Source organism: Engystomops pustulosus, chromosome 10 (assembly GCF_040894005.1).
Source record: "Engystomops pustulosus chromosome 10, aEngPut4.maternal, whole genome shotgun sequence".
NCBI classification, from domain to species: domain Eukaryota; kingdom Metazoa; phylum Chordata; class Amphibia; order Anura; family Leptodactylidae; genus Engystomops; species Engystomops pustulosus.
In genome coordinates, this window is record NC_092420.1 from 97,345,221 (window position 1) to 97,557,947 (window position 212,727).

At 48.7% G+C, this 212,727-nt stretch overlaps 3 protein-coding genes across 8 annotated transcripts; 2 read left to right on the forward strand and 1 right to left on the reverse strand.

Moving 5' to 3' along the window:
• The first annotated feature begins 25,829 nt into the window (after nucleotides 1-25,829).
• CACHD1 (cache domain containing 1) lies at nucleotides 25,830-99,451 on the forward strand. 2 transcript variants are annotated; one of them, XM_072128746.1, is made up of 27 exons: nucleotides 25,830-26,193; nucleotides 58,143-58,205; nucleotides 65,634-65,782; nucleotides 69,033-69,139; nucleotides 74,463-74,589; nucleotides 75,839-75,983; nucleotides 76,738-76,954; nucleotides 81,249-81,398; nucleotides 81,806-82,039; nucleotides 83,149-83,298; nucleotides 84,045-84,168; nucleotides 87,406-87,523; nucleotides 88,305-88,473; nucleotides 88,557-88,699; nucleotides 89,285-89,466; nucleotides 90,380-90,490; nucleotides 90,634-90,756; nucleotides 91,331-91,430; nucleotides 91,514-91,630; nucleotides 92,383-92,543; nucleotides 93,008-93,094; nucleotides 93,568-93,684; nucleotides 93,770-93,921; nucleotides 94,002-94,163; nucleotides 94,410-94,487; nucleotides 94,565-94,666; nucleotides 96,101-99,451. In XM_072128746.1, the coding sequence occupies exons 1-27, from the start codon at nucleotides 26,020-26,022 to the stop codon at nucleotides 96,340-96,342; spliced, it is 3,804 nt and encodes a 1,267-aa protein (XP_071984847.1). In that variant the 5' UTR covers nucleotides 25,830-26,019; the 3' UTR covers nucleotides 96,343-99,451. The 2 variants fall into 2 exon arrangements, with proteins under 2 accessions (XP_071984847.1, XP_071984848.1); XM_072128747.1 differs by lacking the exon at nucleotides 25,830-26,193 and adding an exon at nucleotides 28,399-28,411.
• Nucleotides 99,452-103,076: 3,625 nt separating this feature from the next.
• RAVER2 (ribonucleoprotein, PTB binding 2) lies at nucleotides 103,077-127,763 on the forward strand. Of its 4 annotated transcripts, none has more exons than XM_072127924.1 (14): nucleotides 103,077-103,347; nucleotides 113,952-114,018; nucleotides 114,751-115,220; nucleotides 120,222-120,416; nucleotides 120,715-120,841; nucleotides 120,917-120,990; nucleotides 122,509-122,607; nucleotides 122,703-122,781; nucleotides 123,435-123,583; nucleotides 124,153-124,249; nucleotides 124,379-124,503; nucleotides 124,577-124,654; nucleotides 125,143-125,256; nucleotides 127,389-127,763. In XM_072127924.1, the coding sequence occupies exons 1-14, from the start codon at nucleotides 103,171-103,173 to the stop codon at nucleotides 127,509-127,511; spliced, it is 1,974 nt and encodes a 657-aa protein (XP_071984025.1). In that variant the 5' UTR covers nucleotides 103,077-103,170; the 3' UTR covers nucleotides 127,512-127,763. The 4 variants fall into 4 exon arrangements, with proteins under 4 accessions (XP_071984025.1, XP_071984023.1, XP_071984024.1 ...); XM_072127922.1 differs by having other exon boundaries at nucleotides 103,079-103,347; nucleotides 122,506-122,607; XM_072127923.1 differs by having other exon boundaries at nucleotides 103,079-103,347; nucleotides 122,700-122,781.
• A 119-nt stretch (nucleotides 127,764-127,882) lies between these two features.
• On the reverse strand, nucleotides 127,883-172,501 carry JAK1 (Janus kinase 1). Of its 2 annotated transcripts, XM_072127919.1 has the most exons (25): nucleotides 172,318-172,501; nucleotides 167,824-167,920; nucleotides 154,476-154,671; nucleotides 154,266-154,389; nucleotides 147,580-147,736; nucleotides 147,339-147,502; nucleotides 145,303-145,621; nucleotides 144,041-144,220; nucleotides 143,776-143,933; nucleotides 143,293-143,416; nucleotides 142,554-142,743; nucleotides 142,180-142,286; nucleotides 140,452-140,601; nucleotides 139,904-139,991; nucleotides 139,468-139,595; nucleotides 137,778-137,913; nucleotides 137,501-137,652; nucleotides 137,223-137,373; nucleotides 136,735-136,829; nucleotides 136,453-136,645; nucleotides 136,037-136,161; nucleotides 134,884-135,056; nucleotides 134,685-134,802; nucleotides 134,491-134,601; nucleotides 127,883-128,545 (listed from the first exon to the last, which is right to left on the reverse strand). In XM_072127919.1, exons 3-25 carry the CDS (start codon nucleotides 154,639-154,641, stop codon nucleotides 128,444-128,446), a joined length of 3,411 nt encoding a protein of 1,136 aa, XP_071984020.1. In that variant the 5' UTR covers nucleotides 154,642-154,671; nucleotides 167,824-167,920; nucleotides 172,318-172,501; the 3' UTR covers nucleotides 127,883-128,443. The 2 variants fall into 2 exon arrangements, with proteins under 2 accessions (XP_071984020.1, XP_071984021.1); XM_072127920.1 differs by lacking the exons at nucleotides 154,266-154,389; nucleotides 154,476-154,671; nucleotides 167,824-167,920; nucleotides 172,318-172,501 and adding an exon at nucleotides 148,944-149,060.
• Nucleotides 172,502-212,727: the final 40,226 nt, after the last annotated feature.

The following is a 212,727-nucleotide window of genomic DNA, read 5'->3' on the forward strand; positions in this document are numbered from 1 at the left end:
CGGTGCCAGGGTGCGGGGAGAGTGCAAAGCCACGTTCCATCATGGCGCAGAGCACCAGCCTTGTTTGTAGTAGCAAGGATGGTGCAGGGAAGGCATCGGCCGAAAGGCCGGACAGTGAGGGCGATCCAGCAAGTCCTGGTACTGTGCGCTGCCCCCCAGTGGGAGGGGGGGGTGGCCCAGTGCCAGGGGCAGTGGCGGTGGCTCCTGTGGCCCCTAGCACTGTGGCTGCTGCTAGGTCCGGTGAGCAGCGGCAGTGTGATGGGGCTGCTGGGGCTTGTGGTGCGGCGCCTCCCAAGCGTCCTGTGCAGCCTGCGGGAAAGGGCGCAGGAAAGGTTTTATTTTGTATTGGCTCATCTGACCCTGGAGATGGCACAAAGAGACTGTCCGGAGTAAATAAAGACAGGAGGCCTCTTTCATCCAGCGAGCAGCGATGCTCCAACCTTAGAAAAACTGCGGGACAACAAGGGGTTAATGCCAATGAGGCAGAGGGCACAAGTAAGATCGGGGTTGGAGCTGCCTCTTCTCAGGCTGAATCAGCTATGGAGGTGGCTCTACCCCCAGTGCCCAGTGACGCTGAGGCAACCCCAGGTCCTCCTGGCCCAGCTGGTGTGAGTGATGCAAGGAAGCGAGGGAAGCGAGGCAGTAATGTACATAGTGTGGTGAGTGTGGGAGTGGTGGATGGTGGTGAGGGGGTTAATCATGTGGTTTGTGCTGATCCATCTGCACCCCCAGTGGTGGCCGCTCCCATAAGGAGCTATGCGAGTGTCACCGCTGGGGCAAGTGGGGTTAACTCCTTGTCTCCTGGCTCTGGGAACAGCGTTTTGCAAAGGCGTCTTCTGGAGGCTCTCAGGAGAGGGGAAAAGTCAATCAATGTAGAGGGGAGAGAGGTTGATCTGTCCTTCTGGACAGACAGGCATGGCCTGGCAGCCTTCCAAGAGAAAAGGGGGGGAGAGACTGTATGGTCTTTACCCACAACCGGGCCCGGAGCTTCCCGTAGGAATGTGGTTCGTCTTCGCTGGAGGGGCAGTGACGCATGGCCACCCAGGTCAAGGGTGGTGGAGCTCCTCCTGAAGATGAACTTCAGGGCTAGTGACATCTTTGCCCTGATACATCCTTATGGTACTCCGGAGTTTGATGTCAGCTTTGTTCGGCCGGAGGGCTTAGAGCTCTTCTGGTCGAATTATGAGCTGGCAAAGAACGAGCCTGGCTGGCGAGACTTTGCTGTGCAAGCAGTGTCTCGCCAAAACACAGTCAAGAAGGTGACCGTTTTGACCCGTAACGAGTCACTTTCTTGCATGGACATCATGACGTGGCTCAGTCGTTATGGTGAGGTTGTACAGGTACCTCAGAAAAACCGTGATGAATTTGGCATTTGGTCTGGGGCCTGGACCTTCATGATGAAGTTGAAGTGTTCAGGTGGCACAGTCGCCCACATTCCCTCTTCAGCCTTTCTTGGGCGGGACAGAATCCTGATTTTCTACCAGGGGCAGCCGAAGGTCTGTCACAGGTGCGGTGACCCCACACACTTTAGCGCCAGCTGCCAAGTGCAGAAGTGCGCTTTGTGTGGTGGGCTAGGTCATCTCGCTGCATCCTGTAAGGACATTAGGTGTAACCTGTGTGGTGAGCTCGGTCACCCTTTCAGCCGTTGTCCTCGCTCCTTTGCCAATGCGGTTGTGACCCCAGTGGAGGAGAGCCATGAGGTTGCTTCTGCTGGGGAAGGTACCAGCAGAGGTGGAGGAGCTGAGGGGCCTGTGAAGAAAAGCAAGAATAAGTCACCTTCTCAGTTGAGGCGGCTTGAAGCCAGACAAAAAGGGAGAGAACTGGGGAAGCCTCAGGTTGCTGGGGTGACCCTTGGTCCTTCCTCAGAGGCTGGTCATGCTACTGAGGCCCTGAGGGATGATGAGTTGGATGAGGAGGTCAGGAGGATGGAGCGCGAGAAAGGTGCCATGTCCTCCACGTCCTCCCATTATGAGAGTATGGATGAGGATAACAGGATTTGGCTAGAAAATAAGCGCAAGCAGAAAAAGAAAAAACGCGGCGTATCTAAGGTACCTAAGGAAGGGAAAACTTCCTCCCCTCTGGTTGAGCTTTCCAACCGGTTCCTCACCCTCGATGAGATCGCCTCCTCGGGAAGAGAGGCTGAGGGTGGGGTTCTGGAGGTGGCGGCGGAGCAGCCTGCAGGGGGCGCCGAGTCTCTATCCTCTGGGGAAGCCGGGTCCTCAGAGTGGGAGACTGACTCAGAGTCAGGAGACAAGGACGAAGGAGAGGGTGGTCCGGGTGGGTCCTTGGGGGCCAGTAATAACATGGACACCTCAATTTCGTTAAAAAGAAGTTGCCCCAATTCTGAAGGGAAAAGGGAAAAGGCATCATCTTCAGAGGAGAGTCGGGGGAAGGGAAATAGTAAGAAAAAAGCCGTCTAACTTAATCACTCATGATGGCGGCACCCACTCCGTTGACGCTGGCGTCCATTAATGTCGCCAGCATTAAGTCTGATGCGGCTAGATTTGCGGCCTTTGATTTTCTCGGCCGTGTTGAAGCCGGCATTTTATTTTTGCAGGAGACCAGGCTGCCAGATTTGGCGCCGTGTTTAAAGCTAAGAGGGAATGGAGACACGGGCCTTCCTATTGGTCTCTTGCGGCCGAGCCGTATAGCGGAGTGGCGGTCCTTTTTACCGCGCCGGTAGAATGCCGACGAGTTATTGAGTTAGAAATGGGGAGGTGCCTGATCCTGGATGTCCTCATGAAGGGACAAGAACTGCGCCTAATTAACATCTATGGTCCCCAGTCCAAGTGGGACAGGAAGTGTCTCTTTATGAGGATCAAGCCCTACCTTTTTACAAGTCGGCAGGTGGTCTTTGGAGGGGACTTCAATGCTGTCACGAGGTCCCAGGATAGGGGAGGTTCCAGAGACAAGCTGACTTCTGATAGCGTCGCTCTTAATAGCATAGCTAGTGAGGCTCGCCTGGTGGATGTCCACATCCAGCACACCCCAGGCCACGCGGGGTTCACCTATTATAGGGGTAGCTGTAGGTCTAGAATAGACAGGTTTTATTTAAAGGAGGAAGCCATTTCTTCAGCAGTGTCCGTTGTTGAGGTGGAGTTCTCCGACCACTGTCTAATTTTGTTTTCTCTGAATGTTACAGAGACCCCCCGGATGGGAAGAGGCTACTGGAAGCTCAATTCGTCTCTCCTGGAAGAAGCGGAGATAAGACAATCCTTTGAGGACTTTCTTCAGAGCCAGGTACCATTGCTGGACCTTTGTAGCAGTAAGTCAGAGTGGTGGGAGATGCTCAAGAAAAGGGTGGCGAGATTCTTCCGCCAGCTCTCGATCCTCAGGAGCCTGGACAGGTACCGCCTGTATCAGGGCCTGAGGAGGAAACTCGAGCATCTCGTCTCGACTGGAGGTAGTCGTGAGGACATCTCCAGAGTTAAATCCTTGCTGAAGAGGTGTCAGTACGATAGACACGCATCTTTGGTTTTTGAGAGGGATTACGGGAAATACCGCTCGCCCGACCCTTACAGAAACTGCAAGATGTCAGTGAATGGTAAAGTTGTCACAGGACTGGTTGACAGTACGGGATCCCTGAAAAGGTCCAGATCAGGGATTCTGGAGGTCGTCAGATCCTTCTACTCGCACCTCTTGGGCAGGAAGGATCTAGATCGGGATGTGATATCGGCTTTTCTGGCTGAAACTGTCCCTGAGCCAGGAGTAGACCCCTCTCTTGATGTTTTGACAGAGATGATTAGGGAAGAGGAAGTCAGCCTGGCGATTGAAGGGCTCGCCCTCAAGAAATCGCCGGGTCCGGATGGCTTAACATCTGAGTTTTATAAAACCTTTAAGGACGCCTTGGTTCCCCTCTTGACTGAGGTATTCAATGAGTGTCTTTCCTCGGGCGCTCTGCCGAAGTCAATGAGGAGGTCTGCCCTGATCATTCTGTCAAAAGGTAAGGACCGATCTCGTATTGAGAACTGGCGTCCCATAGCGCTTCTCAATACAGACAGAAAGGTTTTGGCAAAGGTGCTGTTTAATCGGCTGGTGCAGTTTGCGCCCCGGCTCCTTTCGGCGACCCAGCACTGCTCTGTTCCAGGCCGCAGTACATTTAGTGCTGTGCTTTGTGTTCGGGAGGCAGTGGAGCAGGGCAGGGCTGGTAACTGGAAGGGGTACTTGCTGTCCTTGGATCAGGCAAAAGCGTTTGATCGGGTTGACCACGAGTACCTCTGGTCTGTCCTTCTGAGGTATGGCCTGCCGGGGGAGTTTGTCAATTGGCTGAAAGTTTTGTATGCAGGGGCAGAGAGTTTCCCGCTTGTGAACGGTTGGATTGGCCGCTCTTTTGAGGTTGGGTCTGGTGTCCGCCAGGGTTGTCCTCTGAGCCCACTTTTATACGTGTTCGCGATTGACCCATTCCTTAGGAGGGTTGATCGTGGGCCGTTGGTGGGAGTCGGGATGGACCAGGCGGCACCGGAAGCCACTCTAAGGGTGGTAGCTTATGCCGATGATGTCACCGTTTTTGTGTCCTCGAGAGGGGAGGCGCAATGGGTGATGTCAGAGGTTGACCGCTACTCAGAGGCTTCTGGGTCCAAGATCAACCGGGATAAGTGTGAGAGTCTCTGGCTGGGAGAGGGGGATCCAGGCTTTGATCTCCCGGACACTCTTCCAGGGCCCCAAGACTCTGCCAAAGTTCTCGGCATCGAATTTGGCCAGGGGGATTACCCCATGCAAAACTGGGATGGCAGGCTTAAGATCGCCGCCCAGAAGGTGGACCAGTGGAAGGGTTGGTCTTTGACCCTCAGGGAAAGGGTGAACTTGATTAAAACTTACCTGCTCCCATTGCTGATATATCTGGGCAGTGTGTGCATGTTGCCAGAACCCCTCTGGACTCGGGTGTACAGTCTGTTCTTTCAGCTGTTATGGGGGAATAGGCTGAACCTAATCAAGAGGGAGGTTACTTACCGCACGAGGAGACAAGGAGGGTTGTGTATGGTCAACCCTGTGGTGTTCCTAGTGAATACCTTTCTTAAGATCAATGTAGCAAACCTCTGGAAAGAGAGGGCTCCTCCGTGGGTATACTCCTGCAGGGGATGGGCTGCTCTGTGGGTATACTCCTGTAGGGGATGGGCTCCTCCGTGGGTATACTCCTGTAGGGGATGGGCTGCTCCGTGGGTATACTCCTGCAGGGGATGGTTTCGGCCTTTCTTCCAGGAATGGGAGACAGGAGGGCGAGTGAAGGATCTCCGTACACCACATGGGCATCTTCCGGCTTACGCTACCCCGGTTCTGAAGGTGATTCGCCGGTGGGGTCTGGGAATGTGGGAGATCAGGACCATGTCGAGGAAACTCCTTGACAAAAGGGTTCTGTTGACCCATTTCCAGAAGCCTCTGGCCCTCAGGGATTGCCCAAGTCGGGATCGGGGGGTGGGTTTGAGTTTATTGAATTCTATCCGGATCCCCTTGAAGTTTTGGGACGTGACTTGGCGCTGCTTCCATGGAAAGCTGTGTGTGAGGGACAATCTGAAGTGTAGGAGCTCTGAGGAAAGGGGTTGTCCCCGGGAGGAGTGCGGTGGCCTGCTGGAGAGCATGGACCACTTCCTGCTTCAGTGCCCCTATAACACAGAGGTGTACAACCGGGTGGGCGCTTCCATCCATTGGCCCGGGTTGGCCGGTCTCTCCTATGCGGAGTGGGCCTATGGAGCATTCAGAGGCCTGGGTGGCCGGGACCGCTGCACGTTATTCCTAGTTAGTCTAGTGGTCAGGTACCACACGTGGAACGCACGGTGCTTAGTATCGACGCAGCGTAAAATCCTCCCGGTGGATGAGGTGGTTAGGAACATTCTGGGTGACCTGGTGAAGGTGCGCTCTCTGGAGTATGAGAGGCTGGGCACGGGGAGGGCCTCTCTCCTTTGGAGGGGGTTCTCCTTTAGTGTCCCTTAGTCTGTCATCTCCTCTCCTGGTGTTGGGCTGAAGCTGACACTGTAGATTTTTGTTTTGTATCTGAGGTTATAGTGATGTAGCGGCTTGCAGGCGCCGAACCTGGGCTTTATGTGGTTTGGTTTTGTTATGTTGATTTGTTTAATGTGTTTGTATTTTGTGTACATTGTGTATTTATGTAGTTATAGTTCTTGTGTGTATATAGCTTGGTTGGTTTTGGGGTGTTGGTGTTAGGGTGTTAGGTTGGGAGGGGGGTGGACGGGATTTGGACAGTATGATCCTGGGCACTGGTCTGGACTATATAGCGCGAACTTTGGACGTTAGACCAGTGTCTGGGGGGAGGGTGATGGGCGTGGGATTTAGTTAGTTATATTTAATGTTTTTATTTCCTGTTTTATGTCTTTTTTTTGCTGTGTATTCTTTAGTTATTTATGGGGGAAAAAAAAAAAAAATGTGTATGTGTGTATATATATATATATATATATATGTGTGTGTGTATATATGTGTGTGTGTATGTATGTGTATATATATATGTGTGTATATGTGTAAAAAAAAAAAAAAAAATTATTAAAAAAAAAAAAAAAAAAAAAATTAGGTGGTGGGACTGTGTGAGGGTTTTGGTTGTTCGCATGCTGAGTGTGTGGTGAGAGTGTGTGGCTGGGCCAGGAGGTTTTGTAAGTTTATTTTTGATTATATTTGTTGTAATTATTTTGCCAGAAGTTATGGCTTCATTTATGTTTATTGTTGTTATGTTTTTCATTTTTATATAAAATAAAAGATTTACAGGATGTAACTCAGGATCAGTACAGGATAAGTAATGTCATGTATGTACACAGTGACTGCACCAGCAGCAGAATAGTGAGTGCAGCTCTGGGGTATAATACAGGATGTAACTCCGGATCAGTACAGGATAAGTAATGTCATGTATGTACACAGTGACTGCACCAGCAGCAGAATAGTGAGTGCAGCTCTGGAGTATAATACAGGATGTAACTCAGGATCAGTACAGGATAAGTAATGTCATGTAAGTACACAGTGACTGCACCAGCAACAGAATAGTGAGTGCAGCTCTGGAGTATAATACAGGATGTAACTCCGGATCAGTACAGGATAAGTAATATCATGTATGTACACAGTGACTGCACCAGCAGCAGAATAGTGAGTGCAGCTCTGGAGTATAATACAGGATGTAACTCAGGATCAGTACAGGATAAGTAATGTCATGTAAGTACACAGTGACTGCACCAGCAACAGAATAGTGAGTGCAGCTCTGGAGTATAATACAGGATGTAACTCGGGATCAGTACAGGACAAGTAATGTCATGTATGTACACAGTGACTGCACCAGCAGCAGAATAGTTCGTGCTGACTCATTTTGCTGTGAACTGCTGTGGGTGTGGTTGTGTGCTGCTGAGCTCCTGCACCACCTGGAGCAATCTCCATCCACCCAGGCCTGCTCTCTCCTCCCCAGGGAGGGAGTGGGTTACTGGGATGAGTGAGCCAGGAAAATCCCAGGCTTCTGCCTCCCGGACCAGGCCGGCGGGGGGCAGGAGAAGCCAGTTACCGGCCAAAGCGCAGGTAAGAAGATCTGCCCGGAGCCAAGGACGCAGCGATGTGACCTCGGCTGCCACCCCCAAGACCCAGGGAAGCCGCAAGGTCTCCGGTTCACAGAAGATCAAGGCAAGTAACATCAGCCTGAGTGCTCCTCCTGGAAAGCTGAGTGACTGTGCGGGAAAGCTGGGTGGTTCAGCTGAAAAGCTGGGTGCTCACGGAGGTGTGCAAAAAGCATGGGGTGAACTTAAGGCCCGGGAGTCTACTGCCATCTATGGCTCCCGGATTGCTGAGCACCTCCGTGAGTACGAGGAAGCTGGAAAAGCGCTGAGGAGGCTCCAGGAGGAGATAAGGGAGACCGTGGCCCTAGCGGGGGTGGCCAATAAGAAGAAGAAGCCTGATCTTCTTATCACCATCAACAGGCTTAAAGCCGAGGTCACCGCTCTGGAGGAGAAGCGTCGGCTTATCCGTGAAAACAGCGGTCCGTTTCGTGAGAAATTAGAAAACGACGCCCGGTTTGATGAAATGCGCCAGGAGAAGCTGAGAAAGCTGAAGGGGCTTCAGATCAAGGCGGATGATGGCGATGATGAGGAGGATGAGGAAGACCTGCCGTGTCCGTCTGGTGGCCTGCACCAACACCAGCAGGCCTCGCACGACAGGCTGCCTGCAGAGCAAGCGCCATTACCATCAGGCTGCGGCTCTGCCAACCTGGAGGAGGAAAGTGATGACAGCGGCCAGGGGGGGGCGCTAATGGCTCAGATCCGTCAGCTTGAGTCCCCAGTTCACCTCCAGAACTTCTCCTTCGGCGATGATATGCCAGATGACGACCTAAAGAGAAAGAAGAGAGCCAGGAAGATCAAGGCGTTTCAGGAGGTGAATCTGGTGTTTCGTCCCCTCCCTGTTTCCTCCGGGCGGGCAGCAGTGTCAGCCTGTCGTGTAGGCCCCGTTACCCAGCCCAGCACGAATCCTGCAGTGGACTCGGTGCCAGGGTGCGGGGAGATTGCAAAGCCACGTTCCATCATGGCGCAGAGCACCAGCCTTGTTTGTAGTAGCAAGGATGGTGCAGGGAAGGCATCGGCCGAAAGGCCGGACAGTGAGGGCGATCCAGCAGGTCCTGGTATTGTGCGCTGTCCCCCAGTGGGAGGGGGGGGTGGCCCTGTGCCAGGGGCAGTGGCGGTGGCTCCTGTAGTCCCTAGCACTGTGGCTGCTGCTAGGTCCGGTGAGCAGCGGCAGTGTGATGGGGCTGCTGGGGCTTGTGGTGCGGCGCCTCCCAAGCGTCCTGTGCAGCCTGCAGGAAAGGGCGCAGGAGAGGTGTTATTTTGTATTGGTGCATCTGACCCTGGAGATGGCACAAAGAGACTGTCCGGAGTAAATAAAGACAGGAGGCCTCTTTCATCCAGCGAGCAGCGATGCTCCAACCTTAGAAAAACTGCGGGACAACAAGGGGTTAATGCCAATGAGGCAGAGGGCACAAGTAAGATCGGGGTTGGAGCTGCCTCTTCTCAGGCTGAATCAGCTATGGAGGTGGCTCTACCCCCAGTGTCCAGTGACGCTGAGGCAACCCCAGGTCCTCCTGGCCCAGCTTGTGTGAGTGATGCAAGGAAGCGAGGGAAGCGAGACAGTAATGTACATAGTGTGGTGAGTGTGGGAGTGGTGGATGGTGGTGAGGGGGTTAATCATGTGGTTTGTGCTGATCCATCTGCACCCCCAGTGGTGGCCGCTCCCATAAGGAGCTATGCGAGTGTCACCGCTGGGGCAAGTGGGGTTAACTCCTTGTCTCCTGGCTCTGGGAATAGCGTTTTGCAAAGGCGTCTTCTGGAGGCTCTCAGGAGAGGGGAAAAGTCAATCACTGTAGAGGGGAGAGAGGTTGATCGGTCCTTCTTCCTTCCAAGAGAAAAGGGGGGGAGAGACTGTATGGTCTTTACCCACAACCGGGCCCGGAGCTGCCCGTAGGAATGTGGTTCGTCTTCGCTGGAGGGGCAGTGACGCATGCCCACCCAGGTCAAGGGTGGTGGAGCTTCTCCTGAAGATGAACTTCAGGGCTAGTGACATCTTTGCCCTGATACATCCTTATGGTACTCCGGAGTTCGATGTCAGCTTTGTCCGGCCGGAGGGCTTAGAGCTCTTCTGGTCGAATTATGAGCTGGCAAAGAACGAGCCCGCATGGCGAGACTTTGCTGTGCAAGCAGTGTCTCGCCAAAACGCAGTCAAGAAAGTGACCGTTTTGACCCGTAACGAGTCACTTTCTTGCATGGACATCATGACTTGGCTAAGTCGTTATGGTGAGGTTGTACAGGTACCTCAGAAAAACCGCGATGAATTTGGCATTTGGTCTGGGGCCTGGACCTTCATGATGAAGTTGAAGTGTTCAGGCGGCACAGTCGCCCACATTCCTTCTTCAGCCTTTCTTGGGCGGGACAGAATCCTGATTTTCTACCAGGGGCAGCCGAAGGTCTGTCACAGGTGCGGTGACCCCACACACTTTAGCGCCAGCTGCCAAGTGCAGAAGTGCGCTTTGTGTGGTGGGCTAGGTCATCTCGCTGCATCCTGTAAGGACATTAGGTGTAACCTGTGTGGTGAGCTCGGTCACCCTTTCAGCCGTTGTCCTCGCTCCTTTGCCAATGCGGTTGTGACCCCAGTGGAGGAGAGCCATGAGGTTGCTTCTGCTGGGGAAGGTACCAGCAGAGGTGGAGGAGCTGAGGGGCCTGTGAAGAAAAGCAAGAATAAGTCACCTTCTCAGTTGAGGCGGCTTGAAGCCAGACAAAAAGGGAGAGAACTGGGGAAGCCTCAGGTTGCTGGGGTGACCCTTGGTCCTTCCTCAGAGGCTGGTCATGCTACTGAGGCCCTGAGGGATGATGAGTTGGATGAGGAGGTCAGGAGGATGGAGCGCGAGAAAGGTGCCATGTCCTCCACGTCCTCCCATTATGAGAGTATGGATGAGGATAACAGGATTTGGCTAGAAAATAAGCGCAAGCAGAAAAAGAAAAAACGCGGCCTATCTAAGGTACCTAAGGAAGGGAAAACTTCCTCCCCTCTGGTTGAGCTTTCCAACCGGTTCCTCACCCTCGATGAGATCGCCTCCTCGGGAAGAGAGGCTGAGGGTGGGGTTCTGGAGGTGGCGGTGGAGCAGCCTGCAGGGGGCGCCGAGTCTCTATCCTCTGGGGATGCTGGGTCCTCAGAGTGGGAGACTGACTCAGAGTCAGGAGACAAGGACGAAGGAGAGGGTGGTCCGGGTGGGTCCTTGGGGGCCAGTAATAACATGGACACCTCAATTTCGTTAAAAAGAAGTTGCCCCAATTCTGAAGGGAAAAGGGAAAAGGGATCATCCTCAGAGGACAGTAGAGGGAAGGGGAATAGTAAGAAAAAAGCCGTCTAACTCAATCACTCATGATGGCGGCACCCACTCCGTTGACACTGGCGTCCATTAATGTCGCCAGCATTAAGTCTGATGCGGCTAGATTTGCGGCCTTTGATTTTCTCGGCCGTGTTGAAGCCGACATTTTATTTTTGCAGGAGACCAGGCTGCCAGATTTGGCGGCCGTGTTTAAAGCTAAGAGGGAATGGAGACACGGGCCTTCCTATTGGTCTCTTGCGGCCGAGCCGTATAGCGGAGTGGCGGTCCTTTTTACCGCACCGGTAGAATGCCGACGAGTTATTGAGTTAGAAATGGGGAGGTGCCTGATCCTGGATGTCCTCATGAAGGGACAAGAACTTCGTCTTATTAACATCTATGGTCCCCAGTCCAAGTGGGACAGGAAGTGTCTCTTTATGAGGATCAAGCCCTACCTTTTTACAAGTCGGCAGGTGGTCTTTGGAGGGGACTTCAATGCTGTCACGAGGTCCCAGGATAGGGGAGGTTCCAGAGACAAGCTGACTTATGATAGCGTCGCTCTTAATAGCATAGCCAGTGAGGCTCGCCTGGTGGATGTCCACATCCGGCACACCCCAGACCACGCGGGGTTCACCTATTATAGGGGTAGCTGCAGGTCTAGAATAGACAGGTTTTATTTAAAGGAGGAAGCCATTTCTTCAGCAGTGTCCGTTGTTGAGGTGGAGTTCTCCGACCACTGTTTAATTTTGTTTTCTCTGAATGTTACAGAGACCCCCCGGATGGGAAGAGGCTACTGGAAGCTCAATTCGTCTCTCCTGGAAGAAGCAGAGATAAGACAATCCTTTGAGGACTTTCTTCAGAGCCAGGTACCATTGCTGGGCCTTTGTAGCAGTAAGTCAGAGTGGTGGGAGATGCTCAAGAAAAGGGTGGCGAGATTCTTCCGCCAGCTCTCGAGCCTCAGGAGCCTGGACAGGTACCGCCTGTATCAGGGCCTGAGGAGGAAACTCGAGCACCTCGTCTCGACTGGAGGTAGTCGTGAGGACATCTCCAGAGTGAAATCCTTGCTGAAGAGGTGTCAGTACGATAGACACGCATCTTTGGTTTTTGAGAGGGATTACGGGAAGTACCGCTCGCCCGACCCTTACAGAAACTGCAAGATGTCAGTGAATGGTAAAGTTGTCACAGGACTGGTTGACAGTACGGGATCCCTGAAAAGGTCCAGATCAGGGATTCTGGAGGTCGTCAGATCCTTCTACTCACACCTCTTGGGCAGGAGGGATCTAGATCGGGATGTGATGTCGGCTTTCCTGGCTGAAACTGTCCCTGAGCCAGGAGTAGACCCCTCCCTTGATGTTTTGACAGAGATGATTAGGGAAGAGGAAGTCAGACGGGCGATTGAAGGGCTCGCCCTCAAGAAATCGCCGGGTCCGGATGGCTTAACATCTGAGTTTTATAAGACCTTTAAGGACGCCTTGGTTCCCCTCTTGACTGAGGTATATAATGAGTGTCTTTCCTCGGGCACTCTGCCGAAGTCAATGAGGAGGTCTGCCCTGATCATCCTGTCAAAGGGTAAGGACCGATCTCGTATTGAGAACTGGCGTCCCATAGCGCTTCTCAATACGGACAGAAAGGTTTTGGCAAAGGTGCTGTTTAATCGGCTGGTGCAGTTTGCACCCCGGCTCCTTTCGGGGACCCAGCACTGCTCTGTTCCAGGCCGCAGTACATTTAGTGCTGTGCTTTGTGTCCGGGAGGCAGTGGAGCAGGGCAGGGCTGGTAACTGGAAGGGGTACTTGCTGTCCTTGGATCAGGCAAAAGCGTTTGATCGGGTTAACCACGAGTACCTCTGGTCTGTCCTTCTGAGGTATGGCCTGCCGGGTGGGTTTGTCAATTGGCTGAAAGTTTTGTACGCAGGGGCAGAGAGTTTCCCGCTTGTGAACGGTTGGATTGGCCGCTCTTTTGAGGTCGGGTCTGGTGTTCGCCAGGGTTGTCTTCTGAGCCCACTTTTATACGTGTTCACGATTGACCCATTCCTTAGGAGGGTTGATCGTGGGCCGTTAGTGGGAGTCGGGATGGACCGGGCAGCACCGGAAGCCACTCTAAGGGTGGTAGCGTACGCCGATGACGTCACTGTTTTTGTGTCCTCAAGAGGGGAGGCGCAATGGGTGATGTCAGAAGTTGACCGCTACTCAGAGGCTTCTGGGTCCAAGATCAACCGGGATAAGTGTGAGAGTCTCTGGCTGGGAGAGGGAGGTCCAGGCTTTGATCTCCCGAACACTCTTCTAGGGCCCCAAGACTCTGCCAAAGTTCTCGGCATCGAATTTGGCCAGGGGGATTACCCCATGCAAAACTGGGACGGCAGGCTTAAGATCGCCGCTCAGAGGGTGGACCAGTGGAAGGGTTGGTCTTTGACCCTCAGAGAAAGGGTTAATCTGATCAAAACTTACCTGCTCCCGTTGCTTATATATCTGGGCAGTGTGTGCATGTTGCCAGAACCCCTCTGGACTCGGGTCTACAGTCTGTTCTTCCAGCTGTTATGGGGGAATAGGCTGAACCTTATCAAGAGGGAGGTTACTTACCGCACGAGGAGACAAGGAGGGTTGTGTATGGTCAACCCTGTGGTGTTCCTAGTGAATACCTTTCTTAAGATCAATGTAGCAAACCTCTGGAAAGAGAGGGCTCCTCCGTGGGTATACTCCTGTAGGGGATGGGCTCCTCCGTGGGTATACTCCTGTAGGGGATGGGCTCCTCCGTGGGTATACTCCTGTAGGGGATGGGCTCCTCTGTGGGTATACTCCTGCAGGGGATGGGCTGCTCCGTGGGTATACTCCTGTAGGGGATGGGCTCCTCCGTGGGTATACTCCTGTAGGGGATGGGCTGCTCCGTGGGTATACTCCTGCAGGGGATGGGCTCCTCTGTGGGTATACTCCTGCAGGGGATGGGCTGCTCCGTGGGTATACTCCTGTAGGGGATGGGCTCCTCCGTGGGTATACTCCTGTAGGGGATGGGCTCCTCTGTGGGTATACTCCTGCAGGGGATGGGCTGCTCTGTGGGTATACTCCTGTAGGGGATGGGCTCCTCCGTGGGTATACTCCTGTAGGGGATGGGCTGCTCCGTGGGTATACTCCTGCAGGGGATGGTTTCGGCCTTTCTTCCAGGAATGGGAGACAGGAGGACAAGTGAAGGATCTTCGCACACTGCATGGGCATCTTCCGGCTTACGCTACCCCGGTTCTGAAGGTGATTCGCCGGTGGGGTCTGGGAATGTGGGAGATCAGGACCATGTCGAGGAAACTCCTTGACAAAAGGGTTCTGTTGACCCATTTCCAGAAGCCTCTGGCCCTCAGGGATTGCCCAAGTCGGGATCTGGGGGTGGGTTTAGGTCTTTTGAATTCCATCAGGATCCCCTTGAAGTTTTGGGACTTGACTTGGCGCTGCTTCCATGGAAAGCTGTGTGTGAGGGACAATCTGAAGTGTAGGAGCTCTGAGGAAAGGGGTTGTCCCCGGAAGGAGTGCGGTGGCCTGCTGGAGAGCATGGACCACTTCCTACTTCAGTGCCCCTTTAACACAGAGGTGTACAACCGGGTGGGCGCTTCCATCCATTGGCCCGGGTTGGCCGGTCTCTCCTATGCGGAGTGGGCCTATGGAGCATTCAGAGGCCTGGGTGGCCGGGACCGCTGCACTTTATTCCTAGTCAGTTTAGTGGTCAGGTACCACACGTGGACGCACGGTGTTTAGTATCGACGCAGCGTAAAATCCTCCCGGTGGATGAGGTGGTTAGGAACATTCTGGGTGACCTGGTGAAGGTGCGCTCTCTGGAGTATGAGAGGCTGGGCACGGGGAGGGCCTCTCTCCTTAGTGTCCCTTAGTCTGTCCTCTCCCCTCCTGGTGAAGGTGCGCTCTCTGGAGTATGAGAGGCTGGGCACGGGGAGGGCCTCTCTCCTTAGTGTCCCTTAGTCTGTCCTCTCCCCCCTGGTGAAGGTGCGCTCTCTGGAGTATGAGAGGCTGGGCACAGGGAGGGCCTCTCTCCTTAGTGTCCCTTAGTCTGTCCTCTCCCCTCCTGGTGAAGGTGCGCTCTCTGGAGTATGAGAGGCTGGGCACGGGGAGGGCCTCTCTCCTTAGTGTCCCTTAGTCTGTCCTCTCCCCTCCTGGTGAAGGTGCGCTCTCTGGAGTATGAGAGGCTGGGCACGGGGAGGGCCTCTCTCCTTAGTGTCCCTTAGTCTGTCCTCTCCCCTCCTGGTGAAGGTGCGCTCTCTGGAGTATGAGAGGCTGGACACGGGGAAGGCCTCTCTCCTTAGTGTCCCTTAGTCTGTCCTCTCCCCCCTGGTGAAGGTGCGCTCTCTGGAGTATGAGAGGCTGGGCACGTGGAGGGCCTCTGTCCTTAGTGTCCCTTAGTCTGTCCTCTCCCCTCCTGGTGAAGGTGCGCTCTCTGGAGTATGAGAGGCTGGGCACGGGGAGGGCCACTCTCCTTTGGAGGGGGTTCTCCTTTAGTGTCCCTTAGTCTGTCATCTCCTCTCCTGGTGTTGGGCTGATGCTGCACTGTAGATTTTTGTTTTGTATCTGAGGTTATAGTGATGTTGGGCTTGCAGGCGCCGAACCTGGGCTTTATGTGGTTTTGATATATGTTTAATGTGTTTGTATCTTGTGTTATATGTAGTTATAGTTCTTGTGCGTATATAGGTTGGTTGGTTTTGGGGTGTTGGTGTTAGGGTGTTAGGTTGGGAGGGGGGTGGACGGGACTTGGACTGTACGATCCTGGGCACTGGTCTGGACTATATAGCGCGGACTTTGGACGTTAGACCAGTGTCTGGGGGGGAGGGTGATGGGCGTGGGATTTAGTTAGTTATATTTAATGTTATTAGTGTTATTAATGCTATTTCAGTTATATTCATTGTTATTTCTGTGTTTATTTATTGTTTATTTATTTGTGTGTATTTCGATTTAAAAAAAAAAAAAAAAAAAAAATTAGGTGGTGGGACTGGTTGAAGGTTTTGTTTGTTTTCATGCTGAGTGTGTGCTGTGTGTGTGGCTGGGCCAGGAGGTTTTGTAAGTTTATTTTCGTTTATATTTGTTCTTTTATAATTCTTTTGCCAGAAGTTATGGCTTCATTTATGTTTATTATTGTTATGTTTTTCACTTTCATATAAAATAAAAGATTTACAGGATGTAACTCAGGATCAGTACAGGATAAGTAATGTCATGTATGTACACAGTGACTGCACCAGCAGCAGAATAGTGAGTGCAGCTCTGGGGTATAATACAGGATGTAACTCAGGATCAGTACAGGATAAGTAATGTCATGTATGTACACAGTGACTGCACCAGCAGCAGAATAGTGAGTGCAGCTCTGGAGTATAATACAGGATGTAACTCAGGATCAGTACAGGATAAGTAATGTCATGTATGTACACAGTGACTGCACCAGCAGCAGAATAGTGAGTGCAGCTCTGGAGTATAATACAGGATGTAACTCAGGATCAGTACAGGATAAGTAATGTCATGTATGTACACAGTGACTGCACCAGCAGAATAGTGAGTGCAGCTCTGGGGTATAATACAGGATGTAACTCAGGATCAGTACAGGATAAGTAATGTCATGTATGTACACAGTGACTGCACCAGCAGCAGAATAGTGAGTGCAGCTCTGGGGTATAATACAGGATGTAACTCAGGATCAGTACAGGATCAGTAATGTCATGTATGTACACAGTGACTGCACCAGCAGCAGAATAGTGAGTGCAGCTCTGGAGTATAATACAGGATGTAACTCAGGATCAGTACAGGATAAGTAATGTCATGTATGTACACAGTGACTGCACCAGCAGCAGAATAGTGAGTGCAGCTCTGGGGTATAATACAGGATGTAACTCAGGATCAGTACAGGATAAGTAATGTCATGTATGTACACAGTGACTGCACCAGCAGCAGAATAGAGAGTGCAGCTCTGGGGTATAATACAGGATGTAACTCAGGATCAGTACAGGATAAGTAATGTCATATATATACACAGTGACTGCACCAGCAGCAGAATAGTGAGTGCAGCTCTGGAGTATAATACAGGATGTAACTCAGGATCAGTACAGGATAAGTAATGTCATGTATGTACACAGTGACTGCACCAGCAGCAGAATAGTGAGTGCAGCTCTGGGGTATAATACAGAATGTAACTCAGGATCAGTACAGGATAAGTAATGTCATGTATGTACACAGTGACTGCACCAGCAGCAGAATAGTGAGTGCAGCTCTGGGGTATAATACAGGATATAACTCAGGATCAGTACAGGATAAGTAATGTCATGTATATACACAGTGACTGCACCAGCAGCAGAATAGTGAGTGCAGCTCTGGGGTATAATACAGGATGTAACTCAGGATCAGTACAGGATCAGTAATGTCATGTATGTACACAGTGACTGCACCAGCAGCAGAATAGTGAGTGCAGCTCTGGAGTATAATACAGGATGTAACTCAGGATCAGTACAGGATAAGTAATGTCATGTATGTACACAGTGACTGCACCAGCAGCAGAATAGTGAGTGCAGCTCTGGGGTATAATACAGGATGTAACTCAGGATCAGTACAGGATAAGTAATGTCATGTATGTACACAGTGACTGCACCAGCAGCAGAATAGAGAGTGCAGCTCTGGGGTATAATACAGGATGTAACTCAGGATCAGTACAGGATAAGTAATGTCATATATATACACAGTGACTGCACCAGCAGCAGAATAGTGAGTGCAGCTCTGGAGTATAATACAGGATGTAACTCAGGATCAGTACAGGATAAGTAATGTCATGTATGTACACAGTGACTGCACCAGCAGCAGAATAGTGAGTGCAGCTCTGGGGTATAATACAGAATGTAACTCAGGATCAGTACAGGATAAGTAATGTCATGTATGTACACAGTGACTGCACCAGCAGCAGAATAGAGAGTGCAGCTCTGGGGTATAATACAGGATGTAACTCAGGATCAGTACAGGATAAGTAATGTCATATATATACACAGTGACTGCACCAGCAGCAGAATAGTGAGTGCAGCTCTGGAGTATAATACAGAATGTAACTCAGGATCAGTACAGGATAAGTAATGTCATGTATGTACACAGTGACTGCACCAGCAGCAGAATAGTGGGTGCAGCTCTGGGGTATAATACAGGATGTAACTCAGGATCAGTACAGGATAAGTAATGTGATGTATGTACACAGTGACTGCACCAGCAGCAGAATAGTGAGTGCAGCTCTGGGGTATAATACAGGATGTAACTCGGGATCAGTACAGGACAAGTAATGTCATGTATGTACACAGTGACTGCACCAGCAGCAGAATAGTGAGTGCAGCTCTGGGGTATAATACAGGATATAACTCAGGATCAGTACAGGATAAGTAATGTCATGTATGATCTAGGGGGAGCTCAGGAGATTCCTATATATTATATATACACCACCACTAGGGGGAGCTCTGGTGATTACTACATACTGGGGCAAATTTACTTACCCGGTCCATTCGCGTTCCAGCGGCGGCTTCTCCGCTCTGGATTCGGGTCCGGCCGGGATTTAATAAGGTAGTTCTTCCGCCGTCCACCAGGTGGCGCTGCTGCGCTGAAAGTAAACTCATCGCGCCGGAATGCACCGAGCTGGACCAGGTGAAGGTAAGCGGTCCTTATGCGACACATTTTCGGTTTTTAAATGCGGCGGTTTTTCCGAATACGTCGGGTTTTCGTTCGGCCACGCCCCCCGATTTCCGTCGCGCGCATGCCAGCGCCGATGCGCCACAATCCGATCGCGTGCGCCAAAATCCCGGGGCAATTTAAGTACAAGCGGCGCAAATCGGAAATATTCGGGTAACACGTCGGGAAAACGCGAATCGGGCCCTTAATAAATGACCCCCACTGTATATACAGAGTGAGAAGTAATTATTCTTTAGAGATTTTCCAAAATGCAAATCTTTCTATTCCCTGGCAGTAAGCAGAGACAGTGAAATCACACACATGTCCATGAAATCCTTGGCACATGGCCGGGCATGCAGCGGCTGGGACAGATTCCCTCAATCCTCCGGTGTTCTCTTCGCCAGCAGCGAGTTCTGTGAGATTCTCGGCAGAGTTGGAGCGGAGGATGAGATCTCACTGCAAATATCCAAGAAGAAAGAAGAAACGGTTTAAAAATAAATGAGCTGAAAAAATCTGCATAATGCGAAGGACGGAGCGGAGGAGGTGGGCAGCGCCTGGCGCACCCCCTGCCATGTACAGGCTGGGGGATTACCCTGCGGACCCCGGGGGTATCACTGGGCGCCTCTCACCCTCCACTTGTGCCCAGCAGATTTACTGCACCATTTGGCACTGGCACTGCCCCCCCCTTTATAGCAGGATCTCTGCACCCCAGAATCTCGATGCCCCCTGCCCCCTGCAGAGCTCTGTCATGTGTCATCCAGGGCAGAGGGTCCGACCACATGGCACAGACATAGAGAGGTTGGCATTTACCTAGTGAACCCCTTCCCTCTGTGCACCCCGGTGCCATCCCTGTTCTGCCATTGTGCACCTTAATATTGCCTATGACCCGTGTACCCCATTTTATCATTGTCCCCTGATCCCCATACTATGTGCCCCACCCTGCTACTGCCCCCTAATGTCCTAATTATGGGACCACCCATTATTGTTACCACCACAGTGCCAGGCGTCCCCCTCTTTATCATTGCCTTTAGTGCCCCTTTTTCTATGTTGTTCCATCTGCTTTGTATGATGCACCCCTAATTATTTTGCCCCTCCTAGTGTTGCCCATCTGCCTTCTACATCCTTCCTTCTCCCCTCCTGCCCCCTGTGTGACCCCTTCTTTACTTCTCCCTTCTGTCCTGTCTGCCCTTTTCTCTCTCTTTCTCTATGGTAACAGAACCAAGATTACGGTATAGATACATATGGTACCAGAACCAAGCTAGTTATATACATATGGTACCAGAACCAAGCTATTTGTATACATATGGTACCAGAACCAAGCTAATTATATACATATGGTACAAGAACCAAGCTAATTATATACATATGGTACCAGAACCAAGCTAATTGTATACATATGATACTAGAACCAAGCTAAATGTATACATATGGTACCAGAACCAAGCTAATTGTATACATATGGCACCAAAACTAAGCTAATTGTATACATATGGTACCAGAACCAAGCTAATTGTATACATATGGTACCAGAACCAAGCTTATTGTATACATATAGTACCAGAACCAAGCTTATTGTATACATATGGTACCAGAAACAAGGTAATTGTATACATATGGTACCAGAACCAAGATAATTGTATACATATGGTACCAGAGCCCAGATAATTGTATACATATGGTACCAGAACCAAGCTAATTGCATACATATGGTACCAGAACCAAACTAATTGTTTATATATGGTACCAGAACTAAGCTAATTGTATACATATGGTACCAGAACCAAGCTAATTGTATACATATTGTACCAGAACCAAGCTAATTGTATATATATGGTACCAGAACCAAGCTAATTGTATACATATGGTACCAGAACCAAGCTAATTGTATACATATGATACCAGAACCAAGCTAATTGTATACATGTGGTACCAGAACCAAGCTAATTGTATACATATGGTATTGTCAGAGATTTTTATCCAGGGCTCCAATAACTCTTCCTCGGTTGTAAGGTGATCTCTAAATTAATTGTTACAGAAAGAGGATAATATGGCTGCCGTTACTGGGATGAGTATAACAGAAAGACCCAGACCCCTGGTCATGAGCTGCACTCAAATCCCACTTTATTCCAGATGCACTGTCGTGTATATAGAAAATGGAAATGCTTTGCAAAGGGGCGTGAAAAGTTGATAAAACACTGAAATACCATAGGTTAGCTTGAATATACTTTGAGCATCTCCCCTTTGGCTACTTTACCCAACATAATTTTAATGAACTTGTATCATCGTTTCTTCTAGAAACCTTAGACACAACGGAACAGGAAGCAGGAAAACAGGACCAAGGACCAAGGACGGTGAACAAGATGGCGCCTGGAGAGAAATATATCTCCCAGTATATAGAAACAAGCTTAGATATTAAAACACAACTTTTTTATGTTTTAGATTTAAGAGACACTAAGATTTGTGCCTCACTGTCCAGTTCTCTTCTCTAGTTTTTATAGCTGCAGTAATGATGGTTTATAACCCTCCTGTTACCCCGTTACCCACCATCACCCGGGAAATCCTGGGTACAGTCCAGTACATGACCTTCTATAGGCAAATCCATCACTGGGGGGGGGGGGGGCGGCTATCTGCTATAACTAGACTGGGAAACCCCCCAAAATGCCTGCATCGTACATCGTACACTTCTTGGATGTTTTTCACCACCATTTTTTTGCTCTCCAGCACTCGTCCCCCTCCGATAATTAATAATAATTCCTTTATTTATATAGCGCTGCACAAAGCAGCCAAATCAGTCCCCATGGGGCTCACAATGTAATCATCCTATCAGTATGTTTTGGAGTGTGGGAGGAAACCAGAGGACCCAGAGGAAACCCACGAAAGCAAAAAAGAGAACGTACTAACTCTTTGCAGATGTTGACCTGGATGGGACTTGAACACAGGACTCAAGTGCTACAAGACTGTAGTGCTAACCACTGAGCCACCGTTCTGCAGTGTAGGGTGCAGTTCCTGCACCATCTTGCAGGTGTCGCCCTCCTCGTCCTCAGTATTAGGTGCAGTCCCTGCGCTGTCCTGCAGGTGTCGCCCTCCTCCTCCTCAGTATTAGGTGCAGTCCCCGCGCCGTCCTGCAGGTGTCGCCCTCCTCCTCCTCAGTATTAGGAGCAGTCCCTGTGCCGTCCTGCAGGTGTCGCCCTCCTCCTCCTCAGTGTTAGGTGCAGTCCCCGCGCTGTCCTGCAGGTGTCGCCTCCTCCTCCTCAGTATTAGGAGCAGTCCCTGTGCCGTCCTGCAGGTGTCGCCCTCCTCCTCCTCAGTGTTAGGTGCAGTCCCCGCGCTGTCCTGCAGGTGTCGCCTCCTCCTCCTCAGTATTAGGTGCAGTCCCCGCGCTGTCCTGCAGGTGTCGCCCTCCTCGTCCTCAGTATTAGGTGCAGTCCCCGCGCTGTCCTGCAGGTGTCGCCCTCCTCCTCCTCAGTATTAGGTGCAGTCCCCGCTCTGTCCTGCTGGTGTCGCCTTCCTCCTCCTCAGTATTAGGTGCAGTCCCCGCGCTGTCCTGCAGGTGTCGCCCTCCTCCTCCTCAGTATTAGGTGCAGTCCCCGCGCCATCCTGCAGGTGTCGCCCTCCTCCACCTCAGTATTAGGTGCAGTCCCCGTGCTGTCCTGCAGGTGTCGCCCTCCTCAGTATTAGGTGCAGTCCCCGCGCTGTCCTGCAGGTGTCGCCTCCTCCTCCTCAGTGTTAGGTGCAGTCCCCGCTCTGTCCTGCAGGTGTCGCCCTCCTCAGTATTAGGTGCAGTCCCCGCTCCGTCCTGCAGGTTTCGCCCTCCTCCTCCTCAGTGTTAGGTGCAGTCCCCGCTCTGTCCTGCAGGTGTCGCCTCATCCTCCTCCTCAGTATTAGGTGCAGTCCCCGCTCTGTCCTGCAGGTGTCGCCTCCTCCTCCTCAGTGTTATGTGCAGTCCCCGCGCTGTCATGCAGGTGTCGCCCTCCTCCTCCTCAGTATTAGGTGCAGTCCCCGCGCTGTCATGCAGGTGTCGCCCTCCTCCTCCTCAGTATTAAGTGCAGTCCCCGCTCTGTCCTGCAGGTGTCGCCTCCTCCTCCTCCTCAGTATTAGGTGCAGTCCCGGCGCTGTCCTGCAGGTGTCGCCTCCTCCTCCTCAGTGTTAGGTGCAGTCCCCGCGCTGTCCTGCAGGTGTCGCCTCCTCCTCCTCAGTATTAGGTGCAGTCCCCGCGCTGTCCTGCAGGTGTCGCCCTCCTCGTCCTCAGTATTAGGTGCAGTCCCCGCGCTGTCCTGCAGGTGTCGCCCTCCTCCTCCTCAGTATTAGGTGCAGTCCCCGCTCTGTCCTGCTGGTGTCGCCTTCCTCCTCCTCAGTATTAGGTGCAGTCCCCGCGCTGTCCTGCAGGTGTCGCCCTCCTCCTCCTCAGTATTAGGTGCAGTCCCCGCGCCATCCTGCAGGTGTCGCCCTCCTCCACCTCAGTATTAGGTGCAGTCCCCGTGCTGTCCTGCAGGTGTCGCCTCCTCCTCAGTATTAGGTGTAGTCCCCGCTCTGTCCGGCAGGTGTCGCCTCCTCCTCCTCAGTATTAGGTGCAGTCCCGGCGCTGTCCTGCAGGTGTCGCCTCCTCCTCCTCAGTGTTAGGTGCAGTCCCCGCGCTGTCCTGCAGGTGTCGCCTCCTCCTCCTCAGTATCAGGTGCAGTCCCCGCGCTGTCCTGCAGGTGTCGCCTCCTCCTCCTCAGTATCAGGTGCAGTCCCCGTTCTGTCCTGCAGGTGTCGCCTCCTCCTCCTCAGTATTAGGTGCAGTCCCAGCTCTGTCCTGCAGGTGTCGCCCTCCTCCTCCTCAGTATTAGGTGCAGTCCCCGTTCTGTCCTGCAGGTGTCGCCTCCTCCTCCTCAGTATTAGGTGCAGTCCCAGTTCTGTCCTGCAGGTGTCGCCTCCTCCTCCTCAGTGTTAGGTGCAGTCCCCGCGCCGCCCTGCAGGTGTCGCCTCCTCCTCCTCAGTATTAGGTGCAGTCCCCGCGCTGTCCTGCAGGTGTCGTCTCTTCCTCAGTGTTAGGTGCAGTCCCCGCGCTGTCCTGCAGGTGTCGCCCTCCTCCTCAGTGTTAGGTGCAGTCCCCGCTCTGTCCTGCAGGTGTCGCCTCCTCCTCCTCAGTGTTAGGTGCAGTCCCCGCTCTGTCCTGCAGGTGTCGCCTCCTCCTCCTCAGTATTAGGTGCAGTCCCCGCTCTGTCCTGCAGGTGTCGCCTCCTCCTCCTCAGTGTTAGGTGCAGTCCCGCTTTGTCCTGCAGGTGTCGCCTCCTCCTCAGTATTAGGTGCAGTCCCCGCGCTGTCCTGCAGTTGTCGCCCTCCTCCTCCTCAGTATTAGGTGCAGTCCCTGCGCTGTCCTGCAGGTGTCGCCTCCTCAGTATTAGGTGCAGTCCCCGCTCTGTCCTGCAGGTGTCGCCCTCCTCCTCCTCAGTATTAGGTGCAGTCCCCGCTCTGTCCTGCAGGTGTCGCCTCCTCCTCCTCAGTGTTAGGTGCAGTCCCCGCGCTGTCCGGCAGGTGTCGCCTCCTCCTCCTCAGTATTAGGTGCAGTCCCCGCGCTGTCCTGCAGGTGTCGCCTCCTCCTCCTCAGTATTAGGTGCAGTCCCCGCGCTGTCCGGCAGGTGTCGCCTCCTCCTCCTCAGTATTAGGTGCAGTCCCCGCGCTGTCCTGCAGGTGTCGCCTCCTCCTCCTCAGTGTTAGGTGCAGTCCCGCTCTGTCCTGCAGTTGTCGCCCTCCTCCTCCTCAGTGTTAGGTGCAGTCCCCGCTCTGTCCTGCAGGTGTCGCCCTCCTCAGTATTAGGTGCAGTCCCGCTCTGTCCTGCAGGTGTCGCCCTCCTCCTCAGTATTAGGTGCAGTCCCCGCGCTGTCCTGCAGGTGTCTCCATCCTCCTCCTCAGTATTAGGTGCAGTCCCTGTGCTGTCCTGCAGGTGTCGCCCTCCTCGTCCTCAGTATTAGGTGCAGTCCCCGCGCTGTCCTGCAGGTGTCGCCTCCTCCTCAGTATTAGGTGCAGTCCCCGCGCTGTCCTGCAGTTGTCGCCCTCCTCCTCCTCAGTATTAGGTGCAGTCCCTGCGCTGTCCTGCAGGTGTCGCCTCCTCCTCCTCAGTATTAGGTGCAGTCCCCGCTCTGTCCTGCAGGTGTCGCCCTCCTCCACCTCAGTATTAGGTGCAGTCCCCGCGCTGTCCTGCAGGTGTCGCCATCCTCCTCCTCAGTGTTAGGTGCAGTCCCTGTGCTGTCCTGCAGGTGTCGCCCTCCTCCTCCTCAGTATTAGGTGCAGTCCCCGCGCTGTCCTGCAGGTGTCGCCTCCTCCTCCTCAGTGTTAGGTGCAGTCCCCGCTCTGTCCTGCAGGTGTCGCCCTCCTCAGTATTAGGTGCAGTCCCCGCGCTGTCCTGCAGGTGTCGCCCTCCTCAGTATTAGGTGCAGTCCCCGCGCTGTCCTGCAGGTGTCGCCCTCCTCGTCCTCAGTATTAGGTGCAGTCCCCGCGCTGTCCTGCAGTTGTCGCCCTCCTCCTCCTCAGTGTTAGGTGCAGTCCCCGCTCTGTCCGGCAGGTGTCGCCTCCTCCTCCTCAGTGTTAGGTGCAGTCCCCGCTCTGTCCGGCAGGTGTCGCCTCCTCCTCCTCAGTGTTAGGTGCAGTCCCCGCGCTGTCCTGCAGGTGTCGCCTCCTCCTCAGTATTAGGTGCAGTCCCCGCGCTGTCCTGCAGTTGTCGCCCTCCTCCTCCTCAGTGTTAGGTGCAGTCCCCGCGCTGTCCGGCAGGTGTCGCCTCCTCCTCCTCAGTGTTAGGTGCAGTCCCCGCGCTGTCCTGCAGGTGTCGCCTCCTCCTCAGTATTAGGTGCAGTCCCCGCGCTGTCCTGCAGTTGTCGCCCTCCTCCTCCTCAGTGTTAGGTGCAGTCCCCGCTCTGTCCTGCAGGTGTCGCCTCCTCCTCCTCAGTGTTAGGTGCAGTCCCCGCGCTGTCATGCAGGTGTCGCCCTCCTCCTCCTCAGTATCAGGTGCAGTCCCCGCTCTGTCCGGCAGGTGTCGCCCTCCTCCTCCTCAGTATTAGGTGCAGTCCCCGCGCCGTCCTGCAGGTGTCGCCTCCTCCTCAGTATTAGGTGTAGTCCCCGCTCTGTCCGGCAGGTGTCGCCTCCTCCTCAGTGTTAGGTGCAGTCCCCGCGCTGTCCGGCAGGTGTCGCCTCCTCCTCAGTGTTAGGTGCAGTCCCCGCGCTGTCCGGCAGGTGTCGCCTCCTCCTCCTCAGTGTTAGGTGCAGTCCCCGCGCTGTCCGGCAGGTGTCGCCTCCTCCTCCTCAGTGTTAGGTGCAGTCCCCGCTCCGTCCTGCAGGTGTCGCCTCCTCCTCCTCAGTGCGGGGCCGTGATTTCCCCGCCTCCTCCTCCGCCTCCGCTCGCACTTTCCCCGGGGTCTCGGGTTGCGGCGGTCGGTTCTCGGTTCCCGGTGTGTCGCGGTGACTCTGTGTTGTGTTGTGCGGCCCCGGAGCCTCTGATGTTCGGTTTCCGGTCTCGGGCGCCGCCGCTCGGAACTTTGGGCTGAGAGAAGTTTGTGTGAAGCCGCGGGGATGGGGCCGGGGGGGAGCGCTGCCCTCCGCCCGATCGTCCTCTGCCTCCTGGCCGCCGCGATGTGGAGACCTGCCCGACCCGACACCGACGGCTCCATCCTGGAGGAGGCGCAGCTGCTGGCGACTCATATGAAGAGACTGGCGGCAGAGGAGCTCGGGGTGCACACTGTGCAGGTGAGGGGTACAGTACAAGGGGTGCACACCGTGCAGGTGAGGGGTACAGTACAGGGGGTGCACACTGTGCAGGTGAGGGGTACAGTACAGGGGGTGCACACTGTGCAGGTGAGGGGTACAGTACAGGGGGTGCACACTGTGCAGGTGAGGGGTACAGTACAGGGGGTGCACACTGTGCAGGTGAGGGGTACAGTACAAGGGGTGCACACCGTGCAGGTGAGGGGTACAGTACAGGGGGTGCACACTGTGCAGGTGAGGGGTACAGTACAGGGGGTGCACACTGTGCAGGTGAGGGGTACAGTACAGGGGGTGCACACTGTGCAGGTGAGGGGTACAGTACAGGGGGTGCACACTGTGCAGGTGAGGGGTACAGTACAAGGGGTGCACACCGTGCAGGTGAGGGGTACAGTACAGGGGGTGCACACCGTGCAGGTGAGGGGTACAGTACAGGGGGTGCACACCGTGCAGGTGAGGGGTACAGTACAGGGGGTGCACACCGTGCAGGTGAGGGGTACAGGGGGTGCACACCGTGCAGGTGAGGGGTACAGGGGGAGCACACCGTGCAGGTGAGGGGTACAGTACAGGGGGTGCACACCGTGCAGGTGAGGGGTACAGTACAGGGGGTGCACACCGTGCAGGTGAGGGGTACAGGGGGAGCACACCGTGCAGGTGAGGGGTACAGTACGGGGGGTGCACACCGTGCAGGTGAGGGGTACAGGGGGAGCACACTGTGCAGGTGAGGGGTACAGTACAGGGGGTGCACACCGTGCAGGTGAGGGGTACAGTACAGGGGGTGCACACCGTGCAGGTGAGGGGTACAGGGGGAGCACACCGTGCAGGTGAGGGGTACAGTACAGGGGGTGCACACCGTGCAGGTGAGGGGTACAGTACAGGGGGTGCACACCGTGCAGGTGAGGGGTACAGTACAGGGGGTGCACACCGTGCAGGTGAGGGGTACAGTACAGGGGGTGCACACCGTGCAGGTGAGGGGTACAGTACAGGGGGTGCACACCGTGCAGGTGAGGGGTACAGTACAGGGGGTGCACACCGTGCAGGTGAGGGGTACAGTACAGGGGGTGCACACCGTGCAGGTGAGGGGTACAGTACAGGGGGTGCACACTGTGCAGGTGAGGGGTACGGGGGGGTGCACACCGTGCAGGTGAGGGGTACAGTACAGGGGGTGCACACTGTGCAGGTGAGGGGTACGGGGGGTGCACACCGTGCAGGTGAGGGGTACAGGGGGTGCACACCGTGCAGGTGAGGGGTACAGGGGGTGCACACCGTGCAGGTGAGGGGTACAGGGGGTGCACACCGTGCAGGTGAGGGGTACAGGGGGTGCACACCGTGCAGGTGAGGGGTACAGGGGGTGCACACCGTGCAGGTGAGGGGTACAGGGGGTGCACACCGTGCAGGTGAGGGGTACAGGGGGTGCACACCGTGCAGGTGAGGGGTACAGGGGGTGCACACCGTGCAGGTGAGGGGTACAGGGGGTGCACACCGTGCAGGTGAGGGGTACAGGGGGTGCACACCGTGCAGGTGAGGGGTACAGGGGGTGCACACTGTGCAGGTGAGGGGTACAGGGGGTGCACACTGTGCAGGTGAGGGGTACAGGGGGTGCACACCGTGCAGGTGAGGGGTACAGGGGGTGCACACCGTGCAGGTGAGGGGTACAGGGGGTGCACACCGTGCAGGTGAGGGGTACAGGGGGTGCACACCGTGCAGGTGAGGGGTACAGGGGGTGCACACCGTGCAGGTGAGGGGTACAGGGGGTGCACACCGTGCAGGTGAGGGGTACAGGGGGTGCACACCGTGCAGGTGAGGGGTACGGGGGGTGCACACCGTGCAGGTGAGGGGTACGGGGGGTGCACACCGTGCAGGTGAGGGGTACGGGGGGTGCACACCGTGCAGGTGAGGGGTACGGGGGGTGCACACCGTGCAGGTGAGGGGTACGGGGGGTGCACACCGTGCAGGTGAGGGGTACGGGGGGTGCACACTGTGCAGGTGAGGGGTACGGGGGGTGCACACTGTGCAGGTGAGGGGTACGGGGGGTGCACACTGTGCAGGTGAGGGGTACGGGGGGTGCACACTGTGCAGGTGAGGGGTACGGGGGGTGCACACTGTGCAGGTGAGGGGTACGGGGGGTGCACACTGTGCAGGTGAGGGGTACGGGGGGTGCACACTGTGCAGGTGAGGGGTACGGGGGGTGCACACTGTGCAGGTGAGGGGTACGGGGGGTGCACACCGTGCAGGTGAGGGGTACGGGGGGTGCACACACCGTGCAGGTGAGGGGTACAGTACAGGGGGCGCACACCGTGCAGGTGAGGGGTACGGGGGGCGCACACCGTGCAGGTGAGGGGTACAGTACAGGGGGCACACACCGTGCAGGTGAGGGGTACAGGGGGCGCACACCGTGCAGGTGAGGGGTACAGTACAGGGGGCACACACCGTGCAGGTGAGGGGTACAGTACAGGGGGCGCACACCGTGCAGGTGAGGGGTACAGTACAGGGGGTGCACACCGTGCAGGTGAGGGGTACAGTACAGGGGGTGCACACCGTGCAGTTGAGGGGAACGGGGGGCACACACCGTGCAGGTGAGGGGTACAGTACAGGGGGCGCACACCGTGCAGGTGAGGGGTACAGTACAGGGGGTGCACACCGTGCAGGTGAGGGGTACAGTACAGGGGGTGCACACCGTGCAGGTGAGGGGAACGGGGGGCGCACACCGTGCAGGTGAGGGGAACGGGGGGCGCACACCGTGCAGGTGAGGGGTACAGGGGGTGCACACCGTGCAGGTGAGGGGTACAGTACAGGGGGCGCACACCGTGCAGGTGAGGGGTACAGTACAGGGGGCGCACACCGTGCAGGTGAGGGGTACGGGGGGCGCACACCGTGCAGGTGAGGGGTACAGTACAGGGGGCACACACCGTGCAGGTGAGGGGTACAGGGGGCGCACACCGTGCAGGTGAGGGGTACAGTACAGGGGGCACACACCGTGCAGGTGAGGGGTACAGTACAGGGGGCGCACACCGTGCAGGTGAGGGGTACAGTACAGGGGGTGCACACCGTGCAGGTGAGGGGTACAGTACAGGGGGTGCACACCGTGCAGTTGAGGGGAACGGGGGGCACACACCGTGCAGGTGAGGGGTACAGTACAGGGGGCGCACACCGTGCAGGTGAGGGGTACAGTACAGGGGGTGCACACCGTGCAGGTGAGGGGTACAGTACAGGGGGTGCACACCGTGCAGGTGAGGGGAACGGGGGGCGCACACCGTGCAGGTGAGGGGAACGGGGGGCGCACACCGTGCAGGTGAGGGGTACGGGGGGGTTGCACACCGTGCAGGCGAGGGGTACGGGGGGGGTGCACACCGTGCAGGCGAGGGGTACGGGGGGGGCACACCGTGCAGGCGAGGGGTACGGGGGGGGGGGAACACCGTGCAGAGAGGTGCACTGTGGGTATGTAGGGGGGCGCTGCATGCATGATGGGGGGGCACTTGCTGGGATCATGTGTTTCAGTCCGTTGTTTGGGCGTTAATGTTACGTAAAATGCGCACATCTGATGATGCAAGAAACAGTAGTGATGGGGTTAAATTGCCCGCTTTGCGCAACTTTGAGTGAAAGTTGTCAGATGGCGCTGGTCGTGTCCGCTCTGTGTGTGATGTGTGTCAGTGTTACTGCTTTATTGTCATTTGGTTGTGGAATCTTATTGGTTGGCGTTATTAACCCAAGTGATGCTTGTCATTTCTCATGTTTCTGACAGCGGCTGCTGCAGAACCTCTTACCCATCACAATCAATGCTTCGTGTAGATCTGAAGCTTCTGTTGTTTTTTCCTTTTGTGGACATTGGATTGTTTGCACTTCCAGACATTTTGGTTGTTTTTATGTTGTAAATATTTCTGATTCAAAATATAAATTTTTCTGGGGGCAAATTAGGCAGAATGACTGTCCCCACGCTGCGACCTGTGACTCCTCATCTAAGGGTCAGGAATGTTGTACTGTGCGGTTTGCAGGGCATGCTGGGAGTTGTAGTGATTGTTGTGTGTGCGGATTTCTCACTTTCAGTTGGAGAAGCAAATTCTTTCCACTTCAGGAGCAAAAATCATGAGAAAATCTAGTGAGAGCGTTTGTTACTCTCTGCTGGGAGTAGTAGTGCTGCACATTACAGCAGAGCTTGGTGTGAGCTGCTGGGAGTAGTAGTGCTGCACATTACAGCAGTGCTTGGTGTGAGCTGCTGGGAGTAGTAGTGATGCACATTACAGCAGAGCTTGGTGAGACATGCTGGGAGTAGTAGTGCTGCACATTACAGCAGAGCTTGGTGTGAGCTGCTGGGAGTAGTAGTGCTGCACATTACAGCAGAGCTTGGTGTGAGCTGCTGGGAGTAGTAGTGCTGCACATTACAGCAGAGCTTGGTGAGACATGCTGGGAGTAGTAGTGCTGCACATTACAGCAGAGCTTGGTGTGAGCTGCTGGGAGTAGTAGTGACACACATTACAGCAGAGCTTGGTGTGAGCTGCTGGGAGTAGTAGTGCTACACATTACAGCAGAGCTTGGTGTGAGCTGCTGGGAGTTGTAGTGACGCACAATACAGCAGAGCTTGGTGTGAGCTGCTGGGAGTAGTAGTGATGCACATTACAGCAGTGCTTGGTGAGACATGCTGGGAGTAGTAGTGATGCACATTATAGCAGAGCTTGGTGAGACATGCTGGGAGTAGTAGTGATGCACATTACAGCAGAGCTTGGTGTGAGCTGCTGGGAGTAGTAGTGCTGCACATTACAGCAGAGCTTGGTGTGAGCTGCTGGGAGTAGTAGTGACGCACATTACAGCAGAGCTTGGTGTGAGCTGCTGGGAGTAGTAGTGATGCACATTATAGCAGAGCTTGGTGTGAGCTGCTGGGAGTAGTAGTGATGCACATTACAGCAGAGCTTGGTGTGCGCTGCTGGGAGTAGTAGTGATGCACATTACAGCAGAGCTTGGTGTGAACTGCTGGGAGTAGTAGTGATGCACATTACAGCAGAGCTTGGTGTGAGCTGCTGGGAGTTGTAGTTATGCAGCAGCTGGTTGGCAGAGCATGATGAGGCTTGTAGTTGTGGTGCTGATATGATGGGATTTGGTGCGTATTTCCAGCACTTTTGGTTTTTAGCTGGTCATGGTTGGCAGGGCATGCTGAGGGTTGTAGTGGTTGTTCGCAGGGCTTGTTAGGAGTTGTAGTACTGCAGGTGCTTGTGTATCGTCGGCCATGCTGGAAGATGTGACATTTTGTAGTGGTTGGAATATGATGGAGGTTGTGCTTCAGGCCGTGTGAATGCTGGGACTTGTGGTGCTTGTGCTCGGTCAGTGGTAGCTTTACATTTTTTTATTTATTTTTTTTTTTTTGAGATTCGAATTTTTTAATTCTTTTATTCAAAATTCTAATCCTTTGTCCTCCCCCACATCCCAGGGTTTAGTATTCCGCGCCGGATCCCGGTTATGTGAGGCTTTTCTGAGCTGATGAAATATTCTCTTTCTTCCCGCATCTTCTCCGTGTTACTTTATCTGTAAGACATTGCACGAGGCAGAAGGGAAAGATCCAAGGATCAATGGCACGCGAGGAGTTAACACTGGATATTCACACGCTGTATTCCAGCCACCGGGTATATACATAGGTGTATATAGTATAGATCTGTATAGTATATGGATCTATACATCTGCTACTATATCCATACTATATATATATGTCACACTCGCTACTTGCAGGGATTTTGCCTTCTTCTGGATCAACACAATATAATGTATAGGTTGGACTTGATGGACTATGATCCTATATCCTTCCTATGATGGGAGTATATAGATCTACACATGCACCGCTATATCCTTCCTATGGTGGGAGTATATAGATCTACACATGCACCACTATATCCTTCCTATGGTGGGAGTATATAGATCTACACATGCACCGCTATATCCTTCCTATGGTGGGAGTATATAGATCTACACATGCACCGCTATATCCTTCCTATGGTGGGAGTATATAGATCTATACATGCACCACTATATCCTTCCTATGGTGTATACCTGGAGGCGTGCACGTGACATTGGCGTCATTGCTATGTATCTGGACTATAAATGGGCGGCTCCTCGTGTGATTGGCTGATGGATGGACACGTAGTTCTATGGATATTGTATATCTTCATGTGATTCTGATACATTTTGCATCTTTGGTCCTGGATGGTCTGGAATTTCTTGCAGTTTGATGTGGGAAAAATCGCATGGCGAAGGTCACCTGATGGTCGTCTGTGATCAGGAATCCGCTTTTCGGTTGTGCTCTAGATGGTTTTCCGCGGCTTCTGTGCGCCCCCAGTCCTTATATTTGTCTATAGTTTCTACGAGCCGCCAGCCCGACCGTACCCACCGAGGACGCGGGCAGCGCCCACAGGGGATGATGGGAGTTTTGTGGCCGGCGTGACGCACCTGATCACCTGCCGGAAGACTCAGGAAGGGGCAAACCATGAGGTCTCCTAGAACAGTAATCCCCAACCTTTTTCTGCCCAGGGACCAGCTGTAAACATACATTTTCTTTAGGGACCAGTTCGGTGGGGGGTTGCTGTCTGGTGTCATAGTTTCATAGCTAAAAATGTATATTTGAATGCTCCACCATAATTCCCTGTGTGCTTAGCTTACATCGTTCCATTTGCTGAAGAAGCACCCCAACTCCCATGTCCCCTTTACTGCATTATGTCTTCCCTCCATGTCTCCTTTCCTTTGCTTCCCTCACCATATGCTTCCAATGTCCCCTTTCCCAGCCGAACTCTGTCAAAAACAAAAATACTTACCTTCCTCATTCCCCTGCAACAGTCTTCTCTTCCTTCCCTTCACTAATAGCATGATGTTATGACATCATGACGCTTGTCGTCAATAGAGCAGTGCATTATTTGGTGGGGGGGGGTTGTTTTACACAAGTCAGGCGCGGCCCAGTACCAGGTGTTCCAAGGCCCGGTCTTGGGCCGCGGACCAGTGGGGAACACTGTCCTAGAAAATACATGTCATTGTTACATTGTATCTGAGGATCCCGGACTATGGATCAGCCAATCACTTCTCTCATCTGTTTAGATGTTTAATAATAATCTTTATATAGTGACATCATATTCCGCAGCTTTACAGAATCTGGGGAAAATATAAAAATATAATATTATATTACAGAGTAATAACAGTCATATGGAACAATAGGAGGGAGGGCCCTGATCACAAGAGCTTACAGTCTATGAGGATGAGGAGGTGACACAAGAGCTTACAGTCTATGAGGATGAGGGGGTGACACAAGAGCTTACAGTCTATGAGGATGATGGGGGACACAAGAGCTTACAGTCTATGAGGATGAGGGGGTGACACAAGAGCTTACAGTCTATGAGGATGAGGGGGTGACACAAGAGCTTACAGTCTATGAGGATGAGGGGGTGACACAAGAGCTTACAGTCTATGAGGATGAGGGGGTGACACAAGAGCTTACGGTCTATGAGGATGAGGGGGTGACACAAGAGATTACAGTCTATGAGGATGAGGGGGGGGACACAAGAGCTTACAGTCTATGAGGATGAGGGGGGTGACACAAGAGCTTACAGTCTATGAGGATGAGGGGGTGATACAAGAGCTTACAGTCTATGAGGATGAGGGGGTGACACAAGAGCTTACAGTCTATGAGGATGAGGGGGTGACACAAGAGGTTGTATAATGGTGCAGCCATAACGGAATAAAATAATATAATAAATAAATATTCTGCTGCTTGAACCAGTCATCAGCTGCATCTTATATACAAGTTCCAAGACTTTAATTTAAAAACAGCTGTAGGGGTCCTCTGCAAACACCCAGAATTCCCAGTTTGAGTTCTCAAACATAAGAAGAATATCTTACAACCTCATAACTCCATCCCTCTAATGCAGCAATTATTATATATGCAGCGTTGTAATTGGCATCTAGTGTTGTATGACGTGATTCCCTGGCATCTAGAGGCAGTCCCCCCATCCTCCTTGGATACAACCCCCAGTATCAATTCCATATATTCTGTATCAAATGACATAATAGTGACAGTATCCCCCCCCCCTTGTTCTCTGCTTTCTATATTGTATCTTGTGTTATATGACATGATACCTGCATCTAGAGGCCGTCCCCCCACCCCTCTGCTTCTTGCATCCCCCCTCCCCCCAGTATCTCTCTTTTTCTGCCAGAGTGAAAGGATCTGTATAAAAACTGAAGTCAATTAAGTTTTAAAGGCTTTGGAGATTAGTGGTTCTGCATTTCTAAGGAGCTGGAAGGGGGTCGCCCCCAAATGGCCTTTTATCTTTGAAAGTGGTGTCTCTCCTGCCTCTTCACACCCTCCTTGTGCTGACCACCCCCCTGTGATCTGCCTTTGTCCACCAAACAAAAATTCACCCCTCCTCCTCCTCCTGCACATCTTGTCCTGCCGTCTGCAGTTTAGGAGGATTGGAAGTAACCGGGGAGATTCCTGAGAATCGGAGATGGATACATTGGATGGATACATTCTATGCAAATATTTACAAAACACATAATATGTAAATATGTTTCATTGTATCCGCAATATGAAAAGACTGAATCATTAGGATAATCAGACACATGGGTAGACATGGTATATCGCCTGCTGGTGGCGCTCTACAGAGAGGATGGACATAGATGAGGGTCACAATGAGTGACATAACATCCCTAGCATTTTGACCCAGAATTGTATTTGTTACCCCTTAGCCAAATATAAAGGATCTCATCAGACACCGCGGTGGGGTCAGCTTGTAGCAGCGTCCTGATCGCGTCTGTGGTAAGAGAGTGGAACTGAACATACGGGTTGATCCGGTGATTACAGCGTCTCCTAGTGTTTATCTTACCTGCAGGTATTTGTACAGCGCGGGAGGAAGCGTTCATGTTATATCAGGGTATCCCCAGGGACGTCCCAAAATAGACGTGTCCTAGACTGGGCGGCCTCTAATGTGCATATGTATTACACATAGAAAGGGATAGGAAGGAGACAGTGCCGTTCTCTAGGTAGTGGCTGAACTAAGTCACTGCAGCTTAGTATTTATTCAAATGAGTGGGAACCTGTTCTGCAGTCGCCTGGTCTGACCACTACACGGAGGATGGCGCAGTCTGCAGCTTGTTCTGTGTATTAGCGGTTCAGAACCCCTGGGTGCCGGACCCCCACCAGTCTGATAGTTAGGACCTTGACCATGGTATTGTACTAATAATCGGCTGCTCGTGAGTCCTGCTGTGTCTGCTGGGCTCGCTCCAAACTCAACAATCTCCGCAGGGACTGTGTGAAAGCGCAAGAACGTTTCTGTTTTTTTTTAAATTCTGTTTCAACATTTTTAGTTTCGTGGAAAAAAATGAAAAAGAAAACCCCCAAAAATGTAAAAAAGAGAAATATTTTTTTGAAAAGGCTCCAAGTGGGAAGAGAAGTTCAAACGCGCGTTTGCTGAGGAGACGGAATTAGAATTTTTAATTAGGCTTTGAGCCGATTCTTCAAAGTGCGACTCGTCATTAGTGATGTAAGTCTGACTGCATTAGCGCAGAGTGACATTTTCACTTCAAACGCCGGCGCGCAGCTGTCCTGTGCAGATAAAAGTTGCGCCCGTGCGCCGCGGCAAGGTGGATTGGCGGGTAATTAGCTGTTCTCCTTCACTCAGGGCTGCATTGTGCCGGCTCCTCGCAGAAATCAGAGCGAGTCGGGGTGAATTATTCACAGCCCAAAATCCAAATATGTCAGAGTCGTTTTGTCTCTTATGCTGCGCAGGGACTGATGAGATGACGGCACGGAATAAACAATTAAAGGGGTGATCCAGGAATTGCAGGTTTTGTGTATTAAAAAATCTACTTTGATCGGGAGATATGTTTACTGTGAACACGACCACTGAGGGGTTAGTGGTGAGTGGAGCCGCCCTGGGGGGGGGGGGGGGTTAGTGATGAGTGGAGCCCCCTGGGGGAGGGGGGGTTTAGTGGCGAGTGGAGCTGCCTTGGGGGTGGTGTTTCGTGGCGAGGGGAGCTGCCCTGGGGGGGGGTTAGTTGGTTAATTTAGTGACGCCCTGGGTTGGGGAGTGACGAGAGGAGAAATCCGGGGGGGGATGACGAGTGGGGCTGCCCTGGGGGGTGGGGGGTTTAAGCAGCAAGTGGGGGCGCTCTGAAGGGGGGGGGTTAGCAGCGAGTGGAGCCGCCACTGGGGGGGTCGAGGGGTTAGCTGTAATTGGTTTTGCCGTGGGGGGGGGGGGCAGTGGTAAGTGGAGCCTTGTGCTTCCATATTGTACTTTTATTCTCCTCTTGCTTGAGACTTACATCTCATTTCAAAATCGATTTGAAATCGACAGAGTCCTGAACGACACAATCTGGAAGGTGTTCGGCTGATTGACAACATAATGGAAGTTTTCTTATTAGGTTAATTTCTGCTGACAGGTTTCCTTTTAAAGGTATATTCTATATATATGTATGTGTGTGTATGTGTATGTTGTAAGCATAGAACTTTAAGCTGCTGTTTGCTAAACTTCTGTAGAGATGAGTAGAGCAGAGCCTGCTGGGAGTTGTAGTTCTCTGCACTGCCGCAGGCTGCTGACCCATGCACTAGTGTAATCTTCTGGGTATAAAGGACCCCAGAGCCCTGCAGGGTGTTGTTACCGCACCCACTCTGTGGGGGTCTCATTAGACAGGGGTCTGACTTCCCCCTGTGTGTTTTTCGGCAGTTACTCTGCACCTTGTCTGCTCTTTTATTTAAAACCAGATTTGTGAACAAAACCAGGGTGTAGCCCCTCTACACTAACAGAGCCCCTCTCTAATCAGCAGGGGTCCGGGGTATCTTAATGCAACCCATGAGCCGTAGAAAACGCTAAACATCGACCGCACGATCTGCAGAGCGCCAGACAAATGTCCTCCAGATGTTTTACCATCAGCAGGACTTGGGTTTCCATCGCTCCTAATTATTCCTGATCCCCGGCCTCTGGATGTTCTGGTTCTGGTTCTTCTCACCACTTTTGTGCAATATATATAGAGTCTGACTCTCACCAAGGCCGTGCCCACTGCTATCACACGGGGGTGGCCACAACTGAGCCCCAGGCCGGCTCTAGAGTGGAGGGGCTCTGGTAACACCCCTAGAGCTCTTCTGCCTTATTATCATAATTGTAAAAGTTGATTTTAGAAGGATGGCCACGGATAACAAATATAAGAAGATTCACAGTCCCGGTGCCTGGATCCATGAGTAATGTCCCTGGTTTATCAGGATGGATTTTGAAGGGAGATTTCTTTTTAATTTAAAATTACAATTTGGGCCGGGTTCTTCCTGGTTCTGCTTGTGGACATCCTGCCAGTGCCTCGTTTTTTCTTTCATTTTGGCAGTAACATCCACATTGCAAAAATGTTGTAATTAACTTGCTTTTGCAATCGATAAAATTAAGCAAATTTGACCCCTTATTTTTGTCTTATCCTTTTGCCCCCTCTTGTGGCTCTCGTGGCGCCTCACTGTGTCCAGACCTGATCATCTATCGCAAAATTCGAAATTTGCACAAGTTGCCTCATTGTAGTAACTTCAATTGCATAGTTTTCCTCCTAAGAAATTCCTCAATTTTTTGCAGAATTTTTTTGGATCCCCTCAGTCCCCTCTGCTCTCCTGCATTGGCCCCCATAGTTCTCATCTGCTGGAGATGTCAGACATTTGCAGGATTTGGTAAAGCTTCAAACTTTGCAAATTACCTGCTTTTAATTGCCAGATTGCTAAATTATAAAATTTTGCAATTACCAGCCCAGATTAAGAAATTTGAGACTCTAGTAACCCCCTGTGGTGCCCCCATATGCCCTGTTGTCAGTGCATCAAGTGTTGTTATATTGCAAATTTTGCTACATTTTTGGACTATGCATTGCACCGCGCATTAGGAATTGCAAAGTTGCATAATTTCAGTTTTTGCAACTTCCCCCCCCCCCCCCCAACTTTTTAAATCCCATTTGACCCTTTTCAAAGATTCTTGAATGGCAAACTTGATAATTTAAAGGGGTTTTCCTACAAAGAAAAGTTCGCTGGTCGGGGGGGGGGGGGGTTGGGGGGTGCCCATGGGCTCTCTATGGAGCCGAGCGCAGCACCATAGAGATTTATGGAGCAGAAAGGTCATGCGCTGCCGTCTGCTCCATTAGTCTGACAGAGTGATGAGGGGTCCGGAGGTATGTGGGACCCAATCGAACCCCTTGTTTTCGTGATCTGTGGGGGTCTCGGCACTGAGACCCCCCTGCCGATCAGCAGGTTTGTTAGTTATCCTGTGGATAGGGCCTAACTTTTCTTTGCGGGAAAACCCCTTTAATGATTTTTACAATATCCAAGGGTAGTAACCCAGCTTTGCCAGGAACTGAACACTGCATTGTAGGCCTCCAAATCTCCTGGCCTGGCGGTGGGTGAGTGGATACTGGAGCGCCCCCTGCAGGTGTGTGCACTTTATTAGGTTGTGTTTAATAGGCGCGCTGTCCTAATGAAAGAAAGCTTTGTTGCAGTGAAAGGGCCGAGGAGCCATTGTGCGGCTCTGCAGCTCTCACTTGTGTGTGAAGAGGGGGACGGATACGTTTCGGGGCTGAATGTGGGATAATGGTGGGAGCTGGGCCGCTCGTGGGGGCAGAAGAGGCGGCTCGGGAACGCACACAACATTGTTATTGGCCGCTATACAAGAGCCGCACATTTGTTAACAGTTTTTATTCTCTCCACCACCAGCTGAGGCTTTGCATAAGCAAACAGATCGCAGCCGCCCTCACGGGCTCATCACCCAGTGGGCGACCAGAGACCAGACCGGCCAAACTTTACTTTCCCTGTGGCAAATAGAAAAGCTGAAACCCCCCGCTCCCCAAAAGAAGGGAAAAATGGAAAAGAGCTCCAAATCCTCAGCCATTAAGTAGAAAAGCTGGGTGAGGATTACAGGGGTCGTCCCTGCTTCTCACATCCAGCCCTGGGCTGTAGGACGTATTATTGAATATCGATAACCAGACGTCTGTTCACATTAATAATCTGCCCTCCTGTGCGGCTCCCTGATTATATCAGCCATTGCTTCGAGGGACAGTCCATCTCACACGTCTCCCACAATGATTGTCTCCGGGGCTCAGCTTTGTGTTTGCTGCCAGGTAATGGACTGTGTAATTACCTGGCTGGCACCTCGTGAGGAGGAACCGATCTGATGTCTACAAAGGTTTCCAGTCATGGAGCCGACTACTGGTGAGGTGTGGTCATGACTCTGCCCGGGGCACCGAAAGGAGTGGGGCTAAGATTAGCTCAGATTGTAAATCCTGACTTCAAAGAGATAAAAACAAACCAATTTTATTTACCCTGCATTATCCAGAAGTGATTATATTACAGAACCTGAGCTACACTCACTATTCTGCTGCTGGTGCAGTCACTGTGTACATACATGACATTACTTATCCTGTACTGATCCTGAGTTACATCCTGTATTATCCCCAGAGCTGCACTCACTATTCTGCTGCTGGTGCAGTCACTGTGTACATACATGACATTACTTATCCTGTACTGATCCTGAGTTACATCCTGTATTATCCCCAGAGCTGAACTCACTATTCTGCTGCTGGTGCAGTCACTGTGTACATACATGACATTACTTATCCTGTACTGATCCTGAGTTACATCCTGTATTATACTCCAGAGCTGCACTCACTATTCTGCTGCTGGTGCAGTCACTGTGTACATACATGTCATTACTTATCCTGTACTGATCCTGAGTTACATCCTGTATTATACCCCAGAGCTGCACTCACTATTCTGCTGCTGGTGCAGTCACTACTTTCCTGTACATCTGGGGTTGATGTTGAGGTGAAGGTTTTTGGCTGTGGTGTGATATAATAAGGGGGCTGCTGGTGAGGACTTGATATATTTCCTATATTTTGGCGTCTCTCTTCCTATGTGACACACAGCACATTCCTCCTATAATCCCCTCTCTCTTCCCTCTTACATCAGGAATGTGGAATGACTGCATTTCTTTCTGGGGTTTCAGTAGCTTTGGACACATGGGATGTATACGGTCACCTATAGGCCTGTGCACTGTTACAACCCATCGGCACAAAATGAGAGAGGGTTTTGCACATGTCTCCTAGAGAATACATCTATTAATCTCCATGGTTACAGACTACAAACAAGCACCAATTGTAGTCTGATCCTGCAGATGTTATCAAGATGTGGGGGATCTCCTTAATATATCCCACTGATCATAAAGACGGAGATTAAGGGAAGGAGATGGCGGAGTGACCGCAGCTTTATTCAGACGAATCATTGAGACCCCAATTATCATGGCTTTATTGTCCCAAAATTTGGAGATGTATCCCCCCAGTATTGTGGAGAGGCGATAAGCAAACTTGCCAACACTTGACAATGTTGGAGCAGGAGACCCTTGCTCATGTGGATGACCACACCCACTTATGTAGAGCACCTCCCCCCCCCCCCCCCCCCCCCCAAAAAAAAAAAAAAATTTTTTTAAAATTATTGCCAGGTGTTTGCAATTAATAAGATGAAACAGACTCATTTAGTGCCGTTCCCCTTTGTTGTATGCGCAGAGCACAATCCCCGCTTCTGTGTTCTCCGTGGATAAAAAACTGCATTTTTTTATATAAATATTTCCACTTTCAGCAAATGCGGCAGGAACTTGTCCCCAGGTTACGTTTCCATGACACTTGGCCACTTATAGGCATCTCAGCTGAAGATGAAAGCCGCGCTCCGTCTTTTGATAGCTCGCAGCTAATTGGCCGCCGTCTTATGCCACACGAGGGTTTTTTCTTTTCTTTTTATGTTGAAAAATGGGGAAAAACCATCTGTGATGCGTCTATTGTGCGACCGCAGATAAAGCGCAACAGGGACCCTGCCATCCAATACGTCTAATCACGGCGTATTTACTGTGTAACCGGATAGCGGGTGATGGGGGGGGGGATCCGCCGCCGCTACAAGGGATTTCTACCCAGGCGTTTACTCGGAAAAAAACCCCTTGGACGCGGCGGCGGCGGCGGTATGGATCTAATCAGCCGCATTCTTCTCATCACTTTGAAGGAGGTTTTTCAGTGTTTTCTTGCCAGAGATCTCCTCAGAGAGTCAGATAAAGATCTCCAACGCTTGTGGTCACTTCTAATTGTCCGTGTCGGGCGCTGGTCACCTGCAGGTTGGGGACGAATATTCTGGGGGAAGGGGCTTTAGTGTAGTGGGACGCTGTGCCTTAGGCCCCAATGTCAGTGGCTGCCGTGCCATGGGGTCTGCCCAGCGCTGTGATGTTTAGGGGCCACCAAGCTGCGGGGCGCTGTGATGTTTAGGGGCCACCAAGCTGCCCGGCGCTGTGATGTTTAGGGGCCACCAAGCTGCGGGGTGCTGTGATGTTTAGGGGCCACCAAGCTACGGGGTGCTGTGATGTTTAGGGGCCACCAAGCTGCGGGCCGCTGTGATGTTTAGGGGCCACCAAGCTGCGGGGCGCTGTGATGTTTAGGGGCCACCAAGCTGCGGGGCGCTGTGATGTTTAGGGGCCACCAAGCTGCAGGGAGCTGTGATGTTTAGGGGCCACCAAGCTGCGGGGCGCTGTGATGTTTAGGGGCCACCAAGCTGCAGGGAGCTGTGATGTTTAGGGGCCACCAAGCTGCGGGGCGCTGTGATGTTTAGGGGCCACCAAGCTGCAGGGCGCTGTGATGTTTAGGGGCCACCAAGCTGCGGGGCGCTGTGATGTTTAGGGGCCACCAAGCTGCGGGGCGCTGTGATGTTTAGGGTCCACCAAGCTGCGGGGTGCTGTGATGTTTAGGGTCCACCAAGCTGCGGGGCGCTGTGATGTTTAGGGGCCACCAAGCTGCGGGGCGCTGTGATGTTTAGGGTCCACCAAGTTGCGGGGCGCTGTGATGTTTAGGGTCCACCAAGCGGCAGGGAGCTGTGATGTTTAGGGGCCACCAAGCTGTGGGGCGCTGTGATGTTGGAGGACCGTAGCGCCGCAGGGGGCTGTGATTCCTAGTGGGCGCTGCAGGACGCTATGATGTTGGGGGACCGTAGCGCCGCAGGGGGCTGTGATTCCTAGTGGGTGCTGCAGGACGTTGTGATGTCGCAGACTAAGACCCTGGAGGGCAGATTTATCAAGCAACTCAAAATATTCTTTGTTGCCCTCTAGTATTCGAGTGTAGATATTTTTTGGTTTTCGGCTTTTCTTGTGTCGGCACCGTGTAAAATCTCTCACATCTGCAATCTGACACTGTGGGAATGCAGGTGGTCCGGGCCCCTGCACAGGGATTAGCCCCACATGCCAATCCTGGGCCCGCGGCATCGGGTCCTCGCTCCCTGGACCTTGAAATGCCTTCTGGCGCTGATGTGAAAACTGAATCGCAGCTGATGTGAGCAGCCAGGAACCATATGGACTTGTTGTTGTAGCTGATAGAAGGCGACATGTTGTTTTTATTCAGCAGAGGAGAAGGATAATAATCATCCAAACCGTGACCTGGGAATTCACGACGTGGAGAGGCACAGCCGCCTCATACCTCCACTAACCCCCAGATCCCCGCAGAGTAAATATGTGAAATAATTGACTTATGGATTATTTACACTTATTCCATTCCTCTATTATTCCTCCTGGAAATGTATCGACAACTGGGCGTCACCGTTCCACAAGTCAGCTAGGTGTGTCCCAATAAGTAACACTCTATTGTCAACTTATTCCTAAATTTACAGGAGGAATTACAGAGGAACTGCAAATTGCCTTTTAAAGACCTCTCCATGACCCCTGTAGTCACTTGGGGTCAAACTCCTATATGGCAGTCTGTAAATCGCTACCTTGAACCATATATTACACTTTTGTCATTAAATTCCTTTATCATGAAAAAAAAAAAAAAGTTTTTTGGATGTAAAGGCACAAAATCACTCAAACACTGAATGTGCTGAATTACTTTTTCCTTTTTATTTTTTTCTTGTAATCATTTTTTTAGCTTTTTTTTTTTTTTTGTATTATTCAGATTCAAGAAACGTCACATTTCTATTTGGATTTTATTTATTTATTTATTTTGTTTTTTTAACTTCAATTTTAGAATCCAAATTGTTTAAAGCAAAAATCTAAGTAAAGATCTAAAGTTTAGTGTCCGTATTGAGTCATTTTCAGGGGGAGGAATAACTTTTTGCATCAATATTTTTTAAATTCTAAACTTTCAAAAACTAAGTTTGTTTCTTGTCCCTGGAGGTTGAGCCTATATTTCGGGGGGGCGCGCGTCCTCTTGAAGCGGCCTGTAGTGAGGTTGGTGTTTGAGTTGCTGCTGGAGGGGTCTCACAATGGCTGCGGCGCTCTTGTTGTTGCTGCGGTGGGGGATGGGCCGCTAATCGGTCACAGACTTGTCTCCCTGTCTTCGGCCGCCTAGAAGACTTTAATTGAAACCGCTTGCAGTGAGAGGCTTTGTTGAGACTAAACCTGTAAGGCGGCCCCCTCCCCAGTGTCTCCCCGAGCCCTGATACAACATTGTTACACAGAGTTTGTAGAAAGTTTTTGTTACAATGTAATATTTTTGTACCGTGCAGTTACATATTGTAGAATATAGAAGTTGTCTGGAAATGATCTATTGTTTCTATCACCAACCTGCAGGATTTCTTGGTCCACAAGAGTTTCTTGCGCAGGTTGTGAATTCCTCCACAATCCAGTTTTTGGAACTGGCTGATGCTTAAGGCGGCTGGTCCAGTCCAACTAAAAACGGCCTAAAAACGCCATGTGTGTCACCACCCTTACTCTTGGTCCTGCTGTAGCTGGTTGCCTGGCTGTCCTGGCTTGGAGTTGGGTGCCTGGTGGGTGCTGTCCTGGCTTGGAGTTGGGTGCCTGGTGGGTGCTGTCCTGGCTTGGAGTTGGGTGCCTGGTGGGTGCTGTCCTGGCTTGGAGTTGGGTGCCTGGTGGGTGCTGTCCTGGCTTGGAGTTGGGTGCCTGGTGGGTGCTGTCCTGGCTTGGAGTTGGGTGCCTGGTGGGTGCTGTCCTGGCTTGGAGTTGGGTGCCTGGTGGGTGCTGTCCTGGCTTGGAGTTGGGTGCCTGGTGGGTGCTGTCCTGGCTTGGAGTTGGGTGCCTGGTGGGTGCTGTCCTGGCTTGGAGTTGGGTGCCTGGTGGGTGCTGTCCTGGCTTGGAGTTGGGTGCCTGGTGGGTGCTGTCCTGGCTTGGAGTTGGGTGCCTGGTGGGTGCTGTCCTGGCTTGGAGTTGGGTGCCTGGTGGGTGCTGTCCTGGCTTGGAGTTGGGTGCCTGGTGGGTGCTGTCCTGGCTTGGAGTTGGGTGCCTGGTGGGTGCTGTCCTGGCTTGGAGTTGGGTGCCTGGTGGGTGCTGTCCTGGCTTGGAGTTGGGTGCCTGGTGGGTGCTGTCCTGGCTTGGAGTTGGGTGCCTGGGGGACACGGTCATAGGGTGAAGGGGTTCACCCGATGAGCACTGTTCGGGCATGGAGGGGGTTGCCTGGTTGGCAATATTCTGGGCTTGGAGGGGGGGGGCATTTGGTGGGCGCTGTCCCATGGCTGGGGTGGTCCGACTAGTGGCCACCTCCTAGGACAGGGACCTCCTTTGCGAGTAAATTTGGTAAAGTATTTGTAACTTTATGAGCCAAGACTTTGGACTTTGATCTTGAGAAGCTTCGGCCGTGGTCACACACTATAACAGAGCAGTCGCATGAAGAGACCAAGATAATCGCAGTCTGCACAAGGTTGTAATGAGAGGACACATGACATGCACTCATATTACTGGTGTATCCGGGTGTGGACCCATGCAGTACCTCATGTGCCTCTCTAGCGCCCCCGGTGTGCTCTGTTGCATTAGCCATTGAATAAATCAATGAAACATAAGTGAGTGATGAAACTTTATCTCTTTCTGCATTGACTTTCCTCCATGGATTATAGTCGCGCTCAATGTTAATGATTTGCTTCTAATTGGTGCCTGACATTGTCCTGAGTGTTCAGCTATAGAAGTGGATGGATGTGATGTTATTATCGCCGCTCTTAAAGGAGCGCTCCACGCTTAGCATAGGCAGACTGTAGCCCTGTATCCCTATGATTTTAAGGGAGGACTTTGCATTGCTTTTAGTGTTGAATATTTGGGGTGCATGGGGTCCCTGTATTCCTGGCAGCTATTATGTAGAGCGGCAGGGAGAGCCATGTTTGGGGTGCATGGGGGTCCCTGTATTCCTGGGAGCTATTATGTAGAGCGGCAGGGAGAGCCATGTATGGGGTGCATGGGGTCCCTGTATTCCTGGGAGCTATTATGTAGAGCGGCAGGGAGAGCCATGTATGGGGTGCATGGGGTCCCTGTATTCCTCGGAGCTATTATGTAGAGCGGCAGGGAGAGCCATATATGGGGTGCATGGGGTCCCTGTATTCCTGGGAGCTATTATGTAGAGCGGCAGGGAGAGCCATATATGGGGTGCATGGGGTCCCTGTATTCCTGGGAGCTATTATGTAGAGCGGCAGGGAGAGCCATGTATGGGGTGCATGGGGGTCCCTGTATTCCTGGGAGCTATTATGTAGAGCGGCAGGGAGAGCCATGTATGGGGTGCATGGGGGTCCCTGTATTCCTGGGAGCTATTATGTAGAGCGGCAGGGAGAGCCATGTATGGGGTGCATGGGGGTCCCTGTATTCCTGGGAGCTATTATGTAGAGCGGCAGGGAGAGCCATGTATGGGGTGCATGGGGGTCCCTGTATTCCTGGGAGCTATTATGTAGAGCGGCAGGGAGAGCCATGTATGGGGTGCATGGGGGTCCCTGTATTCCTGGGAGCTATTATGTAGAGCGGCAGGGAGAGCCATGTATGGGGTGCATGGGGGTCCCTGTATTCCTGGGAGCTATTATGTAGAGCGGCAGGGAGAGCCATGTATGGGGTGCATGGGGGTCCCTGTATTCCTGGGAGCTATTATGTAGAGCGGCAGGGAGAGCCATGTATGGGGTGCATGGGGTCCCTGTATTCCTGGGAGCTATTATGTAGAGCGGCAGGGAGAGCCATATATGGGGTGCATGGGGTCCCTGTATTCCTGGGAGCTATTATGTAGAGCGGCAGGGAGAGCCATGTATGGGGTGCATGGGGGTCCCTGTATTCCTGGGAGCTATTATGTAGGGAGCGGCAGGGAGAGCCATATATGGGGTGCATGGGGGTCCCTGTATTCCTGGGAGCTATTATGTAGAGCGGCAGGGAGAGCCATATATGGGGTGCATGGGGGTCCCTGTATTCCTGGGAGCTATTATGTAGAGCGGCAGGGAGAGCCATGTATGGGGTGCATGGGGGTCCCTGTATTCCTGGGAGCTATTATGTAGAGCGGCAGGGAGAGCCATATATGGGGTGCATGGGGGTCCCTGTATTCCTGGGAGCTATTATGTAGAGCGGCAGGGAGAGCCATGTATGGGGTGCATGGGGGTCCCTGTATTCCTGGGAGCTATTATGTAGAGCGGCAGGGAGAGCCATGTATGGGGTGCATGGGGGTCCCTGTATTCCTGGGAGCTATTATGTAGAGCGGCAGGGAGAGCCATGTATGGGGTGCATGGGGGTCCCTGTATTCCTGGGAGCTATTATGTAGAGCGGCAGGGAGAGCCATGTATGGGGTGCATGGGGGTCCCTGTATTCCTGGGAGCTATTATGTAGAGCGGCAGGGAGAGCCATGTATGGGGTGCATGGGGGTCCCTGTATTCCTGGGAGCTATTATGTAGAGCGGCAGGGAGAGCCATGTATGGGGTGCATGGGGGTCCCTGTATTCCTGGGAGCTATTATGTAGAGCGGCAGGGAGAGCCATATATGGGGTGCATGGGGGTCCCTGTATTCCTGGGAGCTATTATGTAGAGCGGCAGGGAGAGCCATATATGGGGTGCATGGGGGTCCCTGTATTCCTGGGAGCTATTATGTAGAGCGGCAGGGAGAGCCATGTATGGGGTGCATGGGGGTCCCTGTATTCCTGGGAGCTATTATGTAGAGCGGCAGGGAGAGCCATGTATGGGGTGCATGGGGGTCCCTGTATTCCTGGGAGCTATTATGTAGAGCGGCAGGGAGAGCCATGTATGGGGTGCATGGGGGTCCCTGTATTCCTGGGAGCTATTATGTAGAGCGGCAGGGAGAGCCATGTATGGGGTGCATGGGGGTCCCTGTATTCCTGGGAGCTATTATGTAGAGCGGCAGGGAGAGCCATGTATGGGGTGCATGGGGGTCCCTGTATTCCTGGGAGCTATTATGTAGGGAGCGGCAGGGAGAGCCATATATGGGGTGCATGGGGGTCCCTGTATTCCTGGGAGCTATTATGTAGAGCGGCAGGGAGAGCCATATATGGGGTGCATGGGGGTCCCTGTATTCCTGGGAGCTATTATGTAGAGCGGCAGGGAGAGCCATGTATGGGGTGCATGGGGGTCCCTGTATTCCTGGGAGCTATTATGTAAAGATTCCTCACTAGTTGTGCTTGTATCATGACGATGTCATCTGGGTGTGACCCGTTGTGTGAGGGTCAGATCTTATGTAGTCTTGTTTCCCCGATTTTGGCAGGGAATGGGTTAACGGGTCCAGTAATTGGCCGCCCCAGTGTTTATAGTCCTTGGTAAAATCTCTGGTAATTGGGTGTCCTGTTTCCTGTGAACCTCCCACTCACTAACGGGAAGGTAATGGCCTCTGGAGAATGTGCCAGGGGCCACCAAATGTTTTCCATCCTTCCCCGGCTGCATCCAGCTGGATTAATGGAACGTTCCCTGATGTTCTGTAACGTGGGCACATCTGCCTTTTTAAAGGGGTTTTCCCACAAACTAAGTTAGGCCCTATCCAGTTGATTGGTGCCCCCACCAATCAGTTATCAGTGATGAGACCCCCACAGATCCCGAGAACAATGGGGTCCCAGGTACCTCAGTCGGACCCCTTGTCGCTCCCGGAGATTAATGGAGCAGACGGCCGTGCATGACCGGTCTACTCCATACATCTCAATGGAGCCGACGGAAATTGCTGAGCGCAGCGCTCCATAATCTCCGTCAGCTCCATAGAAATGAATGGAGCAGAACGGTCATGTGCAGCCGTCTGCTCCATTACTCTCTGGGAGCAACAAGGTGTCGTCCTCGTGATTTGTGGGGGTCTCATCACTGAGACCCCCACCAATCAGCAAGTTAGGCCCAATCCTGTGGATAGAATACAGCATGTGACATCCTGTGCGTGGTTTTCCAGTTATACCGGGTGCGCCAGAGTATTTGCCTTTCTCTGTTTCCCTGGTCCCATGGCACAGTCCTTGAGTCCAGTATTTACACCTATGGGATACAGGAGGGACCAAGATACCAACCTCTGACTACAGTGCGTTTGTTTGTAGTCTGTAACCATGGAGATACCCTTTAAATGTATATAGTTATTGGTAATAAATGTGAAATATTTCTGATGACAAAGTTGCTTAAATTACCATAGTTATCTGTGACACATTTGGTGCCTTAACAATGTGCAAAAGTCCTCAATCCCTTTAAATGCTGAACCCGCTACAATAAAGTTGCAGAGTAAATTAGTATTTATTTATTTATTATAACCGGACTTTCCATTTGTATCTGTTTTCCCAGTTTTTCGCATGCATTTGGTATCATAGATACATCTTCAAAGAGACCTTGAGACTGATGCGCTCCGGGGAGATAACGAACAATCCTCTCATTAATATTACATGCCGCAGATCGCAGGGCATTTTATTAGCTGGGAATATATTGCAGCCGCACATTTTACAATCACTTACAGATGGAAACCTCAGAATAACAAAATAATTGCCCATTGTGGTCTGGATTCTGTATAGCTGTCCGGTATCTGGTGGTGTTCATCCAGATCTTCCTGGTTTATGAATACAATCCTAGAACTACAGTGACCACTGACACCCAGGGAAAGCACAATAGATGTCCCTGATGCATTTATTATAAGTTATTAGTACAGGTGGTCCCCTACTTAAGAACACCCGACTTACATACGACCCCTAGTTACAAACGGACCTCTGGATATTGGTCATTTCTTGTACTTTAGTCCTAGGCTACAATAATCAGCTGTAACAGTTATCACAGGCGTCTGTAATGAAGCTTTATTGTTACTCCTGGTTCTTATGATAATCCAACATTTTTAAAATCCAATTGTCACAGAGACCGAAAAAATTTTGGCTGGGATTACAATGATAAAATATACAGTTCCGACTTACATATAAATTCAGCTTAAGAACAAACCTACAGACCCTATCTTGTATGTAACCCGGGGGCTGCCTGTAGTTATTTTTTGTGTTACAGTTCTATTTTGCAACTTGTTTTCAGTCTCTAGTATCAGGTGTGTATTTCGGCTGAACTAGGACCATGCAGGGTGCAGCCATTATTAGGTATTGTTTTGGGAGAGATGTGTAATTAGACCTTTGTATATGATGTTAGTAGCAGCAGGACTGTGATAAATGGTTTTATATTCCAGGATTGTAGCTTCTCCAAGTGCACTGGAGTTTTTTTCCTTTACACTGCTGTACTCTGTGCTCTCTGCAGCCAGTGTTGGGTATTGTCCATAGTGAGATGTGCAAGCATATCTCTGTGTATGAAGTTAGTAGCAGCAGGACTGTGAAATATAAATGTGTTTTCTACGATTGTCTTGGGGTTGTGTCCTCACACTGATGTGCTTTCTGCAGCCTGTGTTGGTTATTGTCCCTGCAGTGATGTGTGCCCATACCTTTTTGTATGCTGTTAGTAGCAGCAGGACTATGAAAATATACATTTCTATTTCAGGCTTGTAGCTTCTCCATGTGCACTAGGGGCGTGTCCTCACACTGCTGTGCTCTTAGATCTGCTGTACTGCCCCTCCCCTCTGTACGGAGGACATACTGTATCAGTCTTTTTGTTTGGCTGCTTCATCTGGTGCTCAGCTCTCTACATTGAATTGCTTCACAGCACTTCCCCTCTCTTAGAGCACAGCAGTGTGAGGACAATACAATTCGGCAACATAGTTGTAGGAAATCCTTAGTTAATCTGGGGTCTGTGTAGGTTTTTAGCCTCTGGATGTGAGGGGGAAGGTATTTTAAATCACTGACAGCAAGCAGAGCTATTAAAAATGCATCACAATCTGGATGACCAAAGACATATCTGAAGTTGATTTTCTATATTTTGTATGTAAATAAGAAGCCTCTGCTGTTATTTTGCACCCAATTCAGAGACGACTCTTCCGACGCGCGTTACTCTTACGGATTCTCGTAATTGCATTCGCCGTTCTGTATATATAATAATAGCCATATCAATTGTTCTGTAATCTCCTCTCATCTCCAGCTCATGTCCACTTTAATTAAAAATCTAAGATGCGCACAGTGTGACACCAGGAAGTCGGAGCGACACGTAGGAAGCGCAAAATCCTGAATAGTCAGATTGTAGGAATTCTGCTCCATACAGTGTGGAAGACATTGGACTATTCGGTTAAGTGGAAAAAATGTATAAAACTTTTAATATGAAATATGGAGACTTGTAAATATTCTGGAATGTATAACCAGGGGCCATAATATCCCTAATTATATTTTCATGTTAACAATCAAGGTTTTACAAAGGTCCTGGAAATAAGAGCGGACTAATTGGTCTGGTGTGAATTGGCCCTTTGTAGGAACGGAAACCAGGTCTACTATAAAAGAGGGAAATGGAGCATTACCATGTGCCGAATAATACCGTATATGTGATTAAAAAATCTACCTATAGGCCAGATGTGAGGCAGCTGCATTGGGGAGTGCGGTGATAATACTGCCCCCCTATGTACAAGAATATAACTACTATAATACTGCCCCCTATGTACAAGAATATAACTACTATAATACTGCCCCCTATGTACAGGAATATAACTACTATAATACTGCCCCTATGTACAGGAATATAACTACTATAATACTGCCCCCTATGTACAAGAATATAACTACTATAATACTGCCCCCTATGTACAGGAATATAACTACTATAATACTGCCCCCTATGTACAAGAATATAACTACTATAATACTGCCCCCTATGTACAAGAATATAACTACTATAATACTGCCCCCTATGTACAAGAATATAACTACTATAATACTGCCCCCTATGTACAAGAATATAACTACTATAATACTGCCCCCTATGTACAGGAATATAACTACTATAATACTGCCCCTATGTACAGGAATATAACTACTATAATACTGCCCCCTATGTACAAGAATATAACTACTATAATACTGCCCCCTATGTACAGGAATATAACTACTATAATACTGCCCCCTATGTACAGGAATATAACTACTATAATACTGCCCCCTATGTACAAGAATATAACTACTATAATACTGCCCCCTATGTACAGGAATATAACTACTATAATACTGCCTCCTATGTATAAGAATATAACTACTATAATACTGCCCCCTATGTACAAGAATATAACTACTATAATACTGCCCCCTATGTACAGGAATATAACTACTATAATACTGCCCCCTATGTACAAGAATATAACTACTATAATACTGCCTCCTATGTACAAGAATATAACTGCTATAATACTGCTCCCTATGTACAGGAATATAACTACTATAATACTGCCCCCTATGTACAAGAATATAACTACTATAATACTGCCCCCTATGTACAAGAATATAACTACTATAATACTGCCCCCTATGTACAAGAATATAACTACTATAATACTGCCCGCTATGTACAAGAATATAACTACTATAATACTGCCCCTATGTACAGGAATATAACTACTATAATACTGCCCCCTATGTACAAGAATATAACTACTATAATACTGCCCCTATGTACAAGAATATAACTACTATAATACTGCCCTCTATGTACAAGGATATAACTACTATAATACTGCCCTCTATGTACAAGAATATAACTACTATAATACTGCCCTCTATGTACAAGAATATAACTACTATAATACTGCCCCCTATGTACAAGAATATAACTACTATTATACTGCCCCCTATGTACAAGAATATTACTACTATAATACTGCCCCCTATGTACAAGAATATAACTACTATAATACTGCCCCCTATGTACAGGAATATAACTACTATAATACTGCCCCCTATGTACAGGAATATAACTACTATAATACTGCCCCCTATGTACAGGAATATATCTACTATAATACTGCCCCCTATGTACAGAAATATATCTACTATAATACTGCCTCCTATGTACAAGAATATAACTACTATAATACTGCCTCCTATGTACAAGAATATAACTACTATAATACTGACCCCTATGTACAGGAATATAACTACTATAATACTGCCTCCTATGTACAGGAATATAACTACTATAATACTGCCCCCTATGTACAGGAATATAACTACTATAATACTGCCCCTTATGTACAGGAATATAACTACTATAATACTGCCCCTATGTACAGGAATATAACTATTATAATACTGCCCCCTATGTACAGGGATATAACTACTATAATACTGCCCCCTATGTACAGGGATATAACTACTATAATACTGCTCCCTATGTATAAGAATATAACTACCATAATACTGCCCCCTATGTACAAGAATATAACTACTATAATACTACCCCTATGTACAAGAATATAACTACTATAATACTGCCCCCTATGTACAGGGATATAACTACTATAATACTGCCTCCTATGTACAAGAATATAACTACTATAATACTACCCCTATGTACAAGAATATAACTACTATAATACTGCCCCCTATGTACAGGAATATAACTACTATAATACTGCCCCTATGTACAGGAATATAACTACTATAATACTGCCCCTATGTACAGGAATATAACTACTATAATACTGCCCCCTATGTACAGGAATATAACTACTATAATACTGCCCCTATGTACAGGAATATAACTATTATAATACTGCCCCCTATGTACAGGAATATAACTACTATAATACTGCCCCTATGTACAGGGATATAACTACTATAATACTGCCCCCTATGTACAGGGATATAACTACTATAATACTGCCCCCTATGTACAGGGATATAACTACTATAATACTGCCTCCTATGTACAAGAATATAACTACTATAATACTACCCCCTATGTACAGGAATATAAATACTATAATACTGCCCCCTATGTACAGGAATATAACTACTATAATACTGCCCCCTATGTACAAGAATATAACTACTATAATACTGCCCCCTATGTACAGGAATATAACTACTATAATACTACCCCCTATGTACAGGAATATAACTACTATAATACTACCCCCTATGTACAGGAATATAACTACTATAATACTTCCCCCTATGTACAGGAATATAACCACTATAATACTGCCCCCTATGTACAGGAATATAACTACTATAATACTGATCCCTATGTACAAGAATATAACTACTATAATACTGCCCCCTATGTACAGGAATATAACTACTATAATACTGCCCCCTATGTACAGGAATATAACTACTATAATACTGCCCCCTATGTACAAGAATATAACTACTATAATACTGCCCCCTATGTACAGGAATATAACTACTATAATACTGCCCCCTATGTACAAGAATATAACTACTATAATACTGCCCCCTATGTACAGGAATATAACTACTATTATACTGCCCCCTATGTACAAGAATATAACTACTATAATACTTCCCCTATGTACAAGAATATAACTACTATAATACTGCCCCCTATGTACAGGAATATAACTACTATAATACTGCCCCCTATGTACAGGAATATAACCACTATAATACTACCCCCTATGTACAAGAATATAACTACTATAATACTACCCCCTATGTACAGGGATATAACTACTATAATACTGCCCCCTATGTACAAGAATATAACTGCAAAGTTAGTCTGTGGTTGCATTGCCCCATAAATTCATAAATCATACTAACTTTTTAATACATTGGGGCACATTTACTTACAGGGTCACCGCAGTGAAATTGCTATTTCCGTGTATAATGCTGCATGCGGAGATTCGCTAAGATTGTGCGCCTGAAATCATGAATGTGTCGCCTCCCCGCTCAGGGCCCGAGTTCACCATCTTTTTATTGGTGCATGTAAGTGCATTGTCTTGCGACACAATTTAAAAGTTAAATACCACGCTCAGTCCAATCAGTCCGCCCCATAAATTGTGTCGCATATAAGCAGCTGTGCCGCAATCCCAGTGCAGACACTTCTTTAATACCTGTGCAGGCCGTTTTGGCGCAACCCTTAGTAAATGAGCCCCATTGTGTTTCACTTTTTTGCTGTCAGTGAGACCCTTCTTGTTTAGGGTAGTTACTGATGCTTCTTGCAGCGGAGGGTTTGTCCCATTTCTCTCCAGACTACAGTCCACAGCTGATACATTGTAACAGACCGGTGCTGTGTACAGATCCTGTGTCCCAGGACTTTCCATGGAACCAGTAAGATGAATATTCAGTTTTCCTTCCCGTTTAGTGCAGATTGTGCCGGTGGCCATTGGCAGGGCCGGTACCTCGGCAGCCGTCACATACGGGCAGTGTCCCTGGTAGTGAAGGCGGCAGTGTTGTGGGAGGGCCCCGGGCTCTGCCGCCATCTGTTTCCTCTTACGGCTCTGGATTGGAGTCATATAGGAGGTGTCCACTCGCTCCCGGTCACATTACACGCCAGAGCCGCAGCCTCCAACATATGGTACCTATTTCTCTGGCCGTTCGTCTTCGTCCTAACCTTCAGCTCCACTGATTGCATTCTGGCAAATTGTCAGACGCCTGATTGCGGAGAACCTTGGTCGGGGTCCCCCCATGGCTTTAACTATTTCCTGACCTAAAAGTGAACACTGGTCCTGTCTTAAAGGGGATGACTCCATATCTTGGTCACGGATGCAGTGGTTCATCTACCAAGATTTCCCAGACCTGGTTCTGTACATTCCCTGCTTAAAGGGAATATCTTAAGGTGTTGCCTTACAGACTGCAGGCACATATGAGATCAGGCCAAGGCCCACACTGCTGTGAACGCTACGCTAGCGCCACGTGTGACCGCACCCTCACCAGACCTTTCTGCATGTTCGTAGACGCATGACTGCCGGATTGTACTGGCCACGTACAATGTTGTAAACTGTGAATTATTACATGCGGTCAGGATTTTATTAGATATAAATACATATTCACATTCACTGACAGCAAGTGGAGATCTTATAATGCTGAAGATTTCCAGCTTTAAAGTGAGTGAGGTTCTAGTAACAGGCTATTTTAAAGAGCGCCCCCTCTCTCTTGGGAGGACCTACCCTGTCCTGTGCCCCATTAGTTTGAATGAAATACTTAATTTCTCCTCCGGGGGCGCTGCAGGAGAGAAGGTTCAGTTGAGGGGCTCGAGGTCTGGGCAGGAGATCATTTTGCAGTCGTTATCTATAGACCCTTTGAACTGTGTTTGGTAGCGCACCCCTTTATCGGGCTAGGTGAGGAGGGCCATGCTGCTGCGGAACCTCATTGTGGTCGGGCCTGAACGGAGATGTTGTTCTTGGCCACAAAGCTTGCTCTTGTTTGCCTGCGGTGTATGATGAGTGTCCCTGTGTGACCATGATTGGAGTAGTAATCCCCGGCGTCTCATGACCTTCATGTGAGAAGAATTGCTCCTTTCACTGACATTCTCCTCTCATGATTACAAGGTTAAACCCAAGACATTACCGCCTTCCCCTCCCCCGCATTTCTCTAGTCCCTTGTATATATTTGTTATATGTATTTTTTTCAATATAAAATGTGGTAAAAAATAGTTCACCTTTAAATACAGGTGTATGTTGTTGTTCTCTGTTATCAGCCAGTGTAGGTGGAGTGGAGACTTCATGCACATTGTCATCTTCTCATCGTCCTCACCACAGAATGTTGTTTTATTGCTGAATTTTTCAATTTCCAAATTTTTCCTACCAAATTTTGCACCGTCCGGTGGTTAAAGGGATTGTCGCAAAGTAGAATAGCGCTAGAGCTGTGTCCAGGTTGTATACGGTAATGCAGCTTAGTTCCCTTAGAGTAAAGAGGGCAAGATGAGATGCAGTACCTACTATAACCTCTAAACGGACGTGGTGCTGTTTCTGGAAAAATACATGTTGCTTTTTCTAAAATTGAACATCCCCTTTAAGATAAATTGAAATCCTAATTGTGACTAAATTATGGTTTGGATCACAACATCATCTGAAAATCGATTGGTATCAGTGCTTAAAGGGAAAACATTGCTTCTGTCTTCTAAAAATAGCGCCACGTCTGTATTCAGGTTATGTGTGGTATTGCAGCTCAGTCCCATTCACTTTTAATAGAGTTAAACTGCGATACCAGACACAGCCGGTCATCATGAAACAAAGCGGCCGGGGGTCTAATGTGGAGTAAGATTGTTCGATTGATCCTTTAACACTTCTATTGATTGCTTTTCCTTGGATGTAATTCCGATCACCCACGGACCCCTTTAATTTTCTGACCACACCCACAAGGAGTGTTTACAAGTTGCAGTAATCCAAAGGGACGGCTGTCAGTGAATAAGGTCAGATACAGAGCTGGATACACTGATGGGGGGGCTCCAGGACTTGTGGCAGATCTCGGCATATTGTTACATTGTTGCATTGTTACATTGTTGCATTGTTTACATAATATCCCCCCCCAGGATTCTATATCATAGCTGTATATGGCTGTATACAGATGCCTGTGTATTTCGGGGTGCACTTCTGTGTTTTCTGCTCTTGTTTGTCTGGCTGCAGGATTTTCGCGGCGGCTCAGCCTCCGTTCTTCAGTAAATAAGGAAAGGGGGGGGGGGCGGTTATATTTCTGGCATTTTGCTAGCAATTATTTCGTAGCCTCGGGGAAGAATGGGAAGACGTTATCTGCGATCCGCGGGGTGACTAGACCTCCTCACAGAATGGCACAGTCCTAATTTAATGTGGATTTACGAGTTTTTTTGGTAGTCTGTGAGAATGGCAGATCCGCTAATAGGGTTCTTTTTTTTAACTGCACAATTTTTAATGAAAACCAGAACAGCGCTTCGCCCGAAAGTTCAAAGTGTACCGCTGGCGAGCGAGGTGCGGGCACATGGTGGTTAAATAAGGCTCCCAGGTTTAGCTCGGGGAAGTTAATTGTTAATATTGAAGATTTATATTTTGTCCAAATTGGGATTTTTGATATATTCCATAGACAATTTATATTGGAATTTTAGGAATAATTGGGGTTAGGGTGTGAAGAATTTGAAGGGAACCCCATTAGCTATGTTGAGATTATTGTGGGTAGGTGTTAAGTTTCCCTACAGCTCCCCCACAGGGGAAATAACGTATTGCACAATGTCCCTTAAAGTCCATAGATAAGGTATAATTTAGGGAACCCCTGAGGTCTGAGCCTCCACACTGTCCGGAGGAGGTGCTCAACCTGTCGCTTATAGATGAGTAACGGGATCTTTTGTGGGATCAGTGAGGGATTCCAGTACTTTGTACTCCCCATAAGCACATTACTCTGTAAATAGAAGACGGTATTAAATATTAGGCCAACCCCTTTAACATAGAACTCCTTAAAGGGAATGTATCAGCAGATATGACCATACCGACTGCAGTCAGTGTTCGGTATTGTCCCTGGAGAGATGTTTAATGTGATTGAAGTATCTGAGCAGTGCACCTCCTGTAGTATAAGGTGAATGCCGCGTGCTGCTGTTGGTAGCCATCCACCCTTAGCCCTTTAAAGCCCAGAATCTTTTTTTGGCTCTATGAATCTCACAGGGAATTTACAATGGAAGAGATTTATTGCCGCCTTATAGAGCTGCAGGTGCATATTGCTAAAATTCTCCAATTCTCAGGGGCCACAGTATAAGGGCCTGTGATGGGAAGAGGGAAATCAAATCCATCATTGTATCAAAGTTGGAGTGGGGGGGGGGGGGGTGACTTGTCATACAGGCATGTGGTGTCATCACATTTTCAGCAGAATGTAATATATCCTTTCTATATAGTGATATGTTTTATCCCCAATTATTAGTCTCTCAACCTTTTTTCTGTTTTTTTTATTTTTTATTTCTACAGAGAATATTCAATTCATTTGTGTATACAGAGAAGATATCAAATGGTGAAAGTGAAGTCCAACAAGTAAGTTCTAAGTATTATAATGTTCCTCGTGTAATATCTACTATGTACAGGAATATAACTACTATAATACTGCCTCCTATGTACAGGAATATAACTACTATAATACTGCCCCCTATGTACAAGGATATAACTACTATAATACTGCCCCCTATGTACAGGAATATAACTACTATAATACTGCCCCCTATGTACAAGAATATTACTATAATACTGCCCCCTATGTACAGGAATATAACTACTATAATACTGCCCCCTATGTACAAGAATATAACTACTATAATACTGGCCCCTATGTACAAGAATATAACTACTATAATACTGGCCCCTATGTACAAGAATATAACTACTATAATACTGCCTCCTATGTACAGGAATATAACTACTATAATACTGCCCCCTATGTACAAGAATATAACTACTATAATACTGCCCCTATGTACAAGAATATAACTACTATAATACTGCCCCCTATGTACAAGAATATAACTACTATAATACTGCCCCCTATGTACAAGAATATAACTACTATAATACTGCCCCCTATGTACAAGAATATAACTACTATAATACCGCCCCCTATGTACAGGAATATAACTACTATAATACTGGCCCCTATGTACAAGAATATAACTACTATAATACTGGCCCCTATGTACAAGAATATAACTACTATAATACTGCCCCCTATGTACAAGAATGTAACTACTATAATACTGCCCCCTATGTACAAGAATGTAACTACTATAATACTGGCCCCTATGTACAAGAATATAACTACTATAATACTGGCCCCTATGTACAAGAATATAACTACTATAATACTGCCCCCTATGTACAGGAATATAACTACTATAATACTGGCCCCTATGTACAAGAATATAACTACTATAATACTGGCCCCTATGTACAAGAATATAACTACTATAATACTGCCCCCTATGTACAAGAATGTAACTACTATAATACTGCCCCCTATGTACAAGAATATAACTACTATAGTACTGCCCCCTATGTACAAGACTATAACTACTATAATACTGCCCCTATGTACAAGAATATAACTACTATAATACTGCCCCCTATGTACAAGAATATAACTACTATAATACTGCCCCCTATGTACAGGAATATAACTACTATAATACTGCCCCCTATGTACTGGAATATAACTACTATAATACTGCCCCCTATGTACAGGAATATAACTACTATAATACTGCCCCCTATGTACAGGAATATAACTACTATAATACTGCCCCCTATGTACAAGAATATAACTACTATAATACTGCCCCCTATGTACAAGAATATAACTACTATAATACTGCCCCCTATGTACAAGAATATCACTACTATAATACTGCCCCCCTATGTACAGGAATATAACTACTATAATACTGCCCCCTATGTACTGGAATATAACTACTATAATACTGCCCCCTATGTACAGGAATATAACTACTATAATACTGCCCCCTATGTACAAGAATATAACTACAATAATACTGCCACTATGTACAAGAATATAACTACAATAATACTGCCACTATGTACAAGAATATAACTACTATAATACTGCCCCCCTATGTACAAGAATATAACTACTATAATACTGCCTCCTATATACAGGAATATAACTACTATAATACTGTCCCCTATGTACAGGAATATAACTACTATAATACTGCCCCCTATGTACAAGAATATAACTACTATAATACTGCCCCCTATGTACAGGAATATAACTACTATAACACTGCCCCCTATGTACAGGAATATAACTACTATAATACTGCTCCCTATGTACAGGAATATAACTACTATAATACTGCCCCCTATGTACAGGAATATAACTACTATAATACTGCCCCCTATGTACAAGAATATAACTACTATAATACTACCCCCTATGTACAGGAATATAACTACTATAATACTGCCCCCTGTGTACAAGAATATAACTACTATAATACTGCCCCCTATGTACAGGAATATAACTACTATAATACTGTCCCCTATGTACAGGAATATAACTACTATAATACTGCCCCCTGTGTACAAGAATATAACTACTATAATACTGCCCCCTATGTACAGGAATATAACTACTATAATACTGTCCCCTATGTACAGGAATATAACTACTATAATACTGCCCCCTATGTACAGGAATATAACTACTATAATACTGTCCCCTATGTACAGGAATATCACTACTATAATACTGCCCCCTATGTACGGCTCTGCACCAGTTGGCGGGTGTATAAATAAACCCTCATATATAATCCGGTGCTGGCATTCCTTCAGACTGTGAAAGATCATGTTACTGAAAGGTTTGATGACCCTTGACCTTAAGAATTTGAGGCCAATGAGCTGCAGCGGGTTAGGAAGAGTTAATGCACTTGTCCTGAATACACAGTTCCCCTCTGTCAGGCCCCTTGTAAACTGATCCGGTGACATCATCAGAATGGCAGGACCATCTCCCAGCCGGAGCGGGGCTGGAGGATAAACAGGGCGGGTGAGGTTTGTCTTTCAGCACGGGCGGCCGCCGCTGCAGATTGTATAATGAGCTCCGGCCCCAGGAAGTTTTACTAAGTTGTTGCATTAAGTGCCCATGACTCAACAGCAGCGCTCTCTTACAGACACATCACAATCTACATACTTCAGATTCAGCAAGCCTCATAGGTAACCACTGAGGCCGGTGCTGCCCTTCATCTAAATGGCTAATTAAAGGGGTTTTCTCCCATCATGTAATAAAGGATAGAAATAAATGTATCACAATACACCCCCCCCCCCTCCTCATTCCCCCCCTGCATAATTTCATCCATGTTTTTAAAAATCTTCTCTTAAAGGCATTTACACAACAAGGAAGTTTTGATCGGATACATTTAACCCTTTAACTACTGGGGGGCAGTGTCTGCTGATGTTCCGATTTTCTCTTTCTGTGCTGTCCAACACTACACAGCAAGACTGTACAAAGGAAAGTGGCGTAGAAAGAAGAAAGGGAAGTGCTCCGGCTGCCATGGCCCCGCCCACAGGGCACCAAGCTCCCAATTTACATAAATGCAACAATGTTATTTTCTCTGAAACAACGTTTCCCCTGGAAATGAGAGAGGTGTATGAGGAGGGGGGTATAAAGTGCCCCACACAATGCTGCATTTACCCGGTGTCTGGAGATCCCCTTTAAATAATCACCAATTATTTACCTGTATTATCGGTCATCCCTCATCTCTATAAACATGGATTTATTCTTTGGCTTGGCCAAGCTTATTCCTAAAGTAGGGAATGGAGACGATGCCGCTTATCTCTGGACCTAGCCCCGGGGTGCGGAGGCCCCCAATATACTCTGTCGTCACATCCCCCTTACAAGTTGTGAGTTACGGGTTGTGTGCGTCCTGTTCCATAGGACATAAGCAGATACATTGTTTCAGTATGTGCCGGTAGCAGCCATTGCTCTGCTCCTCCCCCCCCAACGTGTTGTGTAAATGCTCTGATTTATCGAGTGCCAAAATCTTACAATTTAATTGAAATGAGTTTCCGTTTGGCTATAGGATTAAGGTCGGAGTGTTGATATCTTTAGGGCTTTACACCCAGCAGCCGGAGGTTATTTATGGGGGTCTCTTAACCTGTTTGTTCCTCCTCAACGGTTGCCATTAAGTCTCTTCACCACAGAGAGACCGGTGACCGGACTGATCGGTGTGGAATGTGTAAATCTATCCCTTAAAGGGGTGTCCTACTACTGTATGTTATATTTATTGTATGGATTGTGTAAAACTAAAGTGATTCCCCATTTATGTGTATTTAAAACAATCCTGAAAAACTATGACGTTTCCTTTAGGTGCAGGGACACAGTATGGCGCCACCTAGTGTTCACAATGTATACGTCCACCTAATGAGCTGACTGCTGGTGGACGCACATGCTCAGTTACTTTCCTCAGAGTCGGGTCGCTTTATAATGATACTTTCTACGCTGCAGGACAGTCAATAGAAATAGGCTCTTGCCCTGCTTGTCAGGAGAGGAGCAGAGTCTCTGCAGTACGTACAAACCCAATCCTCTGCCCAGATTGGGTTCCTGAGGCATGCTGGGAGTTGTAGTATGACATAGACCATTGAGTCCATTATGGAGACGGCCTGTGCCCCGTCCTCCCTCCCTGTCGCTCGCCGGCTCTGGATTCATATTCGCGAGCCGCTCTTGATGATGATTTTTTTTTTCTTTGCCTTTGAGATGTCATTTTTCATCCGAAAAGGGGGTTTCTTTTGAGATGCAAAGTTTTTAAGGGCGCGACGTTACGGAGCGGCTCGGGGGATCCTGTGCGGAGAAACAAAAAGGACGCCTGGGGAAAATTAAGGCAGATAAAAGGAACGGATAGGCCGGATAAAACGCAACGCCTCCCATTGAAATCACAAAAGGGATTGATATTCAAAGGGACGTTTGAGGTTTTCTTGTAAGAGGAAAATAAAATCCACTTACAAAACATATTTACATATTTAACGCGGCCGCATCTCCCATCGGCCACCGCGAGAACTGATATAAGTTACTTGCCGTCTGCTGGCACTTTGCTGGTTGGGGCCACACAGACGACACCCGGGACCTCCTAACCTTGTAGGGTGCAGGCCTCTCCATAAATACTGGGTCTATTACATCCCGGGACAATGAGGTCTTGTCCCGTCTCCATAGCAAAATAGCGCGCTGCCATTGATGCTGCATTAACACCGCCGCCCGATCCGCATCCGACAATCTGTCTCCTTGTCCTAAACATGCAACTCAGGGCGGCCATATTACAGCCCACACATATAGAGGCGGCCGATCAGTAACTGAGCTGATTCTTAATCAACCAAATTCAATAATTTATAAATAATGGACCCCACCCCTATTTTGGAGAGTTTTGTCCTTCTGGAGGACCTAAAGTTGTAATACCTTATATCCCCTGCGGGGGCTTTGCAGGTATGTGGAGCACTTGCTAGCAGCTGTCCTACAGATCTGAGCTGATTTTGTTGGGAGCCCTTTTGATACAAGCTACTTAATCTGTAAAGTGGTATGGAAATTGATGGCTCTATATAAAGATTATCATTAATTATAACAAAAATAAAAGATTACACAAAATTATTTACAAAAATATACAATATTCACATCTGGACGCTTCTTGTAGAAACTGGGCGGCTCCTTTATTACCGGAATATTTTATGTCCCCCCCCCATATTCATAACTGTCACTTCCTTTGGAGGACTCAGTCGTGCAATACTTTATATCCCCTGTGGAGGCGCTGCACAGAATTGGAGGTTTCAGTAAGATCCAAGCCTGATAGACTGGATAAGCGTTTTAGTTTTATTCCAATAATATACTTTATTCACCCAAAAATCCTAACTATTTAGAAAGTCAATTATATGTTCATTATTTTAAATTTTCAGTAGGGGCGGAGCATCTGGCTATCATGTAGCTCCTCCTAGTGATGGGGATGGGCTTTACGTCCAATAACCTTATGTACCCCCTGGTGGGGGGGCGTTATCTCCCCCTTTCGTTTTCCAGGGTGACACTTCCCGGATGCAATTAATCACTTCTTACAGATTCCGGGCCTCTCCAATATTGGGATAAGATTTCACGTCAGATTTTCCCTCCTCGGAGACGTCTGCTCAGATTTTTCATTCTGATGACTGTGGGATTCGTCAAGTGATCGCTCATTATTCATTCACACAACATAAAAAACGCAATGAAGAAAAATCCTGGCCCGACGCGTTGTGTTACTAAGAATTACAGAATTCATTTGTCAATATAAATTCTCAGCAATCCATCCGGGAATTATTAATTGGAGGGATTGGATTACAAGATGAGGGTGGGAAATGTAACAACGGTTTACATCAGGGGCCCCAAAACTATAGGAATGGGAGAGGAGAGTGCGGAAAACGTATATCCAGATATTCCTGTACATAGGGGGCAGTATTATAGTAGTTATATTCTTGTACATAGGGGGCAGTATTATAGTAGTTATATTCTTGTACATAGGGGGCAGTATTATAGTAGTTATATTCTTGTACATAGGGGGCAGTATTATAGTAGTTATATCCCTGTACATAGGGGGCAGTATTATAGTAGTTATATTCCTGTACATAGGAGGCAGTATTATAGTAGTTATATTCCTGTACATAGGTGGCAGTATTATAGTAGTTATATTCCTGTACATAGGTGGCAGTATTATAGTAGTTATATTCCTGTACATAGGAGGCAGTATTATAGTAGTTATATTCCTGTACATCGGGGGCAGTATTATAGTAGTTATATTCTTGTACATAGGGGGCAGTATTATAGTAGTTATATTCTTGTACATAGGGGGCAGTATTATAGTAGTTATATTCTTGTACATAGGGGGCAGTATTATAGTAGTTATATTCTTGTACATAGGGGGCAGTATTATAGTAGTTATATTCTTGTACATAGGGAGCAGTATTATAGTAGTTATATTCTTGTACATAGGGGCAGTATTATAGTAGTTATATTCCTGTACATAGGGGGCAGTATTATAGTAGTTATATTATTGTACATAGGGGGCGGTATTATAGTAGTTATATTCCTGTACATAGGGGGCAGTATTACAGTAGTTATATTCCTGTACATAGGGGGCAGTATTACAGTAGTTATATTCCTGTACGTAGGGGGCAGTATTATAGTAGTTATATTCCTGTACGTAGGGGGCAGTATTATAGTAGTTATATTCCTGTACATGGGGGCAGTATTATAGTAGTTATATTCCTGTAGATAGGGGGCAGTATTATAGTAGTTATATTCCTGTACATAGGGGGCAGTATTATAGTAGTTACATTCCTGTACATAGGGGTCAGTATTATAGTAGTTATATTCTTGTACATAGGGGGCAGTATTATAGTAGTTATATTCTTGTACATGGGGTGCAGTATTATAGTAGTTATATGCTTGTACATAGGGGACAGTATTATAGTAGTTACATTCCTGTACATAGGGGTCAGTATTATAGTAGTTATATTCTTGTACATAGGGGGCAGTATTATAGTAGTTATATTCCTGTACATAGGGGGCAGTATTATAGCAGTTATATTCCTGTACATAGGGGGCAGTATTATAGTAGTTATATTCCTGTACATAGGGGGCAGTATTATAGTAGTTATATTCTTGTACATAGGGGGCAGTATTATAGTAGTTATATTCCTGTACATAGGTGCCAGTATTATAGTAGTTATATTCCTGTACATAGGAGGCAGTATTATAGTAGTTATATTCCTGTACATAGGGGCAGTATTATTGTAGTTATATTCTTATACATAGGGGCTGTATTATAGTAGTTATATTCCTGTACACAGGGGGCAGTATTATAGTAGTTATATAGTATTATGGCGCAGACTCTCTCCCCCCCTCTGTAGTAAATGTTCCTATAACAGGTTTTCCTTTTCTCTCCCCAGTTGGCTAAGAAGATCCGGGAGAAGTTTAATCGTTACTTGGATGTGGTGACGAGGAATAAGCAGGTGGTGGAGGCCTCGTACACGGCTCATCTCACCTCCCCGCTCACGGCCATCCAGGACTGCTGCACCATCCCGCCCTCCATGATGGAGTAAGTAACTTCCCCTCATAGTGTTCTGGACCTGTGGCCTCGCTTTACCCTTCCTCACTGCACACGTTGAGGTCTATTTCTTCCATTTCCTGGAGAATCTTCTACAGTTTCTCTTGTTTTTATACAGTTTATCAAAGTCAGAGATCAGGTTTCTAAATAAATCCCTAAATTCTTGAGAGCCAAGTGATCTGTATTACCCCGGCCTGAACCTCCGCAGTAATCCAAACAATATGTCCGCCCTCTGTGCCGCTGATTAGAAGAGACGTCTCCCCGCAGAAAGAGCCGAGCTGATGGCAGATGAGAAACACTCGGACCACCTTGTCTGTGCCGCTGATTTCCTGCCGTCCCCTCGTTCTGCACAGTGGGGTGTCAGGAAATTAAGAAGAAGTTGACCCCTAGTTTTTGATGATCTCTGGAGGTCATACGGTGCAGGGGTCATGAAACTTCAGAGCCTCTTGGATGAGGGATTAGTTACCTGCACAATTCCAAGATGGAGCAAAAACAACTGACTCTCTAGATGTCTTCCTGCATGTGGTCGGCATCATATAGAGCAGGAGCGGCTGAGCAGGTTCATACATAACAGAGGTTTCTACTTTAGTGAAAATCCTTCTTTTTTTGTGATAGTCTGGTGGGTGTTTCTTCTTTATTGATGACAGTATTTCACACTGTGACTGTAAGGTAACTGGCTGGAGCAGGAACCTCACCCGTTACCCCTGTGTCATCATGTCTGACCCTGTCCCCTCCCTACTAAGAACACGTGCATGCTCGGCTCATCTAAGCCTTGGGAGAATATAATTGATGGTTAAAGTAACAAATCTCACAGACAGGTGAGCATCCGGCCTCCTAGAAGGGGCTGCAAGAAGTTGAGGGCATCTGGTTGTGGTCCCATCCCCCCATTTTGGATATAACATGGGATGTACCCGGAAGCCACAGGACTGAAGTTGCCTGATTCGATATGATTTGCAACTTTGTATCCGTGTAGCCAGTGAACCATAGCATTTCCTGTAGGATTGGTCATATGTCCACTATACATGTCCAGCCCGCCGATCAGCTCCCAATTACTTGCAGTAACTCGTCCACTACACTGGATATCATAGTCCCCTGGTCAGAAAAGCTTTAAAAGAATTGTATACTGACTATAAAACATGGCTTCTTTCTTCTAACCGCGCCACACCTGACCCTGGTGTTTACCGGTATTACAGCTAAGCTCCACTCGTCTCTATGACCAATACTAACCGTGGTGTCAGGGGTGGTGGTGGGTTTTAGCAGAAAGCAGCCATGTTTTTTAAACCTCATATCATCCCTTTAAGCCATGATTAGACTGTGTCAGGGGGCAGAATATTACCTGTGTATTGTACAACAGGATTTGTGTTACTCCCAATAACCAGCCTGGTGCTATAAATCCCGGCCGATTATCCACAGATAAAAACCTGCATCCTTTACACCCCATGTGTCCCCAGAATTAAAGGGGTTGTCTGGAGGTTATAAAAGAGTGACTGCTTTCTTCCAAAAACAGCGCCACACCTGGCCATGGTCAGAAATGCATGGAGCTTACTTGCAGTACCTTTTCCTGCCCGTGGTCAGGTGTGGTGCTGTTTTGGGGAGAAGGCAGACCTGTTTTTCATCCTAGGACCAATTTGACAAGCTTTGTGCAGCGCTGCGTAATCTGTGCCGCTATATAAATAAAGAATTATTATTATTAGGGACAACCCCTTTAATGTTGCCAAACACCTCATCCGATGGTTATTCCACCCCCTGCCCTCGTTTTTTGGCTTGTTTGTTGCTCTCACTCCTCTCTATTTCCGCACATTTTTAACTCTTGCACAATGTGAAGTATTTTAGCGTGGTGTGAATGGAGTCCACATGACTGGCGGCCGGCGTAGAAGTGATCCGGGGCTTCAAAGCTGCTGCAAACCTCATTTCATCCTCGGCGCTGCTGATCTCCAGCTTGTAAATCCTGTAGAGGAAGAATAAACCCAACTGCAGTCTGATGGGAATTAAGTGTCTGAAGTTCAAAGCGCGGCAGCACATCAGAGCAGCTGTCAATCACGCCGCCATCTCGCCGGCCGCGGAGGGGAGCGGACGTCTCCGTAGGGAGCAGATCAAAGTGGGAGTCACCGCGCTGTTTTCTCCCTTGGGAGGCAGAGGGTTTTTTTTCGATCAGTTTTTTTCATTAAAGTGAATCCAGAAGGCACTTTCTTTCCTCCTTCCATTACTTTTTTCTAAATGCAACTTCCCTTGAAAATGAATTTCAGGCGGCTTTTTGATCTCCCGAAAGTCGGCGAAAAAACCAATTACAGTCAAATCAATGTGTTTTTTTTTCTCCCTCCTCCTCCTCTTCTTGCGGATTTCTGCGCAGTCGTCGTTCGATGTCATTTTGTTTGTAGATTTCCTGCAGCAGATAAAATTCGCCCACCTATTTTTTTATTTTTTTTTTTAACTCTTTGGCAAGCGTCCTGCTGATTTCTGGATTTCCGGCTTTGATGCCGGGTTTTGCAGTCGGTGTGGGGTTCACGTTGAGTGAACGCTGCGCCTGTCGAAAAAAAAAATCATCCTCCTTCCTGCAGCCATATAATTGATGGCGGAGCTCGGCTGCGATTTGTACAACAAGCCGCTCAGGTTTCGTCCTGCTGCGATCGTCCTGGGATAGGAACTACCCAAGTATCGGCTCATATCTAGGTCTCCTATGGTTTGGGGGTTAATAGATTAGATCTGGCCGTGCAATGGTTATCCCGGCATACAATGCACTTTACAGGGTGGGATGTTGTATATGTGATGTAGAAGGGGTCCTGCTCCAGCAACCTGCAGCAGGTTCACACTATATGCTGCTACAGAACATCTTCCATACAGGAACAACCTCTAATAGACAGCGGATCCTCTGCATTACAGGGTTAATGGATTAAGTTTGGTCTGCCTGCGTCTACCACTAGAGGGAGCTCACTGCCTACAGTGCTGCTATTGATCCAACTGTGTAACCAGTATGCAGAGAGCTCCCCCTAGTGGCAGGAGACTCACTAATCAGCTGGTTATACCCAAGTTGGATCTCCTTGCCCATAAATACACGGCTACAAAGTTTCCACCGTCCTCTCGCAGCCGAGGTGCCGGCTATTGCTTTCAGCCTCCGTGTTTTCCCTATTGAATTTTATATGGGATGTTAAATATTTTACATTTTCAGTTTATATTCTTGTAACCACAAGCCAATTGTGATTGATTTTGGACTGATTCACGAACCCCGTTTACTCTCTTGCAGCTTTGATGGGAACTTCAATACCAATGTCTCGAAGACGATCAGCTGCGACAGATTGTCCACGACGGTCAACAGTAGAGCGTTCAACCCCGGCCGAGACCTGAACTCAGGTAAGTGGCTGCAGCAGTTATGTGTCTGTACAATGTGGACACCTGGATGCAGCTTTGGATGTGACTAGAGCAAAGTATCATATCTTATGTTATTGCTTGGCTCTCCTTTCTGGAGAAGATACTTAATTTTCGTTGAACTAGAAGAATCTAAAAGTTGTTTTTTTTCCCCTCTTTTTATAAGTTTTTGGCTGTGTCCCCGTGCACTGCTGATGTACATGAGCTCGGATTACCTTCATTTACTATAAGCCATTACAGGCCGCGCTATTCACATGGCGGAGGAGGCCGCTCCAGGCACTTACTGACTGTTTATAATAGAAGTGCAAGATCCAAAGTTCACGACTTCAATCTGTCTTACATTGTGATAGAAAGTGGCCGTAAACACTTCACCGCCATAAATAATGTGATGGATGATGTTTACACAGCGACTTTAATAAAGAGGGGGCAGATTACCAATATGTATCCCTGCAGGTCAAATACAGGCGACATACAGCCCATAATATATACATCACTGTAACATTCATATGTACAATAATAAGATGTTATAAACATGACATCACTTATCCTGTATTATACCCCAGAGCTGCACTCACTATTCTGCTGCTGGTGCAGTCACTGTGTACATACATGACATTACTTATCCTGTACTGATCCTGGGTTACATCCTGTATTATACCCCAGAGCTGCACTCACTATTCTGCTGCCGGTGCAGTCACTGTGTACATACATGACATTACTTATCCTGTACTGATCCTGAGTTACATCCTGTATTATACCCCAGAGCTGCACTCACTATTCTGCTGCTGGTGCAGTCACTGTGTACATACATGACATTACTTATCCTGTACTGATCCTGAGTTACATCCTGTATTATACCCCAGAGCTGCACTCACTATTCTGCTGCTGGTGCAGTCACTGTGTACATACATGACATTACTTATCCTGTACTGATCTGAGTTACATCCTGTATTATACTCCAGAGCTGCACTCACTATTCTGCTGCTGGTGCAGTCACTGTTTACATACATGACATTACTTATCCTGTACTGATCTGAGTTACATCCTGTATTATACTCCAGAGCTGCACTCACTATTCTGCTGCTGGTGCAGTCACTGTTTACATACATGACATTACTTATCCTGTACTGATCCTGAGTTACATCCTGTATTACACACCAGAGCTGCACTCACTATTCTGCTGCTGGTGCAGTCACTGTGTACATACATGACATTACTTATCCTGTACTGATCATGAGTTACATCCTGTATTATACCCCAGAGCTGCACTCACTATTCTGCTGCTGGTGCAGTCACTGTGTACATACATGACATTACTTATCCTGTACTGATCCTGAGTTACATCCTGTATTATACTCCAGAGCTGCACTCACTATTCTGCTGCTGGTGCAGTCACTGTGTACATACATGACATTACTTATCCTGTACTGATCCTGAGTTACATCCTGTATTATACTACAGAGCTGCACTCACTATTCTGCTGCTGGTGCAGTCACTGTGTACATACATGACATTACTTATCCTGTACTGATCCTGAGTTACATCCTGTATTATACTCCAGAGCTGCACTCACTATTCTGCTGCTGGTGCAGTCACTGTGTACATACATGACATTACTTATCCTGTACTGATCCTGAGTTACATCCTGTATTATACCCAGGAGCTGCACTCACTATTCTGCTGCTGGTGCAGTCACTGTGTACATACATGACATTACTTATCCTGTACTGATCCTGAGCTACATCCAGTATTATACTCCAGAGCTGCACTCACTATTCTGCTGCTAGTGCAGTCACTGTGTACATACATGACATTACTTATCCTGTACTGATCCTGAGTTACATCCTGTATTATACTCCAGAGCTGCACTCACTATTCTGCTGCTGGTGCAGTCACTGTGTACATACATGACATTACTTATCCTGTACTGATCCTAAGTTACATCCTGTATTATACCCCAGAGCTGCACTCACTATTTTGCTGGTGGAAAATATTCCCTCATCTCTAAGATCGGACTCTTTTTATAATGTGATTGGATTAGTTAGTGGGATTCAGTTTATTACAGTAAATTCCTCTGGTCCTTGGTTAGGTTCATGTACAGGAGTCTCTGGTTACTCGCGGCTCTTTCCTCTGTCTCTTCCTTGAAGTTTTGCCATAAATGTTGTGTTTGGGGATCTTGTGGTTTTCCCTTTCATCCTCTGTAGCTGGAGATGGAGGAGCTTAGTGCTGATTCCTGCACATAGGTGTTGCCTTCTGCTTGGGAATGCGTCCTTTGTCTGGTAAATCTGTAAATTGCAGCCTGGGATAAGGCGTTTATAGAGCGTCCTCCCAAACGGAGGAGAAGGAAAAGGAACAAAGAAAGATAAAATAGTAGTGATACAATGTAATATCTGACTGGTGTAGAGATCCCATCAGAGAACAATGGAAATGTTACATTGTGTAATGTATAGGGGCTTATTCCTACAGTATTTTAGTGTAACATGATGATTGGCGGGATCCAAAATTATGGGAGCGTGTCTGGTGGAGACCCCCACAAGCTAGAATGGCAGCTGTGGTCCATGGTTACTCCCTGTATAGTAGAGGGCAGTCCTCACACTGCTGTGCTTATAGCTCTGCAATGCTCAAGAGTTCTGTGGTTTATGGATTTGTATTGTAGGACGGCATCTTTCGGCTCTGAGGCTCTGCAGTGAGCTGCTCCACATCAAAATCTGGTGTAGGGTTGTGCAGAGCACTACGTTCACAGTCCTGCTGCTGCACAACAGTCTGATTACACCTCTCTCTCCAGGGATAGTAGGCAACACTGGCTGCAGACTGCACAGAGCACAGCAGTGTGAGGATAACCCCTGCATCCCTCACCCCTGCTTTCTTGTAATATAAATACATATTTCACAGTCCTGCGGCTACTAACCTCATGCATAAAGGTCTGATTACACATCTCTCCAGGGACCGTACCCAACACTGGCTGCAGACTGCACAGAGCACAGCAGTGTGAGGATAACCCCTGCATCCCCATCCCTGCTTTCTTGTAATATAAATCCATATATCACAGTCCTGCGGCTACTAACCTCATGCATAAAGGTCTGATTACACATCTCTCCAGGGACCGTACACAACACTGGCTGCAGACTGCACAGAGCACAGCAGTGTGAGGATAACCCCTGCATCCCTCACCCCTGCTTTCTTGTAATATAAATCCATATATCACAGTCCTGCTGCTACTAACCTCATGCATAAAGGTCTGATTACACATCTCTCCAGGGACCGTACACAACACTGGCTGTGGTTTGACATGGTCAAGGAGCAGCTTCTACTGCGACCAGTTACTACAATCAGAACGATCTAAGGTTAATGAGACTGAAAGTGACTGATCTCCCGTGACTTATTAGTTGTTCTGTGGTTCTCACAATTATTTATTGCAATTTGAGAACTAAACGGGTGAATTGGAGGATAATCTGAGATTTTCTTTCAATTTTCAGTCATATTATTTTGTGTTTTATGTGTGTTTTTGTGTACTTTCTTTCTGGGTTGTTTCCTTTCATAGTTTTGTCGTCTCAGGAGATAAAGTTTTATTGACGCTTGTCCTATTAAAGGTCTTTATGAGCTGTTCCCAGGCAGGGGGTGATATGGCGGTATGTGCCTGCTCCCCTAGTGGTGGGAGAGGATATTGCGCAATGTGCCTACTCCCCTAGTTGCTCCCCTAGTGGCGGGAGATGATATTGCGGTATGTGCCTGCTCCCCTAGTGGTGGGAGAGGATATTGCGCAATGTGCCTACTCCCCTAGTTGCTCCCCTAGTGGCGGGAGATGATATTGCGGTATGTGCCTGCTCCCCTAGTGGCGGGAGAGGATATTGCGGTATGTGCCTGCTCCCCTAGTGGCTCCCCTAGTGGCGGGAGATGATATTGCGGTATGTGTCTGCTCCCCTAGTGGCGGGAGATGATATGGCGGTACGAGTCTCGATGTCTTCAAGAAATCTGTAAAGTGCCTTATCCAATCATGTGCTGCTTCCCATGACCACTAACTTAAATTGAACCTGATGCCAGGTGAGACCATACAGACTGCAGCCCTTGTCAGGTATTTTCCCTGGAGAGATGTGTAATCAGACCTTTGTGTATGTTGTTAGTAGCAGCAGGACTGTGTAATAAGCATCTATATTCAGGAATGTAACTGGGAAATTGTTGCTCCTCTCACCTGTAGATGGTGCCTGCTTGAATATTACATTTAATTTAAGAGAAGGAACTGTCAAGCAGCTCAATGCAGAGAAGTAAGAGCACAGCAGTGTGAGGACATGCCCCAGGACACTTGGAGAAGCTTCAATCCTGAAATATAAATCCATATTTCACAGTCCTGCTGCTACTTATAGCATACACAAAGGTCTGACTACACATCTAACCAGGGACGCTACCTAACACTGGCTGCACAGAGCACAGCGGTGTGAGGTCTCATCTATTGTGCTCTTGGAGAAGTTACAGTCCTGGAATATAAATCCATATTTCACAGTTCTGCTGCTACTAACATCATACACAAAGGTCTGATAACACATCTCTGTTCACTCCAAAATCCACTCGTCTCTTCTTGTGCCTGGACATAGGAAGCGGACAACATTAGGTTGATGTGCAGGGGATGATGCGGGGGCAGATTTGTGGTGCGTTCCCCTAAATGAAGGACGAGATGATCTGCGCCGTTAATGGACAATCCCCTTCCTGGTGTTTATTTTCACTGTCGGCGCTCCGGTCTTATTCCTGGAAGGGGAGATATTAGATGTTTGCTCTACCATTAACATTCCTGAGGGAAGTGATACTGGAAACGAGGGAATGATATATTGTAACGAGGGAATGATACATTGTAACGAGGGAATGAAACATTGTAACGAGGGGGCTGAGGTGTCATCAATCTCCATTGTGGGAGAATGGATCCTATAGAAACTGTAGTGTGGAAGAAGTGAATGCATACCAGCAGTTATAGGGGGGATAACCCTCTGCTGAAGTGCTCTGTGCTGCTGTGAGGACCCCGCTCCTTCCATCATGTTATATTATCAGACCCTCCTCCTCACCCACTTTCCCAGGTTACCCCTCTGCTCTGTTGCTCTGTGCTGCTGTGAGGACCCCGATCCTTCCTCTATATAACCCATGCAGCCCTGTCCAAGCCAACACCATCAGATCCCAATACCAGCCACGCTTATAGCTGAAACACTCTGTGCTGCTGTGAGCTGTGTTTTGGCTTTATAATATATGTTCTGTATTGGTTTTGTTCTTTTTTTTTCTCTCTGTTTATCCATAAATCTTTTTCTTTTCTCTGCTTCTATTCCAGTCCTTGCAGACAACCTGAAATCCAACCCTGGGATTAAGTGGCAATATTTCAGCTCCGAAGAAGGGATTTTTACAGTGTTTCCGGCGCACAAGTTCAGGTGTAAAGGGAATTACGAGCACCGCAGCAGGTGTGTAACTATCATTCCGCTAATGTGAACCGCTTCTATGGATGTTACACTGTGGCCAATGCCGTTTCTTATAAATGTAACTTTTTTGGTGCTTCTGGGGTTTAAAGGGTTACTTACTAGAAATAAAAGTTTTGTGACCAAGCCGGTCGTGGGATTTCAGCCTTAAAGTTTTACTTTTATTAGGAGTCCATTGCAAGTATCAGGCGACTGTGAAGTTGCACCTTCTGGCGACTTTTAACAAGTTGTTGCAAAGTTGAAGGCAACAGACGTGATATTGCAGTTACCTCTCTGTGGCGCTGAGCTCAGCAATCTCCAGCCGTCCCATAGATAGAAAGTGGAAGGGGACTCCCTGCTTTTGGGATTAATGGGGACCCTGTGGTCGGCCCCCCACCATCCCCTGTGTTGTTTCCATTGGTCGCCCCCCACCATTCAGCATATCATTCCCTACATATTGGTCCATTAGTCGGACCCCAAATCCAGCATGTGATCTCCTATCCTATGGTCTCTGAGCTGGGATCTCCACCAATCACAATGTGTTAGTGTTTCAGGGGCTTCTCATACATCTGTTAAGTCAATCATTGTATTCTGACATTAAGCAAGCAGAGGTCTTGAAACTATCAAGGTTCCCATGACGGATAGTAATGTATGAAGGGGGAAGGGCTCCTTGCATGACACGGGGACCTCTAGTTTTGCACATTGTTGTTGCTGACCCCTTCCTGGGAGTACGATACCCTCCACATGGCCCCCATATACCGCACTTCATCTGACTATCTGTTTATGTTACCAAGCATCTGAGATTAGTCTTGAGAACATTCCTCTTCGGCCCCTTCTCTAGTCCCTGTCAAAGCTTCCTCATCACCACCGCAGCAGACTGAGAGCTTCCAATCGAAAAACCCAAAGCAGCGGATAATTCTGAACTCTCCAAAACTAAAGTGTCCTGTGACTTATAACAGAACCTGCTGTGGATGTCCTCAAATTTCTGACATCCTAAATAATTGAGAATTGGGACCAGGCTCACACTGCTGTGCTCTGAACTCTCTGCACTGAGGTGCCCCGAGGCCCCTCCCCTCTGCTATGACCAAAGCTGTAGCAGGCTTCTGGTTGAATACTACAGCAGTCACTCAGAATATATGGGCTGTGGAGCTTCAAAGTGCAGAAAACTATGGGCACAGCAGTGTGAGGGTACATGATCCTCCTCTGCACCATGTGATGCCATGATGTAACTTTTAGTCGCTACTTGTGTCTTTAGACCCATCTACGTGTCCACGGTTCGGCCGCAGTCTAAGCACATAGTCGTCATCATGGACCACGGGGCATCGATCACAGAGACGCAGCTGCAGATCGCCAAAGACGCCGCACACGTCATCCTTAACTCTATAGACGAACACGATAAGGTAATACGGACACATTGTACATCTATGTATACTGTGTGTTTCACCTCTGCAGGACCTTCAGTCGCTCTGCTTGCTGCCAGTGAATGGAAACCAAGGCTCATAATGTTCAATGTTATCCTTTTATGCACAGGGATTGATCGCTGGGACTAGGGGAATAGGGATCTTGTACCCCATAATGAATGAAATGACCCGTTAAGAATGTCCCCTGCTCCCCTTTCATGTATACATAGTGGGTCCCATCTTTCATCCCCCCCCCCCCATAACAATTGGTGAATTATCTCTTATGCTGTAGATGTTGCCCTTAAATCTTGAATCGCCCCCTTTAAATAAAAAGGCTGCCTTCTGCAGAAACGGCGCCCTCTTGTCCATAGGCTGCGCCTGGTACTGCAGGTCCGCTACACCACCTAGTGGTATCTGTGTGTAATAACACTCATGTGCGGGGGCCCTTGGCAGAAGCTTCTATGTGTTCTGACAAGTTTCAGGATCGCTGTCAAGTAAAATACTCGCTAAATACAAAGCAAGCAAAACGTGAAGAGATAATTCAGACCTTGGCAGCGGAGCAGAGCGAGCGCCGCACATCTGCGATCTCCATCCAGCCTAGAAATAATACGGAGAGTCTCCGGGAATATTCCTCTGGACATTGGGTGTGAAGAGGAATAACAATGTAGACAAATGTTTTGACAAGGTCGGCTGCGCGGCCACAGGAGCTCTCCGTCCTCCGATGCTGGAAATCCCCGAATCTTGTCTCTTCCAGATCTCCGTCCTGACCATGGCTGACGTGGTGAGAACGTGCTCCCTGGATCAGTGCTACAAGACCTTCCTGTCCCCGGCCACCAGCGAGACCAAGAGGGAGATGGCCAGCTTTGTGGGGGGCGTCAAGTCCTCGGACAGCCCCACGCAGCACGCCCTCGGCTTCCAGAAGGCGTTCCAGCTCATCCGGAATACTAACAACGGCACCAGGATCCAACCCAGTAAGAATTCTACCGAATATCTCATTACATTACTAAATGCTGATTCATTACTTTACTCATTTTTGCTTAAAAAATCCAGTGATTACTAACCTCTGACTTTCCAGCTGTTCCCAGAATACTGCATCACTCCCTTTTAATGTTAAAGGGAACCTATCAGCAGGTGTGACCATGCAGAATGCAGCCAGTGTGATGTGTCGTCACTGCAGAGATGTGTGACCTTTGTCTATGCTGCTAGTAGCTGCAGGACTGTGATACATGGATTTATACTCTAAGATTGTAGCTTCTCCAAGTGCACTGGGGGTGTGTCCTCACACTGCTGTGCTCTGTGCTCTCTGTAACCCTGGAGAGTTGTGTAATCCTACCGCTGTGTATGTGAAATATGGATTTATATTCCAGGATTGTAATCTCTCCATGCTCAGTAAGGGCACATCCTCACACTGCTGTGCTTGTGGCTTCACAGCTTCTTCCCCCTGAGTGACTTTTAAAAAGAATGTTGGTACAATTTTTTGTGTGGGTTTCCAGTATTCCGGATGTCACCAGGTCCAGGGTGTTGGTTGTTTTTGGTCAGTCGTTTGCTTTACTCCTTGAGGCTGTGCTCACACTGCTGTGGCGTCCATGTGGCCACAATGTATCTGATGGTGTTACATTGTATATCTGGTCGGTCAGAGTACAACTACTATACTGAGCGAGTATTATTACTACTGCTATTTCCTCTTACTGTTACGGTATTATTACACTGATGAGGATATTCTCTTCCCACATAACAATGTGTCTCTGTGGGGGGAGGCCACATCCAAACGCTTCACAAATGTTTGCAGAAGGAAACGTCTTCACACAATGCAGTACGAGACTCTTTCATCAGGTGCCAGAGGCTCCCGGCCATGTTTACCCTCATCATACAGGACGCTATTAATTGCCAGGTTTAGAAAACTCTGGATCTACAAACTTAGATTAATAGCACAGAGGTCCAGATTCTAAGAAATGTCCACCTGTATGTATATAAGACTTGTATAGCATTTGTTTTCTGCAGTATTTTAGCAGTATTATTATATATCATGTATATATCAGTATTATAGTAGTTATATTCTTGTACATAGGGGGCAGTATTATAGTAGTTATATTCATGTACATGGGGGGCAGTATTATAGTAGTTATATTCCTGTACATAGGGGGCAGTATTATAGTAGTTATATTCCTCTACATAGGAGGCAGTATTATAGTAGTTATATTCCTGTACATTGGGGGCAGTATTATAGTAGTTATATTCTTGTACATAGGGGGCAGTATTATAGTAGTTATATTCTTGTACATAGGGGGCAGTATTATAGTAGTTATATTCCTGTACATAGGGGGCAGTATTATAGTAATTATATTCCTGTACATAGGGGGCAGTATTATAGTAATATTCTTGTACATAGGGGGCAGTATTATAGTAGTTATATTCTTGTACATAGGGGGCAGTATTATAGTAGTTATATTCTTGTACATAGGGGGCAGTATTATAGTAGTTATATTCCTGTACATAGGGGGCAGTATTATAGTAGTTATATTCTTGTACATAGGGGGCAGTATTATAGTAGTTATATTCTTGTACATAGGGGGCAGTATTATAGTAGTTATATTCTTGTACATAGGGGACAGTATTATAGTAGTTATATTCCTGTACATAGGGGGCAGTATTATAGTAGTTATATTCTTGTACATAGGGGGCAGTATTATAGTAGTTATATTCCTGTACATAGGGGGCAGTATTATAGTAGTTATATTCCTGTACATAGGGGGCAGTATTATAGTAGTTATATTCTTGTACATAGGGGGCAGTATTATAGTAGTTATATTCTTGTACATAGGGGGCAGTATTATAGTAGTGATATTCTTGGACATAGGGGGCAGTATTATAGTAGTTATATTGTTGTACATAGGAGGCAGTATTATAGTAGCTATATTGTTGTACATAGGAGGCAGTATTATAGTAGTTATATTCCTGTACATAGGGGGCAGTATTATAGTAGTTATATTGTTGTACATAGGGGGCAGTATTATAGTAGTTATATTGTTGTACATAGGGGGCAGTATTATAGTAGTTATATTCTTGTACATAGGGGGCAGTATTATAGTAGTTATATTCTTGTACATAGGGGGCAGTATTATAGTAGTTATATTCTTGTACATAGGGGGCAGTATTATAGTAGTTATATTCTTGTACATAGGGGGCAGTATTATAGTAGTTATATTCTTGTACATAGGGGACAGTATTATAGTAGTTATATTCTTGTACATAGGGGGCAGTATTATAGTAGTTATATTCTTGTACATAGGGGGCAGTATTATTGTAGTTATATTCTTGTACATAGGGGGCAGTATTATAGTAGTTATATTCTTGTACATAGGGGGCAGTATTATAGTAGTTATATTCTTGTACATAGGGGGCAGTATTATAGTAGTTACATTCCTGTACATAGGGGGCAGTATTATAGTAGTTATATTCTTGTACATAGGGGGCAGTATTATAGTAGTTATATTCCTGTACATAGGTGGCAGTATTATAGTAGATATATTCCTGTACATAGGGGACAGTATTATAGTAGTTATATTCTTGTACATAGGGGGCAGTATTATAGTAGTTATATTCCTGTACATAAGGGGCAGTATTATAGTAGTTATATTCCTGTACATAGGGGGCAGTATTATAGTAGTTATATTCTTGTACATAGGGGGCAGTATTATAGTAGTTATATCCCTGTACATAGGGGGCAGTATTATAGTAGTTATATCCCTGTACATAGGGGGCAGTATTATAGTAGTTATATTCTTATACACAGGTGCAGTATTATAGTAGTTATATTCTTGTACATAGGTAGCAGTATTATAGTAGTTATATTCTTGTACATAGGGGGCAGGATTATAGTAGTTATATTCCTGTACATAGGGGGCAGGATTATAGTAGTTATATTCCTGTACACAGGGGGCAGTATTATAGTAGTTATATTCCTGTACATAGGGGGCAGTATTATAGTAGTTATATTCCTGTACATAGGGGGCAGTATTATAGTAGTTATATTCTTGTACATAGGTAGCAGTATTATAATAGTTATATTCCTGTACATAGGGGGCAGTATTATAGTAGTTATATTCCTGTACATAGGGGGCAGTATTATAGTAGTTATATTCCTGTACATAGGGGGCAGTATTATAGTAGTTATATTCCTGTACACAGGGGGCAGTATTATAGTAGTTATATTTTTTATGTAGGCAAATGCCCTTAAAACTCATTTGAGATACAGTTGAGAAACTCTCTGCAATTGTTAATAAAACTTGAGCCGTGTTCTGGTTTATGGAAATCACAACTACAGAATTCCACACTGTGACCTTACCCCAAAACCAGTCCCCAGTGCCTGAACCTGACACCCTCCATGCTGGTTATAATGGAGCAGATGTATATTCCTGTGGCTCCAGATCCTCCCCTAGAGGATAACAATAAAATATCACAATGTGGCCGTGTACATGTTATAGTATAGGATACAGACAATGGCTATAAAATAGATACAGTGTGAGCTCAGGCTGTGATAGAGATCAGCAGTGTCCCCTATATCTGCGTGGGGGAGGGGTTATTGTCTGGATTTTTCACATATGGATGAATTATATGTATGTTTTATATTTGTTGCTCCCTCTCATGTTACTGGGGAGACCGGATGGGAATGACTCCACTCCCGTTCTTCCTCTCGGCTCCACACATTTTGGCGAATCCTACATAGAGCAGGATCCCGCCAACATTTTCATCCTCTGTTACTAAAAGGAAGGAATTTGGCAAAAGTTTTTGCTGCTCTGTATAAACTTTGGTGTCATTTGGGAGTTTTTGGATAAATGCAGGACAGTGTTTTATTTTGTATGTAAGATTTGACTTTGGAGGGAATTGTCAGAGGCCGGTGTTATGTATTATCCCTAGAGAGAGATATAATCAGACCTCTGTGTATGTTAGTAGCAGCAGGACTGTGACATATGGATTAATATTCCAGGATTGTAGCTTTTCCAAGTGCAATGGGGGAGGTTCTGTTGTCATTGTCACGTGTGCAGATGAGGACCCCTGTAGTGTAACCTCGAGCACTAATAAAGAGTATCCTGTAGGGGGCGCTCTAATATTTCTCCACTAGAAAGTGGGAAATTCAACTTTCAGTCACTTTGTATAAAATGTATCAAATATTGCAATAGTCTTCGGATTTGTTTCTCTGCATTTTGGGCCGACTTGAATGTATGAAATTCCTCCTGATACCCTTGTGTGTCTTCTCCTCCACAGATACAGACCTGGTGATCATCTATCTGTCCGCGGGGATCACTTCCAGGGATTCCTCGGAGGAGGATAAGAAATCCACGCTGAGAGTCATCAATGAGGAGAACAGTCAGCTGAACAACAGCGTCATGATCCTGACATACGCCGTCATGAACGGTGAGAATGTGCTGGGGGAGGGGGGGGGGTATATATATTTCTATACATATGCTGTAAATGGTCTTATTGGTGGGGGTCTGGCATCTGAGTCTCTACTGATCCCCTTTACATGGGAACTGGTTCTGGCCAAACCATTGGTCCTCTGCTTCTTCTATTCTACATCTATCATGTGGTCCCAAATTATTGAGATAACCATTACATTTAGTATTAGCCATACAGACTGCAGCCTATGTTAGGTATTGTCCCTGGAGAGATGTGTAATCAGACCTTTGTGTATGTTAGTAGCAGCAGGACTGTGATATTTGGGTTTATATTCCAGGACCTGCACTTGTGGTCACGCTGGTAACAGATCCCTTGAAAGTGCTGATTATTTTCTGTGTTCTGATTGTCTGCCTTCCTTTTCTTAGAGGGGGTGACCGGTCTGAAGGAGCTGGCCTTCCTCCGTGACCTGGCAGAGCAGAATTCGGCTAAGTACGGCTTTTCTGATAAGAGCGGCCTCCCCGTCACCAAGGGCAGCATGATGGTGCTCAATCAGCTCAGCAACCTGGAGACCACGGTGGGGAGATTTTACACCAACCTTCCCAACCGTATGATCGACGAGGCCGTGTTCAGCCTCCCCTACTCTGATGAGATGGGAGACGGTAAGTCCTGGACATTGCAATGATGTAGATATGGACCCCCAGACCTCCCTATACATACACCATTACCGTATAGAGACCCAACACAACCCCCATATGCAAACACTCCAAGATAACAATCTGTATATGGTCTAATGCTCGAGACCACTCTAGACCAGTTCTCTATACATATCCCTGACCAGAACCCCCCACATACAGACCCCAGACCAGTTCTCTATACATATCCCTGAACAGAACCCCCCCCCCCCCCACATACAGACCCCAGACCAGTTCTCTATACATATCGCTGACCAGAACCCCCCACATACAGACCCCAGACCAGTTCTCTATACATATCGCTGACCAGAACCCCCCACATACAGACCCCAGACCAGTTCTCTATACATATCGCTGACCAGAACCCCCCACATACAGACCCCAGACCAGTTCTCTATACATATCGCTGACCAGAACCCCCCATATACAGACCCCAGACCTCCTCTCCCTTAGATGCCAGGCCAGTGCATTACACAGACTACACACTAGACCTCCCTACTAGCCCGTTATACAGACCCCAGACTATTACTATTTAGTCTTAACTAAAACCTTTTGTACCGGACCCCAGACCCAACATGAAGCGAAATCTTCTCACCCCAATATATAGAACGCAGAAGACGCTCCTTGTGCGTTACAGACGCCCTCACTCTGCTCCGAGCTCCCGGAGTGATTGTTCTTCCCTACACTGATACATTGTAACAGACAGAGACAATTTCCAGCCTCCAGAAGGAGATTGTTTCCTTTTGCCGCAGCAAGCGGAGATCTTGAAACGTGGTGTCAAAATATAAAGTACATCAAAAAGTTACAAAACTTTGAAGAAAGTTTGAGCTTGAATAAAACCAGCATTTCCCTTAAAAACTTCCACCTTTACCTGCTGTGATTAACAACTTTTTAACTGCAGCAACTTAAACTTACGCTATTGGAGCTGGAATTACTGCGGCTGCTGGCACCAGACTTGCCCTCCATTGGATCCTGGCTAAAGGATTTAAATTGTACTCATTCCAATTACAAGGCCTCGAAAGAGTCTTGTATTGTTATTTTTGCTGTGATTAACCCCTCCTCTCCCTGTGTTGCAGGTCTGATTATGACGGTCAGCAAGCCTTGTTATTTCGGGAACCTTCTCCTGGGGATTGTGGGTGTGGACGTTAACCTGGCGTACATCCTCGAGGACGTCACCTACTACCAGGACTCCTTGGCCTCGTACACGTTTCTCATAGATAACAAAGGTATCCTTGTGATGCGCCTGGTGGGCGCGATGTGCTGCAGCGCATACCATCGCAGTGTTGTAACCCTTGCATGGCAGCGCCTTGTGCTGTTTCCAGGGCTTACGTCTGCTGTAACAATAAACAGGGATCTGCGGAGAATGGCGGCCGTCCTGGAGTAGTCCCAAAACTGCAAAGTTTGGCCCCAAAACAGATAAATATTAAGTGTCTCTGAGAAATAAAATATGAATCGAGATCAAATAACATTTGGACCAACCTGCAAGATAAACAGCCCGGGGGCCGGTGGTGCCAGGGAGCTTGGCACGTGAAGTCGGGTTTTACAACCTTGGCTGAGAGTACAGTCAGCGAGCGCTGGGAGCGGCACGGGAACATGTGGTTATTTTACGCACTCAAATCTGAGACCACTTTTACAGCTGTCAGGTCCGGGTGTTTTTGTTAAAAGATCATTTACAGCAACAGGTCAAGGGGAAAAAAAAAGATAATTGGCTCTCACAAAGAGATTTGGTGGTCCTGCAGCGCCTCCTCTGGAGGAGTGAAGTATTACACTGTCAATGGTGAAATCGTAGGGCGGTTGTGTGGTGCTGGTAGAATGTGGAAGCCTCCATTGACTTGATTCTGTTCTTTATTGGGTCTACCTCATGGCAGAACTTCTCTGCAGACTTCATGGAGGACCCCGGAACACTTTATGGTCATGTGATCTCTCATCTATAGATTCTGTATCACATGACTTACCTTTTTCTCCATACAAGGTTACACGCTGATGCACCCCTCGCTGACCCGGCCGTACCTGCTGGTGGAGCCCCCGCTGCACACAGACATCATACATTATGAAAACATCCCCAAGTTCTCATTGGTCCGGCAGAATATTCTCAGGTAAGTCACATGTCCAGAGCCGGCAGGTAACGTGGAGCGGTCCAGATGGCGTTTTATTACCCTCCAGTTAGTATAAGATTGAGCTGGAAATGGAATTTTTTATGGCAGCAAATAGACAGAGGCAAATATGACAAGTATATTCCATAACTACTCTGCAAACACAAATCCGGAACAATTTACCAAATCCCTGAAGCCGCTTTGATGGCCAAGGGTGAGAAATTCTCCATATGTCCAAGTCATGTGGAGACTGATCAAGAGTCAATAAACGCTCCGCTCTGCAGACTTTGAAGCATTGACTGAATGTTTAACCAAAGCCTCAAATCTTATCTGCTCTGAATCATAAAAGATCTCACTACAGACTGTTTGTTATTGGAATATATAATGATTAAAGGTTAATTCCAGCCAAAAGTGAAGCCAACCCCCATAGAACTGGAAATGTCCCTGTGTTCGAATAGATACATTGTTAAAGTTTGCACATTTTATTTTGTTATACTATTTTTATATTTTTTATGAATATAACTACTCTAATACTGCCCCCTATGTACAAGAATATAACTCCTATAATACTGCTCCCTATGTACAAGAATATAACTACTATAATACTGCCCCTATGTACAGGAATATAACTACTATAATACTGCCTCCTATGTACAGGAATATAACTACTATAATACTGCCCCCTATGTACAAGAATATAACTACTATAATACTGCCCCCTATGTACAAGAATATAACTACTATAATACTGCCCCCTATGTACAAGAATATAACTCCTATAATACTGCCCCCTATGTACAGGAATATAACTACTATAATACTGCCCCCTATGTACAAGAATATAACTACTATAATACTGCCCCCTATGTACAGGAATATAACTACTATCATACTGCTCCAATGTACAGGGATATACTACTATAATACTGCCCCTATGTACAGGAATATAACTACTATAATACTGCCCTCTATGTACAAGAATATAACTACTATAATACTGCCCCCTATGTACAGGGATATAACTACTATAATACTGCTCCCTATGTACAGGAATATAACTACTATAATACTGCCCCCTATGTACAAGAATATAACTACTAGAATACTGCCTCCTATGTACAGGAATATAACTACTATAATACTGCCCCCTATGTACAGGAATATAACTACTAGAATACTGCCCTCTATGTACAGGAATATAACTACTATAATACTGCCCCCTATGTACAAGAATATAACTACTATAATACTGCCCCCTATATACAGGAATATAACTACTATAATATTACCCCTATGTACAAGAATATAACTACTATAATACTGCCCTCTATGTACAGGAATATAACTACTATAATACTGCCCCCTATGTACAAGAATATAACTACTTTAATACTGCCCCCTATATACAGGAATATAACTACTATAATATTACCCCTATGTACAAGAATATAACTACTTTAATACTGCCCCCTATGTACAAGAATATAACTACTATAATACTGCCCCCTATGTACAAGAATATAACTACTATAATACTGCCCCCTATGTACAAGAATATAACTACTATAATACTGCCCCCTATGTACAGGAATATAACTACTATAATACTGCCCCCTTTGTACAGGAATATAACTACTATAATACTGCCCCCTATGTACAGGAATATAACTACTATAATACTGCCCCCTATGTACAGGAATATAACCACTATAATACTGCCCCCTATGTACAGCAATATAACCACTATAATACTGCCCCCTATGTACAGCAATATAACCACTATAATACTGCCCCCTATGTACAGGAATATAACCACTATAATACTGCCCCCTATGTACAGGAATATAACCACTATAATACTGCCCCCTATGTACAGGAATATAACCACTATAATACTGCCCCCTATGTACAGGAATATAACCACTATAATACTGCCCCCTATGTACAGGAATATAACCACTATAATACTGCCCCCTATGTACAGGAATATAACTACTATAATACTGCCCCCTATGTACAGGAATATAACTACTATAATACTGCCCCCTATGTACAGGAATATAACTACTATAATACTGCCCCCTATGTAAAGGAATATAACTACTATAATACTGCCCCCTATGTACAGGAATATAACTACTATAATACTGCCCCCTATGTACAGGAATATAACTACTATAATACTGCCCCCTATGTACAGGAATATAACTACTATAATACTGCCCCCTATGTACAGGAATATAACTACTATAATACTGCCCCCTATGTACAGGAATATAACTATTATAATACTGCCCCCTATGTACAGGAATATAACTACTATAATACTGCCCCCTATGTACAGGAATATAACTACTATAATACTGCCCCCTATGTACAGGAATATAACTACTATAATACTGCCCCCTATGTACAGGAATATAACTACTATAATACTGCCCCCTATGTACAGGAATATAACTACTATAATACTGCCCCCTATGTACAGGAATATAACTACTATAATACTGCCCCCTATGTACAGGAATATAACTACTATAATACTGCCCCCTATGTACAGGAATATAACTACTATAATACTGCCCCCTATGTACAGGAATATAACTACTATAATACTGCCCCCTATGTACAGGAATATAACTACTATAATACTGCCCCCTATGTACAGGAATATAACTACTATAATACTGCCCCCTATGTACAGGAATATAACTACTATAATACTGCCCCCTATGTACAGGAATATAACTACTATAATACTGCCCCCTATGTACAGGAATATAACTACTATAATACTGCCCCCTATGTACAGGAATATAACTACTATAATACTGCCCCCTATGTACAGGAATATAACTACTATAATACTGCCCCCTATGTACAGGAATATAACTACTATAATACTGCCCCCTATGTACAGGAATATAACTACTATAATACTGCCCCCTATGTACAAGAATATAACTACTATAATACTGCCTCCTATGTACAGGAATATAACTACTATAATACTGCCCCCTATGTACAAGAATATAACTACTATAATACTGCCCCCTATGTACAGGAATATAACTACTATAATACTGCCCCCTACGTACAGGAATATAACTACTATCATATTGCCCGCTGTTAACATCCTGATTTCTGGCGGATATCTTAGTGAGTGCAGAGCTGAGGGTCGATGCTGTTTAGTCAGAGTTGACTTTGCATGAGACATATCAGTGTCTGCTTCCTCCGCAGTCTCCCCCTGGGCAGTCAGATTATTACGGTGCCTGTGAATTCCTCCCTGTCTTGGCACGTCAACAAGCTGCGAGATCCTGGGAAGGAGGCGTATAATGTCAGCTATGCCTGGAAAATGGTAAGACCCTGCTAAGTGCTGGAACTGTAATCCTTTTTATTGTAATAAATGCATGTGGAGGGAATGACTGTGAACTGCAAGCCCGAATATTCCCACATGAAAATATATATTCTAATAATGTAACCCTGATATTAAGTTATCTTACATCAGAGCTGCACTCACTTTTCTGCTGCTGGTGCAGTCACTGTTTACATACATGACATTACTTATCCTGTACTGATCCTGAGTTACATCCTGTATTATACTCCAGAGCTGCACTCACTATTCTGCTGCTGGTGCAGTCACTGTTTACATACATGACATTACTTATCCTGTACTGATCCTGAGTTACATCCTGTATTATACTCCAGAGCTGCACTCACTATTCTGCTGCTGGTGCAGTCACTGTGTACATACATGACATTACTTATCCTGTACGTATCCTGAGTTGCATCCTGTATTATACCCCAGAGCTGCACTCACTATTCTGCTGCTGGTGCAGTCACTGTGTACATACATGACGCTACTTATCCTGTACTGATCCTGAGTTACATCCTGTATTATACTCCAGAGCTGCACTCACTATTCTGCTGCTGGTGCAGTCACTGTGTACATACATGACGCTACTTATCCTGTACTGATCCTGAGTTACATCCTGTATTATACCCCAGAGCTGCACTCACTATTCTGCTGCTGGTGCAGTCACTGTGTACATACATGACATTACTTATCCTGTACTGATCCTGAGTTACATCCTGTATTATACTCCAGAGCTGCACTCACTATTCTGCTCTCCCTGCAGGTCCAGGACACCTCCTTCATCCTGTGTATTGTGGTGATACAGCCAGAAATTCCTGTCAAACAGTTGAAGAACCTGAACACGGTGCCGAGCAGTAAGCTCTTGTACCATCGCCTGGATCTCCTGGGTCAGCCGTCCGCCTGCCTCCACTTCAAGCAGTTGGCTACACTAGGTGAGGGGCGGTGACTGTGGTAGCTCCTCCCTCCTGCCGTTTCTGGTGCCTTTTTCCCTTTTTATAACTGCTGTATCTTACAGAGAGCCCCACGGTCATGTTGGCGGCAGGAAGTTTTTCTTCTCCCTATGAACATCTGAGCCAACCGGAGACCAAGCGCATGGTGGAGCACTACACGGCGTACCTCAGCGATAACACCCGCCTCATTGCTAATCCTGGCCTCAAGGTGTGTGCAGGGAGTATCCGGAGGTGCATGTGCGGTCACAGACACCGTGTCACCTAATAGCTGCTTGTCATCATTAATGGCTTAGTCTACAGGCAACCAATCAGATTGGACGCTTCATTTGGCCTTGCGATAAGTTTTCATATGTTAATTTAGATTGATCAGTGCCGGCTCTTTCGGCTCCTGAACGGCTCCCTATTAAATACATAATAGGGAGCCGCAGGCCAGTCGGGCGCACTCCACTTTTAACCCGATATTATTGGGTTAAAGGGGGTGTGGTGAGCCGTTTAGGGGCGTGGTTTAGTGAGTCGGCTCACGTCGTGCACGTGAATGAGTTGGCTCTCTGTGCCGGCTCATTTGTGCACGACCCATCACTTGGAGCCTCAGGCCTTTTCCTGATTATATTGATTATATTTTAGGTGATTTATATTTTAGCCTAGATGTCAGATATTGAAGCCTCGTTTTCCGTTTTCTAGTAAAGTTTGTTTGTCTCCGTCTTATCTGTGATCTCGGGCGGCTCTCGGCAGATTAATCTCCTTTCATCCCTCCGCTAATGCCCCCCGCTATGCCGCTCTCTTTATCTTCCAGTTCTCGGTCAGGAATGAAGTCATGGCTACCAGTCACATCTCGGATGTCTGGATGGGACAGATGGAAATGAGCAGCCTGAACAGTTACATTGTCCGCCGTTACATAGCAACGCCCAATGGGGTGCTGCGGATATACCCGGGGTCCCTGATGGACAAAGCGTTTGATCCCACCAGGAGACAATGGTGAGCCCCCGTATCATTACCGCTGCAGCTGATACAACGTTACAGCCGATTATCCGCAATGTAGACGTTTAGCAATTTTGTTAATAATAAAATGACTAAAGTGAATCGGAATTGTCCTGTATTGGACCCACATGATACAATGTTTCCCCTGCATGATTGTGGTTTAGCAACAGGTGGACAGCCCCAGAGTATACATGTATATAGTGCCTGGGCTTTCTTGTAACCATAGTTTTGGTAATGGGCACTTAAAGGGATGGTCATATATCTCTGAAATGAAGATGACACTGCTGTCTACTTCCTACATTATATGGCAGCTGTTCCCTGGATGGCGACCGTTCTTCTTTCCTAATTGAAGGGAATTCATTTTTAAAATGGACAATATTTTAATTCCTCTTTAAGGCACTTAAGCCCCTTCTCCTGAATCCTCGGAGATCCACTGGTTGAACCCCAACCAGTTAATTGTCCCATATCCAGTGTGTATTATGGCATAACCCCCTAAAGACTACACAGGCACCTAAAATGGGCCTGACATCCTATTAATATACTGTCATGTAATATCCCCCTATTCTTAACACTTGAGGCTTTATAAAAGTAATTTACTCACACACACCTCTGCTGCATCCATTGATTTACTTGCGCACAGCTCTGCAACATCCACCCATCCACGCGCACACAGCTCTGCTACATCCACCCATCCACTCGCACACAGCTCTGCTACATCCACCCATCCACTCGCACACAGCTCTGCTACATCAAAAAGTATCAAATTTCATTAAATTTGCAATCCTCTGTTAACAGTGGAGTCCATAGAGTGATGAATGGTGTCATATCCTTGTATATAAGGATCTTTGTCTAGAAGATTGAGCCATTATTATATGTTGTCTCTTTATGATGTAACATTTTGCATTTTTAGGTATCTGCATGCGCTGGCCAATCCAGGTCTCATCACCTTCACGGGTCCGTACCTGGATGTGGGAGGAGCCGGTTACGTGGTCACCATAAGTCACACCGTCCAGTCCTCCAAGTGAGTTGTGATTTGCTGGAGATGTAGGACACTGTATGACCTGCCCCCTGCTGACCGATCCAGCACATTGCAGACATCAGATCATGTATACTGCTGTATATAGATGTTCTCTGTATTCACATGTTTTTCTGTTGATTCCTCAGCTCCCCGGTCTCCTCTGGTCACACCGTCGCTGTGATGGGCATAGACTTTACCCTGCGATATTTCTACAAAGTATTAATGGAGCTGCTTCCAGTATGTAATCAAGATGGTGGGAACAAAATAAGGTATGACCCCCAGACAACGTTATTAAGATCTCTGCTTGCTGTCCTTTCAGATTGTCCTGTGCTAGACCAGACTTGTCTTTAGCTTTATTGGTACTGTACTGAATTGTAGTTTTCAGTATACTGTATTTTTGGACTGTAGGACGCTCCTTACTATAAAACACGTCCTACACCAAAAATAACCTGATGGCCACAGCTCTGCCTCATCCGTGCAATAACACACACGCAGCTCTGCCTCATTTGCCCTGACTAGATAGTATGGGGTTAACTTACATTGTGTAGCTCCGGCTGCTGATGGCTGCACTGGTGCATGTGAATGATCCGGACAGGTGTACAGCCCCGGGGATTTATGCAAAACTGGCAGCAATCAGAGATTTCGGTAACAGAGATTAGAACAGAAAGTAAACTAGAAAGTTGTAGAACTTTAAGTTCTGTTCTATAATTGTACAATATAATCCTGTTATTCAGCGGCTGAGTATTTTGCTCCCTCGGCATTCCCGGGGCTCAGTCACCCGTGTGCAGAACCTAATAGAGACGAAACCTCCCATGTACTGAATGGGTGCTGTTCCTTTGATAGGTGCTTCATCATGGAGGACAGGGGTTACCTGGTGGCGCATCCAACGCTCATTGATCCGAAAGGCCACGCACCGGTGGAGCAGCAGCACATCACACACAAGGTATCGCCTCTACCCCACCCCTCTACCTATTGGGGTGCAGTAATCAGATGTACTAATTACCCCCCATTATTCCTTCTTCCCAGGAACCTCTAGTGGCCAATGACATCCTCAACCACCCCAATTTTGTGAAGAAGAACCTCTGCAACAGCTTCAGCGACAGAACCGTCCAGAGGTTCTACAAGTTTAACACGAGCCTGGTGGTGAGTGCTCGGGGCGCAGGCGGGAAGCGTTTGATGGAGATTTTGATATTTTTCGGGGATAATGAGCGTCTCTGCCTCATTATCGAGAGAGAAGCAACAAAGGCCTTCTGTCTCCTGACCTACTTTCTCCCCATCAGACAATGCGCATGTCTCCCCTGATTCAAAAATGTATCAGAAGTGATGGAGACAATGGACGTGACTGTAATCTAAATGATCAGCATCGGACTGTCTGTCACACTGATGTGGGCCCTTAATGCTGAGAGCTGCAGTTTAGACTCCGGTCTTTTTACGCCTCCACTAGGAGGCGCTCTGTGCATACAGATATCTATGTCTTGCATTGAGCTCCCCCTAGTGGTGGCTACAGGCACCAGTTCTATTGCACATTCACCCTGGGGTTTACAGATTTATTGATGCATTCGGACCCCTGTTTTGTGTAAATACATTATAAACTTATTGGACAATTTGTTTTACTTTGTTGGTTGAGAATGTCGGCAAACACTGGCAACAGAGGAGAGCTGCTGCAGTACTGCTTATATGTGGCTTCTGTGCATGCTGGGAGTTGTAGTCTCTAACAGTCACAAATTGGGACAGTTGCCTTTTATCCTTAATGTTAAATTGTTAGAGAATTGTTAGAATATCAATTTACTAATATTTACCAACGATGGGGACATAGTCTGCAGGAGAGGGGAGGGGGTGGCCTTCTGACCTGGGAAGTGGTAAATTCATTGAATATGTTGTTCGTTGTTTCTTAGGGGGATCTGACCAATCTGGTCCACGGCAGCCATTGCTCAAAGTACCGGCTGACGAGAATCCCGGGTACCAACGCTTTTGTGGGGATTGTGAACGAGACGTGTGACTCGCTGGCTTTCTGTGCCTGCAGCATGGTGGACCGGCTGTGCCTGAACTGTCACAGGTAAAAGATACAAAACCGTTACTATGTATAATACCCTCCTGTAGGTGTTGTGGTGTTTCAGTTCCAGCACCACACCTGGATTGTGTCTGGCATTGCAGCTCCGCTCTATTGAATATAATGGGTGAGCTGCAGTACCTCTCGTGTCCTGTCTCCAGGTGTGGCGCTGTTTTTGGAAGCAGACAGACAGGTTTTCTAGTCCTGTTTTAGAAGGAAGAGATAAATTTTAATTGACTTTTTTCAAGCTGAAGAGATTCATCCAATAAGCCGGGCTGTATGTCAATGTGTGCAGCAGCTAATAAGTTAATGTCTTTAGATTGAAAACCTGTAGGGGTGCTCAGAAGCGGACCCCATCATTATGAGGATCTGCCCCCACAATGTTTTATATATACACATACATACACACACGTATATTACACACCTGTAGATGTTATAATGATGACTGGTTATTGTCTTCTTATTACTAGGATGGAGCAGAATGAATGTGAATGTCCCTGTGAGTGCCCCCTGGAGGTCAATGAATGTACCGGCAATCTAACCAATGCTGAAAGCAGGTACGAGCCCCTGTAATGGGTCACCCTCTAATACACAGGTTGTATCCTCACATTGTCCAGTGGCTACTGTATGTACTGAAGACTAAACCCGATTCTAAAGAAATTGTAACATTTTAAGAATTCTTCATTTGGGCCATTAAATTGGGTTGTCTTGTTATAGCTGATCATCACCAGCAGGTGGCGATACGTTATTAGTCAGGTTTCCATTAATGGATCTAGACCAGGGGGGTCCGGTGACACCTGAATAGGACATTCCCACAATGCCGCCCATCAGTTCTTCCTTGTGATGCTTAGCCCTGGGTATAAATGATGCCTTTAATGAATCCACGTTCTGGAGGGAAGGGTGGGGGGCACCCTAATCCATCACTAGTAAAGCTTTAGGTAGGGCGCATGTAATGAGACCTTAGGGAGGTGGATTCTATATTATTTTTTTTAGTGTTCATCATGATATGTAATTGTTGTTTCACCCTCAGGAACCCGAGCTGCGAGGTCCATCAGGAGCCCATGACCTTCACAGTACTGGATCCGAACCTCCAGGACGCTCTGTCCCAATGTGTCAACACCGGATGTCCTCAGAGGATGGAGAGCGGGTATACACATTATATACAGTCCAGAATCCGGGCCTCGGTCTCTTGACCATCAGAACTTACACCCGTCTCTTCCTCTCTCCTCCAGTTATTGCTTTGGGGTTCTAGATTGTGAGTGGTGCATGGTGGACAGCGATGGAAAGACCCACCTGGATCGCCCGTATTGTGCCCTCCAGAAGGAATGTTTTGGTGGCATTGTCGGAGCCAAGAGCCCTTATGCGGATGATTTGGGGTCGATCGGTAAGGTGCATGTCTGTAATGTCTACTATGTTATACCTGCTGTGTCCTGGGGGTGTATAATGAGAGAACTGTCCTCCCAGGTGACGAGGTGATCACCCTAAACATGATCAAGAGCGCCCCCGTGGGTCCAGTGGCTGGAGGTATAATGGGATGTATCATGGTGCTGGTCCTTGCCGTCTACGCTTACCGACATCAGATCCACCGCAGAAGCCACCAGCACATGTCACCGCTGGCAGCGCAGGGTAAGTGACCTCCATATTACAAGCGAAGAAAATACTGGATACAACTGACATGGAAGAGCCCTAGTGTCCAGCAGCTCCTGCAAAAGCCGGGGATGTGGATGCACAATGATGGTATTACAGCTCAGTATTCATGTAATCATTGCAGTACCAGACATGGCCTATAGAAAGAGGTGGCGCTGTTTCTAGAGAAAGTATCAAAACTTTTAAAAACCAAGCGTGTGTTTTACTTCTGCGCTTTCTCCACAGAGATGTCCGTACGTATGTCTAACCTGGAAAATGACCGCGACGAACGAGACGACGACAGCCATGAAGACCGCGGGATCAGTGAGTAACTTATTGTCTGGGTATAAGGGCTCGCAGATGGTGTGTACAGGCTCCTAATGTCGTGTTATCTCCTCCAGTCAGTAACACCAGGTTCATAGCGGCCGTGATTGAGAGGCACGCACACAGCCCGGAGCGCCGGCGGCGGTACTGGGGGCGATCGGGGACAGAAAGCGATCACGGTAAGAGAGACTAAAAATTGTGCTATGGATTTTCACAGCCAAACCTGCAGAAGACACAAATATGACGTAGCTTATGAAGATTGTGACACAGACTTGTGTTATAAGTAGCAGCAGGGCTATAAAAGCTATTTTTGATCCAGGTTTGCAGCTCCTGTAAGTGCTCTGGGAGGGGCTTACAGCCTGAAGAGCTTTCGTTCTTTGCAGTGAATTGTCAGACAGTCCCTCCTATCTGCTCTGAGTCACTGCTGTAATGAGCTGAGGGGAGGGGCTGTGGAGCAGCACATTGCGGAGAGCAGAAAGCTCTTCAGTGTGATGGAGCTGCCCAGAGTCTTTGTAAGAGCCGTACAGCTGGATTATAACTTCACATACACAGAGGTCTGACTACACGGATCTCCAGGACTATGAACACTGCTTGCTACCTTTTGTGGTCAAGTACCTAAGAGGTTAACTAACCTTGGATAGAATACGCTAATGCAGAGCATTTATGTAAATTATGTAAATTCTGTGGTTACTTGGCGACCTCCTCTTCCCCTTTTTGTGCCCAAGAAGTTGCACTGACGATCATTGCGGCTCCATATGTGGAAGTCACACAGCACATGGTCCTGGAGGTGAAGTGTCCTGCATCACAGTTAGGGGTTAGGGGCACCCTCGGCGTGGCCACGGGGTTAGGGGCACCCTCTCTTGCCTGTTTAAAGCACCCAGCACCTTATACCCAGACCTAATTGACCTGGCTCCCCAGGTAAAACTAGATGGTGGTCACCCACCCAGGTGCACTCAAAAGCTCATGTGCACAAAAGTAAATTTAGCATTTTCTGCCTTAATGCTACAGGTTTTCACAATAATTACTTAAAATGAAGGATTCTTCACCTACAAGGCCACCAGCTTTCACCTGCTCTGTATAAAAGCTGCACCGGGTAGACTACAGCAGTGATTTGGAGTGAAGGGGAATGACCTTGTAGATGAGGTGAATGCACAGCAGAGGACACATCCCCAATGCACTTGGAAAAGCTACAACCCTGGAATATAAACCCAGGTCTGATTACACATTTATCCAGGGACAATACCTAACACTGGCTGCAGAGGGCACAGCAGTGTGAGGACACAGCCCCAGTGCACTTGGAGAAGCTACAATCCTGGAATATAAAACTATATATCAAAGTCCTGCTGCTACTAACAGCATACATAAAGATATAATTACACATCTCTCCAGGGACAATGCCTAACCCTGACTGCAGAGAGCACAGAGCACAGCCGTGTGAGGAATTTCCATAGAGAGAGAAGTGTGATCAGACCTCTGTGTATGTTAGTAGAAGCGGCTATATACACAACACATAACACAGGCTGCGGTCTGCAGGGTCACCGCCGCTGACCAATCCCTTTAAGCTTTATTCACATTGTATTTCTTATTCCTAATTATGTTTCTGCTTCCTTTAGGCTACAGTACGATGAGTCCACAGGAAGACAGCGAGAACCCTCCATGTAATAACGACCCGTTATCGGCAGGGGTAGACGTGGGGAACCATGATGAGGACCTAGAACCCGACACCCCACCCCAGACTGCAGCTCTACTGAGCCACAAGTTCCACCACCACTATAGACTCCACCACCCGACGTTACACCACAGCCACCACCTCCAGGCGGCGGTCACCGTGCACTCTGTGGACGCCGAGTGCTGATGGACCCCCGGTGCTGCCCACCATATCTGCTGCATACGTCTAGACCGGACCGAACACGGCGCCAAACAACGCAAACCTTATGGACCTCTCTGGATTTACTTCTCGACTGCAACACAAAACGTGGGTCTGTTACTTGGAGAAAATGTTTCTTTTTATAAAAAAAAAATTTAAGTAATGGAAAACAAAAAAAACTAAACTCGTGACGAGGAGAATTGTGAATAGTTTCATAAAGAAAAAAAATGCATCTCGATTTTTAAGGAAAGGATTATTTTTCTACTATTTATTTAAGTGTCAATGACTTGAGGACGGTGGATTCTTAACGCTCTCCCACGCGTTTTGGGCCTTATGAGAGGAGGACGCTGCAGATACTCACCCCCTTCCTAGTATTGATGGAAGACTACTCCTATCCTGTGAACACTACACCCCCCGGACCCCTGGGGGAAGATTTTTTTTATTTTTAGCCTTCCCGATCCTCAGGGGGATTTAATAATCAAGAAACGCGTTGCTGTACAATCTTCGGTTTTCACGTATTGAGAGACATCGTCCGTGTTGTGTGCTGGTCGACGTGGAGGGATGAATGGCGTTACTCTGAAGCTGGAGCGTTTTTTGTCTCGCCTCGTGGAGTTTCCAGTCCAAGTTATCGGAAGTTTTTATTGTTTGTTTTTATTTTTTTTTGAAGATTTTAACCACTGTTTTACTAGACTGTAATTTTCACCTACAACCACTGTGTCTTTACCGTACGTGTGACAATCCGGATGTTATAGGGGGCGCTACTCCACAAACCTGCCCGAAAAGTGCATGAAAGTTCTTATTGACTTCTTATAAATCTACATTCATTGTCAGTAAATTTTCGAAACAATTTGCTTAAAATATACCTTACACCACCTCCAGCTCTCTGATCCGTATAAAAGTTTGTGTATTTGGCTGATTCCAGAACAGTTGGAATTTTTACTTGGCATCCGTGCCACTAGATAGCACTCGGTATGCTAATTAGGCTCTCTACTGTCAGGTGGGCAGTCCCAGAAGGCTCTCTCCAGCCTAGGGCCGCCCACATGACAGTAGAGAGCCCACCTTGTGGCTATAGAAAAATCCATCTGCACTGGAATGTGTGAAGCGGATCCTATCAAAGTTTATGAAGGGTTTTTGATATGAATATCTGAAGCTTTGTTCTGTGTTACCTCTGAGGTTGAGGCCCCAGTAGATTTGTCACCATAGATGTACAGTACCTGCATTTTGGATGGGATTTGACCAGATCTCATTCACGTGCAGGGGCCATTTCCATAGCGTAGAAATTCCAGCAGGAATAACGCCACATAAAACGCCTAATTTTAGGTGTTTTTTGAGGCGGTTCCTGTAGGACAACCCTGCTGCTAAATTATAGTAGCGAAGTCGTTTCACGAGCACAGGCTCAGATGCATGGCAGCTTTGGATGTGATTGGAGATGAAACTCAATATAACTGCAAAACAGAATAGAAGATCTGCTGATCTGATTGTCCACCGAGAGAGGGAGACGGTCAATTACAAGGTATCAAATATTGAGAATAATTACCTAATTTCAGTAAGTTTGTTATAGGTTCTTAGTGAATTGGTGTAATAATGCACAATATACCTTTTATATGTAGTTACACTTATCTGCTGCTTCAGTTTGTATAAACCTTCCTGTAATGTCTGCTGCTTCCATGCCCCTTCCCAACCCTGCCAGAACCTTCCCCATTCAGATACCTGGACACGACCTGCCTGTGTGACAATACATTTACATTATCTAAACACAAAAAAGCTCAAATCTGCTTTGTGTGAAGGCTCCAAATCCTCCTCCGTGTCCTGTAAGACAACTGGCTGCAGCTGGAGCTCCCTCATGTCACCAATAAAACGTAGATTTACAAAGAATTACTCTGCCATCTCTCTACTTCTCCTCCGGCATCTACAGAAATATAGTTGCGCCCCTCTTGTCAGCCTCTAAAGATGGGAACCTATTAGCCGGGGATTATTCACTACAGTATCATGAAAAAATGACAAGTGACAACTTTGACTGATTTGTAGGTTTACAATTCCTTTAAGATGTAGGAAGTATGTCAGAAAGATTACTAAGCCCCCCTCCCCCCGCCATTACCCAGCCAAAAAGCAACCGGAGTCAAACCCCTTTAGCGTAACCCCAAACCCCCCTCCCCCCCAGGGTCAGCTGTTAATAACAAATAAACACACTTGGAAAAATAGTCTTCCACGGTTCAGTGGAGACTTCGCCAGGTAGAGGGGTGCAGCCCCCGCCCCCTCCCCTCTTCCCAAACAAATCCTAACAGAAGACTGCAGGGACATGTAATACAGACCATGTGATGGCGGATACAGGCTTCAGAAATACGGAGGATCCTGCAGAGTTAAACTACAAAAGTCAAAATAGTCGCCAATATGGTAATAAGTGCTGGGCCCCTGATTGTTCTTGGCTGGGGGCCCAGGTCAGCAGGGTCAAGTGGCCTCCCCTCTATATGATACTGGTCTGGGACCTCTGATTGTACGTGGCCTGGGTCAGCAGGGTCCAGTGGCGCCCCCTCTATATGATACTGGTCCGGGACCCTTGATTGTACGTGTCTGGGGGCCCGGGTCAGCAGGGTCCAGTGGCCCCCTCCCCCCCCCTGTATGATACAGGTCTGGGACCCCTAATTGTACGTGCCTGGGGGCCCGGGTCAGCAGGGTCCAGTGGCGCCCCCTCTATATGATACAGGTCTGGGACCCCTAATTGTACGTGCCTGGGGGCCCAGGTCATTAGGGTCCAGCGGCCTCCCCTCTATATGATACAGGTCCGGGACCCCTGATTGTACGTGGCTGGAGGCCCGGGTCAGCATGGTCCAGTGGCGCCCCCTCTATAGGATACAAGTTACGGTGGACACTGCCTTTATATAAGAGCGCGGCACCGAGGTTGTTAACAAATAACGAGACGTCAATCTTTATACTGTGTATAAAACCGTAAGCAAATGAGATGTCTGTATATAACGATGGATTTGTGAATAATTTTTGGGGTCGTTCTTATTACTTTCATGTTTCTGCAAATTATTTCTATGTACGGATCCATAACGTTTCTACAGCCGAAAATGAAATAAAAAATTATTTGCCAAAATCTGGCCGTAGTGTATGTAATTATCAGATAATGGTAAGAATTAGCGCTTCGTTAGTGATCACTGCGTCATGGCCGCTTATTATGGCAATGAGTCCTGGGCCCTCATTATGAAATCTGTGTGTTCAGCCTAGCAACCAATCGGAGAGCAGCTTTCATTTCTCAAACCGCTCTAATAACGTAATAGCTGCGCTGTGATTGGATGCTATGGGTGATACAGATTAGTCTTCTCTGTTACTCTCTGGCAGCCATATTTGTGGAGATTAATTGGAGGAGAATGAGATGGAAATCTGCTGAACACCAACATATTCTGCAGCGCTGTGGAAGAAGTATCACCAGTGCCTGGAAAAGCTGAGGGGCATCCAATATGGCCGACCTTACCACTCTCACAATGGTTGTCACCCACCTGTCCAGGCAGCGTCTCCTCCTGGGTGTCAGCACCCGCTCCCTTTTCCCTGGACGTCTTACAGATTTATGACCAGTATTTTCTGCTGCCGGTGATGCGTGTGTGAACGCGGCCGCACTTCCTGGAACGTTCCAGGCTGTGTACATACGCCGTGTGTGTTCAGTTGTGTACATACAGCGTCTCGCACTATGGTCTTATGACTAAACCTTACACGAGGGTCCGCACCATGAGACCACACAAAGCTGCGCCCCCCTCCCCTCCATATGTTACAATGAAATTCCATAAATCTGATAGGAGCCACATTATCCTGATTACGGATTTTACAGCAGATCTGCCACATACAGTGAGGAAAGTATCTGGTACGTTACGACAGAACAGAGAGGTGTGTAAGTCTGAATCTAAAGTAAAATCCATAAAATAACATTTATTTGCAGTTTATTGCATGGAAAAAACGTATTTGATCATCCAGCAGCCAGGCCGCCGCCGCACAGGGAGGGGCATGACCAGGTCGCATCATTTCCACTGAAACCCCTACAATCGGTAACGAGCACCAGGTGTTCTGCATTGGTTCTCATTCCCCATCTCGTGCGTTTTGGTGGCAAAGCAAATGGCGCTCAGGCCAAGCCCCTCCCCGTTGTGTTTGAATTGTTTTTTGAAACGCAACATGTGAACACGGCCTTAGACCCCTTACACACTAGTGAGTGAGATCTGTCCTACTCGCATCACAATCACAGCGTGTCCTGGCTGGAGCATCCAGTCAATATAGTTTCCATGGTCAGATTTCGGCTAAGGCCGGCGGCACACGTGGCGTTTTGAATCCACGTGTTTTTTTTGGAAAAGCATCTGTTTTTGACCGGTTTTACCAATTATCTTAATTAAAACGGGTCCAAAACGGATGCGTTTTTCAACGAACTGCTTAAAAACGGCCCAAAAACGGGTTCAAAGCGCCCCATGTGTCGCCGCCCTAAGATGTTCCAAACCGCACACTTACATAGTCTATAGGTTGCATTCACACATGGCAATAATGCAAGTGTTTTCCCAACAGCTGAGAAGAGGAGATTTACCTTATAACATTGCTGTCAACATAACATTTAGAAAACTTGTGAATTCAAGCAATGTTAACGCTATGTTAACAGACCTTAACATTGCATAAATGCAATTTTGACAATGTAACCAGCACAAGTCCAGGCTCAATGACCATCTGGGTGATCCGGAGGAGACTTGGGTCATGTGGTCGGATGAGACCAAAGTAGAACTTTTTTGATATTAAGGGGACAGCATATTGAAGGGAGGATGAATGGGGTCATGTATTGCCAAATTTTTGCCCACAACCTCCTTCCCTCAGTAAGAGCATTGAAGATGGGTCGTGGCTGGCCCTTCCAGCAGGACAATGACCCAAACACCCGGATAGGATAACTAAGGATCGGCTCCCTAAGAAGCGACCCAATCCAAAATCTTTTGAGGCGCTAAAACTCAATGTTACCAAGCGACATCCCCAAAACCTGAATGACAATGAGAATAAAAAGAGAAGATCTGAGGAGAGGAACATAAACACTGCTGCAAACTACCAGGTACTACAGACCTACCTCTGCAAACCAAGGGAAATGGACCATCAGAACCCATCCTGATAAACCAGGGACATTACTCATAGATCCAGGCTCCGGGACTGTGGTATCTTCTTATGTTTGTTATCCATGGCCTCCTCCCTTCTAAAATCAACATTTTAATTATGTTAATGAGGCTGAAGTGCTCCTGCGGGTGTTACCAGAGCCCCTCCATGCTGTAGCATCACAGGCTGTTACACTCCCCCTCCCCTCTGCTCCTTCAACTCTTTCTCCTCCCTATGTTTGCTGCAATCCCACGCAGTGGGAAGGAGAAGAGCACAATGTAACAACCTGTGAAGCTGCAGCATGGAGGGGCTCTGGTGTAATACTATTCTGGCTCATTAGCATTATTATAAAAAATTATTTTAGAGGGAAGCAGGCCATGGATAACAAATATAAGAAGATACCACAGTTCCGGTGCCTGGATCTAGGAGTAATGTCCCTGATTTACTTTAAAGGGAACCTGTCACCAGGAACTTCATTTTTTACTAAAACACGGTTGCAACAGCCCATTGCAGCTGCAGTGCACAGATGCCTTTCTGCCTTCTCTAAGCAGTTGCATTATAATATAATTGTGTGTTAACACTTACTTTGTACCCTGACAGAATCCTCTGTGTAGTCCCAGGGGTTGGGCTTTGGTTTCAATGCATTTAGAAAAAGAACATGTGACTTGTCTGTGCCGCTCACTCCTCAGCTCTCAGCCCCCACCTTTGTGCTCCTGTACAGCTCCTCCCTCCCCCACTGATGTCAGCTCACCAGGCTGTGACTTCTGTGCAGGAGCAGGAGCACAAAGGTGGGGGCTGAGAGCTGAGGAGTGAGCGGCACAGACAAGTCACATGTTCTTTTTCTAAATGCATCCAAATCAAAGCCCAACCCCTAGGACTACACACAGAATTCTGTCTGGGTGCAAGGTAAGTTATAACACACAATCATAGTGTCATGCAAATGCTTAGATAAGGCAGAAAGACATCTGTGCACTGCACCTGTAATGGGCTTCTGTAACCGGTCTGTAGTAACAATGAGGTCCCTGGTGACAGGTTCCTTTTAAAGCTGTAGGAGGGTCCCGAGAATACACTGCCCGGGGTGAAATGTCACCATTTGTCTCTGTGCCCCCCCGCCCTCTATATGGCTCGTACCCCCCTCCTCCTGCCCCCGTGTCTCCTCCTCCTCCTGCCCCCGGTGGTGCTGGTCTCCGCCTCCTCCTGCCCCCGGTGGTGCTGGTCTCCGCCTCCTCCACCTCCTCCGCCTGCCGCCTCCTCCTCCTGCCCCCGGTGGTGGTGGTCTCCGCCTCCTCCTCCTGTCTCCACCTCCTCCCGTCTCCTCCTCCTGCCCCCGGTGGTGCTGGTCTCCGCCTCCTCCACCTCCTCCTCCTGCCGTCTCCTCCTCCTGCCCCCGGTGGTGCTGGTCTCCGCCTCCTCCTCCTCCTGTCTCCACCTCCTCCCGTCTCCTCCTCCTGCCCCCGGTGGTGCTGGTCTACGCCTCCTCCTCCTCCTGCCCCCGGTGGTGCTGGTCTACGCCTCCTCCTCCTCCTGCCCCCGGTGGTGCTGGTCTCCGCCTCCTTCTCCTGCTGTCTCCTCCTCCTGCCCCCGGTGGTGGTGGTCTCCGCCTCCTCTATGGTGACCCCTGACAGCGGGGAGGAGCCGGTGTATGGGCGGAGTCTCGGTGGCTCCTCCCCATCCTCATAGCCCGGCGCACGGAGCGGCCGCAGGAAGATGGCGGCGCAGGTCTCGGGGCTTCCCCTGGTGTCTCCGGGGCCGGGGGAGAGCTGCGGGGCGCGGCCGGTGCTGGAGCCCGCGGAGATCCAGAGGAGGCTGGAAACCACCGCCCGGGAGCTGGGGAACCGCAGGAAGATACTGGTCCGCAACCTGCCGGGAGACTGCAGCAGCCAGGTACGGGGAGACACCGGGGGGAGACCGGAGAGACTGCAGCAGCCAGGTACGGGGAGAGACCGGGGGGAGACCGGAGAGACTGCAGCAGCCAGGTACGGGGAGAGACCGGGGGGAGACCGGAGAGACTGCAGCAGCCAGGTACGGGGAGAGACCGGAGAGAGGAGAATGCAGCAGCCAGGTACAGGGAGAGACCGGGGGGAGACCGGAGAGACTGCAGCAGCCAGGTACGGGGAGACACCGGGGGGAGACCGGAGAGACTGCAGCAGCCAGGTACGGGGAGAGACCGGGGGGAGACCGGAGAGACTGCAGCAGCCAGGTACGGGGAGAGACCGGGGAGACTGCAGCAGCCAGGTACGGGGAGAGACCGGGGGGACACCGGGGAGAGACCGGGGGGAGACCGGGAGACTGCAGCAGCCAGGTACATGGAGAGACCGGGGGGAGACCGGGAGACTGCAGCAGCCAGGTACAGGGAGACACCGGAGAGACTGCAGCAGCCAGGTACAGGGAGACACCGGAGAGACTGCAGCAGCCAGGTACAGGGAGACACCGGAGAGACTGCAGCAGCCAGGTACAGGGAGACACCGGAGAGACTGCAGCAGCCAGGTACGGGGAGAGACCGGGGAGACTGCAGCAGCCAGGTACGGGGAGAGACCGGGGAGACTGCAGCAGCCAGGTACGGGGAGACACCGGAGAGACTGCAGCAGCCAGGTACGGGGAGAGACCGGGGAGACTGCAGCAGCCAGGTACGGGGAGAGACCGGGAGACTGCAGCAGCCAGGTACGGGGAGAGACCGGGGAGAGGAGACTGCTGCAGCCAGGTACGGGGAGACACCGGGGAGACTGCAGCAGCCAGGTACGGGGAGACACCGGAGAGACTGCAGCAGCCAGGTACGGGGAGACACCGGGGAGACTGCAGCAGCCAGGTACAGGGAGACACCGGAGAGACTGCAGCAGCCAGGTACAGGGAGACACCGGAGAGACTGCAGCAGCCAGGTACAGGGAGACACCGGAGAGACTGCAGCAGCCAGGTACGGGGAGAGACCGGGGAGACTGCAGCAGCCAGGTACGGGGAGACACCGGAGAGACTGCAGCAGCCAGGTACGGGGAGAGACCGGGGAGACTGCAGCAGCCAGGTACGGGGAGAGACCGGGAGACTGCAGCAGCCAGGTACGGGGAGAGACCGGGGAGAGGAGACTGCTGCAGCCAGGTACGGGGAGACACCGGGGAGACTGCAGCAGCCAGGTACGGGGAGACACCGGAGAGACTGCAGCAGCCAGGTACGGGCAGACACCGGAGAGACTGCAGCAGCCAGGTACGGGGAGAGACCGGGGGGAGACCGGGAGACTGCAGCAGCCAGGTACGGGGAGACACCGGGGAGAGGAGACTGCTGCAGCCAGGTACGGGGAGACACCGGGGAGACTGCAGCAGCCAGGTACGGGGAGACACCGGAGAGACTGCTGCAGCCAGGTACGGGGAGACACCGGAGAGACTGCAGCAGCCAGGTACGGGGAGAGACCGGGGAGAGACCGGGGGGAGACCGGGAGACTGCAGCAGCCAGGTACATGGAGAGACCGGGGAGACTGCAGCAGCCAGGTACGGGGAGACACCGGAGAGACCGGGGGGAGACCGGGAGACTGCAGCAGCCAGGTACATGGAGAGACCGGGGAGACTGCAGCAGCCAGGTACGGGGAGACACCGGAGAGACCGGGGGGAGACCGGAGAGACTGCAGCAGCCAGGTACGGGGAGACACTGGAGAGACCGGGGGAGAGACCGGGGGGAGACCGGAGAGACTGCAGCAGCCAGGTACGGGGAGAGACCGGGGAGACTGCAGCAGCCAGGTACGGGGAGAGACCGGGGGGAGACCGGAGAGACTGCAGCAGCCAGGTACGGGGAGAGACCGGGGGGAGACCGGAGAGACTGCAGCAGCCAGGTACGGGGAGAGACCGGGGGGAGACCGGGGAGACTGCAGCAGCCAGGTACGGGGAGAGACCGGGGAGACTGCAGCAGCCAGGTACGGGGAGAGACCGGGGGGAGACCGGAGAGACTGCAGCAGCCAGGTACAGGGAGAGACCGGGGAGACTGCAGCAGCCAGGTACGGGGAGACTGCAGCAGCCAGGTACGGGGGGACACCGGGGAGAGACCGGGGGGAGACCGGGGAGACTGCAGCAGCCAGGTACAGGGAGAGACCGGGGAGACTGCAGCAGCCAGGTACGGGGAGACACCGGGGAGACTGCAGCAGCCAGGTACGGGGAGAGACCGGGGGGAGACCGGAGAGACTGCAGCAGCCAGGTACAGGGAGAGACCGGGGAGACTGCAGCAGCCAGGTACGGGGAGACTGCAGCAGCCAGGTACGGGGGGACACCGGGGGGACACCGGGGAGAGACCGGGGGGAGACCGGGAGACTGCAGCAGCCAGGTACAGGGAGAGACCGGGGAGACTGCAGCAGCCAGGTACGGGGAGACACCGGGGAGACACCGGGGAGACTGCAGCAGCCAGGTACAGGGAGAGACCGGAGAGAGGGGAGGAGAGACCGGGGGGAGACCGGAGAGACTGCAGCAGCCAGGTACGGGGAGAGACCGGAGAGACTGCAGCAGCCAGGTGAGAGCGGAGACTGGGGGAGATACCGGGGAGAGGAGGGGAGGGGAGACTGCTGCAGCCAGGTGAGGGGAGAGGAGGGGAGACTGCTGCAGCCAAGGCTAGGGGAGAGGAGGGGAGACTGCTGCAGCCAAGGCTAGGGGAGAGGAGGGGAGACTGCTGCAGCCAAGGCTAGGGGAGAGGAGGGGAGACTGCTGCAGCCAAGGCTAGGGGAGAGGAGGGGAGACTGCTGCAGCCAAGGCTAGGGGAGAGGAGGGGAGACTGCTGCAGCCAAGGCTAGGGGAGAGGAGGGGAGACTGCTGCAGCCAAGGCTAGGGGAGAGGAGGGGAGACTGCTGCAGCCAAGGCTAGGGGAGAGGAGGGGAGACTGCTGCAGCCAAGGCTAGGGGAGAGGAGGGGAGACTGCTGCAGCCAAGGCTAGGGGAGAGGAGGGGAGACTGCTGCAGCCAAGGCTAGGGGAGAGGAGGGGAGACTGCTGCAGCCAAGGCTAGGGGAGAGGAGGGGAGACTGCTGCAGCCAAGGCTAGGGGAGAGGAGGGGAGACTGCTGCAGCCAAGGCTAGGGGAGAGGAGGGGAGACTGCTGCAGCCAAGGCTAGGGGAGAGGAGGGGAGACTGCTGCAGCCAAGGCTAGGGGAGAGGAGGGGAGACTGCTGCAGCCAAGGCTAGGGGAGAGGAGGGGAGACTGCTGCAGCCAAGGCTAGGGGAGAGGAGGGGAGACTGCTGCAGCCAAGGCTAGGGGAGAGGAGGGGAGACTGCTGCAGCCAAGGCTAGGGGAGAGGAGGGGAGACTGCTGCAGCCAAGGCTAGGGGAGAGGAGGGGAGACTGCTGCAGCCAAGGCTAGGGGAGAGGAGGGGAGACTGCTGCAGCCAAGGCTAGGGGAGAGGAGGGGAGACTGCTGCAGCCAAGGCTAGGGGAGAGGAGGGGAGACTGCTGCAGCCAAGGCTAGGGGAGAGGAGGGGAGACTGCTGCAGCCAAGGCTAGGGGAGAGGAGGGGAGACTGCTGCAGCCAAGGCTAGGGGAGAGGAGGGGAGACTGCTGCAGCCAAGGCTAGGGGAGAGGAGGGGAGACTGCTGCAGCCAAGGCTAGGGGAGAGGAGGGGAGACTGCTGCAGCCAAGGCTAGGGGAGAGGAGGGGAGACTGCTGCAGCCAAGGCTAGGGGAGAGGAGGGGAGACTGCTGCAGCCAAGGCTAGGGGAGAGGAGGGGAGACTGCTGCAGCCAAGGCTAGGGGAGAGGAGGGGAGACTGCTGCAGCCAAGGCTAGGGGAGAGGAGGGGAGACTGCTGCAGCCAAGGCTAGGGGAGAGGAGGGGAGACTGCTGCAGCCAAGGCTAGGGGAGAGGAGGGGAGACTGCTGCAGCCAAGGCTAGGGGAGAGGAGGGGAGACTGCTGCAGCCAAGGCTAGGGGAGAGGAGGGGAGACTGCTGCAGCCAAGGCTAGGGGAGAGGAGGGGAGACTGCTGCAGCCAAGGCTAGGGGAGAGGAGGGGAGACTGCTGCAGCCAAGGCTAGGGGAGAGGAGGGGAGACTGCTGCAGCCAAGGCTAGGGGAGAGGAGGGGAGACTGCTGCAGCCAAGGCTAGGGGAGAGGAGGGGAGACTGCTGCAGCCAAGGCTAGGGGAGAGGAGGGGAGACTGCTGCAGCCAAGGCTAGGGGAGAGGAGGGGAGACTGCTGCAGCCAAGGCTAGGGGAGAGGAGGGGAGACTGCTGCAGCCAAGGCTAGGGGAGAGGAGGGGAGACTGCTGCAGCCAAGGCTAGGGGAGAGGAGGGGAGACTGCTGCAGCCAAGGCTAGGGGAGAGGAGGGGAGACTGCTGCAGCCAAGGCTAGGGGAGAGGAGGGGAGACTGCTGCAGCCAAGGCTAGGGGAGAGGAGGGGAGACTGCTGCAGCCAAGGCTAGGGGAGAGGAGGGGAGACTGCTGCAGCCAAGGCTAGGGGAGAGGAGGGGAGACTGCTGCAGCCAAGGCTAGGGGAGAGGAGGGGAGACTGCTGCAGCCAAGGCTAGGGGAGAGGAGGGGAGACTGCTGCAGCCAAGGCTAGGGGAGAGGAGGGGAGACTGCTGCAGCCAAGGCTAGGGGAGAGGAGGGGAGACTGCTGCAGCCAAGGCTAGGGGAGAGGAGGGGAGACTGCTGCAGCCAAGGCTAGGGGAGAGGAGGGGAGACTGCTGCAGCCAAGGCTAGGGGAGAGGAGGGGAGACTGCTGCAGCCAAGGCTAGGGGAGAGGAGGGGAGACTGCTGCAGCCAAGGCTAGGGGAGAGGAGGGGAGACTGCTGCAGCCAAGGCTAGGGGAGAGGAGGGGAGACTGCTGCAGCCAAGGCTAGGGGAGAGGAGGGGAGACTGCTGCAGCCAAGGCTAGGGGAGAGGAGGGGAGACTGCTGCAGCCAAGGCTAGGGGAGAGGAGGGGAGACTGCTGCAGCCAAGGCTAGGGGAGAGGAGGGGAGACTGCTGCAGCCAAGGCTAGGGGAGAGGAGGGGAGACTGCTGCAGCCAAGGCTAGGGGAGAGGAGGGGAGACTGCTGCAGCCAAGGCTAGGGGAGAGGAGGGGAGACTGCTGCAGCCAAGGCTAGGGGAGAGGAGGGGAGACTGCTGCAGCCAAGGCTAGGGGAGAGGAGGGGAGACTGCTGCAGCCAAGGCTAGGGGAGAGGAGGGGAGACTGCTGCAGCCAAGGCTAGGGGAGAGGAGGGGAGACTGCTGCAGCCAAGGCTAGGGGAGAGGAGGGGAGACTGCTGCAGCCAAGGCTAGGGGAGAGGAGGGGAGACTGCTGCAGCCAAGGCTAGGGGAGAGGAGGGGAGACTGCTGCAGCCAAGGCTAGGGGAGAGGAGGGGAGACTGCTGCAGCCAAGGCTAGGGGAGAGGAGGGGAGACTGCTGCAGCCAAGGCGAGGGGAGAGGAGGGGAGACTGCTGCAGCCAAGGCTAGGGGAGAGGAGGGGAGACTGCTGCAGCCAAGGCGAGGGGAGAGGAGGGGAGACTGCTGCAGCCAAGGCGAGGGGAGAGGAGGGGAGACTGCTGCAGCCAAGGCGAGGGGAGACTGCTGCAGCCAAGGCGAGGGGAGACTGCTGCAGCCAAGGCGAGGGGAGACTGCTGCAGCCAAGGCGAGGGGAGACTGCTGCAGCCAAGGCGAGGGGAGACTGCTGCAGCCAAGGCGAGGGGAGACTGCTGCAGCCAAGGCGAGGGGAGACTGCTGCAGCCAAGGCGAGGGGAGACTGCTGCAGCCAAGGCGAGGGGAGACTGCTGCAGCCAAGGCGAGGGGAGACTGCTGCAGCCGAGGGGAGAGGAGGGGAGACTGCTGCAGCCAAGGCGAGGGGAGAGGAGGGGAGACTGCTGCAGCCAAGGCGAGGGGAGAGGAGGGGAGACTGCTGCAGCCAAGGCGAGGGGAGACTGCTGCAGCCAAGGCGAGGGGAGACTGCTGCAGCCGAGGGGAGAGGAGGGGAGACTGCTGCAGCCAAGGCGAGGGGAGAGGAGGGGAGACTGCTGCAGCCAAGGCGAGGGGAGAGGAGGGGAGACTGCTGCAGCCAAGGCGAGGGGAGAGGAGGGGAGACTGCTGCAGCCAAGGCGAGGGGAGAGGAGGGGAGACTGCTGCAGCCAAGGCGAGGGGAGAGGAGGGGAGACTGCTGCAGCCAAGGCGAGGGGAGAGGAGGGGAGACTGCTGCAGCCAAGGCGAGGGGAGACTGCTGCAGCCAAGCCGAGGGGAGACTGCTGCAGCCAAGGCGAGGGGAGAGGAGGGGAGACTGCTGCAGCCAAGGCGAGGGGAGAGGAGGGGAGACTGCTGCAGCCAAGGCGAGGGGAGAGGAGGGGAGACTGCTGCAGCCAAGGCTAGGGGAGAGGAGGGGAGACTGCTGCAGCCAAGGCTAGGGGAGAGGAGGGGAGACTGCTGCAGCCAAGGCTAGGGGAGAGGAGGGGAGACTGCTGCAGCCAAGGCTAGGGGAGAGGAGGGGAGACTGCTGCAGCCAAGGCGAGGGGAGAGGAGGGGAGACTGCTGCAGCCAAGGCGAGGGTAGAGGAGGGGAGACTGCTGCAGCCAAGGCGAGGGGAGAGGAGGGGAGACTGCTGCAGCCAAGGCGAGGGGAGAGGAGGGGAGACTGCTGCAGCCAAGGCGAGGGGAGACTGCTGCAGCCAAGGCGAGGGGAGACTGCTGCAGCCAAGGCGAGGGGAGACTGCTGCAGCCAAGGCGAGGGGAGACTGCTGCAGCCAAGGCGAGGGGAGACTGCTGCAGCCAAGGCGAGGGGAGACTGCTGCAGCCAAGGCGAGGGGAGACTGCTGCAGCCAAGGCGAGGGGGAGACACCGGGGACAGAGCGGGGGAGAGACGGGGAAGACTGCTGCAGCCAGGTGAGGGGAGACTGCTGCAGCCAGGTGAGGGGAGACTGCTGCAGCCAGGTGAGGGGAGACTGCTGCAGCCAGGTGGGGGGAGAGGAGGGGACACTGCTGCAGCCAGGCGGGGGGAGAGGAGGGGACACTGCTGCAGCCAGGCGAGGGGAGAGGAGGGGACACTGCTGGGGAGACTGCTGCAGCCAGGCGAGGGGAGAGGAGGGGAGACTGCTGCAGCCAGGCGAGGGGAGAGTGGCAGGATAACCTACACCCCCCCCCCCCCCCCCCTTATTAATATTGGTCACAGTCCAGAGGTCACAGGGGAGTGTCAGATGCTGACAGCAAGCAGAGGTTTTATAAATGAGGAATTGGAAAGTGCAGGAGGGTGTTATTATTCACCCATAGGCCCCGTGTGTGTCTGGTGTCCTCCTCCCCCTTCCCCCCCTTCTTCTCCCCCCTCCTCCTCCCCCCTTCCCCCCCTCCTCCTCCTCTGTTTGCTTAGGTTTATTTGCTCAGACTTTGTGTATATCCTGCGCCTCCAGTGATGTTTGCTCTGCCGGTGGTGGGATCACAGCCAGGAGCCTCTCTGACCTCTGCACCTTCCGGGTATAACCCCAATACCGTGACCCCGTACCCCGGTCTCATCCATAGAACTTTCCCTCTTCTGACCGCAGCGCATCCGTGTTGTACCGTAACGCAGCAGACCTGCCACCCTGTTATAGCGCAGCGCATGCACCGCCGTGTTGTACCGTAACGCAGCAGACCTGCCACCCTGTTATAGCGCAGCGCATGCACCGCCGTGTTGTGGTGTAACGCAGCAGACCTGCCACCCTGTTATAGCGCAGCGCATGCACCGCCGTGTTGTGGTGTAACGCAGCAGACCTGCCACCCTGTTATAGCGCAGCGCATGCACCGCCGTGTTGTACCGTAACGCAGCAGACCTGCCACCCTGTTATAGCGCAGCGCATGCACCGCCGTGTTGTGGTGTAACGCAGCAGACCTGCCACCCTGTTATAGCGCAGCGCATGCACCGCCGTGTTGTGGTGTAACGCAGCAGACCTGCCACCCTGTTATAGCGCAGCGCATGCACCGCCATGTTATACCGTAACGCAGCAGTTTGTGTGGCGCTTGTGATGGAGCAGAGAGGAGAAGGGGGTGAATAATCCTAATCCTGTGTGACTGAGCGGCAGGACGCGTGGGGTCTCGCTGGTGGGGTCTCCTCTGATGTGTCTCTCCCCCCCCCCCCCCCGCAGGTGTTTATGGGCTATGATTAACCCTTCCCCTGCTGGCTGTAGTTGGTGTAGTATTTCCAGAGGCTGCGGATCCTGTGTCGCATTATTTGCATAGTTGTCACAGCCGGCGGCCGGGGATCTGCATGAGGCAGAGGTCACGAGGTGAATGTGGAGGATGATCCCCGATCCTGCGGCGCTGCTTTATGTCACTGCTGCGATGTCTCCTTCCTCCTGCTCGGCTCATCCCGGGGGAATAACATCGGAAACACTCATCTAACGGACCTCGCGTAACTCTCCGAGATTTACCAGGACTGGACCGCACGGCAGAACAAGGTCCGGTCTAGTAACCCAAACATCCCCCCCCCCCGGCCGCCTCGTCTCGTAGAGAGAAACCGAACCTCATCCGGCCCAAATATGGAGAAAGAACCCGATAACAATCTCCAGGACTGACGTGTAATGAGGCCCAGTAATCCGAGCGAACCTCATGTTATGTGCCCCTGTGTGTGTGGAGAGCCCCCGTCCTCCCCCAGTGTACCCCCCTCCCTGTGCCCCTGTGTGTGTGTGGAGAGCCCCCGTCCTCCCCCAGTGTACCCCCCTCCCTGTGCCCCTGTGTGTGTGGAGAGCCCCCGTCCTCCCCCAGTGTACCCCCTCCCTGTGCCCCTGTGTGTGTGGAGAGCCCCCGTCCTCCCCCAGTGTACCCCCTCCCTGTGCCCCTGTGTGTGTGGAGAGCCCCCGTCCTCCCCCAGTGTACCCCCTCCCTGTGCCCCTGTGTGTGTGGAGAGCCCCCGTCCTCCCCCAGTGTACCCCCCTCTCTGTGCCCCTTCATGTGCCCCTGTGTGTGTGGAGAGCCCCCAGTGTACCCCCTTCCCTGTGCCCCTGTGTGTGTGGAGAGCCCCCGTCCTCCCCCAGTGTACCCCCCTCCCTGTGCCCCTGTGTGTGTGGAGAGCCCCCGTCCTCCCCCAGTGTACCCCCCTCCCTGTGCCCCTGTGTGTGTGGAGAGCCCCCGTCCTCCCCCAGTGTACCCCCTCCCTGTGCCCCTGTGTGTGTGGAGAGCCCCCGTCCTCCCCCAGTGTACCCCCCTCCCTGTGCCCCTGTGTGTGTGGAGAGCCCCTGTCCTCCCCCAGTGTACCCCCCTCTCTGTGCCCCTTCATGTGCCCCTGTGTGTGTGGAGAGCCCCCAGTGTACCCCCCTCCCTGTGCCCCTGTGTGTGTGGAGAGCCCCCGTCCTCCCCCAGTGTACCCCCCTCCCTGTGCCCCTGTGTGTGTGGAGAGCCCCCGTCCTCCCCCAGTGTACCCCCCTCCCTGTGCCCCTGTGTGTGTGGAGAGCCCCCGTCCTCCCCCAGTGTACCCCCCTCCCTGTGCCCCTGTGTGTGTGGAGAGCCCCTGTCCTCCCCCAGTGTACCCCCCTCCCTGTGCCCCTGTGTGTGTGGAGAGCCCCCGTCCTCCCCCAGTGTACCCCCTCCCTGTGCCCCTGTGTGTGTGTGGAGAGCCCCCGTCCTCCCCCAGTGTACCCCCCTCCCTGTGCCCCTGTGTGTGTGGAGAGCCCCTGTCCTCCCCCAGTGTACCCCCTCCCTGTGCCCCTGTGTGTGTGTGGAGAGCCCCCGTCCTCCCCCAGTGTACCCCCCTCCCTGTGCCCCTGTGTGTGTGGAGAGCCCCTGTCCTCCCCCAGTGTACCCCCCTTCTCTGTGCCCCTGTGTGTGTGTGGAGAGCCCCCGTCCTCCCCCAGTGTACCCCCCTCCCTGTGCCCCTGTGTGTGTGGAGAGCCCCCGTCCTCCCCCAGTGTACCCCCTCCCTGTGCCCCTGTGTGTGTGGAGAGCCCCCGTCCTCCCCCAGTGTACCCCCCTCTCTGTGCCCCTGTGTGTGTGTGGAGAGCCCCCGTCCTCCCCCAGTGTACCCCCCTCCCTGTGCCCCTGTGTGTGTGGAGAGCCCCCGTCCTCCCCCAGTGTACCCCCTCCCTGTGCCCCTGTGTGTGTGGAGAGCCCCCGTCCTCCCCCAGTGTACCCCCCTCCCTGTGCCCCTGTGTGTGTGGAGAGCCCCCGTCCTCCCCCAGTGTACCCCCTCCCTGTGCCCCTGTGTGTGTGGAGAGCCCCCGTCCTCCCCCAGTGTACCCCCCTCTCTGTGCCCCTTCATGTGCCCCTGTGTGTGTGGAGAGCCCCCGTCCTCCCCCAGTGTACCCCCCTCTCTGTGCCCCTTCATGTGCCCCTGTGTGTGTGGAGAGCCCCCGTCCTCCCCCAGTGTACCCCCCTCTCTGTGCCCCTTCATGTGCCCCTGTGTGTGTGGAGAGCCCCCGTCCTCCCCCAGTGTACCCCCCTCTCTGTGCCACTGTGTGTCGGGGGTCGTATCCTCCGCAGCAGGAGATATTCTGGCTGGCTGTGTATATAACTCGCTGCAGTATAAGGTAAACTCTGCTGCGTCCCTCGTGTCGCGGCCTCGGCTCCTCCTTCCGATGGCGACTTGTTTTCATCTTTGTTCTTTTTATTCCTAGGATTTCCACGATCTCCTGAGAGACTACGAGATCAAGTATTGCTACGTGGATAAGAACAAGAAGACGGGTGCGTCCCCCCCACTAATTATCATATTCCTCTTCCCATAATTCCAAGGTCTTCTACATGGGGGGGAATGGTGTTCATCCTGCGCCTCCTGGTTCTCACAACTATGGACTGCAGGGCGCTGATCTTTATGTCCGGGTGCCGGGACCCCCTAGACCCCTCCTGGGCTGACAGCGCATCATACAATAGTGGGGAGACCCCCCCCACCCCCGGGGGGAATCTGAGGCGCGGGGCTTACAATATCCTTATGGGCCGCTGCTCATCGCTCCAGATTGTCACGCCAGGCACCAGGCTGCCCTGGATGAGCACTTCAGGGTGGGGGAGGGGCCGCAGTACATGGAATTTTTCAACTTCACAAAATTGCTGAGTAGATTGCTCCGGCTCTGCGGGTCTGTGGTCAGCGCTACGTGTAAGGCGATGGCGTTAATTACTCGCTATGATCCCCCCCCCCCCTGGGCCTCGGGGCTCATCCTCTGTGAGATGTTATTAGTCTCTTCCTCGGTAATTGCCCTGGAGAAGCCGCGTCAGCGCATTACTAAGCGATTCCCGGGCAGGGATGGATCTGATCGCTGCACATTGCTGGGTCAGGTCTCCGGTTACTGACCCCCCCCCCCCCCCCCCCCTCGCCTCGGCAGGTCTGAGTGTGCATGTGTGTGGGAGGGGGATGAGGGAGTAGCTGAGGACCTGGGGGGACGTCTCTTCCGGCACTGAGCCCCCTCTCGTCTCTCGTTGCAGCCTTCATCACTCTGACCAATGGAGAACAAGCACAAGACGCCATTTCCCGCTTCCATAAACACGTCTTCCGGGACAAGGAGATTTGGGTGCAGCTGCAGCCGACCGATGCCCTCCTGTGCGTCACCCACCTGCCGCCCTCACTCACACTCCAGGAGTTTGAGGATTTGGTGCGGACGTACGGGAACATCGAGCGCTGCCTCCTGGTGTACAGCCGCAGCAGCGGACACTCCAAGGGCTACGGCTTTGTGGAGTATATGAAGAAGGACTCGGCCTCCAGGGCTCGGCTCGAGCTGATGGGGAAGCCCCTCGGGGACAGGACCCTCTTCGCCCAGTGGGTGGACGTCAATCAACTGACGCCGGATTTCATCCATTCAAAGTGCCTGAGTATAGAGAAACTTCCGAAAGACTTCAGCAATACGGAGGAGCTGACGGCCATGTGCTCCACGCTGCACCCACCCCTCTTCTGCCAGGTAGGGGGCAGCACCTCACATCCACTCATTCACAACCTGCAAATGCATCAGGGGCGGAGCCAAGTTATCTGCCACAAGTGCTCTGGATCTTCCTCCCTTTAGCCACGATTAAAGTTTTTAACTTCCTGTGTCCTATTGGTCCCACCCCCAGTGCACTTGCAGACTGTTTGCATATTCATATAAAGTTGATTATTTCTCTGCTGCTCTATGCTTGCTGTCAGTGAATAGGAAACAGAGGAGGAAAACATCATTAGATTAGAAAGTCTAACGCGGGATACTGTCCGAGATCACCACAAGATGTTTCCATCCGGCACAATAATAATCCTCATTATACAGAGAAATTACATCCACAGTCACATGGACACAATTACAGGGGAGTCACCGAGATCCTCATTTATATCAGGAACATGGAGAGGACAAGGATAGTGAGTGCAGCTCTGGGGTATAATACAGGATGTAACTCAGGATCAGTACAGGATAAGTAATGTCATGTATGTACACAGTGACTGCACCAGCAGCAGAATAGTGAGTGCAGCTCTGGGGTATAATACAGGATGTAACTCAGGACCAGTACAGGATAAGTAATGTCATGTATGTGCACAGTGACTGCACCAGCAGCAGAATAGTGAGTGCAGCTCTGTGGTGTAGTACAGGATGTAACTCAGGATCAGTACAGGATAAGTAATGTCCTGTATGTACACAGTGACTGCACCAGCAGCAGAATAGTGAGTGCAGCTCTGGAGTATAATACAGGATGTAACTCAGGATCAGTACAGGATAAGTAATGTCATGTATGTACACAGTGACTGCACCAGCAGCAGAATAGTGAGTGCAGCTCTGGAGTATAATACAGGATGTAACTCAGGATCAGTACAGGATAAGTAATGTCATGTATGTACACAGTGACTGCACCAGCAGCAGAATAGTGAGTGCAGCTCTGGGGTATAATACAGGATGTAACTCAGGATCAGTACAGGATAAGTAATGTCATGTATGTACACAGTGACTGCACCAGCAGCAGAATAGTGAGTGCAGCTCTGGGGTATAATACAGGATGTAACTCAGGATCAGTACAGGATAAGTAATGTCATGTATGTACACAGTGACTGCACCAGCAGCAGAATAGTGAGTGCAGGTCTGGGGTATAATACAGGATGTAACTCAGGATCAGTACAGGATAAGTAATGTCATGTATGTACACAGTGACTGCACCAGCAGCAGAATAGTGAGTGCAGCTCTGGAGTATAATACAGGATGTAACTCAGGATCAGTACAGGATAAGTAATGTCATGTATGTACAGTGACTGCACCAGCAGCAGAATAGTGAGTGCAGCTCTGGGGTATAATACAGGATGTAACTCAGGATCAGTACAGGATAAGTAATGTCATGTATGTACACAGTGACTGCACCAGCAGCAGAATAGTGAGTGCAGCTCTGGAGTATAATACAGGATGTAACTCAGGATCAGTACAGGATAAGTAATGTCATGTATGTACAGTGACTGCACCAGCAGCAGAATAGTGAGTGCAGCTCTGGGGTATAATACAGGATGTAACTCAGGATCAGTACAGGATAAGTAATGTCATGTATGTACACAGTGACTGCACCAGCAGCAGAATAGTGAGTGCAGCTCTGGGGTATAATACAGGATGTAACTCAGGATCAGTACAGGATAAGTAATGTCATGTATGTACACAGTGACTGCACCAGCAGCAGAATAGTGAGTGCAGCTCTGGAGTATAATACAGGATGTAACTCAGGATCAGTACAGGATAAGTAATGTCATGTATGTACAGTGACTGCACCAGCAGCAGAATAGTGAGTGCAGCTCTGGGGTATAATACAGGATGTAACTCAGGATCAGTACAGGATAAGTAATGTCATGTATGTACACAGTGACTGCACCAGCAGCAGAATAGTGAGTGCAGCTCTGGGGTATAATAGTGGATGTAACTCAGGATCAGTACAGGATAAGTAATGTCATGTATGTACACAGTGACTGCACCAGCAGCAGAATAGTGAGTGCAGCCCTGGGGTATAATACAGGATGTAACTCAGGATCAGTACAGGATAAGTAATGCCATGTATGTACACAGTGACAGCACCAGCAGCAGAATAGTGAGTGCAGCTCTGGGGTATAATAGTGGATGTAACTCAGGATCAGTACAGGATAAGTAATGTCATGTATGTACACAGTGACTGCACCAGCAGCAGAATAGTGAGTGCAGCCCTGGGGTATAATACAGGATGTAACTCAGGATCAGTACAGGATAAGTAATGTCATGTATGTACACAGTGACAGCACCAGCAGCAGAATAGTGAGTGCAGCTCTGGTGTATAATACTGGATGTAACTCAGGATCAGTACAGGATAAGTAATGTCATGTATGTACACAGTGACTGCACCAGCAGCAGAATAGTGAGTGCAGCTCTGGGGTATAATACAGGATGTAACTCAGGATCAGTACAGGATAAGTAATGTCATGTATGTACACAGTGACTGCACCAGCAGCAGAATAGTGAGTGCAGCTCTGGGATATAATACCGGATTTAACTCAGGATCAGTACAGGATAAGTAATGTCATGTATGTACACAGTGACTGCACCAGCAGCAGAATAGTGAGTGCAGCTCTGGGGTATAATACAGGATGTAACTCAGGATCAGTACAGGATAAGTAATGTCATGTATGTACACAGTGACTGCACTAGCAGCAGAGTAGTGAGTGCAGCTCTGGGGTTTAATACAGGATGTAACTCAGGATCAGTACAGGATAAGTAATGTCATGTATGTACACAGTGACAGCACCAGCAGCAGAATAGTGAGTGCAGCTCTGGTGTATAATACTGGATGTAACTCAGGATCAGTACAGGATGAGTAATGTCATGTATGTACACAGTGACTGCACCAGCAGCAGAATAGTGAGTGCAGCTCTGGGGTATAACACAGGATGTAACTCAGGATCAGTACAGGATAAGTAATGTCATGTATGTACACAGTGACTGCACCAGCAGAATAGTGAGTGCAGCTCTGGGGTATAATACAGGATGTAACTCAGGATCAGTACAGGATAAGTAATGTCATGTATGTACACAGTGACTGCACCAGCAGAATAGTGAGTGCAGCTCTGGGGTATAATACAGGATGTAACTCTGGATCAGTACAGGATAAGTAATGTCATGTATGTACACAGTGACTGCACCAGCAGCAGAATAGTGAGTGCAGCTCTGGAGTATAATACAGGATGTAACTCAGGATTAGTACAGGATAAGTAATGTCATGTATGTACACAGTGACTGCACCAGCAGCAGAATAGTGAGTGCAGCTCTGGAGTATAATACAGGATGTAACTCTGGATCAGTACAGGATAAGTAATGTCATGTATGTACACAGTGACTGCACCAGCAGCAGAATAGTGAGTGCAGCTCTGGGGTATAATACAGGATGTAACTCAGGATCAGTACAGGATAAGTAATGTCATGTATGTACACAGAGACTGCACCAGCAGCAGAATAGTGAGTGCAGCTCTGGAGTATAATACAGGATGTAACTCAGGATCAGTACAGGATAAGTAATGTCATGTATGTACAGTGACTGCACCAGCAGCAGAATAGTGAGTGCAGCTCTGGGGTATAATACTGGATGTAACTCAGGATCAGTACAGGATAAGTAATGTCATGTATGTACACAGTGACTGCACCAGCAGCAGAATAGTGAGTGCAGCTCTGGGGTATAATACAGGATGTAACTCAGGATCAGTACAGGATAAGTATTGTCATGTATGTACACAGTGACTGCACCAGCAGCAGAATAGTGAGTGCAGCTCTGGGGTATAACACAGGATGTAACTCAGGATCAGTACAGGATAAGTAATGTCATGTATGTACACAGTGACTGCACCAGCAGAATAGTGAGTGCAGCTCTGGGGTATAATACAGGATGTAACTCAGGATCAGTACAGGATAAGTAATGTCATGTATGTACACAGTGACTGCACCAGCAGGAGAATAGTGAGTGCAGCTCTGGGGTATAATACAGGATGTAACTCAGGATCAGTACAGGATAAGTAATGTCATGTATGTACACAGTGACTGCACCAGCAGCAGAATAGTGAGTGCAGCTCTGGGGTATAATACAGGATGTAACTCAGGATCAGTACAGGATAAGTAATGTCATGTATGTACACAGTGACTGCACCAGCAGCAGAATAGTGAGTGCAGCTCTGGGGTATAATACAGGATATAACTCCGGATCAGTACAGGATAAGTAATGTCATGTATGTACACAGTGACTGCACCAGCAGCAGAATAGTGAGTGCAGCTCTGGAGTATAATACAGGATGTAACTCAGGATCAGTACAGGATAAGTAATGTCATGTATGTACAGTGAGTGTACCAGCAGCAGAATAGTGAGTGCAGCTCTGGGGTATAATACAGGATGTAACTCAGTGTGGTATTCTTGGTGTCGGCTCTCGCGCCTCCTGTGATGATGATATATAAATCCATATCTGTCGCCTCGTGTTGCTATGAGCTTCTGGTGCCTTCAGCTGTTCTGGTCTCGGGGAGGTGTCGTCACATTGTGTTCTCCGCTATAATGAGGCGGCTGTAGGATTCTCTGTATTTGTTAATGTGAAATTTGCTGTTTATTGTGCAAACTTCAACCTCATTGTCACAGCTGAGGGGTTGTTACTGTGTACACATCTGTATCTCTCTCCTGATCGGAGCATCTGAACCTTTTGGTAACTTGCACACAGGAACAGAAGTGCAGCTGTGTGATGGGCAGCGCTGGGCTCCTGTGGTCTATGACCTTTGCCCCCTGAGATCTCTGTACATTTGAGGCTGAGCTGTGTATGTGATGAGGCACAGACGTGATGGGTATACGGGTATATAGCGTCGGAGCGGTGCAGGGCGCCCCCTAGGGCTCCCATAGTTTTACCAATTGCTGTGAAAAATATTAAGACATTTTTATTAATTTTTTGCTGTTTGTGTTTCGTTTCGTTGCAGTTGGCGGAAGAAGAAGGCGTCGGATGTTCTGCGGGATTTGCGGTGGTGGAATATGAAACGTCCAGACAAGCGGAGGAGTCGCAGGAGGCGCTGGACGGGAGGACGGTGGACGGGAGCCGGATCCACGTCTCCTTCTGTGCCCCGGGGTCTCCAGGCAGAAGCGTGCTCGCCGCCCTGGTGGCCGCACAGGGAATGGTAAGAGAACGTGACTTTTAGTGTAACCACATGAAACCTGCACAGGGTCAGGGGGCTCCTCATCTACCCCCGAGATCCGCGATTCCCTGCTCACATACACTGTGCACATACCCACTGAGCCACTCCCCGCCATTCATCCAGCGCTGAGGCTCGGTGGTCACGTGCACAGACTGCAGGGTCCTAGTGATATCCGGATTCTTTCTATTGTCATACAAAGGTTCTTTACGACAACTACATACAGTGATGCAGGGACCCGAGTCCTTTTCTCAGCCTCTGAAAACTTTGTGCTTGTGTCCAGCGTCAGAATAACCGGAAGGGACTACTACCAGAACCAAACCCGGCCCAGATCATGCAGAGCCTGAATAACCCGGCCATGCTCCAGATGCTGCTGCAGCCCCCGCTCCGAGGAAGGTCAGGGAAGCACGGTGAGCCCCACAGCCCGGTCCTGACAGCGCCCCCTACTGGTGCCGCTCCAGTGCTGACCTCTCCATGTCTCTCAGGTCCCCCTGGACAGACGCATTTCGTGAATCCCACAGTCAGCCAAGCGCTTCTACAGCTCAACAAGATCCATCAGGTGAGGCCGGCGCCGAACTCTACACAAGTGTCTTAATCTTCCTCCTAGTAATTGTATTCAGTCGTAGTTCTACCTGGTTCTGGGAAAGATGGGGCAGCATCAACCGAGCAGATTGCAACCAGTCATGTCCCTGGGGAGATGTGTGGTCAGGCCTCACACTGCTGTGCTCTGTGCTCTCTGCAGCCAGTGTTATGTATTGTACCTGGAGAGATGTGTAATCAGACCTCACACTGCTGTGCTCTGTGCTCTCTGCAGCCAGTGTTATGTATTGTACCTGGAGAGATGTGTAATCAGACCTCACACTGCTGTGCTCTGTGCTCTCTGCAGCCAGTGTTATGTATTGTACCTGGAGAGATGTGTAATCAGACCTCACACTGCTGTGCTCTGTGCTCTCTGCAGCCAGTGTTATGTATTGTCCCTGGAGAGATGTGTAATCAGACCTCACACTGCTGTGCTCTGTGCTCTCTGCAGCCAGTGTTATGTATTGTCCCTGGAGAGATGTGTAATCAGACCTCACACTGCTGTGCTCTGTGCTCTATGCAGCCAGTGTTATGCATTGTCCCTAGAGAGATGTGTAATCAGACCTCACACTGCTGTGCTCTGTGCTCTCTGCAGCCAGTGTTATGTATTGTCCCTGGAGAGATGTGTAATCAGACCTCACACTGCTGTGCTCTGTGCTCTCTGCAGCCAGTGTTATGTATTGTCCCTGGAGAGATGTGTAATCAGACCTCACACTGCTGTGCTCTGTGCTCTCTGCAGCCAGTGTTATGTATTGTCCCTGGAGAGATGTGTAATCAGACCTCACACTGCTGTGCTCTGTGCTCTCTGCAGCCAGTGTTATGTATTGTCCCTGGAGAGATGTGTAATCAGACCTCTCACTGCTGTGCTCTGTGCTCTCTGCAGCCAGTGTTATGCATTGTCCCCAGAGAGATGTGTAATCAGACCTCACACTGCTGTGCTCTGTGCTCTCTGCAGCCAGTGTTATGTATTGTCCCTGGAGAGATGTGTAATCAGACCTCACACTGCTGTGCTCTGTGCTCTCTGCAGACAGTGTTATGTATTGTTCCTGGAGAGATGTGTAATCAGACCTCACACTGCTGTGCTCTGTGCTCTCTGCAGCCAGTGTTATGTATTGTCCCTGGAGAGATGTGTAATCAGACCTCACACTGCTGTGCTCTGTGCTCTCTGCAGCCAGTGTTATGTATTTTCCCTGGAGAGATGTGTAATCAGACCTCACACTGCTGTGCTCTGTGCTCTCTGCAGCCAGTGTTATGTATTGTCCCTGGGTTGTGTATTGGTTTAGTGTAGAGGCTCCTGGAATATAAATCCATATATCACAGTCCTGCTGCTACTAACAAAATACACAAAGGTCTCCAGGGACAGTACATAACACTGCCTGCAGTCTGTAGGGTCTCGCCTGCTGACAGGTTCCCTATAAATACTTCACTGCTGGGGGATTGTTTCTATGTAGTAATTTGTAGCTGCTGATCTGTGATATTTTCTCTTTCTCTCCAGAAGCCGGGGGTCCCGGGGAACCTCCTGCTACAGAATTACCCCCATCTGCACATGGCCCAGCAACAACTCGTGCAGCTCAAGAGCTTACAGTCTAATAACAGTGTAAGTAGACAGCAGGGGGCGCTCTGCAGTTGCGGCATGTGATGGCGCTATGTATAGACTTCTCACTATTGTCCTGTGTTCCTTGGTGGCAGAAGCCCGGCCTGCTGGGAGAAGCCCCGGGCTCCATCTTACAGACGGCATCAGCGGAGGCTGCGCAGCGAGACCTGCCGAAAAGTAATGCCTGTTCTGTGCTGTGATTGGGGGGGAGGATAAGGGGGGGGGGGGCACTGGTAATGATTGTGCACTCTGCGATCCCAAAGTACAAGGACAGGACCCGGCTCTGGCCGCAGATCTGTCACCTCTGCAGAGCATCGCACATATCCATAATCTCCAGGTGCAGCTCATATACCAGTGGGGGGGGCGGGCAGTCGGAGGGGTCTGTAGCTGCAGGGGGAGGGGTCTGTAGCTGCAGGGGGAGGGGTCTGTAGCTGCAGGGGGAGGGGTCTGTAGCTGCAGGGGGAGGGGTCTGTAGCTGCAGGGGGAGGGGTCTGTAGCTGCAGGGGGAGGGGTCTGTAGCTGCAGGGGGAGGGGTCTGTAGCTGCAGGGGGAGGGGTCTGTAGCTGCAGGGGGAGGGGTCTGTAGCTGCAGGGGGAGGGGTCTGTAGCTGCAGGGGGAGGGGTCTGTAGCTGCAGGGGGAGGGGTCTGTAGCTGCAGGGGGTGGGTGAGAAGACGTCGGGGGTGTATAGGACTGTAGCGCTGCAGGAGAGTCTCAGCAGGTGAAAAGTATGAACACACAATGTGATTGTAGTCGGGGGGGCGGGTGCGTTGTACGGGGAGGGGCGGATACTCGTTAGTCTTTGCACTGATGACCTGTTTCCCTCCTGCAGACCTGTTGCCCTATTACCACACTCAGCCCTCGGCTCTGCCCAGACTGGCACCGGACAAGCCGCCCGCTCCTGTGGCATCTGAGGGGTTGCTGCTGACAGCACAGAATTTAGCGCAGGTCCAGGCCGGCGCCGCTGACTCCATGCACCTGGTGAGGATCGTCTGTTGTCGCTCGTATTATTAGAAACTTGTTATGGGGGGGTGTCGATCTTTCCAATGTTATTGGGGTCTTGTTGTTGCTCCTTCCCTAAATGTTTAACCCTTCAGTGAGGGCTTCTTACTGCTCCTAGAAGGCAGATCACATGATCCAGCACAACGCTGCCCCCAGTGGTCACATTACAGCTAAGCACATGAGCAGCTGATGCACAAGTCTCTCTGCGACTGTAACGCAGGTCCAGCTGTGAGCAGGATCACTGCCCCCAGTTCTCCTTCACTGACAGCAAGCGGAGGAAGAATTGATCTTATATCGAAATTTAGGCTTTAACTTTCAAATAAAGGAAAAGTTTTCCAGGGAATCTCCAGATCTCCCCACGAGTGAAAGGAGCCACAGCCGCTCCTGGTTTCCTCCTCCCACACTCCCGACGCTGCTGATTCGCTGCAGTAAGATTGCATAGGCGGATGCATGGAGGCATAGCCCCGCCCCTACTGCCCCGAGCGGCTGCGCTGTATAGGAAATGCTGAGCTGTCGCAGTTTTATGACGTCAGAATCTTGTGTTGTAGAACAAGACGACTAACCAGACGTCACTTCTGGGGGAGCCGCCCCGGGACATCCGGCTCAGCACTAACCCTTACCTGAACCTGGCCAGCGTGCTTCCTGGTAACTGCTGCTGTCTTGTGGGGTCCCCCTGCCGCGTGCAGGGGTCCTCTGTACCAGTAGGAGATCTATGGCAGTGATCAGTGGCTGTGCCGGAGGTTAACACTTTCATGTCTGGTTGTGTGACCCTAGGAATGTCCCTGCGGGCGCTGCAGTCCCACGCGATGGACGGGCTGATCTCTCCGGACTCTGCCGCAGCACAGCCGGGACTGGACGGATGTTTCGCCTACGGCCATCAGTACGGAGACTACTCTCAGGTAGGTCATGTGGTCCCCTCTCATGGTAGGTGGGGATACAGCAGGTAGGTGACTCTCCGGTGTTGTGTTCCAGGAGACGCTGCAGCAGTGGTATGAGCAGTACTCCACGTACAGCGGAGCCCAGGCGGATGCTGCAGGTGACAGCGGCCAGGTGAGACGCACAGGATACGATGACCTTTATTCTCTGCCCCTCCCCCGCCCGGCGTCCTGTGCGTTACAAGAGCTGGTAGTGGCGCGAGGCCAGGAGCCGAGAGAACAGATGCAGTGCTGACGCCTCGCACGCCGCGTTATTAAATATGTACATAGTAATTACTATCGCTCCCGAGACGCACGGATAATATTTGTTTTTATTAACCCTAGAAGATCCGAGTGTAAATTATTAAACCTCTCTCGTGGGTGCAGATCGGACCCCCTCCCCCATCCAGACAGCGTTAGATTTACATGTCGTAGGTGGACGGCGGCGGAATCTGCATCCAGTGACTTCACATTCGGAGGCGGCAGAATTGTAGTGAGAATACGATTTAGGTTCCTGTTTAAAGGGATTGTCCAGAATTGGGGGAAACGATAAGTGCCGCCCCTGTCCGCAGGATAGAGCAGAGATACTATGTAACCTCTTCAATCCTTTGTCTTTTTCCATAGTCGTCTTCCAATCTGGGTTACGGGGACTACAACACGTATGTCCAGGCTCCGCCCACTTACTATGCGAGCGCACAAGCCGTGTACCAGCCGGGAGTCACAGCGTCTGCAGAAAAGGTACAGAACTGGAAATATTCCCAAAAATTATAAGTTATAGTTAAACACTATGGGCAGCTCTTGTACAGAGCACAGCAGTGTGAGGACACGCCCCCAGTGCACTTGGGGAAGCTACAATCCTGGAATTTAAATGCTTAGTCCTGCTGCTGCCAACACACACAAAGGTCTGATCACACGTCTCACCAGGGACAATACCGAACACTGGCTGCAGTCTGTAGGGTCTCGCCTTCTGACACCTGGCATCCAGCGTCTGTCCTGATTATCTTCACTTGGGTGGTAATAAAGGGAACACTTTCGGGCCGATCCACATCTGTTAGGTTATTATAATCCAAAACCGGGAGCGGTCACACACGACACATTGGGGCATTTACTCACCAGGTCACCAGAGGTCACTGAAAGTGCATTGTCTATTCACCTGAAATCCTGAATGTGTCGCTTCCCCGCGCTGGTCCGACAGAGTTCACCATCTTTTTTTTGTGTTGCATCTTTAAAGGGAACCTACCACCCCGATTCTACCTATAAAAGGGCTCTCCTCACGTCCCATCCATCCACCTACCACCCCTTCTACCTTTTACAAGTAGAATCGGGGTGGTAGGTGCCCTTTAACCCCTTCCCCGCCTAGGCCCTTTCTCGTTTTTATCTTTCCCTGTACGGAGCTGTGCAAGGTTTTCTGCAGAACACATTGCACTTCATAGTGATGGAATTGAATATTCCTGCCGTATCCTGGGAAGCGGGACAAAAATTCCAAATGCAGTGAAATTGGTGAAAAAACGTTTGCGCCATTTTCTTGTGGAATTGGATTTTACGGCTTTCTCTGAGCGCCACAAATGCCAGGTCTGCTTTATTCTTTGTGTCGGTGCGATTTCTATAGATTTTATACATTTACAAGAATTAAAACCTCCTGTATATTTTTCAAAATGTCAAAAAAAGGGCCGTCTTTCAATGCAGTGAAAAAACTAAATATTTTGATAAATTGGACATTTTCGGACGTGGCAATACCTAATGGGGGTCATTTATTAAGGGCCCGATTCGCGTTTTCCCGACGTGTTACCCGAATATTTCCGATTTGTGCCGGTTTCCCCTGATTTGCACCGGTATTTTGGCGCATCAGCGCTGGCATGCACGTGACGTTAATCAGGGGGCGTGGCCGAACGAAAACCCGACTGATTCAGAAAAAAAGCCGCATTTAAAAAACAAAAAGTGTCGCGGAGCTTGCACTTACCTTCACTAGGAATAGGCCGGTGAACTGGAGTGCATTTCAGCGGACTTCAGCGCAGCAGCGCCACCTGGTGGACGTCAGAGGAACTACCCTAGTGAATCCCGGCCGCACCCGAATCCACCACTGGATCGTGAATGGACCGGGTAAGTAAATCTGCCCCAATGTGTTTTACTGATTTTTACTGTTTCTATTTATGACTTCCCGTGAAGCTAGGATTGTAATCGATGCGTTAAAAGGAGACGGTCTTGGGCCTTCGGAAGACCTGAGGCTGTCATAGCGTCCGATCGCCCGTGCAATGGACAGGTTAATACCGCGGGTGTTACCGGTAAGTGTTTGCTGCAATATGCAGCTAAGACTTACCAGCTATGGAGAGGGCTCAGCCCGTGAGCCTTCTCCATGCACCCGACGTGTGATGTACTATTATGTCACATGTCGGGAAGGGGTTAACATGGGGCACGCGACACAATTTGAAAGTTGAATACAGCGCTCGGTCTGCCGGCCGGACCCATAATATGTGCTGCATGGAAGCCACAAGCGCAGCACAGACACTTCTATAATACTGTGCAGCAGTTAAGCCTAGAAGAACGTGCAAAGGCCAACAGAAGTGCAGCGCAAAGCCCTTGGTACATGTGCCGTATCCCACGGGCTGCACCCGGAGCTGAGGACGGGAGGCCTCGTCTGATATAGAAATATAATACAAGGACGTCCTCTGCTCTGTGTGCAGCCCGTGGGATCGCGCCACCATACGGCACATTAGGGACAGTCCTGCACCCGGTCTGTGTGTGACCGCACCTGGTTTTAGCTTGAATTAACCAAAAACCTAAACATGAAGTGGCCCTTAGAAATGTTTAAATGAGCTCTGATCTTCCTCGCCCCCTGTTCACACTCCGTGTCACTGTTCTTGTGTCGGCAGGTGCTGAGCAGCGAGAAGCGCTCCTACCTTCTGGACGCGGCCCCCGGATACTCTGAGCACCTTGGTCCGGCCTCCGCTGATGGCTGCGCCGATTCCTACTTCAAGAGGAGGAAGGTTTATTAGTGTTTGCACACGTTCACACCCAAAGATGCACAATGTGGGGGAATAGCGGCTCTGACAGCCACGTAGTCTGGCACTGAAAGGGTTAGATTTGCCTAAATGATTTATAATTTCTCAGGCTGAATTGTTCTATAAAAGCAGGTAAAATCTCGGTGAAGATTTGTAGATATTTTCTACACTTAGCTGTGACTTGATTTATTTTTGTGTTTATTTTTCCCCTTTTGTAAATATTCAGCAATAAAAGAGTGAACTTTTCTGGGAGGTTCCCATGATGTGGGCGGAGCCCTGTGATGGCGTGTTACATGCTATGCTCTGGGGGTCCTGACATGACCTGGGGGAGGGGGTCTCCTTACAGCAACACGGGACCAGACTGGTGTCTGACAGAATATTTATTCTTAGAAATGGTTACAAAGTGCGTAGGTTCACATTATAGGAACGCCAAAAAAGTAAGAAAAAAAAAACATTAATATTTCACTTGTGGTTGAAGTCCTTAAAAATTTACATGCAGCAAAGTGTCCCCATGTGACCTCCGGCTGTGCTGCCACCTGCTGGACACAGACATCAGGGGAGGAAAGCTCGTGGCTCTGGACAGGCATCTGCCGTGGCCGCCTTATGCTTGTCCATTATTGGGGCTGAGATAACACGTAGTCACCTCTAGGGGGAGCCACCTGCTTGTTAAAGTTCATAAGTGATCGGCTCCCCCTAGTGGTGACTGCAGAAGGTTCACAGAGATGATGTATGGAGACCTGATCCGGATAGAAGTCCTGTACATATGGGCAGAGGAAGGACTCGGGTGATGCCGGGTGCACGGCCGGGGCAGGGACCCCCTGTGTCCTGAGCTCTGGGTGTAGTCACTGGGAGACTCCAGCGGACGTCCTGGATTAGGTTTTGCATCCATGGGAGCAGCAGTTCTAGTCCTTGTGTCCTCCTGCTGATTACATCTTACTCGTCAGGTCTGTGAGGCCTTGGATCAGGGTCTGGAAGGAATCCCGGCTACTTGGGTTCTGCTCCCAGCACCGGCGCATCAGCTGATAGACCTGGAGAGAGAAACCCAAGAGTGAATATTGTGGTCATATTCCAGCACAAGGAGGAGAAGACCAGAGTCTCGTACATCACTAGGGACATAAAGTTGTCACATGTCTTTCTCTACGTTACAATCCTGTGTAGCGCTGCACTAGAACTTACACCGATATATCATGTAGAATTCTTACAAAGACCTGTCGCCAGTAACAGACGCAGCACTATTACACTGCTAGGGTTATCGGAAACAAAACACTGCTGCGCTGTACGCTATCAAAGTGGTCTGGCATATTCATGGAGTGGCGGTCCGAGGTCCTGCCTCGTCCATGGCCCACCCCGCTCGCTCCATAGGTGACTGTCATGCGTCATTCGGCAGTCACCGCCCCCTCATACACCTCCTGCAACGCATCCTCCGTGTACCAGCGTCTATACACCTCCTGCACCGCACACTCCGTGTACCAGCGTCTATGCACCTCCTGCACCGAACACTCCGTGTACCAGCGTCTATGCACCTCCTGCACCGAACACTCCGTGTACCAGCGTCTATGCACCTCCTGCACCGCACACTCCGTGTACCAGCGTCTCTACACCTCCTGCACCGAACACTCCGTGTACCAGCGTCTATGCACCTCCTGCACCGCACACTCCGTGTACCAGCGTCTCTACACCTCCTGCACCGCACACTCCGTGTACCGGCATCTCTACACCTCCTGCAGCGCACACTCCGTGTACCAGCGTCTATGCACCTCCTGCACCGAACACTCCGTGTACCAGCGTCTATGCACCTCCTGCACCGCACACTCCGTGTACCAGCGTCTCTACACCTCCTGCACCGCACACTCCGTGTACCAGCGTCTCTACACCTCCTGCACCGCACACTCCGTGTACCAGCGTCTCTACACCTCCTGCAGCGCACACTCCGTGTACCAGCGTCTATACACCTCCCGCAGCGCACACTGCATCCTCCGTGTACCAGTGTCTATACACCTCCTGCAGCGCACACTCCTTTCCCCAGGTCTCTACACCTCCTGCAGCGCACACTCCGTGTACCAGCGTCTATACACCTCCTGCAGCGCACACTCCTTTCCCCAGGTCTATACACCTCCTGCACCGCACACTGCATCCTCCGTGTACCAGTGTCTATACACCTCCCGCAGCGAACACTGCATCCTCCGTGTACCAGTGTCTATACACCTCCTGCAGCGCACACTGCATCCTCCGTGTACCAGCGTCTATACACCTCCTGCAGCGCACACTGCATCCTCCGTGTACCAGCGTCTATACACCTCCTGCAGCGCACACTGCATCCTCCGTGTACCAGTGTCTATACACCTCCTGCACCGCACACTCCGTGTACCAGCGTCTATGCACCTCCTGCACCGCACACTCCATGCACCAGCGTCTATACACCTCCTGCACCGCACACTGCATCCTCCGTGTACCAGCGTCTATACACCTCCTGCACCGCACACTCTGTGTACCAGCGTCTATGCACCTCCTGCACCGCACACTCTGTGTACCAGCGTCTCTACACCTCCTGCAGCGCACACTCCGTGTACCAGCGTCTATACACCTCCTGCACCGCACACTGCATCCTCCGTGTACCAGCGTCTATACACCTCCTGCACCGCACACTCTGTGTACCAGCGTCTATGCACCTCCTGCACCGCACACTCTGTGTACCAGCGTCTCTACACCTCCTGCAGCGCACACTCCGTGTACCAGCGTCTATACACCTCCTGCAGCGCACACTGCATCCTCCGTGTACCAGCGTCTATACACCTCCTGCACCGCACACTCCATGCACCAGCGTCTATACACCTCCTGCAGCGCACACTGCATCCTCCGTGTACCAGCGTCTATACACCTCCTGCACCGCACACTGCATCCTCCGTGTACCAGCGTCTATACACCTCCTGCAGCGCACACTGCATCCTCCGTGTACCAGCGTCTATACACCTCCTGCACCGCACACTGCATCCTCCGTGTACCAGTGTCTATACACCTCCCGCAGCGAACACTGCATCCTCCGTGTACCAGTGTCTATACACCTCCTGCACCGCACACTGCATCCTCCGTGTACCAGTGTCTATACACCTCCCGCAGCGAACACTGCATCCTCCGTGTACCAGTGTCTATACACCTCCTGCAGCGCACACTGCATCCTCCGTGTACCAGCGTCTATACACCTCCTGCACCGCACACTGCATCCTCCGTGTACCAGTGTCTATACACCTCCCGCAGCGAACACTGCATCCTCCGTGTACCAGCGTCTATACACCTCCTGCACCGCACACTGCATCCTCCGTGTACCAGTGTCTATACACCTCCCGCAGCGAACACTGCATCCTCCGTGTACCAGTGTCTATACACCTCCTGCAGCGCACACTGCATCCTCCGTGTACCAGCGTCTATACACCTCCCGCAGCGAACACTGCATCCTCCGTGTACCAGCGTCTATACACCTCCTGCAGCGCACACTGCATCCTCCGTGTACCAGCGTCTATACACCTCCTGCACCGCACACTCCGTGTACCAGCGTCTCTACACCTCCTGCACCGCACACTCCGTGTACCAGCGTCTCTACACCTCCTGCACCGCACACTCCGTGTACCAGCGTCTCTACACCTCCTGCAGCGCACACTCCGTGTACCAGCGTCTATACACCTCCCGCAGCGCACACTGCATCCTCCGTGTACCAGTGTCTATACACCTCCTGCAGCGCACACTCCTTTCCCCAGGTCTCTACACCTCCTGCAGCGCACACTCCGTGTACCAGCGTCTATACACCTCCTGCAGCGCACACTCCTTTCCCCAGGTCTATACACCTCCTGCACCGCACACTGCATCCTCCGTGTACCAGTGTCTATACACCTCCCGCAGCGAACACTGCATCCTCCGTGTACCAGTGTCTATACACCTCCTGCAGCGCACACTGCATCCTCCGTGTACCAGCGTCTATACACCTCCTGCAGCGCACACTGCATCCTCCGTGTACCAGCGTCTATACACCTCCTGCAGCGCACACTGCATCCTCCGTGTACCAGTGTCTATACACCTCCTGCACCGCACACTCCGTGTACCAGCGTCTATGCACCTCCTGCACCGCACACTCCATGCACCAGCGTCTATACACCTCCTGCACCGCACACTGCATCCTCCGTGTACCAGCGTCTATACACCTCCTGCACCGCACACTCTGTGTACCAGCGTCTATGCACCTCCTGCACCGCACACTCTGTGTACCAGCGTCTCTACACCTCCTGCAGCGCACACTCCGTGTACCAGCGTCTATACACCTCCTGCACCGCACACTGCATCCTCCGTGTACCAGCGTCTATACACCTCCTGCACCGCACACTCTGTGTACCAGCGTCTATGCACCTCCTGCACCGCACACTCTGTGTACCAGCGTCTCTACACCTCCTGCAGCGCACACTCCGTGTACCAGCGTCTATACACCTCCTGCAGCGCACACTGCATCCTCCGTGTACCAGCGTCTATACACCTCCTGCACCGCACACTCCATGCACCAGCGTCTATACACCTCCTGCAGCGCACACTGCATCCTCCGTGTACCAGCGTCTATACACCTCCTGCACCGCACACTGCATCCTCCGTGTACCAGCGTCTATACACCTCCTGCAGCGCACACTGCATCCTCCGTGTACCAGCGTCTATACACCTCCTGCACCGCACACTGCATCCTCCGTGTACCAGTGTCTATACACCTCCCGCAGCGAACACTGCATCCTCCGTGTACCAGTGTCTATACACCTCCTGCACCGCACACTGCATCCTCCGTGTACCAGTGTCTATACACCTCCCGCAGCGAACACTGCATCCTCCGTGTACCAGTGTCTATACACCTCCTGCAGCGCACACTGCATCCTCCGTGTACCAGCGTCTATACACCTCCTGCACCGCACACTGCATCCTCCGTGTACCAGTGTCTATACACCTCCCGCAGCGAACACTGCATCCTCCGTGTACCAGCGTCTATACACCTCCTGCACCGCACACTGCATCCTCCGTGTACCAGTGTCTATACACCTCCCGCAGCGAACACTGCATCCTCCGTGTACCAGTGTCTATACACCTCCTGCAGCGCACACTGCATCCTCCGTGTACCAGCGTCTATACACCTCCCGCAGCGAACACTGCATCCTCCGTGTACCAGCGTCTATACACCTCCTGCAGCGCACACTGCATCCTCCGTGTACCAGCGTCTATACACCTCCTGCACCGCACACTCCATGCACCAGCGTCTATACACCTCCTGCAGCGCACACTGCATCCTCCGTGTACCAGCGTCTATACACCTCCTGCACCGCACACTGCATCCTCCGTGTACCAGCGTCTATACACCTCCTGCAGCGCACACTGCATCCTCCGTGTACCAGTGTCTATACACCTCCTGCACCGCACACTCCGTGTACCAGCGTCTATGCACCTCCTGCACCGCACACTCCATGCACCAGCGTCTATACACCTCCTGCACCGCACACTGCATCCTCCGTGTACCAGCGTCTATACACCTCCTGCACCGCACACTCCGTGTACCAGCGTCTATGCACCTCCTGCACCGCACACTCTGTGTACCAGCGTCTATGCACCTCCTGCACCGCACACTCCGTGTACCAGCGTCTCTACACCTCCTGCAGCGCACACTCCGTGTACCAGCGTCTATACACCTCCCGCAGCGCACACTGCATCCTCCGTGTACCAGTGTCTATACACCTCCTGCAGCGCACACTCCTTTCCCCAGGTCTCTACACCTCCTGCAGCGCACACTCCGTGTACCAGCGTCTATACACCTCCCGCAGCGCACACTGCACCCTGTGTGTACCAGCGTCTATACACCTCCTGCAGCGCACACTCCTTTCCCCAGGTCTCTACACCTCCTGCAGCGCACACTCAGTGTACCAGCGTCTATACACCTCCTGCACCGCACACTGCATCCTCCGTGTACCAGTGTCTATACACCTCCCGCAGCGAACACTGCATCCTCCGTGTACCAGTGTCTATACACCTCCTGCAGCGCACACTGCATCCTCCGTGTACCAGCGTCTATACACCTCCTGCACCGCACACTCCATGCACCAGCGTCTATACACCTCCTGCAGCGCACACTGCATCCTCCGTGTACCAGCGTCTATACACCTCCTGCACCGCACACTGCATCCTCCGTGTACCAGCGTCTATACACCTCCTGCAGCGCACACTGCATCCTCCGTGTACCAGCGTCTATGCACCTCCTGCACCGCACACTCCATGCACCAGCGTCTATACACCTCCTGCACCGCACACTGCATCCTCCGTGTACCAGTGTCTATACACCTCCTGCACCGCACACTGCATCCTCCGTGTACCAGTGTCTATACACCTCCTGCACCGCACACTGCATCCTCCGTGTACCAGCGTCTATGCACCTCCTGCACCGCACACTCCGTGTACCAGCGTCTATGCACCTCCTGCACCGCACACTCCGTGTACCAGCGTCTATACACCTCCTGCACCGCACACTCCATGCACCAGCGTCTATACACCTCCTGCAGCGCACACTGCATCCTCCGTGTACCAGCGTCTATACACCTCCTGCACCGCACACTGCATCCTCCGTGTACCAGCGTCTATACACCTCCTGCAGCGCACACTGCATCCTCCGTGTACCAGCGTCTATGCACCTCCTGCACCGCACACTCCATGCACCAGCGTCTATACACCTCCTGCACCGCACACTGCATCCTCCGTGTACCAGTGTCTATACACCTCCTGCACCGCACACTGCATCCTCCGTGTACCAGTGTCTATACACCTCCTGCACCGCACACTGCATCCTCCGTGTACCAGCGTCTATGCACCTCCTGCACCGCACACTCCGTGTACCAGCGTCTATGCACCTCCTGCACCGCACACTCCGTGTACCAGCGTCTATGCACCTCCTGCACCGCACACTTACCTCATCCGGGCAGTTTTCAGGAGGAGGCAAGCGCTTTCCTTCTTCCAATGTCCTGACGAGACGCGTGACTGTCATCTGGCCTTGGGTTGGTCCAATCATATTGAGAAACATCTACAGAGAAATGACACGAGGATTCTGTGATGTGAATGTCTAAGTGATTAGTGAGTGAATCTGCGGGGACAGTGTGTACTTACCGTCATTGGACTGTACTTGGAATTGCAGTAGGTGAGTATTTCGTACAGAGTCACTCCGAAGGACCAGACGTCAGACGCGATGTAGAACTTGCAGTGCAGCAAACACTCGGGGGCGTACCTGCAACACAAGGGGCTCGGATCAGGATCAGGAGATGAGGGGCCTGACTGGTACTGACCCATAAACTACCCCATGGATTACCAGAACACGGGGCTGTCCAGGTCGTCCTTCACGGTGTAATACTCCTTATCCGTCTCTATTGCTTTGGTTAATCCGAAATCTCCGATCTTTACCCGGTGCTCATTCTCCACCAGAACGTTCCTCGCAGCCAAGTCCCGATGGACGTACTGACAGGAGCCCAAATACGCCATCCCCTGCGCGGGAGTGACAGCGCCACGTCAGACGGGCAGGAGATATAATACATACATCGCTATGGGACAGCTGCCACATATTTAATTTTTACTATTGTAACCCAAAAAGTATTTTAAAGAGGATCGAGAGGATGATGCCATTTCCAGGACTTCCAAATTCCCAAGAAATTTAAAGGGGTTGTCCCTGTTTACACAGCACCCAGGGGTGTAACTAGGAGATGCAGGGCCACATAGTATACAAATATGTATATTTTCTGCTAACGCATTTATCCACTGATAAATACATCTAAACACTAACACAGATCTGTGCTGCGGCCCCCTAACACTGCGGGCCCCACAGCAGCTGCAATCGTTAGTAAAACCCCCTGACCTCACCTCTATCCCATGAATAGGGTATAACATGCTGGGCCGTACAGCTCTAATCACTGGGACCCCACCAACTTTGTATGGGACAGCAGAAACTCAGGGGAGCAGTTTTCAAAGTGAATTGTCTATGGAGATAACGGGAGCACCTGACAGCAGGTACGTTGTAAAGCAGCTAACCTTTCTTTTATAGCCCAATGCGGCGGCATCATCCATGAAAAAAAAAAAAAATCAGCTTTGAAGTGAGGTGTAAATTAGTTGTATAAAGTCACAGAGGCGGAGAGTTAAGCACTGAAGTCAAGCTCTCCTCACCTCAGAGTGCCCCCTCTGCTGTGATCAATGGCTCTGTGAACAGTTACCGGTCCCTGGTGCACAATGTCAATCACAGCTGATGAGGCACAGGGAGAGCTTGACTTCAGTGGCTCCATTGCTTTATAAAACCAATTTACATCTTACTTCAAGGTTGCTTTCTGGATGATGTATAAGGTGTTAAGTTACTTTACAACAAGCTGGTAATCATTTACTGGATACATTTGTGCTGATAGGTTCCCTTTAAGAGAGTAAGGACACAAATAAACTTTGCACTAATCAGTCCCGGGGCTGTGGGACAATGCAGATACCTTGGCGATCTGGATGGCGTACTGCAGCTGCTGCTTGAGGTTGATCTTGTTGACGTTCCTCGGCAGATATTCCTTCAGACTTCCAGAGGGAAGATATTCCATGATTAGCTTAATGCCGCTGCCGCCTGCAAATACAAGAGCAGAATTATAGAACTGAATGATGGATGGAAGAACCTGCAAATACAGGAACAGCAAAGCAGAGTCGGGAAAACTGCTGCACAACTGGATCCTTCTCATGACCGGACTGTACAGGAGCAGGTGAGTGAAGCTCAGAGACACCGACTATGCCCTGTGTTACCCGCCAGAAGGGCACGGATCTCCTACATGCAATGGATGTGCGCTACCACCTGCATGTGCACACACTCGTGGTCTCATAGACTGCGCAGGCGACGCTGATAGATAACCATCGCATTTACCGTCCTCGGCGCAGATCCCCTTGTACTTCACGATGTTGTCGTGGTAGAGGTTGCGCAGGATCTGGATCTCCTTGTTGAGGTCGGAGATGTGGGTTCCTCCAGTTCCAGGCTTCAGGGACTTCACAGCCACCAGCTCCCCGGTGTTATCACCTTCTGGGTCATATCTACACAACTCCACCTTCCCAAAGTGACCCTGCAAGGGAAGAGGGCAAAGGTCATCAACCCATGAATAACGGGACAGGTAAACATGGTGGATGGAGAGATGGCGGCCGCCGCACTCACCTCCCCCAAGTCCCGGACTCGCTTCAGGAATCTCTTCTCAAACAAACTGGGATCAACTTGTGTAGAATAAGAGGTTTCTGAAACAATGTCGGGATCTAAGAGCAAAGAAAGAAAAATATAAAAAGCACAAATTACAATCTACAGACTCAGATCATCTTCCAGAGCTGCATTTACAACACGGCTGACTATAGAGCTGACCTCCCAGCATTCCTCCCAGCCTGTTTTGTGATGCATTAATCCTAAACAAGAAGCCCCTGCCAGCTGCACCCGGGACAGCGTGCAAGTCGCCAGCTGCCAGCTGCACCCGGGACAGCGTGCAAGTCGCCAGCTGCCAGCTGCACCCGGGACAGCGTGCAAGTCGCCAGCTGCCAGCTGCACCCGGGACAGCGTGCAAGTCGCCAGCTGCCAGCTGCACCCGGGACAGCGTGCAAGTCACAGGAGAATGGGCGAGCCAAAATCCTGGGTGTACAGGACCCTCAGGCACTCACTCTGCTCCTCCAGCTTATTGATCTCCCTCATGATGGCTCGGAAGAAGGGTCTTCTGTTGGCGTCATAGTTCATGCAGTTGATGATGAGGTTCGCCAGCTCCACACACAAGGGTTTTGTCAGCATGAAGCCGCCTTCATAGAATCTCTCTTTCTGAAATAATAGAGACAAAATGTTTAACCCAAAACTACATAAATGGCTGCGAGAAAGCCACATTCAGGACAGAGAGTGATTATATCTGCCGGAGCAGCTGTCACTCCTCTGCTGCACGGCCACCTACCTCTGCCAGGGTCTTATCTTTCAGCGGAACTTCTCCATTGAAACAGATTTCCCACAGGGTGGTCCCAAAACTCCACTTGTCAGCCGCAACACTCAATATTCTGGAATCATCAACGCATTCTGGAGCAATCCAGGGGATCCGCTCCACGCGCTCTGAAACATAATGAGAGGAGCCGCCATGACACTCCTCTGCGTCTCACAGCTCTGAGAACCCCTGACAACACATGCTGGGAGTCGTAGTCGCCAGCAGTGAAATGCTCTGCACTGGAGGGACTTACCTTGTCGCGTGAGCACGGTGATGGGTATCCCGGGGTCGCTCAGCTTTATGAATGGACCGCACTCACTATCGATCCCTTCTCGGGCCAGAAGGATGTTCTTCGTGCAGACGTTTCCGTGCACCAAATCTTTATCTTCCTGCAAGAAATGGAAACATTTTCTGATTCAGATGAATAATCCTATTTCACGAGTATATTCAGCATTATATATATGGTGTGAGGATTGAGGAGGAGATTGTATGAAGAGGTAAGTCCACCATAGAGGTCAGTGACACTAGGGACACTTGTGTTGGCCGCACACAGGCGCAGGCATATAGGGCAATGATCTATAGATTTTGTTTAGCAACGTCATATATAATGTCTTATTACAGATTAGAACAGAGAGATGATTGGATGTGGCAGCCGTATCACAGGACGAGAGGAGACCCCACCTGTCTGTCACATAGCAGGGGGGCTGCACAGCAGCTTATGGTGGGATCCCCTACACATATAACCTGTTCAGTACGATCCTAGATTTGTGGCTTCTTCTATAATCAGATTTTCCATCCTGGTAGTAACCCATCTGCACAGACTGAAAAGCACAAGACGTAATGTGCTGCATGTGCATCTGTCAGGAGGGGAGGCGAGTAATGATGATTAATGGGATCGGAGCCTCGGTAATGAAGAGCCGCTAATTGAGGTTACTGCATTTGTCCTGTAATTTAATGGAGCCGTTTAGCGTGGAAGCGCCGGGTATAAGATGTCGGCTCCGCACGGTGGAAATTAATAGAGGTATCGATCTCTCTCATATTACAGAACGTCTCGCTGACTATTAAGCATCTCAATGCAGCAATGCATGAAGCCGCGACCTTCCATTATCTAACACAGCTACAACTTCCAACTTTTTAGCAGGGTCTTCTGCTCCCCTGCTGTGTTATCATATGATGGGCCATCGGTATGTGATCAGCGGGGTCTGACGCCTCGCGCTATACACTGCACGCTATACACTGCACGCTATACGCTGCACGCTACACGCTGCACGCTACACACTGCACGCTACACACTGCACGCTACACACTGCACGCTACACACTGCACGCTACACACTGCACGCTACACACTGCACGCTACACACTGCACGCTACACACTGCACGCTACACACTGCACGCTACACACTGCACGCTACACACTGCACGCTACACACTGCCTTCTGCTTCTAGTTGCATCCACTGTGTAGGTTTCAATGTTCGCTTGTAGTCCAGGTGTCGGACTGATCCTATCCTATGAATACTATGGGGCACATTTACTAAGGGTCGCGCGCTGCACTTTTGTCAGACCGTGCGCCTTCTTCATGGCTAAAGATTTGCACAGGTATTTAATAAGTGTCTGAGCTGATATCGTGGTGCATGTGACCCTTTTGTGGCACAAATTAGGGGGCCGACTGATTCGGACCGAGCGCCGTATTTAAGTTGCAAATTGTGATGCACGCCTTATGTTACAGGTGCACCACAAAAGACCTGAGCGGGGAAGCGACACATGCAGGATATCAGGCGCACGATCTTAATGAATTGCCACAAGCAGCATTATACACGGACAATGCAGTTTCAGTGAACTCGAGTGACCCTATAAAGTAAATAGCCCCTAAGAGCGAGGGGAGCAGAAGTCTCCATCTTATAGGGTGTTTGCAGCACATCCTCAGCAGCACGTCACTCACCAGGTAGCTGAGGGCACTCGCCAGCTGTTTGGCCACCTGGAATTTCCATGGAGTTGTGAGATGTTCGCTCTTTCGATGCATGAACAGGTCCAGAGGCCCGAAATCTACAAATTCTTCCACCATGATATCTAGGAATGGAAACAGAAATATGCACATAACAGTCTGAATAATTCCTGCGCTCACACGTATTCCTGTCCTCCTACATGAGCGTGCACTCCCCTAAACACTCCGCTTATCCCTCTACTCTGCGTTACCAGAGTCTCTGCCCCACAAATAACCTCAAACTCACTTCCAGCAAATGGAAAGGCCAGCGAGGCTGCGGTCACAGAACAGCTCATATCCACAACCGGTGAAACTACAACCCCCAGCATCCCCTGATGGTAGTAATCACATAGTGAACAAGTTATATAAACCCCTCATTGAGCTGCTGACTTACTTTCCACGTCTCGCACACATACGCCGTGGAGCAGGACAATGTGCTTGTGGGACACTTGCCTCATCAGACTCGCCGTCTCAAAAAATGCCTGAGGCAGGAGGAAGAAATAAGAAGAAGAGAAGTCACACGGATCCAGACGGTAGCACATGTATATATATATATTACACCCGATACACAGCAATGGCGTCTGAAACACAAGAGCCGAGGTCATAGTCACCCTGTGAGGCTCAGCATTAATCCTACGGACTGAACCAGTGACCAGACTGGGGCGAGGTGCTGGTACCAGTAACCGGATGTGTAATTACAGTGAAAATGTCAGCGATCTATAAGCTGCATCTGTTCAGCAGTTGTCGGACCACAACTCCCAGCAAAGACGCTGGTTACACTGGGAGACTGTTGCCGAGATGGATATGTCCACCTTTGGATAAGTTGGACTTATCTGGGTGCGATTATTTTGTTCCGGGCTCGGACTCGCTTATGCTGACTCAGCAGCCAGTAAGTGTTTGCTTCTGCTGTGGGTGTACAGATAAAGTAAAATGTCCACACACCAGAGAGATGTCCCTGTGGCTGGGGTCCAGCACTTTCAGGATGACCTTGGTGTCTTTTTCGGGTCCGCTCGTTTCCCTGTCGTTATCCTCGTTGTAGCTGAGTTTTCCTGCATAGATCTGTGTCCTGGTTCCTCGGCCCAGATGCTCCAGCTGCAATATCAACCCACGTGTGACTAACGCTCTACACATTCACAGCAAAGTTACACAACTATTGTATGACAAAGGGAACCCGGCAGGAGAAATTTACATAATAAACCCTAACCCTGCTGTCAAGCAGCTTCCAGACCACATTTCTGTCATGGCCCAGTGTGATGCATCATCCAGAAAATCATCTGTGAAGCTACAAGTAAATTAGCAGTATAAAGTCACAATGGAGGAGAGTTTAGCGCTGAAGTCAAGCTCTCCCCATCTCAGAACGTCCCCTCTGATGTGACATCATGCACCGGATGTCCAGAGCGCTAGTTACTGCCTGTCCCAGGATGCAGGCAGGTCAATTACAGCCTATGGGGTTCTCGGAGTCAGGGAGAGCTTGACTTCAGTGCTAAACTCTCCATCTCCCTGATTATATACAACCATCTCACTGGATGATGCCCAACGCTGGGCTATAAAATATAAATGTTATAGAAGGGATCAAGCTGCTATACAACATGCCGGTTGTGGTTTATTGGATCCATTTCTGCTGACAGGTTCCCTTTAAAAAGAGTAAAGACAATAATAAAATTAAAAGATGTCTCCCGTGTCAGGTAACATTTTCCATTATAAGGAATTTGGCTCTTGCTGTAGACGGATATTCCCGCTAATACATGTATTATACTACATTGCCCCTAAGAAAGCTGCAACTGAATGTTTTCATCACTATCTATTGCAAAGTTGGTAATTTTCTTATATTACACACAACAAAGTTAATATATGATGGTGGATATCGCTGTCCTGACACTTTCAGTATAAAGCTACTGTCACATGAACGTGCGCTACACCCGGGCCGGGACCCAGGCATAGCGCAGGTTCAGCGGAGGGATGAGCGCTGCAAGGTGCCCGGCCGTACATACAGGGCAAGATAGCGCATGCTCTATCACACGTGCGGCCGTACATACAGGGTAAGATAGCGCATGCTCTATCACATGTGTGGCCGTACATACAGGGTAAGGTAGCGCATGCTCTATCACACGTGTGGCCGTACATACAGGGCAAGATAGCGCATGCTCTATCACACGTGCGGCCGTACATACAGGGTAAGATAGCGCATGCTCTATCACACGTGCGGCCGTACATACAGGGTAAGGTAGCGCATGCTCTATCACACGTGTGGCCGTACATACAGGGTAAGGTAGCGCATGCTCTATCACACGTGTGGCCGTACATACAGGGTAAGATAGCGCATGCTCTATCACACGTGTGGCCGTACATACAGGGTAAGATAGCGCATGCTCTATCACACGTGTGGCCGTACATACAGGGTAAGATAGCGCATGCTCTATCACACGTGTGGCCGTACATACAGGGTAAGATAGCGCATGCTCTATCACATGTGTGGCCGTACATACAGGGTAAGATAGCGCATGCTCTATCACACTTGTGCTCACTGTACCCCAGCCGGACACCATAGGCATCTATGGGGACATGTATATCTGGCCACAAATTCGCTGCCAGTTATGTCGCCAGAATGTCTGTGTGAAAGGGGCCTAAATGTCTAAGAGAACCGATCCTTTATCCTAGATGAGGACTCACCTGTACTATCTGATCCTTCAGGATCCTGTGGAAGCTCAGCTGGCTGATGTGATACACCGGCTGCCAGTCCATCGCCTTCTTAGTCGCTATCAGCAGGTTAGAAATTTCTGTAGAAGAAAAACAAAGAAGACATTAGAGAAACCAAACTCCTAATGTTCCAGAACACAGAGAGAACACAGGAGGAAACCCAGCAGCAGCCTCAGAAGGAGAAAGCATCCGGTGCGGATCACAGCCATCATTATTATTAACTAGGAAGGAACTGATAAGGTGTATGATAATGTCTAACGAGCTTTGTAATTGCTTAAATGAATTCTCTACACAAAATGTATCTGGAAACTGATCTGATAATCTGTGGGCCAATTCCTTCATCTTACCCCGAGGTTTGGGGGGGCAGCATCTTTTCAGAGTGAAGCTGACGTCGTCCGTCCTGAGGACCTGTCCCTTTAAGTGCTCCATCAGCTGCTTCAAGTTGTCGAAGACGCGGTCGGAGCCCAGCAGGCAATACGCTTTGTCTCGGACTTCAATTTGAAAGTTTTTGTATTGTTTTAGGCTTTTAGATTCATACTATTAAAAAAAAAAAGTAAAAATTCAATCAAGTTTAAATATTTTTCTATACTACAAAGATATAAAAGATACAGATCGCATATATACACACACATACACACATATACACACACATATACACACACACATACACACACATATACACACACACATACACACACATATACACACACATATACACATACACACACACATACACACACACATATACACACACACATACACACACATACACACACACATACACACACACATACACACACACATACACACACACATACACACACACATACACACACACATACACACACACATACACATACACACACATATACACACACACATACACACACACATACACACACACACACACACACACACATACACACACACATACACACACACATACATACACACACACATACACACACACATACACACACACATACACACACACATACACACACACATACACACACATATACACACACATAGCCCCATAGTATACAGCAATGTAAATGGCCCGAGTAATCCTAATGTGCAGCGTACCAGAGACATTTTGGAGCAAGCCACAGTCATGAGGATGTGATTGAACTCCGTGCAGCTCCATCGCAGGACGTACATTCCCTCTTCGTTCCCTTCTTGTCGCAGTTTATTTATGGCATACTCCGTGCTGCAACAGAAACCTCATAAGTCATTGGTGTTCTGCATACAAAGGCTCATGTAACACACCGGCCTCGTTGGGCCTCATGCACATGAGCGTTATAGGTGCCGTGATCTGGCCACAAAATTTGAGGCTATGTCACAACCCTATAGAAGTCTATGGCACGTGATCATACTCACCTTTCTATGGAGAGGGGAGGGGTGAGGAGCGTTCCTCTTCCTCCCTCCGGCTGTGCACAAGGGGCTTTATAGTGTATTTGGCTGTTTTTTAGGACACTAAGACAACATGCAGTCGCTTCCCCTTCCCGTGCATTACAAGGTTCTCCCCAATGCTCCTTAGTTATGGGACTCTTACAACCAGTCTCTTACCATATCGGCCCGTGACAACCGTTCATTATGTTGTGCACGATCAGAGGAGGCGCAACGTCCGTGCAGAGATAGTGGTGAGCGTCTGCCGTGAGCCTGAAGTAGCCGTCAATCAGCGCGGTTAAGGAGAGCGCCGCCTCCGGAGAAGAGACTTTCAGCTCCTGTAGGTAACATGGAATGTAGAGAGCGATACAAGCGATACATAAGATTACATAGAAACATAGGGATCATCTGGGGTGAGGAGGCGCAGGGGACGTCGGACGCTCACCATGCACTTGTTGTCCTGGTTATTTATGATGACCGTGTCCTCCTTCACCACGATGTGTGTGATTTCGGGGAAGTAAGAGAAGCTGGTCCACTGGTTCTTGCTGTTTGCCCTGGAATCGCTCTTATTTTTATTGTCGCTTTTCTTCTTCTTGGTTTTCTTCTCTTTTTCATAGGGATCAGGCTGAAGGAGGAATGAGTGATATGAGACAGAGGAGATCACGTTGTGCATCTGCCATTGTATGGTGGACATACATGTAGACTCCTATATACACATACTTGGGCTCGGCGTGGTCAGATATACTGTTACACGTGATCTGGTGCCTCCACCATTACCCCGTCCCCCGGTTTATAATGATTATTTTCCCCTCTCCATAGAAAATAATGCTGCACGGCCATTCCTACGTCCACAGACGTATGCTATACGTATAGTATGCTATATCACTGTACCGAGCCCGGATGCCACAGCGTCTATGGGGGACGTACCATATTTTTTGGAATATAAGATGCACTTTTTAGCAAGAAAAAATCTTGCTAAAAAGTGCGTCTTATAGACCGAAGGTCAGGAAGATCATGCACTGACAGACCCTCCTGACCGCTGTAATGGAGATGCCCTGATATAGAGCTGCACCCAATCTCCCAGAGAGGAGACCCTCTGCACTGCTCTCCCCTCTCCCGGGTGTCCTACAGGACCTGCAGTGATGTCAGAATCATGTGACTGATCACATGCTTCTTACATGAGCACATACTGCCGAGAATGGGGACATGCTGCACTGGGACAGGGGAAGAAGAAGGGGAAGAGGGGAATGGAGAAAGGAGGGAAGTGGGGAGGGGGTTGTGTGTATAGCTGAGCTGTGTGTGCAACTGTATGGATGAAGCAGAGCAGTGCGTGTGCAACTGTATGGATGAAGCAGGGCAGTGCGTGTGCAACTGTATGGATGAAGCAGGGCAGTGCGTGTGCAACTGTATGGATGAAGCAGGGCAGTGCGTGTGCAACTGTATGGATGAAGCAGAGCAGTGCGTGTGTAACTGTATGGATGAAGCAGAGCAGTGCGTGTGAATGCATCCCAAGTGTCCCTGGTTTATCATGATGGATTTTCATCGTAGATTTTCTTCAACTGAATAAAATACATGTGGTTGGGGGTTAAGCAGACAACACCGGTGATCGGGGCTACTTATTTGAAGTTACAAATGCTATACTGTGCCCATGTGCTTGGCTGGAGCAATAACAACCTGAGATACCAAACCGCTCGCCCCGTTATTTACCGCTGGTTTCAGCCTCCATTGAATCCCATCGTTCCCGGTGACCATGACCTCGTGCAGCTCGTGGCTCTTGTAGGGTTTCTCGGAGGTGATATTCAATGACGTGGTCTCAAAGATCTCTGCGCCGTAGTTTTTGGTCAGCGTCTCCAGGGTGGACATGTACTTCACCTTCAGATCGTGTGGCGAGACGCTGCTGTCACAGATCGTCTTGTTGTTAAATTCCTTGAGAAAGTTCCTGAAGACGTTGTTGATCCGGAGGCGAGTGAGGATGTTCCGCTGTTTGATGGTGCGGTTTAAGGTTTCTGGAATATATCGCTTGTAACTGCAGAGGAATTGGGAAAGACAACAGGATTACCCTTCTGCAGATACAATGACTGATGCATCCGCAACTTATTGTACAGATTCCTCATGATACATTGTTACATGTCATTTCTATTACACTAGACCCTTCTCAGTACTCGGCAGCTCAACTACAACCCTACACATCTCCTGTACTAGCGGCTGGGGTCCCTTCTGGAGAATCCTGTGATTACTTGTAGACACCAAGACTTATAGTGGTCACCTGGACAGGAAGGTAAGTGGCTTCCATGTAACCTGCAATACCACTGGCTGCCTAATAATACTGTAACAGCTGTCACCAATGATCAGCTATTCCGCTTAACCCTTCATGCACACATGCATGCTCAGTTTGGCCAAGCATACGTGTCAAAATCTCAGAACAAATAGGCACAGGCATTGTGACAGTGGTAATCTACTTATATGTGTTTAAAATGGCCTCCTTCCTTCTAAAATCAACTTTTATAATTATGCTAATGAGCCACATAGACTCTGCTGGTGTTACAGGATGTTAAATTGTGCAAGGAGCACATCTCCCATCTCACTGTATGAGATCACAGCAGGCAGAGAAGGGGGGGGGGGGGTGCAGAGGAAGTAGAGACAGTGTAACAGCCTATGACGCTGCAAAATGAAGAGGCTCTGTTAAAGGACATATGGCACTAGGATAAAGGATTGTAAACCAAGGACACAGGGTACATACAAGATAGGATCCATAGGTTTGTTCTTAGTCGAAACTGTATATTTTATAATTGTAGATCCAGACAAAATAAAAACAAAATGTTTGCCCCAGTGACAATTGGAGTTTTACATTTTTTTTTGCTGTAATGGGACCAAGGATTATCAATAAAGCTTCATTACAGACACCTTACAGCTGATCATTGCAGTCTGGGACTATAGTAACATCCAGAGAGGTCACCAGAGGTCACAGGGGGCAGAGGGGTCTGTCTTTAACTAGGGGTCGTCTGTCCTTAAGTACGGGTGTCCTTAAGTAGGCGACCGCCTGTACACTTACATACTGGTGTGTGCTCCGTCTAGCAAGATCTGCTCTTGTTTTAAGGAAAAGGGGTTTTACAAATTATGCAAATGAGCCCAAGGGCTCCAGGCTGAATAGATGTCAATGGAGCCTGGAGCCCCTTAGTCTCATTTGCATATTTTTTAAAAAATATTAGAAGCTAAAATGAACAGTGAATCCGGCCAGAGGGGGCACACCCCAGTATGTCAGTGTGCTTGGTTTACAATCCTCCATCCTGGTGGTAGATTTCCTTTAACATAAGCATAACATACTTTTTAAAGTTGATGTTAGAAGGAAGGAGACCATGGATAACAAATACTAGAAGATTCCCACAGTCCCGGTGCCTGGATCTAAGAGTCGTGTCCCTGGTTTTTAATTCTTGGTTTTGATGGTAGATTTCCTTTAGATTTGCTTGTGGATTGTGCAAAAACATCACAGCAGAGAACTGAGCTGCTGCAGTTTGTACAATCCACATCGCCTGGCAATTTCCATGTGGATAAAGTCTGTCCTGTGCACAACTCCAGGAGTACAATGGGTTTGTATTGTGCAGCATGTATATACACACACCACAGTATATGTCATATGCACATGATAGATTTGGGGGCCACTCCTGAGACCTGAGGCCTCCCCTGGGAGCAGGGATGTGCAGACCCCGTCTCTTGGACTATGCTGTAGTTTGATGGGTACTTACCTTATGTCTTTGGGAAGTTCTGGCAGCTGCATGTTCTTCTTGATGGCGTAGTGAGAGATGGCGAGCACGGCCATCCCCAGACACTCATTCTCTATTTCATGCATCTCGTGGTCACTTTTCGGGTCTCGGACAGGCGCCAGACATTTCACCAGCTCATACTGACCCTAGAGGCAGAACCAGAAGGATGACACCCGGCAAACACCATGAAGACGTTACTAAGGACTCAATGAACTGGACCGACCTGTGCAAAGATGTAATCCAAGGAGCTGGCGTCCAGGATCGGGGTCCCATCCGCCGCCTGCTTGTTGCCGTCATAGTGGTCCCGCTGCTTTTTGGGGTAATATCTCCAGACTGACGGCTCGCTTTCGTTTGTACCGTGCCAATTCGTAAAAATGAATCTAAAAAGGAAAAGGAAAAAAAAATAATAATTTTACATGAAATGTCAAGAGTAATGGGAAAAGCCGTCTTAAAGGGAGTGTCCACACAGGCTGCAGTGTAAGGAAACAGCCCTTATCCGTGTAACAAGGAATAATACAGGCACCGACACTTAACCTTTTAAGTGATTACTCTGCAATACAGTTGGAGGCGTGATTGGCATTGTGTCCTCACACTGCTGTGTTCTGTGCCCTCTGCACTGAACTGGTCCAAAGCTTTTCCCCTCTACTATGAAAAAGCTGGAGCCAGGCCATTGCTTGGATGCTACAGCAGTCACTCAGAGCAGGAGGTGAGTCGGAGGTGCTATAGGGCAGGCCAATGGAAACATCATAGAGCACAGCAGTGTGAGGACACCCCCCCCCCCTCCCTCCCCAAAGTACAAACCTAGAACATAAATCCATAGATCACAGTCCTGCTGCTAGTAAGAAAACACACAAAGATCTGATTACACATCTGTCCAGGGGCAATGCACAACACTGGCTGCACAGAGCACAGCAGTGTGAGAACGTACCCTCAGTGTATTTGGAAAAGCTGCAATCCTGGAATATGACTTATAGATCACAGTCCTGCTGCTACTAACAACATACACAGCAACTCTCTCGAGGGACAGTGCCCAACACTGGCTGTGGTCTACATGGTTACACCTGCTGACAGGTTCCCTTTAAAGGCAATAAAATATTCTCTGGAAAGAAAGTATGGAAATTATTCATACTGCAGTAAGCTTTCTAGCGCATGCAAATCGTTCCATTTTGCATTAGAGATATTGCGTCCAGACTTCGCTCCATACATCTCCGCTGAGAAGTGCAGCACGGCGGCTCAGTGGGTAGCACTTCTGCCTTGTAGCACTGGAGTCCTGGGTTCAAGTCCCACCCAGGTCAACATCTGCAAAGATCTTGTATGTTCTCTCCGTGTTTGTGTGGGTTTACTACGGGTCCTCCGGTTTCCTCCCACACTCCAAAACATACTGGTAGGTTGGTTAGATTGTGAGCCCAATGGGGACAGGGACCAATTTGTGAGGCTTTGTGCAGCTCTGCGGAGTCTGTGTGTGCTACATAAAGAATTATTAATATTAAAGTGCACATCCATAGACGGAACCGAGGTCCACAGTTAAAATTCAGTGGGAATTGATATAGACCTTTACACTTCCAAATAATGCAAACCTTTAGATACCTGAAGCGACTTCCTCCATGCCGGGGGTGTGCACCCTGCGGCTCTATAGTGGGTGTCAGGACTATGGATGGAGTCAGCGCTGTGGTAGGTGCAGCTGTAGCTTTCCTCATCTGTGCGGCTTGGATTAGTTACATCCATGATTTTCCTACACTACAACCCCCATCATAAAGGCGTCTATCCCTCGCCTCTCTGGGTTCATTTATGTTGCTGAAGGTGTACAGCACGCAGCGCAGGGTGTGCGTGCTACAAGAAACCGCTGAGGTCAGATGTAATCCTACACAAGCAGAGGAAGGAAGACGCACAGCGGCACGAGGGGCCATCGACGACTCAAGAAAACAAGACCAAATAGGGAGGAGACTCTACAAAACACTAGAACTGGGCTGTGCATTACCCCGCGAGGGTGAAGGCAGGGACACAAGGCAACATATGGGGCAACTGAGGTGGGACCTGCCAGATACATCTGCCCAAAGTCTTCCCAAAATCCTCTGGGATGCGTCATATACAGTGTATAACATGTAGGCAGAGAACCTCCATTGCTGTAATTATAGGGGTTCCATGGCCTCTATGTCCAGGTATAAGATTCCCCTTAACCCTTTAGGACAAGGCTGAACATCTCAGGTTCATGGTATATCCTTCTCAGCTGAGGGTTTGTTACAATTTTATCCAGTCTGAGCAAAGCTAAACTCATTGGTAGCAAAATTTCTGCTAATTTGTTGCTATGTATCAATTTAATGAATGAATTCAGGCTGATACAATTGTATCCACTTCTCAGCGGATGATAGGGTGGTGCTGGGTACTACCTTTGAATTGATCACCTCCAGAAAGCTGTAGCAGGTTTCTGGATGGATACAGCATCAGATACTCAGGGGGGGTCTGTGGAACCGCCACCTCATTGGCTGGAACTGGTCTACAGGAAGCTTTAATGCAGAGAGCACAGAGCACAGCAGTGTGAGGACACACCCCTAGTGCACTTGGAGAACTACAATCCTGGAATACAAATCCATATTTCACATTCCACACATCTCTCCAGAAAGATTACTTAACACTGGCCACAGAGAGCACAGGGCACAGCAGTGACAGGGCACAGCAGTGACAGGGCACAGGGCACAGGGCACAGCAGTGACAGGGCACAGGGCACAGCAGTGACAGGGCACAGGGCACAGCAGTGACAGGGCACACTGCACAATCCCGGGAATATAAATCCATATCTCACAGTCCTGCTGCTACTAACAACATACATAACACGTCTCCATGGCCCTGATGTTTTTATAAAGCGTAGGGACATGTAGGGAGAGGTTGGTGGTTCACCACTTGGCAGCCGTGCACATTTTTGTGACCATGGTGACATATTGTGCAAGTTTATGTACTGCAAAGCTCAGGGGTTTGTTCTCCAGCAACAGGACTATGAGAATAATTATTATCATGTGCACAGCGTCTCCCCGCATGATGCATAAGAGCAACTCCAGGGATTTCATCTGCGATCATTCAGTCCTGCGCTCAGCTACAAGGGAGCAAGGGCTGAGCTCAGGCCACGAGACACACAGCACGGATGAGGCTATGGACGACCAGTATTAAAGTCACCTACAGTCCTGTTCTAGAAAACCTGATCGGTCTATGGGTCAGCAGTGCCTCAGAGATGACTGATGCAGTCCAGAAACTATACACGTCACAGACACGGCCACCTTAAATAAGCCCCTATCAGCACGGATACAAAACTTGCAGCCACTTCATACCAACTTCTTAGTATCCTCTTAGTAAGCATGCATGTAACATACACTGGGGTCCAGCAGTCGAGGTGTTAAAATACTAGAGTCTATATAGAAAATACAAGAAGTAAAAGTTTGAAGCCTTATTGTATAATGCCCAATGTTCACAAAAGCAGCAAAAAGCTAACCCTAAAGTGACTAAAGAGGGAAGAATAACCAAAAAGTCCTAAATACTCGGTGCCGTCTGCTCATCTCTGGTCGCCATCGCCCGGTTCTCCCAATCCTGCAGTAATTACCAGTTCAGAGGGTTTATTCTCCCTATAAATTAGCCACGCTGATGCCAGCGACAACCAGAGACGTCTTATTAGACTTGTTCTATGTAATATTGCTGAATGTGCAGTAATATACACGTCTGCAGATCTCTGATGAAGTGAACAATATGTTCCCCCAACCTAAACAACCCCAAAAACATAACAAGATAGATCCTGTGTACGGCAGCAATACAATTATTCTGATGGCGTCCCAACGTCGGGGGCTCCTGGAGCAGGTTGGCGAAGGCCGCTAGAGGCGACATGCAGGCCCCGCATTGTTCGGCTGCATTTCTCATGTCTCCTATTGCAGATGTCGCTGGTGATGACTGCATTGTACGGGCAGAAGACGAGGAATTCGGGGAATACAAAGAAAACAAAGAACGATACAATCATACAGGTAACGTGATGTGTGGGGTGTAAAGACTCGGGTGTAAAATAAGTCGAATTATGAAGATCCATCAACATGAGCAAAAAAATACTGGAACAGTTCATAGAGGATGTTACATTAGAGGTCTGTACTTGGACCATCCCGGCAGCACCCGCCCCGCACAGGGAGGCGTCCGGCAGCACCCGCCCCGCACAGGGAGCCGCCCGGCAGCACCCGCCCCGCACAGGGAGCCGCCCGGCAGCACCCGCCCCGCACAGGGAGCCGCCCGGCAGCACCCGCCCCGCACAGGGAGCCGCCCGGCAGCACCCGCCCCGCACAGGGAGCCGCCCGGCAGCACCCGCCCCGCACAGGGAGCCGCCCGGCAGCACCCGCCCCGCACAGGGAGCCGTCCGGCAGCACCCGCCCCGCACAGGGAGGCGTCCGGCAGCACCCGCCCCGCACAGGGAGGCGTCCGGCAGCACCCGCCCCGCACAGGGAGGCGTCCGGCAGCACCCGCCCCGCACAGGGAGGCGTCCGGCAGCACCCGCCCCGCACAGGGAGCCGCCCGGCAGCACCCGCCCCGCACAGGGAGCCGCCCGGCAGCACCCGTCCCGCACAGGGAGCCGCCCGGCAGCACCCGTCCCGCACAGGGAGCCGCCCGGCAGCACCCGTCCCGCACAGGGAGCCGCCCGGCAGCACCCGTCCCGCACAGGGAGCCGCCCGGCAGCACCCGCCCCGCACAGGGAGCTGCCCGGCAGGACCCGTCCCGCACAGGGAGCCGCCCGGCAGGACCTTAGAAGACAGAGCCCCATGGCAGGAGCATACTACACAAAGACTCATCCCCCAGCAGGACCTTACTACATAGAAACCCCCTGATGGGACCTTCCTACATAGAGAAGACCTTACTACAAAGCCCCCAATAGCTGGACATTATCTTGTAAATATTTTGCATGTAGTTTTTGCCCACATGCCCTCTGGTCTGTAGGTGGTCTATTACAGGTACAGAGGGTCTTGAATAGGAGGAGGTCGCTTCTGGGGTCTCCGGTGATCTGTTCTTCAGTAGTTTTTGGATGGTCGTCACAATTCAGATTTGTCGCACCCGGTCTCCAAGGCGTCCGCACCTCCCTGCATCTGAGGTATGTGGGGCGGGTATTGACTTCTGTCCAAGTCACGTCTCTATTGTTCTGTACATTGGTGATATCGTCCAAAAAGTTTATATCAAGGAAGCAGAAGACGAGGTGAAAGTGACTGAAATGCTCTTGAGATGTTTTTAGATGTCACTTGGACTCAATCCAGAGGATTAAGAAGATATTGTGAAAGTAACAAGGGTAGCCAAGTCCTGAGGGGGGGGCGGAAAGTCGCTCTGAAGCGTTACTAGGACAAGATTTGCATATTTTGGCACAATTTTACTTCCCATTGCTGCTGTATACATGGGCGGTCACCAAAGCATCAACTATTCAGCCAGCAGTGAATTGTGCGAGACCCTCCACAGAATTTGGAGTCAAATCCATTATTTCCAATGACGATCTTGAAGACTATTACCCCAGGACAATCAAGATCATAAGATCCCACGAATGTGGCCCAAGTCATTGGCTGCACCAAATGTGTTCCTGGTGGTCTTTATGCAGTAATTTCTAACTAGTAACAAACGTTCGGGGGGTCTCTGTGTAGCAATGTCCTGACAGCACCTACTGCACCATCAGTCCAGCTCCCGGGGAGCAGATAACACACAATGGGGTAATGAGAATGCTCCACCATTTATTCAGGATACAGAATCATTTATAGAAAATCTCCTCCGTGTACACGTCATGTAATCCCGCACGATTAAGTCCCGCAGACTTATTATACAAAGGGTCGTAGAAGGGAACATAAACATAATAACTTGCCAGTACATCCAGCCATGTCTCTCCTCTGATAGAAGATGTGAAACCCTCCATCAGCTGCTGCCCAAGGACACGGAGGATACAGACAACGTGGGGCCTATTAGGAAGGGATGGACGGGAGGACTCCGGCTCCTTATCTCTAGTTTCTAGTTACCATTTAGGGAGCGCTGACAGTACATGGGGCCTGTACGATGCGGAAGATGAGAATAAAGATGAACACTCAGCACCGCACACAAGAGAGGAGGACACATCTCTGATGTTAGGTCCTATGGCGGCTTCTTCCCTCCATACTCGGGTATAAACATTCATGTTTGGGATCATGGAAAGGGAATCATCTGTTCTTGAAACTTGTGGTTCAATAAAAGGTTACTGATGGGATAATCGGCCAAGACTCACAGGGAATATCTGTAGATCCAAGGCCCCCAGCGCCGCTGTGGTGTGGAGCTACTTACTATTACATAGTGTCCATGTCGTATGGTTTCCCGATCACACACACATGACCTTACTGCCCAGCCAAAATGGATTTCCTCTACAGAGCTTATTCTGTCCCTCCTATGAATAGTCGGGTTCACAGAAGAGTCACTGTTCCAGTAAGATGAGGGACGTCACAGCCCAGAAATATCATGATGACATCAGCCGACTGGAGGGAATGAGGCAGGGGCCATCCCGCTGCTGCCCGGGTGGGGGTGGGGGGGTGTCCTGCTGCTGCTAAGGGGGAGGGGGTGTGCGAGGGGGCGATGGGCGGATGGGTTGTTTGGACATCCTGCTACCGCCGGGGGGCATCCTGCTGCCGCAATGGTGGGGGTTGTCCAGGTGATTCCAGTTGCGGCTTGAAGGGATTTTTCAGGTGAAACACTCACTAATTTTGAGAATAATGTTGTGTTGTTTCCCATTTTTTTTGCCTCTTATTATTAGTTATCCCACCCATCAGTAGAGAAGTGAATATTTTATTTTTGACTTTTGACAGTGACTGATCCGCAGGAGCACATATGCGGACAACGCCAGCATTCTCTATTCCCATTTGGTAAAACGACTATAAAATGATTGGCACTGACCTGACCCGGTAATACAGTTTCAGCGATGTACTGGAGTCGATCTTGAAGAGGTGATTTGGGGGCAGCCAGAGGTGGTCTTTCTCATTGTAAAGTGCAAACAGATTGTGGCACAATGGAGAGATGTCTTCAGAAAGAAACAAAAGCCATCGAAACAATGAAAAAGCGACACAACGCAACGCACTGGAGACATAAGGGTTATGAGAGACTTACGGCATTTTTGGGCGGCCTCGGTGAGCAGCTCCTCCGCTGTATACGCTCCTTCTGTAAACAAGAGGGGCGACCTGTCTGCCAGGTAAAAGTGGATTTCAACCCCTTTGGGAGGAGCGGCGTCTACTTCATACTTCCGAGCGTTTCGGATTTTTGCACAGAAAGCCATCGCTGTCCGATATCGTGGCTCGGTCAAACTCTGAAATTAAATGAGAAGTCGGATTAAATGGGTTGAATGCAAATAACATGAGCTGTACCCAGAATTAGAAATAATAAAAGCCTAATAAATAATAATAATAAAAGCACAATTGTGAATGTGTAACTTATATTTTGTACACCCCTGCGCTCTATGTTGCAGCTCCAGTGAATCCAACAGTCTTACAGAGAATGGATTTCATTACAAGGATTGGGAATGCTGTTCTGGTGACTTGTGGGGGTCCTAGTCAATGACCCCCCCCCCCCCTTATCAGCACAATTCAGAAGTATCACCCCTTTAATATGTGCACAAGGGGCTGAGCCGACAGTACAACCTGGTCAGTATCTGACGCTATAATCAGTTCTTAGAAAGTTTCTGCAATGAGGACACAATGACATCACGTCTCAGCTTTCTTAAAATGGAAATACTGTCGAAGTTATTTTTTTCTATTTTTAGAGGGGTGAAGGGGGTGGGTGGTACGGGAAGGGCAACACCATAAAGAAAATTACCACCAATATGGTAAAAAGGAAAAGCAGCCGCCGTCAAAAGCCAATGGCACACACCACCATATTGGCTTTGATGGTCACTCCCTGTAATGTCATGAGGGAGCGAGGAACAGTTGCCATGACAGCCTGGAGCGGTCATTGCTGAAGATCTGTAACAGCGGGCCAGTGGCACACCTTTACAGATCTATAGCACATTCTCCATATACTGCTATACACTAGTACTGCAATATATGGTAGGCGGAATCAGACTCCCTAGGGTTAAAATAACCTAGGAGGGTCTAAAAAATAGTTTTATGTAAAAAAACAAAAAAACCTAAAAGTTCAAATTGCCCCCATTTATTTTTAATGGATATAAAAAGAAATAAAATCATAAACACATTAGATATTGCCGCGTCCTTAAAGTCCCCCCCCCCCATTTGTCAAAATATAAAAGGGGTTATTTATTTGCAGCACATGGGGGTGGGTGGTACAGGATTGGCAATGTCAAAGAAAATCTAACATCAGAATCCATCATGATAAACCAGGGGCCATTTATGGCCCCCTTCCTTCTAAAAAGCAATGTTCAAAATTATGCTAATGAGCCTAGCCACTACTTAAAGCTACACGGGTTGTTTCCCCTCCCACTGTTTGTTCACTACTGCTGAGATTACTAGATGTGCAGGGGGAGGGGGAGAAGGAGAGGAGCTGCTGCACAGTGTATTATTACTGGCTAATTAGCATAATTATAAAAGCTGATTGTAGAAGGATGGAGACGATGGATAACAAATATCAGAAGATCCCACAGTCCCGGTGCCTGGATCTATGAGTTATGTCCCTGGTTTATCAGGATGGATTTTCATGGTAGATTTTCTTTAACCCGAATGTTACACAGCGGGTTGATGGTTTTGATGGGGTAAAAATGAGTGTGATACTGTATTTCTACATCTCACATCAATGGTTTTGCTGCAGAAAGCGGATGAGTAATACTACAGAGGAATGAACCGCGATGACTCTTCACCTCTTCTTCCCTCGTGGGCAGAACTTGATAGAGATCTCAGTTTTATAAGAAGGTTGTAAAAATTATTCAGTAAGAGCATCAAATGCAAACCCTGATGTCCCGGATAGTTTATTATTATGCGCCTGATCCGTATGGTAGACGGAACGAGAAACATCTCCTCAATGGGACAAAATGTCTCAAGTTTTATTACAGGAAAAAGATGTAAAATTTATACAGAGACGAAGAAGTAAATGTCACCCCATGATCCCCGCTCCGGCAGGCGGCACAGGGTGCTGGGACCTTGTAGTGCAGGTCCTTCTGTGCAGCCTCATACATCACTTCTAAGGTCTAATCACTCTGATCAGTAACCAGGCAGCGGGTGCCTTCATGTAACGGGCAAAGCGGCTGAGCTCGTCTTCTTCAGGTCTAGTTTCCATATTCGGGTTAAGCTGGTCGGTCAGTATGGATCATACATAAATGATGAGAGGTACTACAACCCCCAATCTCCCAGGCTTCTCAGTACTACTCATAGTTTCTGGGGACCCCGAGAGGTCAGGGAGACGGGGGCTTTGGATAATAATGATGTCCAGCAGACAGGACAGGTCTGTCGTAATCTTATTCCTTAGAATAAGCCGTCAACTGTAAAGTTCTGGAAAACCCATCTATAAAAAGCGCAAGTTTCCGGTCTTCACAGACTACACAGGACGTTACTGGTTGGATCACTGATTGCAGCGACTTCTTGTTAATGAATGACCAGAGACAGATTTCTCTTTCAACCCAGAGAAGAGCTTTCCATCAGTCAGTGACGTGGTAGTCAGCGAGAGTGGCAGAGGCGGGCGCCGTGAGGAAGTATATGGGAGAGATGGATTTCTAGCAGCGGCGGACGGACATTGGGGGGATGAAACAGAGACCCCAAAACTATTACTGCCATAGTAACACATAACACGTGCCCCAAGCAGCTGCAGGAACAGCACTTCCAGTTCAGCAGGATCCTAACGTGTTATAGATAATTATACAAACATAACAAGACAAAAGAAACCTCACATCACCAGCCGCATCCATCACCCGGAGACCTGCAGACTCTGGCAGAGCAATGAAAGAGACCCCGAAAGAAAGAATAGGCATGGATATCGGGGGGTGTCACTGGGAGGACCCCCCCCCCTGCCACCACGACATCAGAGGTTGCCGATTGGTTGGATGGAAGTTGGGAGTCTCCAATAGCGGCCAATCAACACTCAATCACAGCCAGCTGGAGGCAGATCTGTATATTCACTATATATTTTGATACAGTAGTATTGCAGAATATCATATAAGTGGAAGCAGTGAAAAAGTTAACTGGTCCGACAAAAAAAACTATGAAAAAGTTACTAGCGTCAGAATAGGGCACAATGAAGAACTTTTATTTTGTTTTTTTTAGAAAAAAGGTTTTAATTTTTTAAATGTATTAAAACATAAGAAAACCTATACAAATGTGTGTGTAAACAATTACTTGTAAACTTTCTGCAGTCTTTGGGCCACATTTATCACTACTAGTGCAGTGTCCTGTTGAGTCGGGTCTTCATGAATATGGCGCCCCCCTGCGCTGCTCGGGACCTTTACCATAGAGCGTGAAACACAGTTCTAGTCGCAGTAATAAACGTACCGCACAGCGCAACTATGCACCGGGCGCCCCGTTATGTGGTGCATAGGCCAAAGTGCGTATATGACACAATTATGGCACAAACACTTCATAAATACGTGTGCAGAAGTTTGCACTTTCTTTTCACTGCAGAGTCAGACAGAAAACTGGTGCAAACGCTATAATAAATGTGGATTTAATAAATTGTGAATTTTGCACCATATTTATGTCAGTAGAAGACCTAGCTGCTGTGACTCACTTCTGCTCCCCCTCCTCTCCATAGACCCTATGTAATCTGCAGACCTCGCTGCTGTGACTCACTGCTGCTCCTCCTCCTCTCTCCATAGACCCTATGTAATCTGCAGACCTCGCTGCTGTGACTCCCTGCTGCTCCCTCTCCTCTCTCCATAGACCTCTATGTAATCTGCAGACCTCGCTGCTGTGACTCCCTGCTGCTCCCTCTCCTCTCTCCATAGACCTCTATGTAATCTGCAGACCTCGCTGCTGTGACTCACTGCTGCTCCCTCTCCTCTCTCCATAGACCCTATGTAATCTTCAGACCTTGCTGCTGTGACTCACTGCTACTCCCCCTCCTCTCTCCATAGACCCTATGTAATCTGCAGACCTCGCTGCTGTGACTCCCTGCCGCTCCCCTCCTCTCTCCATAGACTTCTATGTAATCTGCAGACCTCGTGGTTGTGACTCCCTGCCTCTCCCCTCCTCTCTCCATAGACTTCTATGTAATCTGCAGACCTCGCTGCTGTGACTCCCTGCTGCTCCTCCTCCTCTCTCCATAGACCCTATGTAATCTGCAGACCTCACTGCTGTGACTCCCTGCTGCTCCCTCTCCTCTCTCCATAGACCTCTATGTAATCTGCAGACCTAGCTGCTGTGACTCACTGCCGCTCCCCCTCCTCTCTCCATAGACTTCTATGTAATCTGCAGACCTAGCTGCTGTGACTCACTGCCGCTCCCCCTCCTCTCTCCATAGACTTCTATGTAATCTGCAGACCTCGTGGTTGTGACTCACTGCCGCTCCCCCTCCTCTCTCCATAGACTTCTATGTAATCTGCAGACCTCGTGGTTGTGACTCACTGCCGCTCCCCCTCCTCTCTCCATAGACCCTATGTAATCTTCAGACCTCGCTGCTGTGACTCACTGCCGCTCCCCCTCCTCTCTCCATAGACTTCTATGTAATCTGCACATCTTGATAGTGGGTCATAATTTAGCAGAAATTAAAAAAAAAAAAAAAAAAGATAAAGGAGGGAGGGATCGAGGACCCCAAAGTAAGTAGAGGAGGCACTCGGTTTTGAGAAGATAGATGTCACAGTTTATTCACTTGTTCTTGTGATTGTTAATTCTAAACACTCTCATAGCGGCAGGAAGCAAGCGTGACCTGCTGCTCCATCAGTGATTTCTGGGGGTTCATTCTTGTAATTTCGGGGGTCCCACCTATCACATTGTTATCCTCTATCCTGTGCATAAGGGGTAACATGAAAACCTAGGTATAGCCGAGCTTTAAATGCATCATCTCCGAGGCCTAACAAATAGCTACAAGCCCCTTCTCCAGAGTCTGGACGCATTCACACTCTGCTTCTAGAGTCTATGGCAGTGATGGCGAACCTTTTAGAGCCTGAGTGCCCAAACTTCAACCAAAAGCCACTTATTTACTGCAAAGTGCCAACACAGCAATTAAAGCAGTAACTTATTTCCCCTTTTTCTTTGACAACTTTAAATCGTTCAGCCTTCTAAAGACAAAAACGCAGTTGAAAGGAGGAGGGCAAATTTGCCTATTATTGTAGGAAGATTCTTTGAGTCCTGTCTGGTGAACTTCATTCTGGGGTGATGGCCTGGGTGCCCACAGAGAGGGCTCCGAGTGCCGCCTCTGGCACCAGTGCCATAGGTTCGCCACCACTGGTCTATGGGATCAGCAATCACTGGGAAAGGACGGTGTGACCTCTACCCTAACCCTAGGGACTCAGGACCCACTCATCAGTATCCTGTGAGGGGTGATACATATTCATTGTGGGACAACCCCTTTATGTTACATTTTGCTATTGTTAACAAATTACAAAAAAAATAAATAAAAAAGTTTCCACTTCTTGGAATGTGCATGTATCAGACGCTGCGGACCCCCTCTGTGACAGGAGGCGGAGGTCCCCTTTATACTTCTGACGCATTGGCTTCTCTAGTTCAGTCTAATTTCGTGATGAGAAGGACAGAGGCTTCTTGTAGAATTTCCTCTCTGTGTTTTGCAATCGCTTCGTGCCCTTCTCAGGCAGATACATCACGGCTGACGTGTAAAACCACCGCGGGTATTTTCTGGTGACTCATTTTAATTCTGCTTAAATGTGGTTTTAGTAAATAGGGAATTGTAAAAGGGCACTGGGCACCGATAGGATTGAGTCAAGTCTTTATAAAGCCAAGTTTTTGATAACAGGCCGACCACTGGGACCCCTCAGATCACCAGAACATGGGGTCCCAATACCATAATGAAAGAAAATCTACCACCAGGATGAAGGATTGTAAAACAAGCACACTGACATACTGGTGTGTGCCCCATCAGGCAGATTTGCTCTTCTTTAAGTTTCCAATGCCCTTGTTTTTAAGAAAAAAAAAAATGTTTTAAAATTATGGAAATGAGCCTGTGGGGCTTCAGGATCCATTAACACCAATGGAGTCTGGAGCTCTTTAGGCTCATTTGCATAATTTTAAGGACTTTTTTTGTAGAAACCAGGGAATAAAAAGCTAAAAGAAGAACAGATCCTGCCAGAGGGGGCACACACCAGTATGTCAGTGCTTGGTTTACAGTCCTACATCCTGGTGGTAGATTGGAGAGCTAGGTTGAGCATGCATGCAGCCACTCCATGGCAGGTCCATAAACAATGAATGGAGCGGCATGACACATGTCAGACCTGCCACTCCATTTATTCAAGAGAATTGGACCCCAATTGTAGTGTAACGTGTTGAATTATAATCGAAAAGTTTTGGAAACTTTGAAAACTTGAAAACCCCTTCAATTGTATGAAGTGGCTGAAAGGGGCAGGAATTTATATTGATTGTCTATTATATTCAATAAGCGCTGCAGTAAGGATAGTCCCATCCCCTGTAAATTATGTGGCATTGTATAACGTAGAACTTGTTATGTGGTCCTGGGCACAAAGCCTGAGAAATGCGGTAAACTACTAAGGGCATCGGAATAGAAACCACAGCACACAAAGCTCTTCCCCCTCCCTGTCCATGAATTATATCTTGGAACCAGGAAGCTCAGGATGAACAGTACTATATATAACTCAGAGAGCTGCAATGCATAAATGATCAATATACACCCTTCACTTGTGCAGAACGGGGGTGGAGTGTATAGAAATGTGCACGACCATCTACTGACCACCATGATGGTGGACGCTCATGCTCAGTGCTCTCTCCACAGCCAGGTTTCTGCATAGCGATCGTCTGTACACTGCAGGGCAGCCAATAAGAATAAGTCTTTGCTTGTCAGGAGAGGAGCAGAGTCTCTGAGGTATATGGTAGTACAGCCAATAAGAGGCTTTCTCTATGGAAAGTAGGAGTTGTATTGTAAACTGCCATAGGGGGTAGGTGACCGATTGTGTACAGACTCTGCACCAAGGAGCCTCAGAGGAAGAAAAATATGGAATATAAGGTAAGGTTTATGCTAGGAATAACTTAATAATAGGCATTAATGTGGCTTTTAGTGTAAAAATGATGCATGGCTCCCCAGATCTTTGTGAAACCAACAATGGTTGGGGGTCCGTCCACAGTGTTTGGTCAATGAGCGACTCAGATTCTGAAAACATTTTCATTCTCATCAAGGATCCAGTGACCGTTTCATATCTTCTCCAAAGTGGACCTACACCCCGAAGCTCAACAAGACCCGGTCCACCTGAGGATCCATGATGCTTCATTACCGGCAGCGGCTCATGGAGTGTCCGTGCCAAAACTTAGTACAACTTTCTCACGGGCAGCAGATTAGGACGGAGAGCGCCAGCGGGAAATCATTACCAGATGAAACCGCGGAGGATCCAGCTACAAGTCATCCAGGACAAGTATGGGAAATATTCCCGATGTTTACAATCCTCTACGAGAAAACATCCGAGGGCTGCTCCAGTCACATATCCCCTGCAATTCCAAGCACAGCCATTATATAATCCACGGCGCTGTGTGTGGTAAGGAGACTGCATCGTCCGCCTGAATACGGTGTCTCTGATCCTTCCCGTGTCAGACTCCACCACCCAATATCAGAAAGACCAATGTAATTAGTTATGCCCAGTACAGGGCTGCACCGGGGATACAAGCTACAGGATGATGTATACTATAATTATTAATAACCTCTTGTACTAATCCTGTACATAGACCACAGTGAGAACCGCAGCTGATACCACGTTACATACAGAGTAACACTAGAAATAATCTCATTTCATGACTCAGTGATGTGGGGTGAGCAGATCTCCATACAGTACAGTAATAACTCCCCATAGACAGCAGATCAGACCAGACATTTCTATGGAAATACACTCACTTCCTTGTACAACATCTGGGAGGGACCTAGATGTGGCAAAGGCTATTTTTCACTTTTGAGAAATTAGTTCTGTGGGTCAGTCGCATTAAAGCCTGATCGAGTATAAATTGAACTTACTGCATCATGTCAGTTCTATACAGTAAAGCCAGGGTGCCTCTAGAGCTCACAGCATCATGTCAGTTCTATACAGTAAAGCCAGGGTGCCTCCAGAGCTCACAGCATCATGTCAGTTCTATACAGTAAAGCCAGGCTGCCTCCAGAGCTCACAGCATCATGTCAGTTCTATACAGTAAAGCCAGGGTGCCTCCAGAGCTCACAGCATCATGCCAGTTCTAGACAGTAAAGCCAGGGTGCCTCCGGAGCTCACAGCATCATGTCAGTTCTATACAGTAAAGCCAGGGTGCCTCCGGAGCTGACAGCATCATGTCAGTTCTATACAGTAAAGCCAGGGTGCCTCTAGAGCTCACAGCATCATGCCAGTTCTATACAGTAAAGCCAGGGTGCCTCCGGAGCTCATAGCATCATGCCAGTTCTATACAGTAAAGCCAGGGTGCCTACGGAGCTCACAGCATCATGTCAGTTCTATAGAGTAAAGCCAGGGTGCCTCCGGAGCTCACAGCATCATGTCAGTTCTATAGAGTAAAGCTAGGGTGCCTCCAGAGCTCACAGCATCATGTCAGTTCTATACAGTAAAGCCAGGGTGCCTCCGGAGCTGACAGCATCATGTCAGTTCTATACAGTAAAGCCAGGGTGCCTCCGGAGCTGACAGCATCATGTCAGTTCTATACAGTAAAGCCAGGGTGCCTCTAGAGCTCACAGCATCATGCCAGTTCTATACAGTAAAGCCAGGGTGCCTCTAGAGCTCACAGCATCATGCCAGTTCTATACAGTAAAGCCAGGGTGCCCCCGGAGCTCATAGCATCATGCCAGTTCTATACAGTAAAGCCAGGGTGCCTCTAGAGCTCACAGCATCATGCCAGTTCTATACAGTAAAGCCAGGGTGCCTCTAGAGCTCACAGCATCATGCCAGTTCTATACAGTAAAGCCAGGGTGCCTCTAGAGCTCACAGCATCATGCCAGTTCTATACAGTAAAGCCAGGGTGCCTCCGGAGCTCATAGCATCATGCCAGTTCTATACAGTAAAGCCAGGGTGCCTCCAGAGCTCACAGCATCATGTCAGTTCTATACAGTAAAGCCAGGGTGCCTCCGGAGCTCACAGCATCATGCCAGTTCTATACAGTAAAGCCAGGGTGCCTCCAGAGCTCACAGCATCATGTCAGTTCTATACAGTAAAGCCAGGGTGCCTCCGGAGCTCATAGCATCATGCCAGTTCTATACAGTAAAGCCAGGGTGACTCCGGAGCTCACAGCATCATGTCAGTTCTATACAGTAAAGCCAGGGTGCCTCCGGAGCTCACAGCATCATGCCAGTTCTATACAGCAAAACTGGGGTAACTCTTGAGAGTACAGAATTATGTCAGTACTGTACATTCAAGCCACGGTGACTCTAGTTTGCAGGGTTGTACAGTGAAGGCTGCATAACTATCAATGCAGGAAGGGAAGGGATTGGTTGAGGAAACAATTCTATATTATAACATAACCCGAAATGTTATTTAGATGTTAAAAGGCATATAGACCCTTCTTGAAGCTCTCAGCACCGGGGCTCTCGGCTGCCCCTGCCACGCTCGGCTCCGGGGCTCTCGGCTGCCCCTGCCACGCTCGGCTCCGGGGCTCTCGGCTGCCCCTGCCACGCTCGGCTCCGGGGCTCTCGGCTGCCCCTGCCACGCTCGGCTCCGGGGCTCTCGGCTGCCCCTGCCACGCTCGGCTCCGGGGCTCTCGGCTGCCCCTGCCACGCTCGGCTCCGGGGCTCTCGGCTGCCCCTGCCACGCTCGGCTCCGGGGCTCTCGGCTGCCCCTGCCACGCTCGGCTCCGGGGCTCTCGGCTGCCCCTGCCACGCTCGGCTCCGGGGCTCTCGGCTGCCCCTGCCACGCTCGGCTCCGGGGCTCTCGGCTGCCCCTGCCACGCTCGGCTCCGGGGCTCTCGGCTGCCCCTGCCACGCTCGGCTCCGGGGCTCTCGGCTGCCCCTGCCACGCTCGGCTCCGGGGCTCTCGGCTGCCCCTGCCACGCTCGGCTCCGGGGCTCTCGGCTGCCCCTGCAGGATTTTCATTGGTAAAACTGTGCCCAAAACCACCACCATCTCTTCACACATGGATCACGAGAAGGGTTCAGGATCGAAACATGAAGCCTCTTAGAGAGAAGCACAAGTGTTTCATTACATGCTTTATGTGCTAGTCACTTCTGTGTACCATCTGCTCCATGTGACTACTGCAAGAACCAGTCATAACAAGGATCCTGTGCGGCCATAGCCCCTTCCCATACAATGTGTTACAATACAGGAGAAGTGGTCAGAGAGTACGACGTTTGCCTCTTGAGTCAACACACCGACAAAAGAGGGTTTGGTGCGACGTCTTCCTTCAGTAAATATTAATTGTGAATATCATACTCCCCATTATGATGGTCATACCCCCAGTAGAACTCGCTGCCGACACAACATCGGTGGCTCCGTGCTGCTCCAGAGTCACAATAGTCTGACCACCGTCAGTCAAACAACGATGACCTCTCCTAAGGATACTCACCATGGATGTAAACAATAGGAGACCTTTATAGGGCCTCTATGAGACACAACAACGATCTCTGTATAATAAGCTGCACAAGGACCAGATTTCCTGCCTCTACATTTCACAACCTGCTGCCTCACAGATACAGAAATGTTTGCGGCAAAAGCAGAAAGACCGGACAGACAGCACGACAAACAGCAACAACGTTGACATAGATACATTACAGCTTTCCTATACCAAGCAAATATACAGCCAAGATAGATGACTGCCATACTAATAGCCAGCCCGGCGGGGTGGGAGGGGGGGGGGTGATGTGGATACCCCAAATAAGGTTTCCACCAGAGGCATGTCAGCTACATCACCGCAGGCAGACAACGTAAAGAACAATGGTCCACATCATTTATAGAAGTGTTTGCGCCAGTTTTATGTCTGAAAAGAACATGGCAAATGCTTACACACCCATTTATAAAGTGTCTGCGCCATAAAGGGGCGTCCAGTGCAGCGTCGCACCGTGCCCCACATTCACTACTGTGACTCGACAGAAGTGTGTCACATGCTCTATGTTACAGGTGAACCAAAAAAAAGTTGCTTCCCAATTCCCGAGCAGCACAGGGGGCACCAGATTCATGGAGACCGTGCACCAGTTTGGATGAATCTGGCGCCCCCTGCACACTACACAGGACACTGCACCGAGTACAGACTGCACTGGTTACGATGAACGTGGCCCAGTAATTGTGCAGCCATAGGTAGCGATGTCACCTGCAGCTAGGACTATATCTGTTATAGAACGAGGAATAAAGCCTCTCCGAGAGACATAAACAGGGGAAGTCACGTGGTCCATCTGAAGGGATACAACACATAGAGAAGGAGAAAATTAAGTTACAAGTCATAGCAAACAAACACTTTGTATTGTGTGTGTGTGTATCCAGCTCCGCTGCGGACGCTCCTGCAGCTGTAACATCTCATCGTGTAGCACTAGTCCCATCACATGTAACATATGTAACACTCTGCTCATTCTGAAAGCGTGTACTAATAATAGTTTATTATAATCGCAAAGGTGTAATTCCGCACAGTAATAATCATCTATTCCTGATCTACATTGTCAGAGGTAAGTGTCAACAACCGCTATGGGTAGGTACTGGTGACTCCTCCACTTACTCCAGGACCCTCCCATCATGGTCACATTGTTAGGCTCGCTTCCATGATAATTGGGCTCTGATTGGATGAATACATGATGTATTATTGTGTCTGATAGTAAGATGGGGCAGGGTAAGGGCTCGGCAGCTGTGGCTTCCAGCTCAAAGCGAAAGAAATATCTAGAAAACTTCACAGGTTACTATTCTGGTGGTGACTCACGACTGAGGTGATGACGATGAGTGCACCCTGCCCTCCCGCAGGAGCTACGGCACAGAACACACAGAGATAGGGGCCGGGGACACACCGGACAGAACCGCAGCGGGTTTACAGCTGCAAAGTGACCGACGACCTCCATCAGGAATAAAACTATAAACGCACTTTGCCCTCTTCATCTTCAGGGTCCCAGATCCCAAAATTACCCCAACGACACAACCACAAATTAAAAGAGAAGAATAACCCTTTATTGTTCTCACAGATACATCTCTTATCATGCGTTCACACTTGGCGTTTATGTTACGTTTTGAAACAGCTGAGGGGACATTTGACTAATTACACTGTGTTAACCTTCACATTTACAAAGCACAAAAGTTTACACAGTGTTAACAAAAGGGCCACATTTATCAGGGCCTGAAATCCAGCGATCAAACCCATCACAACAGCTGAGAAGAGGAGATTTTCCCCTTTACATTGCTGTCAACACTGCGTTTACAAACACAGACATTGACATAATGTTAACACAGTAAATCTCTTTTACTGTGATGCGTGTAAACACACCCTAAAATAGGAGCACAGCCAGGAATTGCACCCATTTCCCCCATTATGCCACCTCCACAGTAAAGGCGGAGTGGAGCTGCTTACAGTAAAGGCTGCTTACAACCCGTTTATCTATTAATGGACCAAAGACGCCATGTGTGGCATCAGCCTTAAGTCTGCAAAAACAGTCCTTGGGGCACATGTATCATAGTTTTTCGGCTGCTACTTAATCATTGTAATGTATCTTAGGTTTTCCCCTTTGTGACACATGTGAGGAGTCGCCGTTTTGTCACTTTTGAGACTTTTTGTTGTGTGCAACTTTTTAGTCCCAAATAGTTGCTCCCAAAAATAAGTCTGGGTCTAGCGCGCTCTGTTTCGGGACTTATTAGGTGCAAGAATGGGACAATTCCAAGACCAGAAGTCGCACAAGTTAAACATCGGGGCTACAAAGATAAATCCGGCCACTGCATTACATCCTGGAGGCAGCCAAGGCTGGTGCGCTGCTCGATTCTGCACCCAAAAAGTCTCAAATTGCAAAAAGTGGCACAAAAAGGTTGCACAAAAAAAAAAGAGAAAGCAATAGGAGGGATACATGCCCCCCCCCCCCCCCATGTGTCTACTGTGTGTCATCCGTTTCTGTGGTTCCGCAAAAATAAAAGGCTTACACATGATGTCACTATCTTTTCCCAACCGCTTGAAGGGACAAGCAATTGTGTCAAACAGCAACTGATCCCCAAACGTGGACCACAAGCAGATAACACCAGTGTTACCAGGATTTTACATAGACATCAAAGGTAAGACCCGAGCACCAAACACTGGCAGGACTAGGACCTGCTCTCTACAGACCCAACACGGATCTATAAAAAACACGTTCATGTGAAAGGTTCAATTAAAATTAATGTGTTGGAGAAAACAGATAACACAAGGATGATAACAACGTGCTCGTGCTCGTAGCCTTATATCCAAATTTACAGTTTCAGTAAAATTCAAGAAAATATAAATTTTACTTACTTTACAGAAACATTTTTCCCCTTCTGGGATCTCGAACAGATGCTGCAAAAATAGACTAGAAGCCAATCATATCCAGAGGTGCGTCCATCCAATCCGCCTGCAAAATATCAACAACATAAAATTAACCGCAGTCTGTAAAATCATCATAAACATATAACACAATGGTGAATAATCTGCAGCAGGTTCAGTACTTTATCCTGCTGTTTGGGTTACAGTAACCTCTTAGGACACATATAATAAGCTAAAACTCAGAGTGGACTGAAAATAAGAGGAGTCGTCCCAAATCCTCTATAGTTATTTTTCTTTTTATGATTCACAACTAATTTTGGCTCTAAAAGCATCGGAATATATAAAGCCTCAGGGGGCCGTTACAAAGTGGCTTTTTACTCCTATTTTGTATATTCAATCTGCACCAATAACTGATCACAAAAATGCTAAAAACATGTTATTTAATACACTGCCTGTACGTGAGCTGCTTTTTATAGCAACCTACCAACCACTGGCCACAAACTGGATGGGATCACCTAACACTGGCTGCACAGAGCACAACAGGGTAAGCAGACACCCCCGGTGCACTTATAGAAGCTACAATCCTGGAATATAAATCTATATATCACAGTCCTGCTGCTACTAACAACATACACAAGGGTTTGATTATACATCTCTCCAAAACAATACCTAAAATTGGATACAAAGAGAACAGAAGTGTGAGGACACGCCCCCAGAGCAAGTGAAGAAGTTCCATTCAGGGAATATAAATCCACATCACAGTCCTGCTGCTACTAACAATATACACAAAGGACTGATTACACATCTCTCCAGGGACAACACCCAGCACTGGATGCAGAGAGCACAGAGCACTGCAGTGTGAGGATACCCCCCAGAGCAAGTGAAGAAGCTACAATCTGGGAATATAAATCCACATCACAGTCCTGCTGCTACTAACAATATACACATAGGTCTGATTACACATCTCTAAGACAACACCCAACACTGGATGCACAGAGCACAGCAGTGTGCAGATACGCCCCCAGAGCCAGTGAAGAAGCTACAATCCGGGAATATAAATCCACATCACAGTCCTGCTGCTACTAACAATATTACACAGGAACCATACATAACACTGGCTGCAAGGTCACACCTGATAACAGATTCCTTTATTCTCTTTTGCACACAGAACAGATAAACTTATCTCCAATGTAAAACAACTGTATAAACAAATTCTTTCTGTAAGGGATCAGCAGATGTCAGGAGAGTCTAAAGAGAGATTTGCATAGATACGATATTTGCATAGCGCACCTCTAACAGTCACATATACTGTAAATGACGGCTCCTGTGCACCTGACACACAGGAATCACCTGGAGAGAATCAGCTTAGGGCAATATGGTGGCTCTGGCCACGACAGCGACTCCTGTGTCACCCTACGACACTGCCGCAACCCTGACGGCGAAAATAATCAGGCAATGGTCCATTTTTTTGTACTACGCAACCGCATGCGCTTACATTTCCTGCAATGTGGCAGAGTGACATTACAATCTTTGGATGTACAGTCAGTGTCACAACCAAACCTGCCTTAAAGGGGACGTCCGCTTTCTACAATTCCTTTTTGTTAATCCGCTGCCTATACGTTAATCACAAGTCGCCCTAAAAATCCCCCATAATCTGTGATTGAACAATGGGGAATAAAGCAAAGATGGGAATCCACAGGGTAACCTGTGCCGCATATGGCTGAGATCTAGGGGGTCATCCACCACGCGGCTGCAAGGTGCCAGCAGGCTGCTCCACTGAATATTCGGATATAAAGTCCAGTCTACGCTGGATCAGAACTGATGGTATCTTTTGCCGAGATCTTCAGGTTACAAATGGAACACTACACTCTGTTCCAAAATCAGTGGACAAAATGTAACGTTATCACACTTCAATCTCCACCGTGTATCAAAATGTGTCTCTTATGTTACATTCAACATCTGCAACTTATAAACAGGATGCGCCCCAAAGCTTCACCCTGCGAGAGCCAAGATCACACAGAGAGGATAAAGAATACCGCACACTGTGCACTAATGTGGCCATAGAGCAACAGCATCAGAATGCAAACCTGTGACAGAACCTGCAGTGTGGGAGGTGACACCCGGCTTCAGCCCGTCCTACACAGTAAAGCAGTTCATCTATGGCGATGTGTAATAGCAGGGAGACGGTCTGCAGAGTCAGGGGGCGCTTCACACCGAACTTCTGCAATCTTGGACTCTCCAGCTCTGGTCAAACTCACAGTCTGATCTCAACATGTAGTTTCGACTGGTGAGCCACAAGTTGCAACCATGGACTTGAACCTGTCCCTCCTTAAAGGGGAACTCCACGATAGAGCTCCAAGATAGCAACAGGGGGAAACTGCCACCAGAAGCACAGCTAGGATCCAGAACTACTTAATGTGCCCTGTACCTCAATGTGCCCCCTCTTCTGCATCCACTGAAACCCCTTTCCTCACCCCCGGGTACCTCCACCCACTACTCCCCCTTACCCAAGAATGAATAATGTTCCCCTCTCTCTGTCCCACAATAACACCTGGCACCCAGCGGTCTCCCCTTACCTGCCACCCACATCCCGCTGCCCACGCACCTTCTTGCTTCCTCTGCCCATCCTCCATCATCACCTTCTATGCCCTTCATTGGTCCACATTCTACTCCACTACTACCACCCTCAACATCCCCTCAGAAACAGCTATCTCCTCACATGCCACAACCCTCATCATTCTATAGTTTATCAAGTACTTAATTTCCACTACCACCCCCAGCATCTACAAATTCCTCCCTATCAACCCTGCTGCAACTCCACAACTACCTCCCCGCCGGCCCCGGGCCCCACAACTACCTCCCCGCCGCCCCCGGGCCCCCACAACTACCTCACAACTACAACCCTGCTGGCCCCCGCAACTACCTCCCTGCCGGCCCCGGCCCCCGCAACTACCTCCCTGCCGGCCCCGGCCCCCGCAACTACCTCCCTGCCGGCCCCGGCCCCCGCAACTACCTCCCTGCCGGCCCCGGCCCCCGCAACTACCTCCCTGCCGGCCCCGGCCTCCACAACTACCTCACTACCACCCCCAGTCTCCACAACTACCTCCCTGCCCCCCCCCCCCCCGGCCCCCACAACTACCTCCCTGCCGGCCCCCACAACTGCCTCCCCGCCGCCCCCGGCCCCCACAACTACCTCCCTGCCCCCCCGGCCCCCACAACTACCTCCCTGCCAGCCCCCACAACTGCCTCCGCGCCGCCCCCGGCCCCCACAACTACCTCCCTGCCGCCCCCCCGGCCCCCACAACTACCTCCCTGCCGGCCCCCACAACTACCTCCCCGCCGCCCCCGGCCCCCACAACTACCTCCCTGCCGCCCCCCCGGCCCCCGCAACTACCTCCCTGCCGGCCCCCGCAACTACCTCCCTGCCGGCCCCCGCAACTACCTCCCTGCCGGCCCCCGCAACTACCTCCCTGCCGGCCCCCGCAACTACCTCCCTGCCGGCCCCCGCAACTACCTCCCTGCCGGCCCCCGCAACTACCTCCCTGCCGGCCCCCGCAACTACCTCCCTGCCGGCCCCCCCAGCCTCCGCAACTACCTCCCTACCGCCCCCCCCAGCCTCCGCAACTACCTCACCACCACCCCAGCCTCCACAACTACCTCACTACTACCCCCAGCCTCCACAACTACCTCACTACCGCCCCCCAGCTTCCACAACTACCTCACTACCGCTCCCAGCCTCCACAACTACCTCACTACCGCTCCCAGCCTCCACAACTACCTCACTACCGCTCCCAGCCTCCACAACTACCTCACTACCGCTCCCAGCCTCCACAACTACCTCACTACTACCCCCAGCCTCCACAACTACCTCACTACTACCCCCAGCCTCCACAACTACCTCACTACTACCCCCAGCCTCCACAACTACCTCACTACTACCCCCAGCCTCCACAACTACCTCACTACCACCCCCAGCCTCCACAACTACCTCACTACCACCCCCAGCCTCCACAACTACCTCACTACCACCCCCAGCCTCCACAACTACCTCACTACTACCGCTCCCAGCCTCCACAACTACCTCACTACTACCCCCAGCCTCCACAACTACCTCACTACCACCCCCAGCCTCCACAACTACCTCACTACCACCCCCAGCCTCCGCAACTACCTCACTACTACACCCAGCCTCCACAACTACCTCACTACTACACCCAGCCTCCACAACTACCTCACTACTACACCCAGCCTCCACAACTACCTCACTACTACACCCAGCCTCCACAACTACCTCACTACTACCCCCAGCCTCCACAACTACCTCACTACTACCCCCAGCCGCCACAACTACCTCACTACTACCCCCAGCCTCCACAACTACCTCACTACTACCCCCAGCCTCCACAACTACCTCACTACTACCCCCAGCCTCCACAACTACCTCACTACTACCCCCAGCCTCCACTTCCCGGAACCTCCATTCACCTCTCAGGCTTTATCCGTGCGGTTTCCCGGTGCTGCTCCTTAGTCTCCGGTACCGCTCCAGTTCGCTCCTCTCCTCCCCGGTACCGGCCTGCTCTCCTCCCCGCGCGGTTGGGCTCCGGTACCGCAGCGCTTTGCTCTCCTCTTCCCGTCACTTGACAGACTCAGGGAGGAGTGCGCTGCGCATGCGCGGACAGCCCCGGCCGCAGCCGCTTCTTAAGGTAGAACGGAGGAATTGCTGGAGAGAACGATCCTTATCTGTCCAACCTGATTGTGTGACCCTGTCCTACAGAAGAGGGAGGGTACATGCTGCTCAGCTACTGCACAACTACCAAGGCTGCTAAAGGGAGTTATCCTGAGACTTGTAGTTCTACAATACAAAAGTAGATAAACTGCACACAGTGACATCTGATGGAGCAGGAAGCAGCATTTAGTGAATTGCATTGTCCAGACATTACCCATATGTGACTGCTGGGCTAGCATAAACACAAGATTCATAGGGGACAGATTTATCATCAGGGAGGATCTTGCTCCAGTTTTTCTTGATAAATGTGGCACATAAGGTGTTAATGTCTGCAGGGGATTTGCGACTTTGTAGTTAAAAAGTTTCACAAAAGTTCCAAATTTGTTGAAAATCCTTCCTACGTTTCTCCTTGGGGGCTGGAGTGGATTTGCATCTAAATTTGTGACATTTTTGAAAAGTCTTCAAGATCTGGAAACATTTGATAAACGTGGAGTAAGATGTAAGAAGAAGGGAAGAGGCAAAAGGGTTGCAAAAAAGCGCATGAATCAGCGGATGTGACATTTGTGAGACATTTTGAAGAAGAAAACTGAGGTAACTGCGATGATTTATCCATCGCCCTTCAATGTTTAATACCAGCGACATCCAAGTCCTGCTGCTCACATTCCCTAGGAGTGTAGCTGCACTTCCTTCATACAACCATTGTAGCATTGGTGGAGCCTTCTGCCTCTACCTGAAATATAAGCCGGAACAGCTGATTATTTAGGGTCCGGGTTTCGTTCTGGGGATCCAAGATCAGAACCTGCTAACCTAAATGGGTTCAGAAATTCTCTATTGAGGGAGGAGGGGTCACCTCCTCCTCCTCTCCAGCACACGGCGGTATGCCCGCACGGTAATGAATGTACCCTATGGTTGTATCTATCTTAGATACAAAGGTTACACCCAGGCTCTGGTACTGGGGGCGCCTCTGCCACAAACTTTACCATAACTATTATAGAGAAAGCAAACCCAGGAGAGCTGATACTTCTACAGCTTAAAGGGACCTGTCAGGGTGATTTGAGACTCTACAGGACCCACAGGTCCTTATGGACTGGAGGCAGTGGTGTAACCAGAAGCTGATGGGCCCCAGTGCAAAGTCTGTGCCAGGCCCCGGACTATAATGTATGGTTTATAGTACTAGTCTTCTCATATGGGAAAGTGATACCATGAGGGCCCCCTAAACCAATTGGGCCCAGGTGCGATCACAACCTCTGCACCCCCTAAAGTTACATCCCTGACCGGAGGTTTAGTGTCCCAAGTCCGCCTGTCACATATAGAGATGAGTCACATTGGACCCATCTCTGGAGCTCCCTGCACCTACTGCACCTCCCTGCTCTACTACACGCAGTAATGCAACAAAGCCGCAATCTGCACCCATGGCGCATGCGCAGTGAAGCCGGGGTGTAGTGTGCCGCCCTCACTGCGCAGGGAGCTCTGGACTGAGGGAAGTACAAAGGTTTTTATTTTCATAGTAGGCACAGAGGGACTTGCTAAAGGGCGATTTGGTGCATAAGCCCATAAGGACCTGTGGGTGGCTAAAGGGGAGCCATGAATAAGAGTGTCGGATGACACTGGAAACGCGTAGGCCAAGCCAGGCTACTAACAGCATGACATAGCCAGCTGATGACAAGTGACACAAGCCGTATTGTGCATTTTATTTTTCATTGGAACAAGTATCCTTTAATAAAGAAGAATTTTTAAATTAAAAACCTGGATATAGACGCTGGATTCATTACCTACTCCTCATTTGTGGCTAAAGTGGTTGTCCGGCCACATATAATTTTTTTTTAACATCTCGGACAGCCCCTTTAAGTGTCCAAATCACCCTGACAGGTCCTCTACCACCAGGATGAAGGATTGTAAACCCAGCACACTGACATACTGATGTGCGCCCCGTCTGGCAGGATCTGCTCTTTAAGCTTCCTATACCCTTGCTTTTATCATTAAATGGCTTTAGAAATTATGCAAATGAGCCTGAGGGGCTCCAGGCTCCATTAAATCCTGCAGAGTCTTAAGCCCCTCAGACTTATTTGCATAATTTAAAAAACCTTTTTTTAGTAAAAACCAGGAAAAAAGAAGCTAAAAGAAGAACAGGCCCTGCCAGAGGGGACACACACCAGTATGTTAGTGCTTGTCCTTGATCCTGGTGGTAGATGTTCTTAAAAGTAAACCTACCACCATGGATCTACCTATAAAGGTAGATCGGGTGGTAGGTGGATCTATTGGACGTGAGGATAGCCCTTTTAAGGGCTAATCCTCATGTCCCCACAATCTTTTAAAAACTTTTATTTCCCTAATATGCAGATTTTCTAAAGAGGCTACTGGGGCGTGGAGTAGGCGGAGCTTAGGCTACACGGCGTGGCTACTCCATGCCCCAGTACCCTCTTTGATTCTCCTACCAGAAATCTTCGGCGCACAGCTCCTCATAGCTGCACGCCCTCATCCGCAAAGCCTGCTGTCTGCTCGGCCACTGCTCCGAAGCCGGAGCTACTGCGCATGTTAATTGTCTTCATATCTGTGTGCCAAAGATTTCTGGTAGGAGGAGTAAAGAGGCTTCTGGGACGCGGAGTAACCACACTGTGTAGCCTCAGCTCCGCCTACTCTACGCCCCAGTAGCCTCTTTACAAAATCTGCATATTAGGGAAATAAAAGTTTTAAAAAGATTGTGGGGACGTGAGGATTAGCCATTGAAAGGGCTATCCTCACGTCCAATAGATCCACCTACCACCCGAACTACCTTTGTAGGTGGATCCGTGGTGGTAGGTTCCCTTTAACTCCAAAACAAAATAATAAAAAAAAGAATAATAGGACATGAGAAGCAGCAGGAGGGACGGCAGAGGTGGCAGTCACCTGCGATGGTGGTGCCAGGCATCCTCATTATTACTTCATGGAAACTGGATTCCCCGGATGGGACATGCATCCGGGGATTTATTCTGATGCCATATTTGCAGTCTGGAGGAATATTCTCCCCATTATGGGGTCACTGGCCTCAGACTTATGGGGTTTCTGCCTTCCTCGGGATCCACACTGTAGGATTAAAGGTTGGACTGGATGGAGCAGCGTCTCCGCTATGACACTATTATGTTACCACTTCACCCCAATATTCTGCTATTTCATCCCTTGTATTGCTCTGACTTCATTCCCATTTATCCGGGATCCAGCGCTCGGGATTTCTAATGGAATTCCGGATGCAGAAATTGGTCTATAATCCGGTTTTAATCATAAGTTGCCAGATGCTCCTGAATTTTTCACGGACAATCAATAAAAGGGAAACATTGAGAAGGATCTGAGAACTCCTCTGTATTGACTGGAGATGAACGATGGAGGATCTCTGGGGAGATTCAGGCTTTTTATTGGATGTTAACCCTGTAAGGACTGGAGAGCAATCAGCAGATTTTTCTACATTGTGAATCTTTCCTTTAATCATCTTTATATTAAAATTTGTATAGTTGATCCTGTTACTGTAATTTTCTATAAAATCAGAGATTGGCGAGGGATCATCCGTGATGTGATATGATGAGCGTGTATCACACACATTACCAGTAATGGCCTCTGTCATTCTTCCCTTCTTACAGTAATGAATTATGGACTTCCCAGATGTAATAATAGTGTCTCGGTCTACACTTCTTCCCGCACTACATTCCCCATCATGTGATGTTACTGAAATCATTGCTAGCGCTCCTGATGTATCTAAGCCTCTCATGTGTGATACAGCCAGCTGAGCGTAAACCTATGTCTGCTATGATGGTGTATCACGGTACAGGCGGTCCCCTACTTAAGGACACCTGACTTACAGACAACCCATAGTTACAGACAGACCCCTCTGACCTCTGGTGAAGCTTTCTGAATGCTTTACTATAATCCCAGACTGCAATGATCAGCTGTAAGGTGTCTGTAATGAAGCTTTATGGATAATCCTTGGTCCAATTACAGCAACAAATTTTTAAACTCGAATTGTCACTGGGGCCATTTTTTTTTTTGTCTGGATCTACAATTATAAAATATACAGTTTCGACTTACATACACATTCAATTTAAGAACCAACCTCCGGACCCTATCTTGTACGTAACCCGGGGACTGCCTGTATCTAGGTGTCTATTCACACCACTGACGCATTGCATACACTCTTCACAGATTCTCAAAAACCATAAAACTATCAATATAGGTTATTCTTCATTTTTTAAATGATCAGTCACAATCGGAACAGATCCATAGATCCAGACTTTGATGTAAGTGGATTCTGCCGGATGGAGAACTATTGGACCCACTAGGAAATGGCAGGATCTACAGCCCAATTCACATCTGGCATTAACCTGCTTGTGGTTCTATAGATAAGGCTACGTGAAAAATTTTGCCTTTTGGATACATCCTTTCTTATAATAATGAACATGTTTGTGCTTTTTTTCACCTCTGGCTCTAATAAAAGTTTTTGAAGAAAAAAACGAAACAAAAAAACTGCACATTGAAAGCCACGAGAAACCTGCAGCAGTGATTGAGGCGCGCCAATGATGGTCACTTTGTGCTGCAGGTTTTAGTTGAACAATGTGGACCAGATCTGCTGAAAGGGGTTGTACCAACTTTTATCTACTGTATAGGGGGTGAAAATCTGATTGTAGGCGTCCGACTGCTGGGGGTCCTGTTCTCACTGATTGAATAAAGCAGCAGGTGGAACATGCGTCCTGCCACTCCCTTTAAACATGAAACATAATGGGGCACATTTACTTACCCGGCCCATTCGCGATCCAGCGGCGCGTTCTCTGCACAGGATTCGGGTCCGGCTGGGATTTAAGATGGTAGTTCCTCCGCCGTCCACCAGGTGGCGCTGCAGCGCCGAAAATAATCTTAACGCCCCGGAATGCACCATCCCATAGAAGGTGAAGGTGAGCGCTCCCCAAGCGACACATTTTCGGCATTTAAATGCAGCGGTTTTTCCGAATACGTCGGGTTTTCGTTCGGCCACGCCCCCCCGATTTCTGTCGCGCGCATGCCGGCCCCGATGCGCCACAATCCGATCGCGTGCGCCAAAAACCCGGGGCAATTCATGTACAAGCGGCGCAAATCGGAAATATTCGGGTAACACGTCGGGAAAACGCGAATCGGGCCCTTAGTAAATGACCCCCAATGACTGTAATCCCATCACACACGGACCCCGTCTCCATGTACAGTTCTCCAACCCGTCTCCAAATGCACTTGTAGTAGTAAAAAAGCACTAAAAATGATTAATCAATACAATGTTATGGTGCAGTAAATGCACAAAGGGACAACTTTTTGGCATAGGTCAGGGGATTGCAGCCCTAGAGATGATACCTTAGGTGCTTTGCCATACAAGGAGCTTGTAAAAAGTCCCTGGATAGAGTAATGTGAGCGCAATGTGAAAATAAATAATATAGTAATAAATAATACAATAATACATAAAGGGATTGAATACGTGACATTACAGCCGTGTATATGGTGAATAGGAGACATTTAACAACCGATACAACACTTGTTACTTTGTAACTGGCAATGGAATGAGAGCTTGAATCTGATTGGCTGATCTATCACCACAATGTCCCATTATCACTACATGAATTAGCAGAAGATTTCGTATTTTCGGGTCACACAGAAGACGCAGAAGGCTCTGGCTTATAGGAATGAAGCCTACTGTACACACCAGCCCCTATATATTGATCTGTATGCACTCAGCTGGCCCATGGAGGCTGCTTCACTCTTATACATTGATCTTATGCACTCAGCCTATAAAGGCTGCTTTATCCCCATACACTAATCTATATGTACTGAGCTCAGCCTTAGAGACAGGATTACCCCTATAACAGGTCCAAATAAGCTGCTGTGACCTCTATATACTCGGCACATCCATATAGAAGCTGTACACACATTGATCATTTAGGCTACAATATCCCTATACATAGAATAATATGCACAGTAGCCGGAGAGTGCTGGACCTCTATACCGGGGGTAGGGAACCTATGGCTCAGGGGCCAGATATGGCTCTTTTGTTGGCTGCATCCGGCTCTCAGACAGATCTTTAATAAATAGTGATGGCCGCTGTGTGTCTTAGACTGATCACTGGACACAGGCAGCAATGTTACCACTGCTTACGTCCTTTGTGTGACCCAGGTGCCATCGCTGCTATAGACTAAGCCTGGGTCAACGAGAAGAGCATGGGAGCTATGAGGAGCGCAGGTAGGTGAATATTCTTTTTTTACCTATATACTGGGGGGGCATGTGTTGTGGCTACCTATATACTGGGGGCATGTGCTGTGGCTAACTATATACTGGGAGGGGAGGTGCTGTGGCTACCTATATACTGGGGCATGTGCTGTGGCTACCTATATACTGGAAGGGCATGTGCTGTGGCTACCTATATACTGGGGGCATGTGCTGTGGCTACCTATATACTGGGAGGGCATGTGCTGTGGCTACCTATATACTGGGAGGGCAGGTGCTGTGGCTACCTATATACTGGGGACATGTGCTGTGGCTACCTATATACTGGGGGCATGTGCTGTGGCTACCTATATACTGGGGGCATGTGCTGTGGCTACCTATATACTGGGGGCATGTGCTGTGGCTACCTATATAATGGAAGGGCATGTGCTGTGACTACCTATATACTGGGAGGGCATGTGCTGTGGCTACCTATATACTGGGAGGGCATGTGCTGTGGCCATCTATATACTGGGGGCATGTCCTGTGGCTACCTATATACTGGAAGGGCATGTGCTGTGGCTACCTATATAATGGGGGCATGTGCTGTGGCTACCTATATACTGGGAGGGCATGTGCTGTGGCTACCTATATACTGGGGGCATGTGCTGTGGCTACCTATATACTGGGGGCATAAGCTGTGGCTACCTATATACTGGGAGGCATGTGCATATTGTAGGGCTCTTATGGAATAACATTTTAAAATGTGTGGCGTTATGGCTCTCTAAGCCAAACAGGTTCCTGACCCCTGCTCTATACTATACATTTATCTTTATGAACTCCCTATAGGTAGACCTCTGCGTATACATTTAGTCCACAGAAAGTGCTGTACCCCAATATATATGAATCTATAGGTTCTCAGCTTCGCAGAAGGGCTGTGAAACAGTTTTACAGAGAGCTAAGAACACAGCAGTGTGAGGACACTCCCCCAGAAGATGAAGTTCTGAAAAATAAATCCATATTTCACAGTCCTGCTGCCACTAACAATATACACACGGGTATTATTCCTACACATCTCTCCAGGGACAATACCTAACTCTGTCTGCAGGGTGCACAGAGCACGGCAGTGTGAGGACAGAGCACAGATGTGTGCACCAGAAGCAACCATCCTGGAATATAAATGAATGTATCACAGTCCTGCTGCTACTAAAAACACACACAAAGGTGCGATTACACATCTCTCCAGGGACAATACCTAACTCTGTCTGCAGGGTGCACAGAGCACAGAGCGCAGCAGTGATAACAATGTATCACAGTCCTGCTGCTACTAAAAACACACACAAAGGTGCGATTACACATCTCTCCAGGGACAATACCTAACTCTATTCTTAGTTTTACATGGTGAAACAATCTGACAGACTACATGTAATCCCTGTGTATTTCTCTTAACCTTCCCAGCTGAATAAATCCATCAATACTCAACTTTTCCGTTACCTAGGAGGCGGCACGTCTCGCCGGCAATTACACTTCATGACCTGACTGTAACCAGGGACGATGAGGAGAGACTGTCCCTTTAAATGAAGCGCTTGTTGTCATTAGTGATATTGAGGATGATGGGTGCTCTCAGGCCACATCTTTAGTAGTAAACATATTGTTCATGTCGAGGGGCTCAGTACTTTACGTTCTGTACAAACCGCGGCAGGAAGGATGTTGCTATGGTAAATGCACAGAGCCGCGTGCGGAGGAAAGGTTCACCTTAGTCTGATCACTCAGAAAAACACAAGACTCAATGAGATTCATTACCCTAAACCATTGGAAACAGCACAATGAGAGTGAATGAGCCCCGTACCTGCCCCCGGGGAGAGCGTGGGGGAGAGCGTGGGGGAGAGAGCGTGGGGCACGGGAACATTTGGATGGGGTCTTATGCAAAGGGGGTTTTCATTGCTTCCTACTGTTCACTGCAGTGGTCTTCCAACTACAACTCTCAGCATCCTCTAATCTAAGAAAATTGTAGTGCTCCCTTACTTTTACATATCAGAGGGTCCTCGCCACTGACTAAGGGTCCTCAGTGCAAGATCTCGTTCATATAGCAAAATTACATTACAGTGTGTAGTCTGTACAATGTTTCATTTCTGTTATTTCTTGCTCCCATAGGCTACATTTAGCACGGCGGGCACACGCTGGCGCTGGGGAGAGGAAGAGGTGGTCAGTGCCGCTCACCCCCACCCCTCTCCATAGGGATATATAGCACACGGCGCCGTATTCCAGCAAAAGATAAGACATATCCTATTTTTCTCCCGGCTACGGAGCAGTACGGTGCCGCACGTGTGCTCCACCATCCGCTTCCATACAGCCCATTGCCGTGTATGGGGCAGGTATTTACGCTGCATATACGTCAGCCGTATATACGTCCCCCATACGTGTGTGTGAATATAGCCATAGAGTAGAAATGTATTAGTCAGCTGACAATAAAGTTGGATATAATTGTATACATTGGGGTTTCACTAATTTTTCTGTTTTGCGCCGAATTGCCCACGCGATCGGATTGTGGCGCATCGGCACCGGCTTGCATGCGACACAAATCGGGGGCAAACCGCGGAATTTAAAAACCAAACTGTGGCGCAAGATCAAGCACTCACGAGCACCGGAAAGAAGAAGGTGAACTCCGGGGACCTGAGCGGGGAAGCGACACATGCAGGATATCGGGCGCACGACAACGCACAGCGGGGATAATAACAGCAGAACAACAAGGTAACGAGAAAGTATTGTACGTACTTGTTATTTCATGCAGAATACAAGTAATCAGGGAGGGGATCATCCTCTTTACAGGGTTCCTAATGTATAAATGAATATATTAAGTGGCTACAAGAAACTATATAATATTCTGTGTCTTATCAGAGGAAATGATTCTTTCTCCACTTACTTTGGCTCTTATTATCCTCCTGATCGGCTTCTTACTCTTAAATCTCCATTGCTGAATCTTCTGGACGCTGAATTCCAATTTGCTAGCAACAAGACAGAAGCTCCCGGAGGTGTCAGATAACACAGAAGTCTATGGGAGAGGGTAAGGACAAGAGCAGCTGGAAGATGACAAGTCACATGGGGGGAGATTGTCAGCTCTTCTGGCCCATATTATACGCCGCCCTATGATAAATCCCCCATAATATCCAGAGAGAAGCGTGACTCCTCTTTACACCCCGGACTAAGGATTCTGCACATTTTGTTAGTTCTATTACTCGGCTACAATGTACTGATAGTAAAAGGGATGTTCTAAGTTTTACACAACGACCGGCAGATTGCTGCAACACTGGACTAATGCGCTGCCAAGATTCTTCACCATCATCAGAAAATCTGCTGAAGCTGAAGGCGCTGACCAGATGAGCAAATAATACTGTCTGCTGAGCTGTGTATCTAAGCTAATGTGTGATACTGTCTGCTGAGCTGTGTATCTAAGCTAATAATGTGTGATACTGTCTGCTGAGCTGTGTATCTAAGCTGATAATGTGTGATACTGTCTGCGGAGCTGTGTATCTAAGCTGATAATGTGTGATACTGTCTGCTGAGCTGTGTATCTAAGCTAATGTGTGATACTGTCTGCTGAGCTGTGTATCTAAGCTGATAATGTGTGATACTGTCTGCTGAGCTGTGTATCTAAGCTATTAATGTGTGATACTGTCTGCTGAGCTGTGTATCTAAGCTATTAATGTGTGATATTGTCTGCTGAGCTGTGTATCTAAGCCTAACATGTGTGATACTGTCTGCTGAGCTGTGTATCTAAGCTAATAATGTGTGATATAGTCCGCTGAGCTGTGTATCTAAGGTATTAATGTGTGATACAGTCTGCTGAGCTGTGTATCTAAGCTAATAATGTGTGATACTGTCTGCTGAGCTGTGTATCTAAGCTTATAATGTGTGATACTGTCTGCTGAGCCGTGTATCTAAGCTAATGATGTGTGATATGGTCTGCGGAGCGATGTATCTAAGCTATTTATGTGTGATATTTTCTGCTGACCTGTGTATCTAAGCTTATAATGTGTGATACTGTCTGTGGTGCTGTGTATCTAAGCTATTAATGTGTGATGCTGTCTGTCGAGCTTTGTATCTAAGCTTATAATGTGTGATATGGTCTGCGGAGTTGTGTATCTAAGCTATTACTGTGTGATGCCGTCTGCTGAGCTGTGTATCTAAGCTAATAATGTGTGATACAGTCTGCGTAGCTGTGTATCTAAGCTATTAATGTGTGATACAGTCTGCTGAGCTGTGTACATGAGCCTATGTGGTGGGGACACTTATCATATACCCGTACAAGAGGTTTGCACTAGAAGGAACGTGCAAAGTCCGACAGAACATTGGCGCATATGATAGGGAGATTAATGGGCAGCACTGTGGCTCAGTGGTTAGCACTACAGCCTTGCAGCGCTGGTCAACATCTGCAAAGAGTTTGTATGTTCTCTCGGTGTTTGTGTGGGTTTCCTCTGGGTCCTCCGGTTTCCTCCCACACTCCAAAACATACTGGTAGGTAGATTAGATTGTGAGCCCCATTGGGGACAGGGACCGATCTGGCAAACTCTGTGCAGCACTGCGGTATCTGTGTGCGCTATATAAATAAAGAATTATTAATTAGAATTATTATAATAGAAGATAAATATGAGAGATGAAAGAGATTTCTAGATGCAGAATATAAAGTAGATGATATATACAGGAGATACAGTAGAAGAGAGAGAGACAATTGATTGAAAAATAGAGAAAAAGTGAGATATATAAATGGTCAGATTATAGGAGATAGATATATAGACAGGAGAGAGATGATGAGCTTCACCTGGGAATTCAACCAATGGGTAATAACCCTTTCACTGCCCGGCACTTTTGGATATTTTGTTGCGTTATTGACCAGAGCAATTTTTACAATTTTGACGTTTACAAATAAAATCAAAATTACAGCAAAAAGAATCAAAGTAAATCCAACAAACCACAGATTTTCTGAAAGCAGACACTTGCCCCGTTTTCAAAATTACATTGAAGCGTTTATAGGCACAGGCGCCTTCATGCAATTTTGATTCAAACTGAAACATTTTATGTTGGCAAAAAATCTGCTCCAAACAGAAAATATTTACCTTTCACATCTAAAGGTAATAGATGGACATGTGTAGAGTTCACAAATGTCCCATAATGATATGTTCACATGAATAAATCCACATGATATCACTAAAACTAAATATCTGCTTTTAGAAATGTTAAGACAGTCACAACCTGCAAAATATATCAGTAAAACAGATTAAAAAATAAAGGTGCCCGTAAATCCTATATATTATCGAAAGCAGACAACCAGGCGATGCATTTGGCAATTAACATTTGACCACCCTCATGTAACTTTGTAACAAACACAAATTATTAAACAAAAGGTGCATTGAAAATGACTTGATAACGCATTTACATAAAACTCAAATCGAAGTGGAGGTTTACGCACAAATAGGGATTTAAAAATAATAACACAAAGTGAGCAGATTTGTATATACAGGCAGCCCCCGGCTTACATAGAAGATCGGTTCTGTAGGTTTGTTCTTAAGTTGAATTTGTATGTAAATCAGAACTGTATATTTTATCATTGTAATCCCAGCCAGAATTTTTTTGGTCTCTGTGACAATTGGATTTTAAAAATGTTGGGTTGTCATAGGAACCAGGAGTAACACTAAAGCTTCATTACAGACACCAGTGATAACTGTTACAGCTGATTATTGTAGCCCAGGACTAAAGTACAATAAATGACCAATATCCAGAGTTCTGTCTGTAACAAGGGGTCGTATGTAAGTCAGATGTTCTTAAGTAGGGGACTGCCTGTATACCACAATACACAACATCAAGAATTTACACTCCCTAAAATGCTAAAACAAAAACGGTGACATACTCTAATTCTAGATCTAATTTTTCCAGAAATCCCCATGTAAACAAGAATAACTTCTAAATTCATACACATTACCACCTTCATGCAACTTTGCAGCAAAGGGCAATAAAATGAAAAAAATTGCATGAAAATTCTAAATTTCCTTGAAAATATGTACAATTCCAGATAAAGAAAACTTATAAAGAAAACTTACTTTCCTAAAACAGTAAGATGTGAGGAGATCATACAGACCCCACATGCACCAAAATATGCAGCAAAGGGAACGTTACATCCACAGGGGACACCAAACTATTTTTGCAGAAAATTGCACTGAGCTTCACACAGATGTATCATTGTATGCTCCATACACAATGGTAACCCAAATAATAACTATATATCAATAAACCAAGCTAATAAGATAATGAGATAATAAAAGTCATGTTTAGATGTGTGACAATGTATCAGCCGCACAATAACAGATCCCTCTGCGCTTCATAAGGATGAGAGTGAGAACCTTATAACATAGGTGTAAGTAATGGAGGATGGTGGGAAATTATAACTTTATTCCAGGACATGTGAGTGTCATTGGTGTTACATATAACTTTATGGACATGTTCTGGGTCGCGGTGTTAATGTGTCGCCACATTAGGGGAAGAGGATGGAATGTTCATTGTATCAGTCAATTTTCACAAAACAAAAACAATAACACTATAACGAAATAAAAGGCAGTAAGAGAGAAAGTGTGTTCTTAGATAGTTCTGGATAGGAGAGGGTTAAAACATGAATATTAGTTGATATTATTCCTTATCAGAATGTAGTAACATATAAAGTGAATATTCCCAGTATCTGTGCGGTGCAGCAGCTCCTGTGTGCAGTATTCTCAGAATCCTCCCTGTAGCTGCCGGCTGAGAATCTGGAGGGAGAGTATAAAAGAGAGGCTCCTCTTTTATATGAACCTAAATTTGTGTTTCTAGGTGTCAGGAAAATGGAGATATTAACTGTTAAATTGCCGTCGGGAGTGATATTTATATATATAAGGCACCTGAAATTTTCACTTTAAACTTGAATATCTCTGGATCCATGGCACCTAGAAACACAATTCTAGTATCTTTTGAAAGAATATATTCTCTTCTTTCATTGCGCAAATACCCACTTTGCCTATTCATAGTGCCGGCCCTGCATGTGTGAGCTGTGTATCTAATCCTATCCTGTGTGATACTGTCTGCTGAGCTGTGTATCTAATCCTATCCTGTGTGATACTGTCTGCTGAGCTGTGTATCTAATCCTATCCTGTGTGATACTGTCTGCTGAGCTGTGTATCTAATCCTATCCTGTGTGATACTGTCTGCTGAGCTGTGTATCTAATCCTATCATGTGTGATACTGTCTGCTGAGCTGTGTATCTAATCCTATCATGTGTGATACTGTCTGCTGAGCTGTGTATCTAATCCTATCCTGTGTGATACTGTCTGCTGAGCTGTGTATCTAATCCTATCCTGTGTGATACTGTATGCTGAGCTGTGTATCTAATCCTATCCTGTGTGATACTGTCTGCTGAGCTGTGTATCTAATCCTATCATGTGTGATACTGTCTGCTGAGCTGTGTATCTAATCCTATCATGTGTGATACTGTCTGCTGAGCTGTGTATCTAATCCTATCATGTGTGATACTGTCTGCTGAGCTGTGTATCTAATCCTATCCTGTGTGATACTGTCTGCTGAGCTGTGTATCTAATCCTATCCTGTGTGATACTGTATGCTGAGCTGTGTATCTAATCCTATCCTGTGTGATACTGTCTGCTGAGCTGTGTATCTAATCCTATCCTGTGTGATACTGTCTGCTGAGCTGTGTATCTAATCCTATCATGTGTGATACTGTCTGCTGAGCTGTGTATCTAATCCTATCCTGTGTGATACTGTCTGCTGAGCTGTGTATCTAATACTATCCTGTGTGATACTGTCTGCGGAGTGGTGTATCTAATCCTATCCTGTGTGATACTGCCTGCTGAGCTGTGTATCTAATCCTATCCAGTGTGATACTGCCTGCTGAGCTGTGTATCTAATCCTATCATGTGTGATACTGTCTGCTGAGTTGTGTATCTAATCCTATCATGTGTGATACTGTCTGCTGAGCTGTGTATCTAATCCTATCCTGTGTGATACTGTCTGCTGAGCTGTGTATCTAATCCTATCCTGTGTGATACTGTCTGCTGAGCTGTGTATCTAATCCTATCCTGTGTGATACTGTCTGCTGAGCTGTGTATCTAATCCTATCATGTGTGATACTGTCTGCTGAGCTGTGTATCTAATCCTATCCTGTGTGATACTGTCTGCTGAGCTGTGTATCTAATACTATCCTGTGTGATACTGTCTGCGGAGCTGTGTATCTAATCCTATCCTGTGTGATACTGCCTGCTGAGCTGTGTATCTAATCCTATCCAGTGTGATACTGCCTGCTGAGCTGTGTATCTAATCCTATCCAGTGTGATACTGCCTGCTGAGCTGTGTATCTAACCCTATCCTGTGTGATACTGTCTGCTGAGCTGTGTATCTAATCCTATCATGTGTGATACTGACTGCTGAGCTGTGTATCTAATCCTATCCTGTGTGATACTGTCTGCTGAGCTGTGTATCTAATCCTATCCTGTGTGATACTGTCTGCTGAGCTGTGTATCTAATCCTATCCTGTGTGATACTGCCTGCTGAGCTGTGTATCTAATCCTATCATGTGTGATACTGACTGCTGAGCTGTGTATCTAATCCTATCCTGTGTGATACTGTCTGCGGAGTGGTGTATCTAATCCTATCCTGTGTGATACTGCCTGCTGAGCTGTGTATCTAATCCTATCCAGTGTGATACTGCCTGCTGAGCTGTGTATCTAATCCTATCCTGTGTGATACTGTCTGCTGAGCTGTGTATCTAATCCTATCCTGTGTGATACTGTCTGCTGAGCTGTGTATCTAATCCTATCCTGTGTGATACTGTCTGCTGAGCTGTGTATCTAATCCTATCCTGTGTGATACTGTCTGCTGAGCTGTGTATCTAATCCTATCTTGTGTGATACTGTCTGCTGAGCTGTGTATCTAATCCTATCCTGTGTGATACTGTCTGCTGAGCTGTGTTTCTAATACTATGATGTGTGATACTGACTGCTGAGCTGTGTATCTAATCCTATCCTGTGTGATACTGTCTGCTGAGCTGTGTATCTAATCCTCTCCTGTGTGATACTGTCTGCTGAGCTGTGTATCTAATACTATCCTGTGTGATACTGTCTGCGGAGTGGTGTATCTAATCCTATCCTGTGTGATACTGCCTGCTGAGCTGTGTATCTAATCCTATCCAGTGTGATACTGCCTGCTGAGCTGTGTATCTAATCATATCATGTGTGATACTGTCTGCTGAGTTGTGTATCTAATCCTATGATGTGTGATACTGACTGCTGAGCTGTGTATCTAATCCTATCATGTGTGATACTGTCTGCTGAGCTGTGTATCTAATCCTATCCTGTGTGATACTGTCTGCTGAGCTGTGTATCTAATCCTATCCTGTGTGATACTGTCTGCTGAGCTGTGTATCTAATTGTGTGATACTGTCTGCTGAGCTGTGTATCTAATCCTATCCTGTGTGATACTGTCTGCTGAGCTGTGTATCTAATACTATCCTGTGTGATACTGTCTGCGGAGTGGTGTATCTAATCCTATCCTGTGTGATACTGTCTGCTGAGCTGTGTATCTAATCCTATCCTGTGTGATACTGTCTGCTGAGCTGTGTATCTAATCCTATCCTGTGTGATACTGTCTGCTGAGCTGTGTATCTAATACTATCCTGTGTGATACTGTCTGCGGAGTGGTGTATCTAATCCTATCCTGTGTGATACTGCCTGCTGAGCTGTGTATCTAATCCTATCCAGTGTGATACTGCCTGCTGAGCTGTGTATCTAATCCTATCATGTGTGATACTGTCTGCTGAGTTGTGTATCTAATCCTATCATGTGTGATACTGTCTGCTGAGCTGTGTATCTAGTCCTATCATGTGTGATACTGACTGCTGAGCTGTGTATCTAATCCTATCCTGTGTGATACTGTCTGCTGAGCTGTGTATCTAATCCTATCCTGTGTGATACTGTCTGCTGAGCTGTGTATCTAATCCTATCCTGTGTGATACTGCCTGCTGAGCTGTGTATCTAATCCTATCATGTGTGATACTGACTGCTGAGCTGTGTATCTAATCCTATCCTGTGTGATACTGTCTGCGGAGTGGTGTATCTAATCCTATCCTGTGTGATACTGCCTGCTGAGCTGTGTATCTAATCCTATCCAGTGTGATACTGCCTGCTGAGCTGTGTATCTAATCCTATCCAGTGTGATACTGCCTGCTGAGCTGTGTATCTAATCCTATCCTGTGTGATACTGTCTGCTGAGCTGTGTATCTAATCCTATCCTGTGTGATACTGTCTGCTGAGCTGTGTATCTAATCCTATCCTGTGTGATACTGTCTGCTGAGCTGTGTATCTAATCCTATCATGTATGATACTGTCTGCTGAGCTGTGTTTCTAATCCTATCCTGTGTGATACTGTCTGCTGAGCTGTGTATCTAATCCTATCCTGTGTGATACTGTCTGCTGAGCTGTGTATCTAATCCTCTCCTGTGTGATACTGTCTGCTGAGCTGTGTATCTAATACTATCCTGTGTGATACTGTCTGCGGAGTGGTGTATCTAATCCTATCCTGTGTGATACTGCCTGCTGAGCTGTGTATCTAATCCTATCCAGTGTGATACTGCCTGCTGAGCTGTGTATCTAATCATATCATGTGTGATACTGTCTGCTGAGTTGTGTATCTAATCCTATGATGTGTGATACTGACTGCTGAGCTGTGTATCTAATCCTATCATGTGTGATACTGTCTGCTGAGCTGTGTATCTAATCCTATCCTGTGTGATACTGTCTGCTGAGCTGTGTATCTAATCCTATCCTGTGTGATACTGTCTGCTGAGCTGTGTATCTAATTGTGTGATACTGTCTGCTGAGCTGTGTATCTAATCCTATCCTGTGTGATACTGTCTGCTGAGCTGTGTATCTAATACTATCCTGTGTGATACTGTCTGCGGAGTGGTGTATCTAATCCTATCCTGTGTGATACTGTCTGCTGAGCTGTGTATCTAATCCTATCCTGTGTGATACTGTCTGCTGAGCTGTGTATCTAATCCTATCCTGTGTGATACTGTCTGCTGAGCTGTGTATCTAATACTATCCTGTGTGATACTGTCTGCGGAGTGGTGTATCTAATCCTATCCTGTGTGATACTGCCTGCTGAGCTGTGTATCTAATCCTATCCAGTGTGATACTGCCTGCTGAGCTGTGTATCTAATCCTATCATGTGTGATACTGTCTGCTGAGTTGTGTATCTAATCCTATCATGTGTGATACTGTCTGCTGAGTTGTGTATCTAATCCTATCATGTGTGATACTGTCTGCTGAGCTGTGTATCTAGTCCTATCATGTGTGATACTGACTGCTGAGCTGTGTATCTAATCCTATCCTGTGTGATACTGTCTGCTGAGCTGTGTATCTAATCCTATCCTGTGTGATACTGTCTGCTGAGCTGTGTATCTAATCCTATCCTGTGTGATACTGCCTGCTGAGCTGTGTATCTAATCCTATCATGTGTGATACTGACTGCTGAGCTGTGTATCTAATCCTATCCTGTGTGATACTGTCTGCGGAGTGGTGTATCTAATCCTATCCTGTGTGATACTGCCTGCTGAGCTGTGTATCTAATCCTATCCAGTGTGATACTGCCTGCTGAGCTGTGTATCTAATCCTATCCAGTGTGATACTGCCTGCTGAGCTGTGTATCTAATCCTATCCTGTGTGATACTGTCTGCTGAGCTGTGTATCTAATCCTATCCTGTGTGATACTGTCTGCTGAGCTGTGTATCTAATACTATCCTGTGTGATACTGTCTGCGGAGTGGTGTATCTAATCCTATCCTGTGTGATACTGCCTGCTGAGCTGTGTATCTAATCCTATCCAGTGTGATACTGCCTGCTGAGCTGTGTATCTAATCCTATCATGTGTGATACTGTCTGCTGAGTTGTGTATCTAATCCTATGATGTGTGATACTGACTGCTGAGCTGTGTATCTAATCCTATCATGTGTGATACTGTCTATGAAAACTATCCGGTTCTTCAATCCATAGACATATTACATATTACCTTATCATGTGTGATACATTGCTCATCTTATGTGGTATCTCCCACTGAGTTGGTGTATCTCAGCCTGTTACGTGTGATACCGCTGCCTGGGTGACCTATAATGTGTGACACATCTCAGCTCTGTCAGTGACAAGTCCACTAATTGCAGAAACCAGAAATGTTGTCATTCATCCAAAGTAAACCCAGATTGGCCCAGATTGTCTGAAAGCCTGAAGCTTCCTGAGCTGGAACCAAGTTATAAACCCGTAAATGTGCCCATATGTGATAGTTTTCATGGGTATCGCAGCTGATGGGATTATAGATGTCACAGCGATAGGTGGAGTAACGGCTGAGTAATGAAAGGGGAGAAAAACAAGTGCAGCTTATTATCTGGTACCAGAAAGAATCATTTCACCCAATCCACCAATAAGTATTTATGTATATAGTTAAAGGAATCTCCCATCAGAATCCATCCTGATAAACCAGGGACATTACTCACAGATCCAGGCACCGGGACTGTGGGATCTTCTTATATTTCTTATTCATGTTCTTCTTCCTTCTAAAATGAACTTTTAAATTAATGTACCAGACCCCCTTCCTGCTGTAGCTTCACAGGCTGTTACACTGTGCAGGAGCACTCCCCCACCCACTGTGTGATGACACTTCCTCTGCTGCAGTGAGATTACATCAAGCAGAGGGAGGGAGAAATGCTGAGCAGGAGCAGATGGGGAGACAATGGGGCTTATTTACCACGGGTTGCGGGTCGCACTTTCATTAGACTGTTCACGTTTTTTGGGATTTGCGCACCTTTGACAGGTATTTAACAGGTGACTGCGCTTAGATTGTGTTGCACGCGATCGGATTTTGGCGCAGCTGCACTGTCTTTAATGTGACAGAATTTGGGGGGCGGACATCAGACGATCTGACTGATTCGCACTGAGCATGGGATTTAACTTTCAAATTGTATCGCATACAGTGCACTTACATGCACCAGGAAGAAGAAAGTGAACTCTGGAGACCTGAGCGGGGAAGCGACACATGCAGGATATCGGGTGCAGGATCTCAGTGACTCCCCGCACAGCACATTATACACGGACAATGCACTTACATGCACCAGGAAGAAGGTGGTGAACTCCGGGGACCTGAGCGGGGAAGCGACACATGCAGGATATTGGGGCACGATCTTAGTGACTCCCCGCACAGCGCATTATACACGGACAATGCACTTACATGCACCAGGAAGAAGGTGGTGAACTCCGGGGACCTGAGCGGGGAAGCGACACATGCAGGATATCGGATGCAGGATCTTAGTGACTCCCCGCACAGCGCATTATACACGGACAATGCACTTACATGCACCAGGAAGAAGAAGGTGAACTCCGGGGACCTGAGTGGGGAAGCGACACATGCAGGATATCGGGTGCACGATCTTAGTGACTCCCCGCACAGCGCATTATACACAGACAATGCACTTACATGCACCAGGAAGAAGAAGGTGAACTCCGGGGACCTGAGCGGGGAAGCGACACATGCAGGATATCGGGCGCACGATCTTAGTGACTCCCCGCACAGCGCATTATACATGGACAATGCACTTACATGCACCAGGAAGAAGAAGGTGAACTCCGGGGACCTGAGCGGGGAAGCGACACATGCAGGATATCGGGGCAGGATCTTAGTGACTCCCCGCACAGCGCATTATACACGGACAATGCACTTACATGCACCAGGAAGAAGAAGGTGAACTCCGGGGACCTGAGCGGGGAAGCGACACATGCAGGATATCGGGGGCAGGATCTTAGTGACTCCCCGCACAGCGCATTATACACGGACAATGCACTTACATGCACCAGGAAGAAGAAGGTGAACTCCGGGGACCTGAGTGGGGAAGTGACACATGCAGGATATCGGGGGCACGATCTTAGTGACTCCCCGCACAGCGCATTATACACGGACAATGCACTTACATGCACCAGGAAGAAGAAGGTGAACTCCAGGGACCTGAGTGGGGAAGCGACACATGCAGGATATCGGGTGCACGATCTTAGTGACTCCCCGCACAGCGCATTATACACAGACAATGCACTTACATGCACCAGGAAGAAGAAGGTGAACTCCGGGGACCTGAGCGGGGAAGCGACACATGCAGGATATTGGGCGCACGATCTTAGTGACTCCCCGCACAGCGCATTATACATGGACAATGCACTTACATGCACCAGGAAGAAGAAGGTGAACTCCAGGGACCTGAGCGGGGAAGTGACACATGCAGGATATCGGGTGCACGATCTTAGTGACTCCCCGCACAGCGCATTATACACGGACAATGCACTTACATGCACCAGGAAGAAGAAGGTGAACTCCTGGGACCTGAGCGGGGAAGCGACACATGCAGGATATCGGGCGCAGGATCGTAGTGACTCCCCGCACATCGCATTATACACGGACAATGCACTTTCTGTGAACTCCAGTGGCTGGGTAAGTAAATGTGCCCCAATGTAACAGCCTATGAAGTTACAGCAGGGGCTCTGGCCATGCATAACAAATATAAGCAGATACCACAGTCCCGGTGCCTGGATCTATGAGTAATGTCCCGGGTTTATCAGGATGGATTCTGATGGTAAATTTCCTTTAAGTAAGAGAGGGGGTTCAGATGTTGGTGTTCATTTATAACAGTAAAGCAATAAGTATAAAAAGATCAGTTTTTTTGACTAGTACAGTAGATCAAACATACCCAAGTTCTAGTTGTAGCCTTTAACAAACATGATCCATGAATTTCCATGTCTACTCATCTCGCTATTCCTCCTACACTAATGTAAGCAATAATATGGACGGTACAACCCAAATCTCCAAGAGAAGTAGGAAGTAACACAGAATGACACAAAAATGAGAAAAATAATCTAAATAAATAGAAAAGTGAATTCTGGGTTGAGGATGTGAAGTTCACAATAGTAATCAAATATCTAGTTCACCGCTAATTTTTCACAATTTATTTGATTTATCCCAACTGTGAAAATCTACAACATTTGTGACATCACTGGTGGTAGATACATTTGTGACATCACTGGTGGTAGATACATTTGTGACATCACTGGTGGTAGATACATTTGTGACATCACTGGCGGCAGATACATGTGACTACTACAAACGTGGAAACACTGACATAAGAATTCTATAATAACATTGTATCAGTTTGTAACCTCTGCAGTCCACAAGTTACCCAGAGCATGAGTGGTGAACTAGATACATGATTCCTCTTCTTATGGGAATATAGAAATATACAATAGGCTTGGCCGCTACTTTTACGTATATTATTCTCATCCTGTGCAAGGTCCGTGCACTCAGGATTGTCACACATTGACCCGGATTCCTCTCTTCTATTTCTTTATCGTTTTTTTTGTTTCATTCCATTTTATTTGTATCTCTATTTTCCACTTTTCTTGGAGTTTTGAGTGGTATCGTTGATATGATTGCTTACATAAGTATAGGAGGACTACCTATCTACCTACCTAACTAACTACCTCCTCTGTTATTAAACTATACACACACATATTTATTGGTGGACTAAAGGGCTGGCCAATCTTTTACAGAAGTTTCCCATGTGCCTTTACTGCCTTGTAGATATTCCCTGGATGTTCATCAACTGATTCAGCAGTCCTACTACTTACTTTTGTACTGTGTGCAGGCCCTCTGGGATCTTTTCTTTACATCTCTGAGCTCTGCTGGCAGGTGGTTCTTGAACGAAGGGAGCCGGCTCCAATCAGTGAGCCGATGGATCAATTAACGTTGCCACTAACCGGCTCACCGCGCCCCCTTTAACCTGATACAATCGGGTTAGAAGTGGTGTGATGCGGGGTGATTGACTCACCTGCGGCTCCCTATTATGTATTTAATAGGTAGCCGTTCAGGAGCCAGAAGAGCCGGCTCTTCTTAGTGAGCGAAGCCTACTGAGCCAGCTCCCTAAGAAGAGCCGTAATTCCCATCACTACAGCTGACTAGGAGGAGCTGCAGCAGGAGAGTTATGACTCATCCTACTCCCTCCCCTCTTCCTGTCTCTGTCACTGATGCCATGAGCACGGCAAAGAGCAGTGAGAGAGAGGAAGTTGTGTGTATATGCAGAGAGAAGCATGGTGAGAACAGGTACATATATATGCAGAGACATGTCTAATGGAAGAGATTTATTGAAAAGTGGCCAACCCCTTTAATTGAATGGGTGGAATTCTAGCTGTGACAATGCTATAGCTACACAGTTTTTAGTATGCAGGAAGGATAAGGGGATAACTTTCCTCGTCTTCCTAGTTCCCCAAAGTGTTTATGAACAAGTGTTCTGGTAGATTCAACTCCATCCACCGATGTGTGGGGGCGCCATTGTCTGTAAAGCAGCGACAGCTCAGAACATGCAGATGATATGTGATACAGTTACTACAATCTTATCTGCTTCCATATTTCTAGGATATTTTCCATTAGAAGCCATTCTGCAAGTCTTCTGGTGGGAGAAATTTTATTTTATAGGTCCATACATATAATGTGAGAAATATGGCGGATGCCCGGTGCCCGGGGGTAACACATGACCCCCATCAGGTAACGTTACTTAGTACATGGATGTGAGCACAGTTACATACTCCTATACTTTTGCAGGATATTTGGAGGATATGCTGCAGTCTTGTGCATAGTCAGAATTGTTTCAAAGGCGTCACCCAAGGCAAGTAACCAGATGGTCATCCATCCCGTGTCCTTCTCCTGCTGTATGGGGGAAGGGGAGGGAGAATATCCAGCCAGGACCCTCTCCCCTCCCTCCTCCCCCCCTCATAGTGTATTACACAGCACCAGTCACTTATGTCCCCAATTATTCTAAGAGATCATTCCAGATAAAGTTCAGCTCTCACAATAATAATAAGGATAATGTCTTCTGGCCGGACGTCCCGGCTCCCTGCAGTAAATAGCAATGACCCACAATACACCCCCCCCCCCCCCCCACCCTATGGAGACAAGTATTAAAGCTGCAATCAGAGACACAATGTTACATCTTACCCTCCTGTAATACAAAATGCAATACTACAACTATTCTGCATCTCATTGGTCCAAAAGGGGCAGGATTTACATTTGTGCGCTGCAAATCTACTACTGGTGATTGGAGTCACACAGTCATATGCAGAAGAGGATAGTGCAGCCTCCCTGACTGTATACTTATGGCCCCTTGCATGTGCAAGTTAATCTACCATCATAATCCATCAAAATCAACCAGGAGCACTTACTCATAGATCCGGGCACCGTGAGTCTGGTAACCTTCTTATATTTCTTTTCCATGGCCTCCTTCCTTGTAAAATCTCATTTAGAAATTATTCTAATGAACATGAAGGGCTCCTGGGGGTGTGACCAAAGCCCCTCCATTAGAATACAGCAGACAAATGGAGGGGGGAGTGCTAAGGGTGCAGAGGGGCGGGGGAGACAGTGTAACAGCCTGTAAAGCAACAGCACAGAGGGGCTCTGGTCACACCCCCAGGCATAATTATAAAAGTTGATTTTAGAAGGAAGGAGGCCATGGGCAACAGATATTAGAAGATTTCCACAGTCCCGGTGCCTGGATCTATGAGTAAGTGTCCCTGGTTTATCAGGATGGAATTTAAATTTGTGAGGATTTAGAAATTAAGAAGAATTTAACATCCTGGCTGAGGACAGCTATGATACAGGTTGTAGCTGCCTATGTGATGCGCAGGCATCATGGGATTGATAATGGAAAGCACAGAAAACCCTTAGACAGCATCAGATCAGATACACAGGATACGGCTGCACCTGCCAAAATCAGATGGTCCCCCTGACTCTGCACCTATGTGGATACTATTAGGATGGAATTCCCAATATATGGAAGAGTTGTTAAATAATCTGTCTGTCAGGGAAATTTCAAGTAATCCAGAAAGGGAAAAGATGAATCATCCATAAGGTAAAGTGAGCACTTGGTAGAGGGGTTCAGCAGGTTTGTCTCCGAATATAGGGGTGATCACAGGATATCTTAAAGGGCAATTACATGACGCCTCCATTTTTCAATTGGGCTCTCTGATGAATGAGGTCTGTGTTTAGCAGTCTGGGCACAGATTATCTCCTTACAGAACGTACCCTATGCCCCCGGGCACAGACACTGACACTCACTAGAGATCCCTTCCTACGTCTCTCATAGACTCAGCCAGACTTAATATGATAATGAACCAATGACTTCCCATCACAGCGACCAAAGTCATATAAAAGTCATCATATATAAGTATCTCCAGCCCTCGCTCACAGATACATAGCGTGGTCTTAGTCTTCCCCCCGTGTAACATGGGAAATTGGGGGGATTTCCTGGTCACAGAACGGCTGCCGTCTCATGTACAGACAATGCAGAGTTTAGAATTAGTTTCAGGAAACAGCTCGCTGCTGCTAGGAAGACAAGCGCACAGGGCACCCGCCTGCTCCCAGCTTAAGGTGGACCGAGAGCATCGCGCCTTATGGGTACATATATAGGAGGTGTTACATAGATAGAAACGGATGAAATACATAAGATAGATACATATGGCATAGATAGATAATAGGTTTGTGACAGATAGATGATATGTAATAAATTGATATGAGATAGATAGATAGATAGATAGATAGATAGATAGGAGATAGATAGATAGATAGATAGATAGATAGGAGATAGATAGATAGATAGATAGATAGGAGATAGATAGATAGATGGGAGATAGATAGATAGATAGGAGATAGATAGATAGATAGATAGATAGATAGATAGATAGGAGATAGATAGATAGATATGAGATAGATAGATAGATATGAGATAGATAGGAGATAGATAGATAGATAGATAGATAGATAGATAGATAGATAGATAGATAGATAGATAGGAGATAGATAGATAGATAGATAGATAGATAGATAGATAGGAGATAGATAGATAGATAGATAGGAGATAGATAGATAGATAGATAGGAGATAGATAGATAGATAGATAGGAGATAGATAGATAGATAGATAGATAGATAGATAGATAGATAGGAGATAGATAGATAGATAGATAGATAGGAGATAGATAGATAGATAGATAGGAGATAGATAGATAGATAGATAGATAGATAGATAGATAGATAGATAGGAGATAGATAGATAGATAGATAGGAGATAGATAGATAGATAGATAGGAGATAGATAGATAGATAGATAGGAGATAGATAGGAGATAGATAGATAGATAGATAGATAGGAGATAGATAGATAGATAGATAGATAGATAGGAGATAGATAGATAGATAGATAGGAGATAGATAGATAGATAGATAGGAGATAGCTTGAGAAAGGCTCACTGTTTGGAGCCGAAACGTTGCTCTTTCACATGGAATAAATCCACTAAGGTATTTTTTCACTACAATCTGGTGTGCTGCTTTTTTTCCTTTGTCTAGATAGATAGATAGATATGAGATAGATAGGATAATTATATGTGCCCCAAAACTACAGATTACCCCACACAAAAAGAAAGCCTTCACACAATTCTATGGTGTCACCTGGTAATACAATAACATAAAACAAGGGTTCGCTTTTTCCAAGACAGAAACATAAGAAAAAAAAAAAGAGCTATATCCTGTAATTTACTGATCTGCAATGTATACAGTAAGTCTTGCACATTGGGGCTTATTTACTAAGGATCCAAGGATCGCACTTTTGTTGGAAGGGTTAAAGGTATTGAACTGGGGATTGTGACCGGATTGTGGCGCAACTGCGCTGCTTTCATGCAACAGAAATCGGGGGCGGCCGTCGGATAATCTGACAGACTCGGACTGAGCGCAGGATTTAAGATTCAATTTGTGTCGCAAGACAATGCACTTACATGCACCAGGAAGAAGAAGGTGAACTCCAGGGACCTGAGCGGGGAAGCGACACATGCAGGATATCGGTGCACAATCTTAGTGACTCCCAGCACAGCGCATTATACACGGACAAGACAATGCACTTACATGCACCAGGAAGAAGAAGGTGAACTCCAGGGACCTGAGCGGGGAAGCGACACATGCAGGATATCGGGCGCACGATCTTAGCGACTCCCCGCACAGCGCAATATACACGGACAATGCACTTACATGCACCAGGAAGAAGAAGGTGAACTCCGGGGACCTGAGCGGGGAAGAGACACATGCAGGATATCGGGTGCAGGATCTTAGTGACTCCCCGCACAGCGCAATATACACGGAAAATGCACTTACATGCACCAGGAAGAAGAAGGTGAACTCCGGGGACCTGAGCGGGGAAGAGACACATGCAGGATATCGGGCGCAGGATCTTAGTGTCTCCCCGCACAGCGCATTATACATTGACAATGCACTTACATGCACCAGGAAGAAGAAGGTGAACTCCGGGGACCTGAGCGGGGAAGCAACACATGCAGGATATCGGGTGCAGGATCTTAGTGACTCCCCGCACAGCGCATTATACACGGACAATGCACTTACATGCACCAGGAAGAAGAAGGTGAACTCCAGGGACCTGAGCGGGGAAGTGGCACATGCAGGATATCGGCGCATGATCTTATTGACTCCCCGCACAGCGCATTATACAAGGACAATGCACTTACATGCACCAGGAAGAAGAAGGTGAACTCCGGGGACCTGAGCGGGGAAGCGACACATGCAGGATATCGGGCGCAGGATCTTAGTGACTCCCCGCACAGCGCATTATACACGGACAATGCACTTACATGCACCAGGAAGAAGAAGGTGAACTCCGGGGACCTGAGCGGGGAAGTGACACATGCAGGATATCGGGTGCACGATCTTAGTGACTCCCCGCACAGTGCATTATACACAGACAATGCACTTACATGCACCAGGAAGAAGAAGGTGAACTCCAGGGACCTGAGCGGGGAAGCGACACATGCAGGATATCGGGTGCAGGATCTTAGTGACTCCCCGCACAGCGCATTATACACGGACAATGCACTTACATGCACCAGGAAGAAGAAGGTGAACTCCAGGGACCTGAGCGGGGAAGTGGCACATGCAGGATATCGGCGCATGATCTTATTGACTCCCCGCACAGCGCATTATACAAGGACAATGCACTTACATGCACCAGGAAGAAGAAGGTGAACTCCGGGGACCTGAGCGGGGAAGCGACACATGCAGGATATCGGGCGCAGGATCTTAGTGACTCCCCGCACAGCGCATTATACACGGACAATGCACTTACATGCACCAGGAAGAAGAAGGTGAACTCCGGGGACCTGAGCGGGGAAGCGACACATGCAGGATATCAGACGCATGATCTTAGTGACTCCCTGCACAGCGCATTATACACGGACAATGCACTTTTGGGGATCGCGCATGAGGGGTAAGTAAATGTGCCCCATTGTACTGGAAACATCTTATATAAGGGTCACAATTTACTTTTTAAAGCTTCCATTAAATTACAATTTGTTCTCCAGTGTCTTTATCGATGGAAAACTGAGGGGTTTTCCAGGTGAAAATGACTTTGGCGCTGCTGAGTGTTGAACTCCTGCTAATCTTTTATAGCAACTCGTCTGTGGATACACATCAATATTTTTAGCAGAAAGCCGACCTTTCAGTGAAATGTGATGATTAACAGTGGAATAAAGTTCTCATCAGGAGACAAAAAAGATGGATTTCTTACTCTGGGGTAACAACAAAACGGCTCATCATCACCCACACCGAGAATGTCACCCCCACCCAGGGGCGAGTGAGGCAGCGCTGGGTGTAGTCAGAGCAAATACTGAGAATTAGACCCTGTGCACATTAAGCAGTAATGTATAACACCGCACTGACTATGTGATCAAAGTATCAGTAACTTCCCATCTTCTAAATCTGCTCCTGCAAAGTGACATCTGAGATTTTACGCCTCCCCCAGCCCAGTTGTGTCACCCAGCTTTCCGAGAGCCATTCAGGTTATGATATACACAGAAGTGGAGACAACTCCTACTTTGTCACCTTCAGATTCCGCATGTTACTTAATGTCGCGGGTATTTCTCTGTATTTCTTATCTTTTTACATCACAGAACAAATGATCAAATATCAGCGTTGACCTAATAATAAAAATTTCGGAGACTTCAAGTGAAAGTTTCCCACACCAGGAATATTCCAACTCTCAGAGTATCCCCTAAAGTAGAGTGTAATATCCCAAGGAAATCCTGATCTTCCACTTCAATGGTTCAGCAGAAGTCAGGACCCCGCAGGATGAGGTTACAGATCAATCTTTATGATCAGTTTCATGTACACAGATAAAAAAAAAACCCAAAAAATGCTTCTTGTTTCATTCTGATTTCAGCTCCGGAGGCTGTAGAACTGTGAATGCAGCTCTGAAATATCATAAAGAATGTATCAGTTCCTTTGGTTTCATATATGACCTGGCCATTTTTCGGGTTCTCTTTGTCATCGCAGGAGCCCTGACGTTTTAATTTTCCAGCAATCTAACTGTATGAGGGCTTGTTTTTTGCAGGACACGTCAGTGTGTGTAATGTCACCATTCTGGTGCACATACAGGTATAGACAATTCATTTTCGTTTGCAAAAAAACTGCAATATTTTTCCACTTATCATTTTGTTTCCACAAAAAAAAAAAACAGACATTTAAGAAAAAAATTTAGGCAGATCCAACTACAGAAATACTGAATGATGTTAATATTTAGGTTTTACTTTTATGTAGATCTATCTTTGAGTTATTAATTTGCTCCCTACTAAGACCTTTAGTTTTTTTTTTAGTTTTATTATCAATGGTAACGTGTGAGCTTCAGGAAAAGCTGGTGTTTTTATTGGTGCATTTTTTTTGGAAAAATTATTTGTTCAAACAGTATTTTTAATGTGTGTAGAAAAAAAGCAGCTCCCGCACCGACCTATTTAGTAGATGTTCTTTTCCCAGGTGGAATAACTGGGTCATAATAGACATTACAAAACCCATTTTTTTATTTTTATTTTTACTTACTACACCTTTTCTGTGGGATGATGTGTATGTTTCTATTTATGTTTCTATTTATATCATTAACCATTTATTTCAGTTACATTTTCTAATATGAAGCAAGCGTCTCCTTGGTAAATAATATAAACATGATCCAGCAAAATCTTCTATAACCAAATGTATAATTGTGTTTTCTCCTTTATATTAGAATCTGTTTGAATCCTCTCACTTTATGCCATTACACGTTAGAGGAATTGTTCCAAGTTAGAAAGTCCAATCACGAGAACGGGACTCCCAACAACCTAAGGAATAGACGCCCATTCTCACCAATGCGTCCTCTGGTTCCATCCAATGAAATAGCAGTAAAGGTTTGTCCTGCACAATTGAATGGAGCAGCAGGACAAATGCTCAACCTGCTGCTCCACCCATAAATGTGAACGGGACCCCCCCATCTCTGGATTGCTGGTGGTTCTTTTCTTATGACTTGGGTATATGTGCAATTCTTTGCGCCCTTTTCCCGCAGTTCGCTGGAGTTTGCCGTGTAGCAGTTTCCTGGTTTGCGCCTAATTTGTCTTTGTCTTTCTCTTGCTTTCAGATCTTTGCTCCTTATTTAATATTGAATTAAAAACCTAAAACAGAGGCAAATAATTGCGCAATAACACAAGTTTCCTGACCTCGCTTAGGAAAGGCAATGGTACGAGTCGTGCAACAAAATTGCACCTAATTTGCGCCTAATAAGGCACAAAAAAAAAATTTTATTTGACAAAGAGCCAAATGCAAAAAATAGACTCATAAAAAGCGCAAAAAGATCTCAGAGAAGGGGGAAATAAGACCCCCTGTGGGGCACATTTACTTACCCAGTCCTGTCGCGATCCAGCGGCGCGTTCCCCGATGAGGATTCGGGTCTTCCGGCGATTCACTAAAGTCGTGCACCCGATGTCCACCAGGTGTCGCTGCTGCGCCGAGGTCCGCCAGAGTTCACCGAATTATTCCCGGTACATGTGAGTGATCGATTTTGCGACACAATTCGTTTTTTAAATTCCGCTGTTTTTCCGAATCCATCAGGTTTTCCAACGGCCACTCCCCCCATTTCTGTCGTGTGAAAGCTGGCGCAAAAATCCGATCGCGTGTGCCAAAATCCCAGTGGAATTCGGCGCAAAACGGAAAAATTCAGGCAACCCGATGGAAGTGCGGCCGTGGAGCCCTTAGTAAATGAGCCCCTGTGTGCTTGTATTGCTTGCAAATTCATCATTGATTTTGGGATGGATTTTGCTACAAATGATACATCTGCAGCAGGATTGTGACATGTTGCAGATTTTAAAACCTGCAGCTGATGTTTATTTCCATTTGGAAACATTGATTCCGAGTTACTGTAATCCACAGACGATCTGCTGTGCCTCCTACAGGTTTACTCACTTACTTATCGCAGAAACCTCTACGACTGACAGTAAGTCGCACTGATCTGAATACATATAATTCCGCATCAACAACCAGAATTTCAGCGAACGTCAAATGAATTGACAGAAATTTCTGCAGGGCATTTGTTGTGTGTGAATTCGTCCTTACACTAATGGGCGAGATGTCAGGTGACATGAGAAGGGCTTTAGGACCCTACGTCCAGGCCGGAGGGGGAGGGGCCTGGAGTTAGAGGAAAATCTGCAGGAAGACGTAATTGCCAGAAAATTATATGTGGGCAGGGAAATGTGTTATTTACCGAAAGTGGAAGCCTCAAGGCTCCTTTACAGCCTAATAGCCTGGAATTCCCATAACATATTGATTGAGCCGGGATTAATAGATCACGTTGTAAGAGCAACAGCTCGCCGTAAAGTCGATAGAGCGGATCACGTTAAAGGGGCGGTTAAAATCCATGTAAATTGTATTTAGGGGATTAGATGCACTGGGCTCAGGCTGTGGACCGGAGAGGCGACAGGGGGCTCATTTTTGGAATTTCCCACCATAACAAAAGTACAAGTTGAATACATTTTTTTTGGTTATGTTTAGTGATTGGGCGGAAAAGACTACGAAATCTGATCCGGGCCCATGACACATGATCTGGGACGCCTCTTAGAGGGGATTGCTCCAGAGCCACGTTCTCTATAATATCGTGTGATTACAACAATGAGGAACTAGAATATACGGTCCTGCTGAGCCAGCGTATCTAAGCCTATCATTGGCTACAGAGCAGAAGTAGCTAAGCTTCTCAAGTTTGATACACTCCCTTATCTCTGACACTTCATGCTGTCTGCAGGATCTAACTCTCTCATGGAGTATCTAACCTTATCATGCGTGATACAGTCAGCTTAGTTGATGTAGCTGTGATAGTGATACTATAAGATAAAATGCTGTATCTAACCTTAGAAGTGATAACGTCTGCTTAATCGGAGTATCTAACCTATAATATAACCTATAATACCATCGGCTCAGCAAAGTTATCATGTATGATACTGTCAGATTAGTTTCTACCCTCCAAATATGTAATACAATCATTTAACTGTTGTATCAAATCCATGAGTGATATAATATAATCTGCTCGGTTGGAGTATCTAAGCTCGATATGTCATTGTGTCTCCTGAGTCTAAGTCAGTGACGTGGTGATGTACAGTGCGTAATGCTATCATGTGTGATGTCTGCTAAACCCGTGTATCTAAGCATATGTGATTGTTTATGCTGAGATGGAACATATAGATGACATAGAATTACGTATAACGAGCTCATATCTGTACAATCTTTCTGCGGTGATGTATCTAACACTATCTAGTGTGACACTGTTTGCTGACCAGCTGTATGTGCGATACATGTGACACTGTCAGCTTAGCGTGTATCTCCTTCTATCACATGTGATACTACACATAGATGTATCTAAGTTCATAATGTGTGATGCAAATGCTTCCATCTGTAATAAACCCATCATTATGATCTTATATTAAGATCTGTCTTTTTTATTCATTCTCCCATAAAGATAAACTGTAATTATGGACTAGTAAATATTATTCGCTCCTTAAAGGGAACCCGTCACCTCAAACATTGATACTAAGCCTCGCACAATACTGACAGGCCGGTGTAAAGACATTCCAATGCTTCTTAACCGTTTTTTGTACGTTTCTGACTTTTATTCATCTTGCTTTCATGACTGTATTGAGTCAAGGGGGCGGGAGAGCTCTCAGCTGCAGTCAATCTCCACCCCCCCCTCCGCCTTCTTTCTGCCGTGTATCTCACTAAAACCGCCACAGCGCACTGTCCCTCCGCCTTACCTGCAGGTCTGTAATCTCAGCGCATGCGCAATGCATGGAAGGAAGTAGTCTGCTGGCCCCGGCCTCCTCCTTCCATGCGCTGACATTAAAGATGTAAAGGCAAGGCAGAGGGTCGGTGCGCTGTGGCGGTTTTAGTGAGATACATGTCAGAAAGGAGGCGACGAGGAGGGAGACGGGGGTAATTGACTGCAGCTGAGAGCTCTCCCGCCTCCTTGACTCAATACAGTCATGAAAGCAAGATGAATAAAAGTCTTCTTTATAAAACATTACAATGCAATGCAAAAACGGTTAAGAAACATTGGAATGTCTATGACACGTTCCCTTTAAAATAAATCTACCATTTGTTTGTTTTTTTGCATTGTGAAACAAACATACTTTGAGACTGCTGTAACTACACTGATGCACAAACATATCTTGTGTATTACCTGATCGGAGTGGTTTTTCAGGACCCTGGGAAAGCTGGGTGCAGAATGGCTGCCGTACATAAGCACATTGCTTCCACATACACTAGAGCTTCCTGAACCGACCAGATAGGACTTATCAACCCGAGCTGGATGACTCATACACAGCAGCTGGGGGATGGTGCAGCGATTGATTACTTCTGCCTGTCAGGGACAACACAGTGATGATGAATTCTCAGCTTTGCCGGGCAGGACAAGGCTGGAGCATAAGGCCCCTTTCACACTTGCGTTTTTCACGCGCGTTTTCTGCGCGTGCTTTTGACGCGCAGAACTTGCATTGCACTCTGACCCATTGTAATCAATGGGTCTTTTCAGACTTGCATTTTTTTTCACGCACACACGCGCGTTTTTTTTTAACGCGCGTTTAAATCTCGACATGCTCTACTTTTGCAAGTCACGCGCGTGAAAAACGCACCATACAAGTCTATGGAGACGCATCAAAAACGCATTGCACTCTGAGACACTTGCAAGTGCAATGCGTTTTTCACGCATCAATTGCCATAGAAAAGATAGAGCTCAGTCCTGAGCCCATTTCACGCGCGTTTTCTGCGCGTGAAAAACGCATTGAAATTGCATTGAAATTGCATCAAAAACGCGCGTGAAAAACTGAGACACTGAACAAAATCTGATTGCACTCTGATGCAAAATGCGCGTTTTTCACTGACCAAAAACTGATCGCACCCTGATCAAACTCTGACGTGAAATGCAACGCGAGTGTGGAAGGGGCCTAATTGGGGTAAGAAGAGAAGCGCCAAGGGAGCCACAGAGCCTCATTATCATAATTTTATAATTGTTATTTCACCACTCAGTTCAGGGATTAAACAAGATATGTTTGTGCAACAGTGTAGCTACATTATTCAAGGTATGTTTGGTTCATAATGCATCAAATCAAATGGTAGATTTCCTTTAAAAAAACAATGTATATGACACAACTAGGATAGTCTCCTGTGTCTAATGTCCATGTATCCGGCAAATATTAAATGCTGCCACCTACTGGCACAACTATGGCACTGGCATCAGATTTATAATATTGCAGTCTAGTTCTGTGGTAGAGGGATCTTTGGGTCCTCCTAGGCATTAGGAGTTGGGTGTGACTGCTACCATGGCCTCCCTATATCTACAGCCATAGAAAGATGCTAAAATACAGCTAGATATAAAAACATAAAACACCTAAAGATCAGCACGAATTACATCAGCCATAGAGAGCGGGTATTCTGATAACGGGGATGTTCTGCAGATAAATGGAATTCAGCCCAATGACAGGTGTAGAATCTGTACCCCAGATATCACATACCATTTATAATGCTACAGACCCTAAGTGGCACAGTGTAACAGCCTGTGAATCTACAAGCAAGCTAGGGTTCAGGTAACACAGCCAGAACCCTTATAACTCATTAGTGTAATTTTAAAAGTTGATCATAGATGTAAGGAGTCCATAAGAAATATAAGATTACCACAGCCATGGTGCCTGCATCTACAGTGAGTAGGAAAGTATTCAGACTCCTTTAAAATGTTCACTCTGTTTCATGGCAGCCCATTAATGTGCCCTCTGCACCCGTCCTAACAGAAATCTCTAAAGAGACTTACAAATGGAGCCAACCTATGTTCACCCTCCAACCTGAGGGAACTGGAGAGTAAGAGGCAGAGGATCCCCAAATCCAGGGGTGAGAAACTTGTTTCATCTTCCCAAGAAGACTCCTGGCTGCACCGGCTCCAAAGATTCTACTCAACATTGTGCAAATGGCCTGAATACTCATCACCAGGGGCTGAATACTCATCACCAGGGCCTGAATACTCATCACCAGGGGCTGAATACTCATCACCAGGGGCTGAATACTTATCACCGGGGGCTGAATACTTATCACCGGGGGCTGAATACTCATCACCGGGGGCTGAATACTCATCACCGGGTGCTGAATACTTATCACCGGGGCCTGAATACTTATCACCAGGGGCTAAATACTCATCACTGGGGGCTGAATACTCATCACTGGGGGCTGAATACTTATCACTGGGGGCTGAATACTCATCACCGGGGGCTGAATACTCATCACCGGGGGCAGAATACTTATCACCGGGGGCTGAATACTCATCACCGGGGGCTGAATACTCATCACTGGGGGCAGAATACTTATCACCGGGGGCCGAATACTTATCACCGGGGGCTGAATACTTATCACCGGGGGATTAATACTCATCACCGGGAGCTGAATACTCATCACCGGGGGCCGAATACTCATCACCGGGGGCCAAATACTCATCACCGGGGGCTGAATACTTATCACCGGGGGCCGAATACTCATCACCGGGGGCCGAATACTTATCACCGGGGGCCGAGAACTTATCACCAGGTGCTGAATACTTATCACCGGGGCCTGAATACTTATCACTGGGGGCAGAATACTCATCACTGGGGGCTGAATACTTATCACCGGGGGCTGAATACTCATCACCGGGGGCAGAATACTTATCACCGGGGGCCGAATACTTATCACCGGGGGCTGAATACTTATCACCGGGGGATTAATACTCATCACCGGGAGCTGAATACTCATCACCGAGGGCCGAATACTCATCACCGAGGGCCGAATACTTATCACCGGGGGCTGAATACTTATCACCGGGGGCTGAATACTTATCACCGGGGGCCGAATACTTATCACCAGGGGCCGAATACTTATCACCGGGGGCTGAATACTTATCACCGGGGGCTGAATACTTATCACCGGGGGCTGAATACTCATCACCGGGGGCTGAATACTCATCACCGGGGGCTTAATACTTATCACCGGGGGCTGAATACTCATCACCGGGGGCTGAATACTCATCACCGGGGGCTTAATACTTATCACCGGGGGCTTAATACTTATCACCGGGGGCTGAATACTCATCACCGGGGGCTGAATACTCATCACCGGGGGCTGAATACTCATCACCGGGGGCTTAATACTTATCACCGGGGGCTTAATACTTATCACCGGGGGCTGAATACTCATCACCGAGGGCTGAATACTTATCACCGGAGGCTGAATACTTATCACCGGGGGCTTAATACTTATCACCGGGGGCTTAATACTTATCACCGGGGGCTGAATACTCATCACCGGGGGCTGAATACTCATCACCGGGGGCTTAATACTTATCACCGGGGGCTTAATACTTATCACCGGGGGCTGAATACTCATCACCGGGGGCTGAATACTCATCACCGGGGGCTGAATACTCATCACCGGGGGCTTAATACTTATCACCGGGGGCTTAATACTTATCACCAGGGGCTGAATACTTATCACCGGGGGCTGAATACTTATCACCGGGGGCTGAATACTTATCACCGGGGGCCGAATACTTATCACCGGGGGCCGAATACTTATCACCGGGGGCTGAATACTTATCACCGGGGGCTGAATACTCATCACCGGGGGCTGAATACTCATCACCGGGGGCTTAATACTTATCACCGGGGGCTGAATACTCATCACCGGGGGCTGAATACTCATCACCGGGGGCTTAATACTTATCACCGGGGGCTGAATACTTATCACCGGGGGCTGAATACTTATCACCGGGGGCTGAATACTTATCACCGGGGGCTTAATACTTATCACCGGGGGCTTAATACTTATCTTACATTTCATTTTTTTTTACTATCAAGATTGGGGCAGTGTGCCCATTACTGGGAGTGGGGGGAGGGCAGAGGGCACAAGTACTGTTTTGATCTTACCAATTGGCTGGAATGAAACATTTAAACCACTCCGCTCAGGGATTAACCAAAATGGTAGGTTTCCTTCAATGATCAATGTGGCAAACCTCTGGAAAGAGAGGGCTCCTCCGTGGGTATACTCCTGCAGGGGATGGGCTCCTCCGTGGGTATACTCCTGCAGGGGATGGGCTCCTCCGTGGGTATACTCCTGCAGGGGATGGGCTCCTCCGTGGGTATACTCCTGCCGGGGATGGGCTCCTCCGTGGGTATACTCCTGCAGGGGATGGGCTCCTCCGTGGATATACTCCTGTAGGGGGATGGGCTCCTCCGTGGGTATACTCCTGCAGGGGATGGGCTCCTCCGTGGGTATACTCCTGCAGGGGATGGGCTCCTCCGTGAGTATACTCCTGCAGGGGATGGGCTCCTCCGTGGGTATACTCCTGCAGGGGATGGGCTCCTCCGTGGGTATACTCATGCAGGGGATGGGCTCCTCCGTGGGTATACTCCTGCAGGGGATGGGCTCCTCCGTGGGTATACTCCTGTAGGGGATGGTTTCGGCCTTTCTTCCAGGAATGGGAGACAGGAGGACAAGTGAAGGATCTCCGTACACCGCATGGGCATCTTCCGGCTTACGCTACCCCGGTTCTGAAGGTGATTCGCCGGTGGGGTCTGGGAATGTGGGAGATCAGGACCTTGTCGAGGAAACTCCTTGACAAGAGGGTTCTGTTTGCCCGTTTCCAGAAGCCTCTGGCCCTCAGGGATTGCCCAAGTCAGGATCTGGGGGTGGGTTTAAATGGGTTTCAATTTCATCAGGATCCCCTTGAAGTTTTGGGACTTGGTGCTGCTGCCTTAAAAAACTGTGTGCGAGGGACAAACTGAGGTGTATGAGAGGCTGGGCACGGGGAGGGCCTCTCTCCTTTGGAGGGGGTTCTCCTTTAGTGTCCCTTAGTCTGTCGTCTCCACTCCTGGTGTTGGGCTGAAGCTGCACTGTAGATATTTGTGTTGTGATTATATATAGATGTAGGGCTCACAGGCACAAAACCTGAGCTTTATGTGTAAGGATAAGTTAAATATGTTTGTATTTAAATGTGTGGATGGAGATGATTTAGACAAAATACATCGATCTGATCCCGGGCACTTGTCTGGACAGCTAACTACCTAACGAGAACGTTGGACATTAGACCAGTGTCTGGGTGGGAGGGAGGGAGATTGGCCTGGGGATTTAGGGGCCATTTCTATTTAGTTTTATTTCTACTTTTCTTCTATTCCTGTACATAGGGGGCAGTATTATAGTAGTTATATTCCTGTACATAGGGGGCAGTATTATAGTAGTTATATTCTTGTACATAGGGGGCAGTATTATAGTAGTTATATTCTTGTACATAGGGGGAAGTATTATAGTAGTTATATTCTTGTACATAGGGGGCAGTATTATAGTAGTTATATTCCTGTACATAGGGGGCAGTATTATAGTAGTTATATTCCTGTACATAGGGGGCAGTATTATAGTAGTTATATTCCTGTACATAGGGGGCAGTATTATAGTAGTTATATTCCTGTACATAGGGAGCAGTATTATAGTAGTTATATTCTTGTACATAGAGGGCAGTATTATAGTAGTTATATTCTTGTACATAGGGGGCAGTATTATAGTAGTTATATCCCTGTACATAGGGGGCAGTATTATAGTAGTTATATTCCTGTACATAGGGGTCAGTATTATAGTAGTTATATTCTTGTACATAGGGGCAGTATTATAGTAGTTATATTCCTGTACATAGGGGCAGTATTATAGTAGTTATATTCCTGTACATAGGGGGCAGCATTATAGTAGTTATATTCCTGTACATAGGGGGCAGTATTATAGTAGTTATATTCCTGTACATAGGGGGCAGTATTATAGTAGTTATATTCCTGTACATAGGGGGCAGTATTATAGTAGTTATATTCCTGTACATAGGGGGGCGGCATTATAGTAGTTATATTCCTGTACATAGGGGGGCAGCATTATAGTAGTTATATTCCTGTACATAGGGGGCAGTATTATAGTAGTTATATTCCTGTACATAGGGGGGCAGCATTATAGTAGTTATATTCCTGTACATAGGGGGCAGCATTATAGTAGTTATATTCCTGTACATAGGGGGCAGTATTATAGTAGTTATATTCCTGTACATAGGGGGGCAGCATTATAGTAGTTATATTCCTGTACATAGGGGGGCAGCATTATAGTAGTTATATTCCTGTACATAGGGGGGCAGCATTATAGTAGTTATATTCCTGTACATAGGGGGGCAGCATTATAGTAGTTATATTCCTGTACATAGGGGGCAGTATTATAGTAGTTATATTCCTGTACATAGGGGGCAGCATTATAGTAGTTATATTCCTGTACATAGGGGGCAGCATTATAGTAGTTATATTCCTGTACATAGGGGGGCAGTATTATAGTAGTTATATTCCTGTACATAGGGGGGCAGTATTATAGTAGTTATATTCGTGTACATAGGGGGCAGTATTATAGTAGTTATATTCCTGTACATAGGGGGGCAGTATTATAGTAGTTATATTCCTGTACATAGGGGGGCAGCATTATAGTAGTTATATTCCTGTACATAGGGGGGCAGCATTATAGTAGTTATATTCCTGTACATAGGGGGCAGCATTATAGTAGTTATATCCCTGTACATAGGGGGCAGTATTATAGTAGTTATATCCCTGTACATAGGGGGCAGTATTATAGTAGTTATATCCCTGTACATAGGGGGCAGTATTATAGTAGTTATATCCCTGTACATAGGGGGCAGTATTATAGTAGTTATATTCCTGTACATAGGAGGCAGTATTATAGTAGTTATATTCTTGTACATAGGGGGCAGTATTATAGTAGTTATATTCTTGTACATAGGGGGCAGTATTATAGTAGTTATATTCTTGTACATAGGGGGCAGTATTATAGTAGGTATATTCCTGTACATTGGAGGCAGTATTATAGTAGTTATATTCCTGTACATAGGGGGCAGTATTATAGTAGTTATATTCCTGTACATAGGGGTAGTATTATAGTAGTTATATTCTTGTACATAGGGGGCAGTATTATAGTAGTTATATTCTTGTACATAGGGGGCAGTATTATAGTAGTTATATTCTTGTACATAGGGGGCAGTATTATAGTAGTTATATTCTTGTACATAGAGGGCAGTATTATAGTAGTTATATTCTTGTACATAGGGGGCAGTATTATAGTAGTTATATTCTTGTACATAGGGGGCAGTATTATAGTAGTTATATTCTTGTACATAGGGGGCAGTATTATAGTAGTTATATTCTTGTACATAGGAGGCAGTATTATAGTAGTTATATTCTTGTACATAGGGGGCAGTATTATAGTAGTTATATTCTTGTACATAGGGGGCAGTATTATAGTATTTATATTCTTGTACATAGGGGGCAGTATTATAGTAGTTATATTCTTGTACATAGGGGGCAGTATTATAGTAGTTATATTCTTGTACATAGGGGGCAGTATTATAGTAGTTATATTCCTGTACATAGGGGGCA

What these genes read in the sequence shown, in the direction of transcription:
- JAK1 (XM_072127919.1), bottom strand. Translation starts at nt 154,641, where the DNA reads ATGGCTTTCTGTGCAAAAATCCGAAACGCTCGGAAGTATGAAGTAGAC. An exon ending in AAACTGTATTACCGGGTCAG is followed by an intron (nt 147,737 to 154,265) that starts GTCAGTGCCAAT and finishes TTTCCTTTTTAG; the next exon opens with ATTCATTTTTACGAATTGGC. An exon ending in CAATAAGCTGGAGGAGCAGA is followed by an intron (nt 136,830 to 137,222) that starts GTGAGTGCCTGA and finishes CTTTGCTCTTAG; the next exon opens with ATCCCGACATTGTTTCAGAA.
- RAVER2 (XM_072127921.1), top strand. Translation starts at nt 103,171, where the DNA reads ATGGCGGCGCAGGTCTCGGGGCTTCCCCTGGTGTCTCCGGGGCCGGGG. An exon ending in GGATAAGAACAAGAAGACGG is followed by an intron (nt 114,019 to 114,750) that starts GTGCGTCCCCCC and finishes CTCTCGTTGCAG; the next exon opens with CCTTCATCACTCTGACCAAT. An exon ending in CCGCTGACTCCATGCACCTG is followed by an intron (nt 123,584 to 124,152) that starts GTGAGGATCGTC and finishes CTTGTGTTGTAG; the next exon opens with AACAAGACGACTAACCAGAC.
- CACHD1 (XM_072128746.1), top strand. Translation starts at nt 26,020, where the DNA reads ATGGGGCCGGGGGGGAGCGCTGCCCTCCGCCCGATCGTCCTCTGCCTC. An exon ending in GTCCGGCAGAATATTCTCAG is followed by an intron (nt 84,169 to 87,405) that starts GTAAGTCACATG and finishes CTTCCTCCGCAG; the next exon opens with TCTCCCCCTGGGCAGTCAGA. An exon ending in GGGGACAGAAAGCGATCACG is followed by an intron (nt 94,667 to 96,100) that starts GTAAGAGAGACT and finishes TGCTTCCTTTAG; the next exon opens with GCTACAGTACGATGAGTCCA.